The sequence below is a fragment of the Furipterus horrens genome, unplaced genomic scaffold (assembly GCF_987537825.1).
Source record: "Furipterus horrens unplaced genomic scaffold, mFurHor1.1.pri manual_scaffold_17, whole genome shotgun sequence".
Classification (NCBI taxonomy): Eukaryota; Metazoa; Chordata; class Mammalia; order Chiroptera; family Furipteridae; genus Furipterus; species Furipterus horrens.
In genome coordinates this window covers 111,039,100-111,327,457 of record NW_028327187.1, presented here as the reverse complement: position 1 = coordinate 111,327,457, position 288,358 = coordinate 111,039,100, and the positions used below count along the sequence as shown (strand labels likewise).

The 288,358-nt window shown below is 41.3% G+C and overlaps 5 protein-coding genes, 2 non-coding genes and 2 pseudogenes across 9 annotated transcripts; 6 read left to right on the top strand and 3 right to left on the bottom strand.

Annotated features, from left to right (window-relative positions):
• The first annotated feature begins 30,393 nt into the window (after positions 1–30,393).
• Positions 30,394–49,470, top strand: LOC149991836 (TATA box-binding protein-associated factor RNA polymerase I subunit D-like; annotated as a pseudogene).
• Positions 49,471–58,017: 8,547 nt separating this feature from the next.
• Positions 58,018–161,857, bottom strand: CTPS2 (CTP synthase 2). 2 transcript variants are annotated; one of them, XM_090263911.1, is made up of 19 exons: positions 161,641–161,857; positions 152,877–153,088; positions 148,221–148,391; positions 146,372–146,472; positions 137,550–137,666; positions 137,322–137,405; positions 136,279–136,359; positions 130,715–130,866; positions 126,107–126,239; positions 123,150–123,238; positions 122,173–122,267; positions 119,464–119,526; positions 119,312–119,355; positions 92,651–92,747; positions 81,664–81,719; positions 79,163–79,259; positions 73,578–73,722; positions 59,220–59,330; positions 58,018–58,243 (listed from the first exon to the last, which is right to left on the bottom strand). In XM_090263911.1, the coding sequence occupies exons 2-18, from the start codon at positions 153,040–153,042 to the stop codon at positions 59,261–59,263; spliced, it is 1,761 nt and encodes a 586-aa protein (XP_090120037.1). In that variant the 5' UTR covers positions 153,043–153,088; positions 161,641–161,857; the 3' UTR covers positions 58,018–58,243; positions 59,220–59,260. The 2 variants fall into 2 exon arrangements, with proteins under 2 accessions (XP_090120037.1, XP_090120038.1); XM_090263912.1 differs by having other exon boundaries at positions 161,717–161,857.
• S100G (S100 calcium binding protein G) lies at positions 104,810–108,871 on the top strand. The gene is made up of 3 exons (XM_090264499.1): positions 104,810–104,891; positions 105,414–105,557; positions 108,604–108,871. The coding sequence occupies exons 2-3, from the start codon at positions 105,435–105,437 to the stop codon at positions 108,706–108,708; spliced, it is 228 nt and encodes a 75-aa protein (XP_090120625.1). The 5' UTR covers positions 104,810–104,891; positions 105,414–105,434; the 3' UTR covers positions 108,709–108,871.
• LOC149991834 (mitochondrial import inner membrane translocase subunit TIM14 pseudogene) lies at positions 125,077–125,427 on the top strand (annotated as a pseudogene).
• On the bottom strand, positions 126,792–126,896 carry LOC149991833 (U6 spliceosomal RNA). Its single transcript, XR_016508741.1, has one exon. It is a non-coding gene; the product is annotated as a U6 spliceosomal RNA (small nuclear RNA).
• Positions 161,858–167,353: 5,496 nt separating the features above from the next.
• Positions 167,354–193,615, top strand: SYAP1 (synapse associated protein 1). Its single transcript, XM_090265044.1, has 9 exons — positions 167,354–167,692; positions 174,472–174,590; positions 175,369–175,435; positions 178,631–178,704; positions 183,464–183,603; positions 188,492–188,637; positions 190,142–190,200; positions 190,655–190,802; positions 193,157–193,615. Exons 1-9 carry the CDS (start codon positions 167,533–167,535, stop codon positions 193,282–193,284), a joined length of 1,041 nt encoding a protein of 346 aa, XP_090121170.1. The 5' UTR covers positions 167,354–167,532; the 3' UTR covers positions 193,285–193,615.
• Positions 193,616–208,698: 15,083 nt separating this feature from the next.
• TXLNG (taxilin gamma) lies at positions 208,699–252,902 on the top strand. The gene is made up of 10 exons (XM_090265268.1): positions 208,699–208,823; positions 226,014–226,317; positions 227,920–228,011; positions 233,353–233,523; positions 235,049–235,243; positions 237,676–237,795; positions 239,335–239,409; positions 246,218–246,310; positions 248,178–248,273; positions 249,203–252,902. The coding sequence occupies exons 1-10, from the start codon at positions 208,722–208,724 to the stop codon at positions 249,509–249,511; spliced, it is 1,557 nt and encodes a 518-aa protein (XP_090121394.1). The 5' UTR covers positions 208,699–208,721; the 3' UTR covers positions 249,512–252,902.
• LOC149991830 (small nucleolar RNA SNORA38) lies at positions 238,846–238,976 on the top strand. Its single transcript, XR_016508796.1, has one exon. It is a non-coding gene; the product is annotated as a small nucleolar RNA SNORA38 (small nucleolar RNA).
• A 61-nt stretch (positions 252,903–252,963) lies between the features above and the next one.
• RBBP7 (RB binding protein 7, chromatin remodeling factor) lies at positions 252,964–272,809 on the bottom strand. 2 transcript variants are annotated; one of them, XM_090265269.1, is made up of 12 exons: positions 272,493–272,809; positions 271,532–271,676; positions 267,749–267,894; positions 263,556–263,729; positions 262,409–262,524; positions 258,619–258,779; positions 257,744–257,870; positions 257,542–257,619; positions 256,688–256,764; positions 254,859–254,916; positions 254,159–254,269; positions 252,964–253,440 (listed from the first exon to the last, which is right to left on the bottom strand). In XM_090265269.1, the coding sequence occupies exons 1-12, from the start codon at positions 272,506–272,508 to the stop codon at positions 253,372–253,374; spliced, it is 1,278 nt and encodes a 425-aa protein (XP_090121395.1). In that variant the 5' UTR covers positions 272,509–272,809; the 3' UTR covers positions 252,964–253,371. The 2 variants fall into 2 exon arrangements, with proteins under 2 accessions (XP_090121395.1, XP_090121396.1); XM_090265270.1 differs by having other exon boundaries at positions 263,556–263,702.
• Positions 272,810–288,358: the final 15,549 nt, after the last annotated feature.

The following is a 288,358-nucleotide window of genomic DNA, read 5'->3' as shown; positions in this document are numbered from 1 at the left end:
GCCCCAGTTGACAGCTGGAGTTACAACCTCATGAGACACCCTGAGCCAGAACCACTGGCCAAACTACTCCCATATTCTTGCCCCTCGGGTAACGATGTGATCAAAAATTTTGTTGTTTTAAGTTACGAAATTTTTAGGTAACTTGTTACACAGCAATAGATAACTAATACAGAGTCTACAAATGTAATTCTGAGTAAGTGATTCTAAACACCACTTCATTCGAGCCCGCCCACCCCCATGCACGCACACGCACGCACACACACACACAGCCTTGAATAAAATCTCTGGTCATGATATATGGTGAAACCAGGATTAAGACCTCCAAAATCTGTTATATCACAACTATATTCTTTGCATATACATATGTGCAGTTAACCTGTGGGTACCATCGACCCTGGCTGGTTTGGCTCAGTGGATTGAGCGTCGGCCTGCGAGCTAAGTGTCGCTGGTTCGATCTTCCAGTCAGGGCACATCAGAGAAGGAAAACTCTGACTCCAAAAAACCTCCGCTGCCTTGCGGCATACCTCTTCAGGGGAAAGGCTAAGGGAGTAAACCCCGACAGAAAATCCGGAGCCGGAGTCCCTAAGGCGGTTTGACGTTGTAGTCAACACCGGCAGCTCCTGCGGCGCACCTGAAGCCAAGCTGTATTGACTCCGTCTTTCCCTTGGACCCTTCAGCTGCGAAGAGAGGGGGGGTCTGCTGCATGGGCAACAGCAGACCCTCCATATCACCCTGCCCAGGCTCTGTAGCTTCAGCTTCACTGGAGAGGACACTCCAGCGTCATCGCAAGATGTCGATTCGACACGGGAGGAGACAGATACCGTGTCACTCCCGAGTCGGACTGCACAGCCATTCTCGGAGGTGCAGATAGACTCTTAAGAAGCTACACCATCGTCTCTCGAGACGGACGGCTGCCGACGATTCTTTGCATTTATTCCCACATTCATTCAGTCGACCAACATTATCAAGCACTTACTATGCCCCAGGCAATATTCTATATCTTGAAGATACAGCAGTAGGCAAGACAGACAAAAATCTCTGTCCTTATGAGACTTGCATATGACTAAAGAAGAAACAAATAATAATACAGAATTTTAGGTGGGAATAAGAGCTGAGGAGGTAAAACAAAGCAGTGGCTTAGGTCAATCAGACTTCACTTCTGGCTCTCACAATAGCCCTGGTCAGTTTTCCTCTATGGGGTGATTCAGAGACAGATTCCTTCCATCTCCTGCCTCCACCTTCCCAGGGTGGAAGATGACCAGTTTCCTTTTCACTCCTCAAGAGAGAAATACCAGCTTAGCTGTTAACTATGAGACATAAGTCTTGATGGGGGAAAGGAAAGGAGGCAGAGTTGGCATGCGCCAATAACCACTCACAGCTTTGCTAAGAGTGAGTGGGTTCTTTATCACACACCATAAATTACTCAGGCATCATCTTAACTGCTTATCCACAGCTCCTCTCCCCAAGTCAAGGGAACACTTCACAAATGCGTATTAGGTGCACACACTCCTCAAAGAGAAGAGAACAGCCCCAGTTAATTGCACAAGCAGCTAAATGTCAGGAGTAATCACTGAGATGAGAGTGGTTCATTAAAGCAAGTCAGAAAAGAGCAGTCCATTTAAAAAGCTAAAGGGGGTTCTGAAAGGCAGACTCTTGGTGGGGGGCGCTTTCTGGGTTGATTTTATTTTAATGCAAAGATCCACTCTTTCCTTTTACTCCCCGTGATCATTTTATACAAATTGCATTATATCATTCCCTTGGGAAATACAGGTACACGCTTTATTTCCACTTTCCAGGACTGAAAATGACTTCAGAGGAGCTGAACTGGAATTCTTTTTTTAACATTCTTTAAGCATTCATACATTCTAGAGGCAACAGATGCAAATGCAGAGATACATCACCTTGGGTGACAGTTTCAGTGTCCAACACCAACCTGTAACCTTCCATGTGCAAGAAATTTGTTCACCCCAAACAACTTACCAACTTCCCCTTGGAAAGGCAAATCATCAGCATATGTCTATAAAAGTGAAATAATTTGTTAACCCACAAGAATTTAAAAAAAAACAAAAACCCTAGGTTATTAGAAATCACATCTGTTCCTGTTCTGCCCTTGGAACTGAATGTGTGAAATGCCACTACAGACAGAAGGTTGTAGTCATTTTAACTCAAGAGACACTAAAATACGTGCTGGTCTCAGTGTTGCTGTCTATGACATTAAAACCAGACACTGCGTGAGGACACTACTCTCATCTCAACTTCTTAAAACCATTTGAGGATTTCTCGTTGGAAACCAGTTTGCAACTTGGTCAACGTTTACCATTGGCAAAGGCTTCAAGAGAGGCTACCTCTCAACAATGAGACTGCTTTTCTTGAGGTGGCTCCAGCACCATCTTTGGAAGTGGATTCCTTTTCCAGGGTTGCCATAACAAAGCACCACAGACTCGATGGCTTTACACAGTAGAACTTGACTCATGTGAGAGTGAGCCCAGCCAAGAGCAGGACAGCCACCTGGCTCACTACCCCAGGTGTATGAGCAATGGGTCGGATTGTTGTCCAAGACCAAGCTTTTGTAGCTGTTTGTCATGCAGCATTAATGGGGCAAGAGATAACAGATACAGAGTCCTAGCTTTTGGTTTCTGCTCTCATCCAAGGAGTACCCAGAATTCCAAAGACAGCTTCATAATATCTGACCACTCACCAGTTTTATGGGGCAGCCAACCAATTCACTTCTTGCAGCATTTTCCCTTTATCTTTGAAAGGGTGCAAACATGTGGGTAAACCCCCTTGGCATCTTCCATTAGTATACCAGCCCTGACCACACGAATCATGAAGATATCAAAAGAATGGGTGCATGCCTATTCAAGATACTTAGTAGTAGCATAGCATGGTTTCATTTATGTATAAAAAATCATGATAAAATATGTACACGTGCACAAAAAGGACCTCAAAGGTTACATACTAGAGTTCCAAAAAGTTTTTTTCCTAAGAAACTATGTGGGATTATAGGTTAATGTTCTTCTTTTGCCAGTGCATGATATCTGACTTTCCTGAAGTGAACATGAATTTGTTTGTAATTTTAAAAATAGAGAAATATAAACTAAGAAAAACAAAAAGACAATATTAAAGAAAAAAGAACAGCCCTGGTTGGTGTGGCTCGGTGGATTGAGCACCGGTCTGTGAACCAAAGGGTCGCCAGTTCGATTCCCAACCTGGGCACATGCCTGGATTGCATGCCAGATCCCCAGTTGGGGTGTGCGAGGGGCAACCACATAGTGATGTTTTTCTTCCTCTCTTTCTCCCTCTCTTCCCCTCTTTCTAAAAAAAATAAATAAATAAAATCTTTTTTAAAAAAGAAAAAAGATGTATTTAAATTTATTCTCCGGGTTGAGCAGGTTATTATCATTTGTGGTTTAAGTTGATTATGCAAATTATTGGATAAAATTAATTAGCTGAAATTTTAAAAGTAGAAATCAGGGAAAATTTAATAACAGACAAAACTACTTACAGACATATAAATAGTTGCCAGGTACACCCAAATTAGTAATGCTTTAAAAAAAAATAAGAACTGGGTATAAGCATTTTCCAGTCAATTGTTGCCTAGAGCAGTCAACAAACATTTTCTATTAAGGGCTTGATAGTAAATATTTGAGGCTTTTGGGGCCAGACTCTCTGTTACAACTACTCTGCCATTAGTATAGCACAATAGTGGCCATAGACAATCTGTGAATGAATGATCATGAATGTACTCTAGTAAAACTTTATAAAAGCAGATGGCAAGCCAGATTTGTCTTGCAGCCAGTTTGCCTACTTCTGGTTTAGACAAATTGCTACCATAACAGTAATATGAGAGGGGACCCCCAAAAAAGAGAATTAACTTCTGGAGGGTGGGCCCCTTGCTGTACAGGCTTCCCCCACTAGGTGAGTGTTCAGGGAACCCATCTGTATCAGTGTACCAGCTGGGGTTGTTGTGAGAGGCTGCATTCAGCTTCAGTGGGTTTTTGTGGGGTTTTTTTGAAGCCTCTTTCAACGCGTTTGCCCATTTCATGATGGGTGATTTACGAGCACACCTGCCCACACCACACTGAGTGTTCAGCAGTTTTTGACCAAAAGTGTCATGACACCTGTTCTCCTCCATCCCTATTCATCCAATCTCGCCCTGATGACTTTTTTGTTTCCCCAGATGAAAAAAGTCCTCAAAGGGGAATATTTTGCCATCATGGAAGAGGTGAACAAAAAATGGCAGAAGTACTAAAAGGCATCAAAGTTGAGTTCAAAATTGTTTTGAGCGGTGGAAAAAAGGTCTAGATAGGTGTATTGCATCGAATGGAGAGTACTTTGAAGGTGACTGAAGTTTAAACATGAAAGAATACACAATTTTTTATAAGTAAATTTTGGGGGGGGGGCGTTTGCTCCCCCCTTATAGCTAATGATCATACTGACAATAACTTATTTGCATCAGAGTAATGTAGAGTTCTCTGCATCAGGCAGGCCCTGTCCACATTTGCCTGCTGTCAAATCCTTTTTATTTTGTGTCTCAGCCTCCTCTTCCAAGAAACCTGAGACTCCTTACCTTAAAAGGATATTCTAATAACCTATTTACTCATCTTTCTCCTCCATTAGACTAAGCGCGTTTAAGAACAAGATTATGTCTTAATCTGTGGAGCACCTGCACCACAGTAGATTCTCAAAAAATAAATGTGAAGTTACTGATTCAGCAAAACTCAATCATGTCAAGAGAATAAGAATGTAAGTCATAGAGGTGAAGAAAATATTTGCAAAAACATCTTTGATAAAGGACTGTTATCCAAAAAATACAAAAAAAAAAAAACCATTTTACATAATTAAATACGAAAAGAAACTGACAAACTGACCATTGAGAATGTGCATTGAACGGATATATTCAGGAAAAACCTTATAATCTTTTATTTCCACCAATGTTATACAGTTTTAATAGCAGCTATATATAATACTAATTTTTGTATAGTTGTTTTGTGTATGCTCAGTCATGACATTAAACAAAATAAACTTTAAGAATGGCATTTAATTTTTTGTTATTTAAATAATGTCTCAAACCACTGCAGGTATGAAAACACAGTGGGGAGCTTCTAGGTCAATTTCTGCATAAAAGCTTGACACTGTACAGGTAAGTGGAACAGCGAATCCTCAAAGCTTCTTTAGTTCTCTGGTCCCTCATCACTAATGCAAACTCTGCCCTCAATTCCATGGCCATTCCAGTCCAGAGTAACTGGTCTTGGGAGTCCAGGGCACACAGAAGGAGAGCTCCTGGGGGAAGAAGAGGACAAAGATCCAGACGCACCTTTCTCTCCTGTCCCCCACATCACCACCACCAAACAATCCTCTAGAACTGCCTTGATCAGAGACACAGGACAGAAAACATGTCTTAATTATGAAATCAAGCCTGGAGAAGCCAACTCTGAGGGACAGTCATCTACTTAAGTTTTTGATATTTTAAAAATATTTGAAACAGAAGTTATCACTGTAATCCCTTTTCAGTCATTTGTAATCCTTTCTGGATTGAAGACAGATGTTAAATTTGTTAATTTAAATAACTTCCTTTCTTAAATGTACTTTTAGTGTTAGAGATGACAAGGTCAAAAGTTCAGTTTTTTTTTACCCACTTCACTGGTTGTGGGTTCCATTTCACAGAAGACATCCACCAATTAATCTGTCAACCTCCATAGCAAAGTGAACAGACGCAGAACTGCAAAGAGTGCTCCATTGTTTTTGCTAAGTCTGTCTCCCAAAGTCTTTTTCTTTAAACGAGAATTCATTTCCTTTAAAAGAAATACCACTTTGATTAATCAAAAATGGGGGTGCGTGAGTTATACTAGATCTAGTCAAACAACAGCCAAGCTTTGTTCCCACCTCATTAAAAAGTAGAAAAGAACCTGGTTTCTATTCCATTATAATTGTGTTCCTTTCAACAGCAGTGGGATAGGCTAAAACATCATGATAGAATGCAATTACTTAATCCTGGTATTTTTTATTTATTTCAGTGTGTTTTAGTCTAGTCTATATTTTCTTAAAGTACTTGCATTGCACCTAACATCTTACCTTATTATTAAGAATTTGGTCAGGACTCCTGGCCAAGATGCAGGCGTAGACAGACACGCTGCGTCTCCCTCCACAACTAAGAAGGAATACATCTACCTCAAAACTAGAGACAACCAGAAGTTCCAGGAAATTGAGCTACATGGAAGTCCAGCAAACAAAGATATAAAGAATACTCATCCAGACAAGTAGGAGGGGCGGAACCGGGGCGGAGAGGATGCGGTGTGGTGGTGGTGGCGGTGGCGGCGGCGGCAGCAGAAAGAGCAGTCACATGTTTTAAAAAGTCAGGAGGGACACCTAGGGAGCATTCTCAGCTCCTCACCGGACCTCGCAGGCCATGGTCCCAGCACTGGGGAAAATCAAGCCTCATTGCTTCTGACTGTGCAGACCAGGGGGGGTTGGGGTGGAGGCAGAAACTGTTGGTCTCAGCAGAGTCCGCTTGTTTAAAGGGCCCCCACGGTCCTAGAACGTCCGCAGACCCACCCACTCTGGGAACGACAGCCAGGACAGCAGCTAGAGGGGCGCCAGTCCAGTGCGGAAGTGGGAGAGGTGCCTGGAAAAGGGGTGAGTGCTGGGCAGGCAGCATTGTTCCCTCTCGGACCCCTCCCCCACACACAGCGCCACAACATGGTAAAACAGGTCGTCCTGTACTGACGAATCCCTAAGGCTCCACCCCTTACAACGTAACGGGAGCCACCGCTCTACTTGGAACACGGAGGCAAACAAACACAGGAGCCTGTCAGAATGAGGAGAGGAGACAGAAGTATGGCCCAAAAGGGGGAACGGATCAAGGTTCCAGTAGATCTAAGTGAGGAGGAGGAGATAGCCAACCTCACAGATAAGGGGATAGACAACCTATCAAATGCAGAGCTCAAAACACTGGTGATAAAGATGCTCACAGGCTTGACAGAGATGCTCGAGTATGGCAAACGCATAAGAGAAGAAGTGAAGACTATGTTTAAGTGAAACGAAAGAAAATCCACACAAACCAATGTTGAAGGGAAGGAAACCAGGGTTCAAATCAATGACTTGGAATATAAGGAAGAAAAAAACAGTCAACCAGTGCAGAATAAGGAAGCAAGAATTGAAAAAAATGAGGAAAACTTCCCAATTTTTGCGAAGGAGATGGACATACAGGTCTGGGAAGCATGGAGGGTCCTGGGTGAGCTGGACTCAGAGGGGACCACACCAGGACACATCATGATTGAGATGTCAAAGGTGAAAGATAAAGAGTCCTGGGGGCAGCAAGAGAGAGGTGGAGAGTTGCATACAGGGAGGTGCCTAGAGAACTATCAGCTGATTTCTCAGAGGACACTTTGCAGGCAGGAAGGGACTGGCAAGAAGTATTCAATGTGATGAAAGGCAACCTGCAACCAAGATTACTCTATCCAGCAATGCTATCATTTGGAATGGAAGGGCAGATGAAATGCTTCCCAGACAAGGTGAAGCTAAAGGAGTTCATCATCACCAAGCCATTATTATGTGAAATGTCAAAGGGACTTACTTAAGAAAAAGAAGATCAAAACTATGAACACTAAAATGACAACAAACTCACAACTATCAACATCTGAATCTAAAAAATAAAAACAAAATTCAACTAAGCAAACCAGAATAGGAACAGAATCATAGGTATGGGGATCATTTGGAGGGTTATCAGCTGGGAGGGGGAGGGGGATAAATGGGGATATGGTGCAGGGACTAAGAAGCAGTCGGTTGGTACAAAATAGACAGGGGGAAGTTAAGGACAATATAGGAAAGGGTGAAGCCAAAGAATTTGTATGCACGACCCATGGACATGAGCTAATGGGGGGTGGGGGGTGGGATTGCTGGAGGGAAGGGAGGTACTGGGCAGAGGGGAACAAAGGGATAAAAATTGGAACTACTGTAACAACATAATCAATAAAATATACTTTAAAAAAAAGAATTTGGTAATTTTTAATTCATTGGTTCCTGGCTTAAGTGTGCACTTTGCAAATAGAGTCTGTCCATAGTAACTAGAAAAGAGTGATACTATTACAATTACTTAAGACAGTAACAAAAGATATGTAAAGATGCTCTGAGGAAAAAATGTCCAAGACTTGTGAAGAGGCAAAATATTGCTGAATGTCCTTCCAGTGGAGTGCTGGTTATTTTCCAGTGAACCCTTCCAGGATTACCTAATTCTGTAGGCAATGCACCTTTGACTGCCATTCCACTGATGAGGCTATGTAGGAAATTGTCAGAAGTGCACATAATTGGTACCCACTGAAATGCAAATTAATTTTGTCTGGTAGAAATTCATTTCTGCCTTGTAGAAAGACTGACCTCAAACATTGCATGTTATGTATGTCTGTAGTTTTACATTTTCCAGTAGCACATTAAGAAAAGGTAAAGAAAAGCTCTGGCTGGTGTGGCTCAGTGGATTGAGCACCAGCCTGTGAACCAAAGGGTCACAGGTTCGATTCCCAGTCAGGGCACATGCCTGTGTTGCAGGCCAGATTCCCAGTTGGGGGTGCACAAGAAGCAACCACACATTGATGTTTCTCTCCCTCTCTTTCTCCTTCCCTTCCCTCTCTCTAAAAAAGTATAAATTAAATTAAAAAAAAAACAACTAGAACAGGGCTTTTCACATATTTCAGAACCATGGGCTATTGGACTGGAAAACTGTGGAATAAGCTTTGTTCCCTTTTCCATGAATTTTGTCTTACCACTGTGAGAAGAGTCAAGTGTTGCTCAAGTTAGTAAGTGGCCACCTAGGGCTGATTTTACTTTAGAAAATCAGCTTCTAAAGGCAACTACCTCATTGTTAAGTAAAGTTCACAGCTAACAGTTTTGTCAAGTAAAGTTAATCAGCTGCCCAAGGTGCTTCACCTGATCACTCATCCTCTGCTAGCCATGCAACTGTTGGGAACTTTCAATACAGCTTTCATCCTTGACCTTTGCCTTTATGATTTAGGTTTATAGAGCGAACTGTGCTCATATTTTCCAGTTACCTTGACCAAGCAGCCCTTGAAGAATAAGTGGATCCCTTGCTTTCACTTTGGCCACCCTACCTCTAGCACAATCATTAAGCATGTCTTATCCGTATTTGCTTTTGATATTTACTAATTACTATTAACCATTGCCCTTTGTCTACTTCATCCTTTCATTCTGACTCTTTCCACCTACTCAGCTATTTCTCATCCTTCCCACACATTGTCCTGCTTTAACCTAGTAGTTTTAAGTTTGACTTCTTAAAATAAGCCTGGCACATTTTCAAAATGCTAAGGCAATTAGTAGACTTATAATGAGATGGTTATTTAAGTGTGAGAACTCTTTATCAATCAGTAAAGTTAGCAATTAGCAATTTTTATTGGTCAACCCCTAAATTTATGGATTTGTGAAACTATAGGTTTTGGTTTTTGTTTTTAAGCAAGTGTGAACCTAAAGAAATCCTGAATAACTTGCTTGTATTCATGGAGCCAAGCAGTAAGGAGGTAAAAATGAACTATAGAAAATAGTATACAAGTGAATATGAGTTCACTATAGTGTTCTTTTTTTAAAAGATTTTATTTCTTTATTTTTAGAGAAAAGGGAAGAGAGGGAGAAAGGGAGGGAGAGAAACATCGATCAGTTGCCTCTCACACACCCGCAACTGGGGACCTGGCCCGCAATCCAGGCATGTGCCCTGACTGGGAATTGAACCTGTGACCTTCCAGTTTGCAGGGCAGCCCTTAATCCAGCGGTTCTCAACTATGGGTGATGACCCCTTTGGGGGTCGAATGACCCTTTCACAGAGGTCACCTAAGACCATCGGAAAGCACATATATAATTACATAGTTTTTGTGATTCATCACTATGCTTTAATTATGTTCAATCTGTAACAATGAAAATACATCCTGTATATCAGATATGTATGTTATGATTCATAACAGTAGCAAAATGACAGTTATGAAGTAGCAACGAAAATAATGTTATGGTTGGGGGTCACCACAACACGAGGAACTGTATTAAAGGGTCGCGGCATGAGGAAGGTTGAGAACCACTGCCTTAATCCATTGAGCCACATCAGCCAGCTCTGACTTAGTGTTCTTTATGCAAGTGAAAACACTGGGAAAAACCTAACTATCCAATAGGGAAATGGTAGGGGAAATTATATCTAAACAGTAAAATATCGGGGAAGTATATGAACACTGGTTATGACATCATCTGAGCAAAGAATAGCCTTTTAATATTACTTGCTCTCCTATATATACATCCCCACTCATTTCCCTGTCTCTGGGTCTCCAATGATCTTCTGTTACATGGATGAGATATCTTTTCTCTCCTTTCCCTGCCCCCCCCCCCACTTAATTTACGTGTCTCCTGGGTTTCCGGCTTGTGGAACTGGCTGCACAGTAGTGTCATTCATTAGAGGATGAAGTTCGGGACTGATGATCATGAATTAGGTTAAGCTTACCAATCCATCGTGGGCTTTTAGTTAATTATTGAAGTCATGGGCTCAGATGAGACTGCCTAGGAGGAAAGGATACGGTGAGAAGTGAGGAGGGTCTGAACTGAGCCTTGAGGAGCTCCAACGTTAGATGAAAGAGCCAACCGCAGAGGCAGAGAAAAGATGGTCGAATAGGGAGGAACAAAACCATGAGAACACGATGTCTCAAAACCAAGAGAATAATATGTCCAATGTCTTCCATAATCCCCCCAGACAATGGTAATTTGTCAGCCCCAAAACTATATCTAAGCCTTTCTTATGGCACCATTTCTTTTTTATTTTATATTCCTTTCCACATGCAGACTATGACTGTTTGTTCACATATCGTATTACCGCTATTATAGTATAGGATCCTTAAAGGCAGAGACAGTACCTTGTTTACCTTTGTGTCTGCCAAAAATAGAGCTGAGTGTTGACTACGTGATATGCTCGATAAATTGCTTGCTTAATGAATATATGAAACATGGCATGGTAAGACATTGAAGATATAATTGCAAAGTCGAAGAATTTTTGTAGCATCCAGTGATGTTAATGACTGAAGTGAAGTCTGGGAGATGTTCCGTGTTGCACTGTATTGAGGGGTCTAAAATAAGATGCCTTAGGACATGCAGTATTTTCAACAATGCTCATCAATGCCACGGAAGTAAAAGGAGAGCCAAATCTATAGTCTACTATAATTACTATACCTGTAGTCCACAGCACTTTTTGAAATGGACTTTTCCAAGGTTGTTAGGACCAACAATTGCTTTCAAGTTTACAGTGATAAATCATTTGTTACTTTTGGTAGCCACATGGACTGTGTGCAGATTTCTTTCATTAAGAAACTTCGGAGAGCAATGGGGGGAATAAAATGGGACAACTGTAATAGAACAACAACTTAAAGAAAAAAGAAAAAAGAAACTTCAAAAGTTGTGGTGAGAAGACAAAGGGGATTTCAGGAGCCATTTTAGGGGAATATTTAGTTCATACCACTGGGAATCTGTGTCCAAAGCATTGATGATTATTAGATTAGCTCATCTATAGGAAGTTACCAGCATGTTTCCATATAAATCATCATTTATTTCCCTGTATGCACAGCCTTCTCTTCTTACTGCTGACCCCACTTAACTTTGATTCAGAAACGAGGTCTAATCAGTATGGCTGGAGCATTTATGAAAGGCTCCATGAGATAAAAAGGGCCCGAGTGGGGTCTTGAAGAATAGGAAAATGTTTGGTAGTCAGGTATGAAGGAGAAGAAGAAAGCACATTAGTGCTAAACTACAGGGCTCAGAATGAGATGCCATAAGGGCCAGGAGACCCTGACCTGGTCCCAATACTGGGTTTACTTAGGAAGCAGTGTGAGGTATATTCTGGGGAGCTACATGAGAAGGTTCGTGAATGTTTCATGCATAAGCTGAAATGTTATTCTGTTATTGGTAGAGAATCAATGATGCAATCCTCTTCAACGGGTGTGAAGGACGAGGCAGAAGAACAGAATTTCAGCATCATACATGGAACTCTTCCAAACTAAAGAGGTGTGTCCGGAAAAAGTCCAGCCATTGTTAATATAAGAAGAATGGTTAGCATGACATCAGTGTAACCTGGCAGCCACAGAGAGTGAGCTGGAGTGTGCATGTGTGAACAATGACGACTTCACTGTACTAGTTGAGTGAGCATGTGTACTGTGTGGCTGTTGCATTCAAAATGACTGAGCAAGGAGAAATGAATCTACATCAAATTTTGCATTAAGGTTGAACATTCCTCCATGGAAACTATTTGGATGACTCAGAAGGTCACAGTTATGGGCAACTGGTGATTGGCAACTTCATCACGACAACGCACCTGCTCATGCATCACATCACGTGCAGTTTTTTGGCAAAACATCAAATCACCCAGGTGACTCAGCCTTCCTACAGCCCAGATTTCACACCCTGTGACTTCTGGTTTTTCCCAAAACTAAAGTCACCTTTGAAAAGGAAGAAATTTCAGACCGTCGATGGGATTCAGGGTAATACGACAGGGCAGCTGATGGCAATTGAGATTGCTATGTGAGGTCCCAAGGTGCCTACTTTCAAGGGGACTGAGGCATCATTGTCCTAGGGACAATGTTTCTTGTATCTTGTATCATCTTCAATAAATGTCTCTATTTTTCATATTACATGGCTGGATACCTTCTGGACAGACCTCATACATGATTTCCCCTGCCACAGTTGAGAAACAGTGCTAAAAGAAAATAGCGCTCAGATAAAACCCTCAAAAGCAGAAAAAATCTCAACTGGGATTTAACAGCAGAAAAGTGATAACTGATAATAAACCAACCCTCTCACCCCTGAGCTTTGCATTCACCTTTCTGTTCAGTCACTTTGATGGCCCCTGTACTTTCACCCAGGGAACCTGTCAGGGCAGCCTTGCTCTGAGAAATCACCCGGAGACCACTGTGGGATCAGGCAATGGGTTTATTGAGGGAAAAGTGGGGGAAAGGGGGGAAGGAGAGAGGCAGCTCCTGGACCAACTCAAGGGCCCATAGGAGCAAGGGGAATAGGGAATGGGGAATGGGGAATGGGGACCCCCAGTCCCCCTCGTGGGCCCGTAGGAGTCCCACCTGCACTTCTGCAGGCACCTTTTTTATACTTGTCAACCACATATTTTGGTGAGTGTGAGTTTGCTTATCCACATATTCAGTAGGTCATTTACATCTGATTGCTCCCCCCCACCCCACACACACACCAGGTTAGTTAACATATCGGGCTAGGTTCATTACCATTTCCCCTGGGAATGGTTTCGGTCCATCAACACATCTTTGGGGAACTGCTAAATTCATCAGCATATCTTTGGGAACGGCTAAGTCCAGGGCCAGGTTGATTAGCATATACCAAAGTCCAGGTGTGCATTCTAGCTGCCTCTGTGTTCTGACAGAACCCTTCTCTCTCTGACTCTTGAGCTGAACAACTCAGAGAAAATATTTTTTGTTGCCCTGGCAGTGGGAACAGAATGATATTATCCAAAATCACATTACAAACCACTAACAAATATAAAACAAGAAGATAAGAATAGTACAAAAAGCCCTGGCTGGTGTGGTTCAGTGGACTGAGAGCCAGCCTGCAAACCAAAGGGTTGTCAGTTCAGTTCCCAGTCAGGGCACATGCCTGGGTTGCGGGCCAGGTTCCCAGTTGGGGGCACACAAGAGGCAACCACACATTGATGTTTCTCTCCATCTCTTCCTCCCTCCCTTCCCCTCTCTCTAAAAATAAATAAATGAAATCTTTAATCAAAAAAAAGAATAGCACAAAAAGAGTCAATCTTCCCATGTAAATATTTAAGATTTTTGAAGCACTGCACCATAGAACACCCAACTCTTACTAAAGCCCTCTTTCCTCTCCAATCAGGCATCCCCAAATTCCTAGTAGCTTTTTCCTATCTTACCTGAGAAGTTCCTCTCTCATCCATGTCATTTAGCTCACCATCCTGCTCCCTTTACCATTACCTGGGCCTTTTCTGAAAACTCTTTTGCAGGCAGGGAAATACCAAAATCTATGAATGCCTGTTACAGAAACAAGGTTGTCCAAAACCCCCCAGAGCTTGCTGCTGGGGGATGGGGAGAAGAAAGCAGCTTTCAGGATGCCTTCAAATGCCTGAAGCTAGGGGCTGGTGTCTTTGTTATGCAAAATGGCTTTAATGCATCCAAGGCCTCAGGTAGATGGGAGAAATCTTGGACTGGGGGATGGTGTGGAAAGAGCACACAGAGCCTGCAGTGAGGTTCTGTGAATGGTCAGAACTGGTTACCATGCCAGACTGTGTCACAGGACGCAGTCAGGGACTTAAATAAGCGGCAGACATTTTTACCAGGCTGACCATGCAGTTTTAACTGGGGACAGACTAACCATGTGGATTACAAAGAACTGACCATGTGGTTTTGGAAAGGAAAGGCTGGGAATTCACGTGGCTCTGGATTAAAAGCTGGTGGACACCTTAACACAGACAAGACTTCCCCCAATCAGAATCGAAGGATTGGCAGCTACTGGTAAAGCTGAACTGTGTTTAGAAGGTAGGGAAACTGTATCTCTAACTTTCCTAAAACTAGCCTGGTTTGGTAGGGGGGAGGCAAGGATATGTGTTTGGGGGTGTTTTAAGGAACATAACACTTAACAGCAGAAATCCGCAAATAATCTAGATCTATATAACTGTTAAATAAACAATTCTTTTTCTTTTCACCAAACTCTGGTATTGAGAGTTATAATTCTGTTGGCGGGCAATCGGGCCCCTAACTAAACAACCCATGGGTGTTAGGTTTCAATTGGAGCAGCCCAAGGGTTCTGTAACATGCCTAAATGTCACCTTTTCATTCAGGAGCCATTCTTCCCAATTCCTCATCTGACCCTAAGCTATGTGGCCACCCAGCTCTGCCTGTTCTGCAGCACATGGGAAAAATGTCAACGTTCACAAATCCAACCTTATTCTTTTTTCTTTTTTTTTTTTCCAGAGAGCAAAGTATTTATTCCCTTTTCAAGAGTGGAGAGGGGCATGGTGTGGGCCAACCTTATTCTGTTTTTAAAACTCCCTTAACTGCTTGAGGCCTGTTGCTAAGCCCCAGGTTCCTAATGGTGGTACAGTATTCCGTCACTTATCCCAGCCATTATGTTCTAGACCCACCCCATGCCCCAGGATAGGTGAAAATCCAAGATAGGAACCTTACATTTATTTCAGTATTTATATGTATTTTAAGGCTTTATAAACCTTTCCCACACACTTAGAAACCGTTCCCAGTCCCTTACTAACCTTTCCCACTTCCTTATTAACCTTTTCCACACTTTTATAAACACTACTTATGTTCTTAAACATATTCTACACTCTTAAACCTACGTAACTTTAACATACATATACAGTTCTGCAAACTCCAGTGATATAGTGAAAAATCGGCGATAAATAATTTAAAAATCCCGCGATACAGTGAGGCCGCAATAAGTGAACCACGATATAGAGAGGGACTGCTGTGCACACCTAACTTCACGTCCCAACAACGGCACTGGTGACCAGCACCTTTGAACACCCAGTGAATGATATACATCACATCCCCAAAACCACCTGTTCTGCCACCCTTGAAATAACACTCAACAGACTTCTCCTCCTCTACTTTCAGGCCCCCAACACTCCTATACATGTAACTGTAGAAGATGTTCTCATAAACTTCAAAATATAACAATTTTTTAACTTTACTAGAAAACTAAGATAGATCCTGAGAGAACACTGGGAGACGCTAAGAAAGAGAAGGACAGAGAAACTTGAGTAACAACTCATGACAAAGGTCTGTTTTGAGAAGGCCTTAAAAGTGTTTTGAACTCCCCTTTCAGTAAACTTTCTTCAGCAAAATATTAGAAAGTTATAGGAACTACAATGCCACCAGGAACTCTTAGTGTTCACCTGGAAGTGAGGACCAAGCATAGTAACCTACTCAAGAGTGTCCTGCAGAAGATCATGGTACTTCCAGCCAAGTTGAAAAGGGAAACCAACTCTTGTGGTAGATTATTTACAAAGAGGAGGCCATCAACAAATCCTTCCATCACCGTACACACATGCCTCTCCTCCCATCAGGAGGTGGAGCCTATTTTCCCCTGGACTGATCATGTAACTTGCTTTAGCCAACAGCCCGAGGCAGAAGTGACTTTCTAGTACTCCTACGAACTATCATATGAGAGCCTTAAGGCCTTAAGAAGATTTGTAGTTTCTGCTTTTGTGTTTTCGAAAATCAGCTGGCAGGTTTAAAAATCTCAGGAGAAGAGCGCCCAGCCATCCCCCAGTCATTCCAGCTGTGGCCACACATGTTTGTGATACTGTCTAGAACATTCTAACCTTAGTGAAACCTCCTGCTGAATGCAGCCAACACCACATTTTGCAGAAGATCTAAGCAGCAGAGCCCAGCCAACTAACAGATTCCATGACGAATAGGTTTGTCATTGTTCGAGGCTACTAAATTTTTAAGGGAGTTTGTTATATCAAAATAGATAAGAGTGATAACTATCAATTCAACCCATTGCAGTAAAGGATATCAACAAATATGGGTCCCAGATAACCTCTTAATTTTCCTAGTTTTTTTATGTTTGAACTGTCTTTTTGTTAGTGTTCTATATTCATCTCAACCATGCATTCTAGGCAGTTCTGATTTCAAATATTATACCCCATTGTTTCCATAAGAACTGTAAGTTATTAGAGCTTACTTTAAGTTCAGAAACTCTTCCCGCTTTATTTTACTCTCTTAATATAGTTAATACTTCAACTTTGTCTTCGATTCTGCAGATATTTTGGATTTTATGACTGGTCTAAATTTTAAATTTTCCTCCCCAAATGTCCCCTGTATTTGCTGTGATTTCTTTTGAATGTGTTTTGCAAGTTTATTCATGCTTTTCAAATGTAAATCAATGATGTGAGAACAATGCATTCTGACAAAAGCATTCATCAGATGTCCTGCTTAAATGGGAGCATTCTCCAAGGATTTAGATCTAATCCTTTTCTCTTCCTTATTCTATAGAATCTGTGTGACTTTGTCACTGTCAATTACTTCAGTTAGCATCTGAAAATGATGACTCACAAACCTAGACTTCCCGTTTGAACTCTCCTGAGATTCAGATATGGTTCCAATATGAAAAATAGAGACATATATTGAAGATAAAACATACAAGAAACATTGTACATAAGACAATGACACCTCAGTCCCCTTCAAAGTAGGCACCTTGGGACCTCACACAGTTCTCCCAATCACCATCAGCTGCCCCATCATATTCCTGAATCTCATCAATGATCTGAAATCTCTTCCCTTTCAAAGGTAATTTTAGTTTTGGGGAAAGCCAGAAGTCATAGGGTGTGAAATCTGGACTGTAGAGAGGCTGAGTCACCTGGGTGATTTGATGTTTCATCAAAAAACTCTGCATGAGATGTGATGCACAAGCAGGCATGTTGTCGTGATTAAGCTATCAATCACCAGTTGCCCATAGCCCTGGCCTTCTGCATCATCTAATAGTTTCCACAGAGGAATGTTCAAGCTTAATGCGAAATTTGAGGCAGGTTTGTTCCTTTCCTTGGTCTGTCATTTTGAATGAGACAGTCGCACAGTACACACACTCACTCAACGGTGTCTGTCGCCTCCACTGACTAACTAGTACAGTGAAGTCATCATTGTTCACACATGTGCATTCCAGTCCACTTTCCTTTGCTGCCAGGTTACATGAATGTTGTGCAAACTGTTCTCGTTTTACTAACAATGGCTGGACTTTTTCTAGACAAACCTCGTATAGCTGTAATAACTGCTTTTATAGTCCAGATTAATTTATGGTATCTTAAATAATAAATTATTTAATCTGTCAATTTCTTTATGAATCAAGCATGGTCTCAGATATATATGAGATATCCACATAGCTTATAATTCTATAGGCTCTTAAGCATAACTCTACTTTTTTTCATTCAAATACATTTCCTTTTCTGGAGTTAGGAGTAATTATAATGGGCTCATTCAAAACATTCCTTATTAAAACAGCACCTCCCAATTTCATAACATGAATAAAAAAGCAATTTATCTCCCTGAAAACATTTTTGGCATACTATTTTATTATAAGCACTTAATTATGGGTAAAGCTCTACAGAAACTATAAATCTATTTAACATATTGTGCTTCATGAACACATCCAAACATGAACATACAGTCAAAAGATAGGTTCTTTCATGATCAGACTGTGTTATCCTATTTCTATAACAAATCTTATCACCCAAATCCCCATTCTCTCCATTTTTGTACATAGTCTATAATACTATTTTATTATAAATTGAACTAATTAGGGAGGGGAGATGTAATACATTTCTGAAATGTGAATTATAAGTAAATCAGTGCCAAGTGCTATCAGCAAAGGTCTTAACAGATCAACTTTACTTAATAAAGTAAACATACTAATAGTTACAGGAGAATTAAAGCTCAAAGTATCAGAAAATAACAATTCAGTTTAGCAAATATTTTCATTCAAGTCTGAAAGTAATCTTTAGATCTATAAATTCAATGTAATCTCTATTAAAACCCCAGCTGCTTTTTTTTTTTTTTTTTGCAGAAATTAACAAAATAACCCTATATTTCACATGAGAATTTGAGGGACCCATAATAACCAAAACAATTGGAAAAGGAGAACAAAGTTGGAGCACTCACACTTCCTGATTTCAAAACTTGCTGCAAAGCTACAGTAATCAAGACAGTGTGGTATTGGAATGAGGACAGACGTACAGATCAGTAAAATAGACCTGAGAGTCCGTAAATAAGCCCTTACATTTGTGGTCAATTGATTTTTGACAAGGGTGCCAAGAAAACTCAATAGAGAAAAAATGGTCTTAAACAGTACTGAGACAACATGCAAAAGAATGATATTCCACACCTACCTCACACTATGCAGAAAAAAAAAAATGCCTTAAAATGGGTTACAGATCTAAATGTGAAAGCTAAAACACTTAGAAGTCATAAAAGTACATCTTCATGACCTCAGGTTAGGAATGATTTCTCAACTATAACACCAAAAATACAATGGCAAAAGAAAAAAAACAAATTGGACGTCATCAAGATTTACAAATTTGTGCTTCAAAGGACACCATCAAGAAAGTGAAAGACAACCCACAAAATAAGAGGAAACATTTGCAAGTCATCTGACTGGTATCCAAAATACGTAAAGAACACTTATTACTCAATAATATGAAGACTAAAAAACTCTACAGAAAAATAAGCAAAGGATATGTACAAACATTTCTCCAAAGAATATCTACAAATGACCAATAAGCTCATTACAAGATGCTCAATGTCATTAGTCATCAGAGAAATATAAATTAAAATCACAATGAACTCATCAAAAAGATAGGCAATAATAAGTGTTGTTGAGAATGTGGAAATATTGCAGCCTTCATACACTGCCGGTGAGAATATAAAATAGTACAACTGGTTCTGAAAATAGTTTGGTAACTCTTCAAAAGTTAAACATTGTGTTACCATATGACCCAGTAATTTCATTCCTAGGTGTACATATACCCAAGAGAAATGAAAACATACACCCACATAAGAATTTGTACACAAATGTTTATAACAGCACTGTATCAAAATAACCAAAAAGTAGAAACAACCTAAATGTTCATCAACTGATGAATGGTTAAGGATTTGGTACATCTACTCTTTTAGTGCTTTTGGACCCAATCCAATGTATGTGTTGTGAGTGGCTTCCCACATACCACCAATCAATTCTAGAATATCAGCAAGGTGTTGGAGAATTCAGCTGGACTCTGACACTATCTACCCAGAGATAGCATCACATTCCACAGGTTGAGGACTCAGTCCTACAAGAATGCCCTGCCCCCACTTGAGACACCATTTGCAAGCCCAGGCTGTTATCTGAGCTTCTGACCGACTGGCTATAAACCAGAGGTTCCTGAGACCTCCTCAGGTTCAATTAATCCTCTAGAGCTGCTCACAGAACTCCGAGAAACCTTTACTTACCAGACCATGGGTCTATTATAAAAGAATGCAACTCAGGAACAGCCCAATGGAAGAAGTGCCTGGGGCAGGATGTCGGAAAGGGCACGGAGCTTCTGTGCCCCCTGCACGGCTCTCCCAGAACCTCCACGTGTTCGCCGACCCGGAAGCTCTCCAAACCCAGTTCTTCTGGTTTTTATGGAGGCTTCCTTACACAGGCGTGAATGATCAATCCACTAACCACTGGTGTTGAACTCCACCTGCAGCTCCTCTCCCCTTCTCTGAGGTCAGGGGGCTGGGACTGAAACTTTCAACCTTCTAATCACATCTTGGCTCCCCTGGCAACCAGCCCCCATCCTTAGGTGCTCCCAAAAGTCACCTCCTTAACATAACAAAAGACACCTTTATCACTCTCAACACTTAGGACATTCCAAGGGTTTTAAGAGCTCTACCACAAACAGAATGAAGATTAAAAATGTCTTTATTATAAATCACAATATCATGTCAATGCAACGGAATATTTATTCAGCAATAAAAAGAGTGAAGTACTTGTGGATGAACCTTGAAAACATTATGCCAAGTACTAAGTGAAAGAATCCCATCATAAAATACCACATACTATGTGATTCCATTTAAATGGAATGTCCAGAATAGGCAAATCTATAGAAACAGAAAGTAAATTAGTGGTTTCTTAGGGCTGGGCAAAACTGAGTAGAGTAGGGAATGGGAAATGACTACTAATAATAGGTCCAGGTTTCTTTTAGGGGAGCTAAAAAGAAACCCACATGACCAAAATGGCGTCACTTGGGCTAAAGCCATTTTGTATACCTACACTTAATACCTGACCTAATTGCAGTTTTGCCCTACACCAGAAATATAATCTTAATCAACTAGTCTGGAATTTTCTGGTCAAGCACGAGTAGGGTAATCTGTCAGGCAGGCCCTCTCCACATCCCCCAAAGGAAGAAGAAGCAATCTGCATGATAAAACCCTTGCTGTTCCCTTTTCCCCAAAAGAAATTATCCTGGCCAGAAAATAATTCTTCCTTTTCTTTTGTTAATAGTTCCCATTTTACGCCTTTTTTCCTAAAAACTTTCCATTTTTCACAATCCCTCACAGCTTTCTTGTTTCTAAGTGGGATGGTGTCCAATTCATGAATTGTTTAATAAAGCCAATTAGATCTTCAAATTTACTCAGCTGAATTTTTTTAACAAGGTGAGTGAACATTAGATTATGATCATGGTTGCACATCTTGTTAATGTAACCCAAGAAATGTAATTATACAATTTAAATGGCTGAATTGTGTAGTATGCAAAATTGTATCTCCATACAGCTGTTAAAAAATAAAAGTAACTTTCATCCACCTCATGTCAAAATGTATTATGAAATCCGAATTAGGGAGTCTGAATTCAGAGAATTTTATGAACTTCCTTTTTTCCCTTATGGACAAAAAAGGGGCCACAGACTAAACCTGACAAACTCAGGGGAGGCCGGCATGGTGGGCCTTACAAACTCAGAGACCTAAAGTAACCATATAGGACAATCTGAAATTAAAACTAGCTTAGTTGTTTGAAGCATCAGCCAAAATACACCAGGGTTGAGGGTTCAATCCCCAGTCAGGGCACATACAGGAATCAACCAATGAATGTATAAGTGGAACAGCAACTCTCTCTCTCTCATCAATAAATAAGAGGGGAAATTTTTTTTAAAATTCCTAACTAACAGTGAGTCATGGTGAGTTGTCCATAATGGGATGTCCTAGGCTGATATCTTCCTTGGCAAAAGTCAATCTTTACCTAAACTGAGCCTGATTATTGTCTTTTGGCATCTAGGAAAACATGCCTTTGGAATGTCAGGATAATTTCCTTTTTCCAGACCCCTCAGACCCTCTCATTGTTATTGCTATCCTGTTAATTGTTAGCTGTTAACTATCCTACACTCACCAATGCAAAAGAAGTGTCTATCCCATTGCTTTTTAATCCAGTCTCAGAGATTTCCCCACTTTGCTTTCTCCTGCATCCCGAATCCATCACCAATGGATTTCACGTAGCTCTCTTCCTCTTCTCCTTAGATTCTAATGTATAAAAGAAGGTACAAAACTGCCAATCTCTGGAGCATTTTCTCAATTCGCTGCAATTTTGCTTCCTGGCAATTGTCATCAATTTGGCTCAAATAAACTCATAAAAGTTCTTACAGGTTCGGACGTTTCTTACATCAACGCCCTCAATAGTTTTGATCTGTAGCTGAACATTTTGTAACTGAAGTGCCTCCTAATTGACCCCATTCATCTCCTCTGGACAAATTTCCTCCAGTTTCCCTCTGATTGTTCTTTCTACTTAAAAGATGCAATCCCAGATGACTCTTCACTTACCTCCTGGGCAGTGAGCTATATTGCCACAAGAAACCATTTTTCTTTTGATTGAAAAGACTTGGCCGGTCTGCAGTCTACATTCTGCTTCCTAATAGACTTCTCAGAGAACATTTATTTACTTCTGTCAAAAAAAACTTGTGAGAAACTTTAAAATGGACCCCCAAAAATTATGTTCTGCGTGTCCTGTCTGCTGTACCCTTCCAGGTTATCTGATTCTATAGGGACTTGTGCCTTTCAATGTCTTTAAGCTATTTTACAACTCTGTAAATTGTAGAAAAATGATAATGATGTAAATGTTTTTTGCATCCATCGAAATGCAAGTGAATTTTATTGGTGGAATGAAATGGATTATTGCCTGTGGATACTGACCAATTTTGTATCTATTTCTAGATTCTTGTATGAACGGAAAAGGGGCCCCATAGTAGAATAAACAAGCTCAGGCGGCCACGCGGCAGGCCTGACAAGCTCAGTGATGGAAAGTAGCCAGACCGGATGGTCCTGTAACAGAGTGAAAAGCTTGCTCTCCCCGACAGCCTTCAGGCTAATAGCTCCTGGTATCGAAATGCTAATTAACTGCAGAAATTCTGCTTGAGGCTTGAGCAGCCTCTGTAGGCAAAGAGGTGGGGAAATTTGCACAAAGACCCCAGAACGAGACTCACGTCACTGAGGGTCAATGGACTGAAAAATAAACACTTTTTCTTGGATCCCTTTTTTTTTTTTTTAATTTTTATTTGGTTTTTTATTTATTTTTAGAGAGAGGGAGAGAAACATCACTGTGTGGTTGCCTCTCACTTGTGCTCCCCAACTGGGGACCTGACATGCAACCTAGTCATGTGCCCTGACTGGGAATCGAACCAGCGATACTTGGTTCGCAGGCCGATGCTCAATCCACTGAGCCACAGCAGCCAGGGCTTTGGATCCCTTTTTGGATGATCTGTCTACAGTACCCACCCACCTCTTCCCCTCCCAGCCTCCCTTCTTTTGATATATAAGACCCCTGAATTTTGAGCCCTCTTAAGATGAGTTTGAGAATTAATTCTCCCATCTTATCAATATAGGCCTTCTCGATTAAGCCAGGGCAAGTCTGTCATTTTAAGAGGTTAGGTTTTGGTCTGGCTAGTGTGGCTCAGTGAATTGAGCACCAACCTGTGAACCAAAGAATCGCCGGTTCAATTCCCAGTCGGGGCACATACCCGGGTTGCAGTTTAGGTCCCCAGATGGGGTCACACGAGAGGCAACCACACATTGATGTTTCTCTCCCTCTCTTTCTCCCTTCCTTCCCCCCTCTCTAAAAATAAATAAATACAATATTTTATTTAAAAACGAGGTTAGGTTTTGGGGTAATTTGTTATGTAGCTGCAATAGATAATGCAAATGGCTTAGGGAGACTGGAGGAGGCAATGAGATAAGTTAGGAGAGTTGGCTTTTGACAAGACAAGAGACAATGAAAATGTAAATCAGAACAGTACTGATGAGTAGAGAAGAAGGGATCTATGCCCAAGGTCTGATGGAAATTTAATTGGCAGGGTTTATGGGCTTATTAACTGGGGAAGGGGTAGGAGTAATACTGACAGAGAGATGTTAAAAGGCTCTTTCCACATCCAGTTGAGATGATCAGGGAAATGGTAATATATGTAATGAAAAATAGAATACAGAAAAGGAAGCACATGAAGGGGGCAACAGTGAGTTGAGTGGGTGCTGCCATGTCTGTACGTGTTTGAGTTGTAAGCATATCAGCTCTCATGTACTAGCTGACAGCCACACAGAGATATCCAAAAAGCTACTGCAAAATCATACCTGGTACCCTAGGGCCTCGTTGATTCAGACTAGAGTTGGAGATTCAATGTCATTAACAGAGAAGGGCAAAATGATTCATACTTTGAAGAGCCAGTCTGCAAAGCACCTTCCAGACTTTCAATTCTGTCATTGCCTGGAAATAAGGGAAGGTTGTTCACAGTATAAGGTTCAGGGTGTCCAGAGGAAGGGGATTTGGAAAGTGGAAGACTAACATGGATAGAATGAAAGTATAGAAGAGCTTTTGTCACTGGGACTTCAAGGCTAGAAAAATTCTTCCTATACATAAATATCAGCGGGTGTTTTTTGTTTGTTTGTTTGTTTGTTTGTGATACAGGGAATCAGGAAAATAAGAAAAGGAATCATTTGGGCCATTTAGTCCCACTATTAACAAGGTAATGCTATAAATAAATGACTTAACGATAACCTAGTCAAGAAGCCAGAACTCAGAGAGTAAATAAAAATACACGACTTTTCTATGACGCCTAATATGGAAGTGTGTTTCACTTGCCTGAAAATATGCATTCACATATTAAACAGGATACATTTAGACAGCCAATTTATTCACTTAAATAAAGTAACAACCTGTGACACTTTAAACCAATATTTGAATACACATCAAAGATTCAAAGTTAATATAGAGGACTCCAAGGAAAGAATTAAAAGCCTCGAGGAAAATCATGCTGCCCGAACTGGAACGATAATGAGCTGAAATTTCAAATTTTGTTCTTGCATCAGTTAATGCATGTGGGCAGAAACGTTGCTTAGAGTAAATTTATTTCAGTGCTTCTAATAGCCAAATGTCTTTCTTTCTCAGCCTCTGCCCAAAGCAAAATCACAAGTCCCTCAAGTGCCCTTCTTTAGGTCAAATTACCCTATGAGTTTGCCTTCTCAGCACAAGGATTTTTATTTCTCTGCTTGCTCTGCAGTCAGAAGTGGGCATATCCATCCGAGAATTCTGGTGCATCAGACCATTGCTGCTTCAACAGCTCTGAATCACTCAGCACACCATGCCGAGATTCAGGGAACTGGATAATTATGGATATTCTGCACATTAAAGGCTACCATTTATTGGACAATTTTAATAGGAAGCAGGTGTAGATCTCGGCTAACAAACTTAACTGTGCAAGGAAGGCCACATTTCTTTATTGTCTTTAAGTTAACCCAAATTGGACTGAGCCCTCATTTTCCTGCCTGGCAGGAAATTCAGTCTTAATCATTTCTGCCCCTGGGCTATAAAATGTGCCAACACCTAATCAGTCATCAATCATTAGTCTGAAGTGGTCACAGCTGAAAAGTCCAGTGACCTGTGAGTTACAATTACTTCCTGCCTCCTAGATGCATACGTTCATCAGAGAAAATTTTCTTGGCCCTAGAAGCTGACTCAATGACAGTGCTGCAGTCTTATTGTAATGCATATGCTACATCGCAGACCTTGCCTGTTCTGACTCCATACTTTCTAGAAAAATATCCAGATTCCTAAGACCTGTGGCCCTGATGAGGAATGTAGACAACCCTATGCTAGGACCATGGCAGCAGAGGCAAGACTGAGTGAATACATGTATGCAAGACAGAGTCAAGGAACCAGCTAGACCTATACAGGAACCGTGAAGTCCATAGTCAAGATGTAGGTGGGGGTCATGAGGTAAATTAGCAATTCAGGCGTGGCCGCAGAGGACTGGGAAGTATCCATTGGATTGCACAGCTAAAAAGGTCATTTGTTCTTTATTTTATTTTATTTTATTAGAGAGCTGGAAAGGAGAAAGAGAGGGAGAGAAACATCACTGTGTGGTTGCCTCTCACTCATGCCCCCAACTGGAGACTTGACGTGCAACCTAGTAAAGTGCCCTGACTGGGAATCGAACCAGCGACACTTGGCTCGCAGGCTGATGCTCAATCCACCGAGCCACAGCAGCCAGGGCTAAAAAGGTCATTTGGTCGCATGAATACAGCAAGCTTAGTCTGTACTTGTGAAAACGTGATAGCTAGACAGGCAGATTTAACAGCGGGAGCACCGGGCGCACGCTCTGGGCCCCAACTTCTTAAAGGTCCCACAAAACCCCAACTCTACACTTTTTTCTAATGACACCACGTTTGGTTTCATATGTGCAGTTTTAATTACATACAAGTTGCCTGTATAAGAAAAGGTCATTTGCCAAGTGATGGAGTGGACAGTGAGTTTGAACCATGAGGCAAAGTTTTCAGTTTTGTTTACGTTTTTATTTTGCAAATATACACACAGTGAGTTCATTAAATCCACTTATTAATTCAAATAGTTTGAGGATTCTTTTAGATTTTCTAGATACACAATCATGGAACCTACAAGTAATGAATTTAATTTTTTCCTTTATAAAAGTTGTGCTTATTTCTTTTTCTTGCCTTATGGTATTGGTTTACATTAATTCTTTGGCCGGGGATTCTCACACCATGTAGAGACTATAAATTCAGGCTCCACACCTTTATGATACAGGTTTGGGGATTTAGTTTCTTCAGGAGACTTATTTATTCTCACTGTAAACCACACCTGAAACAAGATTGCTTCTTTCCTAGGCCCACGGGCAGAGGCTTCTAGTTACCTGTACACACAAGGGTAGCCTTTCCTGGGGGGCGGGGACAGTTTTAATCTGGGATTCCAATTTCAGCTCCATATCTCATACAGACTTGGGTGGACGGTCCTAGCCTCCCATGGTCCTCCTGTGGTCTTAGCCTTAGAATTGTCTGCATTCCTTGTGATGACAACAAGAGCTTAGGCACCTGTATATTTTTCTAGGTTGTGGACGTTAAACTTTAGCCTCTATAGCCGGGTTTACATCCATTCATTTGGGCCTCCAGAACATCCGCTTGGGTGCTGTAAGTTCCGTCTTTCTTTCTGGCACCTGATGACTTCCCTTTGTTATTTGCAGCTCAGCTCTGGAATTACACCTTTTTAACCAACACTATAGTGACATGAGATGGACATTGGAGTCTCACTGCTGGTACTCCAGTGGTCCCTTTATGGTGTAAACCTGCAGAGTTTTTGTTTGTTTGTTTGTTTGTTTTTGTTTTTTTCTTTTTCAGAAGCCCTCAACAGCCCAGGTGAAAAGATGGAGAGAGCAAAGTTGCATTTATCCTCATCTGGCTCTGTAGGACAGGCAAGACAAAAAGACAAGGGAAAGAGCATTGAGGATACTGGCAGGACAATGTTGAAGTGACGTACTGTAACGTCTACACTGGAAAGGAAAGAAAGCTAGTGCCGGAAGGGAAAGGGTAAAGGGACTGGGTCAATGAGATAGCATAGCAGTTGTTCTAGGAATGCAGGCAAGCCCGGAGATCTGTTCAGAGGAAGTATAATGGAGCGTAAGCCTGAAAAGGAAGATTGTTTTCAGAAAGTGTGAAGGCCATGGGAATGGCTCACCGAAGTGGAAAGTGGGAGAAGCCTGCAGGAATTTGATTCTGGCAGGGGATGCTTCAGCTTTCCCTGTCTACCGTCCTGTCTTCCAGGCTCAGGTCAGCCATTCCCCACCCTCACAGTCATCCCTGCAAGTTTCTTTCTTTTTTTTTTTTTTTTTTTTAAATATTTTATTTATTTTTAGAGAGAGGGGAAGGGAGGGAGAGAGAGGGAGAGAAACATCACTGTGTGGTTGCCTCTTGAGCGCCCCCACCTGGGGACCTGGCCCGCAACCTAGGCATGTGCCCTGACTGGGAATCGAACCAGTGACCCTTTGGTTCGCAGGCCAGTGCTCAATCCACTGAGCCACACCAGCCAGGGCCATCCCTGCAAGTTTCATTGAAGCCGGTGGTTACCAAAGTATGGCCCGGGAGCCTCTGGGGCAATGTCGCCTAGAAGTTAGGAACATGAGTTTAGGAGTCACACTGACTGAGATAGCATCCTTCGCTGATAGGTTTACCTTGAACAAGTTCTTTAACACCTCTGAGCTTGAATGTCCTCATTCCTAAAATGGAGATATTAGTAGTGTGTACCTCACCGGGCGGCTAGGAGGAATAAATGAAGTCATACATATAAAACGGGTGTTCCTGGGCCTGGCACATAAGAAATGCTTATAAAAAGGCAAACCGCTACTCCTAGAGACAAGGGAAGCATGCTACAGAAATACAATCATTACGTGGTTCTTAGAGAAAAAGACAAAGTGACTCTAGAACTTCTTTCATTTAAATGAAAAGCTCCTTCTTTACTGGTGACTTTAATAAGGTCACTAAAATCTGGTGTTCATACCCTAAAATGCATCCTTTACTCGAGTTTCATGAAATCTCTTCTGTACAGGCCTTGTTCCCACCCCCAGGAACACAGCAAATCCCTCTGCACATTTGCATGTGCTGATGACAGTCCCCCACTTTTGAGGAAGGATACTTTTTTGGTGCATTATCAGAGTTCCTTGAGGTTGATGAGATTTCGTATCACTATTGTTCTTGCTGTTGAGTAATCTAATTATGATTTAGATTCATCAATATGAATTTAATTTGGGAAGGATTGTTTGGTTAACTCTGCAGTGGGTGGCAAAACATTTTGCAGCCACAGTATTTGGGGCCCATAATGATCCGATCAATAGACACTTAGACACATATCTATTGAATCTTACAATTCCCTACCACCATCCTGGTATCTCTGCAGATACTGAGAGGAAATTGTAATTTGACAAGGCTGGCATGTTTGAGACATGTTAATCTTTCCCCTCAATACAGAAGAGCATGTATGTGGTGATTTTGTACATCAAATATTTTGTAGACACTTAACTTGGAAATCCATACTATATAAATCAGAAAGGCCCAGGCCGGTTAAGACAGTATGTATACTAGGTGTACAAGGTCACTTCAATTCTCATTGAAACACACAGACCACTGATACCCACAGTTACCTGGTGGATGAGCTGGGCCTAGAAGGCAAGGGTTTGTGGCTCTCAGTCCGGGGATCATTTGTGTGTCCTGCATTGTGGTTTGAATCTTAGAGCTGAGTTGAACCTGATGACTTGCCAATGTAAATAATTGCTCAGCTGGTAGAAACTGCAGGGGGCAGACAATTTTATGCCAAAAAACAAAAAGCAAAAAAACACACACACTTGGAGAGCTCACATCCAAATCCATTCTACCATATAAATTAGCCAATTTCACAGTGTACAAAAAGAAATACTACTTTGTGTGGCCTGTCAGGGACTAGAAACTAATTTGTGACAGGAAATTTATTTTTTTTGGAGCAAAATATCTTTTACTGAGCACTCAGAGAATCATAATATCATTTTCCAAAGTGTTATCTCTGAAAACATAATCAAAAGGAAATTTATCTCTTTACATAAATTAATGCGGCAGACAATTTTACGTGAATACCTCCACTGAAGGCTCTCACTAAATGAGATGCACTTAAGCTTGCAACCACAATTTATCTTGGTTAGTGAGCATTTTTGCTCTTTGGGAAGAAATTTTAATCTTGCTTGGGAGCAAAGCCAATTGGAAATGAGGAGGTACGTCAAAACGTCAACAAAGAAATGGAAAGAACCAAAGAAACCAATTTAAACTAACTCAAGGACAAAGGGACTATAAGAAGCACAGGGATAAGTTGCCCTCTGCAGGAAATCTGGGGAGGGGTCTACCTCTATGATTAACTATGTATTCTCCACTGACCTATGACCCCCTTGCCCTCCTACTTATCAATTTCTTTGCTCGTTGTTCTAACTGGTATCTTATAGCAATCAGAAGTCCCACCAAGCATGCGATTTTGCTAGAAAGAGCTCAACACTAGGTTGTCTAAACTCAGAAATGCTCCCATGCCAACTGGTAAATAGCTGCTGCTTTATGCCCCTTGGGTCTTTCCCACACTGACCCGGCCAGCCCAGGTCTGGAGAGCCCCAAGTGGGTGCTTCCTGGGCACTTGGTGTCCACTGGCCTTCCAGCTAGCCCTCCACAACTCCCACGCACCAGCGCCCACCTTTATGTGTCCTCCCAGCCAGAAGAGTCAGTCTTCAGCTGGGAGGGAGTCACTTCAGTCAACAGTGGTGGCACTCAGTGGACAAATGTGCAGTGCCCATCATTGCAGGCTTGTACTCCCTTGGCCGCCTGTGGGAACTACATCCTCCACAAGGTACCAAAAAGATTATCAGATGTTTTGAATACTACCTCTGAAACCATGCTCACTATTTCATTTGCTCCCAGATGTTTCCTTGTCACTGAATACAATACCATTCTGTTTTCCTCAAGCAAACACACATCCTCATTCCCTCATCCCCATATGAAAGTGCACATGAACTTTCGGCAATGACTGATATCACGGAAGAATCTGAAATTGCTTCCAATAACTGCTTCAAATCAGTTGAACTTGGGCATGTGCCCCTATTGAAGGAAGAGGAAGCCGTGGAGGAGGAGGAGGTGGAGAGATGCATATTACCATTTTCATTGTCAAAGATACCGCAGCAAAGCTGAAACATTCACAATGAGAAGAAAAGGCGTGGGAGCAATTTGGTTCCCTGAGTTCTCTTCTTTTTTCCTCCCATCCCCCACTGGCTGCAATGCTGTGAAGAAAAAGTCCATTTCATTAAATATATTAATAGAGGAAAGTCAAATGGCATAAACAATAAGCAATCAGATTTTTAATTGAGACTAAGCTAGTTTTATTGAAGATCGTGTGTCACACAGACTTAAGCAATGATATGTTTATGTGATCCTTTTGCTTCTCTCCATATTTCTTTCTCTGTTTGGGTATTACAGGCTGTCCTAGACTAAGGCTAAATATTATAATCTATCCCCACCCTATTTTCCCCTTAGGCTATCTTACTTTTAATGTCTGGTTTCATAGACTGCAAGGTACTTCAAGAACAGATTTATATCATGGCAGAAACATCAGTATTTGGATTGATTTCTAGCCTATTATTTTGTGCTTTCTAGTAGACCATGCTATTTCTATACTTCCTTCCTTTAAATTCTTTACCTCTTCTTTTGTATTGATTAAGATTTTCTTTCTTTTTTTACTTCTATTGGTTGGGAATATATAGTCTATTCTTTTCAGCATGCTTTATATTGCATAAATATATGAATATTTAATTTATATTAATATATACATATACATATCATGCAGAATTGGGGGAACATTTTTATAGACTTTGCATAACATTTAAAGTTTCATGGTTTCTAAACTCTATGCTCAGAGACATCAGTGACAAATCCAAATAATGTTCAAACGCTTGGGATTCTTATTCCTTTTCTAAAAATGTCAACAGTATTTTTTAAATCTTTTTTAAATTGTTGTTCTATTACAGTTGTCCCATTTTTCCCTCATTGCTCTCCCTTGCCCCACTCACCCTCACCCCCCCTCTCACAGTCAACCCATAGTATTTTTAATAGCTACCATATGGTAGGCAAATTTATTTGACAGGTATAATGTTAAATAGTAGCCTCATTTAATCTTCACACAACTTTATGCTTAGATGGTATATTCCCTTTACACAGTGAGGAAAAGAGATCAGAAAGGTCAACTGATTGGTCCAATCACTATGCTGCTTCAGGTTTGTTTGACTCTTAATTATTCTGCCATGGTGGCTTGTGCCCTGCCCCTACTCAGACACCTGACACCAATGCCAAAAGGAACAAAGATTGCAATTTGACCTTGATGAGTGTACCAGAAAAAAAGATTCAGTCTTGCTCTCAAAATGATTTTTTTTTTTTTTTGCAAATAAACACTCTCATTCACTTAACAAATATTCATTGAATATCTATTGTGTGCCTGACTTTCTTCTGGGAGCTGATTATTGAGTTAAAATTGAAATGGATGCTACTCACTGGGTAACTTACCACTTTACTAAGAAAAATGAATAAGAGGAAAAATGTAATTCAGAATATTCTCCTTAAGGATAGCAGGGACTCTGCTTGGATCTAAATTTTGTTCACCACAGAAATCAGATATACTTAGGGGCTTAAAAGGTAGAATGGGGATCCTTAAGCATTTATGGTAATGTAACTTTTTTTAAATAATTTATTTGTTTGTTTATTTATTTATTTTTAGAGAGAGGAGAAAGGAGAAAGAGAGGGAGAGAAACATCACTGTGTGGTTGCCTCTCACTCGCACCCCCAACTGGGGACCTGACGTGCAACCTAGTCATGTGTCCTGACTGGGAATCGAACCGGCAACACTTGGCTCACAGGTCGACGCTCAATCCACTGAGCCACAGCAGCCAGGGCTGGGAATGTACCTTTTAAAGAAACTCATTCCAAGGGAAGAGAATCCCAAAGAACAATTTGGGCACTAGGACAGTGGACAAAGTCAAAGAAGGACATAGGTCTTCAGACTGTCTGAGTTGACAACGCGGTCTCAGAACCAGGGGTCTTAAGTGAAGAGAAAGTAAAACCCAGAAGAGCTGAACAACCAGGTGTCGATTATGACAGTTCTACTCCTGGGCTACAGGACCCACTGCTCATGGCTTTTGCAGCAAAGGGAGACTGTGCCTTCCAGGCAAACATCAGTGCCCTCAGCATGAGGTTTGTGCAGCTTCAGAACAAACCACAGCTCTAGCCTCATCTCTGGAAACCACCAACAGTGAGCCAGCTGCCGTCTTAAGCATTAGCGGTATAAAGAGACTTTCCATAAAGGTGTGGCTCAGGAGAACAGATACGCGTGCGCCACAGGGCAGCCAAGGGAGCCGGTTTCTGGAGCCTTAACAAGATGCCTTCCTGATACTCCCAAGACCATCGGGAAGGAATAGGGAGACCAGAGTTCCAACAGAGTGCTGGGAGTGGAGGCCGAGCCTGAGAATTTAAGCGTGTGTTCATTTTCTGCCAATTTGTATTAAGCAGATTTATGATGTTGCAGTGTGAGATCTCACTCTATCTGTGAAGTGTAAAAGAATTCATCCATAATTTTTTAAATTCAAGAATCTCATAATTCCAAAGCTGCATGGCCAGGGAAATTTCATATTGAGTTTATCCTGTTAGAATATTTACCTGAATGATGTGGGTTTTGAATTATACAAGATATATGAGCTTTGTCGTTGTTGCTTTGACCTAGCCAAACTCCAGGCTGGCGTGGCTGGGATGCTTGGGTTATATAAACAGCAGAGACAGAGAGGTTGGTGAGACAGATATAGCCATTCTAATCAACGAAAAAAAGTGCCTCTTCCTTTCATGCTAATAAATTAACACCTCCTTTCTTACACCATGGCATTTTCCCAGGAGACTACTGAAAATAAATTAAGTAGAGATTGCATTTTCAAGCTAGCTCCTGCAGAGATTTACCACCTAAGTATTATACTGACATTACTATATTTTTGTTTTTCATCAGTGATTACATCAATCTATTTTTCATCTCTCAGTGGGCTTAATTTTTGCCCACCCACTCAGAAGTCACCCGTGGCCCTAAGCAGCTCATGAGCCTTTGGTAACAACAGTCTTCTGACATAAAAAGACTGTGTATGCTATTATAGGGTTTTGTTTTTATTTTTTATGGCAAAAATAAATATAATCACTGAGATTAACAGCCTGTTACAGGAAGTTCTGTTCGTCTCTTTGCTGATTTGGTTTAAAGGGCTTTGGGATTGTTTTAGGACAGTAGTTCCAGACTAGAAAGCGTTAGACCAGCATTGACCGCCAGGGTAACCATCAGCCACATACAGCTATCGAACACTTCAAATGGGGACTAGTCTGGGTCTCTATGTGCTCTAATGTAAAACATACCCTGGGTTTCAAAAATTTAATATAAAAAATGTAAAAGGTCTCATTAATAATATTTACTGTCATTAAACATTGAGATAAAATAGTTCAGATATAGTAAGTGAAATACAGCACTAAAATGATTTCACCTGTTTCTTTTTACTTTTTCAATGAGACTAATAGAACATTTAAAAATACACATGTAGCTCACATTATATATTAACTCTTTGACAACACCAAGTTAGATGCTGCCTTTACTCTTCCATCATCATTTTCTTTCTCTGCCTTTATATAGAGTGCATGCTGGGGCTAGGGATTTATAGTTTTCCACTGGTAGAGGTCAAGGTATGTCCATAACATTTCTGACTATGCGCAGGGTGTGTGTTTACGTCTTGGCTGTCACTCTGAACTGTCTTCATGCTTCCGTGCCCTCAGAACATAGCATCTTTTCTCATTTTCCCCCATCCCTAGCGTCAGCCCCCTATAAACTTGTGTTTTAGGCTCAGTAGAAATTATTTTACACCAGAAAAATGTTCTTCATGCCTGGCTGCTGTGGCTCAGTGGATTGAGCATCAGCCTGTGAACCAAGTGTCGCTGGTTCAATTCCCAGTCAGGGCACATGACTAGGTTGCATGTCAGGTCCCCAGTTGGGAGTGTGAGTGAGAGGCAACCACACAGTGATATTTCTCTCCCTCTCTTTCTCCTTTCCCCTCTCTCTGAAAATAAATAAATAAACAAACAAACAAATAAATAAATAATTTTTAAAATGTTCCTCATATACACAATCTTTTCCTTAATGACATAGACTTCTAAGGAATAATTAAGTTCCCAATGTTCTCAACCTCTACTACAGTGGACAAAGAACAGGTGGACTGGGTAGGGAATCCAGGTCTGAAGGGATTTCTAGAGCTTTTATATTGTTCCCTTCTATACATATCTCTCCCAGTTCAAACTCTGGGTTGGCCTGCAAACTAGAAATGAGGGAGGGCACAGATAGAGGGAACTCTAGGAAAAGGTTTTTCTTTCCAGCCATGGATGGAAGTGGGGGTGGGGGTGGGGCAGGAGTCAATCTTGCAGGACAGAGCTTATGGGACTTTCCCTAGACTATGTCAGGCCAGAAAGCAGCAATAAAGTACCATCAGGAAATCTGCACGTTTCTGAACAGAAACGCTTTGTTTAGCAGTCCAGAATTAAATCAAACAAAAACAATACCAACAGACAGAGAACGCCACTGAGTCCTATAGCGATGGTCTTAGAGGACCAGCATAAATTGCTGGGATAAAAATTGACTTCTAAGAAGACTTATGGGAAATTAAAAACAAGAAAGGAACGGAAAGGCTCTTCAGGCTGAAAACAAGGATCAGTCATAAAAAGTGCAGAAGAAAAGAATATGACTCATGCATCTCAGCTATAGACAGAAAACGAATATTTAACAATAATACAGAAGATAAAATAGAATCAGGCAGTTAGTTGCTGGATGAGATGCTGAAAACAGAACCTGAAGTCAGCTAAAGCCTTCTGCCTATTGCCTTCAAATTTTTCAAGTAACAAACAACTACATAGTTTTAGGTCCCTTTCAAAGTCATAATTCAAGCTAGAGGAAATTCCAAAAACCATTTAAACCAATTAACTGTTGCAGGAACGAGGAACACTTAACTGACTCAAAAGAGTCTGTTTTGGAGGAACTCCTACCGCCTCTTCAGTTTTCCTTTCTGTTGCTCAACTCATCTCAGGACGGCCCTTTGGCACCTGAGAGGCCAGGGAGAAAGGGTCACAGGCATGGCCTGGGCAGTCCTAAATTCTCACCCTGATTTCTGCACCTGTGGCCAGGCCATGATGTTTATCTCTGACGTGTCCCAAGAACCCCCAGATGCAAAGACCTGTTCCTTTGCTTCTCACAAGGAATCCACCCACCCTGAGCATTTTGTGACTTTTCAGATAATGTTTTCAAGGTGGAAGAGCTTGCAGGGAGAGGTCATGCGTGAAAGTGTGAGGGCCTCTCCCACCTCCCCGCTCTCTTCCCCTCTCTCTCTCCTTTGCAACCATGTCCCCTGTGTGATCATCTCCTCTTCATCTTAAATGGGTGATCACCGTACTCTCTATATTTTAATTTATCCATGAAGATTGTTCATGTCGCTCTCTCTCTCTCTGCCTCTCACACACACACACAGTATCAAGCTGTCTCAGTGACTACCAAAAGCAGGGGAGACTTCCAAACAACTATAGTGCTCTGGGGAAAAGAAACCCGGGTGCCTAAAACTATCTCTGCCTCGGTTCATCCCCATAAGCAGGACCATTTCAGAACTGAAAGCAACTGTCTCCTGCTACTGTTCTTGCAATTCTTCGGGGATCGTGACAGAGTACAGTACACACAGCACTACCAGAGTCCAGGTTCTCCCACGTGTATGCTTCACGTCTTCGTCCATCTTCTATTACTTTTCTTGCCTGTGCCTCAGATGGGGTTTCCCCACAAGCAGGCACTGAAACAGGGATTTGAATGCAAGTTGCTAATTTGGGAGGTGATCCGAGCCTGAAGTGATATTTGTCTTTTTCGCCAGTGTTCTTTCGGCAATCTCCTTTAACATCCCCAACCAGTGTCCTTATATTTCAGTAGAAAGCAATGGTATGTACTGGCATGGCGGGGTGCCTAGGAGGTATATGTGGGTTACCTTTGTGGGTTACCCCACCCAGACCTTCCCATCGTGTTCCTAATGTATATGTCCCTTTTGTCCGCCTCTTAAGATTCCTTTTACAGTTAGATCTCATGTATTCATTCATATTAATTCTAATTCATATGAAAACATAAATAGCTTAAAAAGACCTTAATGGTTTTTTTTTACCAGTCCTCCAAGACACTTTGGGTCTTAAAAAGCAATGTGCTCTTCCTGGTGGGATCCTCAGTGATGTGTTGGTGAGGCTGTGGAAATATTTTTTGCAGGAAAGTCTTCAGCAGCATTGCTAAAATCCTTCCCTTCGGGTGACCACCTTTTCCATCTTGCGATATCAGTCCTAGAGGGGTTCCAATAAAACTACCATGACATGATTGAATGAATTCTCTACGCGTATGAGGGATGGGTTAGAATGTAAATACACTTCTTTGCAGGATGATCCCTTATAAGTTTGATTTATAAGGAGCTCTGTTTGTGGGACCCATGGTGGTCCCAGAAGAAAAAAAAAAACATAGAGAAGAAATCCTGAAAAATAATTGTGTGTGCAGAGGAGTCTCCAATAGAAAGTAAGAGTTTGTGGAGCAGAATTGAACCTCAGAAAAGTAATTCTTCAGAGACTATCCAATCCATCAAATGCTATCTAAGGCATAGGCTGTTGGTTGCCCCTAATACCCATTCTCTCCCTCTTAAAACGACTGATTTTCAGCAGGGCATGTGGTCATCAGATAAAGACTACATTTCCCAGCCTCCTGTTCAGCCAGGGTAGTCAATGAGCTATAGATGTGATCTCATCATGGGATCTTATCTGAGGGCCTCACTTAAAAGTAAGAGCTCACCTTTTTGCTTCCCCTTCCCCTTCACCCCCATGCACTCTTTCTTCATCCTGCTGCTTAGCATATTGATGTGATGGCTCTAGCTTCATTTTGGACCATGCGGATGAGGGCCATACCCCAGGGATGGCAGAAAAGAGAACTGGAAGAAGCCTGAGCCTCTGAGGACATTGTGGAGCAGAACCACCACATGAGCCCTGGGAGACCTACCTCCAGATTTCAAACTTCTGTAGGAGGGTTTCTGTTACAGTCAAACTAATCCCAATTGAGACAGCTTTTTTTTTTTAAATTCTAAAAATTTGATTCAACTTCTCATAGGAAAGAAGGACCTATACATCATGCAGGCACATTCGTAAGTTGGAGAGGCGATTTTATCACATATGTCAGTAACCCAGAGTTACCTAGATGGTTTTTTAACATCCTTCTCTCTTGCTTTTTCATTATGATTTTTTTTATACCTGGATAATTGGAGCAGCAGTGGGAAGTGATAAGAATGTAGCCAATGTAATAAGTTGTTAATTAAAAAAATAATAATAAAGAGTAATCAGAAGCATGAATTTAATCCTGGCTTCATCTGCACATTATTAAACAGAACTCTTTTGAAAGCTGGGGAAAATGAGAGGTCTACAAGGCAATAGAAGTATCTGTAACCCACTGTACCCTGTGAATGAACAATTAAACGAATCCCAGAAAATTTAATGACCTATATATTCCAATATAAATGATAACTTTAAGGCTGAAATAGACCCAAAGATTTTTTTTCATGAAGCAACTAACATGGTTATGTATGTTTTAGGAAGAAAAAAAACACCCAAAAATGACTTTTTGAGATTGCATTTTGTGGAAATTACCTTATAACAGTGGCAGGCATGCGTAACTATACAATCTGAAGGTTGATTGTGCTATGTCAGATCTTTCTAGACAGTTATATTTCAGAAGGCCAAGATATGGCTTCAAATAATGACAAATGTGAGGGAATGGCGTTTTTCTTCATTTGATAGAAATATTATTTCGGTATGAAGAGGCCAATTCAGAAAAAAATAACCCCATAAATGTAACTAGCAGGACACTGGTTTTTGCCCAACAAGATAAGTTAAAATAGGTATCTACTACTTCCTATTGACACATCATTTTGCAAACCGCTGCCAAATCTTGCTGTGATTTTGTTTCACACATTATTTAAGAACCTGATCCTCCTAGACCCTTAGTAATTTCCCCAAAACAGTGTTCTCAACTTTGGCTGCACGTTAGAATCACTAAAAAGCTTTGAAAAAGACCCAAGTCCGGGCCCAGGCCCAACCCCAGACCAACTGAGTAAAAACTAGCATTTTCCACATCACTCCAGGCAATTCTAATGTGCGACCTTGGATGACACCCATTGCCACAAAGGAGCACCACTCTACCTGTGTGACTTGAGCTGACTCATATCTTGCTTGAATTTAAATATACTAAAAATTGCTTTTCTTCTGTGTAGTTGTGCAGGTAGACAGTTGTTGCCTGTTGGAGTGCTGAGTTCTGGAGGTTGCTGGATGCAGACCTCCAAGGTCTGGGTTGCAGGTGGCAAGCACACAGCTGAGGCCCATAACGGACCACAAGCTTGTTGCAAACCATCTGCTAGCCTAGGTGAAAATTTGGTGGAAGCAAATAACAAGTGGCCAATAACAATTTTGAGAGAGACTTAGGGAATACATACTAGGAATAGACTGTTTGGACTACATCACAGCATCTGATTCAACTATGGAAAATGAAAATCAAAGTGATAACTCTTCCTTTGGTAGCATCTTCCTTACTCACCTAAATGGAGGCAAAGAAATCCTATTAGAAAATTTGTTCCTTCTCCTGAAAGTGTTCAAGCAAGAATTTCATCCAGTGACTCATCTTTAGAACCAAGATCATTGACTTTAAAAGTTATTTTTGAAGATTAAAAAAGAAGAAGAAATGTAAAAAGAGGAAATAGAAATCAACAGGAAGACCAAGGGGAAAGGAAGACCAAAAGGAAGGAAAAACACTAGCTCACAAATAAATAAGAAACACTTTAGAGATAAAAGACCTTGGTTCCTTAAAAAGCATGACCCACATATATGCTGTCTACAAGAGACCCACCTTAGAACAAGATCTATACAGATTGAAAGTGAAGGGATGGAAAAAAATATTTCAAGAAAATGGACATAAAAAAAAGCTGGGGTAGCAATACTTACATCAGACAAAACAGATTTCACAGCAAAGGCCATAGAAAGAGACAAAGAAGGACATTTCATAATACTTAAGGGAAAAATCCATCAAGATGATGTAACTCTTGTAAACATATATGCACCCAACATAGGAGCACCCGAATATATAAGGAAAATCTTGAAGGAATTCAAGAAGGATATTGACAGCAACATGCTCATAGTAGGGGACTTTAACAGCTCATTATCAACAATGGACTGATCTTTAAAGCAAAGAAACATCAAAGATGTTGAGGCATTGAACAACACTCTAGATCAAATGGACTTAGTTGATATATATAGAACTTTTCACCCCAAAGAAGCAAAATATACATTCTTTTCAAGTGCACATGGAACATTTTCAAAGATAGATCACATGGTAGGACACAAAACAAGCCTCAACAAATTCAAGAAAACTGAAATTATGTCAAGCATCTTCTCAGATCACAATGGCTTGAAACTGGAAATCAACCCCAAGGAAAAACTCAAAAACATTCAAACTCATGGAGAGTGAATACCATGCTTTAAATAATGAACGGGTTAACAATGACACCAAGGAAGAAATCAAAAAGTTTCTGGAAACAAATGATAATGAACACACAACAACCCAAAACCTATGGGACACAGCAAAAGCAGTCCTGAGAGGAAAGTTCATAGCAATACAGGCCTACTTAAAAAAAGATAGAAGAACGACAATGTCCAGCTTGAAGCAGCTAGAGGAGCTCGAGACCTTCGCCCATTGTCCTTTATAAGATTATAAAGGGTCTTAAGTCTGAGAGGGAGGGATTGTTATTTTTTATTATTAAAATAATTAATTAATTAGTTAATTAATTAAAAAAAGAAGAATATATGAAAGGGTGAAGCGGGAGAGCTTGTATGTATGACCCACGGGCATGCACTTGGGGGGTGTATTGCTGGGGGAGGGTGGTGCTGGGAAGAAGGGAGCAAAGGGGAAAAAATTGGAATTATTGTAACAATATAATCAATAAAATATACTTTAAAAAAAAGGATAGAAGAATCTGGAATAAGAAATCTAACCTACAGCCACAAGAACTAAAAGAACAACAACAAAAAAAGTCCAGAGCAAGTAGAAGGAAGGAAATAATCAAGATCAGAGCAGAATTAAATGACATAGAGACTAAACAAACAATTCAAAAGATCAATAAAACCAGAACCTGGTTATTTGAAAAGAAAACAAGATTGGCAAGCCTTTAACAAGGCTCATCAAGAAAAAAAGAGAGAGGACCCAAATAAACAAAATCAGAAATGAAAGAGGAGAAATCACAACCAATACCATAGAAATACAAAAGATTGTAAGATATTACTACAAACAACTGTATCACAAGAAATTTGACAACCTAGATAAAATAAACAAATTTCTGGAAACATATAATCTTCCAAAACTGAATCAAGAAGAAGCAGAAAGCCTGAATAGACCAATAACAACTAGTGAAATTGAAGCAGTAATAAAAAAAAAAAAAAAACTCCCAGCACACAAAAGTCCTGAACTGGATGGCTTCACAGGTGAAGTTCACAAAATATTTAGGAAAGAACTAACTCCTAACCTTCTCAAACTATTCCAAAAAATCCAAGAAGAAGGAAGACTCCCAAACTCTTTCTGTGAAGCCATCATTACCCTAATTCCAAAACCAGGTTAAGACAACAAAGAAAGAAAACTACAGGCCAATATCACTGATGAACATAGATGCTAAAATCCTCTACAAAATATTGGCAAACTGGATCCAGCAACACATTAAAAAGGTCATATACCACAATCAAGTGGGATTCATCCCAGGGATGCAAGGATGGTTTAATATTCACAAATCAATAAATGTAATACACCACATAAACAAAATGAAAGACAAAAATCACATGATCATATTAATAGATGCTGAAAAAGCATTTGATAAAGTACAACATCCATTTATGATGAAAACACTTAGCAAAATGGGAATAGAGAGAACATACATCAACATAATAAAGGCCATATACAAGAAACCTGAAGGCAACATCATACTCAATGGGCAAAAACTGAGAGCATTGCCCCTAAGATCAGGAACAAGACAATGATGTCCACTCTCTCCACTCCTATTCAACATAGTCTTGGAAGTTCTAGCCATAGCAATCAGACAAGAAAAAGAAATAAAAGGCATCCAAATTGGAAAAGAGGAAGTAAGACTGTCATTATTTGCAGATGACATGATAGTGTACATAAAAAACTCTATAGACTCCATGAAAAAAACTACTCAACCTAATAAATGAATTTGGCAAAATAGCAGGGTACAAAGTCAATATTCAGAAATTGAAGGCATTTCTGTACATCAAGAATAAAATATCAGAGACAGAAACTAGAAACAAAAATCCCATTTACTATAGCAACAAGAAAAGTAAAGTACCTAGGAATGAACTTAACCAAGAAGGTAAAAGACCTGTACTTGGAAAACTACATAACACTGAAGAAAGAAATTAAGGAAGATACAAATACATGGAAGCATGTACCATGTTCCTGGATGGAAAGAATCAACATCATCAAAATGTCCATACTACCTAAAGCAATTTATAGATTCAATGCAATCCCTATTAAAATACCAATGACATATTTCACAGACCTAGAACAAATACTTCAAAAATTTGTATGGAACCAAAAAAGACCCCAAATAGCCACAGCAATCTTGAGGAAAAAGAACACAGTAGGAGGAATCACAATACCTGATATCAAAGTATACCACAAGGCCACGGTAATCAAAACAGTATGGTACTGGCATAAGAACAGACATATAGATCAATGGAACAGAATAGAGAGTCCAGAAATAAACCCAGGTCTGTATAGTCAACTAATATTTGACAAAGAGAGAAGGGACATAAAATGGAGTGAGAAGAGCCTCTTCAACAAATGATGCTGGGAGAACTGGACAGGGACATGCAAAAGAAATGAAACTAGATCACCAACTTATACCATACACCAGAATAAACTCAAGATGGAGAAAAGACTTATGTAAACTGTGACACCATAAAAGTCCTGGAGGAAAACATAGGCAGAAAATTTTCAGATATCCCATGTAGCAATATTTTTGCTGCTATATCTCCTAAGGCAAGGGAAATAAAGGAAAGAATAAACAAATGGAACTACATCAAACTAAAAAGTTTTTGCTCAGCAAAAGAAAACATCAGCAAGATGAAAAGGGAACCAACCATATGGGGAAACATATTTATCAATAATACTTCAGACAAAGGACTGATCTCCAAAATATATAAAGAACTTATAGGACTCAACACCAAGAAGACAGACAACCCAATTAAAAAATGGGCAAAGGACCTGAACTAACACTTCTCCAAAGAGGACATACAAAGGACCCATAGGCATATGAAAGGATGCTCAACATCACTAGCCATCAGAGAGATGCAAATTAAAACCTCAGTGAGATACTACTTCACACCAGTCAGAATGGCCATCATCAACAAATCAACAAACAACATGTGCTGGCGAGGATGTGGAGAAATGGGAACCCTAGTGCACTGTTGGTGGGAATGCAGACTGCTGCAGCCGCTATGGAACACTGGAAAACTGTATGGAATTTCCTCAGAAAACTAAAAATGGAACTGCCTTTTGATCCAGCAATTCCATTGCTAGGTTTATACCCGAAGAATCCTGAAACACCAATTCAAAAGAACCTATGCACCCCTATGTTCACAGCAACGCTATTTACAATAGCTAAGTGCTGGAAACAACCTAAGTGCCCATCTGTAGATGAGTGGATCAAAAAACAGTGGTACATCTACACAATGGAATACTATGCAGCAGAGAGAAAGAAGGAACTTCTTCCATTTGCGACAACATGGATGGAACTAGAGAGAATTATGCTTAGTGAAATAAGCCAGGCAAAGAAAGAAAAATACCTTATGATATCACCTAACACAGGAAACTAATGAAAAATACAAACAAGCAAAATTGAACCAGAGGCATGTAAATAAGAAGCAGACTAACAGTGATCGGGGGAGAAGGGGGGAGGGAGGGAAGGGGCGTAAGAAGGGGAAGGGTCTAGTCAAGGAACTAGTATGAATGACCCACGGACATGGACAACATGGTAGGGACTGACTCTGGGAGAAGGGGTAGGCGGAGGGGGGAGCGGAAGCAATGGGGGAAAAAGTGGGACAGCTGTAATAGAAAAACAATTAAAAGAAGAAAAAAAAAAGACCTTGGTTCCTATTTTTAGAATCAGAGAATGGAAGAAAACCAGTACCTTGAAGAAAAATTTTAACCTTTGAACAAACAGTGGCTAGAGGATTTTTCAACTACCTTGAAAAACTGAAGTATGAATACCACCTCAAAGAATCCTTGAAACAGATGAATGTTGAGAAAGATCTAGAAAAAGAAGACCCTGATAGTCACAAATATAAATACTTGCATGACAATGGATCTATCTCTGCTACTGAAGAGTCAGCAGAAGAAAGAAAGGTTGCAACAAATCTTGAACATGATGATGAATGTGATATCAAATTGGTGCCTTTTATCTTGAGAAGACGTCTGGATAAACCAGTCAGAGAAAGACAAGTACATGATTTCACTTATATGTGGAATCTAAAGAACAAAATGAACTAAGAAGCAAAATAGAGACAGACTCATAGAGAGCAGGCTGACAGCTGTCAGAGCTGGTGATTTGGGGACCTGGGGGGATGGAAGAAATGAGAAAAAAAAAACAAACTCGTGGACAGACAACAGTGTGGTAATTGCTGTGGGAAGAGGAGTGGGTAGGGGAGATACAGGAGGGTATAGAGGGATAAATGATGATGGACAGAGACTTGACTTGGGGTGGTGAACACACAATACAGGGAACGGATGATGTGTTGTGAAATTGTGCACCTGCAACCTGTATAATTTTGTTAACTAGCATCACCCCTATAAATTCAATAAAAAGGAGAAAGAAAGAAAGAAGAAAGAAAGAAAGAAAGAAAGAAAGAAAGAAAGAAAGAAAGAAAGAAAGAAAGAAAGGAAGGAAGGAAGGAAGAAAGGAAGGAAGAAAGAAAAGAGTGGGCCCTAAAACAAATTTCTTAAAGAAATTGCACCCCAACGATTATAGGTAGGGAATTTTTGAAGTATGTCCATATTCAACTGGAGATCAAAGGAGCCCAACTAAAAGAGGGGACTCCTACAGGTCCATGAGGAGAACCGAGGGTCCCCATTCCCCATTCCCCATGCTCCTACAGGCCCTTGAGTTGGTCCGGGAGCTGCCTCTCCCCTCTCCCCCCCTTCCCCCTTTTTCCCTCAATAAGCCCATTCCCTGATCCCACATACAAAAAAAAGAATTATGTACTAACATGACGACTGTGGATTGAGCAAAAGAAATATTTTTAAAAGGAATTAAGACTGAAACTCGGAAGGACCTAACGCAGTGGAAAGAATCACAGCATGTGAAATTCCTTAAATAAAAATGTATTAACTTGAAATAATTGTGCTTATGTTAGACATATTTTTTTTTTAACCTTTACACTTTTTGTAGAACGTCAGCATATATTTTTGGCTCAAAGTTTCTCTCGTGTTTTTTGTGGAGGGAGTAAAAATAAAATTTAGCAGTTTCAGTTGCAGTATACCTTTGACATGAAAAATTGTAGGGCACTCTGCTCACCTTATGAAATTCTGTTGTCCTTGCTCTATTTGGGGCATAAGCATCTTACTTTGCTTTCTCTTCCTTTTGCTGTTTTACTTCAGCTGACTGTATAATCTGTAAGAAATTTATATGGAGTTGAAGACAAACACTTCAGAAAAAAAAAAATATATATATATATATACTGAAAATTAACCCTGTTATCCCTTCCCTCAAACATACCACATTTCCCTCACATTCTCATGCCTATTTCATTTTAGATAAAGAGATGAAGAAAAATAATTTCCCCAAAGAGTTGCCCTTCACAGTTTTGCAGTTTCTGGTTTGGGCTCAGTCTTCTCTATATAAAACCGGATCTGGCCTTGGCAGGAGAGAGGAAAGGTTAACGCAAAATAAAAGGATCCGCTGATTATTGACCCAGAATGGAGACAGAGAGAATAAATCAACACTCACTCCTTCCCCTTCACCCCAATGTCCATCTGCAAACACCGTCTGCCGCAGGCAAGGGAGCAAGCCTCTTGGTGTTTCCAGAACCATTTCTGTAGGGAAAGCCAAGCAACAAACAGGGGCCACACCTTTCATCTGTTCTGCTACATCAAAATCTCACTAAAACATGAAAGACAAGTAACTGCTAATGTTGGTAACATCTTTTGATCATTCCCACTCAATGGGAGTCTTGCTATTTGAAAGTAGTTTCTTTCTACAGATGATATATTATAGAATTATGCCCCTGAAACTCATATAATTTTATTAATCAATGTCACCCCAATGAAGTCAATATATATAAAATAATCTCTTTCCTCTAACCATCAAGGTGGTGGGTATTGGGAAATGAAGGATGTTAGCTGTCCAAGCAGCTTCATTAATGATTGTTGGGTAATTCTGGATGAACTTCTAAACCTGATTCACCCAGAAATTATGAAGATAATTTGACTTATGTACTAACACTGCTCCCTCACATCTTTGCTACATGAAAAAATCAAAAGCTGTAAAAAGGACAATGTCGCATAGCAAATTAAAAGCTTACACGTGAGTGTCTAAGTTATATAAAATTGATTAAGCTAATTTTAATACCTTTTCTTCTCTCCAATCTAATCATGAATCAAAGCTTTCCCTGGTTCTCAGAGCAAGGAGAATTTCCATATTCAAAATGACATACTTGAAATGTTGGAAATGTTTAGACTATTAAGTGATTAACTAAATGAGCACTATTTGCTTGTTAAATTGCATAATGTAAAATGAATATTACTTTCAGATAGTCAAATTAAATACATAAAACATTGAGTATCAATCATTGCAGTCAACTTTTTTAAAATTTGTTTTTTATTGATTCCAGAGAGAGGGGAAGGGAGGGAGAAAGAGAGGGAGAGAAACTTGGATGTGAGAGAGAAACATCAATTGGTTACTTTTTTCTGTCCCCACTGGGGACCAAACCCTCAATTCGGGCATATGCCCTGACTAAGAATCGAACCTGCAACCTTTCACTTTGCAGGACGATGCCCAACCAACTGAGCTACTTTGGCCAGGGCTCAATTTTTGATTAACTATACTAATGGGAAAAAAACGTGACCAGAATAATTGAAAAGTTAGAACATATTTCTAGAATAGAAGACAAGTGTCAATTCTAAAACTAATAAATAAATGCTATTTTAATCATCATAAAAATGGGACTTTTTAAATGAGTGAAATGATTTAATAGTTTATCTGGAAGAAAATACATAAGAAAAATAAAGCTAAGAAAAATAGTGAGGGGAGTCCTGGCTGGTGTGGCTCAGTGGATTGAGTGCAGGCCTGCAAACCAAAGGGTCGCCGGTTCAATTCCCAGTCAGGGCACATGCCTGGGTTGCAGGCCAGCTCCCTGGTTGGGGGTGCGCGAGAAGCAAAAACACATTGATGTTTCTCTCCCTCTCTTTCTCTCTCCCTTTACCTCTCCCTAAAAAGAAATAAATAAAATCTTTAAAAATTCTTTTAAAATAGTGAGGGGAGTAGTTTATTTTTACAGATATTAAGACTTACTCTGAAACTTATTGTGTAGTATCATTGTCTCGTATAGCTACCGCTGGTCTCTCTGCATTCTCCATCCTCTTGTCCATCCAAGTCTAGAATATTAGTTCACTTGCACCTTGTTTTCCTTGACCTGTACTATTGAAGATAGTCCTGTAAGTAACCATTCGTCAATTTTTCTGTTTGAGTATAGCACCGGTTTCCTTCTGGGTCCCTGATTGACACTCTTACTTTTAAATATTAGTAGCTATAGTTTAAATTTCTAAAATATAATAAATTACATAAGTTTGTTGATAAAAAGCGTTTTCAAACATAATGCAACCATAGACCTGATGAATGATTCAGAAGCCCTTTGCTGCATAGTCTCTCTCTCTCTCTCCCCCTGGCCTTCCAGTCTGAAATTACAAGGGCCAGAGGTAACCTGCAATGCTCACAGCTCAGCAGCACTTAGTGCATGATATCTGGCCTGGGATCTTTTAACTGCGGTCTTGCCTCTCCATCTCCTCCGGGACACAGCTGGCCACTGGCAGGCAGTCCAACACAACGTTTAAAATTCAAAATGTGAAATGCAGAATAATGAAGCCATCTGGTCCATATTATGTTATTCAACAATTATAAATAATGTGAGCTATAAATACAACAAGCAAAAGGAAGCAAACAAGAGACCATTAATCAATACAGACAATTTGCACGAGATGTGATGACTCAAGTGTATTTACACAAACAGAAATTTTTTTTTTTCAGGAGCTTTACAAATGGTGGACCAAAGCAGATCTACATGCAAAAAACGACCTGCCAGTGCCCTTCAGCCATTCAATTTTTCTGAAGTAACAAAAATCTGTACGGGCATTTCACACAGAGAACCAGTCTCTGTTCAGAATCCAGAGTAATTCCACGAGGGTTACGTCATCAGGACGCCTTGGCGGAGAGGACTCGAAGAAACTAGTAATATTCATCAGCAACCCCACTCACAGAACCTGTAGAAGCTTGAGTGGGAAATAAACAAACCAAAATGATTTGGCTCTGAATCTTTAGAGCCAACGGTCTTCTCATCTGTCTGACTAGCCCATAATCACCTCAAACTCAAGACAGTGGTACCACGGTATGCGTTGTTAATTCGTTCCAGAACTCGTGACAAGCGCCATGCCAATGAGTAATGAATGAATTTTTCCCACAAGAAATGATGTGATTAGAAATAATTCGTGAGAGTTCCCCAGAACGTTCACATTTTACTGGGCTAATATTCAGTAATAAGTGTTAGGGCCAGAGACCCCGTGTCGCCCACCCTGTAACCTGTCACCTGAGTCAGGCCTTGCAAAACGGGCGATGGCCAGTGGTCACTGTGTCCCTGGGAACTGTGGCCTGCAGTCACACAGGACCTGGGCCACCACCTGTGCGGAAACAAAGAGGGTCTGCGTCACCGGCCATGTACCCTGTACCCGATCACAAGGTTCCCCATTAACAAAGGTGACTAAGGCATAGCTGCCACATCCTGCTGAGAGCTAACTACGCCCCCATGGCCCCTTCCCCTCTCCCTTAATCATTTACCATAAGTCTCCTGACAGCCACCCCTAATCAGGGGACATTGGTCTTTCGCAAACACCTATACCCTGGACTCTGGAGCCAACCAGCAGGGTGACCCATCCCCCTGAGGGTTTGTTCCAAACCCTTAAAAATCCCTCTATCCCTTCCCTTGGGGCTGTAATTTCGCCCAGACTTAGCTGCCTGCTTGAATAGCATCCTCAATAAGGGCTTTGATCTGGTCCACCGGACTCCTCCCTTCTTCTGGGCACAAACTTCACAATGAGGTTGTTCTGTGATACAGAACCTTAAAACTAAACAGACGTGGATAAAAAAGCAGTTAATTACATAAAAATAAAATAAAATTTAATTTCACTTTACCTGTACTGAGAGGAGTTCCTGGTATAATGGGATGGTGGAGAGGTGGAGGAGGAGGAGGAGGGGATTAATTGTTGGAAGAGGAGTTCTCTTCCAAGACAATTTCAGGCGATATCTCAGGGTTTCTTCTGTTTTCTGTCTCTTGGCTTCACTGAACACTGTTGGAGACTCAGATTTAGGGAATTTCACTAAAAACGTATCAAGGGAAACTTGTTTCTGTCTGTTTCAGAATGTTTCCAAAGCATGACATTGTCTGTTCATTAAACAGGTCCACATTTCGACTTGCTAGGGCTTTGCCTGGGTGATACTTTCCCACAGAGTTTTGAACTTCAACCCACTGACCACCCATTTATCAGTGCAGCAGATGCTTCCTCCCTTCCCTCCTCCTCAGGGGAAGAAATTTCCTCAGCCCGATCTGCTGCTGCTCCTTTGGAAGTTCCTGCAGTTCCTCTGTGCTGAGCTCTGCTCTGTGCTCCTCCACTAAACTCCTCAACACCTTCATCACTGACCTGCAGGCCCATGGACTTGCCCAGAGACACCATATGCTCCACTCTTGGGCAGCCAGGATCATCCACCCTCAAAGCCTTCAGAGTCCCTTGGAGTTACAGCTTCTGGCCTCCATTTCTTCCAGGCAGAATTCATGGTCTTATAAGAGACTTCACGCCAGGCCTCATCTATGAGAGTAACACAATGGAGGACATGACAATGGTCCTTCCAGAACTCTCTGAGTGTCCACTGTGTACCTGAGGTTACTTCAAAACGCCTCTGGAAAAGGACCTTGGTATGGAGTTTTTTGAAGTTGGAAATGACCTGCTGGTCCGTGGGCTGGAGCAAAGGAGTTATGTCCAGGGGCAAGAACTTCACGGTTATGAAACTGAACTTCTCCCGTAAGGCATCCTCCAAACCTCGAGGGCGAGCAGGAGCATTGTGCATAATTACAAGGCCCTCTGAGGCAGTCCGGTTTCCTGCAAACATTTTCTCACACGGGGGCCAAAAACTTCCTTCATCCACTCTGTTAAAGCTGCCTCGTCACCCAAGCTTTAGTATTGGCCCTCCACATCACACGTGCTTTCTATCACATTCTGTCTCTTGCAAACTCCCGGGTTTTCACTGGGATACACTAGTAGGGGCTTGAGTTCTAAATCCCCACTAGCATTCCCACGCGGCAGCAGGGTCAGCCTCTCCTTCATCTGCTTGTGCCTGGCAATGCCTTCTCCTCTTGAGGGAGGAAGGTTCTGTTAGGCATCTTCTTCCAGAACAAACTGGTCTCATCACAGTTAAACATGTGTTGGAGGACAAAACCCTCGGCTTCCACATACTCCCTAAATGCGGTGACACAGCCTTCGGCAGCTCCTTTGTTGGCAGTGGCGCCTCTCCGTGCCTCAGCACACACCCCGAATGCCAGCTCTCTTTCTAAATGTCTTGAACCATCCATGGCCGGCTTTAAACACTCGGTGCCCTCACCACTCGTTCCAGGCTTGTCTTTGAACAGATCAGCGTGCAATTGCCTAGCTTCCTCGCATATGATCGCCTAAGAAATGACGTCATCCACGAACTGTTTTTCATTAATCCAGATGTAAAGCCATTTTTCAACACCTTCCAATGTCTGCGAACGTTGCTTCCTCACAGACTTGACACCTTTAGCAACACCTGCCGCCTTAATCGTGTCCTTGTTTCTCACCGTCGTGGAGATCGGCATTCTCGGCGTCCTGACCATAAGAGCGATATCGGTCACACCTGCACTGCTCATGCTTCACTACAATCTGGTTTTTCTTTTCAATTGGGGTTCTTGTTAACTACCTTTTAGGCTTAAGGATATCACTCCTAACCTTTTTGCGACCCATGATTAGCACTTAAAATGCGCAAGAGTACAAGACGGTAAGGACGAATATGCGGGGGTTCTGCACTGTTTGCGAGCTACTGTGAAACCGACACGTTGACCTCTGTTTCATTGCGAGAGAGGCACTGAGTGGTGAGCAAGCGACGCGCGATGAAGCACTTTCTCTCGTCAGAATGCGCTACCAGTTCTGACGAGTTCTGAAGCCCAGAAGTACTGACCTTTGACTGTATATCTAAAGTTGAATAAATCCTCCTCCCTTCCAAATCTGGACCTTCCCTTACATCTTAGGCTCCTAACATGAGCAGCTGAATAGTTAACGATGCCACCTGCAGGGAGAGGAAACACATTTAAACCACATAGTTGTTTCCTCGGGAGAAGGAGTGTGGTAGAATGGACGGACTGTCGGTTCTCAGTCCTTCCTTCCTTCCCCTCCTTTTGCCAGGGTTTACCGTGGGAAGAGAGTAAAAACCCCAGGCCTCGCTTATTTGGTTGGGTTTGGTCTCCTTTGCACTGCCACCGCTGGGCCCTGAGTAGCTACCGGTGATCTGTGCGGCAGACCAGAATCCTACCTGCAGCCAGAAGCCAGCTGCTGCAGATCCGCAACCTCTTGCAGAACCCTGAGTAAGAAATAAATGCTTGCTTTGGTGAGCCATTGGGATTTGGGGAGCCTACTCGTTAATGTAGCATTATCCTATGAGAAATCACAGCCCTCCCACGTGTCGCTAGTGAGCACTTGAAATGGGGCTGCTCTGAATTGAGATGTGCTGTAAATGTAAAATCCTCACCAAATTTCAAATATTGAATATGAGGGGAAAAAATGTGTAAAATCTGCCATTAATAATTTTATGCTTATAAGTTAAAATTATAATATTTTCATTGAATTTATTGGGGTGACATTATTAATACAATTATATAGGTTTCAGGTGTACAATTCTATAACACATCATCTGTATATGGCATTGTGTGTTCAGCTCACCACCCCAAGTCAACTATCTTTCCATCACTATTTATCTGCCCTTTACCTTCTCCTACCTCTCCCTCATATTACGTACTAAAATGAACTCGCCTGTTTCTTTTTACTTTTTAATATGCCTCCCAGAAAATTTCAAGTAATACATGTGTCTCGCATATCATGTTTTGGACAGTGCAGATCTAGAGAGGAGTTGGGGTAGAAAAGGGAAGAAAAGGGGATCTTGGAGCGCTCCTAAAACCTGGGATGGGAACCTGCGTTCCTCACCACCGAAGCATCTCTGGCTATGAATGAGGACACTGACGATGCTCACGGCTCACAACTTGTAGGAAGTTCCTGATTTGACGAGGCGGGCTCACCATGTCTCAGGAGCAGCCTGGGGGAGTATTTGGGTCAGCCAATGATTGGTCTTGCCAGTGTTTATGATATAAAGATGTATCCACTCAATCCTGCTCATCCATTAGGATTCGATCCAAAGGCCTTTCCCCAGCTAGACCACACCCTGCAAGTCTTCCGCACTCTCTGCTGCATCAGTTCAGCGCTAGGCCCACAGCATGTGCACAATGTCTATTCTTTTTTTTTTTTTTTTTACTAAATAGAGAAATATAATCTCATCTGAAATAAGATGCTACTTAAGCCCTGACCAGTGTGGCTGTTGGCTCAGTGTCATCTCGCAAAGTGAAAGGTCTCCGGTTCTATTCCCGGTCAGGGCACATGCCTGGGTTGTGGGCCTGATCCTTGGTTGGGGTGTGTACGAGAGACCACTGATCTGTGTTTCTCTCCTTCTCTTTCTCCCTCCCTTCCCCTTTCTCTGAAAACAAATAAATAAAATCTTAAAAAAATATATTTTTTAAGAATGCTATTTAAGCATTAGGGTAAAACAATCCTCTTAGCATGCTGTGTCTCTGGAATAACCCAGAACATTTGATAATATGACCTCGAGGGAAGGGAACAAGGTGACTGAGGACAGAAGTTGAAGAGAGACTTTTCTGTAATGTTTCAATGTGCAATTTCATGTAATCAATTCTTTTAAAACCATTTAAAGAGAATATCTTATGATATAGAGAATATGTGTCATTTAATTTTTCAATCACAGTTGACATTATTATACTATCTTAGTTTCAAGTGTACAGCACAGTGGTTCAAGATTTATTTACAAAGTGGTCCCCCCCAATAATTTTAGTACCCTCTCCCAAAAAAGATTTTAAAACTTAGATTCCATCAGAAACTTGCTAAGAAGTTTTCTTGCATCATAACTTTTAGATCGGCGGTCAAAAAACTTCCGTAAAGCGCCAGATAGTAGAATATTTTAGGCTTTGTGGGTCTCTCTGCCAACTAGTGCACTCTGATGTGGGAAAGCGGCCAAAGATGACATGTAAAGGAATGTGTCCCAGTAGAACTTTTTTTACAAAAGCAGGCGGGATTTAGCCTGTGGCCATATAGTGTGTCAGCCCCCTGCTTTAGATAGTGTCTCCTTCAAACACTAAAGAATGTAGAATTGCGTGCTTTTACTTTTTCGTTCTCAAACAGGTTAAAACAGGTCTCTCTTTGACCCAAGTTAAGAGTCATGCTTGGGAAGGTTGGAATAAAGGAACGATCATGGAGAACAGAAGAAAAACAATTTGGCTTATGGTATAAAATCATAAGTTGTGATACTCAGAAAAGCAAAGGGGTTTCAAAAAACCACTAAACACTCATATCCTATCAGAAATCTTCCCGGTATGACTCAATGTTGGCAACGAAGAAGTCAGTCTGAGTTGAAAATTACTTCTGCGCCTTCATACTTCTCGAATTTGACATTAAAACAATATATACTTATGCAAATATATTCAGAAGTTGCTACTTCAGAAATGTAGATAATCTAAATTAACGAAACAATGATCTCTTGTCATTCAATGCTCTATAGAAGTGACCATTATGACAAGAAGTCTCATTGTCCTCTTCTGTGGCATGTGATGATCTTTCTGTAGTTCAAAGGACCCCCTACCCCCAAGTTCTAGGCTTTTAGCTTACTGTACCAAATACTTCCAGCACATTGACTGAAAGGATAATCTCCCCCAGAGAAAACAAATCAAAGCAATGCACCTATTTTCAAAGCAATTTCTTGTTCAAGAAAAAGGTGGAAAGTTTAAAACTTAATATTAAGGCTTCAAAGTGAGCTATATAACGAAACAGTGCTAACTGGGATTCCCCAGTTCTTCGCCTGAGGACGCAGGTGATACTGAAGAGGCTACAGGGATAGAAAGGAAGTGTGCCCTGTTCAGGAGAGATGAAACTGAATGCCATCCATAGAATTTGCCACCGTGTTTTAGAGATATATGTCAAAAACTGCATGCCAAAAAGCAACTCAACGAATTCAATTTGCATTTCCACCAGAGCCTACATGCCTTGTGTAGCAAGTCTATGTTGAAACAGGGTAGGATGTCTACCAGATCAGTAAACCCTAAGCAAACCCTAAGGAAAATGGAAATCCAGTTACTTTGTTCAAGGGCAGTGTGAGTCATTATAGAATTAACTGGTTTTCAAAATGGTTCACCTATTATTTGTGTCAATAAGAAGTACTATTATGGGCAAAATGGCAGGTCATCGTTACATTTGGCTTGTTAATAAACCCATATTTAAATGTAAATATTAAGTCAAATAGTGCTGCTTAGATTAATAAGAAGTATAGAACTTGCTTCCTTACCACTGACCCTGAGAATACATGTGTGATTCCATTTTACAAACTGGAAGAATCCCACATCTCCTCATCCATAAATGAAAAAGATGAAGTAAAAGGTAGGCACTGGGAGGGATTTGGCAGCCTAGGGAAAGAGGTGTTCAGACATGTTGCTATTACATGATCTTGAACTCTTCTTTGCTCTATTTAAAAGAAATCTAACCAAACTCCAAAGACATCGGCATAGAAAGAAATCCCACAGGCTGCATCTCACCAACTCTGGATTTTTGGTGATGTTCTGAGTGCCCCACCTTATCTTGTGCTGTATCTTTGGGTTGCAGAACCTCAACTCTAGGGGCAATGGTGGTATTAGTGCCAATGCCTGGCACTGACCTTAACAGAGCATAAGTGTGCATGTAACTATTGCTTTTTATTTCAACAAAACAGAAGGTCCAACAGCAACAAGGTACGGCAACAGACGTGATGATGAGGAATGGAACTAGATGGTTAATGGAGAAAACAAAAAATAATGAGTCCTTTCAGCTTCAGCCCAATCCAAGGTGCAATCAAATAGAAGTATAGGCTGATACCAAGCAGGTATTGAAACAGAACCACCACTCAGTCCATTGCCCTGCCTGTCTGGGGAACCATATCCCCACTGGCTCTCGTCGCTCTTGGCCCACTGTCTTTGCACTGGGTGATGACAGTCACAGATTTGGGCTAAGTTTACCAGATTTGCTCAGGAAGCCTTCCCTGGCTCCCCAGTTTGTCATAGGACCCCATTTTATACTCTCACACAAATGTCTTTGACCTTATTCTTGGACACTCTCACAGCCCCCTGAACATATCACAATTATAAGGAAATACTTATTTTCCTACATTTGTTTAAAGCCTGCCTTTCCCCAAGTGACAGTCAGGTGCAAGAAGGTAGGTTGCTTCTACAGGGAAGGAAAAATAATTTTACCTCTATTCTTTTAGGTTCTTGGCTAAGACCTTCCTGTAATAAAGAAGACTTAACGAGGGAAAAACAAACAGAAACTTAATAACATGGATACTTCCTGCAGACATGGGAGACCCAGGAAAACTGAGTAACTCCCCAAAATGGCCCAAGCCACCACCTTAGATACTGTCTCCAGCTAAAGACAAAGGCAGATGTTGGTGGCGGACAGGGGTGGAGAGTCAGTTACGGGAGGTGACCAGGAAAGGCACAGTAAACAAAAATCAAGTTATGTAGATTTAGGTCAGTGCCTTCTCCATTGATGACAGCTTCTACAGATTCAGAGTCATTCTTCTCTTCCTGGTACAGAGCAGGAGACACCCTTACACGTGGAGATTTTCTCTATAAATATAAATGTCTTTTACAAAAGTGTTCACTTTTACTCAATTTTCACAGCTTTTCTAAGTTTGCTGTTTCTTAAAAATAAGCAGTGTAAAATAATCCTATGCCAAAGAGACATTTTGGGGACAAATTCTGCTCCCCTACACTTTCCCCAGCACCTGATACCATGCTTGGCTCATGTGGGGGGTGGGCTCAAGATACATTTGTTGAATGACTGATTTACAATAACTTTCTATATGTTCGTGTCCCACAGTGCTCCCTTATCCTAAGCAGCCATGCTACTAGCATTTTGCAATTTCACTGGATTCCAAGTTCAAGTTCAAGGGTGTCTCCAAAGGGGAAAAATTGTGTGTAGCAACACCAAGGAAGCTGGTTTATGGTATTCCTTAAGTGCCCTTCCTTCTGGTCCCATTTAAAGCATCATTAGCCCGGCAGTGAAAGCACTCTGTTGTAAGTGACTTTAGAAATCATAATCATTACAATTAGAAACTCCCATTTAAGCCAGACTACCCCTTTGTTATGTTAAACTATGCCCTGTGTGCTTACAGTCGTCTCTCTATGAGGTCTATTTCAGCTTTTAACCTACCTGCAGGCTTTTCATTTACAATCTCTTGTGATCTTCAATTCGGACTTCTCACAAGTGGAACCCTAGAGCTCTTTACCATTTTTGTTTACCAGAATTGTTCCTTTCATTTCTGCATGTGTTTGGTAGGTGAATTTTCTGCAGCATCTTACAAAATAATGCTGTAACACTTTACGGCATTAAGAGATAAAAGTCAAAAGCCCCCAGGCAACCACACACACACACACACACACACACACACAATTAACTGAGCAGTTACAAATATTTAAATTAGAATCAGAAAGCTCAAATGTAAGCAACAATGAAGTCAACTCAAGCACATTAAACAGGGAAAAATCAAGAAGCGTAGAGGTTGAGAATGTTGTAAAACAGGGCCAGGACTGGGGCAGGTGAGGGAGGTGTAGAGCTGGACTCTGTCTTTATTTTAAAATTTGATATGTTGTTCACTGTAAAAATTTTAAATTAATTTTGATTTTTAAAAAGTAGTGCATTAAGCCCTGACCAGTGTGGCTCAGTTGGTTGGGAATCACCCTGCAAAGCAAATGGACATGGGTTTGTTTCCCTGTCAGGGCACGTGTCTGGGTTACAGGTTTGGTCCCCGGTCCGGGTACATAGGAGAGGCAAGCGATCAATGTTTCTGTCCCACATCGATGTTTCTCTCCCTCTTTTTCTCCCTCCCTTCCCCTCTCTCTGAAAATAAATAAATATTTTTAAAAATATTGTATTATAATATTACTGATGCTCCCTCAAAACATTAAACAGAATTGCCATATAAACCAGCAATTTCACTCCTAGGTATATACGCAAAAGAGTTAAAAAGAGGTACTCAAATATTTGTACATGAACGTTTGTAATAGCACTACTCATCACAGCTGAAAGGTGGAAGCAACTCAGACATCCATCAACAGATGAAGAGATGAACGAATTGTGGTAGATACATACAATGGAATTTTATTCAGCCATTAAAAGGAATGGAGCGCTAATACACACTACAACAAGGATGAACATTGAAAACATGAGGCTAAATGAAAGAAATCAGATACAAAAAACCACAAATTGTATGATTCCGCTTATATGAAATATCCAGAATAGGCAAATAATAGAAATAGAAAGGAGATTAGCAAGTTAATATGTGCTGGGAGGAGGTAGGGGTGGGGAGTGACTGCTGGTGGGTTTATTTTGCAGCGTTGGAAATGTTTCAGAAGTAGATGCAGGTCGTGGTTGCACAACATTGTGCAAGTACCTGATGCCACTGAATTATTTGCTTTAAAATGGTTCATTCGATGGTCTGTGAATTTCACCTCAATTACAAAAGATATATGTACTGATGTTGATTCCTGAGGTTTCTTTCCCATGCCCCCTTAAATTTTGTGCCTGAGCACGGGCTTTACTTGCCAGCCCCAGTCTTGGATCTGTTTAAATTTCCTCTTAACTAGAAATGAATAGGGTGAGAAATTTTTAAAAGCTTGGGCCTCAGCCAAATCTGTGGTTGAGTTCCAGGTAACAGGTTGACTCATTTTTGACTCAAAATTAGTTACTGCATGTGCCCTGCCGCCCTTCCCATACAGCACAGTGAAGGCCCTGTTCCTGGATCCCTGCTCACCACCTGACATTATGAGGCACCAGACAAGACAAGAATATGCTTTCTCCCCAGGGAGGTTGTTGGAAAAAGTTTAATAGGCTACAGAAATCTGCGAGACCCAAAGGCTGCCTCTGGAGGAAAAAAGGAAAATACCCCTTTGGTTCTGGTTCATGAAAGTACATATTATTAGATTCCCTTGGAGGCTTTCATCCCATGTTTGGTGGAGAATAGTTTGGTGAGTTCTTCAGAGAGTTGCTTTATCTTGGCTTCACTTACTTCAGAGCCTTAAGGAAAAAAAAAAAAAAAAAAAAAGAAAGAAAAGGAATATATAAGTATTAGCAACATCAGAACCTGAATAATGTAAGTCTTTAAAATACTCCCAGGTTATCTTTGCATCTTTTTTGGTTTGCTCCTAAAGGTCTCCATGTCTGAGGCAAACCTAAATAAATACAGATATGCTTTCCATGGTGAACATGAACATTCAGCCCCTAAGTGAAACACAAAGAGTTCACACTGAAGCAATGAACTCTTTACACATTTTCCCAAAGCTGCTTTCGCTGCTAAGTAGAGCAGCTCATCCACTCGCAAGGTCTCCCTGGCACCCTCGGCCTCCGAGCTGGGGAGTGATCAAGCTAGCCAGGCTGCTATCTTCTCTAAAATAGCTTAACAGAGCCGCAGGGAAAATCAGCTGCACTCAGAAGCCAAGCCAGTCTTTGCTATCTCCCTGCAAAGAAATAACATACTATTTTCTTTTACATACATCCAAGGAAACCTGCTTGCCATGAGTGGCCTAGACCAGGGGCCAGCAACCTGTTTTCATAAACAGAGATTTACTGCGGTCATGCGCTCAGTTAAGTGTTCCCTGTGGCTGCTTTTCCTCTACGACAACAAAGTACAGTGGGTGCAAAACAGACTGCATGGCCTGCAAAGCCTACCATATTTACTACCTGGCCCTTTACAGAGGAAGTATGCTGACCTCTGACCTAAGCTATCAGAACTCTAAGTATGATACATACAGGTATACGTTTACAGGTGTGCTTATGTAGTTATCCCTGGCCTCAAGTGCATTCCAGTCTCCCCATGCTAGCTGCTAGCTTTCTCGGGTGCATTCCAGTAGGTGCAATCAGCTGTCAAGTCTGTCCAGCTACCTCTGCCAGGCAAATAGGATCCTGCAGACAAGTCCTATAGTGCTTGCTCCCTTCAACACCAAGATGGCAGCTCGTCTGCCAAACAAACAAGAACTTCAAGATTCCTTCTTACCTTCTCAGGCAGTGCCTGTCACTCCGAATCATGTATTAGTTTCAGCTTATTTCCAACTCAGCTATCCTTGGCTCTGAAAAGCTGTCATCACTGGCATCGCTGTATCTATCACTAGATCAAAAGAAGAGCTAATTTAGCAAGGTATTAAAAAAAACAACCCAGATGATTATTCTATTTACAATCCAAACACTTACCATAATTAAACCAGACTCCTTCTTTTGTCAGAGGAACTGATAACTTGCTTTCATCTTAAGTAGGAAGTAACTTATTCAGAAGATTTATAAGAGCATTTCAATTTAGACTAAAGGTATAATCTTCTGAAGACCACTAATCATTTCTAAACTTTGACAAAAGCCTTAAAAGCAGATTGCTCTTGACCCTCTTACCTACTGTCTGCTTTCTGCTAGAAGTATTATGCTAATAACTGAAATCAAAATGAAAGCCTGAGCTGATGGACCCATTTATTTCTGTGAATCTACTCTTGTCATTCTAAAGCCCAAATCACAGTCCATCTGAGGTTAAGCATTCCTCAGTCCTATTCCTGCTGATATCAATTTATTCTCAAGTGCAATAACATAGCATAAAATAGTGCCTGGACACTCACAGTTTTTTTCCTTTTTCATCCTTCCGATGACAACTGTTTCCTTTAGCAACACGAAGGGACTACAGGACAGTGAGAATAGCTACACATCCCTTGATTACATTAGTCAAACACTCTCCCTTTTGTTCAGTGTCTGAGGACCACAGCAGCTCCCTAGAGAGCTTCAATGTGGAGGAGCTGGTCATCCACAGTCAGCAAACTCCTTGGGGATACTGAACTTGGTGGTCATTAGAACAAAGACATGCATGTTGGCTCAAGACCCAGGAAACACCCAGTAGTGCACATCAAGAACTTAATGTACTCGGTAACCTCGCCTTGAAATTTTATCTGCTTCAGATCCTATTTTCACTATGATTTACAGGTCAGCAGCATGAAAGTTTCCCAATCCAATAAACATTCGCATAGACCTGCACATTTGAGAAATAATTTGCACGACTATGCTATTTTCAAATTCGAAACTTTATGGGATGCTCCAACTACCTTAAGTCACGTGGAGTATTCAAAACAGGACCAATGATTGACATAGATGTGGCCATGAGATAACCCTGCAACTGTGTTTTTGCTCTGAGCTGTGTGCTCAGTTTAGGGTTCCTCTTTCTCAATTCCAAATAAATCAGCAGGCTGATCAGCTCCACAAGTTTTAGTGACCTCTGGAGGTGATAATGCCAGGAATGAAGTGCTTTATGACTGACCCATCTCTACCCTTGGCTAAGTTTTTGCTGCATTGTAGGAATAGATGTGTGAAATCTATAACAAGTGAAAATCGACACTTTTATTTTAAAGGGAGGAGAGGAAACAATGGGAGAAACTTTATGCTCACAGGTTAGAAAACAAAGATTTAATCTAAACATATTGAGCATGTATCAATAAATATGTAAATAAAATCACAAAAGCCAACCTTATCTCCTCCCTGAATTAAGACAAAATTAGAAAGGGTGGGTGTGGGGGGGGGCATAGAGTATTGAGAGGAGAGAAAAGAAGATTGAGAGCCCTGGCTGGTGTAGCTCAGTGGGTTGAATGCTGGTCTGGGGCCCAAAGAGTTCGATTCCCAGTCAGGGCACATGCCTGGGTGGCAGGCCAGGTCCCCAGTTGGCGGCATGTGAGAGGCAACCACACGTTGATGTTTCTCTCCCTCTCTTTCCCTTCCCCTCTCTCTAAATATAAATAAATGTGTTTTTAAAAAAAGAAAAGAAAAGAAGATTGAGAATTGGCAGAAAAGACAAGGTATGTTAGGTAAACATATAAATCAATATATCCTTAAAAGCAAACAAATAGAAGATCCCCCTTGTTAGTTTTTAGTTCAGGAAATTTAATTCTGCTCTTACAAAAGGGTTTTCAATAAAGAAAACACAGAAATAACTTAAGTTTTTTTTTCCTTATCCATGCACCCCCACTACTACACAAAGGCAGAATCCTTCCTGGTTCTTTGCAATAGCGCCTGCCATAGCATTAGGAAAGAAAGGGGATTTCGAAGTTGTAACTCAACTCCCTATCTGAGGAGAAATGAAGGTCAAGGGTGTGCAAGTGATTCACTGGGTACACAGCTCATTTGAAGTGGGGCCAGAGTCCCCATCATGCTAACTCAGGCCACAAGCTCAAGTTTAAGCTGCCCAGCAATGGGCCAGCATTGCCTCTCGGGCATGTCACCCGACACCACAAGTGAGAAGGCCCAAACTCCATTTCCTCCATCATCAGATTTCATATCTGCTTCCTTCTCCATTTATTTAAAAGGAAAAGAAGAGAAAACCATAGAAAAATACATGTTGTTGCTATTCACAGGGGCTACACAGTCATAATATGGTATCTCTGAAAAAGTCATGGAAATATAAAGACGTCATGAAAACTGCCAAGTGCATGATTTTCAAAACTGTTTCCTGTACAAACAATCTCCTACCTACATTAGCAAGTAAACTTAGGTGTGTCTGTTTCTTACTTAATGGCTCTCATTTCCTTTCTAATGTCTGTCTGCCCCAAAGTCTGCCAGAAGTGTGGCTTGGTTTGGGTTTACTCATGTCCAAGGCAAATGACGGGATTCACTAACTTTCTTTCATATGTGTCAGGGCCTGCGGGTAAAAACAATCAAATAAACCACGGTAGTCAAGAACAGAATTATCCAAAGAGGTATGCTGCTGAACTTGCTGACTTTATGGCAGTGACGTGTCAGCAAAAGCAAAACAAAACAAAAAACAAAACAAAACAAAAAGCCACTGCTAGAAATCAGATGTGAATCATCTCCCACATGCAGAACAGCAGGGCTCCTACATATTCAATAAAATGTGGGTGCCAGTCTAAGACACACGTGACTTAGGGTTCATTTCTGTTTCACACAGAACAGACTTTAAAAAGCCCTACAATATACTTTTCTGGGTATATTGTCACTGAATTCAAAATACCTCAGCTCTATCTTAAGACTAACCTGTCTTTTAATATAATTTCTGTACACACACACGCTCCCAGACACATACACTAACTCTCAGTGGGGAGAGCTATTAGATATTCGAGTCTTGCATGTTAAATTTTATGAAATGCCACAGAATATAGACCCATGCACGCATGTCTTGTGACATTTCGGAAGGGAAAATCTGCACTGTCCAGTATGGTTGCCCAAGCCACAGTAGCGATCTAAATTTCAATCAATTAAAATTAAGTAAAATTTAAAATTCCATTTCTCACTTGAACACACTGAGCCACACTTGAAGTGCTCATTAGCCATGTGTGCGTGGTGACTGCCATTTTGAATGGTTCCGATTATAGAAAACTTCTGTCATTGCAGAAAGTTCTATTAGATAGTGCTGATTTAAAAACAAATAAATAATGGTTTTGAAAAAACAAACCATAATCACCATTCAGTGGTCCTCCTTGTCACTCCCTCAAAAGGTGTTTTTAAAGGTCCAGCTATCTACAGTTAAGTAAGATCACGGCAAATCACTCGCACACATGCATGGGTCTCCCAAATAATGGAAGCATTCTTTTTAAAAAGTTTTTCAGCCCTGGCTGATGTGGCTCATTGGACTGAGCACTGGCCTGTGAACCAAAAGGTTGCCGGTTTGATTCCCAGTGAGGGCACATGCCCGGGTTGCGGGCCAGGTCCCCAGTTAGGGGTATAGAGGCAACTGACCAATGTATCCCTCTCACATTGATGTTTTTCTCCCTGTCTTTCTCCCTCCCTACCCCTCTCTCTAAAAATAAATAAATAACATCTTTAAAAAGGGTTTTCCACTGTAGTGTTTCTTACAAGACAAAATAAAAATCGCCAACATTGAGGCATGGGAATCGCTCTCCTTACAACCCTGGCTTGACTTACAAGACTCGACAGCAATGTTGTAGGCATGGTACTTTGACAAACAAAAGGCTCGTCAGAGTCAAGTCTGTTTGCCAAAGACTCCTGGTTCCTAATAAATCCCCAACACAAGAAAACATATATTCCAAGGCACAAGGGCAAGACTACAGCAATGACTCATATAGCCCACTTTTATGCTACCCTGGGGGCAGCCATTAAGCCATTTCTTCTCCATTGACAGGAAGAGATGGTTGGAATTAAAAAATTTTAATGGCATACTTAGGATTCCCAGCATGCACGAGTTCCTACAATACTTTACATCAAAATCCATTTCATGTGCAACAAAGCGGATTTTAAAATAGGTTGCCATGCGCACAGTTTTCCCCAAAGCGTTGCTACTGCTGTACTTACTTCCTCCTCAAAGAGCCCCTGGAAGCCATAAAATATAAGAGCAACAGAATAAAAACTTAGTATGCTTTGAATGACTTTTGCATTGAATAGTAAATGGCAGAACACAAGCCCGGCAGGGCACAAAGAACGCAGTAGTGTGTATCACTATTAACTCTGTCCCCGGCTGCCACCACATCATCAGCCTCCAGTGACCCACGTCAGTAAAGAGCACCTTTGAACCAACACTTAATCCTTGAGGGAAGGTGCACTCAAATGTGCTTTATTAGCAGAAAAAGTCTCAAGCTATGGAACTGGAGTTGAACCATGACAGTGGGGCTGGGGGTGTGTGCTGTTTTAAACGATATTTAAAAGCACTGTTAAAAAAAAAAGCAAAAAAGCAAAAAAGAAACATTTCCCAGTTCACTTTTGCTTGAAATGTAACATAAGGGGAAAAGAGTGTTTTCACATCAGTTTCAAGTTTACAAAGCACCATCTCAACTGTTTCTCACCACAGCCTTAAAGGATGAAGAGCCTGGGGCTTAGGAGGGGACGAGAAAAATTACCCAGTAAGCGGCAAACCCAGAAATTACATCCATAGCGCCCACTCTACTCATCCACACTGTCCCCACGGAAACGAAATATTTGCACCATATATTGCAAGAATAGCCCTTGGCAACATCTGTCATGCAGCCCAAAGCTTAAAAAACAAAAAAGGGCCCTGGCTGGTGTGGTTCAGTGGGGTGAGCACCGGCCTGCAAACGAAGGGGTCGCTGGTTCGATTCCCAGTCGGGGCACATGCCTGGGTTGTGGGCCGGGTCCCCAGTTGTGGGGCATGCAAGAGACAACCAATCAATATATCTCTCGCACATTACTGTTTCTCTCCTTCTCTTTCTCCCTCCCTTCCCCCTCTCTAATTAAAAAAAAAAAAAAAGTTAAAAAAAGAAAAGACAGGGTGATTCCAAGTTTAAAAAAGTGCTGGAAAATGCACATCACGTTCACGCAGGGAGAGAAGAGGATCTTACTCTCCTAATGAAAGACAAACGGCCACCCAAGGCTTAGAGGGAGCAATGCCACTCTATAATCAATGGAGGGACCCCTGCCACCTCCCCGGCCCACCGTCAGTGATGATTTGGGTGAAATCAAGGAATAACAGACCGTGGATTGGTACTCCCCTCTCTCGCTAAGCACTTCAGGAATGTATATAGCAAGAGCCAAGAGAGCAGTGTGAGTGGAGACAAAGGCATTAAAACCCTCTGGGGAGATAGGGGGACTTCAAGCTCTTCCATGTGGATTTGTGTGCATTTTATGCGGTAGCCAAGGGAAGCCACCGAGAGTCTTAAGTTCTAAGATAATGTAGGAAAATCATTCTGCTGGCAGAAGATGGAGTGAGAGGAGGAAAGCTGGAGGCATAGACACTAGGTAAGCTTTGAAATAGGAAAAAGATGAAGGAGACCAGGACCAAGGTCAAATTAATAAGAGCATAATAATAACAACGATACTTCCCATTTAATTTTCTACCATAGACCAGTCACTGTGATAAGTACTTTATATTTAATACAAAATTTAATCTTCATTACTCTCATGTGAAGTAGGTACTATTACCATCTCCCCCTCCCCCACCCCCACTTTTAAAAAAGATTTTATTTATTTACTTTTTCAGAGAGAGGGGAAGGAAGGAAGAGAGGGAGAGATACATCAATTGGTTGCCTCTCACGTATCCTCAACTGGGGAACCTGGCCCACAACCCAGGCATGTGCCCTGACTGGGAATTGAACCTGTGACCTTTTGGTTTGTCAGTCCCCAAATATAGAGGACCATTATATTCCCTTCAGGACCGGGAATGTGTTCTTATTTGGCTAGCATTTGATTCTCTCGTGCCCAGCACAGTGGCTGGGATAAAGTAAATGTTACTACATGTGGTGCATTGTGGGAATGTTGAAGTACGCAGCCATTAAACATTATGAGCATCATGCCACTTTAAAAAAATGCACACAAGGTGTTAAGCTCAAAAGACAGGCTTTTGCAATTAATAAAGAATCTGTGGTGATGCTTTGAGACTTGTATATGAATATCCTGTTTTCCCACAACCTCTTGTCCAATGGTTTTGGCATCCATTGATGAGATTTATTTGGCTCAGTTATTACCTCAGGGGTTGCTTCTACATTTTTAATTGGCCTTTAAAAAATTTTTCCGAGCTGCAGTATGGAATTTTTAAAAATGTAATGTGCTATAATTCAATACTGCCATTATTATTTTTGATGTTCAAATTGTCCAAAATGAGGCCAGCAGGAGCCCTATCAAAGTGGCTTCTGTGACCGTATAGAAAACTTCCTCGTTGGTTGTTTTGGTTTTGGTTTTTAGCTCTGCCTTCCTTTAAGTCTAGCAACACATTCCAGCCCCATCTTGTATTTTCCTTGCCCAAGTCCTGGCTTCAATCATTTCTTCCAGGAGCCCTAGTTCATTTCGGTGGTGGATGGTATTTTAGAAACCAAAAATGGAAGAAAATATTCCTTTACAAAAAAGCTATCCAGTCACTACCTTACCCAGGCAATTAACTTAGTGTCATCCACAGTGGGACAAAAAAGGGGACTGTTATGAGCCTTATGTGTCTCCTAATCTGTACACAACAGCCCCAATGAATTATTCTTCCACAAATGTCCAACCTAATTCTAATCATGAGAAAACACTCAGATGAATCTAGATTCTGGTTATTTCTACAAGACAACTGGCCTGGACTCGTTATGTAAGTCAATGTTATTACAATGGAATATACTCAGCAATAAAAAGAATGAGATCTTGCCATTTGTGAAAATATGGATGGACCTTGTGCTAACTGAAATAAGTCAGAGAAAGACAAATACCCTAAGATTTCATTTATACATGGACTCTAAAAACAAACAAACAAACAAAAGACAAGTGAATAAACAAAACAGAAACAGACCCATCGATACAGAGAACAAGCTGATGGTGGCTGGGTGGATGGGTGAAATTAACTAAAAAAAGAAAGCATAGGAAAACAGTCAATGTTCTTAAAAACTAAAGCAAAACCAAACAGGGTGCTTTATTCAGATCAAAAGAAACGAAGGAAAGATAATGTTCAGAACAAGTCACATCAAGATATACCTCTGTGGTATGTGGATTATTCTACGCTGAAGGCAACAGAGACCCTTCAGGCTCGTGAGAAACTTTTACCTCTTTCTTAAGTAATTTAAATTAGGGGGGTGGACTAGATGAAAGAATGTGAAAGGATTAGCCCAAAAACATATATGTAAGACCCGTGAACACAGACATCAGTGTGGTGATGGCCAGAGGGAAGGGGGATTTGGGGCTGGGAGGAGGCGGCAAAGGGGGAGGGGTGGAATGGGGACATCTGCAATAGTATCAACAATAAAAATAAATAAATATATTTTAAAAGATTTTATATCAACCCATAATATTATTATATCTTTAGAAAAGGTGGAGCAGAAAATATAAAGAAAATTTTGTTTAGGAAATATTAATAAAAAAATTTAAAAAGAACTTAAATTAGGGTCCTGGCTCATAATAATAGTTATCATCAGAAATAACTTTTTAAGACCTATCTATATGGCTGGGTAAACTTCTAATCACTGAAGGTTCTTCTTATCATCCTTCAATAACCTTCCTTTTCTATGAAGCCCCAGGTACCTTACTTCATCCCTAATGCAAAATGTCGTATATACACATTTTTCCTTTCTGTATCTGAACCTCTCATGTATGTGGAGTCTCTGACTCTCTCAAGTATGTGGAGCTCCCATAAGTATACACGAGGCCTGTCCAGAAAGTATCCAGCCATGCACTATGGAAAAAGAGATATTTATTGAAGCAGATACAAGATACAAGAAACATTGTACACAGGACAATGACATCTCAGTCCCCTTCACCGTAGGCACCTTGGGACCTCACATGGTTCTCCCAGCCCCCATCAGCTGCCCTGTCATATTTTCCTGAATCTCATTGATGGTCTGAAATCTCTTCCCTTTCAAAGGTGATTTTAGTTTTAGGAAAAGCCAGAAGTCGCAGGGCACCAAATCTAGGCTGTAGCAGGGCTGAGTCACCTGGGTGATTTGGTGTTTCACCAAAAAACTCTGCACCAGACATGACGCATGAGCGGGCGCATGTCCTGATGAAGCTGCCAATCACCCATTGCCCATAGCCGCGGCCTTCTGAATCATCCCAATAGTTTCCGTGGAGGACTGTTCAAGCTTGATGCAAAATTTGATGCAGATCTGTTGCTCTACTCAGTCATTTTGAATGTGACAGCCACACAGCACACATGCTCACTCAACAGTGTCTGCTGCTCCCACTGACTAGTACAGTAAAGTCGTCATTGTTCACGCATGCGCATTCCAGTCCACTCTCCTTGGCTGCCAGGTTATATCCATGTTGCACAAACCGTTCTCGTTATTTTAACAATGGCTGGACTTTTCCCGGACAGACCCCATATGTAATTGAATTTGGTTATTTTCCCTTGTTGATCTGCCTCATGTTGACTTACTTATTACACCAGTCAAAAGAACATTGAAAGGTAGAGAAAAGTTTCTTCCTCCACACAATAACCAAATGAACCTTGAGTGAATCACTGATTATAGTTTTAATTTTTTTAAAAGCTAAAAAAGACATATGGGGTAAATGGATAAATTTAAATATGGACTAGATATTAAATAATGCCATTGAATGAATGTTAATTTTCTTAGGTGTGATAATGATATTGTAATTATGTGAGAAAATGTCTTTAATTTTAGAAAATGTGTGATAAGTATTTATGGGTGAAGTGCTGTGATGTTCTTGCAACTTAATATAAGCGATTCAGAAATAAGTTTATACACACACAGAGAGAGAAGCAAATGGTAAGGTGGTAACAACTGATGAATCTAAGTGAAAGGTGTACAACTGTTCACTTTACTATTCTTTCATCTGTTCTTTAAGTTTGAAGGTTTTCAAAATAAAAGAGTTGAAGAAAAAATATACACACGTATACTCATTATTATGATTGCAACTGTTAGAAGACGAATATATACATATAGAATAAAGACTGGAAAGAAATACTCAAAAATGAGTTACTGTGTTAAGCTGGTGGGTTTATGGGTCCTCTATTTTAAGATATTTATTTATTTTATTAGAGAGAGGGTAAGGGAGAGAGAAAGAAAAGGAGAGAAATATTGATCAGTTGCCTCTCATATGTGCCTAGACCAGGAATCTAATCAACACCCAACCAAGCCACACCAGTCAGGACAATGGGTCCTCTTTTTCAGTTTCCAAACTTTCTATAATGTTATATCTATAATTCAACAGAAAACAAAATCTCCCCAGGCTGGAAGCCAGCATGCCACTTAAAAGTTAAACCTAAATAGTCACCAAAGAGACACCAGAGACGACGGTGAGTGAAATGGGTGCCTTCCCTCCCTCACTGCTGCCAGGATTCAAAGTTAAAAGTCAGAAGAGAAGGGTAAGCGTTAAGGAGAGAATGACGTTAGACCTGCCAGGAGCATACAAGAGATCAGGAAATGGGACTGGCTCTGGGTATGTACTTCCTTTAAGGACCCTCTGGTTATAGAGTCATTTCGACTTCCGAGTTTGGTCTGCAATGGTCAAGCAAATACAGCGAATCAGCAAGTAACTTCTCTCCTGTTGTTTTTGTAACAGCCTGCCTCCTGATTCATCACACACAAAAAAAAATGATTCCTCTGCACGAAGGAGAGTATACAGTGGGTGGAGACATGGAATCCAAGATCCTAAAATAGAGGGTGAAATGCTACTCAGATTTCTTGTGATTTCGATTTTATACTTAAAAACACATTTCCCCAAAGAGCTACATTTCTGTAAACTACTGACTGAGCCCCATTTTAAGTTCTTGCTATCTGATACAGAACGCGTACCACCTAAGCAAGAGTTTTACTCTGACCTGACAAAGGGGCGTGATAAATGCCAGCATTACAAAAACTGGAAGTTGTTTCTAAACTCGGTGTGTAGTGATTGTGCCTGAGAGCCTTGCAGGGCAGTCCCAGAGATGCATGTGCTGAAAAACAACCTATGAACTTTACCCTCGGACCCCTCTTCTATTTCGAGTCGCTTAAAATGGAATTCTGGACAGAGATTATGTGCTCGTTTCTAGATACTAAAGAACTCAACAATTACAAGCACCTTTTATTACAGGGTGGAGCAAAAGCAGGTTTACAGTTGTTCATATAGAAAATAATACAATAATTAATAAACAATAATACCAAAGTGAACTCTCTGTTTTGCATACTCAACTGTAAAACTATCTCTGCCACACCATGTGTATTTAGTATGTCTCCTAAAAATTTTTTCTTACAGTTATATGAAATAGTCTCATTCCATTACATCACATGCTAGCAAGACCATGCAAATTTGTGGTTACATTTTATACATGGGACAAATTATGTTTAGACACCAGAGGAGAGACATCAACAATGATTTCTTTAATGGACCATAATTTCCCATTGGGTTTATTTAGTCTAAAAATAGTTTATTAGCTTTGTGCAAAAGAGTTATCTATCTCTAGAAGGGTCTGCTTGCAGGGGAACTTGGGAACTTGGCTTTCAGGAGGATGTTTTCTCCATTACAAACTGATAAGGTCATTTCACTGGGCCTACACTGTCTACATAAACAATGCGATTTAAACATTTGCTTTCTTTTGGGGGAGGCTGGAATTTGAGTGGTTGCTAGGAAGAGAAAGCCTACGTGACCAGCCCCCGACAAAAACTCTGAATTCTGAGTCTCAAATGGGCTTCCCTGGGCATACACATCACACACATGTTGCTGCATTTTCCCTGCTAAGGGGAGGGAGAGCTCTGTGTGGCCTCTCACAGGAGAGAGAGAGAGAGCATAGGAAACCTGCAAACAGATTACTCCAGACTCCACTTATACCTTTTTACTTTCCTGACCCAGCTCTGTATGCTTATTCCATCACTGTAATAAATTTGAGCCATGAGTACAACTATAATCTGATTCCTTCCAGTGAACCATCGAATGAATGTATGGGCAGTCTTGGGCGACCTCCAAAACCCAGACTCCTGGTTTGATTTTGCATGTAACTTTTGATTTTCTTACAAGCTTAAAAAACTACTATCCTGAAACCATTATGAAGCTTGAACAGACCGCTAAAGTCTAAAACTAGGTGGAATAGTTTTCATAATTGCTGTCATCTTACCCGTAGTGGAGCAGCTGAAAATTCAGCTCACTAACTCTATATACCAAAATGATATCCTCCCTGCAGCATCCCAGGCACTAAAACATAAATGTTCTCCACAAGGAAGAATGCAGCGGTTATAGCTCAGGTGGACTTGCTCAAAGCCAAGGATTTGTACATTCTGGGCTTTAAAGGTGTTGGCTGCACAGGTGCCATACCGTTCACTATCATCAGCAATTTCTGGGAAAGGAAGTCGTTATTCTCAAATTCATATTCCTTGTCACATTTGTTTAGGGTTGATAACAGACAGTAATCTTGTTTGACAGAAATATAGTCCCAACTCAGTTTACATTAGAGCCTGGCGATCAAAGCCATCATTTCTTTTCAATTCTCGCTGATGCCATGAAGCTGGGCAGAGAGGAGCTGATTTACAAGGGTCTGGCATCCTGGTGTCCATCACTGGGTTAATTCATGGTCACCATTCTTCGTTGAAAAAAACCCTGCAAGGTGTCAAGATTAGACTAGACTGTACCCATCCCACCTGCTATCTACATTTATTATTGCAATGGGTAATAAAATAAAGTAAAATAAAAAACCCTGTGTGCTAGGGAGTCAGGGAGACAAAGATAAATAAGATGCTGGGCTGGCTGCTGTTAAGGAGTATACCAGCGTGTGGCTAATACATAGCAACTCTCTGACAACCAGCTGTAATTCCAATATCAGCATCAAAGTTTGGTTAAAAGGTTTTCCCTTCTCTCTGAGACACGCTGTGTTTTGCCCAGGAGTCACTAGCAAGCAGTTACTTTTCTCAAAAACTACCAGTGAACTTCACCCAGAGACCACACCAGTCCCATGAAGGATCAGCACGCCGTCCAGCACACAGGTGGCAGGACACACACCCAGATACCATTCGGACAGTAGTTGAGGCTTGCAAACAATCCAACAGTTAAGCATGGATTATTAAGTGTGAGTTACTTCTCCTAGCCATTTAACTTGCTCCACTGGTTACCCTCTTTCCACATGTGATCACTGAAATAGTGGGGACACTGAAGTGGCTGAGGAGGGTCACAGCACACATTCAACACGGGAGCACACTGGAATCTCCGCGGCATAAGCCATGCAGCCTCAGAACACAGGAAGCAGCCTGCTCCTCACAGCAGGCCAGACTCCGGCTCCATAGGGCACAGCACGAAAATGAGTGCACTGGTTCAAGACTGCAAGGAGGGATCATTAATTCAGGAAGACGCCTCACACACAAAATACATAAAGCTGTTCTCATATGAACACATAGGTAAAGGAAATACTAGGGAACTGTTAACTTCTCTTAGCAGGTAATGTCGCAAATAAGCAGGCCTGAGTAACACAAGCACACACATACACATCAAACATGGATCCCAGCAGTCCTCAGTTGCAATATTGCATGGATTGTTTGCTAAGCAGTAAGGTCATCAATGGTAAAGTTCTGAATAACAGATAACCATCTATAATGATGCTGACCCTAGATATGGTGCTCACTTAGATACAGTCTATAATTCTGGCTAATTTCTTCCACCTTTAAAGTGATTGCATGTAATGTTCTTGGATGAGCAAAAGTAAAATATCAGTTCTCCCCAAACTAATATTTAAATGCAAAGAAATTTTAATAAAAATCCATAAGGGATTTTTAAATTTAAACCTGATTTATAAAATCATGGTACAATTCATATGGAAGAGCAGCAAAATACCTTCTTAAAAATGTGCAATAATAATAGGAGTATGGTATATAAGGGCTTGATTTACAATAATGCTATGATAATGAAAAGGGTTGTAAGGCTTCAGAAATAACAGGTGAAGTCATTAATGGAATAAAACACAAAAATCCCTAAAACACATCTAAATTACTCAACTTACTAACAATTGGGGTGGGGTTTGGGGAGAGGAAGGGAGGAGCCAGATCCCCACCTCACACACTATACCAAAACTAAAGTTCATATAGAGTACAGATTTAAACTAGTCTTTAAAATTGGAAAAATAAAAGTGCCAGTGGAAAAAAAGTGGGTTATTATTCATATAATCTTTGATAAGGAAAGACTTTATACATGACACTAAAGGTAGAATTCATAAAAGTAAAAGATTTGACTACATAAATAAAAATATAAACATAAATAAGAAATACATGAAGTCTTTATTTAAAACTCTTTAAAGAAAATAAAAACCACCAGGGACAACTTAGAAGAAAACAAAATCACTTTGAAATAAATATTTGCAACCTAACAAAGCATTAAATATTTATATTTAAAGAGCTTACTAATCATTAAGAAAAATAATATAATAGCAACAGGAAAGGTAGGGCAAAGTATATAAACAGGCAATTCATAAAACAAAGAGCTAATAAAATATTCATATATATTTATTAATCAAGAGTCCACAAAGGAATATCCTATTTTTCACTTGTCAAAATGACAAAAAGAAGTCTAAAATAATGCCCACCATTAGCATGATTTGGAAAATTGACAGGTTACTGTTGTAAATATGATTAAATCATTTTCAATTAAGAGAAAAAGTCACAATTGTTAAGAAGGAAAAAATTATTCTTCACTTAAAAAAGAAATCCTACAAAAAAAAAAAAGAAATCCTACAATGATATTAATTTTTTAAAGATTTTATTTATTTATTTTTAGAGAGAGGGGAAGGGAGAGAGAAAAAGGAGAGAAACATCAATGTGTGGTTGCCTCTTGTGCGTCCCCAACTGGGGACCTGGCCCGCAACCCAGGCATGTGCCCTGACTGGGAATCGAACCAGCGACCCTTTGGTTTGCAGGCTGGCGCTCAATCCGCTGAGCCGCACCAGCCAGGGCAATGATATTAAATTTTATGAGAAACCTAAGGTGTTGATAACTGCATCTTGGGTCACTGTTAAGAGCAGCAATCTGGTTACCTGGAGGACAGTTTGCATCCCTGTTGCAGGTACGCATTCAGGTTCCCAGTTGCTGCCAGTAGGAGTCCCAGGTATGGAGGGGAAGGCTTCATCGGCCTGGAAGAGAACTCGGGATGGAATTGAACACCAACAAAATAGGGGTGATCTGAAATGAGAACAACAATAATATAATTGAAGCAAACACAAGCAATACTTTCAAGGTCTTATCTTTGAATCAGAAACCCATTCAATGATGAGATGATTATTTAACTGGTTATCATCATAGCTAGTTGCTTTCATAGTCCATCTTCACGGTAGAATTTCAAATTGCAAAACACATCTCACTTAATAAGAAATTCAACATCTTCCTTGCGGAATGTGGTATTAGAATGAGCAACATTAAGCAAAGCATTTTGAATGGGAAGGAGAATTCTGCTTTCCCAAAATCTGCCTGCTCTTTGAAGGCCCTTCATAGACTTCCACTGGGCTCATTTCCAGGGTATCCCTCACACTTCAGGCTAACATAGGTCATTCTTTCTCTTAGGTGGCTTCAGATCATTTTCTGCAAGGTCTCCTTTCCCAAGGTAAGGTTCCCTTGGGAATGCAGCACGTACAACTGCTTTTCTAGTCACAGCTTTAAGTTGGGGATGAATCATAGGTAGCACCATGAAACTGAACTCATAGTTCAGCCTCTGCCAGTGACTTATCCCTTGTGATGAATGGTCTGTGAGTGATCAAAGAGTGGCCTTTCAACATGTTCATGGTGGTTAGGGCTCAAGGTGGCAAGAGGCCAAGATTTTTAAAACTTTTCCTTCCTTGTACTTTTTTCTGTATCGTGTGAAGCTTTACAATGAGCATATATTAGTTGGGGGTGGGGATTAAGCTATTTTCATATTGAGAGTTGTAAGAATCCCCTATATGAGCAATTCAAGTTCTCCTAGATGTAGTAAGAACAGAAAAGTAGCTTTTCCCTGTCACTTTTAACAGGAATTCACTGCTTTATAATAATTAGAATAAAAATGGCAACATTTCCAAATCTGGGTAGAAATTTTACAGGATTAAGAATTCATTTTCCCAGTTGGAACTCTCAAGACTATGTTTTTCCTACATTAAAAAGAAACTCCTAATCAGAAATTGGGTAACTCTTTAATCCCGTAATTACTATAGCACAGAACATGTTAAGTGTGCTGTACTTCCTACTTTAAAAATCATTTAAGTTACTATATACATATATATATATTAAACTGAAGGTGATAAAACAAGTTTTATAGTGGGAAGTAAATACAACTTTAAAGCTTTCAGAGAGATGCTTTATCAAATGATCGAAAAATCTAATATGGAATTCAAAAATCACAAATCCCCATCACTTACCACCAGAGAGTCAAAGCTGCGTGTACAGTAGTGAGTACATGATGATTAGCTGGGCATGTCCACTCTTCTAAGGTTATTTAAAGCTTTACTTTACAAAATGGTAGCCCATAGCCACATGTGTCTATTTAAATTCATTCAAATGAACTGAGTATGTTTCAATACTCAATAGCTGTTATACATATGGTTAGTGGCTACCATATTGAACAGGGCAGAACACTCCATCATTGTGGCAAGTTCTACTGGACAGCTCTGAGTCCAGAAAAATCTAGTATAGGAATCCTCTACCTCACATCTAGGGAGAAACCCCCTTGAATTAGAGGGACACTCAGGAATGAAAGCTCGGTGAGGGGAATGCCACCTTCTCTCAGGAATGTGTAGCCTCAAGAAAAGTAAAAGAGAAATCATCCACACTTAGAAAAGGAACAAAGCATGTCCTTTAAATTTAAGATGTGTTGAATCTTACAGCACACCAGCTAGTGAAGTCTTTGAAAGAAGCAGACCATTGTTGTATTTTTGTACCACTACAGACAGAAGTTGAGCAATGGATAGTGTTATAGTCAGGGACAGAATATTTAAATGAATGGATCATTGCTCTGAATCACTTTATCAGAAAACAAAGCCCTGGCTGCTGTGGCTCAGTGGATTGAGCGTCGGCCTGCGAGCCAAGTGTCGCTGGTTCGATTCCCAGTCAGGGCACATGACTAGGTTGCACGTCAGGTCCCCAGTTGGGGACACGAGTGAGAGGCAACCACACAGTGATGTTTCTCTCCCTCTCTTTCTCCTTTCCCCTCTCTCTAAAAATAAAATAAATAAACAAACAAATAAATAAATTATTTAAAAAAAGAAAAAAAAAAAAAAAAAAAAAAAAAAAAGAAAACAAAATCCCCTATGTCAATATAAGGAAAGAGACTATTAAGTCTGGATTTTGATGGTGTTCTATCAGTCAGATAAAGTCTTTTACATAATGCTCTTAATTGCTCTGAACCAAATTCTGACATTGTGCTAATCTCAGGCTTTATTGTTCCTTTTAGAATTGCTTTAGTAAAATAGGGATTCGTGGATATGCTTCTAAATGGTAGCTCAGATCCAAGTATTCTGGGGAATTTTCCTGTGTGTGTGTGTGTGTGTGTGTGTGTGTGTGTAAAAACAAGTGTCACCACTCCTTTACCTTTAATATGCTCATAAATACACAGCCTGGGGATCGCACTAACATGTGGATTCAGTAGGTCTGGGTTGGGAGCTGAAGCATTTCTTTTTTAAAAAATATAATAGTGTATTTTTTATTGTATTTTTCCCTTACCATTTATCCCCCTTGTACTCCCTCCCCCCAGCAATCACAACACTGTTGTCCATGTTCATGAATCCTTTTTTTTTTTTTTGCTCGATCCCTCCACCCCTCCAACCCTCCCCAGAGCTGTCATCCTGCTCTCTATCTGTGAATCTGTCTCTATTTTGCATGTTAGTTCATCTTGTTCATTAGATTTCACATGTGAGTGAAATCATATGGTATTTGTCTTTCTCTGACTGGCTTATTTCACTCAGCGTAATGTTCTTCAGGTCCATCCATACTATTGCAAAGGGTAAGATGTCATTCTTCTTTTGCGGCCAAGTAGTATTCCATTGTGTAGATGTACCAGAGCTATTTTACCCAGAATTTTCCTGAATAAAATGAATTCCCCATGGTCAGCTTTTGAAAACTGCGAAGTTTTACACTGGCTGGCTCTCATTTCCTTTGCAACCCACATGAAATTTGAAAGTGTCAATGAGAATCTAAAACCTTGTAATGAAAGAAGCTTCTAATATTTACTAACAATAACGAGAAACAGGAGAATTAACAGAGAATAGGTTTGAACCAAGTAAACAGACAGTAATTGCTTAAGAAAGTCTCTGCCCTCTCACATGCGTTCCAGTGATCCATACTATACAAATTCCAAATGATGGGTATTTCCATCCAAAAGACTATAAGAAATAAATTCTCATTCTAATTCAAAACTTTAACATGGATTGATCATCTTAAGTGGAAAGTCCAATGAAAATGAAGGAACAGTAAAACCCACAGGGGTGGTGGCAGAAGAGGGCAATGGTCTGGTTTGGCTGCAGCCAGTCCAGGTACTAGCTCGATGGCCCTGGGCAGTTTACTTAAACTCTTTGCACACAGAGTCTCCTTCTCAGGAATAACACCACCTGCCCCACAAGGTACTAAGGCATGCAGGAATCCCTAGCAGGGGTGTACGGGGGAGCATCTAGTGAGTGCTCACTAACTCACTTTCAGGGTCCAGGTAACGTGCTGCTATGTTCAAAAAAGCCCCTTCTGACTTCAATTCTCCTCCCTGCTCGGGACTCCCGAACCAGTGCCTGAACAGACTAGATATAGAAGAGGAAAGGGACAGAGAAAAGGAATTTGTTGCAGAGGACAGTGACATGGGCTAAGATGGAGACAGAAGAAAAGTTCAAAGAAGAGGAAGTAGTCCAGGTTATCTGGAGCCTCAAGGATATAGGTTGCAAAGGTACACTCTAGAAAATTATTCTGCTATTTTTAGAGTATCCTGTACATATTAAGCATTCAACAGATGAGAGTGGTTTAGCCAACAAATTAGGGTCACATACATTGTGTAGTCAGAGTCCTGTCCTCGTTAGGAGTCATTACACCCCGGGACTAGGGTGACGGGGATGGGAATGCAATCCCGAGCGCGATCTTTTCGGAGGTGGAATCTACCGGACTTGATAACCCATTACAACTTGCGGGGTATGAAGGGGCAAAAGAGCTAAATAAGTCCAATTTCAAGCATGATGGTCTAGAACAGTGGCTTTCAACATGGGGTGAATGTGTCCCTCAGGGACATTCGGCAAAGTCTGGAGATGTTTATGAGTGTTGCAGCTTGGAGGCAGAGCATGCAGTGCTACTGGCATCCTGTGGGTAGAGACCGGGGATGCTGTCAAATAGCCTGCAGTGCTCAGGACAGCCCCCACCATTAAGAATTACCCTGCTCCAAATGTCAGTGGTGGCGAGGGTGGGAAACCCTGGCCAAGGAGCCTGATGATATCTTAACAGAAATAGTCAAGAGGAAGAACTAGTTTGGAGAGCATGTAAAATGTAGTCTTAAATAAGTTCAGTTTGAAATGCTAGGAGAGTATTCAGATAGACAAACAGGTGAAACAGGCACCCGAAAACATTAAATTCCAGTCAGTTAAATGAAGTGTGTATGTGCAGGTCTAGAACGGGGGTTGGCAAACATTTCTGTAAAGGGCCAAGTAGTGAATAACGTTAGGCTTTGGGGGCCAGAAAGTCTCTTTTCCAACCACTCGTTGCTGCCAAACTACATATGGAGACTAGAACGTCACATAATTTTTACAGGTCAAATCTTATCATGTGTTTTTTAACCATTTTAAAATGGAAAAGCCACGCTTAGATCGTGACTTGTACAAAAATAGTCAGCAGGCTGAAGCTGGCCCACCAGTCAAAGTCTGCCAACACCTGGGCTAGAATGTCAAGAGAAAGAGCTGGGACCAGCTATGAGCATGGGTTTACCCTGTCTTTGAAGCTTGCAATGAGAACACTGTCCTCTGTCTTGTCAATAACACATGTATAGTTTGTGCCTATGTTCCTGAAGGGCGCCCCAGCCCGGCCACAGACAACTTCTTCAGTGATCTTCCTCAGCAGAAGTCCAATTCCTCTGTGCTGTGTTTGGTCTCACCAAGAACTCTGAGTGCAGTGACTGGCCCACACCTGACCACTCAGCATGAGCAATAGAGGAAGGCAGACACCAGGTGGGAATGAGGGGCCAGGTCCCACACATATCAGATGGCAACACCACTCCCCAATAGTGAGACAGCATTGGGCCACTGTCCCTGAAAGGGGAGACAAAGCAGAGCGCTACTCAACAGTGGGCTGCCTGCCTTTCCCAGAGTGCCTAACCTAGAGGCTGGCAACATGAGAACGGGGAGGGATGGTAAGGAAGCATTCTACTGGTATAACTGGTAGAACAACACAGTATGCTATGGTTGGTAGGATCACACTAAGAGGTCCAGAATTATTAGGATTGCAAGCAGTCTGTTTTCTCACCTACGTTATACTTAGTACATGTTATTTATGTTTAGTTGTATATCTATTTCAAAGGAGAGAGGAAAAGAAAGAGACCAAACAAAATAGGTCTCATATTACAGCTTTATGTCTACAGTCAACAAAAAGATGTTAGCTCAACACAAAAATGTTTTTAAATGAAGAGCTCACTTACTTGCCAGTTCAATGATTTCCATCCTCTCCCCATCGACATCCTGACCTACAAAACTTAAGTCACTCTGCTCAAATTGGTGGATCAGGCTAGGGTTCACCTGGAAAAACAAGAAATTAAATGTCTTTGGGCAGCAAAGCAATACAGACATATCAGCTTATTAAAAGGTCCTCCATCAGCTGGGTGGGTTTTCCATTTCAGTGATGCTCTAACTAGTAGTTAATTTCTACATTGATCCCCTAAAGCCTATTTTTAAATTCATGATGAATGTGAGAAATAGTCTAATCACAGCTCTTAAATTTGGGAGGCCCACCTTCTCTCACCCAAGATGAGATTCAAAAAGTCGGACTGTGACACAGACATTTTGACTTGGGACCTTGAGATCAGCTATTTGTAAACATTCCCATATTTGCTCCTTGCTTTGAGTTATGTGTAAAACTAACTCTCTCTCCCCAAATCACAAATCTGCTTGAGGATTGAAACCATCTTATTTACCTTGTGACTAACCCCAGTGCTTTCTTTACACAGAGTTACATAAAAGCTCTAAAAAGAACCTTGGAGCGAGTTTTCTACTGAAATACAGGTGGCCACTTGATGACCTTGCTCATGGCCCCCTCCCTCACTCATCACATCACTAGCTTTTCCCCAAACTTTTCAGCCTCGCCCTGACTAAAAGCACTTCCTCATCTAAAATCAAAGCGGGGTCCCTCCTATCCTTCTCAATCCTAACCACATATGCTTTTGTTTTCTTTTGTAACATTAGGCTACTTCGCAGATTTGTAAACTTTTTTTTTCTTTTTTAAATAGCTTTACTGAGATATAATTCATATGCCTTACAATTCACCCATCCAACTCAGTGGTTTTTAGTATACAGTATTCCCTCACTTATCTTGGGTATTACATTCTAGACCCCCTCCCCCGCGATAGGTGAAAATCTGCGAAGTAGGAACGTTACATTTATTTTAGCATTTATATATATTTTAAGGCTTTATAAACCCTTCCCACACAGAAACTGTACCCAGTCCCTTATTAACCTTTCCCACACTTTTATAAACACTACTTATGTTCTTAAACATATTCTACACTCTTAAACCTATGTAACTTTAACAACATATGTATACAGTACGGCAAAATCCCACAATAGAGCAAAAAATCCGCGATAAATAATTAAATATAATATTTTTTAAAATCCCGCGATACAGTGAGGCTGCGATAAGTGAACAGCGATATAGAGAGGGACTGCTGTATTCACATAGGATTGAACCACCACCACAATCAAAGCAAAAATACACCCTGCATGCTCTAACCATCATCTTCCAAATCTCTTCATCACCCACCAGCCCTCGCAACCACTAATCTACATTCTTTCTCTTTAGACTTGCCTATTCTGGGCACTTCATGTTAATGGAATCACACAGTATGTGATCTTCTGTGACTGGTTTCTTTCACTTAGCGTGTTTCCTAGGTTTCTCTATGTTGTAGTATGTACCAACATTTCAATTCTTTTTATCGTCAAATAATATTCCATTGTATGGATATACCACTTTTTATTTTTTGTTCATTAGTTGATGGGCATTTGTGTTGTGTCCACTTTTTTTGGCTATTATGCATAATGCTACTATGAACATTTGTGTACAGGTTTTTGTGTGGATGTATGTGTTCATTTCTCCCGGTTAATTTCATAGAAGTGGAATTGCTAGGCTATACAGTAACTCTATGTTCAACCTTTTGAGAAACTGTCAGATTCTTTTCCAAAGCTGCTCCACCATTTTACTTTCCCACCAGCATGTTTGAGTGTTCCAATTACTCTACATCCTTGCCAACACTTGTTATTATCCACCTTGTGATATAGCCATCCTAATGGGTGTGAAGTGGTATCTCTCTGTGGTTTTGATTTGCATTTCCCTGATGACAAATGATGTCTATTTAGACCCTTCACCATTATTTATTATTAAGTTCTAAGAATTCTTTATATAGTCTAGATACAAGTGCCTTGCCTGATATTTTGTTTAATCTGTAATTATTTTTATGTTATCTTATTTTTTTGTTCTCTCCAATTAGAATGTAAACTCCCCAATAAGAGAAAGACCACGTGTGTCTTTGCTACTTTCATCTCCAGTGCATATTAGATGCAAAATAAGTATGAAGGAATGAATGGCCATACTGTTATGTACATAGTAATTCTTATACCTTCTAGCTACCACTCAGGCAAAGCAGATCAACAGTTTTGGTCCCACTTGTTGAGCCAGTTCTGATGAAAATAAGACCAAAAATGGCCTACACTCAGTAAATTATTTTCCATTATTGGTAGCCTGCTCACATCAATTCCCACCAGTGCTCCGTCAAAACAGAACCCTGGGCTTGTTCTGGTATCTACCTACTCTACCCCCACATAGCCCAGGGGACTCCATCTCCCCAACCCTTTTGCAGAGGCCCCCTTGTAATCACTGGGGTTCCTTGCACTAATCATCTATATTCTACAGTAAGTCAGTGTGAAAACATACCTCATACCGATGTCTGTGTCTTTCTTCTACAAAAGGAACATCACCATACAGTTTCCCTGTAACGATTCAAGAGTGAAATTAATATTGGAGTAATTAGCTTTGGAACCGCACCCATGGTATACATGTGGGGAAGGTCTCCTTGATCTCCATCAGAGGCCTAAAAATAAACTAGACTCCAGATAATACTCTAGATTTTCTTCTCTTATAATACATGACAGCAATAGCTTCTTTGAAACCCTGAAGCAATTTCCAAGTAAGCCATCATATTGCATAAAGGGAAGCCTGCCATTATGTCAGTCCCCCGTGGACTATAGCAGATGTGCCCTCCTTTCGTATACCTACCTGCAGGACCGAGAGACCAAGTAATGTGCACGCCATTGCTTCTGTGCAGATTCATAACAGGGCCCACGTTACAAAAGGAGAAAATGAAACCAAAGGAAGAGAAATGAAACCACAACACTTGCCCAAAGCCCTGCCATGCTGGTAGCACAGTACGACCTTGAGCCCAAGGCCTCCTTCCACCTGGCCCCATGCTTTTTCCACTACACACATTCACACGGTACTAGCCACATTGCGTCACACCTCGCCTTTAAAATATGCCTGTACTTTGCCTTGGCCAGATGGCTCAGTTGGTTGGAGCGTCGTCCTGTACACCAAAAGGTTTCAGGTTCAACTCCCAGTCAGGGAACAAACCTAGGTTGCGAGGTTGTGGGTTTGATCCCCAGTCGGGGCGCACATGGGAGACAACTGATTGATGCTTCTCTCTCACATTGATGTCTCTCTCTCTCTGTCCCTTCCTCTCTCTAAAAAAAAAAATCCACAAAAACATATCTTTGGGTGAGGATTTAAAATATATGTATGCTTGTCCTTTGACTCTAAAATTCAACCTCTAAGAATTTACCCCAGAAATGAGGACAGAGATTTAATCACAGATATGCGCACTGCTGTGTCATTTAACAGAGAACAATTGGAAACAAGCTGAGCATCAGGAATAGAGGACTGCTGGATGAAATGAACACACCTATATGAAGGTTCTTAACTACGAGTGTATGGCTGAGAGTCACATGTGGGGCTAATTAAACATGCATCTGTCTCTGTGAGTGCTGCAGCCCAGAACAGCATCTTGGGCATGACCTATTTGGCAATAGGCATGGCAATCAGTGGGATGGCCAGTGACCACAGTGTCAGGTGGCTCGGAGTGGGATCTATCAGCAGACACCTCTCAGGAACCGCCCCACTGGAGCAGGGGGAGGTACAGGATAGCCCGAGTGCCAAGTGGGTTAGAGCACTGGAACAGTCGGAAGGGCCAAGGATGATTCCCTCAGCAACAGCCCTCCTGATGCAGACCCCAGGCACACAGCCAAGGGACAAGGGGACCTGCCAACAGTGCTGGAACACATTGTCAAACCCCAAGAGAACTGGGAGATCAGTGCTCAGTTCAACAGGCAGGGGATCGGTGCACTCTCCCAGATGTCATGAAGCTGAGGGACAGGATGTTTCTACTAATACAGACCAAATGCCTGGTGTCTGGTTTGGGATTTTGACTTAGATGAAGAAAACGCAAATTGGTGGTATATATGTATGACTAGGTATGATCAATTACCATGACTGAACTTCTATTTGCAGTTCTGTCTGTATAGACTGAGCTCCCTGGTGATGATGTTAATGGCAGTGAGTATTTAGGTACGCATTTTAGAAAAGAAAACAGGAATAGTCCGGGCAGGAAGCTCCTTTGAGAGAACTCCAGCATGCCATGGAAAGGGTGGTCATTCAAGACAGAGCCTTGGTACTCAAACTATCAGTTCATAAATATTAAAAGAAAAATTAAAAACATAATAGCATAGTAATTCCCAGCTGGAAAAACAGAAGCATATCTATCATCATGAAGTTACAGGAAAAAGCAGCTGAAAGATTTGGACCCAATTTTGAAAGGACTCTGACTCCTTTATGATCTCTTACTTTGTGATTGACCTTGTCCTCTCAAAGTCCAAAATCTCTTCTGTTTCCTTCATTACAAGAGATGACTTAGTGAATTCAATAAAAGAGTCTGCCAGTATTAACAGAGATGGGGAGGAAAATGGCAAAAAAATCTACAAATTAAGATATAAGGAATTATACTCTTCAAAGTCATTAGGAGTAGCAGGATATCATGTGACCCTTGAAACTGTGTGCCCTACGCCAGCTATCTGGCTTAAGGCAAACTTGGTGTTTGCTGACATATCTCAGGTGACAGAAGAGGGGGGAGGTATAGTGGCTCTGGAGCCAGAATGCCTGGCTTTGAAGATTTTATTTATTTATTTTTAGAGAGAGGGGAAGGGAGGGAGAAAGAGAGGGTCTGCGATGTAGGAACCTTACATCTATTTTAGTATTTAGTGTACAGTACCGCAAAATCCCGCGATATAGCAAAAAATCCACAATAAATAATTAAATATAATATTTTTAAAAATCCCACAATACAGTGAGGCCGCGATAAGTGAACCGCGATATAGAGAGGGACTACTGTGTACCCCATGTCCTTATGAGCTGTTCTCTGGATGGATTCAATGAGTACACATGCCATGCAATGATCCTAGGCACGGGGAAATCCTCAACAACAACACAAAGACAGTCTTCCTTTCTGTCCTAGTCTTTTTGGAGACAAAATAGAATGCAACAGAGATTAACTGCACATAAGCTCAATGTTCACTTAAGAAGCAGGTATCAGCAAAGCTTTTCAGACAGACAACTGATAGAAGTCTTAGGACCTATGAAATACTCCCGACATAGGCAGCAAGACACCAATAATGTGTATAAGAGGGTTATTAGAGACAGAAACACTTTGCCAAATTCCATCTCCTTCTCAAATGTGCTGCTGGGTAGATTCTGTCTCACACATAATATATTTTTAACCCATTAATGGTCCTGCCCACCCCCACCTTTGTGTTAGTAATCTTAGCAACTGAACCTGATTTATTTCTCCTTTTCAGAATCAAAATTTTCCCTCCAAAAAGATAGACAAGCTACAAGGGGAAGCAATCCAAATGTCCATGGCAGATGACATAATCCAGAGAGGTGGCCTAAGGTGAAGATATTTGGTGTATCTGGCTTACATAGTGTTGGCAGGCACGTTTTAAATTTTTAAATAAGTTGCCAACGTTTAAAATCAGGAGATCTCTCATGAAACACCCAGTTTCCAAATTCTCTTGAAATTTTATAATATTGGCAATGGTGAATCCACAGTTTTGCATGTAACTATCAGCTGTAACAGCTACACCTTTGATGAGGCAAGAGCTTATTAATTTGTCCTAGTCCCCACCACTCTGTATTGCCTCTCTAACCCTGAGGCCCACTGTAGCTGCCACTGAAATGCTGTGGCATTTCTCCTACTTGGATGCTTGATACATTTACATTCCCTGCCTGGTTCTTTTGGCCCAGCTGCTCAGTCCAATGTTGATTCAGTGCTTGTATCCCGCCTCAAGCCAAGCACATGGTTTCAGAATGGCTTTCAGGAGCCAAGGGTGGGGTCTTCACTTTCTGCACCCCTTCTCCCCTCCCACAAGACACTTCTGAAACATGAGGAACACTGTCTCGGGGCTCTCAGCACAAGAAAAGCTTACAGCTCTGGAAGCTGTTTGGGTTTTGCTGTTCCCTTGTTTGATTAAGGTTCAGCCATTTGGTATAATGAGGTGGTCAAGAATTCAGGCCAGGAAATCAGCTCAGTGACTTCCTAAAAAGTGATTTAACCTTCCTAAGATTCCCTTTTGTTATGCAAAATGAAGCTGGGTCCTAGGGGTGTTGACAGGAATAATTGAAATGATGCCCATAATGTCTTAATTACTGGTACTTAGAAAGTGCAGGCAGGCCAGCCACTATCTTTCTCCTTCTTCATTTATTACTTTTGGATTTTACTTTATCATTCCTTTAATTTTTATAAAATATCTCACTTCATTTAAGTGTCTAAAGTCCTCCTCTTTCCCTAATTTTATTTTCCATAATCTGATTTTATCTCAATTTTCCAGCATAAAAATGCTAATTTTCTTCTTTAAAAATGCTAGCCCTTGCCTTTAAGTCTACATTGCAGTGTTACCTTCTTTTTCACTGTTTGTATCTCTCCCCCTAACCATTCAGCATTTTTATCCCATTTTTAACATTGCTTTTCTTAGATTTTCTGTATTCTTCTGCCAGTCTGCATTAGCAGGTGCAGAGCAAGGAGAGCAGAGGGACTGGAGAGAACCTCAGGACAAAGGGGCTGCCTGCTCCACTCCCCCTCTCCTCGGGCTCTGCTCTTCTCCCCTCCCACTGCCCTAGTTGGACCCCGTTCTTAATATTACATCACTAACTAAAGTTTACCCTGAGCTTTGGGAGGATCACAGGTCAAAACAATAAACCCTTCACACTTATGATCCTAACAGCTGCGTTCGAATGGTGCTTTTCCTGTGCCGGGCACTGTTCTAAAGATTTACATGGATGACTGACTTAACCCTCACAAGAAGGCCACAAGGCGGGTGCTATTCTGATGTCCATTTTACAGATGCAGAAACTGAGGCACAATAGATAAGGCCTCTGATGGGGCTGGGCTGCGAACCACCCCACTAGTTCCCCTGGGCGAAGTGCTCAGGGCATTGTGCATCCAGTAAGGGGAACGTAAATGCCATCTGTCTTTATGATTAAAGAGCTATGTCTCCAGCCTATGAAGCCCCATAATAACAAATACACCTTAGCAAATGGTTCCCCCAGCCAAAGGCAGGAGGAAGCAGGAGAGAGCCGCTCTCCAGTGTGGACCGTCCATGGGGAGATGGGGAGGCCTGCCAGTTGGCACACTCCTGTCATAAGACCCCACCACACTCCTTTCAAATTCGTGTCTCAGCAGGACAGATTGCAGTACTGCAGACCTTTGGCACCCCTAAATCCCTGGCGACCTCTTTTAAACTGTTCTGTAAATCACCTCATTAAGCCAGCTAAGGCTTTTTGCAGGGCACGATTTTTTTCCCTTAAATTTCCCAAGAATCTAATTACACCAGGAACTAGAAGCTGTTTTTCTCTACCAATGCTTTGATAAGACATAAGAAAGCAAAAACAATTCATCCAGCCCGCAAAAATTTGTCTCCCCTTATGCCCATTTCCTTCAATTTTTTAAAAAATTTGAGATGGAACCACTTTGAATTTCCAATACCATGAATTTTGTCCAGCTCCTTAACACTGGGATGCATTCAGTACCTTCCTCATTGGCAAGAGCCTCTGTTTTCTCTGAATAAAACCTTTTTCTCTCACAGTAAAGCAGAACCAAGAGTTCAAGTCAAGTCCTTCTTCTTATAAAGAAATGCAGAGCCACCCCCCCCCCCAATTAAGCCTTCCTAAAGCATTCGATTTCTACCTGCTTCACTGGCCTCCTGCACACTAGACTCTGCCACACCGCCTGTGGCATCCCCCAGGGGAACCCTCCCCAGGTTCCTCTGCCAGGCGACGCCTGACAGCGTCAAGTCAATTCTCACTGTCCCCATGTCACCCACCCTGAAGATGAGGGCCATCATCTCACAACTCTGAATGGGAAATCCCCAGGACCGGGTCTCCTGCTGTGTACGGTGACCTACAGGGGGATCTCCTGACTCCTTCCAGTACGTCCTGATGCTATACCCTCCACTGGTCTGGACACCCCTAGAGGGCAAATGGCACCCACTCATTATTAACGATGCCCTCTCCTGCCCCACCCAGCACAGTGCTCAGGGGCTGGCCCTTTCCCTTATATGCCTCCCAGAGCACTCGGGGCTCCTCTGCACCCTTCCACCCCTGTTTCTAAAGACAAGAGCTCCCAAATCATCTGGACGCTTGTAGAATTCAGACTGCTTTAAATTGGGTTTACTCTAGCATTTCTACCAGCGCTCATCTTCAAACATGTTACCTGGCTGGTCCACAAAACACACTTGGCTCGGACAAAGGCTCGCTTCCATTCCAGGGCAAGTCTTGGCAACATGTCTGGGACCTGAGCAAAAAAATGTAAGCCTGGAGCCTGTAACACTTTGGAAACACATCAAACAAGTTGTCGGCTATTCCCTGAATGAGCTCGAAACCCCGTCTGAACTGCTTTGTACTTTATTATCTTCTCATCCCTCGTGCTCAGCTGAGCCATCGGCAAAATGATAACGTTCACTTTGGAATCTTAAAACCCTTTCAGAACATATTCCTCAGGACTCTCCCTCCCCTCTCACCTGAGCCCGAACCCGTCCATCTCTAGCCACACCTCGTTCTAGATTTCTCATTCTTCAAAGCACCCCATTTAATACTTCCCTGTTCTGTGTCATTTCTCCCTACTTTTCAAAAGTCATCTAATGAGCTAATCAACCAAGTAAAGGCGTCGCTATAAGGAAATAGGTCCTACCAACGACGTTCCCAGCTAAAATGTGGGTGTTTTGTTTTTTTTCACAATGAGGTGTAATTTACATGCAATAAACTATACAGGGCTGAAGGGGAAAGTGTGGGGGAAATGTTAAGAATCACAAAGTGTGTGTTCTGAGAGTTCCATTTTGGAAAGTGATTGCAATGGTGGGCTGTGAAGCCAGGGCTGTGCTTTCCAATAGAGACTAGAAACTACGTGAGAAGAGTGAGCAGGCCTGTTCTCACCACCCACCCACCGAATGACCGTGAGCTGCTGCTTCATGGCCCTGAGTTTCCTCAGTTGAAAAATACAGAGGTTGGATCAAATGACTTCTGAAAGCCCTCTTGGCCTTGTTCCATCACTAAACAGGATACTTAAGCAGCAAGTAGACAAGTGGGGAGATGTCCTTGAACTCTGTCCACAAGGGCAGCAGCCTTGTGTGTGCTTCATTCAGTCAGTGCTGCTTCTGTTTAGACCAGGGTTCCGCAAACTATGGCGACCCAAGACAAAACAGGATTACCCTGACTGCTTCTATTCAGCCCTTGAACTAAGAATGGCTTTTACGTGTTCATATGACTGAAAAAAAAAAATCAAAAGAATAATGTTTTATGATGCATACAGGTTTACTGAAACACAGCCTCACTCCTCCATTTACATATTTACCTGTGGCTGCTTTTACATTACAAGAGCAAAGTGGAGTAGTTGTGACAGAGACCATACCGCCTCAAAGCCAGAAATGTTTACTATCTGGCCCTTTACAGAAAAAGTTTACAGACACCTGGTTTAGACCATTTAGGAAACAGACTCTTCACAGGTAAATGGCTCCCTTCCCATGTTTAAGTGCTAGCGGAGACTTGAGACATGGGCAGTATACACACAAGTAGATCAATATTTGCAGTGGCGGGTGGGGGGGGCAGTTTCAACTTTGTAGCAATGGAAAGAAAAGCAAAATAGAGTACAATAGCAAAGGGCCTTTTTTGTTCTGGCTAACAGAGCCAGAAAAGTCATAAATGTAGTAGCAAAAAAGACTAGAGAAAGAAAGAACACTACAGTACAGTTAACGTCATTAGGAACTGGTTCACCTTTTCTTTCAAACAATCTGGCAGAAGTATTAGTCATAAAAGCGTTCATACCCTTTGTCCTAATAGTCTGACTCCAGGAAATCTTTCCTGAGGAAATAACAAAAGTATATAAACTCTGTGTCAAGATATTCCTTCCCATCAGCGTTTTTCTAACAATATGCAGGGAACAATCCGAAATGTTTAACAAGAAATCAATTGGTTGATTATGGTTCCTTAACTCAATTAAAAATTATATGCCTCAAGAATAAACATAAAGACAAGATACATGAAAAAGTCATGCTATAATAAAAGACTATATCAAAACTAAGCATGATGGATAAAGTTTGGGAAAGACCATGAATATGCAATTAATACTTAGGAGAAGGGTCAGAGATAATAGGCTGGAAAAATATCACACACACTATCATTAGTCCTTTTATAAGAAAAAGCCTTTGTAGAACAAGAGCACACACACACACACACACACACACACACACACACACACACAACATAGGATGGGAGTGAGCCTCTGGGAATACATTTCCTATAAATAGGAAAAATGATGATTAGCAGGACTTTTATCCAAATCAATTTATTCCTATACCTCCACTTCAGAAAACTCAAATTCAACTCATCAAGTTGTATACATTAAACATATACAGCTTTTTGCATGTCAGCCTTTCTCAATAAAGTGGCTAAAAAAGAATAAAAATCAAATTCATACTTTTCATAAACCTTAAGGAACTAGCAGGTGACTAAACAGAAAAAAGGAATTGTTCTTGATGAATATGAAGTTAGAATCATTCTAGTAATCCAGCCACTGTGTCTAGCAGTATCTTTAGGCTTTGGTCCTATTCAAAGTATTTTCTTTAAAAAACAAACAAACAAAAAAACCACCTTCTTTACTTCCCCATTTTTCCATTTAATCCAGAGCATTGCAATCCATGGCCTATAAATCAAATATAAATAAAGAATGAATAGCATCAAAATGATTTTCATCAAAACAATGTTATTGTCACAGGCAACGTGGCCAAATGTATTTTTGTTCCTACCATTCTTGCAGAAATGTGCTGACTAGGAAAAAAAGTCCACAAAATAAATGGGCTGACTAGAGAAAAACAAATCCTACAAAAGAAATGTGCCAGCTTGGGAAAAAAATAAACTCCTGCAAAAGAAATATGCCAACTAGGAAAAAAAAAAAACCCCACAGAACACTATGGTGCTATATGCTTTTATGTTTTTATGATACTCAGTAGAGCCAAGCACAGTGGTCCTATGCTTATCTCTCATCTCTGATACAACCTTTTGGAGAGACCTCACACAGGTACGAGGGCAAAAGTATGCCTGCTGGCGACTGGGGGTCATATACTCATGCCTTTTGCAAACTGTGAGGCATAATTTCAATTTAAGGCAGGCCTGGAAACAACCCAAATGCCAAACAACTGACAAGTGGATAAACAGAATGTGATATGTCCATACAACGGAATATTATTTAGACATAAAAGGGAATGAAGCCCTGGTACATGCTGCAATGTGGATGTGCTTTGAAAATATTATGCAAAATGAAAGAAGTCAAAGAAAACACCACATATCATATGGTTCCTTTTTTTAAAAAATAATCTTATTTATTTATTTACTTATTTACTTATTTTTAGGGAGAGGGGAAAGGAGAAAGAGAGGGAGAGAAACATCACTGTGTGGTTGCCTCTCACTCGTGCCCCCAACTGGGGACCTGCCGTGCAGCGTAGTCATGTGCCCTGACTGGGAATCGAACCAGCAACACTTGGTTCGCAGGCCGATGCTCAATCCACTGAGCCACAGCAGCCAGGGCATATGGTTCCACTTATATGAAAGGTCCAGAATAGGCAACTTTTGAGACAGTTAACAGATTAATGGTTGCTTAGGGCTGGAGGGGTGGCAGTGATAGCTAAAGGGAATGGGGTTTCTTTTTCAGGTGATAAAAATACTCAAAAATTGACTGTGATGATAGCTGCACAACTCTGTGAAATTAATAAAAAACAGTAAATTATACACCTTTCACAGATGAATTGTATGGTACATAAATTAATTTTCAATAAAGCTGCTTAAAAATTTTTTCCAGGCAGGCAAAAAATATTAAGCAACAAGCTTTGGTGTTGTGTTTAAAATTTATAAAAATCATCAATATTACTTTTACACTTCCTATTAAAAAAAATCCTAAATCACTTTTATTTCCATAAAGACAGATAAAACATTGAAATATATTGAACACATGCTCTTTTATTTTTTATTTGTTGATTTTTAGAGAGAGAAAGAAAGGGAAACATTCATTTGTTGTTCCACTTATTTATGCAGTCATTAGTTACTTCTTGTATGTGCCCTGACTGGGGATCGAACCTGCAACCTTAGTAAAGGGACAATGCTCTAACCAACAGAGGCACAGCAGATGCAATTTGAAAACATTAAACTTCTAACTATTTTTAATCACTTAGGCAATCATTTGAACAAAATTTCAAAGTATTTGAAACCATCTGAAAGACAAAAAGAGTCACTGCTAATTTACCCACAAAGAGAAAAAATCCTTATATTCTTAAAGAAAAAAAAAAAAAGTCACTTAGAGAACAATGGTTTCTTATCCAAAAGAAAGCAGGGAAACGTGTACACTTTGAAACTTCCTTTTTCATTTTCGTTCTTGCTAGGAAGCTTTACATTCCTTAAAAGCCATTAATTATCCTTAAAGGAGAAACTCATATTTGTGTTAAGACTTCACAGGAATGATGCTGGACACCCCACATATGGCTCCCTCCTCCACAGATAGCCCCTTTATCACCATGCGTTACCCCTTTCCTCCCACTCTTTCCATTAGTTTTGAGGCCCCGGGAGGGCAGGGCTGGTATCTGTCCTGGTCACTACTGTATCTGCAGAATCTAGCCCAGTGCAGAAGGCACACAGTACGTACTCAAGATATATTTATTATCTTGAATTAACTGCTTTTTTTTAACATTAAGTTATTCTCATACAATATGTTAACCTATGACAAAAACCCTCACAGAAATTGAAGTAATCTTATAGGGAGTGGAAGATCAGCAAGTATCAGATCAGGAGATCAACAGTTATTGGTGTATTTTCCTCTCCCCATGCCAGAGCTACTGAGGGGACAGAGAAATATGACTTCTGAGGCATAACTGTCCTCATTGGCAAGAAGTTCCTAAAATAGCAGCTAAAACTAGTCAGACATGAAGCAGTTAAACAGGGTGCCGGTTTCAATGTGGTGGAGAGAAAAGTAGATTTAAAGGAACCAAACCGAATTGGAATCAGTGCTCTCCCCGTGAAAGGTCATGCCCAGGAGCATGGGTAAATCACACAACGGCCCGCTGGACAGAGTATCGTGGTGATGAACTGAGAAGGGGCGTCCACATGTGTTCTACCAACCCTTCCAGAGAGAGGAGCTGGGAAGTGAGGGGACCAGTTAGGTTAGGGGCAGACAGATGAGAGGAAGTGGGAGCACCTAAGGCTCCTGGAAGAGAAGCAGGAGCGGTGGAAGCAGCAAAGCCAATGACCCCCCGATGTAAAACAAACTGTCTGAGAAACTTACTTAATATTGAATTTTCAGTTTTGAAAACAGTTCTTCTTATCCCCAGCCTCATCGTTCCTCCCAAATCGCCAGGGTTGTGTTCCGGCATATCAATCACCTTAGAAAACAAAAGAAGTCTGGTTTTGTCATCTGGTAAAAATGTAATTCCCCAAATGTCAAGCTTGACTCCTAGAGGGATGGTCACTGGGTAAGGATCGTCCCTAAACCATAAAATCTGATATTCCTTCCAGTTTTCTCATTCAAATACACGCGTACTTTATACAGGTTTCACGGTATGTTTTCCTTTTGTATCTGTTTCACGTCTTTCATTGAAATCACTTGTAAAAAATTTATGACCTTCCTCCCGTCATTACTCTACCTGCCAGTTCTGGGCAAGGCTCACACTTCAAGTTCTGGTGTCTGGGGCTTTCTACTTTGGCATTCACGTCCCTCCCATAATAACCGGCCTCTCCCACTGCCCACTTCATTCCCTAAAGATTATCCATAGGCAAATTGTGGAAAAGTATACCAAAAGTACTTATTTGTAGAAAACCATTAGAAGGATTTTTTTTTTAATTTAATTTTATTGTTTTTCTATTACAGCTGTCCTACTTTTTTCCCCATCGCTACCCCCCACCCAGCCCACCCCTTCTCCCACAGTTGATCCCCACCCCGTTGTCCGTGTCCATGGGTTATTTATACACGTTCTTTTACTAAATCTTCCCCTACTTACCCTCCTTCTCCCTCCCACCCGATAACTGTTACTTTGCTCCTTGTTCAATTTAGTTCATTTGTTTGTGTTGTTCCTTAGTCTCCTGTATCAGGTGATAGCATATGGCATTTTTCTTTCATTGCCTGGCTTTAGAAGGATTCTTTAAAACAATTTTAAAAAGGTAATGTCATCCATTCTGGTACATTCTATAGGTTAGACACCTAAGTGCAAACCTGGATGCCTCCCTCCTCCTCGTCCCTCATATTCAACCTGTCAAGTCCTATCCATTTCCCCCTCCAGACTTATTGCAGTCACTGCACAGCTCCGACCAGCACCCACGCCACACCTCCTCACCCAGGCTACAGCGAGAGCTTACTGACTGGCTGCTGCACATGCGCATGGCCCAAGTCCACCCTGCGTGCCACAGGCAGAGTGGTGGTGGTATTTCTCCTGCTTGAAATCCTTGACCGCATGGTATGAGCCCGGGCTGTCCCTCCAGCCTAACTCCTTATGACCTGCCCCTCACACTCTGCACCCTGGTCTCCATGGCCTTCTTCCAGTTCCTGCTGCCATGGGAACCTGGCACATGCTGTTTCCTCTGCCCAGAGCATCTTCTCACAGGGACTTACCCTCTCTGCCTAAATCACACCATCCTCAACCTTGAGATGTTGGCTCAGACATCCAATATGAGCATCTATGGGTGTTGATATTCTCAGGCACGCGGCTTCTCCTTACCATTGCGTTCCCAGGCCCCCACATATATGGAACTGGCACATGGCATGCACTAAATGAATGCATGAATGAACAAACGAACCCACACCAAATCACTTCAGATTTATTTTTATGATGACTTCACAGAAACTCAGAAACACGTGTTTTTACGAAAAGCCCGTTCTCCTTAGTCATGGCTGTTTTCTCAGTTCTGTTCACTACGATCTCATGGTTTTGTTTCATCTGCATTTTAAGTTGTTAGAACAGATTACGGCTGGGTGAGTTAACTTGTTCTAATGCAATAGTTCAGGTTTCTCTCTCATAAAAACCTTTCTTTCTGGGGGGAGGGGTTTCCCCAATACCCTCATTGTAACATATTGCTGTATAAGATGCCTTGGCAACTGGAATTACCTAAGATAAAATTCTTCCAGGAACTTGTCTGATCTTATCAATGCCCCAGAAGAATTTTCCAAGCACTGTGTCCCAATTATGCTCTAAAAGTCACAGAGGAGAAGGGGTGGAGAAAAAACTTGATTACACCCCTTGCTGAATGAAGTGCTCAGTTCTGAAGTGCTCTTGGCCTTGGCATCACTTTCCTATCTTTTCTGGTTGATTAATTATGCCTAGATTAAGCATTACTGAAATGAGGTGACAGAGGGCATTAGCTTCCAGTTCGCAAATGCCCAGCCCCTTATGTATTTTCTAGAAAAGGGCAGATAAGACTGGACTACCTGCCACAGACTTGTAAGAAGTCCTAAGCTTATTCACAGCCTCAACTTCCACTTACGTTTGAGAAAACTTGGCCGATCTAGGAAGAGCCCAGTGATCAGCTCCCCCTGGTTTCTCCTTACAAGTTTGTTGTGACTTTGCAATCCCCTCTTACTTACTGGGTGGGGTCTATCTACCCAGAAAGAGTCTTTTAATGTAGCTTGTTCAGTCATTGGCACCTTTCGTATTCAAGAAATGTTCTAGTATGAACCATTGAGAATAAGTCAAATGATTCGGGAAACTTGACTTACTGCTTACTTGGGATGAACTTGAGAAACACCTAAAGACCAGAAAATAGCTCCAAAACTAAAGTGGGGCAGGGGAGGGAAGGAAAATGCAGTGGGCACAGGCGTTGTCCAAGGACATGAGATACTCCTCCCACGTAAGACAGTGACATGAGAATATTATTTAGAAACAATGAGGTAAATATCAGAGAAAACAGCTGGAAAAGTTAAGGGTGATAGAGAGTATATGAGGATTACTGAATTTTTTCATTAAAGACCTTTTGGAACTGTAGGCTTTTTACACTTTGTCCATAGCATTGTTTTAATAGAAATACAAATTTAAGGCCTAAATAGTGAAATGTATTATGTAGGCCTTCCACTAGAATATTAGTTCACAATACACCTGCTGTTTTCAGAAGCAATAAATATAACCTTCTCCTAAATGATAGCACAGAAAGAAATCCTCGGGTGTAACAGCCACAGAGATCCTCCGATTAAAACGTACTAGCATGGAAACCAGTAAAGATGGGAAAGCAGGTAGAGGTAATTTTCCAACTCTAATGATGTCCTGAGCAGCAGTGGAAAGAGAAAAGCAGAGTGAGAACTGACAGGAGAGTTGCCACTCTCTCTGGCCTGGCTTAGGACGCCTCATCTGGGGCCGTCCATCACACAGTCAGTCAAAGAACATCCAGGCAAGGCACAAGCTGGTGGAATCCAAACGCTCAAGAAGCGGGAAAGTTCGAGAACATAGAGAACACTGTGCATTTCTGGCCAAGCCTGACCCAAGCAGCTGCCTTGCAGAGTTATCGGGTAATTCCACAAGCTCTAAAGATTACAATATGATGGCCTTGTGGGTTATAAGCAACCTGACTGAGCAACAAAATTAAGGGAAACATTTCGTTCCTGGCATTCCTTCCACAAAAAACGCCTGAAAGACAGGAGAATATCATAGTTTCAAAACATATCTTTTATCATCACTGAGATAATGAAAGAAAAGAACCTCAAATATGCTTTAGTTTTAATACCAACATTTCCGAAATCCCCTAGATCTTGTATCTAAGAAAAAAAACATGCCTCTCTCATCGCAAAGGGTTGCCTCAGCCTGCCTAAATAAACACTGGCTGCCGCCTGATCCCCACTACAGATATGTCCTTTCTTGGAACCAAGTTATATAGCGTAAGAAAAAATAAAAAAGGATCAATAAGTAATGAATATTGGTGGTGATAAAGTACCACACGAGGATAAATATGAACTAATTAACCTTTCCCAAGGTTTCTGCAGCCCACAATAAAAGTGTAATGGGTTCAAGACTTCATGAGTGCCAAGCACCTTAAACAGCAGAGTCTGGGGAAGTCAGGTTCTCTTATCAAAGATGAAATTCCTAAATGGCAGTCAGTGAAGGAGCAAAAGCCCTCTGAGAGAGCCCTGGACATTTCATCTGGGGGCCCCGGGGGAGCCTACCTCCAGCAGACCATTTCCAGTCTTTAGGCAACACACACAGTGATTCTCGCCAACATTATAGTATATTCCTGGACGAAGCATCCCCAGACCATTCCTTTCTTACTGTCCATTTGCTTTCTCTGTTCATTTTTTCAGCCTGGTTCTAATTTCAATTCTCCGAGCCATAACTGACTGGAGCGTAAAGTATAAAGCAATTTTATATCAATATTATGTTAAGTAATACCCTGGCTGGTTTGGCTCAGTGGATTGAGCGTCGGCCTGCGAGCTAAGTGTCGCTGGTTTGATCTTCCAGTCAGGGCACATCAGAGAAGGAAAACTCTGACTCCAAAAAACCTCCGCTGCCTTGCGGCATACCTCTTCAGGGGAAAGGCTAAGGGAGTAAACCCCGACAGAAAATCCGGAGCCGGAGTCCCTAAGGCGGTTTGACGTAGTCAACACCGGCAACTCCTGCGGCGCACCTGAAGCCAAGCTGTATGGACTCCGTCTTTCCCTTGGGCCCTTCAGCTGCGAAGAGAGGGGGGGGTCTGCTGCATGGGCAACAGCAGACCCTCCATATCACCCTGCCCAGGCTCTGTAGCTTCAGCTTCGCTGGAGAGGACACTCCAGCGTCATCGCAAGATGTCGATTTAACACAGGAGGAGACAGATACCGTGTCACTCCCGAGTCGGACTGCACAGCCATTCTCGGCGGTGCAGATAGACTCTTAAGAAGCTACACCATCGTCTCTCGAGACGGACGGCTGCCGCCGCCGCCGCCGAATACTGTGTCACACTGCCAGCTACAGCAGCCTCCCATGGCTGCGAATCAAATCTAAACTCTTCCACATGGCACTTAGGTCCCACCCCATTCAGGAACTGTCTAGCTATGCTCTTCTCATGCATTCTTTTTATTTTTTTTAATCAATCTTTTTATTTTTTTTCCAATCGCAATTTACATTCAATATTATTTTACAGTAGCTTCAGGTGTGCAACATAGTGGTTAGACAACCATATACTTTACAAAGTCTTCCCCTCATCTTTCCAGTAACCACCTGGCACTCCCCATGTATTCTAACCTGTGGTTTCTACCTCAGCCAAACAAGGCCATTGCTGATGGCTCCTCTCCTTCCTCCCCACAACCTCATGATATCTATATCTATATATCTATATATATATAGTCTCTCCAGCAGTTGTCCTAAGATGTCTTGTCCCTACCATTCCACAAAAGCTCATGAGTTAAGGGCATCCTCTACCTCTTATTGACTGATAATTGATACCACTGTCATGCTTACCCTGCCAAATAAATAACCTATAGACTGCTCATTCATTTGCAATTAGTCCTTCCGGTAGGTTAAATAATAGGCCCCCAAAGATGTCCAAGTCCTAGTCCCAAGGATCTGTGAATATGTCATCTTATGTGGCAAAAGGGACTTTGCAGATATGATTAAATAAAGGCTCTTGGGATGTGAAGGATCATCCTGGGTTCTCTGGGTGGGCTCAATGTCACCACAGGGTCTTTATAATAGGGAGGCAAGAGGGTCACAGTCAGAGGTGAACATGTGACAATAGAGTAGAGGTGAGAGAGACAGCTTAGAAGATGCTACACTGCTGGCCTTGAAGATAAAAGAAGGGGCCACGAGCCAAGGAACGCAGGCAGCCTCTACAAGCTGGAAAAGGCAAGGAAAGAGATTCCCCCCTGAAGCCTCCAGAAGGAACACAGCCCTGCTGAGCCATTTTCTATTTTTGAGCTCCAGCATTATAAAAAATTTGTCATGGTTTTAAGCCACTAACTTTGTGGTAACTTGTTACAACAGCAATAGGAAATGGATACAGTCCTTCACATACAACTTGAACCTCGTCTATCCTTTCATCTATGTCCCTCTTCTCATAAACTGACATACATCTTCTTCTATGTCACCATCACAATTCAGCATGGTCTCGGGTTCTGCTCCAGTGCTCCATTATGAAATTTCCCTGGATTTTTATCCAGAATGAACAGAGGAGACTGAGGGACTGGTTAGTGGGCCTAAGAGCAGTGGAAGGGTGTCTGAGCTGCCATGGATTGTCCCGAGGTGCAGGTGAGTCACTTCAGCAGACAGGAGCCGCAGTGCGCAAGCCCTCTTCTCACGTGACGCAGGACTGTGACTTCAATCTGTGTCTTCCCACCCTGCGGCATTGAGGAGCAGCACGAAGATGGAATCTATGACAGTGAACGCACTGAGCAGTGCTATATATACATATTTATATACATACTCGAGTCTTTTAAACTTGTTTTTTCCACCAGTTGAAGAAGGGCCTATGTTACTTCCATCAGGAAAAAAATGTTCTTATACCTTCAGGTGTGATCATCACATTTAAGTCCAAGTCCTACCCTCTGGGCCTCACACTGACATGGATCAGCTCTCCTCGCAGAAGCCCTCCTCCTGGGAGGGGCAAGTGGCATGGTGCCTGAGGGCGCAGGCTGGGCCTGGACTTGAACCCCAGATATACCAATTTCTAGCGATGTGACCTTGAAGAGGTCCTTGAATGTCTCTGTAGAAGGGTGCTGTGGGGATTTCTCAAGCTAATAGGACAGGTGTTGGGACGGCACACAGTCCACAGTAAAAATCAGCCTTCTGTGAGAGTGGGCTCTGATGAAGAGGCGTCTGGGAGCTCAATCCCCCAGGGCAGCACAGAGAGGCCTCCAAACCAGTGAGCCTCACAGCCCAGGCAAAGGCTGACCGCAGAAAAGAAGGTGAGCTCTGTCGTAGGGCACAGGGAAGGCAGGCAGGCAAGGGGAAGGGTGCCCACTTTTAGGGGCAGCTGCACGTTAGCATCTCTCCTAAACCTCAAGATCAAAGACAACATGAACCTGTGGAGAGCATTTCACACCCACTGGTTTTGCAGGGCCTAGATACTGACTCTGCACCCTTTTCCCGAAGGTGCCTCTCCAAGCACCGCTTGCTGTGGACCTGGAGCCGAATAACACAGCTATGGGGGCCAGTGGCGCCCAGAGCTTCTACAATAAGTTCCTCTTGGCTTTCCCAGGGAAGCCTTAAGTCTGTCCAAAGATCGAGCAATTTGAACAGTGAGGTGTTAAATAACCTTTGCCTCTCCGTTTTTCCATTACCAACCTTGCGCCTGTCATTCTTTCCCCTGCTCTGGTTTCAAAATGCACTCTTTTGAACACACCCTATATTTATCACCCGTCTCCATATATTTTTAGTTAATGTTTCATGAGAATAACTATCGGTGGATTTCATGCGTCCCACTGCAGCTTTGCCCTCACACCTGAGTCTATAGGGAAAGAGGAAAATAAGAGACGAGAGATGTGACTGGCAGAGGAGAGCAACTGAAAATTAAAGAATGCCCACGGGTTGTTTTTCAAGTTCTCTGACATCTACTACAAGCCTAAGTTCTGACGACAAGCAGCATTGGGCCTGTTTTAATTAGAGGTCTTCCTTCGAAATGAGAGATTTGTAGTCTAAAACACTTAACCAATACTGTTCCAAATGTTTTTCTTTTTTTAAATAATTTATTCATTTATTTGTTTCTTTCTTTATTTTATTTTATTTTATTAGAGAGCGAGGAAAGGAGAAAGAGAGGAAGAGAAATATCGATGTGTGGTTGCCTTTCACTTGCGGCCCCAACTGGGGACCTGACGTGCAACGTAGTAATGTGCCCTGACTGTGAATCGAACCAGCGACACTTGGCTCAAATGTTTTTCTTAGAGTTAATTTTATAAGCACACACGTCATTATGCCATGTGTTTGATATATAACATGTTATCTGTCATATAACACGATTATTAAAATCATACAGTTACATATCATAGTTATTACGGTCATATATAATTATTAAAATCATTTATTCAATATAGGTTCAAGAAATATAACAACTGCCATGATGATTTTAGCTCACACGTGGTAAGTGAAGAGAACAGATGATATAAGATGCTATTTCAACAATTGGGGGATTTGAATATGGGCCGTGATAATGGCACTGTGTAGGACAATGTCCTTGTCCTTAGGAGATGCTGAGGCACTTTAGTGGGGAAGTGTTGGAACATCGGTAACTAAATCTGAAATGGTTTGGGTTTGGGGGTGTCCATCCATAGAAAGAGAAAGCAAATGTGGGAAAGTTAATGGTTAGTAAATCTAGGTGAAAGGTGGGTTGATGTTCATTGACTATTTTTGCAACTTTTCTATAGATTTAAACTTTTTTTTAAGAAGTGTTGGAGGAAAAGGATATTTCTTGTTATGATCGTTCAACAAAAGCCTACCTCCTCCCAGGTAAAACAAAGCATAAATATAAAAAACACCAAAAATTCTCTAAAATCTTGATTAAAATACATTATCAAAATCAGAATATTTTTGTGTAAAATTTTACAACTAAAAACCAAATGCCTATCTTTTCTCAAAGAAGGGCGTTAACATGTTGTCAATACGGTTGCATACCAAAGTCAAATAATCTGTAATGAAAGCAAGAATAGCATATACAAGACAGCAGAGACGCATGGAATGATAAAAACGCTCAGGATTGCCAGGAAACTTTTAAGGAGCTCTGTAAGATTTCACATTCGTTCTTCAAGGTAAACAAGTCCCTAGAATTTTAGAACTAAAAAGCATCAGAGAGAAAGACAGTCCAATAGCTGAATCCTCAATTTGTAGGTAATATAATAAAAGGTCAGAGAAAATTATATAAGCATAGAAGTGTACAAGTGTTTAAAAGCTGTAAGAGCTTTTAAAGTTGATGTGGAGCCCCTGCTTGTGAGTTGCAATCAGTATTAGATCATGTCCCCTGGAAATGTCCTAGTTCTTTCATGTAACTCTTTCCAAAAGAAATAAATTTCGTCTCCAATTTCAAACCCTGGCAGTTCCAAAAGCCTGAAGTATTTCCAACGGAATAAAAGTAAGTCAAGTGTGTTAACAAGTTTCTAGAATGATTAACAAAATATATTTGGTGGGGAAAAGGGTAATAAATAAAAAGCAGATATGGGAACAACAAATTAAAGAGCTGCAAAGCCCTCGGGCTAACTACTTGCTTCTGGAATCAAGCTTCCACTTTTTGCGTTTTGAAGCTCTCAAGGCATAATTCAAAAATGGTTGAGAGTGGTTTTTTTGTCTGTCTGTTACTGTTTGTCTGTGTGTGCTGGATTTGACCGAGCAGCCTGATTTCTTCAGGATCAGGTTATCTTTGGAGACTAGCTGGCTTTCATTCAGTTCCCTTTGGAACTGGGGCTATTTCTACTGAAATCAGTGAGCTTCGGGTTGACTGTTAGACAGGATTGTCTCACTGAAAAAGTGCCGCGCAGCGTGCATACAGCCAGACTCTTCAGAGAGCAGGTTGCTTCCTAGAACTGGTTCTTTTAAGCCTTCAGCCTGATCCTTCTGTGATCAGATTGTTCTACAGCAAGGCTGACTGATTTCTACCCTGCAGGTTGCTTCAGCCCTTTGTTCTAGAGAAAAGTCTCTGAAAAATGGGATCCCCGTTACTTAATGTTTAAATGTCCTCCAGGGACTCAAATACTTTCAAGCACATGATTTTGATACCATGTTGCCTTCACTACCAGCTTCCTTACCCCCAGTTCACCTCCGGTGCCATATTCCCCTGAATTCTCTCCCTCCCACTCCTTCCTCTTCAACCTACCAGTACTTTTCAAGGTAAAGTTAAGCCCTCTGGGGATCCTAACAAGCCTCAAGTTTCATAGGTTCCCTAGAGTTAAGACTTTCTCCTAAGGTAACTGAGAATTCTCACATGTTTGCTAAGGAATTTGATATTGTTATTCAGACCTATTATCCTGGGCTTTTTCATTTATATCAGCTAATTCATGTTAGTTGGTGAAGGCCAGGCTCAACATTGGATGAGAAATGCCCAATGGGGAGATCCTGAAACAGATTTAGAAAAACAGGCCTCTAATTTGGGGGGAAGAAACCAGAGAACTCTCTAGAGAACACAGAACAATTCCTAAGGTTTTCCCAAAGCCTGTTGATTATAGCAAAACTCAGACTTGCTCACAAGTCTGATAAATCTGTTCATAACTATTATAATCAACTGTAGGTCATTTTAAAGGAAAATTCTGGCCTTCATTCAGATGTTGATTTTACTCAGGGAACCTTTCACTTCATTGTTTCTTCATGGGAAGAACCGAGACCTCTCTTTTACTTAAGAGGACCAGGATGGAATGGGAGACCATGTCCACCCTAGATTTCATTAATTTGGCTAAATCAGCTTGCTTATACCCTAGCTGGGCCACCTACAAGTGAGACTGCCATGATTTTTAACTTTCAGCCTTTGCATATGAAAGCCCCTGCACAAAACCGAAAGACTCCAAGTTTCTGCCATTTTTGCCAAGAGCCAGGATGTTAGAAAAGGGATTAACACAAGTTTAAATGCTTCAAGTGCCTCCAGCCTTATAATCAGTCTTCTAACCAGCCTTCCAAGATCCTCAGTGACGGGGCTCCAAGGAACTACAGGGGCTTTTTCCAATCCTCCCTCTTAATCAATTTGGATCAGCTTGGAGAAACTTTTCTTCAAATTGATAATGAATCTCTGTTAGGACAAAACTTCTGTGTGCATCACTAAAAAATGACAACCCTGACCCAATTTTACAGGAAGAATGGGAGAACATAGCCTTTAACACCTTAAAGAAGATTTTAATAAACCCACCTGCTCTTGGACATCCCAACTATCAGATCCCCTTTTTTCTTCTGATATATGAAAAGAAAGGGAATGCCCTTGGGATACTCACCCAAAATACATGGGGACCACCAGAGACCCCTAGGATACTACAGTCAGCAACTGGACCCGGGATATCCCCTTTGCCTTAGAGCCATTACTGCCACTGAGGACATGGCCGTAGGGTCCTCTCTCACCATCTTTGCACCGCATGCAGTAGAAGCCCTCCTGAATCTTCATCCTACCCAGCATCTTGTAGTTATTCGCCTCACCTCCTATGAAATCCTTCTGCTAATTGTCCTTCACACAACTCTTTTGCATTGTGATAACCTTAACCCAGCTACTCTTCTCCCTTCTGAGACCAATGAAGCCCCCCCCCCCCGCCCCCCACAATTGTTTTGGCACTGATAGATCACCTCGTGAGCTCTTGTCATGATTTGCAGAGGACTCAGCTGGGTTCAGCTGTTTTTCATGGTTTAGAGATGCTTCGTGTTTTAGAAGTAAAAAATGGAAAGTAGTGGACTCATTATGCAATTGAAGTCTTTGAGGCATTTTTACCTTTGGCTACTTCAGCAGAGCAGGCTGCATTGTGTGCTCTCACTCAGGCTTGCGTTTTAGCCAAGGGCAAAACTGCCGGCACTTATTACTGAAATCCATATGCTTTTGGAGTAGCTCAGGACTTTGGAATGTTACAGAAACAATGTGGCTTTCTTACTTCCAATGGAAATAGAACTAAAAATGGCCTTTATGTTCAGGAATGATTAGACGCCTATACTTTTACTTGATGCTTTACCTAGTATTAAGATTCCAGGGCATTCTAAACGTGACTGTCTGGAAGCTAAAGGAAATCAAATCACCTTGCTGACACTCCTGCAAGGAATGCTGCCCTCAAAGGCATCAATAGTAGTCAAAGCCCTGTCATAGTCCAAAGGGATATTTCCGCAGCTGACAATTTTTAAAAATTGACTGGAGAAGCCCTATAATTGGTTTCAGAAGGGGGAAAAAATAAACAAGATTAGAAATCTAATAAAACTGATGGTTTAACAAAAGAAAGCTCTGGTGCAGGCCAAAATAACAACCCAGTCCTACCAGAGACTCTGAAGTTTCCACTTGTAACTATTATATATGCATTAAACCATTGGCCCACTGACAAAATGATGGCATTTATGAATCAATATTTGTGGGAAAATATTAATAAGGCTGTGAAAAGTGCCTACTTACTTGATCTACCTGTCAAAAGTACAACCTGGGGGAAGCCTGTCTGCACTGTCCCTGGACATTTTAAATTGCCTAAGGGACAATTGGAGGTGTGGCAAATAAATTCATATAGCTTCCCCTCGTCTCATGGATATAAATATGTTTTAGTCACGGTCTGTGTTTTCTTGCTGGACTGAAACTTTCCCTTGTACACAGGTTACTGCCTCCTGGTGGCTGAAGTCCTTAGAGACCATTATCCCTACCTGGTGAATTGCTCTTGAACCTCCTGACCTAGGAACCCACTGTACGGGTCAGGTGCTTCAACAAGTCTGTACTGGTTGGCCACTTTTACAACACCCTTAATTATGAGGTTCATGCGGTCTTAAGATTGGATTTCAAAAACCATTAATAATTACCTTTAAATGGCAAACGAAAGGAAAATTTCGTCATCAGGGTGGTGTGTCCATCTGTACAGACTATAAAAGTCACATGATCTGCTCAGCTCTCCATACTCCTCTTTTGTTTTCCCAGCTGCCTTGCTAGTCAGCGGCCAGGTAAGTGTGCTTTTAGTACTACCTGGAGCTCTTTCTGCTTCCTTTCAGAATGGTGCGCAAGATAATGGTCTAGAGAGAAAGCAGGTTTGTGCTATCTAAAGTATGACCAGTAATTTAGAGACTAGAAGCTGCGGTCAGATTTCTTTTAATACCACAGCCTACAGAGTGCAGACCAGGTACACAAAAAGTGAAGAAAGTCGTAATTACTAAGTAAAGTGTTTTGCTTCGGGAACTATCTTCTAATAGATGTGTTCTAAGGGCAGACGTTTTAGCATACCGTCTAAGATTATCTTTAAAACATGTTTGCCATCACTGGTGTGGGTCCCACAGTTCCAGCTCCCTCTCTTCTCCTCCTCCCCCTGTTTTCCTCCCCCACCCCCATCCCCGGTCCCCAGCCTTTTCTGTACTGTCCCCCACCTATGCCAAGGAAGCAGCCCAATGGCACTGAAATCCTGCTGGCAATCATCAGTATGAAACTCCACTTCGGCTTTTTGGTAAGTTCCTTTCTTTTTGAACTTACAGGACACCAAACTAAGTTCAAAAATGTCTTCTGAAGAACTGAAGAGCATTTTTGAAAAATATGCAGCCAAAGAAGGAGACCCAAACCAGCTGTCCAAGGAGGAGCTGAGGCTGCTGATTCAGAATGAATTCCCCACTTTACTGAAAGTGAGTGCACAACTGCAGAGCCCCCCCAAACCGGGCCTCTGATGGTAGAGGGGGGAGGCAAGGGGAGAGGAAAGGACCCAGGAGGGGGCTGAGGTCTGTGATGCTGATCAGATCTCAATCTGGGGGAAAGCGCACAGCAGCACAGGTGTTAATGGAGGGAAAGCACTTAATGTGTGATTCCATCGCGAGTGGCAGACCACATTTCATATGGCAAGCTGCTAGAAGCCCCCTCTCCCTCAGAGCCTTAGCACAGAGCTCTCCAGACTCGCCACAGTAAACGAAAGCAGGGATGGCACTTTTACCAATTAGGCCTGCAAGATGCACAGGTTGCCACACAAAGACACAAAGACCTTCAGCCTGGGGTCAGCATGTCCGTGCCAAGCTTTAGGAACACAGAGGCCAGTAAATTAATATTAGTTGGCCTTGGACATGCTTCATCATTATAGGCAGTATCTCTCAACAAGACCAACACTTAACGTGGCAGTCCGTTAAAAAAAACCGCACTTCCAGCCCACAAATTACTCCCTGGAGAAACACATTTATATTCCAAAAGCATATAAATTTCTGTTAGTTTGTGTTAAGCAGCTAAATTTGTGTTAATGAGGCAACTGTGCAGTTCCCAACAACCTTCAGGAAAGGATAGAATTTCTCTAGCCACATAGAACCATCCCAAAGTTGTCATAGTCAGGACGCATCTAGAAGCAAAAAGGAATGAGGAAAGGTGGGTTCTCCATCTGCGTTCCAATGTGCTTTTTTCCCCGGGCAACAGAAGGGCTGCAACTGGTGTATCCAGTGTGGCCACTTGTTAGCTGTAACCTCAGAAGAAAGCATTCACATTCCAGGGTTTAACCAGAAATGTCCCTTCTGCCAATATGACATGTGAAAAGGTTTCTGGTTTTAGCTGTTGAGAAGGTTTCTATTTTTAGAACTGAAAAGAAAAGTGACTGAATTCAATGACCTTATAATCCAATATCTTCTCATTTTCTTATGATTAAAATATAAAAAACTTTACAAAACAATCAAAGGCACTGGCAGAAAAAAATAAGGGGAGGGATTTTTAATTTAAAATTATGGTGCAGGGATTAAGAAACATAATTGGTAGGTACAAAATAGACATGGGGAAGTTAAGAATAATATAGGAAAAGGTGAAGCCAAAGAACTTACGTGCATGACCCATGGAGGGGGGTGGGATTGCTGGAGGGAAGGGGGTACTGGGTGGAGGGGAGCAAAGGGAAAAAATTGGGACAGCTTAACAGCATAATCAATAAAATATACTTAAAAATAAATAAATAAAATAAAACAAATATTTTGGAGAAAAAATAAATTTAAAGGAAAGATACTTAATTTTTTCCAAAAGGAAGAAAAATAATATGGAGGAATATAATAATAAAAGAAAGAAAAATAATAATCTGACAGGAGAGCCTAGGCAATCAAACAAGTTGCTTTAAAAGACTGATAGAATTTTCTGAATTTTTCTATGTTACGTACTTCCTATAAAAAGTACATACGACTTTAACAATTGGATAGAGGTAGGAATACTAATGATAAGTTTTGAAAAATCTACTTACCAACTCATGTACCTGATTATACTTCCAGAAGGATTACTAAGGTTCTCCAAGCTACACTGTTTACATCATCGCCTTGTATGTTTAAACTCCAGTAAAGACTTCAGGAAAAAAGCAGGTACTGAACAAGTAACTTACAGTTTGGTCTTGTGACCAGAACAAAGCAAGAAATGTCTTTGTAGGGATATTAAGGGTTAAAACATATCTTGATGTACAGATCTACTGCACAACAGTGTGGACAGAGTTAACACTACTGAACCATATACTTAAAAAATAGTTAAGATGGTAAATGTTACGTTATGTATTTTTTACTACAATTAAAAAAAAATGTTTTTGGAGCTGACGTATAAACCAAACTGTGATTTCAAGAGGTTTCCTAATGACTACTTTGCTACAGATAGACTCCTACCTGGTAGTCAGAGCTGTGATGGCTTTAGGGTTTGAGTTTTGTGGCAGAGGCAAACATTAAGTCTGCTTAAGACACTACAGAGATATCAGTAGTCAAAAGGAAGTCGAGCTGCACAGGAGCCCATATAACTTCTCTAGCAGTAATTCTCTGAGCGTGGCTGGGCTTGGAGCAGCAACACCAACATTGCCTGGGAACAGAATACAGGTTCTCAGGCTCCACCCCAGGCCAGGTGAATCGGAAACTCTGGGTATGCGAACAGCAATCTGTATTTACTGATACAGATTGTCAGCAAGCCCAGCTGGTGATTCTGGTGTGTGCTAAAGCGTGAGAGCCGCTGATCTAGTCATCCTGCCTAGCATCGGGGTGGGCTGTAGCCCAGGGTTTGGGAAAAACTAGGGCAGTTAAGGGGTTGGGCTCTAGAGTGAAAGTTTGGACCCCAAGTCCCCTACTTAGCAGCTATGGGCCCTAGAGTAAGTTAGCGGCTGTCTCAGACCCTCAGTTTCCTCATCTGTTAAGTGAATCTCCCTGAGGAGGTAGCTGGGAGAATTGCACAAGCTACTGAAGGCCCTTGGCACAGTGCCAGCCAGCAGCAAGCCATGCGCATGTGTGCTCTCTCCACTATATGCCAGCCCAGCTCTGGGGGCAGACACAAAACCAGCCCCCAGGAAACCCTGAGGCAAGGGTCCTCAACAGTTTGTGGACTGTGGGTCCCTCGGAAGTCCAGTGAAGTCCTTAGACTCTTCAAAAAAAAAAAAAAGGTTTTAGAGGCATAAAGGAAAATACTTAAGATTACTAGAAAACCAATTATATTAAAATACACGTTATCGACATTAAAATAATAAATGTACGTTACAGAAAATAAAAACCGTAGCCCATTCTCTGACCTGGAGCAATATTAGAGCTAAAGTTGGTTTTTTCACCTTTAACTACCAGTAGCATGTGATCGAAAGCTCAGCCGCCTTCTTGGAATGCAGACACAGTGCCTCTAATTTCAGAGAATGTGTAGCAGTACATAACTGAGTCATTTTCTCTCCTCTCCTCTCCCCACCCCATCCTTTTTGTCTAAAACCAGGGTCCAAACACCCTGGAGGACCTCTTCAAAGAGCTGGACAAGAATGGAGATGGAGAAGTTAGTTTCGAAGAATTCCAGGAGTTACTGAAAAAGGTATCCCAGTGAAAGAAAAACTAAAAGGATATCATTCTGCTCACCAAAAGAAAGAGCACCTGGGAAGTGGCCGTATTCTGCATGGAGTCCCCAATGTCCCTGTTTAAGCCTTTCCAATTATAATGATCTGGCAGTGATATCCAATTATTTCTAATAAAGAAATTCTTACACATGCCTCACCTTGTAAATTACTGACCTCCATAGTTTAATAGATTTGAAAGTAACCTTGGTCTGATGTATCTAATTTTATAGATTAAAAAAAAAAAAAAAAAGTCCAAAATAGCTCCATGGTCTTGATCAACACTATAAAGGGGGTGTCAGAGACATGGAAAGAATTCTGATGTGCCAAACCAACTTCCTCACTCTACTCTTCCACCAAAATAACCCTGACCTTGCGCTCCCTCCCTGACCACTTAGTACTCACATCATTTCCAATTTCAACTCCAGTCAATAGCTAGCGAGAAACGGATTTCAAAGAACAGACACTTGCCTTTAAAGTCGTCTCCCAGCACTCACTGTGCTTTTTGAATCCCTGACCCTCTCAGAGAGTAGGAGGAATACAGGACTGACACTCAGTTCTACTCCATCACCAGGGGGGTGGCCTTGGTTCTGGTATGTGATGTGTGAAATAAAAGGGAGGGGAAGACACAGGCCCTTCCCAGCTCTGGCATCCTGTGCTGCTGGGATACTGGGTATCTGAGAAACAGCTTGTCCTCAAGTTCCCCTTGCTGAGTCCAGCTGGGCAGGAGGGTAGTGGGGAAGGAGTATGGGAGAGGCATTTAACCAAAAAATGGAAGGAAGGAAGGAAGGGAGGAAGGAAGGAAGGAAGGAAGGAAGGAAGGAAGGAAGGAAAGGAAAAAAAGAAAACTGACTTAACTCTTCCACCTAGAAACAAAGGAGATTTTTATACACAGCAAGGGAATGTTTAAATGCAATCTAGATCATTCCAATTCAACACACATGCATTCTCATGGCATCAAAAACCTTAAACATTTCCAATGACTAATTATATTCCACTGTAGGGATATCCCATAATAGTCCTACTTATTTCCCCATTGTGGGGCATTTAGATTATTGCCGTTTCTGACTTTTCTAAATAATGTCATAATGAGTACCTGTTCATATCTCTTTCAACAAATCAGACTTCCCTAGGAGAGTTTCTCGGAAGTAAATATCTGAGTCAGAGGGTATGAATATTTTTATGGTGTGTGAAACAGACCACTTAACTGATTTTCCAAAAGGTTGTATTGATTCTTATTTCTACACACAGGCAGGAGAACGACAGCTTCACTCCCCAGACAACATTAGCTGGTCTCACTTTAACAACTTTATTAGTCACAATAATGTATATCTTTTATTCGTTTCTGGTTTTAATAGGAACCTCCTACTATTTCCCCATTGAGTTTACTGTTAAGATATTGTTTTGTAAAAGATATACTTTCTCTCATTCAAGAAGTGCCTTTTTCAGCCCTGGCCAGTTAGCTCAGTTGGTTAGAGCGTCATCCTGATGCACCAAGGTTGTGGGTTTGATCTCCAGTCAGGGTACATACAAGAATCAACCAATGAATGCATAATTAAGTGGAACAGCAAATCGATGTTTCTCTCTCTCTCTCTCTCTTTCTCTCTCTCTCTCTCTCTCCCCCTTCTCTAAAATCAATCAATAAAAATTAAAACAAAGAAGTATCCTTTCCTTCTTAGATTGTTATGAGACTGTGAGCACCAGGGTTTAGATACTGTAGACAGCCTGTTAAGCACCTGTGGCAATATGAGGATTCTTCCTTTTGTTTGATCAATTGAATTCCTCAGACACTCTACCCAGTCATCACTCATTAATCCTTAATGCTCTTAAGGTTTTTACATCTTTATTAATAACTAACATTATTACAATTTGGGGTTTTACTTAAAAAAATAATTTCTTTATTTATTTTTAGAGAGGGTAAAGGAGAAAGAGAGGGAGAGAAACATCACTGTGTGGTTGCCTCTCACTCGCGCCGCCAACCGGGGACCTGACTTGCAACCTAGTCATGTGCCCTGACTGGGAATCGAACCAGCGACACTTGGCTCGCAGGGTGATGCTCAATCCACTGAGCCACAGCAGCCAGTGGGTTTTACTTTTTGTTGCATGTCCTTTGTTGAGTTATAATATCTAGGTCATTCCAGCTTCCCATTTTAGCCTATGTTCTAATCTCAATCAGCCACCTGCAGAGTAAATATACATTATCTCTTTCAACACCAACACATACAAAGCACCTACAACGGGCAAAGCATTATACAAGATGCCTTAGAGATATTCATTTCCATGCCTCTCAGATCCTAAGTCAGTAAGTCTGGGATCAGGCCAGGGAAATCCTTAATGGAAGTGGTAGTATTCCAACTGCGATTTGTAGGAGGAGCCTTGAACGGAACCTGTTAGGAAAGGAAAGCCTGGGCATTTAAAAGTAGAGAAAACACCCCAAACAAACACATCAGGGCCAAGTGCAAGGCAGTTCAGGGAACATACACACTCCATTTTGGGTGTAAAGCCAGCTATGATGAATAAAGAGGGCACACTGGCTTCAGATCATGAAAGTCCTTGGTTGCCATGCTAAACAAAGGTCTACCCTGGCATTTATATCACATGCAATACCCTGGCCACTATATCAGGTGGCTTTTAACATTTAAATTAACTAAAATGAAATAAAATTTAAAATTTAGTTCCTCAGCCACGTTAGCTACATTTCAAGAGCTTCATAGTCCCATGTGGCTAGTGAGTACCATAGTGGATGGCACAGATACAGAACATCTTACCATGGCAGAAAGTTCTAGTTGACCATGCTGGCAGCATTAATGAGGGTGTACTCACGTACTGCCCATATATTTAGTTATATGTTTCACCAGCCTCTGTTTTGTGTCTCCAACTAGACTGCAAGCAGGGTTGTGGAAACAGCTCATTTGTAATACACTATGTTTAGAAAGAACTGCACTTAAGTGGAGGCACTCCGAACACACCGTGACTTTTTTCTTTTTAATAATTTCTCTCTAAGCCCTGGCTGCTGTGGCTCAGGGGATTGAGCATCAGCCTGCGAGCCAAGTGTCGCTGGTTCGATTCCCAGTCAGGGCACATGACTACGTTGCACGTCAGGTCCCCGGTTGGGGGCATGAGTGAGAGGCAACCACACAGTGATGTTTCTCTCCCTCTCTTTCTCCTTTCCCTTCTCTCTAAAAACAAACAAACAAATAAATAAATTATTTAAAAAAAATAATCTCTTTCTGCTAGCATCCAGTTATTTCTAATGCAAAAAATAAATCTTTCAAGGGATTGAAATACTCATTCCTAAGGCATTTCTTATTGAGCTAAAGATATAAAAGCTTTAAAATACATTAGCTTTGAAGTACTCATTTAGTCATTCATTTATTGGTAAAGTTATGGACTACCCTGTGATTCACTAATGGGGCTTACTCCTAGCCTTGCTGTTGCTTTTCAAAAACTAGACCCGGGTAAGAGGTGGGGGATTGGGGTTTGGGGGCTGGAGTCTGGTGTGAAAGATACCCTACCCATTAGACAGTGGTCATCATGACTGGAAGAATTTTTTCTTTCTCCAGATAGAGAGCAGTTACTATGGCCAACAGTCTGATATCAACTCTGAACCTATCATACCCGCAGAGACAGAATTAAATGACTATTAGGTTCCCAGACTGGTCCATCAAGGGCTATTTTCCCCATAGTATAGCTGTCTCCTTGACAGCTGCTTTTATGGAAAACTAAGCTCCAAATGATTTCTATGAGGTCGTTTTGTTAGTTGGGAGATGTTTACTACAATGTTCTGAATGCAAAGCAGTCTTCAAAGTGTTAAAAGTTGCCTAAAAAGTTACTCTAAGTGAAACGGGGTACAGATTTTCCCCACAGCCCATGGTTTGAGGGATGCAGGAGGAAATAATACAGTTTTTAAGGTACTTTGCATATCTATGGCAGGCTGATAGCTAGATAATAGCTGTGCTACCGCCCCAGGGCAAAAGGTGGAGGTGACTTTCAGGATTTAAAAGGAAGAGCTGCAGCCTTGAGAGAGATGTATAATGGAGGGGGGCCACAATGAAGCAGCAAGTTGGGGAAGCGTGATGGAGGGGTGGCATGATGCAGAAGCATGTTGTAGCAGCCCTGTGGGAAGCGACAAGCAGCTGTGCAGTTTGTATTCAGTATCCGGCTGTGCGGCCTGGGCAAGTAGGAAAGCAGGCCCGCTGCTGCTGTGACCGTGCCCGCTCCGGCTGACTCTGAAGTCACCAAGGACGCTGCCTTGCAGACCCAGACTCTATCTGGACTCGTGGAATTTGGGACAATATGGAAAGGACACTCTTTTAGGATTTGTGTTTTTCCTGGACTTCACCAGAATCCACTGTAAGACGGCACATGCTTTCCTGGACTATTATACGGAGGCTGAAGACAATGTACCCCAGACCCTGAAGGAGAGAGCTGACAGATAAGCGATGGGGAACTATTGGATTTGGTTTTGGTTTATAGCCTTTTGGGGAGCAAGGGAAGTGCTGGGTCTCATGGGAGAACAAGACTCCCAGCTGAAGTGCTCCCAGCCCCACCCCCAAGGTTAGAATATGATAAATAAAGACCTGTTTTTCTCAACACTAATTGTTGGGTCATCCCAAGGTGCCATGTATGGGATTTTTCTCAACACTTTTTAATTTGCTTTCTATGTGAAGCTGTTGAAAAATAACATGGAAAAAGAAAATATTTCAAACAGGGCTTCAACTAAAGGTAGGAAAATCTAATGCATTAATTACACTTAATGAATAATACAAATTACCCTTCACCTGAGTTGACTTAATATTTGTGACTATTTCACAAATCCGTTGTGTCAGATATAAAATTTTGACTTTGAAAACTCCTGGGTCAAAAAGGTGTAAAAGAAGTCATATGTATGATAAACAACTAAAGGTGAAATAATATCAAATACTGCAATCTCAATTTCCTATTTGCATCTGCTTAGAATACTTCAAATTTCTCATTTTTCCTTACCAATACCACCATGCAAGTGTGCATGTGTGTGTTGATGTGTCTGAAGGTGGAACATGGGTTCTGTTTTGAGGATGTTATCTTAAGTAAACTTAGATTTTTAAAGTTACTGTTTCCAATAAACAGAAAAGAAATGCTAAAAATTAAGCATATCAACATACCGAAACATTAGATTGGGATTCTTTGCCTATATGTCTCAAAAGCCAAAGACATTTTTTTTTCTTACAGATTTTATTTATTTTTTAGAGAGAGGGGAAGAGAGGGAGAGAAACATCAACGTGTGGTGCCCCTCTCGTATCCCGACCTGGGGACCTGGCCTGCAACCCAGGCATGTGCCCTGACAAGGTAATCGAACTGGTGACCCCTTGGGTCGCAGGCTGGCATCCAATCCACTGAGCCACACTAGCCAGGGCTATATTCTAAATATAAAGTCCACAATGCCATGAACTATCCTCTACTTGAACTGGAAAGGTCTAAAGCCAAATTCAAGGTCAAGGGTGACAGCAGCAGCCACGTGATTGATCTAGAATCAGAATGCAAGTCAGCTACAGCTGTGTTCCTGGTCAGCATTATCTAGAAGGCAGGTAAAGCTACTTTGAAGCAGGTCAAAAAAAAAAAAAAAAAAAAATTCAAACTTGCTGTAGAACCCTAAATTTCTGCACAAGTCCTGAGCCTTCTATTTCACCTTGTGGATTAAGCAGAGAAATGACACAATAAAATAAATTGGACTCATTCTCTCCTGGTACTGTCAGATTCAGAGTTTACCTTCATTCGTAAAGAAAAACCTAGTTTTCCTTTTCTTCGTGTAAGAGACACCTCCTCTTAGACATCTGTCCTGAATGCCAGTGTCCCTCATGGTTTCATAAGCAACCATAAGACTAATCACACTTGCCAAAGGGGGGTCACGATTGAGGCAGGAGATGGCGTAGGAGGAGCACCGAGACTGCGCTGCTGTTGCTGACCAGCATCTAACGTCCTGGTTGCCAGGGAATGCCTTTTGGCAACTTCGGTAGGATGGATAGTGAACCAAGGCAGGGAGGAGGAGCGAGACATGTCTCACCCACTGACTCTGGTCCTGAGCCTGGTGCAGTAATGTTGCCAGGCGTTCCAACATCACAGGAAACACCGTGCTAACACGGGAGGAGGGCAGTCCTTGAAATCCTATGTATTGTTTCTACTGTCTAGGAAAGAAAGCGTTTGAAACTATGCTTTCATCCCAAGGCCTGGAAGGCAGGGAAAGGGAGTCCTTGGTGCCCAGAGGAAGAAGCCCATTAACACCTTTGGGTATTCATGTGCCCCTCTTCCCCCAAAGCCGGCACTACCTTTACCTGTCAGTCAAGATGTAACTTCTTCGCCCTCCCCCATCCCACCTACTTTATAGGTCCTCACCCAGCCTTTGGCCCACTTTACTTTGGCCACTCTTACCCTGCTTTGCCCTGAGCCTGTGCCTCCCCATCGCCCCTCCTCCACCTTAGCTACACTCGTTCTCTTCCACGAGAACGGATCACCAATAAATCCTGCTCGCACGCTAATAGATTTGCGTCTCTGTAATTCTTTACTGCATTCGGCAAGAAGAACCAGGTTTTACCCGTTAACACGATGGCCCATGAAGGGGATCAGAATTTAACACCCCAAAATAGGTCTGTGACATACGGATTAGTTTAAGCTGATTACTTTTAAGAAACAGCAGACACAGGAGAAGCTCTGAAAATTGAGTAAAAGCTATCCTTTTATAAGAGACACTTACATGTATAAGGGAAATGTCTGTTTGTAAGGGTGTCTCCCTCTCTGTACCAGGAAGAGAAGGTGACTCTAAATCTCCAGAAACTCTATTCAAAGAAAGAGGAGGACTTATATCTGCACGACAACCTTGCCCTTGTTTTCTTCTCTTCCTGGTTGCCTCCGGCAACTGACTCCCCTACCTCCCAACAACTTAGAAGAACAGAGGAAAAATGATTTGTCCTCCACCACACCGATGAAACAGACTTTAGTAGCAAATACACCTAAAGGAGGCTCCCGGTTTCTAAATTATTGACTCTTTTAGCTAGAATGGCCATTACCCACTGTAAGTCATTGTTCCTTGCTCAGGTTTAAGTGATTCTCCAGGCTTCCTGGTGTCTGCTGCCTGGTGATCCTTTTTCTTTAATAAGGCTTCTCACCATCATCACAAATGCGGCCTCTTAAGGCTATTTTTCTCCAACAAACTGATTGCAAGCCATAACAATGTTCAGTAGCAATTAAGTTTTCTTGTTCTCAACACACTTATGAGTGTAGAAGGTTTCAAAATGTAAAACGCACATATCTTCTGACTTAACTATTTCCCTCCTAGGAATTCGCCACACAGAAATGTGTATTTTCAGCATGATTTAAAATAGCAAAATAATGAACACAACCTAAAAATTCATCAGTACCGGACGGGTTAAATAAAAAACGACACAGACAGCAGGACAAGCATGCGGAAGGTCCCTGTGTGTTGATGCAGAGTGATCAGTATGAAAAGCAAGAGGAAACTGTCTCAGGCATGCTAGCATATGTATTTGTTAAAAGGGAAACACATCCATATATGTATGGGTATATAGGTATATACACACACACAACCAATAAAGGATGGTCACCAAAGAATGTTGCCAAAGCTATGGAACAGCGACACCTACTGGTAAAATCATTTACAATCCCCAAGTTGTTACCGTAAAAAAGAAAACCCATGATTTGCCTATACAGCTATTTCCCCCATTAGTCAGAAAGTATGTTTATATTAAAGCTTCATAAGGAACTCTTCATTAGTATTAGGTCTTCTGCGCATAAGGCTTAAGAATACCATCTGGCTGGGAAACTGTAGTTCATTATGGTCTGAACCGTAAGCTATAAAATGAGTAAAGAGTACCTCTATATTCTTCCATAGAGTGATCGCCAGCATATAGTGTTAAGTTAAAAAAACAAGGCAAAAAAAAATGTGCAGACTACGCTACCATTTATTGCAGAAGGGGAGGGCGTTACAAATAAACTTACAGGTTTACTTATATTTAAAAAATGGAAAGATAACACTCCCCCTCCAAAAAAAAAAAAAAAATTAGAATTCATGGCTGCCATAAGGGAAAGGAGGGAATAGGATGAAGGGGAGAGAAATATAAGTAGATTTCTCTAAATCAGTGGTTCTCAATAGGGGCTGTTCTGCCTATGCCCCCAGGGGATGTTTGACAAGGTCTGAAAGCATTTTTTTTATTGTCACCATTGGCTGTTGTGAGATTTGTACTATTAACATCTAGTAGGTAGAAGCCAAGGAGGCTGCTAAACACCCTCGAGTGCACAGGACAATCCCCACCACAAGAATTACCCAGTCCAAAACGTCAATAGTGCAAATTATATATCTAATAAGAAACTTGTATCTAGAGTACACGAAGAACATTTACAATTTAATAGTTAAGACAAATAACCTGATTTTAAAACAGGCAAGGGGTCTGAATAGACATTTCTCCAAAGATGATATAGAAATGGTCAGTAAGCACACGAAAAGATGCTCACTAGCCTAAGCCATCGAGGAAACTCAAATCAAAGCCACAGAGAGATATAACTTTATGTCCACGAGGATGCTATAGTAAAAAAGACAGACAATAGCAAGTGGTAAGGATGTGGAGAAACTGAAGCCCTCATACACTGCTGGGAGGAATGTAAAATGTTGCAGTCGCCATGTGACCCACAATTGCACTCCTGGGTATATATACCCACGTGAACTGAAAGCACACGCTCACGCAACTTGTACGCAGTGTTCACAGCAGCATTATTCATAATAGAAAAAAAAAAAAAAGTAGAAACCACCCAAGTGCCCATCTATGAATGAATTTATTAACAAAATGTGCTACGTCTATATAATGGAATCTTCTTCAGCAAATAAAAGAAACAAAGTGCTAATAGATGCTATAACATAGACAGATCCAGGACATCTTATGCTGAATGAAAAAAGCCACTCACAAAAGGCCACATATTCTATGATTCTATTTACATGAAATGTCCAGAATAGGCAAACTCATAGAGACAGAAAACAGATTAGTGGTTGACTAGGACTGGAGTGGGCGGTGAGGGTTGGGGGAGTAGGAGGCTTGGGGGTGTCAGCTAAGGGGTGTGGAGTCTTTTTCAAGGTAATGAAAATAGTCCAAAATCTATTGTGATGACGGTTGCACAGATAAGTGAATATGTTAAAAGCCACTGAATTATACACTTCAAATGACTAAACTTTATGAAATGTGACTTATATCTCAAAACTGTCTTAAAAAACCAATTACAATGGTGAGGTATGCACTCTGATAGAGGTAGATACAAGGTGCTGCAGTGGTTCACAATGAGTCACCCCAGATATGCCTCTGTAGTATGCAGATTGTTTTGAGTTGAAGGCAACTGAGGTCCTGCAGGTTCAAGAGAAACTTCTGCCCTCTTCCCCTTATGTACCTGGGAAATTTTGAATTCAGGCCATTTCCCATAAGAGAGTATCAGAGCGAACCTTTTTCTTCTTTCTTTTTCTTTCTTTCTCTCTTTCTTTTTTTTCTTTTTTTGACCTATCTATAAGACAGGCAAACTACTAGTTACTAAACATCTGCTCCTCACATTGTCCTGAGAATGACCAACCTTTCCTCTGAAGCCGTAAGGTGCCTCACTTCCCCCTTAGCTCAGGATGCCAGATACGTACATCTCATTTCCCTTTTCTGCCTCTGAACCTCTTGTGCATGTAGACACTCTTACTCTCTCACGGATGTGGGGTTCCCATACATATGTATGCAATTAAATGTGGTTATTTTTTCTTGTTAATCAATCTCGTGTTGATTTAATTATTAGACCAGCTGAAATAACTTACAGGGTAGGAAAAAATCTCTTCCACCTCCACATCACAAAAGGCAGAAGCTTCTCAGGATGAATAGGAAGTTGTCTGTCATTGGGTATGGTTTATTTTTTTAATGAAATTTTTTACTGGTTTCACTGAGATTCTAGAGGGAGGGAGCTGGCAGAAGGGGAACTTCTCAGGTGTAGGGAATCTCAAGATACATCTAAAAGGCCTTGTTCAGATTGTCCAAACATAAAACCCAAGTGTGAGAGGCATAGGGGTGTCAGAAGTTGAATTAGCAAAGCGGCAGATGACACAGGACAACAGCCTTCACTCCCAGCCAAGACCCTTGAACTGAATCTTTTATGGGAAAAGAAATCAGTGGAAGATGAGGAGCAGCGGAAGAACAGCTGTCACTTTTGTTTTAGAAAGACAGATGACCACCAGTGTGGAAACTAGACAGACAAGGATGAGTCTAGGGACAGGCCAGCCCATTTATTTATATTAGCTATTATAAACTGTTGTCACAGTCAATTTAATCGTTTCCTAAACATTAAGCTTGAAAACTGCTGCAAAGAGAAATCAGTCCAGGATTGTGTCTTCCTTCAAAACATAGCTGACAAGATGGACTATTGAAAACGAAGCCATTGGATGAAAATAATAATAATAAAATCATATATAATTTTAAATGTCCTGATAGCATAATGAAAAAAATTATAATAATAGCCCCTTATGAGTTCAGGCAAGAGCCAGAAACAAAATGACAATGACTAACCCAGAAAGATAAACAAGCCACTTACCACAGGAACACGGGTAGTTGGCTCAAATTCTGTGGAATCTGCATCTGAAGGTTAAGATATGAATTCAATAATTCACCAATATTGCTAAAAAATATGTTCAGGAAAAATAATTTTTTTAAAATAAAAGGTTAGCAGATAAATCGCAGACTTACCTTTCAAGTTAAGGCAGTTCCTGGCAAACTCTATCACTGCTAGTTGCATCCCAAGGCAAACTCCTATTTTAAAAAGCACACATATAAAGCAATGAACATAGTTTGTGTTTCTTTATACGTTTCGTTCATTTGTCTGCTGTCTGTCTCCTCCATCTAGGAGGCAGGCTCTAAGAGAGCAAGGTTTTGCCTGTTGGGCTCACTGTTGTGCCCTGTGCACCGAGAACATCTTGGCAGGGCCAGGGAAGGAGGTTAGATGACTTGAACTTCAGGAGGAAAGAATTCAAGGTCAGGAAAGAGCAGGAAAGCATAGATCAAGTTCCAGAAGGCAAATCTACCTCCCTCCAAATTTGTCTCTAGAGCAGTGGTTCTCAACCTTCCTCATGCCGTGACCCTTTAATACAGTTCCTCATGTTATGGTGACCCGCAGCCATAAAATTATTTTTGTTGCTACTTCATAACTGTAATTTTGCTGCTGTTATGAATTGTAATGTAAATATCTGATAGGATGTATTTTCATTGTTACAGATCGAACATAATTAAAGCATAGTGATGAATCACAAAAACAATATATAATTATATATGTGTTTTCCGATGGTCTTAGGCGACCCCTGTGAAAGGGTCGTTCGACCCCCAAAGGGGTCGCGACCCACAGGTTGAGAACCACTGGTCTAAAGGCATATGCAGAGCACCTGAGTCCTCCAGGGAATATCTAACAACACCCAGTCAAGAGGGCGACTTCACATTCCCCTTCTCAGGCTTTGCCTCAGGCTGGTCAGAGGGCTGGGATCAGAGGAGCACTCCCAGGTAGGCAGGGGAACCCAGGAGAGCCCTGTAACCTCGCTGTACAAAGATGGCAGCAGCTGGGGGAGTAGGCATCTCCACTGTGGGCCTGAGCGTGGCGGAGAGAAGGGCGGGGAGACGCAAACTGGAACTGAACAGAGAGCACAATAAGGAGGAAGAGACCTGTGCAGCCCCAAGCCCGTGGCCACAGGGATGCGCCTTTCACTCATCTGCACATTCACTTCGGCCCGCCAATTTCTCTCCACTAAACAGAAGTCAGGGAGCACTCCAGATGGTCTTAGAGGTCTGTCCAAGGTACACAAGGGATTCAAAAGTCAGTAAGTCTGAAACAGCTGAGTGCGCTGGGAGCAGAAAGTTCCATACGGCTAGGACATGAAAAGATGCCTTTTTTTTTTTTCCTAATTAATGTATTTATTTGTTAGTTTTGTTTATTTATTTGTTTATTTTTAGAGAGAGGGGAAAGCAGAGAGAGAGAGAAACATCACTGTGTGGTTGCCTCTCACTTGCGCCCCCAACTGGGGACCTGACATGCAACCTAGTCATGTGCCCTGACTGGAAATTGAACCAGCGACACTTGGCTCGCAGGTCGACGATCAATTCACTGAGCCACACCAGCCAGGGCTAAAAGATGCCATATTAAAGAGAAAGCTAAAGAGCTGGCAACTATTCTGTACAGTGAGAATTATCTGAAGTACACTAACCGCCCTCAGACAGAAACCAAACAAGATTGCTTCAAAAGAAAGCAACGGCCCAGAAGAGCTTCTTAAAAGGGCCAAACAAAACAAGGACGGTATCAGGGCTTCCCTGTAGAAAATGGATCACAGTGGAGAACTCGGAAGCTAATCAAAGAACAGGCAGTGGGGAAAATGAACAGTCTGCTGAGAGTAAAAGGTACCCAAAGCCTGCCCACTCGGTCTGTAAAGCCACCAACACGTCCAAGTACGGAGTGAAACAGCCTCTCCTCACTCCCTCTCCTGCCTGAATCCCTACCTGCAGGGCTGCCCTTACCCCATCACGCATCCATTTCATCTGGGTTCACTGGCACAGAAGCCATGCTTTGCAATTTGAACAAAAGCATTAACAAGATCCAGTTCTACCAAATTTTCACAGAGCCATTCCTGCAATGTTGGATGGTCTTTCTGTATTATCTTTTCTAGAAGGAGCATATACACTTCAACTTCATCATTTTTTAAAATTCTGATTAGAAAGAACACCGTGGAGTTCTGTTGAATGGTGCTCTGCTTAGAGTGGTGAAAAGATGGATTTGGGTGGCAATTGGAGAAGGTCAGGACAGGTATAGATAGCAACCTTCTCCCAGCCTCCTGCTGCCAACCAGAGCAATAAGGTCTCCAAATGCTTTCTCTAAAGGGCCAGAGAGTAAAGATTCGGCTGTAGGGTCTCAGACTCTGACACTGTACCACAAAAGTTGCCATAGACAATATATAAACAAATCGGTGTGACTATGTGCCAATAAATGTTGATTTACAGCAGGCCATGAGCCAGGTATAGTCTCCAGGATACAGTGTGCTGACCCCAGTAGCAGACTGTTTGGTGCCTGAACTCAAATCTGACTTCATGCTTTTCACATTAAGAAACCCTATTAAAGCCCTGGCTGCTGTGGCTCAGTGGATTGAGCGTCGGCCTGCGAGCCAAGTGTCGCTGGTTTGATTCCCAGTCAGGGCACATAATTACGTTGCACATCAGGTCGCCAATTTGGGGCATGAGTGGGAGGCAACCGCACAGTGATGTTTCTCTCCCTCTCCTTCTCCTTTCCCCTCTCTCTAAAAAAATAAATAAGTAAATAAATAAATAAATAATTAAAAAAAAAAAAGAAACCCTATTAAATGTTACCCCTACTAGGTGTCAAATCAAATAAACTCAGTTAGAATCCATAAATGTGAGTTTTACCCAGAAAAGGAATCTTCTTTGCCCTTGCCCAAGAAATCGCCTGGAGTTTTCCCAACGTTCCTCTGACTCCGAAGCCTCCTGGCACCAGAACACCGCTGCAATCAACACAAGATGAGAGTGAATTTGACTTTATTTTTATTTTTAAAACTCTTCAGCCTTTCATTCTTACTGATCCCCAATCCAATACTACAGCATATGCTTGAGGTCTGTGTTCAGAATTGATGACATGATCTGACATCCCAAACTTTCTTGTTGAAATCTTCCCAATGTATGAAGAAGTTACCACAATTTCTCACAGCCGACCTTGATATATAGATTCTGATAGGTCATTGTGGCAGGAGCATAGTGACCAAGAAACTCAATTCAATTAAAAAAGCCACTAAATTATCTAACTAAAAAGTAGGTTAATGTTTTTTTTTTTAAAGCACTAGAGTTACTCTGGTCAAATCAGTCTAAGATTTCCATTGCTAATTAAGTAGGGCACATGAAAATTTCCTTACTACAAGACAGTAGACTCATTCTAGACACTCGTCTGAAAAGACAAGAGTTCAGGAGGAAAACCAGGAGGGTCATGCTACTCTCACAATGCGATGTTACCCCCAAGAGTTCTGTTCATCATTTATGAGATGATACGGAAAAGAAACTACAACCATGAGAAAAGGGTTGTCATTCTTGCACTTTAACTTTGCATGAGGTCCATCTCTGCATCTTTCGGTACAATCGACACACTTTCTCTCTAATACGGGATCCCCATTCTCCCCCAAAAGAAAGCCAGTTCCATCGCACGTGCCACTAACATTAACACGACACACTGCAAAATAAATGCGGTGGGAATGCGGCACAACTACCCATAATGCCAAGTGCTCCGGGCTACTTTTCAAATTGCACGAAAATTAATGATTGGGGTCAATCAAAATCATTACAGAAAAAGCACAATGGCATTCTCCTACGTGGTGCAAAAGGTCCCCAGGACTCACTCAGCTTTGCATAGCTTCTGCCACGCTTCATGGAATTTCACAGGGTCCTCCGTTTCGGTGGTGTGCTCCAGATCAATGGAGTCTATGTACTAAAAACATCCAACAGATTAAAGGAACGTTTGAGAAAAAAAATAAATACGGAAATACTAGAACCATCTAACACTATGACAAAATTATTCAGTAACTGCTTATCATGCGAACACTGCGCTGGACACTTGGGAGAGAAAAGCATGATCTCTGTCCTGGAGCTCTTAGAATCTCTTAGGAAGATCACAAAACCAGAACAGGCAGCAACACATAGTGGGATAATGGCCACAGTAAGTAAGGAAGAGAATGTTGCAGAAGTAACCGGGAGCCACAGCTAATCTACACCCAGACACTGGAGGAAAGAAGGAAGGCAGGGTCCCCAGGGGAGGACCCTGCTGGGGAGGTGATGTCCGAAAAGCTAAGCCCTCTGGGACGAGCAGAAGCAGGATGAGCGTGTGTGCGCATGTTGGGAGGCAGGTGGGAAGGTGCGCAGAAGACAAAAGGGACAAGGCGGGGGGTGAGCCAACAGTGTCTGAAACCTCAGAGAGAAAGAGAAAGAGGTGGCCGCTCTGGGGCCCTCAAAAGAGGCTCCACCCAGCCGCAGAAGTTTACACGTGAAGCCACTAAAAGGTCTTAAGTAAGGGGACCACAGGAACAGAGAGAAAGTTTAGAAGGATCATTCTGGGACAATGTGGGAAACGGAGGAAGGACTGAAAAGAGTTGGGAAGTCGTTGCAATAGGCCCGGAGAGGTAAACACAGCAACAGACTGGACTTAAAAAGAATATGCCAGGACTATGACTCAAATAGTACTGAGCAGAAGCTAATGTCAATGAATTCTAGTAAAGGAAAACTCACGTACAGCAATTCATATGTACATAACAGTCCCCACAAATCTGTATTATTTTCGTATTTCTTTTGTAAAAATTACTAATTGTATCTTAAGATACAAAATTCGCATGGTAACACATTTTCTATTGTTGCTTTCTTTTTTCTACGTGGGGGTGGAGGCCTTGGAAGAGTGGGAAGAACAGGAAGTGAAATATTCCTTGGAAACTCAAACATAAAAAGTAGTTAGAAAACAAGGAGACTACGAGAGGTGAGAGAAAAGCTGCAGGTTCTGAGCTGGTGTCCCAGTGGCAGTTACTAATTTCTTGGACATACAAATGTATCTTTTTGCTCATTATATAAAGGTTTTACCATTTAAATCTAGATAAGGTTTGCTGGAACCATGATACACCCATGCAGAATATCATTAAATACAGACATTTATTTATTTATTTATTTATTTAGAGAAAAGTCTGAAAGATATGCATCGAACTGGGAATGACAAATCCAAGAGAGAAGGGGGATCTCAGAGAGCAGGAATCTTCCACTTCTTGCATTTTACATGTTACGTTTTAAAATTTTCTATACTGAGCAGGCCCTACTGCACTAACATAAAGAATACACTCAAGCTATATTCTGCTATCCCATAATACTGCTTTTAAAAAACAAATAATTACTGTTTGCCAGATAGTAGTTCTCCAAGTTAGAAAAGACAACAGAGCATTTTAAAAAATCTGGATTTGGTTCCAATGCTAAAGGGGGAAAAAATTCTATTATTTTCTGGTTAGGCAAATACAATGTACTTAAATGAGCATCATTTAGATAGAGCCCCGATGCGCAAAGCCTAATTTCAGAAACTGTGCCTTAAACCTGTATGCAGAACAAAGTTACCGTGGCCACTGGTGGGACTGCTGTGTTTTCTGGGGTACCAGTGTCTGGATGTTTTGTCCCTGCTAGTGGGGCCGCCTGGCTTTCGAGGACTTGGTGGCTGCGGCCTCCGGGCGGGGGTGACCCGCGCTCTCGGTGGAGGCAGGGGAGCCCAGCGGAGCCGCGACCACCACAGGGTGAGCAGTCGGGCTGACCACTGCTGCTGCAGGATTTGCAGGCTGTTCTGTTTTGCAAACCATGAAGCATATGTAGTCTCAAGTCAAACAAGGTTTTTAAAGTCTACCAAAATCTGCCTTCACTGGTGGCTGTTATAGAGGTGGGTCTGAACCCAAAATTATAAAACACGAAGCAGCGTTGATACTAGGTCTAAGCCCTGCTGCCAGTAAAAGAAAAATAAGAGATGCTTACAGACAAATTATGCTTTTCGATCCCCCAGGCAAGGGAGGATCTCCTTATACTGTATGGCAACCAAATCACTGAAGCTATAAAGATTTACTAGGAGGTCAAGCTAAAAAAAAAAAAGAAGTAAATGTATGATGAATTTTAAGTTATTAGTTATATAGACAAGTACCAGCTTTTTATAAAATGTCCTGAAGCTACAAATTTTAAAAATGATTTAGCACAAACTAAGTCAAAGCGTTGGTATAAGTTTCTTGTTTAAATTCGGTGATTTTAAGTCATATTATCAAATATTTGAATATTAATGCTCAATAATTATGGCTAAGTACATACATTTGAATAGGAATATTGTTCTTGACTCATTTAGCAAATAATTTGGTACTTACTTCAAGGCAAAGTGAACATGAAAGTCTCCGCTCTCAAGGAGCCCCAATCTACTAGGAGACTGATGAACTGGTAATTAAAATACAATGTGATCAATAAAATGAAATTAGCATAGGTTGTGATGTAGACTCATCTCACTGGGAAGAAAGATTGGTTGTCAAGGTACAGGGAGCTGGCTCAGGTGCCTGGAACTGTGAATTTAGTCACAACTTGGACCTAAAAAAATCGATGTAGTTATGTATATATCACTGACAGAGTTCAGATTTCATATATTAAAGAATGGCTATTGGTCTAAAGGCCTGCCTACAAAGTTGGCCCTTGGTTGGCATCTGCAAACTTGGATTTGGGGGTCTTTCAACACAATTTCTGTCTCTGGAGCACAAGCTATCAGGGAAAATGACAGAAATATCCAGACGACCAGGCTGGGACTCACCATCAGATTCAACTTGTGGTTGATGGCCAAGGCTGAGTGTTCCAGGGCTTTGAAAACAGAGGCATAGCAGTCCCTCAGCTTGGTGTATTTGCCAACCAGGGCTATGGAGCATGTTTTCTGTAACCTTTCATACCTGGGAGGGAAGACAAGCTTAAGGTTATGCGCATGTAAGGTAACACCACAAACACAATGACAGCCACAGGTTCTTATCCCAAAGCACTTTTCATATATACAATAGTCCTTTTTCTTCTGAATGTATCTTATCTCCATTCCCTTTTGCAAATCCAGACCTTTATCTCCTCCCTTTTTATGTTTTTATTGTCACAAATTATCCCTGTTATGCAGTGAGTTCATTTCCAAATTTCAGTAGCTCTTGTCTTCTTCTCCCTTTTTTAATGTTATGACCTCCTTTAACCTTCGGGTAATATTTAAAAAATATGGACTGCTGCCCTGGCTGGTGTGGCTCATGCATTGAGCGCCTGGCTGCAAGCCAAGGGGTTGCAGGTTCGATTCCCGGACAGGGCACATGCCTGGGTTTCAAGTCATTAGCCCCATTTGGGGGGGGGGGTGCGAGAGGCAACCAATCTTTCCCTTGCACATCGATGTTTCTGTCCCTCTCTTTCTCTCTCCCTTCCCCCCTCTCTAAAAAGTAACCAAAGAAATAAAATCCTAAAAAAACAAATAAATAAATATGGACTGCTTCACGAATTTGTGTGCCATTCTTGTGCAGGGGCCATGCTAATCTTCTCTGTCACTCTCCAATTTTTTAGTATATGCGCTGGCAAAACGACCCCCCAAGGCACTTTTTGAAACCTTGGAAACAGACAGGTCTTGAACTTAACGTACTTGATTCAGATCACCACCCAATCTCCAAAGAACTCAAACCTGTATGTGGACAGATTTCAAAATCATAAGAAATCCCAAAGTTGGTTTACATAAGCAGGCACAGACATGTATCACAGAAAAAGTTAAAAGCATAAAAAATATAAAAGGCCTGTTCCCACATCATAAATATGAGCTGTTCTTAAATTCATTGACAGGGTGACATTGTATAAAAAAGGCAGTCTGGGTGTCACTAGGAAACATTCCAATATTAACTTTATAAGGTGACATTATATAAGAAAACACATTCAAAGTGTCTACATTAAAAATTGTTACACCTCTATAATTTTATTAACCAATGTCACCCCAATAAATTCAATAAGATTTAAAAAAAAATTTACTGCATTCCCAGCTGGCCCACAAAAGCCCGGTTACTCATGGCATGCCTGAAAAATGGCGCTGAGAGAACTACTTAAAATGTTACTAGGCATTTAGATCATTTTTATGAGAAAATTCCATTCTACATAAGACACTCAATCCCATTTTACTATTAGAGACACATTCTTTACCGTTGCTCTTGTCAGGGAATCTGTTCAAAGAACATGAAAAATGTCTGGTCTGATACTATGTATGTGGAAATGTCATCTTAAGGCTGAAGATATTTTAGGCCTTGGAGGAAGACCCCTCCTCTAACACCTTGGAACAAAAATGTTAGCGTGATGAGGAATATTCCTCATTCAGAGCAATACCTGCAAGGAGTACAAGAGCAACGTGGTGGCAAACAGGCTAAGGGGAGAAAAATGCATGAGAAGCCAAGAAGTCAAAACTGGCAGTAAAGGTGACTTTCTAGGAAGGTGACTAAACTACCTAAGAGAAGGCTGCTAAACCTCTGTTTCCCTCGCTACTTGATTTTATGTTGCTCTAGAGATTGTGTGGCTGTCCTTGCTTCAGCCCAGCTCTACATAAAGGACACAGGTAACAAAGCTAGTTGGGATCAGGCCAAGATTCCCAGAGACAGCAGAGGTGAATGCGTCCTGTCCCAACCGAGTCTGAGCACAGCAGCTCGGCTGACCCTTACCCCCCATTCTCACTCCTACACCGAGGGATAGAAACCAGCTCTGCTCCCTGGAAGGAAGCAGGACTGGAGTCAACACTGCCAGTTCCTCCTTCCACTCACACTTCCTGGGGGAAGAGGAGTCACTTGACAGCCGGGTAGGTTGGGTAGGTCCACTGGGTCACACCAATCAGAGAGAAGGGCCACTGTCCAGGAAGGTATCCTGAGCCCTCTTTCTCCCTTGGACCTACAGACCAGGCTCACAGAGCACTGACCAGACCAGCCAAACCTCTACCTCATGGTCTTTGAACCACTACCTGGGTTTGAGAGGCAAGCTGTTGACGCCGCTATGAGCCGCTGGTGGGAAACAGATCTGGAGTCCACTTTGCAGGCCCATCTCCCATAGACAAGTCCCCTTTCTTGATGAAGTAGCTTTGTCCCCATTTTGGCGTCAGGTCCCAGGCAAGCTTTCCTATTTGTTCCATAAGAAACTCCTGACCTCTGAGCAGCACTGGACCTCCCCGATCAAAGCTGCCCTTTGAAGTCTGTTTGCCTCCCTGTATCTCTCTACAGGCTGTACTGAGGGGACAGGGGCTAAAGAATGAACATTCCAAACCGCCATGACCAATAAACAAACATCCACGTTAATATGATGCAGAGCGAGCGATACTCCTCAATATCCCCCAGAACCTGTGAATGTGACCAGAGAAGTCCATGTAATGACAGAGTCAGAGATGGAGTGATGCGGCCACAAGCCAAGAAACACCAAGGACTGCTGGCAGCCCCCCAAAGCTAGAAGAGATGCAAGAAACAGATTCTCCCTCTGGGCCTCCACAAGGAACCAACCCTGCTAATGCCTTGATTTTGAACTTCTGACCTCCAGAAATGTGAGAGAATAAATTTCTACTGCTTTAAGTCACCCAGTTTGTGGTACATGTACCTTGTAGCAGCAGCCAAAGGAATCTAAGACAAAAACCAAACACTAGCTTTAAAAAGTACGGAGACCAGTATAATTTAGAGCTATTTCCAATAAAAAGAGTTAAAATATTAAAATGTCTTATGCTTAAAGAGGATCAGCCAGAAGCTATTCAGAAAAGTCCTACAAAGTGACTGATTCCTTAAGCATTCTGGAAAGCAGGGCCTTAATTTATCATCATTCATCAGAGTACCTAACCTCAGAAACTGCACTTCATTCCTGATTCTACTTGATCCAGAAATTCTAAAACACTTTTTATATTTTTAAGTGAAACGGCAGGGGAACTTCAATCTACTAGTCAGTTACCAAGGTCAGTGATTCTGTCACCATCCTATAATTTTAATTATTGTTACCAATGTCAGTAATCAATACTTAGTATCTGATTCAATGTTAAGGCCTTGCGTGTTTTCTCTCGTAATTGCCACAGTGTGGGTATTAGTAACCTCCTGTTATATATGGATGGGAGAACAAGACCAGAGAGATTAAGTCATCTGTCCAAACCAGGGTTTGAATCCATGGTGCTTGATGCCAAAACCTACATTCTAAAACATTTATATAATTGACATATAGCATATTAGTTTTATGAGTACCACAATATTGCTAAATGATCACCACAATAAGTCCGGTTAACACACTCATCAGCACACATAGTTACAATTATTTTTCCTTGCGATGAAAACACCACAGCCTACACGTGCAACTGCTACACCTCCTGCCTCTCCCTAAGCTGCACAAGAAGCCTGGCACTTTCTGGAGTCACACCCTGCCTACATTTAAAAGAAAAAAGGTGGTGGAGATATACCTTCCATCTGACTTCAAATGGGACAAACCTTGCTGAAATTAATATGGTTGTCTTAAAACCTATCGTCGTCGTCGTCGTCGGCAGCCGTCCGTCTCGAGAGACGATGGTGTAGCTTCCCAGGAGTCTATCTGCACCGCCGAGAATGGCTGTGCAGTCCGACTCGGGAGTGACACGGTATCTGTCTCCTCCCGTGTTGAATCGACATCTTGCGATGACGCTGGAGTGTCTGAAGCTACAGAGCCTGGGCAGGGTGATATGGAGGGTCTGCTGTTGCCCATGCAGCAGACCCCCCCTCTCTTCGCAGCTGAAGGGTCCAAGGGAAAGACGGAGTCAATACAGCTTGGCTTCAGGTGCGCCGCAGGAGTTGCCGGTGTTGACTACAACGTCAAACCGCCTTAGGGACTCCGGCTCCGGATTTTCTGTCGGGGTTTACTCCCTTAGCCTTTCCCCTGAAGAGGTATGCCGCAAGGCAGCGGAGGTTTTTTGGAGTCAGAGTTGGGGTTTTGATAATGATGCTGATAGTTAATACATGCAGGATGTAACAATAACCATATAGCCAAAACATTCAAAAAGATTTCCTTTAGGAAATTTTAACCAAATCTTAAAAACAAGCAAAACAGATGGAAGAGGGAATGGGGGGGATAAATCATGATGGAGGAAAAATAAAATAATAAAATAAAATATTAAAAATAAAGAGCAAAACAAAACAAAAACCCATGGCATTTAAAACTTTCGAAAATATTCAGAAACTAAGAAATAAACTAATAAATAAATAAAAATGCTTCAAATGTCCCAGAAATCTTTAAAGAAGACAGCAAAACATTCTAACAATGTCGTAGGACTTTAGAAATCTCCATACAAAAACGTACACATACAGAAACCCAAATGCAAGATATAAGGCACATCGCAGTCCCAAGAATTACTCAGATTACCTTAGTAATTCCTTTCACGTACCTGTCAGCCATATTTCTCCACTTGAAAAGCAAATTATTTGCAGAATCACCAATAGGCAAATCCAATCTCTCTTTAAAATATTTAACAATGCCTTGTTCCTCCAAAAGCACAGGCACTCGGTATGTGGAAGAAACATCATGGATACATATAACCTGGTTGATGATAAAAAGCAAAACAAAACAGCATATTTGAGTGGAATGACTCTAATATGCCACAGAATGCAGGAATAAGCCAGAACTCGAGAGTCTGGCAGTTCATTTGTACCAATAGAGGAAAACCAAGAGCCCAGCCACCTAAAGAAGAAGAATTAACACAAGGTTAGTTTGATCTAATAACAAAATGCTTTGAATTCATTATTGTACCTCTGGAACCATGGATGCTATGGTAGAATAAAATATATCTGTCACTATATGGTCTTTGTTCCCAGTTCCTGACAGAGCTTCGAAAACCTTTGGGATTTTCTGAGGGACAGGAGGTATCTTTGTTATGCCCATGAGGTGACTCATGGTGGCCCCTATATTGCTTCAGGGTGGAAGTTAGTCACAGAAAAAACCAACCAAGTCATTAGAGGGCTGGAACTTTTCAGCCACCGGGGTTGGGTGGGGCGGGGGGGGGGGAACCTAGAGATTGAGTTCAATCTCGTGACCACTGATTTACTCCCACCTACATAATGAAACCCCAATAACATGAAGACCGGTTGGTGGAATATACAGGTGCGCAGGAGGGTGGCTCACCCTGACCCCACTGAGATAGGAGCTCTTGCACTCAGGACCCTCCTAGACCTTGCCCTACGTATATCTTCACCTGGCTGTTCATTTGCACCCTTCATAATAAAACAGTAATCACCAATATAGCACTTTCCTGAGTTCTATGAGTCGTTCTAGAAAACTCTCAAATCTGAAGGCGTTGTGGGAAGCCCCAAATTTGTAGTCAGCCAGGCAGAACTGTGGGTGGCTTGGGGACATCGGAAACTTGTGGCTGGTGTCTGAAGTAAGGACAGTCTTGGAAAGGACTGAGTCCATAAACCTGTGGCCTCTGACTCTCATTCCGGTTAGTTAGCGCCAGAGCCGAATTGCAGGACCCCCAGCTGGTGTCAGAGAATTGCTGTTGGAACATGGATGCTTCTTTATACGTCACTACGCAGACACGTGGCCCAAGGCACCACCATCTTCTAAGTCTAGATTACAGCAGTAGCGTGGAATACGTACACTTTGTCTCCTAAATGCGGTCATGCAGTTTGTTTGTTCAGCCATTTGCTGCTGCTGCTGCTGCTGCTGCTATAGTTGCTTTTGTCTTTTCCCTTCTTTGGGGTAAATCTACAAGCCCACGCTGAACACAGTCAAATCAATTACACGTGTTAGAGGAGGCAGTGTGGTTGTTTTTCATACTCACCCTAACAAGCTTTCACCACCCTCGCAAGTACGTCCAAGAACCTACTGGCAGGCGTTTAAGGATCTGGCACATCCCAAATAAATGCCAAGAAATGCTCTGCCAACCATATGTGTGTACTCTTCCCAAATCCATAGCTATCCAACCAGGGCTTCCCACGCTGTTCCAACGTAGTCAGCGCAATGCTTAAGCATAGCGATGCCACCGATATGAGACTCTGTCACAATTACTGTTTAAAACAAAATCCCTAGACAACAACTCCCACAAGTGGAAGGCATGGAGTATGGAGCTATTTACTCATCCTCCAGGCCAGAGAGAGATTTTCTCAAATGTCATAGTGATGGGCCACATCCGCAGAGATGCCTCCGGTTCTCCGTGCTATCCTCAGCAACCCCAATGAGAAGAGCTTTAAATGCAAATTCACCAGGAATTATGAAATTGGGAGTATTACCTCATATTAGAAAAAAAAAATGATCTGCTGAAAAATGGCTAAGAAACTGGCCTATGAACTGATGGGAAAGAGCATTTTTCAGAATTACAGTTACATAGAAAACAGACTCAGTATGGTAGAAAGTTTGGACTAAATCTGTTCTCAGAGCTGAGAACCAAAAAAAGGGGCTCTGTAAATCCGACAAGCTCAGTGAGGGAAAGCAGCCTGACAGCATGGTCTGATCACAGATCCCTAACTGGGCAGCTCATGGTGAGTAATCACACTTCAGGCCCATTACCTTCCCTAGTGAAAGGTTTATCCTTGCCTTGAGCCAGCCCTGTCCATTGTTCTTCTGCATCTAGGTTAATGCACCTTTGAAATGCCAGAGTAATCCTCAGAGCCATAATCACCCTCAAGGGACCACAAAGCCTCCTTAAGTACCCGGTAATCCAATCCCCACCTTGCTTTCTCCCACCTTTGCGTAATCTTCCTTACATTCCCTCAATTCCAAATATAGAAAAGCAATGGCAAAACTGTCCTTTTCCAGAGCACTTGAGATCTTGCTTCCTGGCATTCGTCAGCTTAGCCCAAATAAACTCAGGTTTGGGTGCTCTTGCGTCAACAGAGCTCTCAGCAACCCAACTCTAAAAGCTGTATTCTACTTCTATTTAGCCCTGGCTGGTTTAGCTCAGTGGATTGAGCGTCGGCCTGTGAGCTAAGTGTCGCTGGTTCGATCTTCCAGTCAGGGTACATCAGAGAAGGAAAACTCTGACTCCAAAAAACCTCCGCTGCCTTGCGGCATACCTCTTCAGGGGAAAGGCTAAGGGAGTAAACCCCGACAGAAAATCCGGAGCCGGAGTCCCTAAGGCGGTTTGACGTTGTAGTCAACACCGGCAACTCCTGCGGCGCACCTGAACCCAAGCTGTATCGACTCCGTCTTTCCCTTGGACCCTTCAGCTGCGAAGAGAGGGGGGGTCTGCTGCATGGGCAACAGCAGACCCTCCATATTACCCTGCCCAGGCTCTGTAGCTTCAGCGTCATCGCAAGATGTCGATTCAACATGGGAGGAGACAGATACCATGTCACTCCCGAGTCGGACTGCACAGCCATTCTCGGCGGTGCAGATAGACTCTTAAGAAGCTACACCATCGTCTCTCGAGACGGACGGCTGCCGACGACGACGACTTCTATTTAGGAAACCAGGTTCTATTTGTTTAATAGACACACAAAATACTATTGACCAATAGGAAGGATCCAAAAACAAAACAACTGAACAAAATCAAAATGGCCTGATGACATACAAACACAGGGAGACCTTGACACCTGCTGTCACATCTTTCAGAGTAGATTAGACTTAAGCACTGACTCTGAAGCATCTGGCAGCAGGTTCTTCATCAGACTGTCCCCTGAGATACGGAAATCTGATTAGTTGGTTTTTAGGCTTCAGAGAACTCAGAGCTTATCTGAAGAAAACAAAAGGTTTCTGCTAAACCTCACCCTTTTCCTGAGCATTGGTTATATCACTTTTTAAATTACAGCCAACTCTGATCCCTTGTGCCTGAGCTTTACTGCAAACAAGAGACAGAGATAACACATTGGCATGGAGTAGACACCACAAGCAGTTCTCAGATTGCTCATGTGGGAGGCAGTGGGGATGATGTTTACACACCGTGCGGGATAAAAGGGCAGCCCCAGTTCGCCCACCAGAAATTCTTAGTTTGGAAAAACAGTGCAATTGCAATGTTTCTAGAATACTCAAGATCATGTAGCAAACCTGAATATGCATATATTCCTGTTAAAAGAAAAATTGGTTCTTGTTGTGGGAAGATTTTCAAGTTTTGCTTTTTAAAGAGCAATTAAAAATGAATTGTGAGCAGTAAAAATAAATAAATAAATAAACAAACAAACAAACAAACAAATAAATAAATATATATATACATATATCGTCGGCAGCCGTCCGTCTCGAGAGACGATGGTGTAGCTTCTTAAGAGTCTATCTGCACCGCCGAGAATGGCTGTGCAGTCCGACTCGGGAGTGACATGGTATCTGTCTCCTCCCGTGTTGAATCGACATCATGCGATGACGCTGAAGCTACAGAGCCTGGGCAGGGTAATATGGAGGGTCTGCTGTTGCCCATGCAGCAGACCCCCCCTCTCTTCGCAGCTGAAGGGTCCAAGGGAAAGACGGAGTCGATACAGCTTGGGTTCAGGTGCGCCGCAGGAGTTGCCGGTGTTGACTACAACGTCAAACCGCCTTAGGGACTCCGGCTCCGGATTTTCTGTCGGGGTTTACTCCCTTAGCCTTTCCCCTGAAGAGGTATGCCGCAAGGCAGCGGAGGTTTTTTGGAGTCAGAGTTTTCCTTCTCTGATGTGCCCTGACTGGAAGATCGAACCAGCGACACTTAGCTCGCAGGCCAACGCTCAATCCACTGAGCTAAACCAGCCAGGGCATATACATATATATACATATATATATACATATATATATATGTATATATAAGAAAATGATAGAAAAAAGAAAAGCTAACTCTCAGAGACCCAGGTGGAAAATCTGGCAGGACAGAGGACCTGAGTCCACACATTACAATTTCTGTACCAACGAACTGAACTAAGGCTCCTGATGTAATCAGAAGTAGTAGCATGAATGTCAATATGATGTGTGCCTTGGGTGAGTTAAGCTGTGGCAGGTACAAAGGAGAAATTGAAGTAAAAGCAGTCAGTGTCTTGGAAAGACAAGATAAAGAGATGATGAGCAGGTTTGGTTCTCTCTCTAGAGGTCTGAATTCTAGTTAAAAAGACCACCTGGCCCTAGATGGTGTAGCTCAGTTGGTTAAAGCATCATCCCATAAGCCAAAGGGTCGACGGTTCAATTCCTGGTCAGGGCACCTGCTTGAGTTGCGAGTTCAGTCCCCAGTCAGGGCGCATATGAGAGGCAATGGATCCATATTTCTCTCACACATCGATATTTCTCTCCCTCTCTGTCTATGTCCTTTCCCCTATCTCTAAAATCAGTGAGCATGTCCTTGGGTGAGGATAAAAAATAAACAAACAAACAAATAAATAAATAAAGCCCTGGCTGATGTGGCTCAGTGGATTGAGTGCTGGCCTGCGATCCAAAGGGTCCCCAGTTCGACTCCCAGTCAGGGCAGATGCCTGGGTTGCGGGCCAGGTCCCCAGTTGGGGGTGCATGAGAGGCAACCACATGTTGATGTTTCTCTCTTTACCCCTCCCTTCCCCTCTCTCTAAAAATAAATAAATAAATAACTCACTTAGTTTTGTACCTATAACTTAAGGAGTGATTATGCAAAGAAACATGCACTGTAGCTAAGGAATCAGGGGTTTTAAGATTGTTCACTTAAAGGTAAGGGAGCCCTGGCTGGTGTGGCTCAGTGGATTGAGTGCCGGCCTGAAAACCAAAGGGTCGCCAGTTCGATTCCCAGTCAGGGCACATGCCTGGGCTGCGGGCCAGGGCCCCAGGTGGGGGCACACGAGAAGCAACCACACATTAATGTTTCTTTCCCTCTCTTTTTCCCTCCTTTCACTTCTCTCTAAAAATAAATAAATAAAATATTTAAAAAAGATAAGGAGAATGTATTCATACATTAAAAAAAAAGGCAAGGGAGCCATGGTTGGATATGAGTTTTCATAAATGCCGTGAAAAGTAATATGATCATTTAAGAGGTGCAAAACATTGGCATCAGCAGAAGTGCCTGCAAGGCAATAAAGCTTAAAGAGCAGCACTAACCTGTTCAGGGTTCACATGACAAAACATAGAAATCTTTTCCTTCACAGCCATTTCGATGGGTGTCGAACTCCGGCAGACAATCTGTCAAAGTCAGTTATGCACAGGTCAGCAAGCAGGAATTGACTGTCCATGCCACTGTCCGTTTTCAGAAGGATGTTAGATAAATTTCTTTTTGCTACAACAGACTTGACCAAATATGTACATGCTCATTCCGGGCATTTTATCGCCCTTCTTGAAATTGGTCTGATCACTTACATAAGCAAGTACAATCAAACTCAACACTACCAGTAAGAGCTCAAAATGTAAAGGTGCACCTGGCTGCTGTGGCTCAGTGGATTGAGCATCGGCCTGCGAACCAAGTGTCGCTGGTTTGATTCCCAGTCAGGGCACGTGACTAGGTTGCATGTCAGGTCCCCAGTTGGGGGCGCGCGTGAGAGGCAACCACAGAGTGATACTTCTCTCCCTCTCTTTCTCCTTTCCCCTCTCTCCAAAAATAAAATAAACAAACAAACAAACAAATAAATTATTTTAAAAAAATGTAAAGGTACAGCTATAGACAAACGTAAACAATGGATGGTACTGTGTTTCAATAAAATTTTATTCACAATTTTTAAAGTTTTTAAAAATTTATTTACAGGCAAGAGGCCTGCAGGCTCTTACTTGCTGACCCCCTGATCTAGACTACTGGCAATAACGGGATTACCTGCCATAAATAAGAGCAGTGATAGCTCAGCCTAGCAGGGTCACAGGAAAATCTCCAAGGTCCCACCTCACTCTCAAGGATCTGGGGACAATACAAAATGGCAGGACATTACACTTGCCCAGCTAGCTGTCAGTGTGGCCAAAGGAGGGCCCGGAGAAGAACCAGTGGCCAGTTTAGAAATATGTGAAGTGACACTGAGGGAATACCCTTCCCTGGCTCCCAGATACAAAAAGCTTCAAGTCATAAGACACATTTGAGAGCTAGAAAGGACTCAGATGACATTATAGATCAAGAAAAGGAGGTCCCAGTCCAAGAAACTTACCCACTCTCTTTAACTCACCAGATCGGGAGACAGGCCCAACCCCCTCAGCGCACGAACACTGTTTTGTGTGGGTTTGGTTTTTTGTTCTCCAGTAGCACTGGGCTGAAAAGAAATGAGTCACTGTTAGTACGTTGGACATTTAGCTCTCCTGGATAGTAAATGGATCTCTAGCTAAAATGCAGAATAAGCAGAACACCATAGGAACAGTTATAGAAGTTGCTGTTTATACTTATCTGGAAAGCTCACCTGTGGGACAAGGCTAACATGGATATTACAGAAATTCTCTCTTTTTGCTTTAAACTGAAACTGTCTGAATGCTTCCACAAACGGCATTCCTTCAATGTCTCCGATGGTGCCACCCAGCTGGGATGGAAAAAAAGACACAGGTGATCTTCCATGTTACACAGACTAATAGAAAAAGTCTTAATAAGCGAAGTTTGATGGTTGCACAAGAACAGACATTTGTAAATATACTAAAGATCATTGAACTGTACACTTAGAACAGGTGAGATTTATGATACATAAATTAAATGGAAAAGAAAAGCATTGTACATTTAAAAGGGAAATGAAGCAAAGGGAAGAAAAACGGAGACTAGAAAGTAAAATAAGAAGGGATGGAGTGTAACACAGCCAGGTAAACAGGAAAGAAAGTAAGCAGAGCCTCAAGAAGAAAGAAAAACCAAGAGTGAGGACGGCTTTCAGGATGATCTGATTAATGTGTTTATAAGATCACTCTGCCTGTTGTGCGAAGATATGGACTAAATTAAGTAAATGACTCATGCTATCATTGATTCACTTGGATTTCACAGACTAGTGAATTCCCTCACCCCCCACACCCACCCTCCTGCAATGGGGTAACGTGATAAGGCTGTCAATCCTTCATCTCTTCGAGACTGAAAATGTTAAAAAATAGCCCTGGCTGGTGTAGCTCAGTGGATTGAGTGCTGGTCTGTGAACCCAAAGGTCGCTGGTTCAATTCCCAGTCAGGGCACTTGCCTGGGCTATGGGCCAGGTCCCCAGCTGGGGGGCATGCAAGAGGCAACCGATCAATGTATCTCTCACACATCGATCTTTCTCTCCCTTTCTCCCTCCCTTCCCCTCTCTCTAAAAATAAATAAATAAAATTTAAATAAATAAATAAATAAATAAAATAAAATAAAAATGCAGGGCTTTAAGAAAAGAGAGGCAATTCGTATGCAGATAAAAAGATCCAGAATATAAAGCCACCTGGCTCTGCCGGGTGTGAAATAGCGAGCATTCTCTCTTTCTCTCCATGAACAAACAAACACGCATGGACCTGCATGCATCTGAACAATCTCCTTGTAATGGCGGTACTGCTAGAATTAAATCACTGCTATGAAAACAGGCTAGCTTTCTGAAATAAGCAGTACCAAAAGCCCCGACGACTATAATCCTTTGGTAAATGTTAGCTTAATTTATAATGTGCTTCCAATAGTTACTTAAGCATTTTACTTTCGACTGGGATAAAATTCACCGTAACCCATTCATCCTTACCATATTTAAATACTTAAAGACTATCATATGGATTTTTAAATTAATTCTCTAGCATTTGAGCCCCTACTACATGCTCGACACTATGAATGAGGTGCTGGAAGAATTTAAGACAAGGGGCTCCTAAGGAGCTCAGAATTTAGCGAGGGAAATAAAACAGAACCAAAGAACAAGAATCAGGAGTAAAACTTAAGTACTAACTAGAACGATCTGGGTGTTGAGGAGGAAGAGATCACCATGAGCCCAGCCCCAGAATTCACCATCTTCTCTGGCTTCAGCTACCTCACTGGGTTCAGAATCGACTTTAAGCCCTTACCTCTCTTCACAGCACCACTGGGCTTTGTAGCCAGCTGATACTTGACATCTCAGATGGATCGATAATTTAGTCAAACTTATTACATCCCAAACTGAACTGCTGGTCTGCCATCACTGGGCCTGTTTCGCTGGGTGCTTCCTAATCTCAGCAGATAGACTCTCTTCCCTCTAAGTGGCTCAAACTAGAAGTCTGGAAATCATCCTCACCCAACACAATTCAGTGAGTCATAACTCCAAAACTTCTTGCAAAGCTCTCTACTGCTACCATCATAGACACTCACACCCGCACCGTTCTTTTCCAAGATTACTGCAATAATCTAAACCAGGGGGTAGCAAACTAGGGCCTACTGCTTGTCTTTATATAAAAAGTTTTATTGGCACACAGCTATGCCCACTCATTTGCATATTGCCTCTGGCTGCATTCACACTAAAATAACAGAGCTGGGAAGTTGTTACAGAGACTCTCCCACCAGCAAAGCTAAACAAGCTAAAGAAGTAAATATGTTTATATTTACTATCTGGCCCTTTACAGAAAAAGCTGGTCGATCCCTAATCGTTTTATTTTATTTTTTAAAAGATTTTATTTATTTATTTTCAGAGAGAGGGAAAGGGAGGGAGAAAAACATCGATGTGTAAGAGAAACATCTATTGGTTGCCTCTCGCACGCCCCCAACTGGGGGCCAAACCCACAACCCTAGCATCTGCCCTGACTGGGAATTGAACTGGCAACATTTTGGTTTGTGGGACGACACCCAACCCACTGACGCACACCAGTCAGGGCGACCCCTAATCTTAATGGCCCGCAACTTCCATCTGTCATGTCCTACTGTAACAGAGGGCCATCCCCAAACTGTCCACAGCCCACAGTTTTGGTGCTGGGGGAAGAAGATAATACAGCTCTTAAGGTACTTTGCACACCTTTGGCAGGCCGGTAGCTAGGGCTGGTAAAAGGGCAGATGATACTGTTTAAGACAATTTGCATATCGATGACAAGGAGATAGCTAAGCAGAGCCAGAAGGAAAGGAGCCAGCCGTAAGGAAGGGGATGATGCTGTTTGAAAGGATGAAGGAGGTCCCATGGTCCGCCATGAGAAGAAGCACAATGGAAGGAGCATGTTAGATGGACCAGCAGGTCCTGGCAGCCCTGTGGGAAGCGACAAGCAGCTGTGCAGTTTGTACTCAGGATCCGGCCGTGCGGCCTGGGCTTGTAAGAAAGTAGTTACGCTGCTGCTTTGATCGTACCCGCTCCGGCTGACTCCGAAGCCAGCTAGGACCCTGCCTTGCAGACCTGGACTCTGTCTGGACTCTTGGAACTCGGGACATATGGAGAGGACACTCTCTTAGGACGTGTGCCTTTCCTGGACTTCCCCAGGATCCAGCATAACACGGCACATGCTTTTCTGGACTATTATACGGAGGCTGAAGACAATGTACCCCAGATCCTGAAGGAGACAGCTGACAGATAAGGGATGGGGAACTACTGGGCTTGGTTTTGGTTTATAGCCTTTTGGGGAGCAAGGGAAGTGCTGGGTCTCATGAGAGAACAGGGCTCCCCGCAGGAGTGCTCCTAGCCACCCCCCAAGGTTGGAATATGGTAAATAAAGACCTGCTTTTCTCAACACTAATGGTCAGGTCATACACCGAGGCGCCACAAGAATAAACCTTGTTTTGCTCAGTAACGCTACAATCAAACCTTTTATCACACACCAGCAAAGGGACCTTTTCAAAACCCAGAATATGTCTCCCCTTGCTTATGCCCTTCAGCAGCGCACTGCTTCACTAAAACTAAAACCTAAACTCCTTTGCACAGTTAACAAAATACCCTGCATGATTTGGCCCTTGCACGGGTCTCTACTCCCTCACCTCCGCTCGCTGTGCTTCAGCCCCGCTGGCCTCTCAGCTGGGCTTGCTCTCCCTTCTTGCCCCTTCCTCACCTCCATCTATTGGCCTGTCATCCTTCGGTCCAGGCAGTTGTGTCCCCCTCAGAAAGCCCAACCCTGACCACCTGCCTAAAGCAGCCTCACTCCCACCACCCCCTATCACAGCACCCTGTCGGTGCCCTCCCTTAGATAACTCAGGACAAGGTAACTATTATTTTATTTCAGTCCTTCTTTCCTGTCTCCGTACCCCACGAGGGCAGGACCGCACCTGCCACATCTCCAGCACAAGCGCAGTGCCCTACATGCAGCGCTGGGGACTTAGGTTAGTGGTCAGGACAGGACAGAGGTGTTCGAAGTTCGATGTAAGCTTTAGGTGATAGCATTTTTGTGCCTCCTTCCATAATTACAATGGAATCGGAATAAGAAGCCTCAGGACATTATTGTTACAAAAGAAATTGTTTTTTAACTCAGATAACAAAACGCAGTTAAAATCCAAGTTTCCTGAGTATGGAACAGAAATATATGATAATCCTGTTCAAGAATGACTATTTTAATCATGAAAATCCCAGTTATATCAGATGCCATCAGGAAACTGGAGGAGGGTGAGGAGTGTAAGTGCTTACTAACTACTGTGCAACAGAATCTAATGGGAAATTTAATTTTTTTAGAACAAAGAAAAGGTCTGCATTGAACTAAACCATAAGGAGACAGCTTTGGTGTTTTTATGGGAATGTTCTGGGAGTCAGCAGGGAATCCTGAAAAGGAAGCAAGAACTCTAAACATTATCCACTTCTGCCCTCCCATGGCCTAGAGTGGTACTGTGTTCTCTCTGCCAGTTTGGAAAGTCTCACTTCTCCTGGCTGCCCATTATCATCGTGACCAGAAACTTTCAGCATTATTACTAGAATAGCCCCTAAGTTCTCCCGCACGATAGGGAAAATAGCACCTGTAACAATATTTTAAGATCTATCCAAAGCTTAAATTGAAGCAGCAGCACATTTATGAAATGTGTTATGTCCATTTTACCTTTAAGGAGTCTTTTCTTCTGACAATGAAAAGAAAGGAAGGAAGGAAGGAAGGAAAGAAGGAAGGAACCTTTTGTTCCTTTAAGCCAGGCATAAGTGACTTCATATTCATGCTTAGACAACCTGCAGTAACATGAAAAAGCCTGTCAGCCTCACCGGTCTGAGAAGTCAAGGCCTCACTGCAAGAAAAGGCTTCTCTATACAATTAGAACTAAAAGTCTGCCTTGGTGAGCCTTTGAAAGCTTAAGTCATGCACAGACACAAATCTTGAGCACAACTTAAACCCAAAAGGATGTCTAACCTCGTGTCCAATAAGCAAATGTAAACATCAGGGTTGTATGGAGAAGAAGCGGCTTTTCTAGGGACAAGTTGGCACCATCGATCTGTTTCTATGAAATTGAAAATTGAGACGATGAGTCTTGGAAAGCAGGAGTCATTCTCTCAACACATTCGCAGCTATCATGGGGCTAGTACATATTAAAGTGCTTAATGAATGTTTCTTAAGCCAAACAAGTTAACTCAAGAGCAGAATTTTTTAAAAAAAGAACATAGACATGAAAAAAAGAAGAAGAACAATGGGCAGGTACAAGCCTAAAATGTTGGTGTATTGTTTGTTGAGATGGAAACTTCGGTTAAATTTGAGATGCCATCAGGATTTCTTGATTTCATTGTGTAAGTAGAATCTTCAACAATTAGAGTCTGAGCCTATAGCATACTTCTTGTGAAATGATGACAGAGTCAGATGCGTCAGCCCCAGAATGGAATACGAAAGCTTTGTTCAAGCATGATTCTCAAGATGCAGTGGCTTGAAAGTTGAGATGAAAAAGAAGTGTTAAGAAGGCTTGTCCCAAGGTCAAATTGGGCTTATATTTTAATGAAGTTCAGGGGCAGCTCAATTACATTTAAAAAATAATTTCCTCTTCTCTTTTTTTGTGGTTATTATTTTAAAGGGAGATTTTTAAAAAGATTTATAACATACCTGAAAAAAGTGTGTAGATCATAAGTGTAGAATTTTCACAGTATAGCCATCTCCAAGATCGAGAAATAGAAGTACATTATCGGCATCCCAGAAACCTTTCTCTTGCCCCTTCTCAACTACTACTTCCCTCCTCTACAAAGGGCACCACTATTCTGAATTCTAACACCATAAATTCCTTTTACTTGTTCATGTATATCATTGTAAATGTAAGTTTTTTATTTTTTTAAAGAGCAGAATGAGAAAATAAAAGACGAAAGCATTCATACACATGACCATTCGGAATTTCCTGTGGTTAAGTTAATAACCTTAAGAAAAGGCTATTCTTTCGCCTATAAAAACTAAAACGAAGAGTTGGTCAATGTATGAATGGATATACACACAGAGTGGGATACTACTCAGCAATAAAAAAGAATAAACCCTGGCTAGTGTGGCTCAGTTAGTTGCAACATCATCCTGTGGACCAGAGGATTGCAGGTTGAATTCCCAGTCAGGACACATGCCTGGGTTGCAGGTTCATTCCCCAGTCGGGACATGTACAAGAGGCAACCGATCGGTGTTTCTCTTTCCCACTGATGTTTCTCTTCCTCTCTCTCTCCCTCCCTTTCCCTCGCTCTAAAATCAATGAGCATGTCCTCAAGTGAGGATAAAAAAAAAGTGAAATCTTGCTATTTGTGACAACATGGATGGACCTCGGCAGTATTATGCTAAGTGAAATAGGTCAGAAGGAAAAAGACAAATACCTCACTCATAGGTGTGATCTAAAAAAACAAAACAACAATGCATAAAACAAAAACAAAAACAAAAACAAACATATAGATAAATAGAATAGATTAGTGGTTACCAGAGGGGGGAGGGGAGTGCAGGGAGCAACAGGGATGAAGGGGGCCAATTGCATGGTGATGGATGGTAACTAGACTTTGGGAATGATCACTTTGTAGTGTATACAGACATTAAATTATAATGTTATATATACAATTATGTATAGTACATAATACTTGATAATGATAGTAAACAACTATGTCACTGATTTATGTATTTAGTATATTTCAGACTTTCTATTATTATTTTAGAGTCTACTCTTTCCACTTGTAAAAAATGTTTGCTGTAAAACAACGTGCTGTGTTACATCAGCAGCAGCCTCATGCATTTCATGTTTACTGGATCTCTCTTTTTTTTTTCTTAAAATACTGGTTCTCCTGATCACATTTTTTCTTGTGCTTGATTTAATCTCATGTTGTTTCATATAGTAACAAGCTGTGCAGGCTTGTGGCCTAGGAGCAATAGGCTTTGCCACATAGCCTAGGTGCGTGATAGGCTGGAACATTGTGTGAGTGCACTCTGTCGTGTTCAGACAATGACAAAATTGCCTGACAATGCATTTCTCAGAACACACAGAACCTATCCCTGTTGTTAAGTGGGGCATGACTATACTAACAGTATCTATAGATGCCTCCCAGTGTAAAATTTGGTTCTTATCTCTCTCCTTCCAATACAGCACTCCTCCACCCCCTGCACTTCACGAATCCTTTTTCCAAAGCTGATGACATTTACAACCCTGATCTTAAGCCTTCTCTGATGCATCTTGGGATTGATTCTGAAAACTGAAAATCAATACGCAGAGTGCCCAGGTAAGTCTCCTTCACAATGGAGTCAAGCTATGTCCCAGTTATAGCTCAGTTATCATATCAGGTGGCATCTTCCTGGAGCTTTTACCTGCCTTTGTCTTACACTGTTTGTCTTCATCATGGCCCCATTTGTTTGCAAACTCCTCACTGTATTATATATTAAATACTTTTAAAGGAAGCAAGCCTAATTATGCAGGTGTGTTCAGTTTGTAAAACTTCATAAAGCTATACATTTATGTGTGCACTTTTCTGTGTTTATGTTACACTACAATTTTTAAAACTTATAAAGAAAGCATTTCCTCTTTCCTCATAAACTGTGAAGGAAGAAACACCAAGGGAGAAATAATTTTGTAGAGCACACTTACATATTTATATTAAGTTTAGTACAATATAGTTAATATATGATAGTATAGCACATTATGTTAAGTTTATCAGCTATACTATTAACAAAATGGATCTTGTACATGGCATAACATCTATCTGCTAACATTGATAATGATGACAATAGTAACAGCTAACATATGTTGATTGAGCACTTCCTAAATGCCAGACATTGCCAAATGCTTTATCTTATCACATTTAATCCTCACAACAACCCTATCATTATATCTTGTTATTATTATAATACTACATTATTATCACATTGTTATAGATGACTACACTGAAGTTTTGAGAAGTAATTTGCCAAAAGTTACATAGGCCACTTGATAATAACTAATAATTTTTGAGCTCATACTATAGATGTAACACTATTCTAAACACAAAAGACTTCTTCAATCTTCAAAACAATAAATTAAGTAGTACCATTATCCTGATTCAGCAGGTAAGTTAATTGAGGCACAGAGAAGTTAAGCAAACTTGTCCAAGGTTGCCCAGCTGGTCAGTGACTCAGCTGAGCTATGACTGTGAATGCAAGCAGTCCGGCTCCAGACTGTAACAACTGACCTATACCACTCAGGGGTGATGGTAGAAATTTGAACTCGAAGAGCCTGACTCTAGGAACTGTGCTATTCATTATTCTGCTGTCCTGCCTGGCAATTAGATCAACTAACATTTCGATAAGGAATACATGGGAGTTATTCTCGTTCTGCACATTGACCGGGAGGGAAGCAGTGAACAAGTGGCAAGTTCAAATATGAAAAGGGAGGGGGGGCAAAGTAGGTTTACAGCTGTTCGTGTGGAAAATAATATAATAACTAATAAATAACAATGCAAGAATACACTCCATATTTCACGTACTCACAACTACAAACCTGCTTTTACCCCATCCTGTATTATGTTCTTTCTTTAAACAGCTGACACTCACCTCCAAATCACCTCTGCCATTGGACTTCCTTAACTCCATCTTTCTCTACTGCCGATGGATTTTGCAAATACTTCTCAAATAGCACTCACTAGAATGCATTGCATTGGGTGAAGACAAGGAGGTCCACAAGCTCTTGAAGACCAGAAACTGCCCATCCCAGGCTTGGCACACAGGAGGCCCTAACACAGGCTTTATGAGCAGCTGATGTCTCCTCATGCAGGCTGCTGCATGCCCACCCCAGGAGTACTTACCCTGTTTAATGCCAATCTTGCCCAGTGACTTGTGACCACAAGGGCAGGGACCATCTATTTTTAGCACAGTGCCTGGCACACAGGAGACCACATTTACATATTTGTTGAATGAAGAAAGATCAGATGCTTAAAAACTCAGAAGGATATATGTTTATAAAGAAAAGTGCCATGCTTACCTCAATAACGCATATCTGGGGCTCCTCCTTATGACCGTCCACGGGCACCATGGCTTGATTCATAACCCACTCCTGGACAGCATCAGTAATGTGAGGGACAACTGTAGAAAGACGTAATTAGCACAAAAGTTTATTTCATGGTCACGAAAAGAGAATCTATCAGTCTTTAGAGCTCCCAAATAACCTGACAGTCACCTGGGAGATTAGACGAACTACAGTTCTAATGCTATCGTCTTCCTTCACTGAAATTAATACTACAGTACTGTATAGGTTTAGACATTTAAAGGTTAGGTCTTTTCTCTTGAAGCCGGCCAACCCCAGACAACAAGAAACAGAAGGCAGAAATGCCATCTTCAATGCAACTAGAAAACACCTATAGCACAACTAGAAAACACCTATAACGCCAGCGAAAAACTGCAAGGAGGGCTGCCTCGGCTGCTGAATGCTAGACTCCACAGGAAAGGGGGCTGCAGAGTGACCATGCAGGAGGACGAGGCCCTGCAGACCCTCGGCAGCCCACCAGCCAGTGGGGAGGGGGCCACTCAAGAGGGTATAGATAGGTCTGCCTGCTGACAAGGGGCCTGGAACTGCTAATGTCAGATGAAGAGGACAAAAAGTGACATCTCCGCAAGCATGTGAGGCCCAGGAGTCCCTTGGGTAGTAAGCAGGCCTACAGTTGGTGATCTCAACGAGAGAGACAAAAGAGTGACATCCATATAGGTAGCCCAGCCACCTAACCTAATGTGAGTGCAAGAAGTAGGAACGTTGGCCTTCGGGAAGCTGAGGCAAAGAGGCATCTGTCACCTGCTCTGCCTCACACCTTGGGAGTCTGCAAGGCAAGAGGAAGTCGCCTTCAATGGCTGTAGTTTCGGAAGGACCCAATGCGCGTGCCCCGCCCACTCCTTTATGGGAGGATGAGGTCCGTCGGGTTTTTCCCCCACGCTAGCAGTCCAGGGATCGGGGTTCAGGACCCAGGTCTGGGGTCTTGCCCTCTTCCCCATCATTGGGACATGGCAGGTAGGAGGCAGGGACTTCCCCTCCCGCAGGTTTTCCCAAAACCTACACTTGAGGGGAAAAGTACTACAAATCACAGCTGTACCAGAGATCTATACCACATTGTCCAGTTTGGGTGATAACATAGCTGATCTTTTGACCTCCACCTATCCTATTCCTGCGTCTGGTTCTCAGCTTGCTCTAACTTGCAAGTGATTTAAAGGGGATGAGACATTATCACCTTTACCCTACCATGTAGGAATGTGTGAATATGAGACTTAAGAGGTGCCAGGGAGGATCTCTTCTAAGACAAAAGAGAACCATTCCATCCAGGGAAAGCGTTGGTGAAAAAAGGTCAGAGCATGCTACCTGCCACTCTAGTTCAATCCACAAGTCCTTCCCCAACGCTGCCCTCCTTCAAAGGGAAGTAATCACCATGCATGCAAAGATACCAGAAAAAAGAACACATTAAATAAAAGACAGACAAAAAGCAAAAAAAAAAAAAAAAAAAAAAAAAAGGCTACACCCCAATCCGGTAAAAAAAAGACGAATAAATGGTTCTCTATGGATTTTATAAGAGAGAGAGAGAGAGAGAGAGAGAGAGAGAGAGAGAGATGCACTAAGGGAAACAATGCCATTAGTAAAAAAGAGAAAAAAAGACTGATGAAAATCAATCAGGAACACAGGATGAACTTGAAACATTTAAGGAAAACGAAAAGGAAAAGAACACCGGGGTTTGAAAAGCATTAGAACTTGTAGAAAGTTCTACAAGGGACCTCCTCCTTGTTTCGTGGACTTTGAGCAGGGTGTGAGTGCTCAGCACACAGGGCTCCCTCATGTTTGTGGAATGCAATACCTTGTACCGTTTTTCCCAGGTAGTCACCACGCCTCTCTTTATTAATCACATGCTGATATATCTTCCCAGTGGTGATGTTGTTGTCTTTATAAAGATTAATATCCAAGAACCTTTCATAATTTCCAAGGTCCAAATCAACTTCTCCACCATCATTCAAGACAAACACTTCACCTAGAACAAAAAGATAATGTAAAATTTTCAAATTTGCTTCCAATAGATTATTTTTCAAAGATGGGTACATTTTATTAAAAATAAAATGATATTCTATCACCATTTTATGATTTTGCTGGTAAGGTTTAACAATTCAATTATATCCTTGAAAATGCATGCGAGCAATTCTGGTATCCTATTATGGTATTTTTTTAATGCCTACTGAAATACTGTCTTCAGGATTTGGCTTTCCAAACTCACCATATACCACATAAAAATAAAAAAATGGAACTTTAGCAATTTAGAAAACTACTAGCAATGTACTTCAAAGTATTGGTATCCTGGACTCTGGAATTGACATAAGAAAGTTTTAATTGATTCCCATCTTGGTTAATGCCACATTAAAAAGACAACAGATGAAACACAGGGTCCCAGCGAGGCCACAGGACAAGAATCCCAACAGATTTTTTTAAACTTGATAGTGATACTAAAGTTAATTTGGAAGAAAGGCAGGTGTGCTTACCAAAACAAAAAATAAGTAAAAATAAAAGCCCGCATAATAACAGTGAGAAAAGGAAGACTGAAATAATATACATATTCAATATATATAAATATGGAATAAGGTAACATCAACAAATACACAAACCAAGATATCAAAAAATGTGTCTATTGCATAAAGGAATTTACAATAATATGTGACTTAAAAACAAAAACAAAAAGAAAGACCTTGACAAACCAAAGTAGATAAAATACTCAGGAATAAACTTCAAAGACCTACATGAAGAAAACTTAAAAACCTTATTTTAGAGACATAAAAGAACGTATAAATAAAATGAAAGCCACTCATAAAGTTACTGAATGGGCCAGTTAATATTTTCAGTGTTTATTTCTTCCTCAAATTAAGTCATAAATTGAAAGCAATTTCTGTCAAAAACTCCAATTTGAATTCTTGTAACGTTTGACAAAATAATTCCTAGTTAATCTTGAAGACACTGAACATTTTGAATTTAAAAAAAAAAAAAAGAAAAAGAATAATGAAAGTCCTGACCTACTTGATGATAAAAAGCTGCACCTATTAAAATGATAGAAATAAACAAAGAGATCTGGAAAAGAACAGAGTACAAAGGCAGAACTAAGCATAGACAGAAACTTAGTACATAACCAAAGGTGGTATTTCAAGTCTGTGGAGAACAAATGAAATGTCCGATAAATGCCAAAAGGAATAGCTGGGTAATCAGAGGGAAAAAAATATGTTACATCCTTACCTCACACCAAATTAAATTCCACATGTGTTAACAATGTAAAAGCAGGTGAAACTATAAAATGCCAGAAGAAAACATAGATGAATATTTAACCATTTCTGGGGCAGACAAGCCTAAAGGTGACATCAAAGGCACAAACCACAGAAGAAACAATTGATATATTTAATCACATAAATGGTAAATTGAAATTTATCAGCAACTAACAGAGGTAATATTAAGACAAATTTAGAACAGAGTAAAAATATATACATGTGATAAATACATGTGAATATACTTTGCATCAAGTATTATTGAAAATCATTTAAAAATTCAAAGGCACTATTGTTAGTAAGTTTTATCTATAAATGTCTCTAAAAAATACAAAGGAAAATCGGCATAACACATGGCATTAGTCAGTTTTGCTGCACACCAAACAACCCTAAAATCTCAGCAACTTACAAATCATTTATTGATTTCTCCCTCATGTTATGTTGAGCCAGTGGGTCAGTTGTGAGTCTGCTCTGCGCATTCTCAGGACCCCAGGCTGAAGGAGAAATCCCTATATGGGGCAGGCAGTTCTCAAGGCACAAGGCAGAAGCACAAGAAAGGCTGAGCGAAATCATACCACTGCATTGAAAAGGTCTGCTTCAATAAGGCATATGTCATATTCACTAATAACCCATAGGACAAAACAAATCACATAGCCAAATAAGTTATCCTATTTCTCTGGTTTACTCGGGACTAAAAGGGCACCCAGGATGTGGGATTTACACTTTCAAAAGAAAAGTTCCAAACAAACTAGGACGAGTTAACCACCCTACATGGCCGAAGTCCAAAGTCGATTGGACAGGGAAATTGACTCCAAAGAAGGAAGTTGGAAGTCAGAAGGAAACGTAACTACAGAAGAATGGTTAGAGAAATGCCATGTTGCTGGCTTTAGAGATGGGAGGGAAGGGCAAGAACTAAGGAATGAGGGTGGCTTCTAAAACTGGAAAACAAATCTGAAGGTAGACAGTGACATCAGGCCAGGAGACTTCTATCTTTCTGCACTTTCATCTTTGCCCCCATGTTGTCATTTGTGGTCACAGTACGGCTGCTCTACCTCGAGCACTGTGCAAGAATTCCAAGAAGGAAGAAAGTGACAAAGGGCAAAAGACATGTGCCAGCAAAAACTTGGTAAGAAATTTATCAGCAGTCTCCATTCTGTGACTTTCCCCTCAGGACTCATTGACCAGAACTTGTCTCTCATGGCTACCGTAAACAGCAAGATATACACGTAATATTTCATCATCGATCATTATTGAACATTTGTTTGAAATCACTACTAGAAAGCCACTATTTGGTAAGAGCCACATTATGAACACTGACTCTGCCTGGCTCCCTTCAGAGCATTTGAGAGGACAACTGGGCCATATATACAACAATTCAATTAGGAAATCCCTAATATCACCACTCATCCATTAAAATGGCCAAATTCAGAACACTGAAAACTCCAAATGCTGATAGAGATGTAGAACAATAGAAAGTCATTTATTGCTGAAAAGAAAAAGAAGAAAAGAAAAGAAGGAAGTTGGGTGATAGTTTCAAACAAAAATACAATCTACCATAGACTTGAATAAGCCATTACACAGAAAAAATGAAAATCAGATAAATCTAAGTTAGTACAATGAGATACCCTTTTTTGTTTTTTGGCTTACTCTCAGGTTAATAAATTTTAAAAAGAATAATATTCAGCAAGGGTATAAAGAATTGCTCTTTCTTCTTATACAGTGTTGATGAGGATGTAAATTGGTGCAGATGCACAAGCCTTATCAGAAAATTCTGAGACAAGATGAAAAGTTGGCATTTGGGATTCTTCTGGTTATAGAAAGGTAATATAGAACACTTCCTATATATTATAAAACACCTCAAAAGCAACCCATAATCAGAAACATTCCAAGTGGAATAGAGACTAGAAATAGCTACAGCTTTATAAAGATTTTTCAATTTTCAAAACTTTTGGACAGAGACAATAACCACAAACTTATGAAAAATTAAAAATGTTCAAGACTTTTTGGATTTCAGAGTTGTAGATAAGGGATTGTGAACTTAAAAACCTTTGGTAATATGCATTATGTGTCAAAAGCTGGAAAAATATACCTATCCAATGAATAAAAAATTCTGCACCTAGGCATTTGTTTAAAAATAAATAAATTTCAAATATTTCCATCACAGTATTATTTATAATATCAATACATTGGAAACTATTTCTTATTATTGTTCCAATTCTGTGCAGCTTTTAAGAATATAGAATGTATAAAAACATCCACAGTATATTAAGTTTTAGAAATTAGATTTAAAATAATGTGACTGTAAGATTCAATTCATTTGAAGTTCAAAAACAAGCAGAATTAACCTATGGTATTAGAAGATAGGATAGCAGTTACCCTGGCAATTTGGGGGCAAAGGAAAATTTTGCTTATTGATGTGGGGGCTGGTTATACAGTATGCTCATTTCATCAAGCAGTACCATTTATGATTTATGCACGTTCCTGCATGTATGTAAAAATTTTTGAAGAAAGTATGTAAGGGCTAATGTTTTTTTAAAATATTTTATTTATTTATTTCTAGAAAGATAAGAAGGGAGGGAGAAAGAAAGAAATATCGATGTGTGAGAGATGCATCGATTGGTTGCCTCTTGCACACTCCAAACTGGGGACCTGGCCCACAACACAGGCATTTGTTCCGACTGGGAATCAAACTCCTGACCCTTCTGTTCACAGTCTGGTGCTTAATCCACTGAGCCACACCAATCAGGGGAGGGCTAACCTTTTTTTTTTTTTTTTTTTTTAAGTAATTACTATATACATTGAAATGTCCACATTAATAATAGTCACTCCAAGAAGTGGGGGATTTTCTTCATGCCATTCTATATTGTAAACATTATTGTAAATGTATACTATATTGTCTGAATTTTCCTCTTATCAATGAAGTGTTAAGAGAAATCTATTGGCTTTATGATAAAATAAAACAAAACAAAACATAATCCATACTGCAAATGCTACAATGAAAATGGTGTCCTTATGCAGTTTTCCAAAAGGGTGAACTGATTTGGAATGTCATCAGAACAATGTATCAACGAGCATGAGAACAGTCACATATTCATAACGTATGATCCAGCAACTCTACTTCTGGAACTCTATCCTGAAGAAATTGCCCAACATACAAGGAAGAACTACAATTTAACCCAGTGCTTTATAAGGGAGGAAGTGGTTCTCTTTCATACCGTGCTCGTAAGGTGAAAAAGTGCCTGCATCAATGTTGATATAGGGGTCGATTTTGATGGCGGTAACTCGGAGTCCCCATGATTTTAGAATCGTCCCAATGCTGCTCGCGATGATCCCTTTCCCAATGCTCGAGATGACCCCACCAGTGACCAGGATGTACTTCATTGGCAGAGGAATGGGTGGGTGCTGGTACCCAGATAAAATCTGAAAACTAATAAAATTAAGGTCAGGGAAGAGAAATATTTTCTCAAACCAGTAAAGCAGAGAGTGTGTTATTAAGCCAGGATTTCAAAAGTATACAGCGTTCTTCTATCTAAACTGAATATTGATATTTGAAACTTTTGAAACAAAGTCTTACCTTCTAGGCTTTTAATTTTTGTTAATACACAGGAAGCTGTGGCTATTTTCTGCAAGCAGAGGGGCTGGCTCCGTTGCCCTGATTTTCCATTTACCCCCAACTCTATCATAGGACAAACTTCATCATGAGAAAAATGTCTCTGGGATTCAGGAGCATGGTGAAACTTATAAGAGATCAGGCACTGTGGTCAGATCTGTACAAGCTGTACTTGGGCAAGTTACTAACCCATTCTGTGCCCGTTTCTTCATCTGTGAAATGAAGTGAAAATACCAGTCCCTTAAAATACTATTCAGCACTAAAAAGAAATGAGCTGTCAAGCGATGAAAAGACATAGAGGAAACTTAACACATGCTGCTAAGTGAAAGAAGCCAATCTGAAAAGGCTACATACTGTAGAATTCCAACTATGTGACACTCTGGAAAAGGCAAAACTATGGAGACAGTAAATAGATCAGTGGTTGCCAGGGGGCCGGGGGCAGAGAGAGATGAATAGATACTACAGTGGTGGATATATGTCACCATACATTTCTCCAAACCCATAGAATGTACAACACCAAGAGCAAACTTTAATGTCACCATGGACTTTGGATGGTAAGATTGCATCAGTGTAGGTTCATTGATTGTTAATAAATGTATCACTCTGGTTTGGGATGTTGATAATGGGGAAGGCTGTGTTTGTGGGACAGAGGGTATATGGGAATTCAGTACTTTCTGCTCAGTTTTGCTGCAAACCTAAAACTTCTCTAAAAAGTAAAGTCCATTTTTAAAAATCAATATTTAAATATGCCAACATTAAAAAATCTCCTAGGGATTTCCGGCCAAGATGGAGGTGTAGACACGCTGCGTCTCCCTCCACAACTAAGGAATACAACTACCTCAAAACTAGAAACACCAGAAGTTCCAGAAAATCAAACTACATGGAAGTCCAGCAAACACGGATATAAAGAAGAAGTACTCATCCAGACGGGTAGGAGGGGTGGAGCCGGGCGGAGAGGATGCGGTGTGGTGGTGGTGGTGGCAGCGGCAGGCCAGCAGAAAGCACAGTCCCATGTTTTAAAAAGTCAGGAGGGGCACCTGGGGAGTGTTCCCAGGTCCTGACGAGAACACGCAGCTCATGGTCCCAGCACTGGGGAAAATCAAGCCTCATTGCTTCTGATTGTGCAGACCAGTGGGGGTTGGGGCGGAGGCAGAAACTGCCAGTCTCAGCAGAGTTCCTCTTGTTTAAAGGGCCCCCACGGTCCTGGAACGTCTGCAGACCCACCCACTCTGGGAACGACAGTCAGGGCAGCAGCTAGAGGGGCGCCAGTCCAGTGCGGAAGTGGGAGAGGTGCCTGGAAAAGGGGTGAGTGCTGGGCAGGCAGCATTATTCCCTCTCAGACCCCTCCCCCACATACTGCTCCACAACGTGGTCAAACAGGAGCCTGTCAAGATGAGGAGACAGAGAAGTATGGCCCAAAAGGGGGAATGGATCAAGGTTCCAGTGGGAGAACTAAGTGCCAAGGAAATAGTCAACCTAACAGATGAGGAGATAGACAACCTAACAGATGCAGAATTCAAAACTCTGGTGATAAAGATGCTCACAGGCTTGAAAGATATGCTTGAGTATGGCAAACGCATAAGAGAAGTGAAGGCTATGCTAAGTGAAACGAAGGAAAATCCACACAAAACCAATGGTGAAGGGAAGGAAACCGGGGTTCAAATCCATGATTTGGAACATAAGGAAGAAAAAAACAGTCAACCAGTGCAGAATGAGGAAGCAAGAATTGAAAAAAATGAGGAAAACTTCCCAAATTTTGCAAAGGAGATGGACATACAGGTTCAGGAAGCACGGAGGGTTCAGGGCGAGCTGGACCCAGAGGGGACCACACCAGGATGCATCATAATTGAGATGCCAAAGGTGAAACATAGAGTCCTGGGGGCAGCAAGAGAGAGGCGGAGAGTTGCTTACAGGGGGGTGCCTATAGGACTATCAGCTGATTTCTCAGAGAACACTTTGCAGGCAGGAAGGGACTGGCAAGCAGTATTCAATGTGATGAAAGGCAACTTGCAACCACGATTACTCTCTCCAGTAAGGCTATCATTTGGAATGAAATGGCAGATGAAGTGCTTCCCAGACAAGGTGAAGCTAAAGGAGTTCATCATCACCAAGCCATTATTATACGAAATGTCTAAAGGACTTACTTAAGAAAAAGATCAAAACTATGAGCACTAAAATAACAACAGACTCACAACTATCAACAACTGAATCTAAAAAATAACAAAATCCAACTAAGCAAACCAGAATAGGAACAGAATCATAGGTATGGGGATCATTTGCAGGGTTATCAGCTGGGAGGTGGAAGGGGGAGAAATGGGGAAATGGTGCAGGGACTAAGAAGCATAATCGGCTGGTACAAAATAGACAGGAGAATGTTAAGAATAATAAAGGAAAGGTGAAGCCAAAGAACTTATATGCATGACTCATGGACATGAACTAAGGAGGGTAGGATTGCTGGAGGGTAGAGGGTACTGGGCAGAGGGGAGCAAAGGGGAAAAATGGAACTAGTGTAACAACATAATCAATAAAATACTTTAAAATAAAAAAAATAAAAAATAGTTTAAAAAAAGAAAAAAAAAAATCTCCTAGGTAGTTCTGAGGATTGAGTCAGCAAACCAAGGCCCACTGGTCACATCTGGCCCACTGTCTGTTTTGTATGGTCCCCAAATTAAGAATGTTTTATACACTTTAAATGATTCAGAAGAGATCAAAAGAATATTTCATGACACATTAAAATTGTATGAAACAAAAACTTCAGTGTCCAAAAATCAAGTTTTATTATCACACAGTCACACCCATTCATTTACATATTATCTAAGTTCACTTTCTACAGTGGCTGAGCTAAGTAGCTGTGATAACAGAGACCACTAGCCCACAACACCTGAAATACTATCTGGCCTTTTACAGAAAATGTCTGCTGACGCCTGGTATGGAGACGGTCAAAATCAACCCGTACACTCTTATTCAACGTAGTACTGGAACTCCTAGCCACAGCAGTCAGACAATAAGAAGAAATAAAAAGCATCCAAATTGGAAAGGAAGAAGTAATACTGTCATTATTTGCAGATGACATGGTACTGTACATGGAGAATCCTGAAAATTCCACCAAGAAACTACTAGAACTGATAAATGAATTCAGCAAAGTAGCAGGATACAAAATTAATATCCAGAAATCAGTTGAATTTTTATATGCCAATAACTGTTTTTCCCTTTAGCCTGTGCCTTCATCCTTGGCATTTCACCATGGATGTGAAAGTAAGCCTTAAGAGCAAGATTTTCATAGTCATGGATGGCAGGTTAACAGGCAACTGAGCAAGACCATTAACACAGAATTACAACAGAAAAAGAGAGAGAGAGAGAAACTAACAAAAACCAATAACTATAAATCCTATTTTCTTTTTTTTAAATATGTTTTATTGATTACGCTGTTACGGTTGTCCCAATTTCTTTTCCCTTTGTTCCCCTCCACTCAGTGACTACCCCTCCCTCCAGGTGCCCCCCCCCCACTTAGTCCATGCCCATTGGTTGTGCATATAGTTCTTCTCAAACTCTTCCTGTCTACTCCACTCCCTCCTACTGTGCTTCTTAATTCCTGTACCATCTCCCTCCCTCTCCCCCTTCCTCCTCCCTGCTGACCTCCCCCCAATATGTTCCCCATACCTATAATTCTTTTTCCACTCTTGTTACCTACTTAGTTTGCCTTTGTTTCGATTCCCTAGCTTCTGTTGTTGGTTGTTGTGATACAGTTTTCATTTTAATGTTCATAGTTTTGATCCTCCTTTTTCTAAACCAGTTTATTTAACATCTCATATAACAGTGGTTTGGATCTGATGGACTCCTTCAGTTTTACTTTGTCCTGGAAGCACTTTCTCTGCCCTTCTATTCTGAATGACAGCTTCGCTGGCTAGAGTAATAGTGGTTGTTGTTTTTGCTTTTCATGACTTTGACTATTTCTTGCCAATCCCTTCTTGCCTGCAGGGTCTCCTTTGAGAAATCAGCTGATAGTCTAATTGGGACTCCTTTGTACATAATTCTCTTCTCTCTTGCTGCTTTTAAGATTCTCTCTTTATCCTTAATTTTTGACATTTTGATTATAATGTGTCTTGGTGTGGTTCTCCCTGGGTCCAGTTTTTTTGGAACTCTCTATGCTTCCTGGACCTTTAAGCCTATTTCCTTCCCCAAGATAGGGAAGTTCTGCTTCATTATTTTTTCACATAATTTTTCAATTTCTAGTTCTTCTTCTTCACCTTCTGGCAACCCTATGATTTGGATATTGGCCCGCTTATAGCTGTCCCAGAGATTTCTGAGCCTCTCCTTATTTTCCTCATTTTTTGTTTCCTCTTTCTGCACTGGTTGACTGTTTGTTCCTTCCCTATGTTCCAATTTGTTGATTTGATCCCTGGTTTTCCTTCCTTCACCACTTGTTTTGTATGCATTTTTGTTCATTTCAGCAGGACTAGCCTTCATTCCTTCCCTGTCTTGTTCAAGATCCACTGTTAGTTCTGTAAGCTGTCTTATGACTATAGCTCTGAACTGAGCCTCAGAAAGATTATCTATCTGCTGGTACGATAAATCATATACAGTATTTGCCGTCTGGTCAGCTGCATGATTGGGCTCTCTGTCATGATCCCTGCCATCCTGACAGTTTATGTTTACCTTTCCTTCTTGGGCGGGGCTGTCACACTTCTCACGTTATAGGGGGCAGAGCCCCATGCACTCGTCACTATCAGGCGACCCTTCTCACCACACTGTGGCGCTTTGTGTGGGGGCAGAGGTCCAAGATGGATTCCTGCCGTTCACTCTCCGCTGAGAGACGGGAGCCTCTTCCTCTGTTCCCACGGCCTCCAGCCCTCACAGTCCAAGGCAATGGGGTCCGCCTTCCCTGGCATTGGAATCGCAAGCTGACAGGTCTGGTCTGCAGCCAGGGGTGCTCCCCAGGCGCTTCTCTCCTCCCCCCCGCCCAAATACAGGTGTTCGTGCTTACCGCAGTCCCACCGCCCATCGCTGCAGCTGCCGCTGCTGCTGCCAGCACAGCTTGACCTCTCTGCCCTGACTTTGCCCCTCCTACCCGTCCGGATTAGCACCACTTCTTTATAACGTCATACATTGGACTTCCATGTAGCTTTATTTTCTAGGACTTCTGGTTATTTCTGGTTATGCGGTAGTTGTAGTCCTTCTTAGTTGTGGAGGGAGACGGAGCATGTCAGTCTAGGCCTCCACCTTGGCCAGAAGTCCTAAATCCCATTTTCTAATGTAATACACAATTTTTTTAAATACATGGAAATTAAGCACAAATGCAGTCAGGTAGGAACAATGCAATTGCCCATTTATCTTATTTGTCCATCCTTCTCAAAGGAAAGCCCATCCTGATTTTGTAGTTTCCTCTGTTTCTCATTCAAAGCAAACTATCTCAACTTAAATGTGCAACGTTATCTCACTTATGAGCTGTGAGGTTTATTTGAACAAGTTGACCACGGCCAACGCAACTAAACGAAACCCACAATATACATGTCCCATCCCAAATGGCTTCCCTAAGTCCTTTGGGCCCACCTTTCAATACACAATACAGTTAATGTCCTTCAATGTCACCTGGTCAGCCACTCGCCAAGCTAGATTTAGCTTAAAAGATCCTCAATCCGAACCCAGAATACAGACTCAAAATGTATCTAAATACTCATCTCTTCCCACTCCTTCCCAGGTAGCCACTACAGTGGTCATTTCTTCAGTCTTCCCTTACCTACCTCACTGGTGATTTCTCCTTTTGTGATAAGTGCCCCTCCTCCGAAGTCAGAGAGCCTGCATTCAAATGCTGGCTCTACCATTTAGAGCTATGGCCCTCGGCAACTTCTTCAACTTTTCTAACCTTGATTTTGCTCTATCTATGTAGTACACACAGATAATAACAGTGTCTGCCTTATAGAGGTGTGTGGGCATTTACAAGACAGTGCCCAAGTACTAAAAATTAGCTGTTGTCATTGTCCAGAGCCCTCTCCTCACTGATTCGATCAGCACACAAATGTTTACTGAATGTCAATTATACTGAATATCTATTATACCTGCTTGACATGTTCCCAGGTTTGGGGATATGGGGGTGAACAAAAAAGTCAAGGTCAAAAAGTCAAGGTCCCTACCCTCTTGGACTTCACTTTACCTGTGCAATTAAGAGGCAGGTAAGCGGTACGGTAATTGTACCTGATTGGAGCACTGTCATGCTATTAAAATGACTTCCCACTTGTAAAAGTTAGCGAAATCAAAAAACACTCAAAAAATGCCATAGAAAACTAGAGTGTATCGTGGGAAGTCACATTATGTGGTTGTCAAAATGTCTAAGAATTTTTCATTTAAGATATGTTTATGTTAACCCTGGCAGGGTAGCTCAGTTGTTCAGGGTGTTGGTGACATGCACCAAGGATGTGGGTTTGATCCCCCATCAGGGCACATACAAGAATCAACCAATAAATGCATAAGTAAGTGGAAAACAAATTTCTGTCTCCCTCTCTCTCAAATCAATTTTAAAAAGGCATGCTTATGTTAAATGAAGAGTGGGATATAAAATTGAACATAATATTATCTCACGCATTGTTTTTTTTTTAATTAAAACTGGTCAAAACTACAGCAAAACGCTAAGTTTTAAGATATTTACGTGGTTGGGGTGTAGGCAATTACTAGTTTTCTATATTTTCAAAACACAAGTTACCTTTTTAAAGCACATTAGATATTTCACAAAGTCCTTCTTGAAAATGTCACAACACTGAAGAGACATCTTTTTACCTCTGTTAAAGAAACAAGGTAGTTTGCAGCAAAGTTTTGATTTTTTTTTTAAAGATATTATTTATTTATTTTTAGAGTGGGGAAGGGAGAGAGAAAGAGAGAGAAACATCAATGCATGGTTGCCTCTCACACTCCCCCAAGTGGTGACCTGGCCCGCAACCCAGGCATGTGCCCTGCCTGGGAATCGAACTGGCAAGGTTTTGGTTTGCAGGCCTGCACTCCACTGAGCCACACCAGCCAGGGCGCAGCAAAGTTTTAAAACAGCAGGAAAAGGCAAGCTCTTCTGGTTACTTCCTTGAATCCAGATTATTTTTTTCCGAGTGAAGACAAGTTTTCATTTACTATCATATACAGGGAGCAGAACCAATTGGCTGTAAAATGGGAGTGTGTAGGGCCACCCTATCTTCTGCCCAATGAGAACATTCCACAAGCCGCCTGTGTGATATTGACTTATTTAGTAGCCATATTTAAAAAGAAACAAATGAAATTAATTTTAAAAATCTTATTTAACCCAATTACTTAAAATATTTTCATTTTAACACAATCACTACAAGAATTTATTAGTAAGATAGTCTACATCCTCTCTCTGCTTTTTTTTTTTTTTTTTTGACTAATTCTTCCCGGATTGGTGTGTCTACTCACAGCACATCTCAGCTGGGACTTGCCACATTTCCAGTGCTCTAGAGCCACATGTGGCAAGTGGCTGCCACACTGGACAATGCAGGCCTAAAGCAACTAAAAACATCAGAAGCACCAAGAGATAGGTACCTTGTCAATGACGACCATTTAAAACATGATACTGAAATGAGTACTTACTGAATTGATCCCATTGTATGAAGTTCTAGAATATGCAAACCTAAGCTATGATAGAAATCAAGGGAGTTGGTGCGGGAGGCGTGTGGATTGTCTGGAAGGGACACGAGGGAACTTTCTGGAGTGATGGAAATGGTCTATGTCTGTGTTGAGGCAGTGTTCCACGGGTGTATAATTTGTCAGACCCTGATCTGCATATTTAAAAGAGAGGCATTTTATGGCAATGTAAATTATATATCCAATTTGTAAAAATTGTTGCAAAAAGAAAGCTACTGTGTAGCAGCGGCATACTTATACGTACAGTGTACCCTAAGGAGCTGATCTGGGGAAAACGCGAGGGTTGTTGTTTAAGGTGTGCAGCGACCGAGGAGAGGACAGAAAGGGGATTTCACTCCGCGCGGGGCTTCACTTCCGCCAACGCCATCTCGGGGCTCTTGGGGCTCCCGAGGCCTGGGAGAAATGGGGCAGGGAGAAGTGCGCCCCGGAGACGCGACACTACCCACCCCAGATCGCGGCCGCCTCAGGGCGGGCTCCGACCTCACTGGGCACCGATCGGGCGGCCCCAGCCCCGCACCCCCTGGGTCTGCGTGCGCGCTAGGTGCGGGGATGCGACTGGTCGCCAGCTCCTCATGGACTGGGCGCAAGCGCCATCGGGGAGGGGACAAAGGCTCCCGGCCTCAGGCGCGCGCCGGGGCTGGTGGCTCTGGTGGAGAGGCCCTGCGGACGTGGGGTGGCCAAGGCCTGAAGGCCCTGGGGGTCCGGTGGAGAGCCGGGCGGAGGGTTACCTGCGCTGTGTTGGTGGCTCCCGGAGGGTGGCTGGTGGGTACGGCGGGCTCCGCCCCGTGGCCGACCCGCGCTCACCTGTCGGGCCGAGTGAGGGTTCCGCCGCTAGGGGTGTCCCGGAGTCTCCCCGGGGTCCTTCCCACCGCCAGTGCAGGCCTCGGAGTGCGCAGCGTCCTCTTCGCCCACCTTTCCCTCTCCTGCCGCCGCCTGCCCCCACTAGCTCACGCTAGGGTGCTTGGGGATTGCACCCAGGTTTGTGCAATGCAACAAAACGGCGCCTAAAAAGTGACTCCTCCAGCACAGACAGCTTCGCGTCACTCCCGGCTTTAGACGCGCTTGGCCCCAGGCCTCGCTCTGCCCCAGGACTGCTCCTCCCCTCCTCGGCTCATTTAGGAAAAGCCTTTGGGGACCCAGATGAACAGCACGTCCCCATCGAGCCCAGGCCACTCGGCACCCCGAGCCCCTTGTGTGGGTCCTCCCGTCCTGTTCTCACCCTGTCGCAAACGTGTTTGAGTCCCCTGCTGCACTCCAGGAACTGCAGAAGCGAAGCGCTGAGGAGAGGACCAAAATAAAATGGGGGTCCTGCCTTTGAGGGATTCATATTCTGGTGGGGGGAGGGTTACACATCTATTGGAATCGGTAAGGTTGCTAGAACAATACTCGTGTAGAAAAAAAATGTAGGGGGGGCGGACAATTAGGACTTCATAAGTGACTGTATAAGAGTAATTTTGTAGGATGGTTGGTCCTGGGAAATGGCACAGCAGGTCGTTAAAGCGAAGGGAAGAACATGCCGAAACCACAGGAGGAGAGAGGATCGAACTTTGGACAATGGAAGGGTTCGAAGTGGAATGCAAGGGGTAGGCAAGTGGTGAAAATTTTGAATAACCAGTGTAAGTCATTAAACTGCCGACTTAGGCAAGTGTCCTTGAACCCTAGCGTAGTTTAGTAACCACAATTGTGTAATGATGTCTAAATATAATATAACTTCACAGGATATCTACGGGTAGATATGTAAGTATGGATACTTATGACAAAGCCGGAGTCTGAGTGGAGTAGAAAGACGAGAGAGTGAGGAAGCCGAGGGCACTGAAAGAATGTGGCTGCAGTAATGCACCAGGGCTCTAGTTCAAAGAGGAAAGAAATGGAGGGCAGCAGGAAGCTGACAGACTGGGAGAAAGAGAAGAGGAGGACCAACGACAAGAGCCCCTGCGAATGAGGGAACTGGCGAGCTGTCGCCACAGTGCGGTGCTGGTGTCGAAGTCCGCAAAAGGGAAGCACTCTATAGATGACATGGTTTAGGAGCTGACGGCTGACACTGAGACAAGTGAGACGAGCATTGCTGGCATTGGGCCTTAGCAGCCACAAGGCCAACGTAAGGGGTATCAAGAGCCCTGGAAGCGTGGTAGAACCCGGAGGAGTAAATTGAGGCCAAGAAACCAAGTCTTGAGTGAACGTGAAGGAGTGGCTCCAAAGCTAATAGATGACAACAAGGTCGAGTAGGGCTGCAGGAAAAATTAAAGGAGTTTCAAAACAAAAGGGAGTTCCTATGCCCAAAGAATGACAGTGCAGTGATGCACAAGACGCGGTAAGGATCTGATGTCAATTTCTGGGAAAATGGGCAGAGCCTCCACTCAGCAGGATCTGGTGGGAAGGCCCAAGTCTCCACAAAACAAAACGAAACAAAACAAAAAAACAGTAAAGTAAATAAATCAAGAAAGAACTTTAGAAAAGGAAACACCGTGTAAAAAGGCTGGAGGCATAGAAGAGTTTGCTATGAAACCAGTTTTCCAGAGGACCTAGTAGAAAGGATGCTTGTGAAATGGGTTGAAACAATGGTAATAGTTAATACCTGCCATGTATGTAAAGTTTCCTTCCACATTTCAGTACTTCATTTCCTTTTTACAAACAGGACAGTTATTATGATCTCCATTTTTTAACAAAGAACTTGAGGCTTAGAGATGGAAAGTGTCCTGACCAAGGGTGCATTAGTTAATATAAGTAGCAAAACCAGGACATAGTGGGAAGGAAAAATAACTTTTCCTCCTAGCCTTTTTAGTTCCTTTGGCTGGACTAATTTAATTAACGTGAGATAGATTAACAGGAGAATATGACCAACTTTATTACACGTGTGCATGCGGAGGTTCCATAAGAATATGAAACCTGAGGATGGATTGACAGATCGGGCAGTTAAGGCTATATGCCATCTTGAGCCAAGGGTAGAGGTGTTTGGGGGGTCTTCACAGACCAGAAAGGCAATTCTTGTGGAGATGGAAAAGCAACTATTCAGTAAATAAATGTTTGCTGGGCCATCTTTAACAATTATGTGACAAAGAGAGGACTTTGATCTAACAGGCTTTGCTAGGTTCCTCTCTATCGCATACTGGTTTATATTAAATTAGTCATCTGAAGATATCTTCTTTCAGGAGGAGGTCCTCTATTTAAATTCTTTTAGGCAGTTAGGGGGAAGGTCAAAGGTTAGTCCTAAGTCTTTGTTTCTGGGAAATAATCAGTTTAAAATAATCAATATCCCAAAAGGCATATTTTGAGGTGGCAAACTGCTTTCCCTTGACATCAATACGAAACATTTGTTCCCAAACCCAGACTCCATTACATGATGTAGGGCCTCATCTTTTTCATATTCTATTAATGTATGTGGCTAATGGAGAAAAGATATTTTATGAATACACAGGGGTTCTTAAGATGAGTTTTGTATTATTAATCCAAAATGGAAATAGGGTGAGTAGGAAAAGAAATTTGACCACACGGTTGAGATTGGCTGGTTTGTGTGGGATAAGGGTGTGTCTTAATTCAACAGTGTTTATTCATGGCCTACTACCAGCATAGCATTGAAGATAAAAAAGAGATGGAGAAAGAGACCACCGTTAAGTTGATTTGTGTCTTTTTACATCTTTTATTTTGAAGAGGTCTACCTTTCAGAACCATTTTAAAACTATTCCCTGGGGAACACAGCATTCACCATTGTTGTGGACGTTTCTGGAGAGAAAGCAAAAGTAAGACTACCCCCTGGCTACTGTGGCTCAGTGGTTTGAGTATCGGCCTGCGAACCAAGTGTCGCTGGTTCGATTCCCAGTCAGGGCACATGACTAGGTTGCACGTCAGGTCCCCAGTTGGGGGCGCGAGTGAGAGGCAACCACACAGTGATGTTTCTCTCCCTCTCTTTCTCCTTTCCCCTCTCTCTAAAAATAAATAAACAAACAAACAAACAAACATATATATATATTTTTTAATTTTAAGAAATTAAAAAATAAAAAAGTAAGACTGAATGGGCTGGGACCCACCTCTGCTTTTGGCAGAGTCTGTACTATATTCTTTTTGGAGATGAAGAAACTTGAAGACTAAGAAGTCAAAGGTATTCACCTATTAGATGGTGGAGTTAGAACTCCCCTCCTAAGCTTCTGACTGAAATTGCATGTTCATTCCAATCACACTTGAACCAGATATCCTTTTTTGGGAAAGTGCTGACCACTTGCAGGTTCTTAGTGACTTAATAAATCCTAGAAAGGCATACGTCCTCAGACGTCTCCTGACTTTCAAAGATGAATCAATACCCAGACTCTAAAGACAGATTGGAAGGCCCTTTATGCCACTGAATCATACACTGAAAAAATGGTTAAAATGACACAGTTTATGTTATATATAATTTACTGTAAATTTTAAATTAATAGTGTAATGTCCCAAAAATCATCGATTTCTACATTTTAAACTGGTGAGTGGTATGGTATGTGAATTAAATCTCAATAAAGCTGTTTGGAAAAAACAAAACATGCCCTGGCTGGTGTGGCTCAGTGGATTGGGTGCCAGACTCCTAACCGAAAGGTTGCAGGTTTGATTCTCAGTCAGGCCACATGCCTGGGTTGCAGGCCAGGGCCCCAGTTGGGGGCGTGCAAGAGGCAGCCGACTGATGTTTCTTTCCCTCTCTTTCTCCCTGCCTTCTCCTCTCTCCAAAAATAAATAAATAAAATCTTAAAAAGAAACAAAATGGGTTCAACTCGTCAAACTAAAGTCTCAGGCCTGAACTGTAAACATACCTTAGGCTAGAAAGCCGGAGAGCAGGGAAATCAGAATTGTAATCTATTCCTGTGCCCCCCCCACACACATATTCACTAGAACTAGGCTACTCTACTCAAAATGTTGGAAGGAGGAGAAATAATGGGTGTCCTTTGCCAACAGATTGCTTGAGTCTGTGCTTGGGAAATACATTCACCAACTCCCTGCTCTGAAAGGGTAGTTGTTCACCTGGGCAGTTTTTATTCGTTTTTATATTCATTTGTTTACATGTTATTATGGAAAATTTTAAATATATAGAAAAGCAGACATAATAAATAGTATAACCACACAGCTTCAACAATTATCAATTCATGGCCAGGCTTGTTTCATACACCCATTTTCCCCCATCCTGTATTTATTTGAAGCAAATGCCATCCATCCTATCATCTCATTGGTAAATACCTCAGTATGACTAAAAGATAAGAAAGAATGCTTTTAAACACACACACACACACACACACACACACACACACACACACACACACACACCGTTACTACACTTTAAAATTTAACAAGTCCTATGTCCACTGACAGATGAATGGATAAACAAAATATGGTATTACATACAATGGAATGTTATTCTGCCTTCTTAAAGGTAGCCTTTCTTAAGGCAGAATTTTAAAGAAATTCTGACACACTCTACAATATCAATGACCCTTGAGGACATTTGCTAAGTGAAATAAGCCAGTCACGGAAAGACAAATATGGTGCAATTCCATTATATGCGGTTCCTGTAGTAATCAAACTCACAGAAAGTAGTTTGGTTGCCAAGGGTTTGGGGGCGGGGAGGATGGGGAGTTGTTTAATGGGCACAGAATTTCAGTTTTGCAGTACGAAGAGGGAGATTGGTTGCATAGTGAAATGAATGTACTTAACACAACTGAACTGTGCCCTTAAAAATGGTTAAGATGGTAAAGTTTGTGTATTCTACCACAATGAAAAATTTTTTAAATTTAATAATTCCATAATTTCATGATCTAGCCTGTGCCCAAATTTCCAGTTCTTATGAAGTCACACCCCCTCCATTCGTTTGTTTGAACTGGGACCCAAATAAAATTCACATATGTATTGCCATACATTATGTTTCTTAAGTTGTTTTTAACCTGTAAGGTTCCCGTTCTCCCCCTCCCCTCCTTGCAATTTATTTGAATAGGCAATGTCATTTGTCCTGTGGTTTGTCACAGCGTAGATTCTGCTGCCTGCATCCCGTGGCATCCTTTAACGCTTTCCCTCTATCCTCTGCATTCACTGTAAATTGGTAGTTGGATGTAGCGGGCCTGGGCTAGTTTTGATTCCGTCTTAGGAGGAGGGTAAAGATATTGATCTCTACGTGCCGGCCCCACTGTAAATTGGTAGTTGGACGTAGCGGGCCTGGGCTAGTTTTGATTCCGTCTTAGGAGGGGGGATAAAGATATTGATCTCCACGTGCCGGCCCAGCTGGACCTGAAAAAGCGAAGCCGTCGCCAGTCAAGCAGCTTAGAGTGACAAAGATGCCGTTTACACGCCTAAGTCAATCTCTACAAAGAGGAGATGAGATGGAGGGAAAGGGGCGGGGCAGAACTACGTGGGAAAAGCCCTTCGCCCGCGTTCCACGAGCGTAGTAGTTACCAAAACAACCAAGCAGCGGGGCGGGGCCTTCGGCCAGAAGTGACGCACGCACGGCCCGGGCGTCGGAGTTGACAGAGAGGCGGAGAGAAGGCTAGGCTGGCTGCTCGGGGGTCGCACTTCCGGCCGTCTTTCTGGGAGGCGCGCGTTGTGGGGTCGGGAGTGGCGTGCAGCCGCTAGTGTCCGGTGACCGGGACCGCGGCGGCGGCCCCGTGAGCGGGATGTTCCGGGGTTTGAGCAGTTGGTTTGGCTCGCAGCAGCCGCTGGTGGATGGCTGCGAGTCCGCGCAGCCCGAGGGGGACGCTGCACCCCAGCCGCACTCCCAGACGCCGGCGGAGTCGGCTGAGAAGGAACTCAGTCACCAGGCCAAAGGCCTCAGCGGTGAGTCTCCTCTGGGACAACAGAGTGTTAGGAGTGCCCGCAACTTTCGGTTTGACACCCCTGGGGCGCGGCCGAACATGGTCGGGGGGGGGGGGGTGACGGGGGGGGGCAGAGGTGTGTCTCTCGGTCGGTCCTCTCTGGAGGGCAGATGTTGGCGAGGGGCTGGGCAAAGCCAAGATTCATCTAGCAGTCAGATCCTGTGCCTAAAGTTCCTGGTGACATGTCATACTTTTTCTTTTTTTTTTAATTGATGAGAGACAGAGAGACAGAGAGACAGAGACATACGTTTGTTCATTGGTTGATTCTTGCCTGTGCCCTGACCGGAAATTGAACCCCACAGCCTTGGCGTGTCGGCACGATGCTGTAACCAACTGAGCTACCCGGCCAGGACGACATGTCACTGTTTACGAAGTGTAAGCATTAGGAGCAGAGCCACAGTAAAGCGGTGTGGCACGATGTCTTCAGGCTTGAGGAGGGATCTTTTTGTTCAACTCGCCAACTTTCACCATTCGCCCCAAGGACGGGGCCCTTGGGGAGCTTGAGTAGCTTGAAAAAGTGACTTTTTGCCCTTACGGAAGCATATATTGTCGGAAGGAAATCGAGGAAGAGTTACTGAAGGCCTTGCTCAGGTTCCTCTCCTTTTTAGCTGTGACAGGACCTTTTTCCTTAAGGCAAGACAGTAGCTGCCAGTTTTTTTTCTGTGATGTGCAAGTTTCAGTACTAGATGTTTTATGAATGATAGCTTGTCTTATCTGTTAAATATCCCGATGAGTTGAGAAAACAAGCCATGGTAGCAGTGGAATTTGAACCTAGATCTGTCTCATTTCAATGCCTGTGTTCTTTCCAAGTTTACTGTCTATTTTAGGGAGGAGAGTAAAAAGTAGACTTGAAGGATAAACACATGCTGTAGTACCGTGATTCTAATCCTAGAGAGACCTTGTTGAGCTTAAATAAATAGTCAAAGAAAACATCTTTGAAAAGGTAGGCTCTAAACCAGACAGCGCTACTAGTGAGACAACTGCAGCAGAGGTAGATGTTAAGTTTAGCAAGCATTTGTGAAAAATCTGCTCAAAGGCAGGAGCACTAGTGGAGGCTGGAGCCTTAGAGTAGAGAAACACATATTTGGATAAGAAAGGCTCTAATCAACAACTGAATCTAAAACGTAAAAACAAAATCCACCTAAGCAAACCAGAATAGGAACAGAATCATAGGTGTGGGGATCCTTTGGAGGGTTATCAGCTGGGAGGGGGAGGGGGAGAAATGGGGAAATGGTGCAGGGATTAAGAAGTATAATTGGTAGGTACAGAATAGACAGGGGGAAGTTGAGAATAATATAGGAAAGGGTGAAGCCAAAGAACTTATTTGCATGACCCAGGGGGGTGGAATTGCTGGAGGGAAGTGGGGTACTGGGCAGAGGGGAGCAAAGGGGAAAAGAATTGGAACTACTGTAACAACATAATAAAATATACAAAAGAAAGAAAGAAAAAAAAAAGAAAGACTCTCACCTTCAGAAAGTTCACTTGGGGGTGGGGTGGAGGGGCAGGGAAAACAGAGATAATCTGAAATCATGGTAGTATGTAATCTCAGCCCAACGCGCCCGAACACTGCACAAGAAAAACAAAACTAAGTGTTGTGTAATAACATCACCAAAGAGGGAATGAGTGTTTCCTGTGTAGAAAATTAGGAAGGGCTTGGCATGTTGCAGAGATGTGAGGAGATGGATTTGACCAGAGCACAGACGCTATGTTAGGTAGTTGGGACAGATAAAAGTTAGGAAAAAGGTAGGCTATGGGGATTTACCCAGTTCCATAGAATATAGAGAGAACCATTTGTAATGATCTTCAGGGGAGTATCAAAACTGGCTTCTGAAAACTTTGTGAGGGCTTTGTTGGAACCGCATGTTTGTATTTAGTATGAAAGACGCTGAATATTTTTAAATAAATTTGTATTCAACATGGATGTTGACTGCGGAGTTTAATGATGTGATCTCTCTTTCTGACCAGACTGTCCTGATGTTTGGGGAAGCTAAGGTTAGATTTTAAAAAGTTGTAAAGTTTATAGTTTATACACAAACCTGCAGAAAGACGAGATGATCACTTGTTTTTTATTTCTATGTATTGATCTTAAGAGGTATGTTATATTTAAAAAGACACATCTATGGTTTGAAAACTGGAATTAAACATCTCTGAGCCTGACTCCCATTAAATAGATTAGCTTCTTTAACCTTTTAAAATCTACATGGAATCTCCTAGGAGCCCCAGTTGCTCTGTAAACACTTGTTGAGGGCCTCCCTGCAAGATTGGACCTGTATACTTCTGCTTCATGATGACCTGTTTATAAATTTAGGCAACTCACCAGTTATGAGTAGTGGAAACCCAGACACTGCCTCAACCAAAACCAAAATCTCCCATCCTTCTCCCTCTCTTGTGGTAAATTTAGGACCCCCTATGATCACCTGCTTCAGAGGAGGGCAGTTTACAAGGAAACTCACTAAAGAACTTCTCCCCACCTCCCTGAAGGCCTCATGTCTCAAAGTAACTTCTTATTCACAGATTGGTTATGTGGTTTTGTTAGTCAAGCAAATTAGAGCTTTATCTGCACTTTCTTTTTTTTAAAAAAAGGTACTTCTGAGAGTATTAAATATCTGAGTTCTATGCATAGTTTAAATAAGGGGGGGGGGGTGACCAAAGATGAGCTTTGGCTTTTTCAAAGCCACCCCTAAGGCCGGTCCTTGCCCAGGGAATGGAGGGAGGGCCACCTCCTCTTCCAGCGCCTTTAAAAAGTGCTATTAGTGTTTGCAGTGGGTCTGTATTAATTGGGCCACTCTCCTTTCTCTAGGGAAAGTACATTTCAAGTTCTAGATGCCTAACTTGATCAGTTTACAACTAAGAGGGCTCCAAAAGTTAGTGTTTGCATAGGAAAATACATGTCTGCTTTGGATCTAAAAGTAAAATCCCCACGTCAGTTCTGATGACAAACCCAGGTTTACCACAAGGAAGGCAGTGCAAATGGTCAGGAATTTGGACCCCATGGTTTATGAATGATACTAAAAAGAACTGGAGATTTTAGTCTGAAGAAACTTAGGAGCATTGCTTAAAATGTTGACAGTGTTTTTTGTTTTGTTTTTTGTAGAAAAAAAAAAGGGCATTTTATGTTACTTAAAGGGACAGATCTTAGTCTGAGTGATAACAGACGACAAGGGAAGTAAAAAGTTTTCGGAATTAGAAATGGATAACAGTAATAATTGGCTGCCCTTTGAAGTCAGATGCTCCCCACCCCTGAAAGTGGGGCTACCTGGACAGGAGGTTGAATTAAGTGACCTCGGTAGCGGCTTCCAACAAAGATTCCAAAATTGTATGAAATGTGATATTAAAAAAAAATTAACCAGTGTCTTCTTAAGAATCTTAATATTCTAAGACTCACATATGCCTTAAAAACCATTATGTGATGCCCTGAACAGGTGGCTCGGTTCATTGGAGCGTCATGCCATACACCAAAAGGTTAGGGGTTTGATTGCTGGTCAGGGCACAGACCTAGGTTGCGGATTCAGTCCCTGGTCGGGGCACCTATGGGAGGCAACCAATCGATGTTTCTCTCTCTAGAAAGTCAATGAACATATTAAAAAAACAAACAGACTATCTGATTATGTTTCCATTGTAACAGCAAGCCTTAAACTACCTTTCTCTCTTTACACTGATACATTTATGCTGCTTCTTACCTCTGAGAACCTTCTCACTTTCCTTTACCCTTATCGTTCCATTCAGTTCTGCAAGCTCTTGTCACTTGCTCAGCTGACATGACGCAGTATGAGACTGGGGCAGGAGCTTGCCATTTGGAGGGAGATAGCCTGTGTTTAAGTTCCTTCCACAAGTTATTGTCTTTATTGTGATAGCATTGGCAAATTACGGGAAGTCCCATAAACAGAGGCTTGATGAGAAGACCTTGATTGTTTATGTGCAGGGTCGCCAAAACCACCCCCAGGTTTGATGAGCACCCATCAAAATTGGGGTTTCTTTGGCAAGACAAAAGGGGATAGGCTATTGACTAGGCAGTCAATGGGGTAGATCCACCCCTGTCATAATGGACAAATCATTTATCCTCTGTGAGCCTTGGCATCCCTATCTGTAGACAGGGCAGATTATACCTACTCTTCCCAGAATGGCCATGAGACTAAAATGACATAATGAAAATGAAGATATGAGAATGACTACCTTTAGTGTTTGTGATCTGCCCCCTCCTTTCATGAGGTGTTCCAGATGTTCTACTTCCTTTTTTCCCCTTATTTCAGACCCTCTTTTGTGCCCGAGTTCCTGACGTGGACATTGTACTCCTGTTACTTCCTGTTAACTCTTACCGCAGATTCAATTTTTTCTAACCACTTAATAAAAACTGTCTTCAACTTGGTGTCAAATGATCTCTTTGCAAAATTAATAAACCACTTCTTGTCTTTATGAGCTTCTTACCTAAAAGTCTCCTGTTGTGCTCTCTTGCTTCCCTCTCCCTCTGATATCAGAATCCAGGCCATTCTCTAATTGCTTCTGGGAGAGCTCCTCCTTCCCTTCTCTGAGTGCCTCTGCTTAATGAATAACCTTGCCCCTCTGGTTGTCTGTAAGTCTTTCGTTTGTTTAGAAATGGTCATTCTTTGAAGGAAAGAACTGTGCTTTCTCCCATGTTCAGTGTGTGTAGTGTACTTCACCCACGGAGTCATTAAAAGCTGAGAATTGAAATTATTATCTTAAAATACCAGTTTTTAAGTGACAGTTCTCCCTTAGGGGAAAAAAAAATGTCGATTCTAGTTCAAAATGTATTTCTGAGAAATCTTAAAGGGAACCCTGCTGTCTTAGGACTTTAGATTTCTTTATCTGCAGAGAATGTTTTTACAAAGTAGTGTGGCTGTCTACCCGTTTTATCTACCACTCTAGGTAAATAGACTAATCATAGCCAAAGAGAAAGGAGGGATCTTCCAGAAGCTCAGTACTTACTATGTCAGTCCCATTTATCCATTCAGCAAGTACTTATTGATCACTCACTGACTGAGTCAGACAGCCTGGTCCCTGCTGCACTGGGGCTTAGGATGGGCCTTCACTCTCGCTGAGAAGACAGATTCCATAGTGTCATGAATTTTGTTGATTGAACAACATAGATGCTGAGGGGCGCCTACTCCAGTCAAGGAGTAAAATTTCCCAGGAAGTGATGTGTATGCAGAGACTCACAGGATGTGTAGAGTTAGCCACATAAAGACCGGGCAGATGAAAGTGTTTCAAACCAAGAAATAATGTATTTGAGGCCTCCTTGGAGATACCCAAGAATTTCTGTGGTCATATGAGTATAGAATAGGAGTGGGGAGAATGGCGAGAATGAGAGCAGATACAAGTACTATACTGTGGTAGAGTCACCATGCGACGTTGATGTCATTGACCCATGGACACCACCGGACACAGTGGAGAAAGTGGACGGTTTAACAGTAAAGGATTTGGGAAGTGGGAGAGATGGTCATTTAGATTGGGACAGTCTACACTGCTCCCAGATAGCAGTACAAGTTGCCCGATTCTCTGGCAGTGACACCACCCAGAATTGCAATTTAATTGGGTGTGCCATGCTCCCTTTGCCATTCTTATTTGCCATTCTTATTGCGGTTTTCTCCCTGCCTGGGTATCGTGAGTCAACCCCCCTTGTCCCCTCAGCAGGTGCAAATAGAGGCAAGACTGCTGTGACAAGATTCAAAGGCCAGTTGCCCCGGAGCATCCCCCAGCAGGTCCAGCTTGAAGACCTACCTGACGTCACTTCCTGTGGCCCAGATAGTGTAGAGTGTGAACTTTGAGATGAAATTTGTCTACATACAAGCCTTTATAGTTTATATTCTAGTACAATAGAGCCTTGACACATGTCTTTTCACGTCTTCAGGAAAGTTAGTTTTATGTTTTTGTTTTGTAAAGATGCAAGTTTTTGTGTCTTCCAGTTTTAATTTTGTTGTATGTATTTGCTCGTTACTTAAGAAGAATTTCTATTTATGTTAGGGCTTGCCAAGATTGATATTTATTTAAAAAAAAACACTCCCAGATTTATCATGCGATGGGTTAATGTAGCTAAGGAGGGACTTTTTTTTCCCTTTGAACAGGAGGGAAGAAGAAGAAAATAAAGGTGGGATACTTAGGGTCTAGAAAGAAAGAAAGGAAAGGAAAAAAGGAGCCTTGATCTCATTTATATAGTTGGAGGAGAGATTTTACTGAGGTAAGTTAGGGACTAGAGAAGGGTAAGACAGGTTTGAAACAGCTGCTGGGGAGAACTGGGGAGTCTGCTAAGGGTCTTTGAAAGAGATGAATGAAAGGCCCAGTATGGATGACCAGTCTACCGACAGGTGGAGGACTGGCAGTGCTTTTCGTTCTTCTTATTTAAAGTGCTAATTAACCCTGGCTGCTGTGGCTCAGTGGATTGAGCGTCGGCCTGTGAGCCAAGTGTCGCTGGTTCGATTCCCAGTCAGGGCACATGACTAGGTTGCACGTCAGGTCCCCAGTTGGGGGAGCGAGTGAGAGGCAACCACACAGTGATGTTTCTCTCCCTCTCTTTCTCCTTTCCTCTCTCTCAAATAAAATAAAATAAGAAAGAAAGAAAAAAATAAATTATCTTAAAAAAAAAATAAATAAAGTGCTAATTAACAAGGAACATGCCCTATGGTTTAAAGTTTTTGCAAGAGCTATTTACGGGAGAACTTAAAAATATAATAGCCATTGTACTGGAATGGAGCATAGACTGTTTTTAAAAATTTTTATTTTTTATAGGCTATCTGTTTAACTTTGCGACTGCCGCTACAAAAAAGATAACCGAGTCAGTTGCTGAAACAGCACAATCGATAAAGAAATCAGTAGAAGAAGGAAAGATAGATGACATCATTGATAAGGTATATTTAAATATCTTTTGGTAGTAGAAATTTATGAATTTCATTAGCAGCTAATATTGTTCCTTCTTCTTATGAATTTTATTAACTGAAGCAGGATATTATATTCTGATAAAAATATTAATAGTTGAGATTCTTGGTTTTCTTTTCTCTTTCTGTGTAACAAGTGGCTATGGTATAAATTGTCTGATTTTAATAACCTTGGTTTTTAATGTAGTCTAAAATATATCGATACTTTTGGGTAATACCAAACTTCATACTGTGAGTTTAATTTTCAACTATAACCACTTCAGAATGCATCTGTGGTTTTCATCATTTGGTTAATTTTTTAAAGTCTTATCCCATTATGAACAGCCCTTTTAAGACTCTTAAGGAGTGAGTTTGTTCATTTTTTACAGTGTGAATTTTATTTATGTTGTTAATTATTTGAACTAAGGAGGCCATCAGTTAAACTTTATATAGCTTGTCACTTAGATACTTCGTGTGTATTATTTGTTAGAATGAGATTTGACCTGTCTTATTTTTTTGATAATGTAAAAGTTCAGTTTTTAACTCATTATATTTTTGCATTTGAAAAGATAGTTCATTATAAAAGGAATTGTATATCTAAAATTCAAAAACGTTGATAATTCTCTCTTGTGGATAGGGGAAACTCACTTTTTTTAGCATTTTTATTTGAAGAAAATGAATAAAATGTCTCAAATAGACTATACAAATCTTGAATGTAAATTCTTATCTAATAAATAAACTTTTCAAGCTAATTTGACTATTTTTTTAATAGACCATTATAGGAGATTTCCATAAGGAACAGAAAAAATTTGTTGAGGAGCAGCATACAAAAAAATCAGGTATGGTATAGGTTTGTTGTGTGTGACTTACCTGCCAACTTTTTTTGAGTGCTTAGTACATGCCAGTCACCATGAGAAGGCCCTGAGAATACGAAAATGTGTAACGACCTCCATTCTTTGGGTAGCACAAAGACTAGTGGGGGAGGCAAACCCATAAACCTTTGGGGTTTAAAGAAAGGAAGGCATTGTTTCCCATGACTGAGGTGGTGACTGAGGTCAGCCAGCGATGGCCTGTCTGAAGAGCAGTACATTTGTTTACTGACAAATACTTGTTTAAATGTTTGCAGTTATAAAATCTCAAAATGTGTATACTCTTTACCATTTGGTGGTACTCAAACACAAAACTGGCCTTATGGCTTTGAATCTGGCAAAAGTAGGGTAAAATAATTCAATCCATTTGGGCAGTGTTATAATTCAAAAAGAACTAGTTAGTTCTGTAGCGAGTTCCCATCAGGCATTGCTGTGCTTCGGTGAACTGAGGTATAAAGCAGCTCTTTGGGACAAATAAAGTATGCAAATGAGCATAACTTAGTGATTCATGGGAAGCAGTAAAATTGGCTTGGGGACTTGGTGTAGGAGCTGATGGGTGCCTCTGAGATATGGACTGTGAGGGCATGGGGGTGAAAGGCTTGGAGGCGATTTTAGTTTTGAGGTGCCCGGTTCACAGCCAAGTGAGAGAGACATATACAAAGGCAGGGAAGGGAAGGCAAGTGGCATATCAGGAAAATTTCATTCCTTGGTCACATTAGTCACATATCAGGTGCCCAGTAACCACATGGGGACTAGTGGCTCCCATACTGGACAGTGCAGATGTAGAACATTTCCATCATTGCAGAAAGTTCTGTCGGTCAGCGCTGCTCTAAATTAATTGAACAGGGTCCAACAGCAGTTCATTAGTTCGAAGCATGGAGGAGAATTCCATCTACAGGTGCAGATTATTAGTAAAGTCGTGTAAAAACCATGAGGGTAGGTGAGCTCCTCTGTGGAAAGTGTGTCAAACATGAAGAGAGATAAGCAGAAATCTACAATGTTTAGGGGGAAGGAGGAGTGGAAGGAATTAACAGTTTCTAAGTACCTTTACAGTTGTTCGTGTGGAAAATGACACAATAGTTAATAAATAATAATGCAAGAATAAACCCTGTGTTTCACATACTCACAACGGTAACCCTACTTTTGCCCCGCCCTGTACATAGTATCTCATGTAATAGAAGGAAGACCAGCAAGGCTAAGTCATTGCTGACACTTGCTCAGCTGGTAAATGATGAAACAAACCTGCCATCCAAACCTGCCAGCGCTCATTTACCCCCGAGAGAACAGCTAGGAGGGAGAAACAATGGAAGGCCAGAGAGAGCAGAATTTCCGGGAGAGCGCAGCCAGCTGAGAGGCCCGTTCGCAGGGAGCCTGAGAAAGGGCACTGTGTAAGTGCTCCACATCCGTGTGCTCACTGAGTGGTCACGGGAACTCTGTGAGCTGCTTGCCTTGATCTCCGTTCTCAGATAAGGTAACTGGCCTGGAGACAGAAGAACTAGGAAGTGTCCATGGAGTTGGACAGCCAGGAGCTTATTGGTCACTCTAAATAGAGCATCCTCAGGGGAAGGGCGACATGGAGGGTGACTTCTGCTTACCAGTAGCTTGAGCCTTGGGAGGACCTTATTACCTGAGGATAAGTAGGGCTCGGAGAAGCTGCCCGAGGTGAACAGACTTAAAATGGAGAACAAATTGTTGTAGTAAGTAGCATGAGAAAAAGTTTTAGAGGGTCTTTTACCCTCTAATATTTTTTTTAAATATCAAAATATGTTTATCTTATAATTGACAGAATTTGGATTATAATTGTCACCATTTGCTTGTTTAGGATGAGCCAGAGAATGAACTGGGTGTCTGTTTGTCTGCTCATATGTTCATCCATGCATGCACACAAGTCTTCTGTCAACTGGCACATGATAGGCTGACTGCCATTTATTTGACACCTGCAGTATAATAGTAAGGGGGATTATTTCTGCAAAAATGTGCGGACCCTCTCCTGTGTATCTTCTGTGCTGACCACCCACCTCCGTGGCCTTAGCTCTGCCCTCTGGCTCCACTCCAGGCTCAGACGGTAGAGCTGCTTCCTCTGAACACCACACCCTCCCACACACCCACCTTCGAACTCCTCCTAGTCCGAGATGGGCTCCCAGTCACCACAGAAACCCTGGGGGACTCACCTCTCCAGGAGGTTGCCGTTGATCGTCTGGCGTTATAACCGTGATGAGTTGTTTTTCTTGTCAGCCCTGGAGACAGCAGGCTGGGTGTAAGGCGTCTTGGTATTCCCAGCACTTCGCTTCTGCAGGCTCCGGGGATTTGATCCCAGCCTCATTGTTTATTGCCTCCGATTTGTTCGTTTCTTTCATTTGTTTTCATTCCTGACAACCCTTTTCTCAATTCATAATCGTTTACCTTGCAGCCTCCTTATAGCCTTTTGTTGTGAGTCAGTTACAGTAACTTTTTATAAAAACTTTTAGTTGGAAATAATTTTAATATACAGAAAAGTTGCAACAATAATAATACCTGTATACCTTATACGCAGATTGTTCCAGTTTTACAGCTTTATGAAATTTAACATTGACATACTACTTACATTCAAATTTTGTCACTGACCCAGCAGGATCCTTTATACGTTTTCCCCCTCAACATAGTATTCCATTTTTTGTCATGTCTCTTTGTCTCCTTTAATCTGGAACATTTCCGTAGCCTTTCTTTGTCTTTTATGACAAAAATGGTTTTAAGAATACCCCCCTTTTTAAAAAATAAATAGAACATTTCTCATTTGTGCTTTGTCTGATCCTTCCTCGCGACTAGATTATAATTACGTTCAGATTATGCGTTCTTGGTCAGAATACTACGTAGATGATGTGTCCTTCTCAGGGTGTCACCTTTGCAGGTCCACAATAGCCATCTCTCCTTCGTTGGTGATGTTGATTCTGGTCACCTGGCCAAGGTATTGCCCTATTTCTCCACTATATAGTTCAAGTAATTTTTTTTAAACCAAATGCATACATGCATAAGATTTATTCTTTAAATGTGGGAATTATGAGGAACTCATTAGTAAATTGCTAAAATCGTTGTATGGAAAAGTTCTCATTTTTTCAAACCCCAATTGCAGTGTAACCTTTGTAACCTGTTTTTTTCTTTTCTTCTTGGCTGTGAAAAACCTTTTAGAAGCAGCAGTACCCCCATGGGTTGATAGTAATGATGAAGAAACAATTCAACAACAAATTTTGGCCTTATCAGCTGTAAGTATCTTTTGATACTCAGTATAGCAGTACTTTCTTCCCATTATGTTTATCCTTATCAGATGTTTTTCTTCTATACAATTTATAAAATCTTTTAAGATGTTAGGAATGTACACATCAACTTTCACTATTATTTTTACTGTTCTTTTTTTAAAGATTTTATTTATTTATTTTTAGAGAGCGGGGAGGGGAAGGAGAAAGATGGAGAGAAACATCAATATACAAGAGATACGTTGGTTGGTTGCCTCTTGCACGCCCCCAACTGGGGACCTGGCCCGCAACTCGCACATGTGCCCTGACTGGGAATTGAACCAACGACCTTTTGGTTTGCATGCTGGCACTCAGACCACTGAGCCACACCAGCCAGGGGTTGTTTTTTTTTTTTGTTTTTTTTAGCAAAGTTTGAATTTGCTTCCCCATAAGTTCTTTTTTCTTAATAGGATAGAATAGCCTATTACACAAATAATTCTTTCAGCCTTAAAAGAATTCTTTTATGTTATTAAGATGGATAATCTTTTGAAATATGCTATGATACAGGTTCTAGACAACATTCTGAGTCTTCTGAATGAAATTAGTCTAAGTTTCTTTTTAACTGCTCTATGTATTTGAAACTGAAATTGAAAGAAGTAAGTTCCATATGCTAGCCCACAAAAATTCCTCTTGGGACTTCAGAGGGAACATAGCAATACCAGTTAACAGTTGTACAGACCTGACAGTCCCAGTAAGCAGCTTCACACACATTATCTCTTTACAGCTTCAACGCACATCAAGGTAGGCAGGGGCTTTTATCGCCATTATACACATGTGGGGATTGCGACTCGCAAATGTGACCCTTGCTTACCTGTCTCCATTGGGCTGTGAACTCTTAGGGGACAGAGACTAGTTTTAATCTCTGATATAAGGACTGAGCACCCCACCTGGCACAACAAATAGAGCTTTTGGCTGTCAGTGGTTTTCAAGTTTTGTTTTTAACACCTTTTTTTTTTTTTTTTAATCAAAATCATAAATGGAACCTCAATCTAGACAACAAACAAGCTGGAGTTTACCTCCCTTCTGTTGTCCTTCCCCAGGGCATTTTAAGATTTTTCATTCCATTAATAAGCCCTTTAAAGGTCTGTGCATCCATTACTAGCTCAGTGTGAACACCATGTATTTTGCTTACCATGTTACAGCCAAATTTGACACTGATGTAATATACCTGCTTATCCCCAAAGGGAATCGGGACAGTTAGTAATTGTCCTTTGAGGGCAAATATCATAAGCTCACCAGTCAACTCCCCCCAGTTTTTTGACCCCTCCCCCCAACGCTACTCCTCTCCTTATCTTTTCCATTTCAGAACAGGACTCAGGTTATTCACCATTTTTTTCTAGCCGCTAACTTGGGGGCTTTCCTTGAGTCATACCCTCCCTTCCTCCTGCTCCACCCCCCCAAATCCTGACAGTGCTGTGTTCAGAATCTAGCTCTAGTCCACTTCGCCGCCGCTACCACCGTGGTGCTGGTGCCATCATCTGCTGCCCTGCATGTACCGACTGTTGTCCCCTGCTTGCCCCTTTCCAGTGCAAGGTTATTTCAACAGCCTTTCTAATGGCCTCTCATCTCTCGGAGACTGAGCTCTGCACCTTCCTTTGCAGCTTCCGAGGCCCTGGGCTTTACACAGCTCTCCTCCAGCAGGCCCCACGCTGCCTGCCAGCACCGTAGCCACTGTTTCTTTCTGGGGGACAGCCAGGCCCTCTGGGAGGCTGCTGTAGAAACCTCGGGGAGACATTGGGGGTGGTGTCAGGCTTTGAATTTTTACACTGGAAGGTAAAATAACTAAAACCCAATTAGGGTCAGGTTCTTGCTTTATTAATGTAGGAATTCTTAAAAACCAAAAATATTTTTATTTTTAAAATCTAACCTTGGCAATATGAGATGAAAGAGTGGTTTTAGTAGCAGCATAAACTGCTCCAACCTTTCTGGAAGAGCGTCTGGGTGATATGTATTGAAATAATCTCACTCTTGGACCAGAAATCCCACTGCTCTAAGTTTAGTCTGCAGAGACCAGTTTAGAGGAGAGTCTTTGTAAGGAAAGATTAGGAACGATATATTGACTCCCAGAATGGGCTGGGTTAAGTGAATTATGTTCATTCAGTGTAAACATAGCTACTTTGGACACAGGAACATGTTTGTGACCCCGAGTGTAAAGGAAAAACAGGCGACCTGCAGCATGCAGCGTGTCTTTCTGTTTAGGTCAAGTTCTGTTTTGCACAGACACTGCATCTGTGCAGAGACATGTCCGGGAGGGTGTTCATGGCGTTGTTTGTGGATGGTGGCAGTTTTGACTGTGCTTTTCTTTTGTGTTTTGAATTTTTTAAAAATAGGTGTGTGTCATACTTATAAACAAAAAGATGGGTTAAAAAAATAGAGTAGAAACAATCCATCTTAACAGTTTGAATGGTCCCGAACAGCAGCTTTTTGCCTTCGTTATTATGCTTAGTCTGTAGGAGAGGGCGCGATTGAAGACATCCCTTTATACACTGATCAGCGGGATCATGTGCCATCTCAGAGGAGTTCCAAGGCACCGTCATTTCCTAGGCAATGTCCAGGGAAGCTTTGCCTTTGGGTTTTTCCTTTCATTTCCTTCTTGGCTAACTGACAAGAAGTAGTCCAAGAGCAACACGGACTGTCACGGCTCTTCCAGATTGGGTGTAGTGGGACCAGGTGTGTTGGAAGGCCACAGTAAATAATGTTCTGACCGTGGGTCACAAACCATATGAGGGTCTTCTTTGAAAGGGTTGCTTTCTCTAATACAGTCTTGGGTTGAATTTCTTTTTACTGAGACTCCAGTTTTAATACACTAATGAGAAAATGTATAAATGTTTGTATGATATTTTATTTTGTCAGTGTGTTGACTGTACCTCTTAATGGATTGTGGATTTTCTAACCCTTAGTTTAAGGCATCTAAGCCTGAGTGCAGCAATGTGAAGAAGAATTTACTTAAAATTATTTGTCACATTTTTAAAAAACTTTTATTTATTTTTAGAGAAAGTGGAAGGGAGGAAGAGAGGGGTAGAAAAGGCAATGTGAGAGAGAAGCATTGATCAGTTGCTTCTTTGTATGTGCCTTGACTGGGGACCGAACCCGCAACCCAGGCATGTGCGCTGACTGGGGGCCAAACCAGTGACCTTTCGCTTTGTGGGACAGTGTCCAGCCAACTGAGCCTCACATATTTTTAAGAGAAGATTGAGTCCTGAGCAGTGTGACTCAGTTGGACATTGTCCCAGAAAGCGAAAGGTTGCTGGTTCAGTTCCCTGTCAAGGCGTGTACATATCAATGTTTCTCTCTCACATCAGTGTCTCTCTCCCTCTTTTTCTCCCTCCCTTCCCCTTGCTCTAAAAATAAATGTTAAAAAGAAGAAGAAGATTGGTATCCAGCAGGGCAACGAAGAGTTAAGGGGAGCCAGTTAACTTTCTTTCTGGCTATCCTCTCTCTGCAGGCATCCCAGCACCAAGCCGTTTGCTTTGGAAACTTGCAGAAGGCAGACTGTGGGAGTGAGCAGCCGAGGGTTGCGTGACAAAGTTGGAAGCATTGCATAAGTTCAGGGTGACAGGATCTCGATATCTTGCTGTCCCTGTAGTTTGTCACACCTGTGGCAGGGCTCATCATGCAGAGTAAAGTCAATGTCCTAGATAAAAGTGGACAGAGCGCGTGAGATGCCTAGGCAGCCCACTGACTTTGCAGCTGTGCTCGCGTGGGAGGGGTACTCGACCCCAGAAGGGGAAGCCCGGAGTCCTGGCCCTGCCGCTCACTATAGCGCATACCTGGCCTTGGACAAGCCATTTTGCTTCTCTGACCCAGTTTCTTCATCTGTAAAGTGAGGGTGGAAGTGCGCGCTTCCTGGTGTTGTTACAAAGAAGCCAGAGTGTCGGCTGGGGGCCTAGGCCCTAACACTACGGCTCAGCGGTTTATGGACTGAACCAGCAACGAAACTTTTCCCAGTATGGGCGTGCTCTGCAGAGAAGCCCCTCTGTGTCTTTCTCAGTCACCGTCACGTTCCCGGGCCCTTGGTATTGGCACTGACCCACCCAGCTCTGCAGAGATTTGTCAGGCAGAGCCTGGGCCTTGGTGTTCTGTTGAGAGGTGCAGGCCGAGAACATGGTCTGTGCATGCTTGAAAAGTGAAATTAAGTGATGTGTTTCACTTTTTTGATATGACCACCATGGTTAGCTGACTTCAACTTTGGTTAGAATGTTTCTAAGATTATCTACACTAGTTTTCACATACCTAATGGTGCCCACTAAAACAAATATGTATTTGTATGATTTCAAACTATATAATTTCAACTAATAGCATGATTGAATTTCCTGGCCTTTCCACAAGGTTGTCCAATTGAGACTTAAAAATATACAAACTCTGGCTGGTGTAGCTCAATGGATTGAGCACTGGCCTGTGAACCAAAGGTTTGATTCCCAGTCAGGGTACATGCCTGGGTTGCGGGCCAGGTCCCCAATTGGGGGTGTATGAAAGGCAACCACACATTGGTGTTCTTCTCCCTCTTTGTCCCTCCCTTCCTCTCTCTCTAAAAATAAATAAATAAAATCTTTTATAAAAAATATATGGAAGGATCTGTCATTCTCTGCTGTCTCTTAAATGGACAGGTTAAACAATAGCTCGGTGGACTTTGTGGCTGAAGTCTTTAGGAGAATTCAGTATTCATCAAAGCAGTGATGCATTGTTACATATTAATTGCGTTCAATGGTTCTCCCCCTTTCCATCAAAGGACAAGAGGAACTTCCTTCGTGACCCTCCAATTGGCGTGCAGTTTCATTTTGACTTTGATCAGATGTACCCTGTTGCCCTAGTCATGCTGCAAGAGGACGAACTGCTCAGCAGGATGAGATTCGCCCTTGTTCCTAAACTGTAAGCATTGTATTCTCATGACGCCACTCACAAAACATGTATCTGTGTTTTCAGTGGCCTCGGTCGCGTGCACAGTATCAGGGAAGAATTGTGGGATGGGGGCCAGAACAATCTCAGACTCTATTCATAACAATGAGCTCGGTGACCCTGACCAGTGCGACTCAGTTGATTGGGTGTCATCCCGCAAAGCGAAAGGTTGCCGGTTCAATTCCTGGTCAGGGTACATGCCTGGGTTGTGAGCTAGGTCCCTGGTTGGGATGTGTACGACAGGCAGCCTATTGGTGTTTCTCACATGGATGTTTCTCTCCTTCTCTTTCTCCCTGCCTTCCCCTCTCTCTAAAAAATAAAGCCTTTAACGGCAAAAAGGGCTCTGTGGCCCTTCAGTACCCCCCCACCCCACCCCCTCTCTCCATAGAATCAGAACTTTCAGGGAATTTGGGGCGGGCCTGAGATGTGTTCTTTCATCTCTAGTTAGGAGGTAGAGTGCATTCAAGTTAGTCTATGAGGCCCATCAGGACTGGCCGCTGCCTTCCCGACATTCTGCTCTGCTCCCTAGCTTTTCCTCTGCCCAAAGGCCCTGTCCCCTCTCCAAATCCCTGCCTGTCCTTGAAGTACCAGGATAAACATAGTATCTTCTGTGGCACGGCCCTGGCAGCCGTCAGTAGTGGGCCACCTTCTCTTCCCTTCTGCCACCCCAGTCCCTCGTTGGGGATCTGTCACTGACACGAGTGTCCCTTTTTTCTAGCACTCTGTCCTTGTTATATGGATGCAGTGTCTTACTGTTCTCTGAAGGCATGAAGTATAGTTTTCTTGAGATGACTATTTTCTCTCTGCTCTTTTCTGTGAGTTTTTGTGCTTGCTGTGGGCTCTGCCTTTCATGTTGCAGGCTTTTCTGTAGCCATCCTCTGGGAGAAGGCACTGTGCTGAGATGTGATTGGGGCTGTGTGTTCCCATGGGCCTTTTGGGCCTGGTGGCTTCCCTAAGAGGGCTCTCCAGCTTCCTCCCTGACTACAAGCAAAATAACAGGGAGAAGCTCTGGCTGGTGTGGCTCAGTGGATTGAGCACCGGCCTGCGAACCAAAGGTTCACTGGTTCAGTTCCCAGTCAGGGCACATGCCTGGGTTGTAGGCCAGGTCGCTGGTAGGGGTGTGTGTGAAAGGCAACCACACATCGATGTTTCTTTCCCTCTCTTTCTCCCTCCCTTCCCCTCTCTCTAAAAATAAAAAGACATAAGTATAACAGGGAGAGTCTGCCCCCTTTGGCTTCCCTACAGTGTTACGTCCCCATTCTCAGCTGTGCCCGCCAACCCTGAGTGCGCAGATACTTAGCTCTTAGTGGACCCTCAGACTATGCCGTGAGGCAACACACACGGTCACTGGCCAGATGGGCAGCCAGGGGAGTCGGGGCCATCTCACTGCTCCTTGAGGGCCACTCTACTGCTCCTCCCGTCTTGAGCCCAGACTTGGAACAACAGTTATACAGAATCTTTTCTCTGTTTTTTTCTTCTAAGTGAAACTCTTCTCTCCACAATTAGTAACATATTGGTGGTAAATTACTATTATGCTCACAAAACCCTGGGAGTTGGCTTTTGAGCAGTTCATATGTATATATGTATTTGAAGGTTTTTTTATCTCAGAATTTGAGGTTATACCTATCCGGAATAGGTGCCTCTTTCTGAGAGAGGAGCAGCAAAGCTCTGGGGTCCAGGGGTACTTCATACGTGAAATCTCCATCAGCTCGAAGAACTTCAGAATCACCCTGGGCCACCCAGTGGGCTCTGTCCAGAGACCCTGAGATGCTGAGATGTGTGACCTGGGGTGCTCTTAGCAGGCATGTCGCTGTCCACAGTTTTGGTTTTTGACAGTTCTGTACTACCTCTCACTGCCGATAGTAGTTTTAGATTTTTTTAAAGCTTGGAGAATTGGTATTTGGCAAACAGTATTTCAGAGTTGTCGTTGGCTAAGTAGATTGCCCATTGAGTAATATAATTCCAATTGCCTACTTACAATTCTGTTAGGGAAGCTTTAGAAATTAGGGTGGGTTTGTTAGTGTTTATCTGTTAGAAATGCTTACTGAAATATTGATGGATGAAAGAATATGATATCTGTCATTGGCTTAAAACTTTCAACCCCTCCCAAAAGAAAAGCATGGCGTGCAGGGGAGGGGGCACAGATGAAACATGACTTGCAAAATGGTGGTAATTCTTAAACTTAGGTCATGGGTCCAGGGGGGTTCTTTGTTCTAGTCTCTCCACTTCTGTTGAAATTTCCATAATAGAATAAAACAAAAACGAGCCGTCACACATAAATATACGACTTCTGGACTTTTCCTTCTGACATGCAGAAATGCAACTTTGATCATTTGAGACACTTATTCTGAACAGAAGCCATCACTAAGCAGTAATGATTTAGAAAAGAAAACAAACATTTTCTCTCTATTTCAACATGCCTTTTAGTGTGTTAGCACTTCCCTTTGATGGCACTGCTGGCAAGGGACAGGGTCCTGCCCGTATGCCGAAGGCACCCTCTGAGGCCTTGACTCCGACGACAGGAGGGAAACCACAGCTCCTTCCTGTGACACAGTCTTGGACTGTGACATAAGCTCATTGTTTCCCAGAGACTGTTCACAGTGTACTAATGCCTTAAAGTAGGCTTTGAAGCATAAGTGGTCAGAAAAATGTTTGGGAATTAATAAGCTGGATGGATTTTTTTTTTATCATAAGGCTTCTTAGAACCTTTATTATGTCATCTGCATTGTGACCATTTGCTCTTACTTCAAGCCTCTAGGAAAAGAAAACAATCTGGATGTTTGTTTTTATTAAGAGAACAAACATTGCCCGTGAACGACTATAGCTAGATAGGACACAGTTCACTTTGGACATTTCATAGAGCTCAAAATTAAAAGTGACCTTGAAAATATTCAGGCCACTCACTACCTCATGGGAAAGCTCATCTCACTTCCGTATGGCTGTGATGTTACGGTTTAAAGCCCCTGAATTTATCCGGGTAAACGCCCCAGTTCCTGCATTTGTTCCCCAGGTGTCTTAGTCTGTGTACCCCTCCCCCTCCCCATGATAACCCTCTGCAAGCGAGTTCCCCAAAGTGGATATGCTGTGTTGTCTGATTGCAGAAGAGCACACTGTAGTGAATCTTGTGTGCTTTTCAATGCAACAGAAGATTTTGTTAGCTCTTTCGGGAGCTGTAACACAGTGATATTTCTCTGCTAAACTTGTGGTCGGCTAAAAGTCCTTACTGCTGTTAAGCCAAGTATCCTGCCAAACTACTTCCGAGATACGCTAAGACAAAAAGAGACTTGTATGGGCACATGAGTTTGGGAAATGCCTCTTGGCACATGGTAAGAACTGAACGAGTAAGAGGTCATTGTTGCTGTGACCATATATGTTGGCAAACAACTTGTCTTATCCATCCCTTAACACATACACACACCCAGTCCCCAGCACCTAGCACGAGGCCTGGTGCACGTGACACATGGAAAATGTTTAGGAGTAAAGAAAGAAAAGACGGCTGCACCTGGCATCATGTCAGCTTGTTACCTGGCCTAGTTTGGGGAAATAATCTTGCATTTTGCCTGTAGCACTTAAAAGCTAGCTTCCTGGCCCAGCATGGCCATTCACAGATGTGAGGACCCTGTGTTCTGATGTCCTAAGGCAAGCCCTGTCCTCGTTCATAAGCTAGGATCGCAGTGTTTTCTTTTAGTTTTCCCCGAGTTTCTTCTACTCCTTCCAAGTCTTTCTTCATGCTTTCTTCCTCGATTTCCCCCCATTCTAAGAACCTTCTACTAAATCAGGACAAAAAGAGACATTCTCTGATACTCTTTGTCATTTCTACTCGCAAAGCATTTTTACAACATAGAATGAATGGCTCCTCCAGACCACAAGAAAACAAACAAACAAAAAAACAACAACAAACAAACCACACACCACACATGTCCTGCAGGTCACCAGAGCTGTTCCTTGGCTGTCCTTGGTTGGGGGAGCGGGGGCGGGGTGGGGAGGGTCCATTCTGTGTTTTGGCTGAGTCTTTTGTCTTCTGCCCTTGATATTTTTATTTAATTGCTCTAAGGTGAGCATAGTTATCAATACTTATTATCATTATTTTGAAACAGAAAACTTACAGAAAGGTGAGAAATACAGTCTATAGAACGTTTTCCTGAGTCATTTGGGACCTGATGCTTCGTCATCCCTGACTGCTTTAGTGTGTATTTTCTACAGACAAGGATTCTCCTGCATAACCACAACGTAACCATCCAAATAAGGAAACTGTCACTTCCACATTTTTACCATCTAATTCTCATACCCTATTCTGGTTTTAACCATTTGGCCCACTCATATATTTTTAACTGAAAAGATCCTGTTCAGACTCACATGTTAGTTACATTATCAACCACCTCCCACCTCATTGCTGACTCTTACAGATTGCTAGTTATTTGCAAGCTGCCAAACATGTCCTTTTGTAAGGAATAACACCCACAATCCTTTCGTCTCACTGCTGGAAGGCACTTAACTCTTCCGTAAACAGCAAATAATTGGGTCCTGGCTCTTGTTTCCAGTCTCCCAGGTGATCACGCTGCTTTCTTCACCACTCCGGTCTTTCTTTGCTGAGGGCAATGTTGGTATCATTAAAATATCTAGAAGTGCTGACGCTTCATTGGTGCCCTGTAGGTTTTCTTTTGCTGCTCTGAAGAGAGCTATTCTTTTCCTCCTGTTATTCCACTTCCATTTCCAAAGCAAACGAGAACCTTCTTTGAGCCTCCCTTAGATTTGCAAATGCCCCTACAAATCATCTATTCCAATTTCCATTGCAAGAGATAGCCCCTCCCTGCATCTGTGTGCATGCATGCTCAAATGTGTTGTGGTTTGTCTTTAAAAGCGTGAAGGAAGAAGTGTTTTGGAGGAACTACTTTTACCGCGTGTCCCTGATTAAGCAGTCAGCCCAGCTCACAGCCCTGGCTGCCCAGCAGCAGGCCGCCGGCAAGGAAAAGAGCCACAGCAGGGAGGATGCATCGCCGCTGACAGGTATATTCAGAGAACTCTCTGTGACAAACAGATGGACTTTAAAAAGATTCTTAACTTAAAGACCCCCATGAGCTTGTCATCTTGTACATACCAGAAATGTCATCATCATCTTACCGCTCTGCTTGTTGCCCTCACTCTGACCTCACTCACGACTCTTTTGCTAGTCTTTCCTTTCCTTTGCTCTCTTCTTCTCATTCTTCAGGTTTTTATTTCTTCCTTTTCATTCCTCCCTTGATCACCAGTCATCTTGCCATCTCTTTCATTGCCCTTTACCATGTGACTTTTTTTACCTTCCGTCCTCCACCGATTCGGTCCACCCCTTTTCTTTGTTTGTCAGTCTTCCATCTGCTGCAGTCTGTAGCGAAGGACTAAGCTCTGTTCCACTCCAAGTTACAAAAACCCAGCTCAGAGCCAGGCACCATTAAATTACACATTTGACTCTTATTGTGACAGCTTACTGCTGGTTGTTGGAGGAAGTGTTTTATCATTTCAGCAATGATTTAATATCTGTAATAATAGCTAAAATAAGAAATGTATCTCCCTGGCCGGGTAGCTCATTTGGTGACAGCATTGTCCAGATATGCCAGGGTTGCAGGTTTGATCCTTGGTTCGGGCACAAACAAAAATCAATCAAGGAATATATAAATAAGTGGAACAACAAATCAGTGTTTCTCTCTCTTCCTCCCCCCTCCCTCTCTCTTTCTCTCTCTAAAATCAAAAAATAAAACATTTTAATGTATTTTGTTATATTTTTAACATTTAATGAGTACCTACTTGTACAGGTACTATTTACAACTGGAGACATTTCTGTTCACGGAACTTTAAATAATTACACAAAAACGGTGTGTCGTAAGGCTCGGATTGTATAGACCACTAGTGTCATGAAATTGCCCTGTGCAGTGAAATTTGGCATTTTACATAAAGATTTACTGTAGCTCCCAAGTGTCTATCAGTCTTTAGTATTTCCTTTCATTAATTTTGTCGGAAAATGCCATTTTACCAAATATTGCCTGTGTAACAAAATGGGCTTAAGACAGGGTTCACTAAAGACTGTATATCTAGAAAGGTCATAGGACAGCAGATGCTGCCGTGAGAAAAGGAGAAGGTGTGATTGAGCGTTAACACTTTACTTTGTACTTCCTAGCATTTGTGGGAAAAGGAAAACTTGGTAAATACCTCAATTCACATTATGCTAAAATAAAGAGCGTAACTACTCTTAAATGGATTTTGCTACCACTGAAGTCAAAAATTATTTCCTGCTGGAAATTTTGTATAAGGGGCATTGAATATGATGACATATTAAAAATATCCCCAAAAGAAACAGGTTGAGATGGTTTCACCTGGCTATTTCTTGTAATAACGTAAAAACTGAAAGCATGGCATTAAAAGTTTATTTCTGTACATTATTTAGTATCATCATACTTGTGGGTTTTTTAGCTGTTGTTATTATTCTGTGTGTTCAGAATTGAATCAAGCAATTATTGTCTCTTTTATTCTCACTTAGAGGCAGTACGACCCAAAACGCCACCTGTCATAATCAAATCGCAGCTTAAAACTCAAGAGGTAATATGATTTTATCTTGTGCCTAGTAGTTGATGTATGAAAATGAAGTCACTGTGTGTTAACTATCTGAGATACCATTTCAAATAAGTTAGCGATACAGGTCTTATCTGTTGTGAAGAGGAGGGGTCCAGTACTTGAATAGTTAAGGACCTACAGCTCAGACTTGAGGCGATTCTCTGAAGGCACAAATCGTTCTAGATGTGCTCTTTGGGGATTAGATAGAATGATTGGGGTGATCCAAACCAGGAGTGAACACACCAGATTCAGGTTGTAACTCATTTAGTTATCAAGCAACCGTGCAGGTTAGAAGGTTAGAGAGCAATGATTAGTGGACTAGCAAAGGAACGAAATGAAGATGCCGCTGCATTAAATTGTGACCGGACCATGAACACGAGGTCAAGCCTATAAATGTCACTTAGGAAACCATGTCCAGAGCTTATTTGTTGCATTTCAGGATGAAGAGGAGATCTCTACCAGCCCAGGCGTTTCCGAGTTTGTCAGTGATGCCTTCGATGCCTGTAACTTAGATCAGGAGGACCTGAGGAAGGATATGGAGCAACTAGTGCTTGACAAAAAGCAGGAGGAGACAACCACCCTCGAAGGTACAAAACAAAACAACTGTTCTATTCCCCAATTCTGAAGTTGATTGTAGAAAGTTATTATGAAGCAGATATACAAAAACATGCTGTAAATTTTGCAATAGAATTGCTTCTCTGTCCACCAGAGGAAGGATTCTAGTACACATGACTAGACCTCATGCCCCACTGCCCTAAACATTCACAGAGGCATAGAGAGGAGAAACTAACACCTACTGATGAGTCCTAGGCCTCTCAGTCCAAGGACAGATTGCCAGGAACAGGGGAGAAAGCAAGTACAGTAGTGCCTCTCTATATCGCGGTTCACTTATCGCGGCCTCACTGTATCGCGGGATTTTTAAAAATATTATATTTAATTATTTATCGCGGATTTTTCACTTTATCGTGGGGTTTTACAGTACTGTATGCGTATGTTGTTAAAGTGACGTAGGTTTAAGAGTGTAGAATATGTTTAAGAACGTAAGTAGTATTTATAAAAGTGTGGAAAAGGTTAATAAGGGAGTGGGAAAGGTTAATAAGGGACTGGGAACGGTTTATAAGTGTGTGGGAAGGGTTTATAAAGCCTCAAAATATATATAAATACTAAAATAAATGTAAGGGTCCTACCTTGCGGATTTTCACCTATCGTGGGGGGGTGTCTAGAATGTAATACCATGATAAGTGAGGGAACACTGTACATCTTTCACTTGGAGACACTGCCTTCTGATGCTCTGCTTTAAAAGCTAGCATCCTGCCCTGGCTGATGTGGCTCGGTGAATTGCGTGCCGACCTGCGAACTGAAAGTTTGCCGGTTCGATTCCCAGTCAGGGCACATGCCTGGGTTGTGGGCCAGGTCCCCAGTTGGGGGCATGCAAGAGGTAACCAGTTGATGTTTCTCTCCCTTTCTGCCTCCTTCTCCTCTCTCTAAAAATAAATTTAAAGAATCCGAGTTAAAAAATGTAAAGAGAAAAAAGTGCAAGCGGGGGGTTGCTTTCTTTGACACATCAGGACAAATTACTGGCTTTCTACTGGATGAAAAGCAAAGGGCTGAGTTCCTCATCAAATGAAGAGTGTCTCCCGAAGCCTTCTGAGACTTAACAGTTTAGGGAGTCGGCTGTTCACGTAGGCTGTGCAGAGAGCACTGGTCAGAAAACTGGCCAGCTTCCCAGAAGCTAGCTCCTGGCTACTCTGGAGAGCTGTTCTTTCTCTGAATCCCTGCCCTCGTTGTAATTTGGTGCACGTAATACTCTTTTTTATAGTAGCTGCCTTGGCTCACCCCAGCTAAACTGTAAGTTCCTCAAGGGCAGTTACACCTTGTCTGGCTGTCCCCCACAGTACCTATCACGGATCCTGGCACCCAGTAAGCAACTAATAAATATTTCTGAAATTGCTTATTATGCAACACACTGTCTTTTCCCTTGAGGTCACCGCTACAAAAAACAAACAAACAAAAAACCTGAAACATTTGGCTTTTGTTTTCTTTATAGCTACTAAGTCTGTTTATTTTTAAAAGATGAAAATGACCTTAGGCTTTATTTGAGAAATAGCTGGTTTGTTTTGTAACACTACATTGCAGATGCCTATCCTTTACATACACACGCACGTACACACATGCACACACACACACACACACACACACACACTTATATTGGGTGTCCAAGCAGAAGTTGTAGTTCTAAATCTCAACACGGAAGACCAGTGTGAGAGCTCAAATAGAGCCTCATGTGCAGGGCCAGGCTTCGGCGGGAGACTGTCTGACTGCCATTCCTGGTATCTCTTGCCACTGTAGAGAGACCACTACTAAAGTGGCCAAGCACAGGCTATGGGACCTGCAGATCTGCTTCCACCTGTATGTCTGTTGCTGTCAAGCTGTCAAGTCCCCTAACCTCTCTCAGCCTCCATTTGCCCATCTGTAAAATGTGTATAATAATGGTATCTAATCCATGGATAGTTCTAAGGATGAAAAAAGCGTGCTATGTAGAGAGCGGTTAGTGCAGTGCCTGGCTCAGAAGGGCTCAAGAAATGTTCACTGCTTCTGCTACCATTATCATCGTTAGTGGTAAAAATTAATTTGCAACCAAATATTAACTATCAGTTATCCTGTTACATTGAAGGAAAAGCAGAGGCATATATAAAGCAAAATAACACCCCATATTTACAACATCTGATAGCTTGGTTCTACATTTAACAAATTTTTCTTTCTAATCATATTTCTCTTGGTGACTCGTAAAATTTGTTTAGTTTTTCTGGGCACACGAAGAAGCCTGAGACATTCAGAATGGCTGTGGCTAGGATTTACAGAGGTAGTTAGAGTTGACTGAATTGCTAAAACCTGCATGATGAATTCAGAGAATCTTTTTCTTCTCATCTGTTTCTTTTAGACGATTCTACAGATTGGGAAAAGGAACTACAGCAGGAACTTCAGGAATACGAAGTGGTGACAGAGTCAGAGAAACGAGATGAAAACTGGGATAAGGAAATAGAGAAATTGCTGCAGGAGGAAAATTAGCTGCTTACTGAAAGAAAAGAATAGCCCTCAACATTCTGTAACTGACGTTAAATTCTAGATGAATCAAAAGGCACAAAAAGAGTATAACTTTATGGAATTCAAAATTATTCTTTTATCATGTTGAAACTTGCCTCTTTAAAAAAAATATCGAGAGAGCACTAATTCTAATAATCAAAAAGGGATATTTAATATTTCTTTAATATAAATCTAGCTAGAGACGTTCTTATAATCAGTATGGGTATCTTAGCCTCAGAAACACAAGTAAAATTTTAGATTTCTGTTTTCCGTGAGGTCAAAAATATATTCTGCAATTATGGTTTTTCTAAACATTTGTATTGTTGCACTTTTGTTGATAAACGTACGTTAAAGTATTTAATGGATTGGTAACTGTCAAAATGACCAAATTGTACCAAAGAACTTAAAAGAAAGCACTTTCGGAAATGTTTTCTTAGTAAGTACTTTCTATAATTCCATCTGGAAGCCAAAAGATAAATTAATTATGTTGATTTTAATGGTATAAACATCACACAATTTGACATTGAGAAGTACTGTGCAAAAATATTTTTCTCTGGAGCCTTTTCTTTCTTTCTCATTTGTTTGTTTTTAACTATTCCACATTTAATAATACTTTCTTCCTAAATTTTAATCATGTCTTTCGTAAAAGGAAAAAAGCAGGGCCTGCCATCCTTTTTGTATTAATGACCATCAAAAGCCTGTTCAACTTAAATTCCTTTGTTATTGTTTAAATTGTCACCACGTGTAAATAGCTTTGTTTGTCTTAATTAAACTGTCAGTCTTTATAAAATTGTGTTCTTCTGAGTACAACTTATGAAACTTCATTGATCAGTCCTATTTGCGTACTGCTAAACCAGTAGGTGGTTATTTTAAGAGAACACGGTGGCTTAACTTCCAAGGCATTTGTTTCCCAAACCTTTCATATTTTTCAAGGAGCTTTTATTTCATAAAGGGGGATAGAATTAAGACAATTCTTTATAAGAAAAATGTACAGCCCTGGCTGGTGTGACTCAGTGGCCTGTGAACCAAAGTGTCACCGGTTCAATTCCCAGTCAGGGCACATGCTTGGGTTGCGGGCCAGGTCCCCAGTTGGGGGTGTGCAAGAGGCAACCACACATTGGTATTTCTCTCCCTGTCTTTCTCCCTCCCTTCCCCTCTCTCTAAAAATAAATAAAATCTTTAAAAAACTACATATTTTTATTCTTGGCCCCCATAAAAATTAGTCTATGGACCTCTGACAAAGGTATAGTCAACAAGAGAATTGAGTGTGGGTCTGAGCATCCATCACTCTTATGTTTGTAGTTTGGGAGACACACACGTGAGTGGACCGGGCTGTCCTCAGCTAGGATGATGTGGATCGTAGCAATAAGTGCACATGCTCATGAACGCACTGACCCCATTATCGGGAGGTTTCCACTGCGGTGCCACAGTTGCAGATGACTGAGTTTGGACTCAGAGATGATGACTGGCGACTTCTGAACTAACCGTAGTAAAGGGAAAGGTTGGTTTGTTTTAACAGGGTTTTCTGGAGGGGAAAAAAAAACATGGTAAATGTTTTTAAGTTGCTAAAAATCCTAGATGTAAGCAGATCAGGACATGACAGCATGCTTGACTCTTGGTATGTGCACTAAAATTCTTACTGATGAATGTTGAAAAGCACCAAGAGAAAAAGGTTTCAGAGAAAGTTAAAACCTAAAATGACAATAGAAGTATGTGGATTGTGTTGCATCGATTTTACATGATACTCATTGCATTGAAAAACAACCTAATCGTGCATTGTCCTGTGAAAATAAAACAATAAAATAGACTTTATGCACAGCATAAGCATAGTTATGCTGTATTTTTATGGATTCATCAAGGAGTAAAATGCTCTGCTTTTGTAAATTGTACAGGTAACTGAAGTGTTATTCCTTTAAAGAGCAAAATAATTTGCAACCGTGTTGGGTAGAAAATTTCTATTTATTACATGCCTAGGGCTTAGCAAACAAGGTACACTGAGCATAAACACACGTAAGCTTCACAGAATGTTAAAATGTGAACCTGCTTCATCACACTAAGGGGATTACACCTCACTACTCATTGCTGGCTCAGGAACCAGCATGAGCAGCTTGTCCTAGGAGTTTGTTGGAAATGCAGGATGTCAGGCCCCACCCCACACCTGCTGGCCCAGACTCCAGGTTACCGAGACCCCACGGCTTACAATGGACTTTAAGGGGCAAAACTCACTGGACTAATATACTGATGCAACCAAGGATTCTGGTGCTTTTTACATTTTTTGTTGTTATTTTTTAAATCCTCACCCGAAAACATGCTCATTGATTTTAGATGAGAAGCGAAGGAAAGAAAAAGGGAGAGAAACATCGGTGTAACATCGAAGCATCAGTTGGTTGCCTCTCACATGCTCCCTGACCAGGAATCAAACCCTTGACCTTTTGGTACATGGAATGACGTTCCAACCAACTGAGCCACACCAGCCAGGGCTGGTGCCTTTTATTTTTACCCAACAACTAGCATCCTTGACTGCCAGTGTCTTTCTAGTTACAAGTGCCTCCTCTGCTGTTCCAGTTGGTACCCACTGCCCACTTCCCTTTCCACACTGCCAACGTAAGAGGAACCAAGTTCCCTGGGGGAACACAAATAATCCTGTGAAATCAGATGTTTCAAATATCACACATTTCAAAGGAAAACGATGACACTATGAAGCACAGAGATGAGCTTCTCAGAAACATTTTACATGTTTGAGACATTTCTCCAAGCTGCCTGGGCGACATCCAAGGGCTGATGTGCCCTGAAGGCTATAAAGGATGGGTGGCCTCCTGTGTGGCAGGTTTATGCACATGAAATCAAACAATAGAAATAGTTCAAAGGTACTAGAGCATCAAACTAAACTAAGTTTTTAAAGCCTGCTTTAGGTGCATGGAGAAATATGCAAGAAATAACAATATTCATTCATTTATGGTTACAGCGGTTTGTGACCAGCATGTCAAGTCCTCAGCTGACATGGCCAGTCTTACCAGGCTCTGCTACTGTGGACTCAGTTACAATGTCAGAATCTCCATACACTCAAAAGTGGGAAATCTTGTACAAAGTGGGAAATCTCAATTTGTAATGTGTGAAATCTTAAAACTGGAGAAGCTTTTAAGAGAGAAAGCAGCAGTTGTACTTGTATTCACAGTGCTTTTGGAGATGCCCTATAACAAAGATGGTTTTCCGCAATCAAAATATTATTACAAATACGGGTTTGAGAACATATTATAGGTTTACCAAAAGAAAACTGATGATCACATTCAATTTATAATATTTTATTCACTTCCTTGACCACTTTGACATAAAAACCAGGACTCTGAATTTGCTTTTATAATTTAATTTGATACGGTTTCTCTTTCTGGTACTATATTTTTCTCCATTTTTAAGTAAACTTTTTTAATTATAAAAGTTGGGTGAAATTAATTTTAGAAAATTTTGTCTGCAGCTTTTAAAAATATAAATGGTAAAAATTTTGATATAGTTTATATAATCAGTTTTATTGGGGGAGGAACAGGCCATTTTAATGAATAATTACTTCCATAGCCTCCATTGATAAGAAAGAAATTACAAAACGCATGTTACAGTACCCAATAATGATGGTGCTTAGAAAACTAGTGAAGACCCTGGCCAGGTAGCTCCGTTGGTAAGAGCATCGTCCCAATGCACCAAGGTTGCCGGTTCGATCCCCAGTCAGGGCACATACAAGAAGCAACCAATGAATGTATAGAGAAGTGGAACAACAAATCCATGTTTCTCTCTCTCCCTCTCTCCTTCCCTTTCTATCCCTCTCTAAAATCAATAAATAACAATTTTTAAAAAACTAATGAGTCATGACATGACAAATATATATTCATCAAGCTTTAATCACATTCAATTATATATTTCTCACAAATCATGAAATTATCTGGTCCTCCCATTAAGGGATTTGTTTAGATAGATGCATTTATGATTTCAGTTTTTAAACTATGATTTTTTACAGTATTTATTCAGTGCATTTTGATTTATTTCCAATGTGAAAAACTATATTATACTTTATTCTGAATAAATAACATCACTTTTAGTGGTAAGATATGTTTTTCCCGAATAACTAAAAATTTTATTCTAGTAGAGAGGGCCTGCAAGTATTTCAAAGTTATCTGGTATGTAGGTTCCTGTTGTTAGAATTAAAACTGCCTTGAGTCAAGGAACATGTATAAATGACCCATGGACATGGACAACGGGGTGGGGGTAGACTGTGGGAGAGGGGGTGGGCTGGGTGGGTGGGGGGAGCAATGGGGGAAAAAGTGGGACAGCTGTAATAGAAAAACAATAAATAAACAATGACAAAAAACAACCGTTGTGAATAGTAAAAAACGAATAACTGCCTTGGAATAGTGTTAAGTCTTAAGAGCACATTTTACTTGCATTGTAGACTTGCACTCAAATGCAGTGGGTCCATAATAAAAGGTCATTCTAGCCCACAGTCAGTAGGCCTGTTACTCAGACCTTACTGTGGGATTATTCCCTCCTCCAGCAGTGATGATATACAGGGGTGGGCAAAAATAGGTGTACAGTTGCAATACAAATAATACAGTAATTAATAAATAACAATACAAGAATAAACTGCGTTTTGTGTACTCATAACTATAAACCTACTTTTGCCCACCCCAGATATTGTTCTGTCTTGTTCTTTTCTGATAACCATGATGAGCACTGACTGTGCTTTCTGCTGGCAAGAGCTAAAACTCAATGAGGTTAACCAGATCCTGTAAGAATGAAGCCTGTTTTTGTTTTTTTTATTTTTTATTTTTTTATTTATCTATTTTTAGAGAGAGGGAAGGGAAGGAGAAAAAGAGGGAGGGAAACATGTGCAGTACCTCTCACACGCCCCTTACTGGGGACCTGGCCCACAATCCGGGCATGTGCTCCGACTGGGAATCGAACCTGCAACCTTCCAGTTCACAGGCTGGCTGGCGCTCAATCCACTGAGCCACACTAGCCAGGGCAAGCCTATTTTCAATAAAGCTGGAAAAGCAGTGCTGTGAACTAGTAAATAGCGATAATAGTTCAACTCATCATAATGGAGAATTTTAGTTACTGCTAAAGTATCCACATCATAATCATAATAACAGCCATTAAGTGCCTAATATTCTCTGCCATTACTGCACGTAGACACATCCAGATGGAACAAAATGTCCACAACACTTGACGATTGTTAACTCTTCCATGGAGATTCCTGCAGCATATAAATGTGACGTGAGAACTGAGCTAAATCATATGCTCCTATCAAATGAGTGTGGCACAAGAATACGATAAAATGTCACTAGCAAAATCAGTGTAAAGTTTTCTTTGTTAATCTGATTAATAGAATGCATACTTGTGAAAGTAAGGCATTAAAATAGACACCCCTCGAAATGTGGACAGCACAAAAATAATTTCGTCACAAGAAAACGAGATGGACATTTTACTGTCCACATTATCATGCTTTTCAAAAAGGGCTGAAGCCAGTGAATCTTGTGGCCTAAGGCAGTCATTGTGCACTTGAGAACCACCTCCCAGAGGGACTAATTGGCCCAGAATTTAGCTCTGGGCATAAGATTTAAAAAAAAAAAAAATTGTGGAATTTTTTTTTTTTTTTTTTTTTTTTTTGAGAGAGAGAGGTTTGTTGTTCCACTTATCTATACATTCACTGGTTGATTATTGTGTGTGCTCTAACCAGGGATCAAAACTGCAACCTTGGCATATTGGGACGATGCTCTAACCAAGTGACCTACCCAGCTAGAGCTTGAGCATAAGGTTTTTTAACAAAGTCTCTAAGTTTTCTGATGGGCAGCCAGGACTGCAAAAACGCTGGGCCCAAGAGATAGAGGCCTGAGGGAAAAGGTCAGATTTGCTTGAGCAAGATAATACTCCACCAGGGGGGTGTTCATCTGCTTCCTTCAAAAAATGAACAAGTGGGATTGCATTTTTAAAGACCCATCCTATGTCCTAAATATCCTATTTTAAGAGGCCTTTGGAAAAATACTACTATTTTAATTCTGCTTTCATTGTTTTTTAATTTTCTGAAATGTGAAATAGCTTCGACTTGCAGATTGAACATGGCAGATTAAATAAATTCATTGATCTCCACTCCATCCACAAACATCACTAAATGAAGGTATCAAAAAAAAGGTATAAATTCATAATAATGACAAAAACAGGAGAGCGAGCAACAGCAGTCAGGTCGTGACAAAGACATTTTGATGCTTTAGAACCCTGGAAAGGCTCAGGAAACATTGGTATCAGGGTGGGCACCTAGCAGGCTTTGTAACAATTTAAAACTGAAATTCAAGGAAGAGCGGTGTTAAGTATGTTATGAAATATACAAGTAAACAGATGAAACCATTACGAGTTTAAAATGGCAATTCCTGCCCTGACCTGTGTAGTTCAGTCGGTAGGGCGTTGTACCGAAAACCAAAAAGTTGCCGGTTCAATCCCTGGTTAGGGTACGAGCCCGGGTTGCAGGTTCAGTTGCTGGTTGGAGCATACACGAGAAGCGACCAACTGAGGGTTCCCGCTCACATGGGTGTTTCTCTCCCACTCTTTCTCCTTCCTTTCCCATGTCTCTAAACAAATAAATAAAATCTTTAAAAAGCTGAAATGGATGAAATGGCAGTTCCTGGGAAGTGGGAATTGAGGATGGGGAAGGGCAAGTTAGGGTTCTACTGTTTTAAAAGCCTTGTGTTACTGGACTTCTAAACTTAAGTATATGCATCGTTCAGATTTAAAAAGGAAAACTTTAAAAAAGCTACTTTTGACAAGGGTATGGGGAAAAGTATGCAAATACGGTATATGGGAATGCAAAATTGTAAAATCTTTCTGAGGTGCAGGTGGGTAATATGGATCAAAAGTTTAAATGTACAGAACACCTAGTCCAGCATTTCCAATCATAGGATTTATTCTGAGGGAGTAATCGGGCAAACGTTATTTTGATTATTAAAAAAAAAATTAGAACCCATTTACATGCCGCACACTGGAATCTTGATTTGAAAAGTGATGGCTCATCCATACAACGGAATTACATGCAAATATCTCAAATGATGTATTTCACACCCACCAGACAAACAACAATGTAAGTCTGAAAATGGCAACACTGTGAACGTGTGAAACAATGGAACGTTGATATTCTGCTGGTCAGAGTGTACGATGATACAAGCTCTTCGGGGAATGCAAACAGGGGCATTACTTAAATGAAAACTTGAATATGCACTTGTTTGACCAGCAATTCCTCTCTGAGGGAGTGTAACAGGATACAGCCATGAAGAAGAGTACCATTACATAAATGGAAGGATATACACCCATGTGCACTAATGTCCATAAAATGTCCAACAATTGCTACACAGACATGTGAATGAATCTATGAATCTCACAAATATGTTGAGCATTTTTTACATTATTTCGATGTGAATATTATTGACAACCTAGTCTTAAAGTGTCCTATGAATACATTACTTTTCTTGTTCAACTTCTTTTGGTCTCTGAGTTAATGTTTGCCTTATGTTTTTATTTGCTTCTCTAGACACTTATTACCCACTTCTTTTCCAGAGTCTCTGCTAGAAATGTTACTCTCCTTTCAGTACATTCCAATGCCTCAGGTTATTTAATAATTTTATCCGTTCATATCAAATTGTATTTGTGAAAATAACTGTCTTGTTTCTGTCTTTTGACAGGATATGGCTGATGCATCACCTGTAAACAGTTATTTGCTTTATAGCTTTTTGTATGTCTGAAATTTCATTCTAATATTTTAGTTTTACCACTTTAATTAGCATAAAAATATAGAGTAGCTAGGAATAAACCTGACAAGAGATGTGTATACAGTGTAAGGAGATATTAACTCCATAAAAATGAAAAGATATATAATATTCATATATGAGAAGGTGATAAATATCTTTAAAGAAGCCAATCTTCGCCAAATTAGACCTTGGAGGGAGCCTGGAATCTGTATATTATCATCTAGGAGAATTTGAAATTGTGGTTCTCAGACCAACTTAGGAAAACTCTGGCAAAGAAGAAGAATATTTTCAGTCAGAAATATTTTCTCAAGGGAAACTTAATATTTTATATAGTGATTTTTCAGTAGAGCAGACCCACCATGGGTATTTTCTATTTTCTTTACCATTGTTTTTATACCTAAATATAGTTTTCATTTCCTTGAATGTTTATAATCATAGCCAAGACTTGGGGAAATAAATCAGAACAAAATTTATAAACCAATACTCTGAAGTCTGCAATGTGTATTTTAACTTTTTATTAAATTTATTGGGATGATATTGGTTAATAAAAGTATACACTTCTATAACACATCGTCTGCATATTGTATTGTGTGTTTACCACCCAAAGTCAAATCTCTTTCCATCGCCCTATATTTGACCCCCTTTATCCTTTAATAACCTCCAACTCCTTTCACTCTGGTAACTACCATGCTGTTGTCTGGGTCTATGAGTTTCTGTTTGTCTTGTTTGTTCATTTGTTGCTTCCAGTTTTATATCCCATATATGAGTGAAATCATATGGTTCTCGGCTTTTTCTGTCTGACTTATTTCACTGAACATGATATCCTCAAGATCCATCCATGTTGTCACAAATGGCAGAATTTCATCTTTTGTTACAGCTATTTGAATTTTTGAAATGAGTGCACTCTCACCCAATATTCCATACATGATGAGAGTTTTTATTTGATGTATCCTCTTCCTGATGGAGCTGGCACCCCAGTATGTGCCAATCTAAGAGTATACTCTACAGCCTGCCATCAATATGCATGAGCGATCTAGGTACAATGTATAATCATTTTATAAATCTTTCAGTGCCTGCCAGACATGTGGAAGTGTACAGCAAATGCTAAAATTGGCCAAATTCCTATAAGGACTAAAATCGGGGTTAGCTCAGAAGGATGGTATCGGGTAATCGAATTAAACAATAAGCTGTTTGTTCTATGAAAAGGCAAATACGCCTTTTCACTATGTACAACCCCAATAGTATAAAACAAATATGAAATTCAACTCCTTTGATGAAATAATACTCTTGACTACTTTAAAGGTTAGTAGGAGCTTTTCTTTCTCTGAAAATACTCCTGTTGACCCTTCAAGATGTGGCTTAGATGTCACTTTAAATCTTCCTTAAACTCCCCTGCCCCAACCAGTGGGAAATAAACCTCACAAGATTACTTTGCAATACCTCTGTTTTATGAATTATGTTATTGTTTGTTGTGCATATCAATGTTCAGTGTTGGACACCCTTATTCTAAAACATGATATGCCCAGTGTCTAATAAGGTGCTCAGAATGTAGTAGGTGCTCAGCAAATATTTAATAAATGAATCAAAACTTTCGATTGCCATTGAGTTTATCCTGGGATGATCTTGCTCCCATGGTTGCCTGAGCTCTTCTTAGTGCTGTAGAGAGAGGGACATTGCCCTCAGGAGATGCTCCAAGAGGTCACGTGCAGGGATATCACCTTGAGAAATTGAGGGTTTGGCCCTCATCTGTACAGAAACGAAAAACTGAGTGATCAGTGCATTTTACTTATTCAGAGGTTCTTTTTCTCTGTAAGTGTGTATTGAGAACTTTCTCTGAGCCAGGCATTCTGCTGGGCACTAGGAATCCAGGAATTTCACAGGCACAATTCCTGCCCTCATTTTCTTTACCACCTGGCTGAGGGAAAAAAATAAACAAACCCCTATCCTGAAGAGTGGGACTGGCCTGGTATGGGAAGTATGGCGTGCTAGGAATGCATAATAGGCACACCTAAAACACTCTGGGTGCCTGTGGGCTTCTGAACACACTTCCAGAATACACTGGCTGTAGAATACAGCTCTCAGACTTGATCTACAAAGTCAGAGTGTCCCTTTAATAACAATGGGCAAAGGAAGTGTCTCACCGAATGGAAATGGACACATATCTACATTCTCATTCTCTCCCTCTCTCTCTCTCCCTCTTTCCCTCTCCCTCTCCCTCCCTCTTTCCCTCTCTCCCTCTCTCCCTCTCCCTGTCCCTCTCCCTCTCCCCCCCCTCTCTCCCCCCCTCTCTCCTCCTCCCCCTCTCCCTCTCCCCCTCTCCCTCTCCCTCTCCCCCTTTCTCCCCCTCCCCCTCTCCCTCTCCCTCTCCCTTTCCCTCTCCCTCTCTCTCTCTCTCCCACTCCCCAACCCCTGTAGTCAGGCCCACTTGGAAACAGATTATAACGGCAAGGTTGTTTGGTGAGTAAGAAATCAAAACAATTCTCCCTGCTCAAGGCATCAGGTTGGGAGGACAGCGCCTCCATGCCCACACTAGGCATAGCCTTGGGAATAGGGCCATTCTTTTTGAAGTTCTCTTTTTTGACCAAGACCCTCTCTCCTCCAAACATCCCCCAGACATTGCTTGGATGCGCTCTGCCTGCCTGGCCTCCTTGATTCTCCCCTTTCTAGGTTTCTACTGGTCTGATAAGACACATTACTTCCTTAGATTTTTCAGTATCTGTAATCATATTATAGAGTATGACAAAGTCTGTAATTTATTGTCAGCAGACAGTGTAGGTGTAGTAGGAGCTTGTGTGTGTGTGTGTGTGTGTGTGTGTGTAATTCAGAGCTGGCTACGACCCTGCCCAGGACTTCACACACCAGGTGGTCAGCTATATTAATTAATCAGGGGGTCCCTATTCCAGCTACTATAAGTGCTTCTGTTGGCCATAGTTCAATCAACACCAGACGCTTTGCTAAGTACCAAAATGAAATTTAGAAATGGGTTTTCATTGGTGAGATGAGTAGCTTGCTAGCCAGTATAATGGGTGTCAGAAATGGGCTCACAATGGTGAAATCAGTGATTTTAAGATACAGTAGTCCCTCTCTATATTGCCGTTCACTTATCGTGGCCTCACTGTATTGTGGGATTTTAAAAAATATTATATTTAATTATTTATTGCGGATTTTTCGCTCTATCGCGGGATTTTGTGGTACTGTATACGTATGTTGTTAGAGTTACATAGGCTTAAGAGTGTAGAATAAATGTAAGGTTCCTACTCGCAGGGGCATCTGGAACGTAATACCCGTGATAAGTGAGGGAATACTGTATACGCATTGTGTAAAATCTGTGAGACTCGCCTCACCCTTACACTGGCAGGGCATAAAAACCTAGCAGGTCTAAAAACCACTACCACCAACAACAAAAAAACCCAAAACCAGCCAAACAAACAAACAAAAAAAAAAAGAAAAAACAACAACTAGCAGGTCTGAAGCCTCTTCACTTAAGGAAAATACTACAGGCTAAACCTCTAAATGGTCCTGTGTCCAGCTATGAACTCTGTGGATTCCAACTTTCCCAATACTGGCTCTAAGGCCCACAGACTCTTGCCTCAGTAATAGTGGTGAGTCAGGCTGCCTTGAGTGCCTTGCATTTCATGCAAAACGGTACTGAGAGTTGGGATATTATTGAATTTGCTGTTCAGAATTGTTTTATGCTGCAGGCTCATAGCTATTTAATGAACATCTGAATAAATGGACCATATTCAGGTTCTATTCATAGCCCTCAGGGAGCCTGGGAAGAATACGTCTACCCTGTGGAGCTCTTTTCCTTGTGACCCTCACCTTCCCTTCAGGCACAGTTCTTAACTGAGACAACAATTCCTTCAGCAAAAGTGAGAGTAATTAATGCAAACAGAAAAGCCTTGTGCCCTTAAAAGACTTGATAACCCTTGAAGACCTAAACTATTCCAGCAGAGATAAGCAAAGTGCTTTACAGGACCTTGGGTAAAGCCTTGACAGTAACCTCTTTGAGGCATTTAAGATAAAAATCGACACAAAGAATGGATTTATAAAAAATCAGGGTAGTCTAACCAAGGAAGAAGAGTGACCCAAGACCTAGAGAGCCAGGCAGAAACTACTGTTTCTCTCACCAGCATTGGGAGCTTCACAACAATTCTGTTCTGCTGTATTCCTTAGCAGTCCATCACTAAACCTGGCCCACATTCAAGAAAGGAGGAATCAGACTTCCCCTTTTGCAGGGAGGCGCATCAAAGAACTTGTGGGCAGGCTTAAAAAGCACCATGGTCTGCATTAATGTTATAAGAAACATCTCTAAAATTCATATGTTGTGCACGAGCAGTAACAGCTGTTTCTCCGGAGCAACCAGTTTGTTTTTATTTTGAGATATGGTGAACCACTCTGAAAATTGTGTTTTCCTCTTTTCTCAGCTGTCAAGAAGCTCAAGATGAAAATTTGATTCACTCCAGCTTGCGTACAAAACCTTAAGGCATGTATTTTATACATTCGTCTCACCCATGACTTCATCTAATTTTCTCTATCCTTCTTTCACTTCCACTTTCTTTTCTCTCTCTCTCTTCCTCTGTGAATGAATAACATGCTACATACCTATATATCTACACACTACACACACAGGTCATGGCGTGTTGTATATATGTATATAAGCCACCCAAACCCTTTTGAAATAGAAATGTATATACAATTAAATATTTTCCATTTATCTTAAAGCCAGGTCACTTGGGAGATTCTTTTGTTTCCTTAATAAAGATAATTGTTGATTTTTTTGTTCCATACATAGTTATACTCAAACAATACAGAAAGTCATGAAGTAAAAATACACCCAAATCTCACCACCCGGGGAAAAACATTATTAATATTTTGGTCAATATTTTCCTAAACATTTCTTTATAAACATACAAGCAGTTATATACAAATGGAATTTAAATTTTTTAAAATTGATTTTGAGAGAGAGACTGAGGCAGACATCAGTTTGGTGGTCCACTTATTTATGCATTCATTGGTTGATTCTTATATGTGCCCTGACTTGGCGTATGGCAACTTTGGCATATGGTAAACTTCGTGTATCGGGAAAATGCTCTAACCGACTCTGAGCTAGCCGACCAGGGTCCAAATGGAATTAAAAAAAAAAAAAAGTCCTCACCCGAGGATATTTTTTATTGATTCTAGAAAGAGAGGAAGGCAGGGAGGGAGAGAGAGAGAGAAACATCAGTTGGTTCCCTGCCATAAGCTCTCTGACCAGGGATCGAACCCGAAACCTAGGTATGTGTCCTGACAGGTAATCAAACCTGCAGCCTTTTTGCTGAACGGGATGACTCTTCAATCAACTGAATTACCTGGCCAGGGTCCAAATGAAATTTTTTTAAAGCTCCCTATGCTATATATATTTTCTAGGTCAATTTAAAATGTGTTTATCATTTTTAGTAGCTACATGGTATTCTGTTGTACCATAATTTAACTACACTGCATTTTGACACTCAATTCCCTGGACACGTTAGAAGCAGCATTATTGATAGGTTTATTTTGCACTTTGCTGGGACTTTTGCCTTTAAGAAGGGGAAAAAATGGTTGCTGCGGCCACTGTGGAAAGCAGTATGGAGTTACCTCAAAAAATTTAAAGTGGCCCTGGCTGGTGTGGCTCAGTGGATTGAGCACCGGCCTGTGAACCAAAGGGTCACCACTTCAATTCCCAGTCAGGGCACATGCCTGGGTTGCAGGCTGGGTCTCTAATTGGGGGTGTGCAAAAGGCAACCACACATTGATGTTTCTCTCCCTCTCTTTCTCCCTCCTTTCCCCTCTTTCTAAAAATGAATGAATAAAATCTTAAAAAAAAAAAACATTAAAAATGGAACTGCCTTATGACCCAGAGATTCTACTTCTGGGAATTTATCTGAAGAAACCCAAAACACTAATTCAAAAGAATATATGCATCCCTCTGTTCATTGCAGTGTTATTTACAGTCAACAAGATATGGAAGCAGCCCAAGTGCCCATCAGTAGATGAGTGGATGAAACACCTATGGGACATTTACACAATGGAATACTACTTGGCCTTACCCTTTGCGATAGTATGGATGGACCTGGAGAACATTACGCTGAGTGAAATAAGCCAGTCAGAGAAAGACAAATACCATATGATTTCACTCACATGTGGAATCTAATGAACAAACTGAACTAACATGCAAAATAGAGACAGATTCATAGAGAGCAGGCTGACAGCTCTGGGGAGGGTTGGTAGGAGGTTGAGGGATTGAGCTAAAAAAGAAAAGAAAGAACTCATAGACATGGACGACAGTGTGATAATTGCGGGGGGCGGGTGGGTGGAGGTGGAAGATATGGGGGATTAAATGATGATGGGAAAAATAAAAAAAGTTTTAAAAATCCTTTAAAAAAAGGTGAAACAGCTTTATACAGAATATGGGTATGGGTTAATTATTTATTGTTTTAGTTCTGAAATCTCAAAGCTGGATTGAGGTGTTCTGTCCATGAAATAAAATACTTTTCTCAAATGTAGAGAAATAATTAAAATTAATTGATGGCATTTCCCCAATATTGAAATTTAGCCTCAAGTATGTTACTAAATTTTTGGCATCTGCTACCACTGTTTTGTATTCAACTCTAACAAAAATGCTATAGGATTTACACAAAATTTCTTAATGAATTATTTGAGAGCATACGCCAGGATTTTATGGCGGTCCGTGACTTTCAGAAGCTAGGTCACTGGAGATCTGGTTCCATCAGATGGAAACAGGGAACATTCGTAAGGAAAACTCCACCTGCCCCCAGTCATGTTAAGAAAAAAATTGATTCAGCAAACAGTTTGTTTAAAAAATTCAATAACGGAGACAGCAGAATACATTCAACAAGTATTAAACGTCAGCCAAGCGCTAGAGGCGGGGGAGGTTCAGCCAAGGCGAAGACGGTGCAGTTCCTATCCTGAAGGAGCTCGGGAGAGGTACTCGGTGCTGAGAGCTCTGGTGGAGCGGCAGGATTTGGGCAGGTGTCCGAGCCAGAACCCTGAAATTCTGAAAGCAATTACATCTTTCCCTCCTTGAAAGTCACTAAGTATTTCCCCTTATCCTAAAATCAGTCAGGCTCAATTCTGAAAAAGAGCAACAAAAACAAAAACAAAAACACAGCAACGCGTCCCCGATCCCACTCCCTCACAAACACTAAGATATTTCTAAACTTTTCCAGTAGGATATTAAAGAGTATTTTCCGGTTCCTGCACAAAGCCCCCAGAAAACTACAATTCCTAGTAGGCTGAACGCGCAGCACGATGGTACTCTGCGCGTCTCAGGACGCCCTATTACACTCCAATCCCGATTCGGACCTGCGAGCCGTGGCCGCGCAGCTTGCTGGGACTTGTAGTCCTCTCCAGAGTCCCTTTCCCGGTCTGCGCAGACTCGCTCGGCCTGTGTTCGCCCTTCTGCCTTGCAGAAGCCCAGCCCCGGCTTCAATGCTCCCCACCCCCATCCTGCACCCTCCCCTCGGGGGCCAACCTCCTCCGGTCACGTGGGGAACATGGCATACGATGATTGGTGGTGGTGTTAGGGGGTGGGGCGCAAGGCCCTGAGAGGTTCCGTGCTCATCGTAGAGCCGCTTGTTTGGCTGCTGCCGTCACCTCATGGCGACGCGGTTAGAAGAGGCAGCGCGGGGAAGAGGCGGCGGCGCTGAGGAGGTGATTGAGGCCGGACGGGGCGGACGGCGACGCAGCCTGCGGCAGAAGGTCAGTCTGAGGGCGTCCGCGTTGTTGCTGGGCTGGGGGAATGCTCGGATTAGCTTTTTCGGGGTACACTTCTTCACTCTCCTCAGTTACCTTTAGCCACGGGACGAACATCCGGCTCTCTTCCTTCTCCGGGGTGACGACCGTGGAAGCAGGTGTGGGGGGCAGTGGGACCGGAATGGATGGAGTATGAGGGGGCGACGATTGGGACTTGGGGGCGCGCGGCGGAGGTGGAGAGGGAGCGCGGCGTTGTGCAGTCTGGTGGGAGGGGGAAAGGGTGCGAGGCGGGGGCGCGCCAGGTGTGACAGCCACGTGCGGCCGGCGCCGCGGGTGCCAGGTGTTCTCTCTCTCAGCCCCGGCCCTCCGCGTGCTCCCGGTTCTCTCTGCACTGAGTGCCGCCTTCGAGGGGGCTGCCTAGGGCCACCGGCTCGCCCTCCAGTCGCCGGGCAGGTGCGCCGGGAGCGCTGCGGAGTGCGTCCGAGCGGTGCGGACGAGGCTGTTGCGCAGTAATATAACCGTGCGGGAGCCGGGTCTGGGCTGGGTCCCCTTCCCCCGCGCGCCCCGGCTCTACGCGGGCGGGCGCTGCGGGTCCTGAGGGGCTGTTCGGTTCTCGGGGCCCAGCCCCGGGGGGTCGCCTCTGGCTGCACGTGGGGCCGGCTGCTGGAGGACGTGGGTTCCGCAGAGTTGGGAGCAGCGTTTCGTGATAGCCAGTGTTCCCGATTCCGCTCCCCCTTCTTGCTATTTTTTAAATTTATTTTGCCCTCTTTTCTTTCTTTTCTTCTTTCTTTCTTCCTTTCCTCCTTCCTTCTTTCTTCTTTTTCCTTTTTTTTTTTTTTTTTTTTTTTTTGTGGGGCGGGGGTGAGCTTGAGCTTGAGCGCCTTCCGGCTCCTGTCCTTTCGTCCGCCTCTCAATCTGAGAGACTGGCTGGCACGCTGGACCGTTCCCCTTGCCTTACTTGACTCACGTCAAGGAGTTTTCAATGTCTCCCTGGATACAGGAAAATCGAGACCTTCAGAGTGGGAGAATTCCACTTGTTCTGGAGTCAGTGGGTGGAGTTCGAAAGAGATTGCACAATGAATGGCAAACAGGGCTTTCAGGGCCTAGATGGAGAACTGCAGGGAAAGGGGCTGGAAAGGTGGAAACCCCCTCTCTTTTCTTGCAGTTAAACATCTTGAAACATAGGAGGGCCTGCTTGATCACCCAGGGCTGTTTACTACTGCCGTTGCCCCTTAAACACCGTGGGGGTGGGTTTATGGGCACCCTCCCCTGCATAACTTTTGACTCCCCCCAAACTTAACTACGCAGTTGTCCCTCGGTACGGAGGGGGCTTGATTCCAGGACCCCGCAGATACCAAAATCCTGCGGATGCTCAAGTCCCCTCTATAAAATGGCGAAGATCAATGCATACAGTCGGCCCTCGGCATCTGTGGACTCCCAACGGGGGGATGGAAAACAGTACAGGTATTTATTGAAAAAAAATGTGTATAAGTGGACCTGCACAGTTCAAACCCGTGTTCTTCGAGATAGCTGTACTTAATTATGTGTATGAGTATTCTTAAAAACCGCTCCTGTATGAAATTATGAAATGATGTTTTTCTGCTGTGATTCACGAACTTCAAAAAGGGAGAACAAAGGTGTGGTTTACATGTAAGCAAAGTATCAAGAATTAGCTTTTGGAGGCCTGCTTCTAGGGTCAGGTTATTTTCATCTCTCTGTCTGAGGGTGTTACTACTTCTCGATTACCTCTCTTTCTCTCCATCTCTTTGTACTCTAAAAGAAAGATCCAGTACTTGCAGGACTGAAAAAGAAGCTGTGGACCCAATGTACTCTAGGGATTCAGCACTGTCACTTTGGACACTTCACTTTTTCCCTGAGGGTGGGGAGCCAATCTCAGTGTTTGATTTCATACGTTCCCCAGGGGAGGACTCTGATAAAAAGCCACTGCAGTTGAGGACATAAGTTCCCTTTTATGCCACTGGGGTAAGGACAACAAGTCTGAATTAGGAACTGAGGTTTTAATCAACTAGCATTTTAAGCCACCAAGATAAGAGGTAATGACTCTTCGAGGCAGCCTTCTGGTTAACAACTGGATATGAGTAGTCATATGTGTGCTGTGATATTGTTTACTTACCTCATGCATCTTTCTTTTCTGCTCATGATACTCTGGGCATCTTTCATCCTTTTGATTTCCAATTGACTATGACATGGAACTGAAATACATGGTTACGTATCAGTTTTTGAATTTTCATTAAAAAAAATGGGGTGAATATCTTATGTCTGCAACAATCACTCATATACTTACGACGCTTAAATTTTTATTCCCTCTGGGTCACTGGCTTGAAAAAAAAAAATTCCTAATTCTAACTTGACCTCCGCCCTGTTTTTCAGGAAGCAGAAGTGATATTTAACTAATTGGGTTGTTTTGAAGATATTGAAGGAATTAAAAGAAAAGTGACCTGCTTTGTCAGTCTGTGGTTACATTTTGGGACTTAAACTGAGATAGAACTGGAGATGAGCTTTATTGGTTCCTGGTGTTTTAACCATCTACAGCCACTCAGTCTGCTAGGTTAATTGTAGCAGTGTTTCATAACTACATCCATTTTAATGGTCTCTTGAGGTAACAACCTTTTTCTTCTAAAGTTAATATTATAGTATATTTCTAGGAGTCTCTTGAATTGTCTAAAACCAAACAGTCTAATATGGTGGCCACTAAACCACAAGTGGCTATTTGAATGTTAATTAATATTAAATAAAAATGAAAAATTCCATTTCTCAGTCATACCAGTCACACTTCAAGTATTCGGTAGCCATTTCAATAAACTGTTTGGAAGGATAAAGATATATGGAACCAAGGCTCAAATAAATAAAATCTTACATTTACATAGTGCCCTATAGTTTTTACGGCATATTTGCACACACATTAACTCTTTCGGCATCACTTGGATGCTGTGGAGAAACCTGGGCAGCTGTCATTGTCCTCATTTGCAGATGACAGACTGCTTAGCAAGGTCAAGTGATTTGCCTAAGGCGTGAAGCTGAGTCTGGAACCCAATAAATACCCTTTTCATCTAACTACAGTAATAAGTAGTGTAGTAGTGGGTAAGTAGTATGGATTTTGGAGTCAAGACTCTTGGCTCTCTGCCACTTAATTAGGTGTGTAACCTTGGGCAAGTTTCTCAATCTTTCTAAGCCTCAGTTGCATCATCTGTGAAGTGGGGGTGACGCTAATACCTACTACATAGGATTGTTGTGCAGACTAAGAGTTGATGTGATGCATTCAGCACAGTGCCAGGCATGTAGAATTTTACTTGTTTAGGAAGGGAGAACATATGGAAGAGTCATTTCTCTTGCTATTACGATGCTATTAACTTTGTAAATTTATCTTCCAACCTTTGTCTTCTTTCCTCTTCCCAGACAGACTCTCTGATAGACACAATGAGGAGAAATCAGTTTAGGGTGGGGCAGGAGTATTGGGGGGAGGGTAGGAAGCAACCATTTTATTATTGTTTTTCTTTTCATTTGTGGTCTTTAATTAATTTCCACTCTTCTGGCACAGAGAGTAATAAGACTCAAAGTGATCTTCTATTTACAGTATTGTCGTCTAATTCTGTCATCAAGCCTTGGTAAATTTTATTTTTGTGGGAACCAAATAGGCAAAGCAGTAATGAGAGCAGAACAGCTACAGCAAGCTCCTGGTAATACCGTGGCTTTAGACCAGAATATGCCACATTTATTTATCATGTGAGTAGAAGGTGTTTTTGGTTATTCTGTGTGTCATTTATGTTGATTTTGACTGGAGAAGTTTTATTTAGGAATGCATATATCAAATCCAGACACCATAACACAGGGTGCATGTGATTATTCACAGAAGGATCCATTATAATACAGTACTTTTCAATAGATAAGCTGTTCAGATTTTACACTTTTCGGAGTTGTGTTTCAAAGGAAAGAAATTCGAGACCTCACTGTGGCCTACACTGTGCTAGGCACTTAAAAAGTGCTTGCATTCTAGTATCTCCTTACCTCTGCAGAGTAGGTGGTTTTCCCCAGGTATATAGATAGATAAGGCATTTGAGACTCAATCAGGGGAAAAAACAAAAAACCTTGCTTAAATAGCATAGCTCAGAGTTTGTGACGTTGTCCTAGAAGTGGTGTGTATAATTGTGTAATTGATAGTGCAGCTGATCACGCTACTGCATGGACAGTTTCTGCTTACCTGGTTAAGTTTTAACTTAACATCCCTAAGAAATCCCTTTGCATCTCCCTCCTCTTCCCACCCCTCCCTCCAAATTTGTTCTTGTTTGGTTCTAACCTGATTATTAGTAAATTTTAGTTCCTGTGTGACAGCATATAGAATGTGTAAAGTAGTATCTACATTTTATATAGTATTCATCAACATTGAGAATTAGCAATGTTGAAATTTTTCCTAGGCATTTTCAGAGGAGGATAAAAATAGGTCAGGTGATACTTTAAGTGTTTGAACCCTCTGAGTATATTTTTATGATTCAATTTATTTCCTAGTTGAAATTCTCTTGGTACTATAACTACTTAAATTTTATTACTTGAAGGAAAAGATATAGAAAATGACAAGTGTTGTCTTCCTGTGCTATCAAAATAATTCTATTAGCATTTATTGCTCAGGTGTTGATTTGTATTCCGTTACATTTCCAAAATATCCCCAGTTTGATCCTTGTTATCCCCCACTTCCCACTCTGTAGTCTGCCACAATTAATATTGTTAAACGACCACTTTTTCGTTTTTCTTCTTTTCTTACTCTCAGAAAGGTCAAATGAGAATGGTTTGGCAAGGAAAATGTGCCAGTAGCTTTGAAGTACATTTTTTTAAAAAGGTGCTATTTTTTTTTTTTTAGAGGGGAAGAGAGGGAGAAAGGGAGGGAAACATCGATGCGAGAGAGAAACATTGATCAGTTGCCTCTGGTATGCACCTTATCTACGGACTAAACCCGCAACCCAGGCATGTGCCCTGACCAGGAATTGAACAGTTGACCTTTCACTTTGCAGGATGATGCTCAACCAACTGAGCCACACCAGTCGGGGCAGGATCACCTTTCCTGAAGGATATTTTGGATTGACCTGTGTGCCATAATGAAAGTGAAAATGTGGGCATTTTGCATAATTTGCAAATGTAACAGTTCTGCTGCACCATAGCAATTTATACAATATTAATTACACCTAATCTTCTTACAACTCTAGAAGGTAGATACTATATATCCCTAGTTTACAGATAAGGAAACTGAGAGGTTGACCTCCCCATGGCCACACAGTAGGTAGTGAGTGGTATATTCAAAGGCAGCCATTACCCATATTGCACACGGTTTGTGCTCACTTAACACATTGCTCGAGGATAATAAATAAAAATGTGTTCCTTGTTGGATGTGAGCAGAACTTGGTGGTAGATGAAATGAGTACTAGTTTTTGCTAAATGGAAACAAATCATTAGGGGTATAGGAAACCTATTGTAATCAAAGAACCAGGGAGTTTTGAGACTTATAGGTTTAATACCTTTTGTTTCATTCACTTAGGCTCTAGGATGACCTTGGACATATGGCTCAGGAGTCATGCTGCACTGTAACTCCTTGCAAAGTCACCTCCAAGTTTAATTTGGGTATATTGAAAGGTAGAGAGTTTAGATAGACATATTTTTGTAACTAAAGTCCACATGACACAGTATTAACAAAGAGCTGAAGTAGACTGGTTAAGTAGGAAAAGAAACAGAGAAGGCTTGATGTTTCAGAGCTGCATCATTGGTCCACGTGGAACTGGTGAAGGGTGACTTCATGAACTGGGAAATGGGATGCCAAGGCTGCGGGTTCCATCCCCGTCAGGGCACATACAAGAATGAACCAGTGAATGTATAAATAGGTGAAACAACAAATCGATGTTTCTCTCCTTTCCTCCCTCTCTCCCTCTCTGTAAAAATAAATAAGTAAGTAGAGCACCATTTTACATCCTCGGAGTCTGTGGGATTGAAGATGCTAATTTTCTGATGCAGCTCCTGCCCCTCTGCACAATAGGTCAGGTCCAAGCATATTTCAGTACAGGTATCTCTCACATTGTAGATAATCATTGACCTACAGTTTTAGAGCTAGAAATGATTTTGCAAGTCATGGAGTTTAGCACCCATTATTTTTATAAAAGAAATAGCCGTAGAAGCTAAGAGCAAAATCTAATGCCATCGACATTTTTAAAGGCAAATAATGTGCACAGTCTAATATAAATGTTAGCACCTACTGCTGTAGTACTAGAGCTCACCTACAAGAGATCACGAAGGTGCAAAGTAGCTGTGTCCTAAAGGCCTTTTCCAGCATGGTTTGCTCATTCTTGGTTTCTTTACCAGTGGGGGAAGTCAGGTTTCCTCATCCTTACTTCAGCACTGCTTTGCCCCTCTTTTTTTCTCATTTACCTATTAATGCCTCCATGTGCACCCCTGTCCTCCTACATACTACGACAAATTTTTCTGGAACCTTTTGCTGCCAAAAGTTTGGAGTTGGGACAACTAGAACTTATCTTGCCTCTAATTTATTTCTCTCCTCAGTACTTTTGTCATTGCTCTGTCTTTACTCATGTATTTGTTCATTAATTTTTTGGATAAAGCTTTATTGAGGCATAATTCATATACCATACAATTAATCCACTTGAAGTGGTGTTTAGTGTATTCATAGTTGTGTGACCATCATCACACTTGGCTTTTTTGTTTTGTTTCTTTATTACTCTGGCTAGAAGGTATGGCTCCCTTCTCTGAAACACACATGTTTATTTTTAATGTAACCTTGGAAGAAAATACTCTTTGGAATATTACAGAGAAAGATAAGAATCCAGTCTCTGCTTTTCAAGTCCTAGGTCCATGAGTAGACAAATTATTTAAAATTACCTATTGCTGAGGCTGTTTGTCCGTCATACCTGCCTGTAAGATGGTTCTGAGGATTAAAGGAGGACGTATAGCAAGTCATTGAAGAGGCGTCTGAATGAGCCAGAACAATGAAAGCCAAGGGAATATGGTTTATACCAATTCCCCCTCACACCCATGTGAATTATACTGATTGGTACACCAGTCACTTAGCCTAAAGGGAAAAGAGGCTGATTTGTTAGGTATGGTTGAGCAAGAAGGAAACAGCACTCTTCTCCCTGTCTTCCCGCCTGGTCCCAGGGCATATTCCATAGACATGGATCTGGTTAGTTATAGATGCCAAGATATGGACCACTGTTGCCTGAGCTGGTCTTCTGGTCTCTCTTCTTGTTCCATTGCCACCAGGGCAGCAGTTCGCAAACTTTTTGGTTTCAGGATCTTTTTGCATACTTAAAAATCTGAGGGGCTTTTGTTTATATGGGTTATTTCTGATATTTTCCATATTAGAAATTCAAACAAAAACTTAAGTGACTATTTTTTAAAAACTGATGTAATAATCTATTGCTGTGTAACAGATCTCCCCAAAATTTGGTGCTTGAAACATTTATAATCTCAGTTTCTGTAGGTCAGGAATCTGGGTGTGACTTGACTGGGTCTTTTGCTTCAGGGTCTCATGGGCTGCAGTCATCTGAAGGCTTGATTGGGAAGGATCCACTTCTAGCTCACTCACATTGTTGGCGGGACTTATTTCCTCATGACCTATTGGCTGGACTTCCCTTGGTTCCTTGCCACATGGGCCTTTCTATAGGCATCTTGCAACATGGCTTCTGGCTTCATCAGAACGAGCAAGAGCATATCAGTACGAGAGAAGGAAGAATCAGTCTTTGTTACATAATCATGGAAATGACATCCCTCATGTTTGCCAAATTTTCTCTTTAGAAGCCAGTCACTAGGTCCAGCCCACAGGCAAGGGAGGAAATTATACAAAGTTGTGAATACCAGGAGGATCAGTGGGATTATTTAGGGGCTATGTCAGAAGCTGCCTACCACACATTAGCATAAATACTGTCTTTCTTAAATTTGAAAAGAACTGATTTTCCAAAATAAAAGTTGGTGAGAAGTTTTTGCAGATTTCTTTAATGAATGGCATAATAGGAGATAGATGAATTCTCACATCTGCTTCTGCATTCAATTTACGTCAGTATGCCATTTTAGTTGAAGTACATGAAGACAGTCTGGCCTCACACATGTATGAGGTTGGAACAGGGAGTAGTATTTTAATACCTTTTTAGTAATTGTGCAAATTCTTCGATACTACACCAAAACGTGGCAAATAGTAGTTCTTGAAGGTTAGCTGCCATTGTGGGATCTGAAACCCTATAGAACTTTTTGTACTGTTATATTAAAATCTAATCTGTTTTGCATTTTGATTGGATGCTTTTTTCTCATACATTATTTTGTAACATCATCCATTAGTCATTTGGGAAATGACTTACTGAATTGTGTTGATCTTCCAAATAGAGTGGAACCTTGGTTCTCGAATTTAATTTGTTCCAGAAAACTGTTCGAGAAGCAATTTGTTCAAAAACAGAATCTCCTTTGTTTGTCACCTGAGAGGTGTGTGAGTGATCATACAGGTTGTAGGGTAGAGAATTGGAACGTGAATTTTTGTTAAGACAACTGAGACATTTTTTCCGTGAACAGCTTGGTCGAGAACCAGATTGTTTGAGAACTAAGGTTTGACTGTATTGATACACTTTGTTCTAAATATCAAAATCACATTAGTTAATATTATCACTGATCTCATCAGAAGTCTTTTTAAGTTTCGGAAAGCATGGTGGCAGATAGTTTCAAAAATTTTTTAAAAAAATTTTGAAAACTCATATTTTATATTGGCAACAAACACTATCAGTTTGCCTTGAAGCTACAGGCTCACTCCATATATTTTGAAGTAAACTTACCAAATGTCTGAGTCTGAGTAAACAACCACAGTTTGTCTTAAAAACAAACACACAAACCAAAAACAGAAGGTAATCCATGAGAAAAGCTGCTAGTTGGGCTCATTCAAACAGCTGCATTGGTGCTTTTCCTCCAGATGTGCGAGAGATACATTGATCAGTTGCCTCTCGCATGCCCCCAACTGGGGACCTGGCCCTCAACCCAGGCATGTGCCCTCACTGGAAATTGAACCGGCGACCTCTTGATTTGTACGCTGGCACTCAATCCACTGAGCCATACCAGCTAGGGCTCACCCTTTAAAAAAAATTTTTTTTTCTTATTGATTTTAGAGAGGGAGATAAATATCAATGTGAGAGAGAAACATTGATCAGTTGCCTCTTGCACATGGCCTGACTCAGGACCAGACTCACAACCCAGGCATGTGCCCTGACTAGGAGTCAAACCCGCGACCTTTCAGTTTATGGGATGACTTTCCAACCAACTGAGCCACACTAGCCAGGGCTGTGTGGTCTGTTTCTGAAGATAGTGCTATATAATTAAGAAATCTCAGGTATTTCATGCCTGAAATAAAAATAAGGTATATTTTGAGATATTAAGAATTTATTGTGTTAAAGAATACAGGCATATTGTAGAGACATGTATACCAGAATATAATTACATACTAGTGCACAGTAATGTATTTTCTATGTTAAAAATAAAAACCCTGCCCTGACTGGTGTGGCTCAGTGCATGGAGCACCAGCCTGCAAACTGAAAGGTTGCCGGTTCGATCCCAGTCAGGGCACATACCTGGGCTGCGGGCTGGGTCCCTGGTTGGGGACAAGCGAGAGGCAACCAATGGATGTTGGTCTCACACACCAATGTTTCTCTCCCTCTCTTTCTCCTTTCTTTCCCCCCCTCTAAAAAATAATAAATTAAAAAAAAATTAAAAACCCTTTACTTTTATTTCATTCCTTTGTTCTAACACAGTAAAACAGATTACTATTTAAGGAGGTGTTGAGTTATATAGTACATATTTTAAAGACTTTGGTCCAAAATGGTTAAAACAGAATTTTGAGATGAATGATTGATAAAGTGTTAGCTGTGTGGAAAACTTTGCTATCCAGAATAACTCTTTGAAAGATTAAAATAGCTTTAGTATATGAACTATTTTAAATGACTCATAAAAATAAAATCACTTTTGTAATTTAAAAAGTACATGAGCCCACCAACTCCATCCCCCTATTTAAAAAAAAAAGCACATGAATGTGTAATTTTTATAATAGGTTCGTTTGTAAAATTTGTATCTTGAATTGTAAAAGCCCCTTAAAATACTGGAAATGTTTAAGGGGGAGGTTCATACTGTAAAAACTAAGTAAGGCCAATAACTGGTTTCCTAAGAGGTATGAGGTATCCTTGGTATCTTTCAGGTTTTCCCTGTGCCTTCTGCCCACACTGGGCCAGGAAAGCATGCGCCCTTGTCCTCACATTCCTGTTTGGTAGCTGACAACTGTTAGGGTGAATTATTAGAAACATAGGTCTGAAGAGGTTTTTAGAAATAATTTAGTTTATCCTAAGATACAAATACGTTTTCAGAAAAACCCTCAGTGCCTTAAATAATCACTTTAAAAATTTAAAGGTATCTGTACCCCCAAATTAACCCTGCCTCACCTCTCTAAATCCCTGAGTTAATCACTGCTAAAAATTTTAGAGCTCTTTCCCAATGTTTTCCTAAGTTCATACTGGTATATCTAGCCTGCTGTTTATTTTTAGATGTTTTGTAACTGCATGAGAAATCTGTTTGACTTTGACCTTTCATTTTCAAGGCTGATGTATGAAGTGAGGGGAGCACTGCAATGCAGGGAACATGGGCTCTTGAGTTTGACAGATCTGGTTTCGAATTTTGCTGGCCCCTTTTACTGACTTTAATATGGCCTTGGGCAAGTTACCTCACCTCACTAAGTCTCATTTTCCTTATCTGGGAACAATAAGACCTACCTCTCACTGGGCTGGGAAAGGTTAAATGAGGTAACAGGGCTTAGCAAGTTGCGAAGGTTTCCTTCACCTAGTTGATAGGTTTCTCTGGATCCCAGGGCAAGCTAAGGATCTCTCCCTAGGGAAATGCGTAAGTGTCCTCAAGCTCTCCCACCAGCTCCCTCTGAAGGACCACACCAGCCCTCAGTGGCAAGGCCTGAGTGATTTCTGCTCTTAGTATATGCCCAGCACTGGTTGAAGGCATTCTAGCTTGTTTAAGCAGATGGTAGTTGAAATAATTAGGAAGTGAGGGTGGGTGTTGGCCCTTTTGTTTTTTATTTACACCAGCTTTAGTAAAAGGACAACCATTACTAATAACATTTAAGCTTTTTAAACAAAACAAGCCAAAGAAATATGGTTCTTTAGCATCAACAACTATTTGAAAGAACTTAAGTGAAAGTTTTAAACTTTAAAATTACTCATCTTTTTCTTTATTCACAGAGTAGAAGGGAATGAAACTTATTTAACTTTTTTTCTTTTAGGCTCACAAATTTTTTTAAAAAATTTACTGATTTGAGAGGGAGAAACATCGATTTCCCCTTATTTATGCATTCATTGGTTGATTCTTGTATGTGCCCTGAACGGAGATCAAACTCACAACCTTGGCATATCAGGATGATGTTCTAACCAACTGAGCTACCCAGCCAGGGCTCTTTTAGGCTTTTAATCCCCATGCAGACTAAGTTTCAAATCTATTGATCCCAAAATATATTGCAAGTAGTAGATGAATACAGGGTATTCATGTTCATTTGCAAAAATTTCTGTAATAAGTTATTCTTTGCTTCTACAATTAATTGTTGGTAAACTGGTGACTATCCATTTTGAAGACCTCTCTTCTTCAGTTAAGGAGACATCTTAGCTCCAAGTATTGAGACAGTGGAAGGAAGATGGAGAAATGTATCCTTTGACAGGTGGGTAGTGTCGGGGGTGGGGAGGTTATTGGGGCTAGGGTTCCTGTAAACTTGGGGCCGAATGGCATGCTCTCTAGTATCTTTTTCAAGATACAAGAGCTAAACACGCTGCTCATGACTATAGCTTGATTAACAAAGTGTAAATGTTTTATGTTTTTGTTTTACGATTTTTGTTTAGGGAAAGGTTGAAATAGAAATTCATCTTGAAATTACTTATTATTGCTTCCATTTTTATTTGAGATTGGAATTTAAATAAGCATTTTCTTCTCTTCTTTTTCCTGATAATAGGTACTATATTAGGAAACACTATTCATTTTGGTATTTAAAAAAAAAAAGAACAACAGCAGACTGTTAGGAAGCTAACTCCTGGTCCCTAACTTGAAAGGTAGAAACAGGCCTTCTTTGAAGCCCAGTGGCCTTCCACTCTGATCCCCCTGACCTAGTTTCTCTCCATTAATGTATTTCTTATACAACCCTCCCCGCTCTGCAAACACCCAAATTATGGCATATAGTGCATACCATAGGGTATTTTTCTTTTTCCCTTTTCAACTCATACTTACAGTTTAGAATTATACAGCTATATTCTTTTTGAACAGGTGCTGTAGTACTCCATTGTATGGATGTACCACAATTTATCCAGGCCATTATCAATTGACATTTAGGGTATTTCTGATTTTTTGTTACTAGGGTGCATAAATATCCTTATATATATCATTTCACAAATGTACTGGCTTTATCCGTAGGAAAAAATGGGTAAGAAATAAATTTGCTGGTCAAAGCACATGTGACATGATGATTTTTTTCAAGACTTTATTGTGAAAATTTTCAAACATACAATAAAGTTGAAATACTTTGATGCTGAATATCCACATTGCTACCACCTAGATTCTACCCCTGACAGTTTACTACACTTTCCTTTTCATGTTTCTGTTCATCTGTCTGTCCCTTCACCCATGAAGCCATTGTAAGTGTTTAAATGCTGAGTTGTAACAGCTGTATGCTGCTCTCTCTGTAACCAAACCCTCATCAAGATATGGTGCTTTCCAACACCCCGGAATGTTCCCTTCTGCCCCTCCCAGACAATCCTCACCTTGAATTGGACTTCTTAGTAGTTAACCAATTTATCCCCCAACCAGAAATGCTTGAGAAAACCTCACATCCTCTCCCACACGATGTGATCAAAATTTTTGGTGTGAAAATATGTGATAGTTTTTAAGTTGCCTTTCTCTTATTGTGAGTAAAGTTAAGCGTGTGTTTACAAGCCATTTGTATTTCCTTTCTGTGAATTCTTCATACTGTTTGCCTGTTATTGTTGGGTTGAAGATCTTAGCATTCTTTATTTCATTTGAGAATCCATTTATGTTAAATAAAATTTTTTTTCAAATTATGCTTAGAATTTTAATAAAATTTACATATGTTCTATGATGCTTTCATTCTGTTACTAGTTATTAAATCTCCTATGGCATTTTGAAATAGGTGAATATATTGTGCCTTTTCTCAAAAATTGAGAGGATGAAGAACAGTAATATGAGAAAATACTTGTAAATCATATATCTGGTCAGGGACTTGTGTCTAGTATATATAAAGAACTCTTACAACTCAATAATAAAATAACAAATAACCTGAGTAAAAAATAGACAAAGGGTCTGAATAGACATGTCTCCAAATGAGGTATACAAATGGCCAATAAGCACATGAAAAGATTCTCAACATTAGATGAGATACCTCCATATTAGGATGGCTGTAATCAAAAGGACAGTGTTGTTGTGGGTAAATTGGAGCCCTCCTACACTGCTGGTGGGAATATAAAATGGTGCGCTCACTGGAAAAGTAGTGTGGCAGTTCCTCAAAAGATTGACCATATGACCCAGAAGTTCCACTCCTAGGTATATACCCTAGAGAAATGCAAATGTGTCCACACAAAACTTGTACATTAATGTTCATAACAGAATTATTCATGGTAGCCAAAAGTTGGAAATAATACAAATGCCCATCATTTGATGAATGGATGAATAAAATATGCTGGATTCATATAGTGGAATATTATTTGATAACAAAAAGAAATGAAGTACTGATTGATATATACTTATACTGCATTACAACTACAAGGTTTCATGGTTCAACCTTGAAATTATTATGCTATATAAAAGAAACAAGACATAAAAGGTCACATATTATATGATGCCATTTATATGAAATGTCCAGAATAACTACATCCATAGAGACAAAAAATATATTCGTTACCTAGGGCTGGGAATAATGGGAGGATTAGGGATTTATAGTTAAATAAAGAGTACTGTGTTTCATTTTGAGGTATTGAAAGTGTTCTAAAATTGTGGTGTTGGGTGCACAACTCTGAACACACTAAAAACTAGTGAATTGTATACTTTCAGTTGGTGAATTATATGCTATATAAATTATATCTCAGTAAAGCTGTTAAGAAAAATTACTAATAGAACTGAAAAACTACAAATTAACAAATTTCATTCCTCAGGTAGCTTTCTTATTAAAATTGATCATAGGATAGGCCTCAGGTTTTCCTTGGTGAAAATTGTATTTACTGCCTGTCTTCCAAATTGCTTGCTCATTATATTTGGATATGGCTTGACACCACGCTTTCTGGTATTATGTGGTATTTGTTATCATTATGCCTCTGAGGAATTCTGTTATGGGTTAGAGATACAGAATATTCATTTAAATTATCTTTTAGTAGATTTTCATCAATATTTAAAGCCAACATTTTGGTTTTGTAGTACTATTTTTTAAATTAGATCTTATTTATTTTTAGAGAGAGGGGAAGGGAGGGAGAAGGAGGAGCAGAGAAACATCAGTGTGTGAGAGATACATCAATTGTGCCCCCAACTAGGGACTTGGCCCACAACCCAGCCATGTGCCCTAACTGGGAGTTGAACCGGTGACCTTTTGGTTCACAGGCTGACACTCATTCCACTGAGCCACACCAGCCAGGGCTGTTTATTGATTGTAGAGAGGAAGGGGGAGAGAGAGAGAAACATCGATGTTAGAAACATCAATCAGTTGCCTCCTGTATGTACCCCGACTGGGAATCAAACCCCCAACCTTTCAGTGTATGAGATGATGCTCCATTTAACTGAGCCACCGCCTAGGGTTCATCATTAATTTTTAAATAAACATAACACCTATGTAATGCATTACATGGAGAAGTGAAATTTTAAAAATTTTTGAAAGAATTAAAATTTTTAATATTACTTTATAAACTTAAAAAATCTGAATTAGGCTTATAATCTGAATGTGGCATCAAACTGTAACTGAGGATAGACTGCCCATTTTCCCATTACTTTCTTTAAGAATTGAAAGTATTACATGTACCTTATTTTTAAAGTATGAAGAGCAACACACCTCTAATTTCTTTCCCCAGAGGAAAATAATTTGGTTCTTCATAAATTTTGAATAATGTTTAAATTGCAACTTTTAAAATAAACCTTACTGAAGTAAAACGTACATTCAGAAAAGTATACAAAACACAGATGTTCGGGCTTGCCCCATCTAGATCAGGACATAGACCATTACCCAACACCACAGAAGGCCTTGCCCTCAGCAGTAACCACTATCCGGTCTTCCAGCACCGTCCCTTAGCTTTGCCTCCCTTTGAACTTTATATATAAATGGTGTCCCAGAGTATATATTTTTCTGGCACCTTCCTTGCAACAGTCTTGTCTATGAAACTCCTCTGTGTTGCTGTATTTAGTAGTAGTTCATTCTCATTGCTGGGTGGTATGAACATGTTAGAAGGATCCATTCTTCTGTTGATAGAAATTTGGATTGATTCCATTTGGGGGTAATTACACATAGTGTTGCTCTAGCCATTCTTGGCCTTTGGCTGCACATATGTACACACTTGGGTAAAATCCTAGGACTAGAATTAACCATGTTGGAAGGTATCATATTGCTAAAGATTTTTTTCAAAGTGGCTGTACTAGCTTGTTCTTTCAAAAGCACAGTACTTGATATATCAACGTTAGACTATAAAAGATAAAAATTTAGTTTCCTTAACCTCTCCATCCCCTGCGTTGGTACATTAAATTATTTTTAGTTCTCTAGTTGGACATTTATTGTTATAACTGGAAATAATCTCTGTTCTATTAATTTTGGGAAAAAGCTTTTGTCTAGTTGATAAGAGAAAGATATTAGACGCCCCCCATTGTATTATTCAAATAGGAAGAAGCTCTTTTTTACACAGGGAGAAAATGTACAGGATTTATATTTGTGCTACATCATATGACCAAGTAGTGTTAAGGGGGAAGAAATCCCATAAATAAATAGGGTTCACAGTATGATACAAGAAAGAGTAAGGTAAAATTACTGATTTGAGAATAAAATACTAGAATAAAGCCGTCTCTCCCATGCCTACTAGCTGTATTCGTTAGGGTTAGGATAGCTGTTTAAAACATTACTCTCAAAATTTTGTGGCTTAACATGCAAGAAATTAATTTTCTTCCTCCTCTAATAGTGGTTTTGATGTGGACAATATGTGGCTTTTTGTGTCTGGCTTCTTTCACACAGTGTAATGATTTCAAGTTTTATCCATGAAACCCTGTAGTTTAGTAATAGTTGTGTGGGTGTTCTTTGTAAGAAGGGTGACTTTCTTTATATGTGCATGGGATTTAGGGACCCAGGCTACTTTCATCCTGTGACTCTGCCATCTCCTAGGTTCTTGGAGACCTCTGCGTTAAGCCTGAATGGGAAGGAGATGGTAGAGAAAGAATAAGAATAAAAGTCTTGTTGCAGAAGGGACAGTCATCGCTTGGGCTCATATTCCATTGGTGGGAACTTCACATGGGAGGCCCACTTAGATGTAAGGGGCTGGGAGTTGTATTGTAGTCTGCAGCTGAGAACTGGCCGAGCAGTGCCAGCTCCCCAGGATATTGGAGGAGCATGGGGTTTTTGCTGGACACCTAGTGAACCAGCCCTTCTGTACCATCTCTTTGAGGATAAGACCAGGATAATTTCTTTGATGTAAAACTGGTCTATAACATAAGTTTCAGGTGTGCAACATTTAATTCGATATCTCTGTACACTACAAAGTGATCACCACCAGAAGTCTAGTTACCATCAAGACCAGAATAATTCATGTTAATTAACTCAGGATAATTTCACGCTTGTTAAGGTGGTAATTAAGTAGTGGAGTTTTTATAGGGAAATAAGTGTAGATTTACAACTAAATGGCATTTCTTGCTTCCTTTGGCACCACTTAGATGTATTTGTTTTAACTTTATTTTTCTTATACTTTACAGTTAGGTCACCTCTCAGTGAAACTTAGAAACTGCCTACCGTATTTGCATCAATTTTACAGACCACTAAGAAAGAAAAAAGGCTGTCAACCTGCGCTGTGCTGTTGGTTGTAAACATTGATTACATTGGATTTAACCCCCTTTTCCATCTTTTCTCTCCTTCCTTCCCTCTAGTTTGTGATTGGCACGATGGACGAAGCTGGAATGTGCGGGCTAGGGGTGAAAGCGGATATGTTGTGTAATACTCAATCAAACGATATACTTCAGCATCAAGACTCAAATTGTGGTGGCACGAGTAACAAACATTCACTGGAAGAGGATGAAGGCAGTGACTTTATAACAAAAAACAGAAATCTGGTGAGCTCAGCATACTACACACAAGAGGCAAGAGAGGAAATCCCTGGGCAAGAAGCTCGAACAGATCCCCCTGATGGTCAGCAAGATTCAGAGTGCAGTAGGAACAAAGAAAAGACCTTAGGTAATAATCTCTTCTCGGTGGTTGGATGTTTTCACACACAGCTCATTTACTTCTATTTTCCGTGGCACAGGTGATTACTAACATGACCAGTACTGAGCTGGATGTTTAGCATCTGTTCTCTTCACTGGGGTCTGTCTGCCTGGCTGCTGCAGTTCTGTGCAGGAGGCAAAGATAGCAGAGTAGGAAGTTCCCTCGAAATAATCAAGAATTGGCTCTTGTGGAAAAATTTGGAGCCAACTTGAGAGTAGTGGTATTAGATTGCCTTGTTTGCATCTTTAATGTAGTCTGACCAAAATTTACTGTGAAAACTGTATTTATTTGATCACTTTAGTATTTAAAAACTAATCATAAAAATTTAGAGACGCCATAATGTTATCTGTAGTTCAGAAAGTGGGGTAAGAACTGGCTTTCAAGGGTGTTTTCTTTCTCCTGCTTTATTTGAGATCTAAGACTAAAGAATATGATACGTTGAATCTCATTATGAAATCTGAAACTTCCTTTTATTTTAGCCTTACTGGTTGCCCCTAAGTTTTTTTATACTTATTATACCTAAGAGTAACAGTGTTTAACTTGTATAGTTTTCTGTATGCTAAATTAGAATTATCCTTATTAAATCCATTTTCTGCTAAATCGGAAATTTCAATTTATAGAAATACAAAGAAATTTTAATTAAAAAACTTTTAATTCCTTATAAATAGGACATTTTTTCAAAGTCAGCAGCCCCAATTATATGTGTAATAGCAGATGGGGTCTTAAAAAGAAACACATAATGTTGCCATGTGAACTCAGGAATTCTGCCTCTGTCTGTGTGCCCCAGGAAATTGGAAATGTGTCCATGCAAAACCCTGTACATGACTGTTCCTGGTAGCATTACTCATAATAGCCCAAAAGTTGAAACAACTATCATACATCAGCTGATGAATGGATAAGAAAATGTGGTAAACTCATACAGTGGAATATTATTCAGCAATACATCCTATGTGGGTGGACCTTGTAAAAATTATGCTAAGTGAAAGAAACCAGCCACAAAGGCCTGCTAAAGTCTTTAAATGTTGTTAAGCTCTTTTCCCCAGGGGAAGAGCTGTCTTGACACCTTTTTATTTACACTGAACTTGGTTAACACATGGAATATGCTTCCTAAATCATCAGAAGTTACTTAAATTGCACATAGAAAAAGATACGTGTCACAGGTGAGTATATGTTATCTTAGGCAGAGAGTACTAACTAAAATTCCCTTTGAACTTCTATATTTGTATTTGGTTGGAAGGATGCTTTAAAAATTATTCTCCCCTTTGTAACTTGCCCTTTGTCTTAACTTGGACATCTGTGGTTAAGCAGAAGAATTTTCAAGCCTTCGGCAAGAGTTCTTACAAATAACTAGCTGTGTTAGAGTGTGAAGAAATTTTGGGGGAGGGGGGTGCCTGCTCATACCGAATTTAAAAATAGCTTTCTTAATTTAGCTGGTAAATATCTTATTTCTAGTTATAGGCATAAATTATTTACTCTGGTTGTCAGAACATAGGAAGTGTTCTATAGAATTTGCAGGTTAGATTTGATCTCATTCTTCTTCCAGGACTTATTTGTTATCTTGTTAATCATCAGGAAAAGAAGTTTTATTACTGATGCAAGCCCTCAACACCCTTTCAACTCCAGAAGAGAAGCTGGCAGCTCTCTGTAAGAAATATGCTGATCTTGTGAGTATGACATCAATGGAGTGAGGTCCATATAAAATGTAGCAAAATGGGTATGTGCTTGATATGCTTTTTTTAAAAAACATTTTATTTATTTTTAGAGAGAGGAGAAGGGAGGGAGAAAGAGAGGGAGAGAAACATCAATGTGTGGTTGCCTCTCACACATCCGCAACTAGGGACCTGGCTTGCAACCCAGGCATGTGCCCTGACTGGGAATCGAACTGGTGATTCTTTGGTTAGTAGGCCAGTACTCAATCCACTAAGCCACACCATCCAGGGCTCATAAACTTTTTAAAATGTGATTTTGATGTAGCTTTAAATGTGAACTTCTGTTTTATTTCTTGGGGCTTTTATTGTTGCTTATGTGACATCACTTCTAAAAGTTGATACCTGTGAGAGAATATTAGAATCCTAAGGTGGTTTAAATTTTGTTAAACTCAGTGTTGGTGTATTTCTAAGTCAGCCTTTTCATTCCTGTGTTATGATGCTTGGGGTATGGTGGTTCTTATATTTAACTTTTCCCAGGGGCATTCTAGAGTTAAAGGCTCTAGCCATGGTGATTGAAATTGTGAGTTGGATGAAGCAGTCCATTAAAACAACACTGTGCCTCAGGAAATTTTTATTTAGCATGTACTCTGTGCCAGGCATTCCTTTTTCCATCTTCCAAAGGAAGTGTTCTGGGCCTGTGTTATTTCAAGTAGCATTAATTCTGTTTTTAAAATTACGATAGCTGTCTCAACATGGAAACACTGCCATCCTTTTTAAGGTGAAGCATAGGAAAATCACAGAACTCTTCGAAGTAAGGGTTTTCGAAGACTTAGAATTCTAATGTAAATACTAAAATTAATGCCTTTTGTGGCTCAGTGGATTGAGTGCCGGCCTGTGAACCAAAGTGTCATTGGTTTGATTCCCAGTCAGGACACTTGCCTGGGTTGTGGACCAGGTCCCCAGTTGGGGGCGTGCAAGAGGTAACCAGTCGATGTACCTCTTGCACATCAGTTACCTCTTGCACATCAATGTTTCTCTCCCTCTCTTTCTCCCTCCCTCCCCCTCTTTCTAAAGAGTAAATAAATAAAATCTTTAAAAAAAAAATTAATGCCTGCTGTGAAATACTTACTGTAGATCATCATTGACAATTTACTGTATATGCATTTTCATTGGTTGTTAAAGCAGTTGTTCCATTATCATAAACACTAGTTTTTGTCAAGGACCAGTTGTAAAAGTGAATTCTATTTATTTACTACTGAAAGAATTAAAGTTACTTTCCCTCAGTTTGTAAAGGGGTCTGAGTGTATCTCCACACATAGGTGGCATTCAGAGTAGAAGGAAATCCTGCGCATCCATGAAAAATGGCCTAGAACAAATGCAAAGATGGCAGAAAACACAGTGTAGTCAGGTTGTCAGCTTCAGAAAGGAATGCTTCCATTGGCTATGAAAGATAGTCCCTTTTGGTTCCACCCACATGAGGAGAATCATGGGCGAAGTGGTGGAAAAAGCAAATAAGAACAAAAAAGGGAAAAGAAAAAATGGAGAAAAGAGTAAAAGACCGAAAGAAAGCAGTAGAGGGTTAGCAGCCTGACAGCAGCAGCTAGCCATGAATGGGTCAGGAGAAAGGGGGCAAATAATCTCATAGGGCAGTCCTCAGACTCACAGGGCCATTGGGACATCGGTTAAAAGGTACATTGGGTGTAGGTTGGGCCCTGAGGTATTCGTTTTAACAAGCTTGCAGGTGGTGAGGAGGGTACTGATAGTCCTTGGATCACACTTTATAAGTAGCAAGGATCTAGAGTATTTGTGTTTGTGTGTATGTGGTGGTCAGAGAGGCTATGTTTATTTTTAAGTACCAGTAATGGTCACTAAATCCATTTTAGAATGTGACACCCTGAAGAATTGCCTAGTGAGTAACCTCTCTTTGATTTAGATTTGTGCTGAACATGTGAAGGATAAAACATTTACTGGTTTCAGAAAATGTTCTAAAGCTTGATTTCTTGAAACAATATTCATTTCCTTTAAAAGGTAGAGGACATAGCAGTGAGGCCACAGAGGAATAGCATTTTTCCAAGGATTTTAAAGAAAACTTCCCTTATACCATCCCTGTCCTCTGCCCTTTTGTGACAGCATCTTCTGGCATCAACTAATTCTTGTGGCACGGTCATGTGGAGAAGTCGTGTAGAGTAGGTGCACTTGCTAAGTGTGGGTAGCATTAGGACTGTAACATGGCCCTTAAGTTAAAGTGCTATTCTTTCCCCTTTCTTAGTTTGTGAACATTATTATAGCTAATAAGAAATCTTGATACCTGGTTGGGTAAGTATATCCTTCTTATTAATTCTTTTTGTCAGAAGTATCTTGGCTATTCTTGACTCCATGGGGAAAAACACCACTTGGGGATTTTGAAGAGCATTTCGTGGAATCCATAGATGCACTTGGGGGACAATCACTGCCCTCGTGAAATTAAAGGAACTTAAAAAGTGGATATCCTGAAACAGCCTATGTACCCATCTGTAGATGAGTGGATCAAAAAACTGGTGCATTTACATAATGGAATGCTATGCAGCAGAGAGAAAGAATTCCTACCTTTTGTGACAACATGGATGGAGCTGGAGAGTGTTATGCTTAGTGAAATAAGCCAGGTAGCGAAGGACAAATAACATATGAACTCACCTAGTACAGAAAGCTAATGAACAACACAAACGAGCAAAATTGAACCAGAGGCATGTAAACAAAGAGCAGACTAACAGTGACCGGTGGGAGGGGGGAGAGAGAGAAAGGGGGTAAGAACGAATAGGGTCTAATCAAGGAACATGTATAAATGACCGATGGACATGGACAACGGGGTGGGGATTGACTGTGGGATGAAGGGGTTGGGGGTGGGCAGGGTTCAGGGGGAGCAATGGGGGAAAAAGTGGGACAACTGTAATAGGAAAACAAAAAAAATGATGGGAAAAAAAACAAATAGACCAATGCAACAGAATAGAGCACTCATACACATACATGCATATTTGGTGATGTAATATAAGATAATTTAGTATCATTAATCAATAGGGAGAAAATGCTTTAAAAAAATGTGGATATCCTTATGTGAAAAAAATGAAATTAGATCCTATTCATCATATACAGTGATCAATTCTAGATGGATTAAGGATTTAAATATCAAAAATTAAACTTTTAAAAGTTTACATATCATTTAGATTTGTTTAGTTATATTAACAGGTGAATATTTTTCTAACTTGGGTTAAGGGGGAAAATTTCTTACATAACAAAAAGCTCTATCAGAAAAGATTGTAAGAAATGACTATATTGAAATTAAGACTTTCTTTTCATCAAAAGACACTTTAGCCCTGGCTGGTGTGGCTCAGTGGATTGAGTGCCGACCTGTGAACTGAAAGGTCACAGATTCGATTCCCGGTCAGGGCACATGCCTGGGTTGTGGGCCAGGTCCCCAGTTGGGGGCGTGTGAGAGGCAACTGATCGGTGTACCTCTCACACATTGATGTTTCCCTCTCTCCCTCCCTTTCCCTGTCTCTAAAAATAAATAAAAATAAAAATATTTCTAAAAGTCACTTTAAAAGAAAGTGAGAGGACACAAACTTGGGAGAACATATTTCCAACAAATATAATCAGCAGAAACTTTAGTATCAAGAATATTTAAGGAACACCTACAAATGAATGCAAAAAGGATAAACCAGTGGAAAACTGGGCAAGAGCCATGTAAGAGTTATTTCACAGAAGTGGACAAACAAAGCTATACAGATATCTTAAAGGTACATAAACATACAAAGAGATTTTTTTATCTTGTTAGTGATCAGGGAAATGCAAATTAGGGCCACAACGAGATGCCATTTTATGGCCATTGTAGTGGTCTAGATTAAGAATTCTGATCATACTAAGTTTTGGAGAGCATGTGCATCTGCACGATCTCTTATAAAGAGATGTTATAAAGATGAGGGAAGAAGTTTGCTAGGCTCTCTGGCAAACAGTTTGGCATAGTAATGTGAAATAGAACATCAGAAATCACTGCCTAGCAATCCCACTTGTACGTTTGCACCCAAGAGAAATTCTTCCATGTGTATACCACGAAACACATGAGAATGTTCATACCATTGTGAGTAATAAAACCTGGAAACATCCCAAATACTCATGGATAAGTGCATGGATCAGTAAAGTGTATTGTGTGTGCTGTTTTTTTAAAAGTGCAATATTATACAACCTGTTGGCCAAATCCAGCAGAACTTGTTTTTGTACTGCCTATACACTAAGAATGGCTTTTATATTTTTAAAGTGTTGCTTAAGAAAAGAGGATACAGAATTCTGATAACATCTATGGCCTGCAAAGCCTGAAATATTTATTTTCTGGACCTTTACAGAAAAAGTTTGCTGTCCCCCGATCTATAGCTACATGTGAACAATCTGGGTGACTCCGAGCAGTGTAATTTACATCTGTGCTGTCCAAAAGAGCCATTAACCACATATGGCTACTGAACTTATATTAATTTAAACGAAAGAAAATGAAAAATTCTGTTCCTCAGTTGCAGAAGCCACAATAAAGTCAAAACAACTAAAACCAAAAGTATTTCTTTTAGGACCACACACATGATATAAAGAGTAGAGCAAAGGAGTAGTGAGTCCAGGATTCAGGATTGTGGTTACTTGGAGGGGAGGAAGGCTGGAGGACTTTCAGCCCTCGCTGAAGTTACAGCTCTTGTGTACTGAACTGACAGCCTCTTGGAAGTGTGCCGCAGCCCATGGTCCGTAAAGGCATTTTTAATAGCTATACGCACATGTCTTTGAGGATGCCTGGTATGTTTTGATAGACCACAAGGTGTCACTCTTGTTCTTGAAATCGTGACTCAGCATCATTTCTTTCAGTGAAAGGTCAGTAAAGCTGCCATCTTACCTATTAGTGTTGATTTAACCTTGAAATAGATTCATCTGCTCCAAACCTGAAATTGTAGTGATTCCCAACTCACTAGACAAGAACCCTGAGCTCTGCTTATTTACTTCTAATTCAGAGGGCCATTACATTAAAGTAGCCTGTGTGTGCTTTCAGAAAAGTAAAACTTCATGGTGTCAATTCCTAAAAAGTTTTCGGAAAACATGTTTTTGTTTTTGGTAAGAAAATAAAGAGATGAATAATTTTTTCCCTGCCCTAAATTGTTTGTTTACATATCGCAACTGGAAAAGAAAAGGTTGGCAGAGTAGAAGGGCATGAAACAATTGAAAATAAAATACTACACTATAATATCTGGTTTTTGAAAATTAGTTCATAACTTTTACTGTAATTCTTTCGTCCATAACTCAAAGGTTTTCAATGTACTTCCTAAATGTAAAGTGCTTGTTATTTTAGCTGGAGGAGAGCAGGAATGTTCAGAAGCAAATGAAGATTCTGCAGAAGAAGCAAGCTCAGATCATGAAAGAGAAAGTTCACTTGCAGAGTGAGCACAGCAAGGCTATCTTGGCAAGAAGCAAACTAGAGTCTCTCTGCAGGGAACTTCAGCGTCATAACAAGACGTTAAAGGTTAGTTGGTTCGTTGTTCTGTTTTTCAGGGGAATTGCCTCTGTTTTTTCTGTAATCACTGTGTACTTATTTAAAATAAGTCTTTGTCTTCTTAGAGACAGAGCTACCACCTTGCTTTCTATTTTTTTTTAAAAAAGATTTTATTCATTTATTTATTCCTAGAAAGAGGGGAAGGGAGGAAGAGAAGGAGAGAAACATCAATGCGTGGTCGCCCCCCGCATACCCCCCAACTGCGGTCCTGGGTCTGCAACCCAGGCATGTGTCCTGACTAGAAGCCAAACTGGTAACCGTTTGGTTCACAGGCCGGCACTCAATCCACTGAGCCACACCAGCCAGGGCACCTTGCTTTCTATTTTGCTTGGTGCGATGCTTCTTAGCATCCTTCATATTTGCTCATGGGGATCTAGGTGAGATTGGTGTTTAGAGCAAGCTCTCATGCTTGGAGCCATGGTTTAGGAAACTCAAAGTGACTGGTTTTCTGCTGGGCACTGATGTAGTTTATCACCGTGTATGAGAAGCTGACATGTACTGTGAAGCGAGTGGGAACAGACTGGAGGTGGAATGAGCCTGGAAAGGGAAAGCATGTGCTGAGCTCCTCCTGGGCTGTTATTCAGCTGTCTTGCGAAGCTCCTGTTGCCCACCCCAGCTACCCAGTTCCTGAGTCCTTTTAGGAGAGCATTTATAATACCTTGGCCGATCATAAAGAAAGAGGGAGCAGGCATTCAAAGGTTAATTGGTACCAACAACGAAGAAGGAAAAAGCAGAGACACGGGGTGGGCCCTTCCTTTTGTAGAGTTTCGGTTTGATTTTCACGGAGCAGGACCTCCTCAGATTCCCCCACCACAGCATACCCCCAAGCCCTAGAATACAGGAGTGCTCAGGAAATGAATCGGCCCCTGACGTGGGAGCCCATGGTTTGTTTTTTTTTTTTTTTTTGCTTTTGAACCATCGGATTTAGATGTTAATTAAAATAGATGGTATTTTTTCCCCATAGCAAATCAATTTTGATTGGACTGGTAACTATTTAGACATGTAAAAGTTTTTTAACACGTGTATCCTAGCAAGAATTGGAAGTAGGCTTTCTGAGATACAGATTCCATTTGTCCTCTTGCCCCTAGAATATAGAAGGTGTGACTCAGAAAGTCAGCTGCAAGAGGGATCTCTCTTGAGGCTGATTTAAGATGCTGCCTTGTGGAACCACTGAGGGGAGGGTATTTGGGAACGTAGGTTATGTGGAGGAAGCTGGCTGCATGGATGGGCTCCTTACTGGTCTTTCTGGATAGTGAATTTCAGATGATCACACAGCACTTATATCAGGGCAGCATATGTCCCTCTGATTGTTCTAATGACTTAGGAAAAGCGGCTTGCTTTTAAATGAGACTTCTGGTCATAAATAAAGGGAAGGAATTAGAGTTCAGAAGCATTACTTCAGGGCAGCAGTAAATGAACCCACATAGGAGCAGCTTTTGTGAGTACCCTTATCCCTAGGTCTATGCCATTAACAGAAACTATTTTGGATAATAAGGAAGAAAATATGCAGCAGGCCCGAGAGGAGGAGGAAAGACGTAAAGAAGCAACTGCACACTTCCAAATCACCTTAAATGAAATCCAAGCACAGCTTGAACAGCATGACATTCACAACGCCAAACTCCGCCAGGAAAACATTGAACTGGGAGAGAAGCTGAAGAAGCTCATCGAACAGTATGCGCTGAGGGAGGAGGTAAAGGTGTTTTCTTCGTTCCAACGGCTCGTTATTAGCGAGACCCTTTCACCATTCACCACTAAAGAAGTAAAGCTGATGTCATGGGGGTTGTAGAACTTTGGCATATGCGTGGCGGAAGGCAGGCCTTTGTTAGGAAAGGCTCAGCCACCATATGAACCGAAGGATGCTTTGGGATCCCCACTCAAGAGTGCAGAGGTCAGTGGATGTGGGTACGTGAGGCAGTTCCTTGGAGACATGTTAAGTACTGTGGTCTCCCATGTGATATTAGAAGATAGTGATTTTAAGATTTTATTTATTTATTTTTAGAAAGAGGGGAAGGGAGGGAAAAAGAGGGAGAGAAACATCAATGTGAGAGGGGAACATCGATAGGTTGCCTCTTATACGTGCCCTGACTTGGGGGGGCCACACCCGTAACCTAGGCATGTGCCCGGACCGGGAATTGAGCTGGTGACCTTTCACTTTGCTGGATGCCGCACAACCTACTGAGCTACACATACCGGTCAGGGCTGGAAGATTGTGATTTTAGCATACAGATCCCCCCTCCCTACCCACCTTATCTAGCTTAATAATAAATATTTGGCCTGAGATGCCCCATCTCTCAGACATCTGTGAGAATCTGTACAGTCCACACCACCATTGCATTAGACCTGTTTCAGATATTTTTAAATGGGGTTTTATACTATTTGGGAGAGAAAAAGAAACAATTTCTGAACCTTCATACATATACCCATAGTAGTAGAAAGTTTACTGGTAGGATCCATGGGCGCTGATCTTGGTCATTGGCTTCCAACTAAGACTTTTACAAAGGTAGTTGGGAAGTTCAGAGGTAGTATCTAGATTAAAAGCAAATATGTCATAACCTGCTTTGTAAGGTTCCTCACTTTTAGAGGTCAAATGGGCAGTGTTAGAGGTGTTAGAGTATTTAAATGATGCATCCCCTGTCTTTTAAGTCAGTAAAATGTTTTGCTTTTATCTGTGTTGTATTCCTTACACAAATATAATAGATTTAAATGGCTGATTAAAATTACAAAAAAAAAAAAAAAAGCTTGGCATCTTCTGTGGGTTACTTTATCCAGTTTTCAAGGCAAACCTTGGATTATATTAATTTAGAATTTTACATACAACTCCTCAAAAAGTTACTTTTAAAAATGATTTTATTTTTATCATCCCCCTTTTGCTGCCTCTTTCTTGTTTGTTTGTTTTTTAACTTTTTTTAATGGAATATTACAGACTTAAACAAAGGTACAGAGGAAATATATCACCTGGCTTCAGCCGACGAAACCATGGTTTCAGCTATATATTTTTGTCACCTTCCCTTGGGTTATTTTGAAACAAATCTAAGGTGTCATATTTTTCCATTCATAGATATTTGAGGGAGGACCTCAGAAAGATAAGGATTCTTTATTAAGCATACCGACAATTAACAATTATTTAATATTCTCTCCCCTTTAAAAAAACATTTGGATTAAGACACAAATAAAGTCCATCCATTTTCACTAGTTGCTATGTCTTAAGTCTCTAACATAAAGATTTACTTTTCTCTCTTTATTCTTAGAGTGTTTATTGAAAAAAATGTTTTTGTCATAGAGAATAAATTTTCTATTAGATTATAAAGCCCTCAATTTCTTACAATTATGCTTTTAGTTTTGTTGTTTAATATGACAGTCTGCCATATCATAGATGTAGAAAATCTGAAAATTATATGCTTAATTAAATCACATTACTTGTGTCTTATTTATTTTGAACATTATCAGATGTTCTTTTTTTGGTCAGGAAGAGTTACTCTTTCTGCATCTGAGGAGGGATGTTCTCATGACTTTACATAAATAACCACCTAACAATTTCATTTAGAAATAGTAACAGCTTTTTTACCAGATGGCTACTATGGGCCTGGCTCCACGCACCTTACATAGTGTAACCATTGGATTGGCTTTTACAGCTCAGCTCTGCAGTGTGGGTGTGGCCATTCCCCCATAGAGAGGGGACTGGGATTCAGCAAGTAGCATGGATCTGCCTGGGGCCATTCCTGCCATCACAGCGTGCTTCCTTCAACTGAGAAATTTGGAAGAGTTTAATGTGGAGAAAAAATCTCCAGGAATTCTGTGTGTGATGTATGCATTAACAGTCTGTGCTCCTTATCCATCTTTTTCTTGATACAGTTTGAGCCTCCTCATCATTGTAGGGCAGAAGTAGGAAGTACCGGCATGTGGCTGCCAAGGTGCCTGATGGCCCACCTCTAAAAGGGAGGGGTATGGAGTGGTAGGAGAGGGCCTTGTTCCTGAGGTTCAGGACAGAAAGACACAGTTACTAGCTCTGGTGGCATTAGTGGGGAAAGCAGGGTGAGAAGCAAGGCACTGTAGCTTGTGGTGTTTCCCTGTCATTGTGCTCAAGTTTCATTAAGTAATGGGAGAATTTGACTTTCCCTGCAGCATATTGATAAAGTGTTCAAACATAAGGAACTACAACAACAGCTTGTGGACGCAAAGCTTCAGCAGACGACACAGCTGATAAAGGAAGCTGATGAAAAACATCAGAGAGAGAGAGAGTTTGTAAGTTCTATTTCTTACAGCAGGAATTACTGTATTGCCTAACTGTAAGCAAAGCCATTTAACACACATGAACTTATTCTACATGTATTTGTAGCACCTGGATTGTGCTAATTGGTTTTTAGCTCTAGATTAAGAAGGGTGTGTATGTTAGAAAGCATTCCGCTTTTTATTAACTTATTGTATAGAAGATATACTAGAGAGGTTAGACCACGTTACTGGAAAGGCCTGTGCATGTTTGACTTTCCTGTGCTTAGACTATTTATTTCACTTATAGATAATGGTCACCAAGTTCAAGAATGATGGCAGTATTTAGTACATTGAATTTGGCAATTTAATATTAAGCTTACCAAACATGGACCTCATATAATCCTGTTACATTTTGTTTTTAAATAAGTACCTTGAAACTAGGAAAGCTATTTACTTGTATAATTTCTGATAAAAATTTTTTACAAAATGCTCTATGCTCTATAATCACTTAGTATTGTTCTCAGACTATATTGCCTGTCTATAATTGTGAATATAGTGGAATCTCATTGGGTAGGCATGTATATTTAACACATGGAAATTCATCTATGTGTTTAACCAAAATAATAACATGGAGAAGTGGTTATGATAATGACTATTCCATTCAGCTTTCCCTCAAATAGCCCAAGGCAGGCCTGGTCTGAACTCATTCTTGAGCGGCCCTCGTGATATAAATGTGTCATGTTGAGTGTGCATCTAGGGTTAAGAGAGATGCATTGTTCACATGGTCCTGCTGTGTGGACTGACAGTGCTCTTCTGTGCGTAACTAAAGACGTTGGTGTCATTTCCAGAGTTGGAGTGTAAATTTCATGTGTGCACACACATGCGCACATTACATGTATATACTTTCTGGTGTGTTTAAGAACTTTCCAAGGCTTATTTTGACTGACATTTTCAGGGACTGAATTTCACAGCTGCCTATTATGCAACTTCACTATATAATTTTCTTGAAAGCCCAAGTACATAAATTGAAGCTCCCATCTCCCTCTACCCTGCTTTTTATAAAGCGATCAGAAACCAGGTCTATCCTCCTACGAAGGCGTGTCTATGGTTCCCTATCTTTGGACACGTAAGAATTGGAGGCAAAGAAATGTGGACTTGAAGAAGTCTGGGGCCAGCTCGCTCCCTGCAGGCTCAAGATCAACCATCCTATATAGAGAAAAAAAGAAAAAAAAGAAGCCAGGTCTCTGATTTCATTGATTTGCTTCATACCCTTTCACCCTGCCTCATCTTGCCTCTGTGGAGTAGAGGGATTTTCTAAAGCATCCAGACAATATCAAGATTCCTAGCTATGTTTTCTCCTAATACTAGACTTCTAATATTTTCACCTAAAACACAATTTCACCCTGATATACAGTATAGTAACTGCCATTTGATTTGACTGTCTCACCTATAGACCTGGTGTTCCTGATAAATAATGAGTGGAAGGACTAGGCCTAACTATCAGGTCATTTGACATTGTAGTAATATTTGTAATTACGATTAGTATTTTGCCAAAATGTTTCTGTTTTCTAGTTGTTAAAAGAAGCAACAGAATCGAGGCACAAATACGAACAAATGAAACAGCAAGAAGTACAGCTAAAACAGCAGGTAACTTGACATCAGGGGATAGCAGAATTTGTAAGAAAAATCTGTGGTTCATTTGATATACACCTTGAATCTTCTAAGATGCTTTTGCTTGTTCCTGGCCAGAAATGAGAGTAGATCACATGTCCCTCTTGGCGTTTTCCTCTTCATTTAGGGAGACCAGCTCATCCCCATTTGCCCAGGACTTGCCTGCTTTTAGCCTCAGAGTGCTGTGTCCCAGAAAACACTTAGGCCTCAGGCAGACTGGGGTGACTGGTGACGCCATCTGCAGTGTCCCCTTTCCAACATCCCAGGCATTTCTTCCTTTTTCAGTCTGTTCCCATGTGTGTCCGTCAGCTAATTTCCAACTAAAGAAAAACTGATAAATCTTCAGAGTTTGATTCTTTTGTGTTAAGTAGAACCACATGAAGTTGCTTGATGCTTCTTTGACCTATAAAATGCAATTTCATATAGTTGGATAACCGGAAGTCTTTGAAAGTTTGTGCTCTGAGAGCATAACCTATGACGTATTTTAAAAACCTTGTTGAAACAGCATACTATATTTAAAAAAAATAAATAAAACACCTTGTTGTAATCATACGGTTCCATTCCCAGGTGGAGCTGTTTTTTAATGGGGGCCCTCCCTATTTTTCTGTTTTCTGGTAGTGTATTATACAATATTTTTTATTGTAGTCACCGTGCTGTACATTAGATCCCTGGAACTTACTCATAACAAAGTTTGTACCCTTTGATGACATCTTCCCATTTTCCCCACCTCTCATCTCTGGCCACCAGCATTTTACTCTGTTTCTGTGAGTTTGACTTTTTAGATTTCACGTACATGTAAGTGAGATCATACAGTAATTCTCTTGCTCTGATTTATTTCACTTAGCATATGCCCTGAAGGCCCATCCATGCTGTCATAAATGGAAGATTTCCTTCTGTTCTATGGCTGAGTAATATTCCAGTGTATATACACCACATTGCTTTATTCATTCATCTGTCAACACTTAGATTGTTTCCATGTCTTGGCTATTGTGAATAAAGCTGGAACGAACATGTGACTGTAGATATCTCTATGAGATACTAATTTCATCTCTTTCGGATATGTACTCAGAAGAGGAACTGTTGCGTCATATGGCAGCTCTTTTTAAATTTTTTTTAAGGAACCTCCATAGTGTTCTCCACAGTGGCTGCACCAGTCTGCATTCCCACCAGCAGTGCACGAGGGTTCCCGTTTCTCCACATCCTCAGCAGCACTTGTTCTCTTATTTATATACGTATTTTATGTTGTTGTTGTGGGTAATAGACATTCTAACAGGTGTGAGGTGGTATCTCGTTGTGGTTTAAACATTTTTTTAAAGATTTTATTTTATTTTTTTATTATTTAAAATAATTTATTTGTTTATTTTTAGAGAGAGGGGAAAGGAGAAAGAGAGGGAGAGAAACATCACTGTGCGGTTGCCTCTCACTTGTGCCCCCAACTGGGGACCTGACGTGCAACCTAATTATGTGCCCTGCCTGGGAATCGAACCAGCGACACTTGGTTCGCAGGCCGGCGCTCAGTCTTCTGAGCCACAGCAGCCAGGGCTCATGTTGTGGTTTTGACTTCCATTTTCCTGATGCACCAATTTTCAATCTTTTTCTTCTCATGGCACACACAAACTAATTACCAAAATGTTACGGCATACCAAAAAAAAATTTTTTTTTTTTGCTGACCTGACAAAAAAATAGATATAAATAGATATAATTTTGATTTATTCACACCAGACGGCTGTTGTTGCATTGGCTGTTGTCATTTTATTATTTGACAACCTAAGGGAAAAGAGGTCAGTGCCCCTGACTAAATAGTCAGGTATTGCATGTTTTAAACATTCTTGCAGTGCATGGGTTGAAAATCACTGCCCTGAATGATTAGTGATATTGAGCGCCTTTTCATTTACCTCTTGGCCATTTGAATATTTTCTTAGTAAAAATGTCTATTCAAGTCCTGTGTCCATTTTTAAATTGGATTGTTTTATTGCTATTAAGTTGTATGAGGTCCTTATATATTGAATATTAACCTCATATATGTGATTTGCAGATATTTTTTCCCTTTCCATAGGTTGCCTTTGTATTTTGTTTTTTCTTTTGCCATGCAGAAGCTTTTTATTTTTATTTTTTAAATTTTTTTGATGGTTAGCAGTTTTTAGCCATAAAATGTTTTTTTTTTTTTTTATTAAGGTATGTATATTGCTTTATTAGGCATGATGCTATTGCACACTTAATAGACTACGGTATAGTGTAACCATAACTTTACATGCAAGAGAAACCAAAAACTTCGTGACTTTATTGCAATATTCATTTTATTGCAATTGTCTGCACTTGAATCTTCAATATCTCTTGAGGTACTCTGAATAGTACAATATGCCTGTAGTACTCACTGCAAGTTTGTACCCTTCAACAATGTCTGTTCTATGTTCCCCCCTCCCATCCTCTGGTAACCACTGTTTTGCTCTGTTTTTATGCGCTTTTTGAGATTCTACATTTAAGTGATACCATATAGTACTTACCTTTCTCTGTCTGACTTTTCTCACTTAGCCTGATGTCCTCAGGTCTATGTATGTTGTCGCCTAAGTTTTAGAAATTCTTTTTTCTTATTGTACATTTATTACTGCTTTAGAATCTTGGAACATATTCTTGATCTTTATTTTTGCAGTTTCCAAGCATGTGGCTATCAGCAGTCTCCACTTGGGGGAAGCAGCCATCTTAGTTGGTAGGGAAAGAGGAGATTAAACCAGGCTTTGCAGAAGCTTTTCCCTGTAGTTCCACTTGTGGATTTTTTGCTATTAAGTTGTATGTGCTTGTGCTTTTGGTGTCATATCCAAAAAATCATTGCCAAGACCACTTTTGGGGAGCATTTTACCTATGTTTTCTTCTAGGAGTTTTATGGTTTCAGGGCTTATATTTATGACCTTTATCCATTTCAAGTTAATTTTTGTGAGTGGTGTAAGACAGGGATCCGATTTCATTCTTTCACATGTGGATAGCCATTTTTCTCAGCACCATTTATTGAAGAAATGGTCCTTTCCCCATTGAGTATTCTTGGCCCCCTTGTCACATATTAGTTGACCATATTTGTGTAGGTTTATTTCTTGGCTCTCAATTCTGTTCCATTGAGCAAAGTCTTATGTTTTTATGCCAGTACCATACTATTCTGATTACTGTAGCCTTGTAGTATAGTTTGAAATCAGGGAGCAGAGCGCCTCCAGCTTTGTTCTTTCTCCAGATTTCTTTGTCTGTTCAGGCTCTTTTGTGGTTCCATACAAATTTTAGGTTTTTTTCAATTTCTGTGAAAAATGCTGTTGGAATTTTGATAGGAATTAGATTGACTATATAGATGGCTTTAGGTAGTATGGACATTTTAACAACACTAACTCTTCAGATATATGAACATTCTTACCACTTATTTTTGTCTTCTTCAATTTCTTTCATCAGTGTGTTACAATTTTCAGTGTATATATCTTTTATTTTTGGTTAAGTTCCTAAGTATTTTAAGTAGGGTTGTGTTCTTTATTTCTTTTTCCTATATTTTGTTGTTAGTATATAGAAACAGAAATGATTCCTGATGTTGATTTTGTATTTTGAAACTTTACTGAATTTGTATTAACAGTGTTTTTGGTGGAGTCTTCAGATTTTCTGTATGTGAGATCATTTCATCAGCACAGATTATTTTACTTTTTCCTTATGGATTTGGATGCCTTTTATTTATTTTTCTTGCCTAATTACTCTAGCTAGGAATTGTAGTACTATGTTGAATAGAAGTAGTGAGAGTGGGTACTCTTTCTTTCTTTCTTTTTTGAGAGTGGGTACTCTTGCCTTGCTCTTGATTTTAAAAGGAAAGCTTTAAGCATTTTACTATTAAATATGATGTTAGCTATGGGTCTTTCATATATGGCCTTTATCATGTTGAAGTATGTTCCTTCTATACCCAATTTGTTGAGAGTTTTTATTATGAATGGATGTTGAAGCTTATCCAATGCTTTTTCTGTATCAAGGCAATCATACACATTTATTGATTTGTATATGTTGAACCATTTTTGCATCTCAGGGATAAATCTCATTTGATCACGAGATTTAGGATCCTTTTGGTTTGTGATCCTTTCGAAGTGCTATTGAATTCTGTTTGCTAGTACTTTGTTGAGAATTTTTTGCATCTATGTTCATTAGGGATGTTGGTCTATAATTTTCTGGTTGTGTACTTATCTGGCTTTGGCATCAGGATAACATTGGCCCTGTAAAATGAGTTTGAGAGTCTTCCCTCTTATTTAATTTTTTGGTAGAATTCACCTGTGAAGCCATCTGGGCCTGGGCTTTTGTTTGTTGCCTCCCTACTTTTCAATCCAGACCCCTTAGGCTTGTCCTAATGCAATCTTCCTCTGTGGTTGCCTTTGTGGAATAAGGTTACCAAATGAAAAGAAAAGGTACAGAAGAGATTTTCCATGTCTTTATGAACAGGGGAAAGTAGATGTTTATCCCTGTAAGTCACCCCTTTTCAGTTAATAAAATTATATTCTGTTGATAAAAGTATTACTTTTAAAATTTATTATATAATCAGTTCCTTTAATGTAAGGACTCTTATTTTAGTTCTAAAATACACTGATACATTGAGATTGGCCTGGATTTTTATGAGCACCTCTTTGGAGTGCTGTTTGTCTTTGAGCAAATTTTATAATGTGGTGATACTCGTTTCCTATAAAGCTAGTAGCGTAACTAGGTGTTGGTCAGTGCAGGGCGACCCGTTTCAGTACATTATGGTGCTGTATGTGGGGGAGGGGTCTGAGAGGGAACAATGCCACTCGGTCAGCGCTCGCCCCTTTTCCAGGCACTTCTCCCACTTCCTTATGGGACTGGCGCCCCTTTAGCTGTTGCCGTGGTGATAGTTCCCAGAGTGGGTGGGTCTGCGGATGTTCTAGTTGCTGGGGGCCCTCTAAAAAGACTCGTGAGAGATGGGAAGTTTTTCTGCCGCCTCAGCCCCCACTGGTTTGCACAGTCAGAAGCAACGCGACTTTATTTTCCGGGCGCTGGGACCGTGAGCTGCGCGGTCTGCCCTGGGACTGGGACCACTCCCTAGGTGTCGCTCCAGGCTTTTTATAATGTGTGACTGCTTGTTCCGCTGGCCGGTCACAGCCACTGCTGCGGCTGCCACAGCTGCCACACCGCATCCTCTCTACCCAGGCTCCGCCCCTCCTACCTGTCTGGATGAGTATTACTTCTTTATATCTTTGTTTGCTGGACTTCCATGCAGTTCAGTTTTCTAGAACTTCTGGTTGTTCTTTGTTTTGAGGTAGATGTAATCCTTTTTATGGTTGTGGAATGAAGCAAAGTGTGTCTAGGTGTGGCATCTTCAGTAAAAACGAGCCGTGCTAAAGCCATCTTAACGCCCAGCCTCCCTCAAGCGCCAGAATTCCCTGGTTGTGCCTGAGCACCGCTGTTGTCCCACCTTCAGGCCAGCAGCCTCAGAGGCACTGTCACTGTGTGCCCCTCTAACGGACCGCTCACACATGCTCTGCATTCTTCCTCAGTTTGCCCCTAAATTTCTATTCTTCCTCGCCCTAGCCCTCACCTTTCTGCAGGCATTGCTTTGGCTATCTTACAGTTCCCTTGTCTGGCTTCTCACTGGTGACATTGCTTTCAGTCACCGTCTCCCTCCCACACGCAGCAGGGCCTGCTTCTATGTGCTCCCTGTATGGCCCATCCCCCCTGATAACTGGTGGGCTGGTTCTGTCATATCACATCCTACCTCCTCCCCATCCTGTTCACGTGGTTGTCTAATATTCCTCATGCAGCACTCTTGAAAGAGGAAAGGCATCACTTAGACTATTTCTTGGCCTCTGATGGTCTTTTATTCTCTGCTTTCCATGTGTATTGTGTGGTCTTGAGCAGAACACTATTCCTCTGGGCCTTTTTTCTCACCCTGAAAAAAAAAAAACTTATTTAGATGGGTCCTAAGGGGTTCCCTTCTGGTCTCAAGTAATTCAGCCTATCCCTGAGGCCTAGGTCAGGCCTTGCCCACCTGAAATTTTCCCTAACTTGTTCTCACCCCTACTGTGTGCCCCCTTCTCTGAATTCCTAGGGCAGAGAAAACGGCGACTCCATGTTCTGTATTCTGCTTGGCTTGTTGGTTAGCATTATTTTACCAGCTAGAATAAGAAATTCCTTGAGGGTAGGAGCTAAAAGAAAAATCAGTGTTTCTGCCTTTTAGCTTTTTCCTCTTAACTGTACTTCCACTGAATTCTTTCTCCCCCAACCAAACCAGTTCTTCGGCTTCTGTTTCATTCTCCTGCCTACCCATGTTAAGGAAAAAAGATATCTTTGAAATCAAGCTAAGAACCGTGCAGGTGTTATTCCAAAAGAATGATCTTTTTCTAAAGACAGTTTTTCAAATATATGGATGAGAGAGGGTAATTCATAAGATTAATTTCATGAAATTTATAGCTATATAGCATCTTTCAGTTTTTATTATAATTGGTGGAATGAAGCTAGTAAATATTTTTGCATTTTAAACATTACATCTAAAAAGGTGGTTAAGTCAACATATCTCCTAAATTTCAGTGCATTTCAGTGAGTTATTAGAACTTAAGGTATCTATGCCTGGTGTCCAAAGATTGGGTGTGTATTTGTTCTTTTTGCTTTTTAAAATTGTTTATTCTCATCTAATTTTGGCATTTGTTCTTATTTCTGTCAATTATATAACAAGTAACATTTAACCCTAATGTGTTGCTTTTGAAAGTCTTTGGGATTACAAATTGTTCACCTGGAACTCAGAATATTTCATACTTTTTTTCTGTAGCTTTCTCTTTATATGGATAAGTTTGAAGAATTCCAGACTACCATGGCAAAAAGCAATGAACTGTTTACAACCTTCCGGCAGGAAATGGAAAAGGTATTTGCATATTTCTAGTAGCATATTACTTAAAAGGGAATTCATATACGAAGCTGTTTTAAGCATGATCACTGCTTGGATGAGCTTATGTTGTTATGGTACTGTCTTAATTTCATCTTTTCTGATCTTCCAGTGGCATCGTATTCAGTCATTTTACTCTCAGTGTACTTCACAAAGCTGGTGATCTCTATGCTCTTAAAATTCTTTATTAAAGTGAATTCCTCTATTAAATAGTTTTTTGTTAGAAATAAAGGTGCTTATTTTGTGTGTGTGTGTCATTTTGTTCACTGAGGGCGATTTCCACCCCCAACCCCCTTTCACATAGCTCTGTGTCATTGGGGATTAAAATTTTAAAGACATCCAAGCCCAGAACAGTAATTTCATATTTTGGTTTATTATGTGTATATATTGGTATTTCTATCTTTTTAACTTTTCTTTTTCTGTTAACTATACTCCCACTGAATTCTTTTTTCCTCATCCAAACCAGTTCTTTAGAGCTTGTGTTTCATTTTCCCGCCTATGTTAAGGAAAGAGATTTTCTTGATATCAAGCTAAGAACCAAAATAACCATCCATCCACATATCCTTGGTTTACCTGGCATATTCCCCTTAAAATGGGGGCTTTTAAACAATGGTGGTGGGTTGGGGAGCAGTATAGCAGGGCCTGGCACTTTGTATGCATTTAGTAGGTGTTAGTCATGACTTACTAGATCTTACATGGTGGTTGGGAGTGTGTACTCTGGGTTAATGTCCCTGTTGCCTCATAGAACATGTGACTGTGGACAAGTTATTTAACCTTTCTGTTCCTTCCTCATTAAAAATAACCAAAATAGCTCCCCTTTATAAAGTAGAGTATTTTAGACAGTGCTTAGCCATGTTACATGCTCAAATTACCACCTTCAGATATTTTTAGACCCAGTAATCTGGAGAATTCGGTGAGCATCAGATTAGTTCCACCTGCCAGTTCTTGCAGCTGAAGCTCCAGTGCTTGTGTGCTGATGAGACAGAAGAGTTTAAGGTTGGGGCTCCCCATTCAGGATCCTTCCAGAAAATCCTCTGGATTGGAACGCATTCCTCTTTGCTAGTGGCTAGAGATCTCTGTCAGTTAGCATCCAGCCCAGATCTTCCATGTCCTCTATCCCACTCAGCTTTGTGCTAGTTTCATGGGATCAGAGCTGGGGCACTGCATAAGGGAATCTTGAAAACGGGGCTTATTGACAGGCATAGATAACATCTCTTTATGGATTTCGGAAAAGTGGGATCTTGTAAAGTAGGTTTAAGAATGTTCCTTTTATTTTTGGACCCATTTTATTATTAGCAAAATTTCAAGTTGTGGGGATGACCGAAGCTAAAGATTAACTACTTTTATCTTTTTCTTGGTTACTGGGGTCTTTCCTAGATTATGTGGCCTCCGAGATTGTGGTAGGGCATCAATTCTTAGTCCGTTTTGGGGGTGGGCTGTCTCTTCCAAGATCAGATGCATTACTTTAATTCAGACACAAAACTCACAAACATGGCCATTTTGGGGTATAACCTGGGGAGGAGGGTCTTATCTCTTGCTATCACCAGCTGGAATGAAAGATGCACTCCATCTTAACTGGGTTCAGTGTTGTATCTGACAACTTCTTCCATTGCCACTGCCTCAGAAATTGAGATTAGCTTTCCTAACAATATGAAACCCCTGCTTTGGTTCCTAGCAGCTTCTGAGATAAGCTCTGCTACCAGCAGACAGGCACAGCTGTCAACTGGGCCAGGCAGGTGCAATGATGGGGGTGGGGAGGAATGTTCAAATGTTTTTATGGTGGGACAGGGTGTAAAGATAAGAAATGGAACTTTGAGTTTAAATTTGCAATTGTGTTGATTCGCAGATGACAAAGAAAATTAAAAAACTGGAAAAAGAAACAATAATATGGCGTACCAAATGGGAAAACAATAACAAAGCCCTTCTACAAATGGCTGAAGAGGTAAGGTGGTTTCCTGTGACTAGGGTGTGTTCTTAGTCCTGGGCACTCATGAAGTTCAAGTACCTAGCAGGTCAGGGGGCATGTGTTGTGACATTAGTGCTATAGTTGACTCCAGCCAGAGCCAGGGGCCCAGGGCGTGGGGGGGTTGCTAAATGGAACCTGTGCCGCCTTTCCTAGCAGTAAGCCCTGGCGAATTAGCTCAGCCTTGTGTAAAGCATCTAGATTTTGCTTTTTTCTAGCAGTGATTTCTCAAATGAGCTTGCATCAAACTCCAGCTCATTCAGACAGGCCTGTACTTGACTGCTAGGGTGCCTCTGAGTTTGATTCACTGGGTCCAACGTGGGGTCAGAGAATCGCCTTTCTTGTTGGCGCTGATGCTGTGGTCCCAGGGCCCCCACCCGGAGAAGCGCACTGGTCAGCTTTCCCAGAGAGCGCACGAATAACTCAGGTGCCTTTGCTTCCTAACGTTGAAATGTATTGTTTACAAGCGCTAGATTTCACACCTTTGATCGTCTCCTCTGAAACTTGGTAGAAGAGAAGCCTATGCAAAAATCAGTCGTTTTGTTTTTAACAGGCCCTGAATTTTTATCTACTTGTATTTGTGATGAGTATCTTGAATATTCTCTAATAGTTCATCAATAGAAAATGTTTTAAAAAGGTGTGTTTTGGTTGTTAAGAAACATGCCAAAGGGAATGTAATTTCGTCACCCTGGAGCTATTTTGTGTTATAAAATAGCATGTGCTGTTCGTAGATATGTCTGCCGTGAAGCTAGCTACCATGTTAGCAGGTGTTTGAAGAGGCTGAACGTGTTCAGGAGGTGACTGAACAAGTAGTTTCCAGTGCGGCTCAGATTACTGAGTTTTTTAGTATCCGGTAACCCAATTTGTCATCAGCGAGGTTACATACATCCCCTTTTTTTTCCCTACAGAAAACTGTCCGTGATAAAGAGTACAAGGCCTTTCAAATAAAACTGGAACGATTAGAGAAGCTGTGCAGGGCTCTTCAGACGGAGAGGAACGAGCTCAACGAGAAGGTGGAAGTCCTGAAGGAGCAGGTATCGGGGAAGGTGGCAGGTACAGATCTACCACACGTGACGCAGCCCTGTACAGCCCTGAACACTGCCCAGGATGGTGGCGCCGGGGTCCCTGCAGAGGGGGCGCCCAAGGCAGCCAAGAAGCTGGTAGTGCACAAGGCCATGTCTCCAGGCGCCGGGCCCACCATCGAGTCAGTGGACTGAGATGAAGTATGATCACTGTATTGAGAGCTCTATTTTGTGTATAACTTTCTCTGTTAGTAGTAACTATTGGTTTTGTGGTGAAAATTTTCTTACTTTTTCTACCATATCTGTATTTTCTTAGAACTACTGGACTTATGTGGTACAGGAGGCTGCTTAGCAGTTCTCAATAGTTTTCCTCAGCTGTGTGGCACATCTGCCTCGCTTCCCTTCATTGGAGTGCATGTGGTCATTGCCTTGTCCTTTCTGCCCTGCTCCATGCACAGGATCATCCTAATTAAAATTTCACTCAAGACAGGGCCAACCGTTACAAGGGAACTTTGTTCTGATGATGGTACCTTGATGTGAAAACAACATTCATTTAAAATATTGGGCCCCCCCCATCAATATTAATCAAAAAAGAAAACCTCAAGATGATTAGTTTTGTCTAACAGCCCATTTAAATGCCAAGTTTAAAAATGAAAATAAAAACCTCTAGGATTGGGACAGAAACAAACATAGCATATTTGATTCAAAATAGTTTTTTGATACTTATATCACTTGACAAATTGAGATGGTCATGAACCTCAAATCTCTCAAGTTTTGGCAGAATATGTACATAAAGATATCTTGTAAACAAAGTAGTATATACAGGCAAATCCTTGGACAAACAGGCTTAATGTTTATGTAACTAACAACAGTCATACTGCTTTGGTTTCAGGTTAGTTAGAACCAGTGGTGAATTTGGACCACCCAGATGCTTATTGTGGGGTGGGCGGTTTGTTTTCCATTTGGGATTTGGGTACACATCCTCCACTTCCCACAGAAAGCCTTTTAAGTCAGTGAAGATATATTAACATGGAGCTTTCATCAAGCAGTAGTCCCTCCACTACCTTCTGGCTACTTGAAATTGGTGTTCAACTTTTACGACAACCCCATCAGCAAAGTTGTCCATTCCAGCTGAAACTGATTTCATTTCCAAAACAGAAAGACTAGAACTAAAACTTTTAACTTTGGGAAAACTTAGCACAGTTAAGTAGTCAAGATGTATTACGCATGCTTTCCATCTGTTTCTCAACCTTTTCTTACTGTTTTTTAAAGAAAAAAATAACAGTATTATCAATGTCTCTACACTTGGAATGGGGGGACTTTTCACCTTTGCATTAATTTTCCTTTGTTCCTTGCGGTGTTGAATGTAGCTAAGTTATGCAAATACTTAATCAAGCTGCAGTGATGGAAGTTTTGATTTTTGTCCCTAGCATAATTTGCATTGAAATATTTATGAAGTAGAAAGGCTCAACTAGAACTGATGTTAGCACATTCCACTGAGCAAAATTATCAAACTGACACTTCTGAAATTGCATACTGGACTGAATAAACTGTTACGTCCAGTTAAAAGGGTTTTCTCTTCGTTAAAGTTTTATTTGTAAAATCCCGTCACATTCATGGTCTAAATTGGGTTGAAATAAAAAACTGTCCAGTAGATAGGAAACAGCACCTGGAGTGGAGGATTACAGCTAAGGCTCCACCATCAGGCATGTTAATCAAGGGGCTAGACAGTAGAGGAAAAGAAATCCACAAAGAAGGTTATCTAACCACTCTGTCAAAATGAATTGAAAGCAGAAACATACATACTCTGCCCTACAACAGCCTCTTATAAATTGGCCCCCTTGTCTTCTAAATAGTGGACTCCTTTCCCAGAGAGGAAATGAAGGCTTATACATCAAATATCTACTTTAAAATTAGCACTAATGATAGTGTTTCACAAGAATCCTGTTGGACGTACAGCTCTTAATGTTTTAAGCCATTTGTGTAGCCCACCACGCCTCACTGTGGCGCTTGTGTGGAAGATTGTAAATCTTGGACCTGTTGCCTAATTTCAAGGGCTTTGTACAGCAATGTGATCACAGTACTTGGTCTGCTGCTTTTGGCTTCCTACGTATTTTTAGCTAGATGCTACCATGGTGTTTAAAGGATAGATTCTGTGTGGGACGTGTTTGGTGTCCTTTCAGAACCTGTCCTCCCATTATCCTGTGAATAAAAACAAATGGGACCCTGAGGACACCCTCCTAAAGCAGTCACCTCAGTGTTGTGGCTTTGTAGCACACTGTTGTACCTACCATATTCTAGAACACTGTAGTGCTACTAGGCTCGTCCAGAAAAGGTTTAAATGTTGAATTCACTTCAATTGCTCTTGTTGCACCATCATGGAATCTTGATGTGTATTATTTATAGTGGCAGTAGAGAAAACCTGGTTCTTGGAGAACGGACCAGATCATCCTCAGACTTGTAGGAGTACATTTCTTGGTCTCGAGGCAAGTATTTTTAGTTATGTATGCAACTGCCTTTACTACACCTGGTTATCACAATTCAATTCTCAGGTGTTGCAGAAAAATCTACCTCTTTCAGACTGTAGATGGAAATAACTGTGAAAATATGATGCAGATAATCTTCTAGTTTGTGCTAAACACACTGCTTTATTTTTACAGCCCACGTCTTTCATGAGGATATGAATTGTTAAGAGGCAGTCTTGTTTTGCTTTTCAAAGACATTTTGTAGAGATTTTTCACTAATGTGAATCTGATTTTATCTACTTAATTCTGTAGATTAAGTAAATATGTATGATAAACTTAACAGCTTCTGTGTATTCTTGTTACCCACATGGCCTTAATTGTATAACAGTGAAGCCCAAACAGTTATTTATAGGTAGTTGGTTTCTCAGACTTTTATAGGAGAGTAAGTATACATAGGTATGGATGCTGTACACACAGAGAGGCACATAGGAAACATCTGATTTTCTCTTAAGGCAGGTGTATAGTATTTTGGGCTTAGTGGGCCACACAAGGTCTTTGTCACATTTTTATTTGTTTCTATTTTTATCTAAACCATCTTTTAAAAATAAGTGCAAAAACAATTCTTAGTGCCCTGGCGGCTCAGTCAGTTGGAGTGCTGCCCTATATACCAGAAGGTTGCGGGTTTGATCCCCGGTCAAAGTTCCTTCCTTCCTTCCCTGCCTCTAAAATCAATAAACATATCCTCGGGTGAGGATTTATTTTTTTAAAACATTCCTAGCTGACAGGCCTTACAATATAGGTTGAAGGGCCAACCTGCAAGCTGGTTTTCTCTCCTCTGTGGATCTTGTCACGTAAGCGAAAAAGCTTTCTTTCATTCTTTTGGGCAGAGGAAATCTAGTGTTCATATTAAAACTGCCAAAGTTAAGGCACAACATAGGATATGGGTCAAATGACACGGAAGTTAAGGTAGTTCTTGGTTTACAAATCTACCAAACACAAAATAGACACCTAATTTCTCTCACCTTTGGACTCAGGACACTATCATGTATCATGGAAAGAAATTCATTAAGTGCTCAATGTGGGTACATAATGGCTTCCTCATAAGAAAGGGAGACAGACACACACACACACACACCCCTACTCAAGAAAAGGGACAGACAGACAGACACATCCCTACCCAAGTTCTAAAAGAATAAAACAAAATTTATTTTAAAACTTTATTTCTGCAAAGCCAATCAAGTGTTGAAGGGGAAAAGTGTAAAAGTTAATTCTTGCATATTCAGGAACAGCAAGCACTTAGGTTTGAGAAAACAAGAACTTAAAATAGTTGAATCAAAGGCAGTAGTACCCTGCTACTTGAATTTTAAAACAACTGTGATGCTTTCTTCGCAACATTTCTTTCTTCCCTAAAAGCTACGATATGATACAGAATGCAATAGCTCACTTGAAAGTGCTAGAATCAGAAGGTAAAGAATGCCATATGCCAACCCACTTAACATTTTATACTATACAATGCTTATTTTGGCGCTTGATAAACCAAGCATTCTTGTTAGCATTACATTCAACAGAAACACTTCTCATACTTTGGGTTTAAGATCCTTGCCCCTCCAGTTCCGATGTTGTGACATCTGATTCTTCATCATTGTAAATATTTTCAGCCTGGAGATAAAGAAGTTCATAGGTAAAACTCCCCATCATTTTTACAAGATTATCTAAAAACATTTATTAATTCTTATCCAGATTTTTGGATTCATGGGTCAGTGTGTTTCAGTGTTGGAAGTTGACACATGTTTAGAGTGGTTTATTTAGCTTTCTTTGTGTTTTTCCCCCCAAAGGCTCTAATTTCATGAGGAAAGGCAGGCCAGTGTATAATTCCACATATATCCCTAGCTGCCCATGCACTATTTACTTCCCAAAAGCATTTTAAGCATCATTTAGAGGGAGCAATAACCCTGAGGTTTATGAAGAGTTGATTAACACCTCAGCACCTTAGAGATGCTGTGTTCTTAGTGCTAATCTTCAGAGAACTCAGTATCATGTGAACAGCTGACACTTTCCTCCTTTATCCTCCACGCCTATGACAACAGACACTGGACACAGAGCACTGACGCCAGGAACCCGGCTGAAGAGCAATTATGAAAATCAGAGCACATGCTGTGTCTACATCTGTGTGTTTATACAGACACATACAGAGGTTTCTCCTGACTTGACAGGTGTACTGTTGTTAAAGTGGAAAAAGGTTTTTGAAAATTGTTTTCTTTCTATAAATATTTGGTACAATATACACCTAGATGTGTGAAATACTTCTATTACATTGTATCACAGCTAAGTCTCCTTTACAAGATAATCATTTAAGGAAAAACGTATTTTAGCTCACCATTTGCCAGATCTGCATGATGTTATCCTCAGACACGGAGCAAATGACCCATGGCTCATTGGGGTTCCAGCTGAAATCTGATATCTTAGCAGTGTGTCCTCCATGAATAAACTGTTAATAACAAAAAAGCCTTGGTTTCACATCTTATCTTAAAAGATAGTTAAGAGTATCAGTCTTGCAACAAGGGGGGGCACGTGTCGCTGTCCTGCAGTTTGGAGGGAGGGTGGTATAAAGTACACCACCACATAAACCATCTAGGGACCGACGAGATGCCGAAATGATTTGATTAGAAAGGGGGATGAGCACTGCTGGTATCAACAAGATCAAGAAAGATTAGTTTCTGGGCAGGGAACTTAAAAATCCAGTCATTAAAATTTTTCCATACTGTTAGAAAGTATTCAAGTGATGTTTCCCCCTTCCCCCAAACCCTCAGAAATCAATGAAATTGAAATCAACAAGGAGTACTATACACTATTTTCTAGAAGCTCAAATTATCCTTAATGAAACATTGGCAGAAACCTTCTGAGCTCTCCTATTTTCAATAAATGTCAACCCCCAATCACCACAACCGCTAAGGCCTCCAATCGGAAATCGTCAAGAGCTAGAATTCGAAGTTGACTCATTTTCCATATACATGGATCAATGACAGAATCCATTCTGCATGTGACATTTAATCTTGCATAAGAAAGCCAACATATACCAGGAGTTCAGGAGGCCCATCCTCTGCGTCTTCGGCCGATTGTTCTTCTCCAATTTTACTATTGAGAAAGAACATAATGCTTTTGTTACTGAAATTCTTGCATCATACACATATTGGAAAAACATTTCTATGCTGCTATGAATTAGTTTTTGTATTATTTGGTGAGAGGGTGGGGTATTTACTTTTTGGAACTGGGTAAGAGCTGTTCACTGAAGCTGCAAAACAAATTGTTAATAAATATTACAATTCGTTCAATTTTTTCACTGGTGTTTACACTGCATTAGAATTAAAAAGTGAAAAGTATATAAAATATCTGCAAAAGAACTGATGCTGGGTCCCCTATACTTCACTCTTAAAAGCTTTTTGCATTCCAGGAGTGAGAAACAGTGACACATTAGTACCACGTATCTGAAGATATGACAACAAAGTAACTTTATGGGATGTGTAAGCCAGTGAAACGTTAGGTCTTCTTTTCTTAAATACTTCAATCTGTAGAATCTGCCAGCAGTCCAAACAGTGCAATCACTCTTGACACAGCACTTATCAGCTAGTAATAATTACTGGAAAAAACAGCCAAAATACATAACCTTCTAAGTGACAGTCTATCTAATCAAACCAAACACGTGGGACTGCTGGACATTGTCCTCCCCCTGTCAAGAGTATAACTGTTAACACTGACCACTTTAATCTGTAATTTTATGTAATGTAATTTTAACAGCAAGTCATAAATGAATTCTAAGAAATTATATAATGCCCGCACATTTATTACTGGAATCTTTAGGGACAATCCAGTTGCCAGGGCAGCAAACCTTGCTATATCTACCTCATACAACCACTATCTATTTCTGTTTTAGGTTTCTAATTGTACTACTAAAGTTATTTTCAAATACACTCAAATATCTGCTTTAAAGGTCCTCTACATTTTTAAGCATCTATCATGGCCACAGTTCTGTAAGAACACAGAACATGAGATGTTTAGAAGTTTTACAATACCAGCATTTCATTCTGCAGTGGCTGTTCCATACACTGAAGGATGGGTTCTACTGTCCCTGTAATTAAGGCAGCTTTGGTTTTAATACACTAAAAACACAATACATTTAATACAGGTAAGAAAAAAAGTTATTCATTGGTGACTTGAAGATTAAACTTAAGGTAACAACATCTGACGGAGAAGTATATATTATAACTAGCAACCTTATTAAATGGCTCCAAAGGCTCAGACCAAAAAAAAAAAGGCAAGGAGTCTGGAAATTCTTGGAATGTCCACTTTGAAGTCAAGAACTTCCAGAATTGGGAGAAACTCTTTATACAATGACCCCCAGAAGAACATAAACTCTCACAGCACGGGCTGTGCTTACCCTGCTCCTAAGTACATCCCCGGCAGTTACAGAACGCACAGCAGGAGCTCATTTGCTGAATAAATTGATCCAAGTACAGAAGGGCAAATGGTAGAAAATCTGAGAAAGACTAGTCCTACACGTGTACCTGAGATCCCACGACACATAAACTGCTAACATCTTTACCCCTTTCTATAGCAAGTGTTTTCAATATGATCATTTGGATGTTAAAACACAAATATACTCCTACCCCAACTTCATGCCTGAATATCAATAGAAAAATAAAACATTGCATAAATTTATTTTACAGCACATTTGCTGATTTAGTTCTGTTTTATGGAACCAAGACTCTTCAGGAAGATACTTAAGAATTACTTTAATATTAGACTTATTAAACTGGGGTTAGCAAAATTGCACTTCTAAATTTATGAATTATATAATCTTCCAGATCAGCATATTTATGCAGCTTCTCATCACCAGATTCTGAGTTACCTTAAATCCCACACATTGAGGCGGCGATCAGTACCACTTGAAGCCAGAATAGTTTCATTATGTGGAGACCAGTGGACCTATTTGAAAATGCAAAGGATCATCCATTCTTAGGATTGTGAATATTGTCCTAATCCTCACTACTTTCCTGTGGCATGTTCTGTATCCTCTCCTTGGCCTACAGTCTCACGCTTCTTGTCCAATCCTTTTAAGTGCTCTTAAATGGCCCATCTCCTTGGCCTGTCCCCAGGAAGGAAGCACACTCCAATATAGGCTTAGCTAGGGGGCCCAGTAACCATCCCAGAAGCTTTTACTCTTATTATTTTTTTTAATCCTCACCCCAGGACATGCTTATTGATTTTAGAGAGGGGAAGGGAGAGACACATTAATGTGAGAGACACCTCAATCGGCTGCCTCTCATACGTGCCCTCAGCCCAGGCATGTGCCCTGAGTGGGAATAGAACCCATGACCTTTTGGTTTATGGGACAACACTCCAACCGGGCCATCCCAGAAGCTTTTAAAATTTTCCATGAAGTGTATCTTAACCTATGCAAGTCTCTATGTTAAGCCATATGCAAGGTATTTTTTCACTGGAGGAGCCAGCATGCTCGCATACCTTAACAAAATTGTTGCCTTTCATCACCTTTTCAACATCCTGTTTTGCAAGGCTTTTTCTTCTACTTCTGAACTAATTGTTTCTCAAAAACCTCCAAGTTATTTTCCACTAGTTAACTTATACAATAGAAGAGGAATTAAAAAAAAAGTCCCATGCCCACTACATAAAAGAAAAAAACTTTTAATTCCCACCGAACAAGTTACTAAAATGTGACATAGATACCCCAGAAAACTCACGTACCTGGAAAATTTCATCTTTATGAGATTCGAATGTATGCAGCTTTAGTTTTAAATTACGCAGATCCCATAAAGCTACAGTCTGAAGGAAAATAACAAATGAAAAGGAATTAAAGTTTGCACTTCCCATTAAGTGTTTTAAAACATCTGCTTACTGTACAAGACAACTGGGTTTGTAAACAGCAAATATGCAAAAATATTAAAACCTTATCTGCAGAGCCAGTTGCGAGAATGAACTCGCTGTACGGATTGAATGACAGGCAGTTGACTTCAGCGGTGTGCGCATCCACCAGGTGACTCGGCTTGGAGGTGGTATTGGACCTGGTGTCCCATCTAAAACGCAAAGGTACAAGGCACACAGCACAAGAGGCCACTCGACGCTCCCCAGCTTCTCAGACCTCATGCTCATTCCCCCGTCAGCGCCACTCCACGCCACTGCTACGCCTGCCCCTTCAGAGATCCCAACCATGGCTGGAGCTGACAATTTGGACTTCCTACCTCTAAGTGATATATTCTAAACCTATAGAGAATGAACTAGGGCTGTGATTACTGCTTTATTAGATTCCTGTCTTAATTTACTAACTATTGCAAGTATACAAAAAACAGTGCTGACGCAGACTACATAACAATTTGTTACCTACAGCCCAACCTTGTCTAAGTTCAGTATTTCGCCGTATTTGCCTCAGGAATTTGTTCCTTTGAGATAAAAAGCATTCTAGGCGGTGGAATGCAGTCCTGTGGCCATGCACTGATATAATCATCCTCCTCCCTCATCTTCAAAAAGTCACCCGTATACCAATTTTGATATTTACCTCTATACCAAGCATGTTTCTTACATTTACGTACCTGTTTCCTTTTTTAAATAAAAAATCGTGTTCGCCCATTTAGCACAGTAACTTTTAGGTAAAAAGGCCATTATATACATGCAGTTTATCATATGCCAATTGTACCTCACTAAAACTGTTTTCTTTTTCAAAAGCCAGGACATAAATTAGAAGAAATTAAACCACAGGCAACCACAATCACTGATGGTCACTCAGGACATCCTTATAACAAGGCCCTACTGAACTTTCCACCTTACATCATAAGTTTCTGATCATCAGCGACAGATCCAAACAGTGACTCGTGTAGCAGGTGCCAGGCCACGTCCTCAACAACGGCCGAGTGGCCAGTAAAGATCGCTTTAGCATCCACAATTTTGCCTTCCTTTGGTCCTGCATTTATATCCCACAGACAGACAGTCTGAAGAAGAACACAAAAACAGACAAAAACCGTAAAAGATTTACATGCTAGTATCTTATTTAAAACACCTTCATTAGAAACAAAACTATTTAACTATATAAACGTTAGAAATACACCCGAGGGAGAGTACTATAAACAAGGGTAAAGCTTCACAAACAGTAGAATGTATAGGTGTGGCTTCCATGACCTGAGAGGCGAGGGGCAAGGAAAATACACTGTAATGGAGTAGGCAGGGGCGACACAGCAGCGTGTAGGCAAAGGACATGCACATTGGTTTCCACCTACATAAGTCAGTTAGGTATCTAAAATTCATCGAGACTAGACACTGAGAGCCCAGCATTTGGTACCCACTGAAGAGATAATGCACACACTAAAAATGCATGCTGGGTTGTGAGACTGGAAACTGCAATGTGCCTCTTGAAAGGCAGAAGTCTTTGAACAAGCCTGTGACGGCAGAAAATACCACAGACGTCAGGAAGTCAGACAGGTGAACGTCCCACAAAGCCCTGCTAGGCTGCTTTGGGAGGTCAGAGCTTGGGGCCTGCAGAGAGACCCCCTGGTATGCTCCTCGAACATCAGCAGAGCAAATCTGAGACGAGGTCACAGGACCAGCAGCCTCTGGGAGCTGAGTCTTCTCTTGATACCCAACCATAAAAAGTTAAGAGGAAAGTCTTAAGTTTTTATGAAAATAATACCACAAGCTATAGGGCAATGATTCTCAGACAACGGTGTAAAATAAGAGGTAATTCCATTAAGGTATAGCTACACTAATTCCACTGACAGTGGTAATGGCTTCATCTCTTTTTACTTTTCTTACATTTTTTTCTTTCGTTGATTCTAGAGAGAGAGGAAGGGAGACAAAGAGAGGGAGAGAAACATCAATCGGTTGCCTCTGGTATGCACCCTGACTGGGGACCAAACCCGCAATCCAGGCACGTGCCCTGAAGGGAATTGAACCCTCAACCTTTCAGTTTGTAGGATGACAACCAACCGAGCCACACTGGCCAGGGTGGCTTCATCTCTTTCTAAATCACTGTCTTATCTGAAAGGGTTTCTGTACCTAAGCTATTTCCCAGGAATAGCTATTTTCCCAGCAACACAAAAATAACACAAGTGCCCTTAGTCTCTGTTGATACGCACACACTCACACCCACAATTCACATGCACCGAAGAGAATGGAACGAGTGGAGCTCTTGCTCCCACCCCCTCTTCCCCTCGGAAGGATGGGTTCTGGGAAGATTAGCGAGATGCCTGGCACGTGCAGAGGCCTCGGAGACATCGACTACTATTTTGTCTTGTGTTTGGGAGACTCTCTCCTGTCTACCATGAGGGAGGCAGGAACGTGACACAGGTTCCATCAGTCCAGCCAGGTCTTTGAATTGTGAACTGAAACTGGGGAGAATTGGTTCTGATGGGCAGGGGAACGTAACATCCACTTCCCAGGACGGCCAAGGGCGCCATCCTCTGGCCCCATTTGTTAGCCTCCCCTCCCTTATTCACGCCATTTTCTAGCCGTCTCAGCAATTGTGCATACCTCACCCAATGCCTTTCTGATAAATTCCTCGTTTAAATCTTCCAGAGTCAGTTTTGGTTGCTTTAATTAAAGAATCTCGACTGGACTGATTAACTACGCTCAATAGCTCAAAAAGTGTAACCAAAAATGCTGTTAACAGCATCTTCGCTGTGACAGGCCCTGTCCTAGGCACAGGGTTGTACTAAGGAAAGCAAGGAACCCGCTCCCCAAAAGCTGACAGAAAATGCTAACTGTGGCCCAGTTAATCACACAAGCTCCAGAGCTCTACGCTTGGCTTCCGGGTGGTCATTCCCAGCACTTTCTGCTTACAGTATGGGGTCCATGAAGAAGATATGAGGGTGTTAGTGGCAAGAACGCTACAAACATTAATGTACAAGAAATGAACGGGACCCCTTTATTTGTGTACTACTTTTGTTAAAATAATATATATTAACAATGTTGAGGCAACTCCATAGGGAGAGATCTGTCTTTTCAATAAAGGAAGCTGGACCTCTACTTCACACTACATACAAAAATTAACTCAAGTTGGACCGAGGACCTAAATTTAAGAGCTAAAACTAAAATTCTTAGGAAAAAATATAGGTGTCAATCTTTTTGATGCTAGGTTATGTGTGCTTTCTTAGATACGGTACCAAAAGCACAAGTGACAAAATAAAATACATAAACTGGGCTCAAAATTGAACACCTTTGTGTTTCAGAGCACACCATGAAAAAGATCAAAAAACCCACAGAATGGGAGGAAAAAAATTTTAATCCTCAACTGAAGATATGTTTGTTGATTTTAGAAAGAGAGGAAGGCGGGGGCTGGGGGGCCTCCCATACACGCCCCAACTGGGGACTGAACCCACAGTCTTTTGGTGTATGGGATGACACTCCAACTAACTGATCCACCTGTCCAGGGCTAAATGGGAGAAAATTTTTGAAATCATATATCCGATAAAGAACTTATATGTAGAATATATAAAGAACTCTTACAACTCAACAATAAAAAAATCAAAATTCATAAATGGACAAAGGATTTCAATACATGTCTTTCCAAAGATGATATACAAATGGCCAATAAACACATGGAAAGATGCTCAACTTCATTAGCCATCAGGGAAATGCAAATCAATCAAAACCACAATGCGATACCACTTCACACCCACTAGGATGGCTATAATCAAAAGGACAGACACTAATAAGTGTTGGTGAGGACACACAAAAAACTAGAACCCTGGTACATTGCTGGTGGGAACGTGAAGTGGGGCAGCTGCTTCGGAAAACAATCTGGCAGTCCTTCAGTAAGTTAAACACAGAGTTACCATATGACCCAGTAATCCCACTCCCAGGTAATTACTCAAGAGAAATGAAAACATATGTCCACACAAAACTTGTACAAAAATGTTCACAGCAACATCATTCAAAATAACTTCGAAGTGGAAGCAAGCCAACTGTCCAACTGATAAATGAATAAGCTATAGTATATCCATATGATGAAATATCACTCAGCTATAAAAAGAAATGAAGTACTGACATACTTCAAACACGGATGAACCTTGAAAACATCATGCTACGTGAAAAAAGACACAAGCGGCCACATATTATATGATCGAACTTCTATGAAATATTAAGGATAGAGAAATCTATATAGATAGAAAATAAATTAGTAACTGCCAGGAGCTGTGGGAAGGAGGGATTGGGGAATGACTTTAATGGGTATGGAGTTTCTTTTTGTGATATTTGATAAAAATGTTCTAGAATTATATAATGGTGATGATTTCACAGCTTCATAAACACACTAAAGACCACAGAATTGTACACTTAACATAAATAAAATAAAATGTAATTTATATTAATCAGGCCTCACATTACAGAGGTCCAGTTTTATGTAACAGATACCCTTTGTCCACCTTCCCTCCGTTCTAAGGCTGCTTCAAGAAAGCTTTGTGGAATCCTAAGGCTCCAAAAGGACAGTCAGATAACCACTGTCTAAATTCTGTGAAAATGCTATCACAACAATCGGCAGTATTATCTCAGAAAACCTTTCATCTACACAGTGCTCCTGCAATGCGGGGCTGTCACATGCCTAGATTAGGAAGAACAGGTTTCTTACATGGTCATCAGATGCACTGAGCAGATGTCCACTCAAATTAGAGTTCCAGGAAAGACCATAGCCTTCCTTCTGGTGGCCTCTTAGCCTAAGGTCAGGATTACATTCTCCACTTGGGTCTAAAGGAAGAAAAGAAATACATTAACTACTGATCATCTGTTTATTGGAAATGGTAAGAGCAGAGCCTCCCCTGAGCGAGCCATAACATTTATTATGCTTGAAAAAGCACTGCACACACACAAGGACTTGGGTCTGACCCAGAGTCGCCTTGAAAAGATGTTCTCTGTGCTTCGTTTCAAATACTCAATGCAAACCAGGTCCCATGACCAGAAAACTGGTTCCTTTGCAAAACATAGTACTAGCTCTAACACAAAGTACTGAAAACTAGCTATTCTGAAATCTGCGTGATGACCACCTGCCTACTCCCTGGGTCAATTTTTAAAAATATTTTTTTGCCAGGAAAGAGGTGACACGGCAGGTCTGTCAGCTCAGTCCTTGCATATCTCTGGGCAGCCTGTAACCATGACTGACCCTTAGCCCACTCCTAGGAATGTGACCACCACAGAATTCCTCACGCCAATAAATGACGAAGTTACTTACGCCCAGAGCACTGGGGCATGCAGTGGTAGCTTGTCAAGACTTGTAGGGTTGTTGAGCAACATTCACGATGTTATCATCACTGCTGGGGTCTGGAGTTTGTTTCCCTGACTGTGACTGGTCATGTAGCGAGATGTGCCTGTGTGAGCAGATCTCCATAAAACCCCTAGACCCCCGAGACTCCAGTGGGCTTCCCTGGGCACAGACGTCAGCACATGCCCCTGGCAGTCAGGTGCTGCCAGAGAGAAAGCATGTTCTGTGTGGCCGCAGCAGGGAAGGACTCAGAAGCCTGTGCCTGACCTCTGTGGACTCTGCTTCATCTGTATTCACGCCCCACCCCACCGCCCCGCTTTTGCTCTGCATCATTCGCTGCCAGGAGTATGATCTGCTGTGAGGTCCTTCTGTTAAATCACTGAACTCACAGGTAGTTACTGGAGCCACAGAACAATTTTGAAACCTTGAGAAATTATAGCGTGTACTAGTGTGAATGACCTTAAAGCAACTATTTGGAATCAAGAAAAATGGCGAAGGAATGGCCTTTTTTTTCTTTTACCTGGTTTAGCAGGGTGCTTCGTATAGTCAAACACCAGCACATCAGAAGACGGGGTTTTCGTGGCGATGATGTGAGGGTTCTGCGGCATGTAACGGGCGCGGTTCACTTCGCCTTCATGGTTGATTTTAATTTCACATTCAATTTTTCCTGTTACAGAACCAAAGCCACCAAATTCTAATGTGAGAAGGAAGAAACAAACACATACACTTACGATTAAAATTCACAAGTTAATTTAATCAACCCAGCAGGTTTTAACACGACAGAACACAACACAAATTGATGAGAGAGAGAGAGAGAGAGAGAGAGAGAGAGAGAGAGAACACAAAAATATGGGTTCACCTGCCACTTCGAATGAATTTATTCTGAAAGCCCATTTGCACTGGAAAATATAGCTATTTTATACAAGTTAATTCAGTTCCACCTTGGATTTAAAACAATTAAAAATCGGCAGCGTTCCATTTTGAAAATGATGTAGTCGTTTACTACAATTCGAATAACCATGTAGTGAACACACTTTGGCCTTTTAGTAAAAACACAACTCATTGGAAATGCTGCAGTGAACGAGCACTGCATTTCAGGTTTCATCGAGACAGGGAGGTATAAACACTCCGTGCATCTATTGGCAGAAACACCCTCAACTAGCACATCCATGCCGACTGGTCCCCATCCGAACACACAGGCTGGCTCCACCGGCATACTTGGTCCAACTGCTCGTGGAGTGCCTACGCTAAAGGGGGAGCGCTTAACCTCTCTATCTGGTGTGGGGATAAGACTATAGCGTGCAATAGTTATTGCAAAGGCCCTGGACGAGTGACAAAGGCCACATGGAAAGTACCATAACGTACGGGGGGGCAGCCAAGATAACAGAAGAATGCAAGTTGAGAACATTTAAGCAGATAATAACAAGAACATTTTCTTTTTTGTGCTCATAAAAAGTTAAAGTACTTGCTGACAGAAAAAAAGTTTGTAGGCTTCACAGTATAACTGTCACTGTTCCCTGACCCATCTAACTTCTTTGCGCATTCCTTTTCAGTTCACCCTGTGTCTCTGGTCAGGGAACACTAACTCAAATGCCTAATGGAGCCAGGCAGATAACAAGTCAACAGACTGGCTGGGACCTGGAGGGACACGTGGAAAAGCAGTACACCATCTCTCAGCCTCAGCCAGCTCTTTTTGTGTGGCAATGTGTAATGAACACTGACTCCTGTGGCTTAGTATCAGACTCGGCCATTCTCTGCGACAAACGTTAACTTATGTTTCCGTGTGGCTGAAAATCATCTCCCGTTCCATACAACTTCTCTCACACGACCACACGAAATCATCTATTTCCCTCTCAGCGCTTCCCCCGTCTATGGAGAACTGTGCCATCCATTTCCTAAGACCACCACCCCTCTGGGTCCTCCCACCTACCTCCTGAGAGTCTACTCCAAACCTGCCCCTGCCCCCATGGACTGCAAGGGTTTTTTCTCACCCTTCTTCTATCAAGGTATTCAAGTTGCCCAACTCCTTTAGATAAAACAAACTGAACAGCTCTCCTTCAAAAAAAAAAAAAAATTGGGTTTCCAAGTAAAATTTACTTTGAACACAGGGCTGTGTTTTCTCAAACTTAAAAGTTTCAAAATCCACTATTTTAAAAATATTTCATTTATTTTTAGAGAGAAGGGAAAGGAGGGAGATAGGGAGAGAAACATCAATGTGTGCGAGAAACACATACTGGTGGCCTCTCGCACCCCCAACTGGGGACCTGGTCTGCAACCCAGGCATGTGTCCTGACTGGGAATCGAACCGGCGACCCTTTGGTTCGCAGGCTGACCATCGTTCCACTGAGCCACACCAGCCAGGTAGTATCCATTAAAAAATACTGTCACAGAAAATAACTGTTAACTTTAAATTACTTCAGTCATTCACTTGATTGTGGAACACTGGACAAGTAACTTTAAAGCCATTAAACAGCTTTCTGGCCCAGACCACTCCCCTGCTTTGGTTATTCCCACAACCACTCAGATTCCAACCAAGTTCCAGTGATTTTGCTAGGAGAACTCATGAGACTTGATAATAAAATAAGGGATACGACTGTAGGGGAATGACAAGAATTGTGGGTGACATAAACTGAGTAAATCATTTTGGAAAATAATTTTATATTATTCTAAGTTGATAATGAATACACACTAGATAAATTCTCCAATGTTCATACAAGGAGACATGAAAAGGATATTCATTAAAGCATTGTTTCTAAAAGCAAAACACCACACAGATACATTCAACTACCCCTTGGTAGAAGAATGGATAAGCTGATGTTTAATCACAACGCGATACTATACAGCAAGTAAAAAAAAATAAGGTAGACATCAACATGGTATATGACGGGAGACTCAAAACAATCCATGGAATTATCTTCTGGAGGGCGGGCCCCTTGTAGTACAGGCTTCCCCGACCCTAGGCAAGGGTTCTAGGAACCCATCTGTATCAGTGTAGCAGCTGGTGTTGTTGTGAGAGGCTGCATTTGCCTTCAGTGAATTTTTTAAAGACCCTTTTCAACACATTTGCCTATTTGCAAACCCACCTGCCCACGCTGCACTGAGTGTTCAGCAGTTTTTGACTGAAAACAGCATGACCCTGTGCCCCACCCTCCCTATTCACCTGAAGGAATTTTTGTTTGTTTCCCCAGAGGAAAAAAGTCCTTGAAGGGAAACATTTTGCTGATGTGGAAGAAGTGAAACAAAAAATGGCAGAAGCAGTAAAAGGCATCAAAATCAACAAGTTCAAAAACTGGTTTGAGCAGTGGAAAAATGTCTTGATAAGTGTATTGCATCAAATGGAGAGTACTTTGAAGGTGGCTGAAGTTTAAATGTGTCAGAATAAATATACAATTTTTTATAAATTCTAGGTTTTTTTGAGTCCCTGCCTCCTACATGACATAATATTGAGTGAAAAAACAAGCTGCAAAACGTTATGTGCATTTACTGCTGTATGAATAAAAATAGAGTTGAAAATGGCATACTAATTTCAGGACAGTGATGAATTCTGGAGAGGGAGGAACGGGTTAGGGGAGGTAGGACTTGAGCTATAATGTAGTATTTTCAGTAAGAAAAAAACCTAAAGCAAATACTGGAAAAAGTTAACATTCATCTACTAAACCATTTAAGGCTGTGTGGAAAGCACTAACCCAGCAGGTCTGGCTGCTTTAGTCCTCAGTTCTGAGGGACACTGAGACCAATGACTAACCCCTGACTGAGTCCTGGGAACACGGACTTCAGAACGTTCTTTCTATCACTGACGGATTGATGATTTTCTGGTGTATCCCTGGAGTGATGGACCACACTGTACCAGTTTATCGGGGATGCTGCACACAAATATCAACATTGATGACAGCCTCCCGGTTTCATTATTGGGGTCAAGTTTCTGTGTCATGGCTGGTTGCCAGCAGGACAGGATGTGCCTATGAAACCAGCCCTCCCTGAAAGCCTCAGACCTTGATACTCAAATGGGTTTCCCTGGGCACGCATCCCTGGTATTTGCTGCCAGATCGAAAGCACAGCCTGTGCAGCCCTGGACAAGACTTGCACCAGACCTCTCTGGACTCCCTGATGCATATCTTCCTCCTGCTGTTTCTGTTTTGTATGTACTCTTTACTGTAAAAAACTTTATCCATGAGTATAATTTGTTATCAAGTCTTGTGAGTCCTCCTAGCAAAATGACTGAATCTCATTGGAATTTGGGTGGTTGTGGGAATATCAGAGCAGAGGAATATGTCTGACTGAAGGAAAAAAACAACAAGGAAATCAACAGCTTCCATAAAAAAAAAAAACAACCCACTATTAATTGATAAAACTGGTATATATGGCTCCTGAATTTTTTCTATGCATACATCAGTTATCCAATTTATCTTGGATACTTTTCCACACCACTGCATACAGATTTATCTAAATTCTTAGTAACTGCTGAACAATATTTCAAATATACCACAATGTGTTTAACCAATTTCATATGAACTACTATCTGGGTTGATCCTGATTTTTCTTTCTCTGTGAAATCCGTGTGAACCTGTGGCAAGCAGTTCTGTAGGATGAAGTCCTAGCCGTTAAACTGCCGGGCCAGGAGAAGTATTAGTATAAAGTTTTAGGAACATGTAATTAGAAAGAGGCATATGTACTCCCTTAAGACATGAATACTGGCATATAGGGTATACCTACCGCCCTTCTCACTGTCACAGTGGGAAGCATCAAACTGGGCATCATCATTCGGAATATGGACTCGAGCAACCACAAGGTGATTCTGCTCATCAGATGTGTGAGTTCCCAGCACGAGCCAATGAAGGGCATAATCCTTTCCTTCCGGTCTGTTCGGAAAAGAAAATAAGTCACACTAATCCTACAGGAAACCAGTTGCTAAGAAATTCAGTCCACTGCTGATCCCTATACTCATAAATCACGACTTTCTGCCTAAAGAAAATATCTTCCAGTTTAATACGCTACGTTTCTGATTTCCCGATAAGAGGCAACAAGGTAGAATGGAAAGAATAAGGCGTTGAGTCAGAAAAACTGGATTTAAATCCTGGCTCAAACTAAAATTCGCTATATGCAATTTCTTAAATCACAACTTCCCTGTGGCCCTCAGTTTCTTCACTTAAAAAGGTTTTAAGTGCAAATGGCATGATGTAAAAACTCCCTACGTATGTTTATAGTGCTTAAAGTTTATGAAATGGGCATTCTCAATTTTATGGGGGGGTTGTCTTTGTTACCTAGTTCTATGGAAACTGACTTTGAGGCTGAGAAGAAGCTGCAATGCCCCTTGACACCCTGATCCAAGCTGTAATTCTGCATCAGTATCTAGTATGTACAAATGCTTTCCCCTTTGTATTATCTAGAATAGTAATTTTCTCCTGTGCCCCCCCCCCCATGGTTCCACCTCAGTGAGGAGGGCTGAGAGGTAGGGCTCTGGGACCTAACACCAGACAATTTAGGCTACTTATCTGTTTCTCAATTTCAGTTGTACAAAGGATTCAGTAGTTTATTTTTTTAAAGGAGTCTGATGGTTAATTCTAGGCATGTAATTGAGTAACAGCTAAAAAATACAAATTGAAAATTTCCCAAGATTTGGCTTAACAGTAAATACACAAAAAAACTCCAAGAACAGAATAAGGCCGCCATGGCCAAGCAAATAGCAGCTTATTGGGAAAAAGATATGTGGTTATCAAAAAGGGTAGTTACTTCCATCTTATACGGGGAGGGGGAAGGCCATGCACACGAGCACTTGTGCACTTATTTTTAACTGGAACACCATACTTAGAAATATTAGGCTCTGGGCAATGTACTTGAGGAGAACTTAGACAAAATGAAACCTTTACAGGGAAAAGTGGCTCAACGTGAAAGGGAACTTAAACGTATCTCATGAGAACCATTTGAAAAGAAATAGGAATGCTTGAGAGAAAGAAGGCACCAAAGAGCAAGGTTAGGGCTGACACAAAAGGAAGGAAGTGACTTTTTTATAGGTTTACACAGAAAAGCTAAAACTAACAAAGTGAGAAGTTACATCACAGGACCTTTCCAAGGAGCACAGTCCTGAGATTGACTGGAGGATCTGAAAAACTCCTCTTGACTCTAAAGTCCAATTATTCGGGTTTCCTGACTCAATCATTATATTAGGATTGTTCTTTTTACTACAAATCCTTTCATCTCCATACAAGCCTATTTTCCTGAACCAATCGATATTACACTATTTCCCTCCAATACTGGATACAGCTAAGGCTACAGAAGACTAATGATAAAAGACCTTGTCCACTTTTCAGTGCCAAAATCCTTGACCACTTTGACCCCACTGCTAGGAAAATTACCCAACAATCATATATTACCACAAGGTTACTCTCAGCAGCATTCTCTGAAGCAGCAAGACTGAAAACAACCTAAATACCCACTAATAGGTGATATGAATTATAGCATACCCACAAATGAAATTCTATGGAGCCTTTAAAACACATGAGCATATCTAAGCATGCTGACAGGAAAAAGCCCCCAACATAAATTTAATTAGAAAGTCAAGTGAACAACTTGCTACCAGAAAAAAAGATGGAGGGAAGATATACGTATGTAATTCATGCTGTCAAGATGCGTAAGAAATTGCAAACAATGGGTAAGGGAACTAGGAGAATAGAGGATTGGGAAAAGGGACTTATTTTTCACTTTATGTACTTTTGTACCATTTGAATTTGAATGACGAGAAAGCTTTTTAGGTAAACTAGTCTCGTATGCTTAAAAAGTTTTCTAGTAAGAGATATAAGATAATGACCAACCATTTAAAAATAGTAATTTAAGAGATACCTAAATACAAATTGTTAAAAGCCAAACCAATTACCTAACTCAATTTAAGGACAACAGCTCAGAAAATGCAAATCATCACTCACAAGCACGCTGAATACGGGCAGAATGTCTTATGAGGTTTAGTAGAAAATAGTTCCTCAAAGACCCAGGCAATAAGAGCTGCCATTTCGATTGCTTTGTATAGTGACAAAACACTGTCATGCTCCCTTCATACGTCAAACAGAACCCTTCAAGGCACACACAGCCACCGTCAACATCCAAGAATGCGGGCGGACTGGCCTTTTCTCGCATTCCCAGAGCCACTGCACGTCCCACAACCAGATCCCACTGCTTTGTATGCAAGGAACATCATGGAACACATGATTTAATTTCAAGTATTTTCTGCTAAGTTCTTAAGTATTCATATAAAAGCAATATCTGGGCTGAGAACATATAGATTATCTTTTAAAAAACCTTTACACAAAACACATTATAGGTAACATTTATTAAAAACTGCAGTTTATCAGCTTTCATTGAACTTCAAATGGAGAAACACAGAGTTATTCCATCCTCCCTAACAAAATTATTTCGGAATAGAAAGGGGTGGGAGAATCAGCACCAGTCACCACTTATTGTATACTTACTCTGTTATCAACACTTTAACATGTATGATCTTATTTAATTCCCTCAAATGTTGGCAGTCAGTACTGTCAGCACCTCCACTAACAGACCAGGCAACTCAGGGATAGAGCCTGACCAACTTACCCTAATTCGCAAAGCTACTAAGAAGCAGGGCGGCAGGACTCTAACTCAGGTTTCAATCCTTAAAGCCCCAGCTTTTTTTCACCTTTTCCTGTTGGTCAAAAAGATCTAAGAGAATGTAAATTTAGTTGTTAAAATTTTAAATCTGCTCAGCAGGAAGATACAAAGAGTACAGGAATGCACATGAATACCCTTAGGTAGTTGATGATTAGTTATTTTAAGGTCAATGCTTAGAAGTCTCCATTATTTAGTTCTTGGCTACTCTTTCTTCCTACATCAATCAATATACTTACGTTGAAATTTTCGGAAACCCCAATGGAAGCTCCTGTCTGTATGAAAGTCAATGTTCTCATGTGGAATACCTGGCCGTTATATGAGTAATTTTATATAAAATTAACTTAATCTTATTTTTATAACTTGTTGCAAAGTCTTGTTCTAGATTAAAGTTTGATTAAACCTCATTAATAGACTTCTAAGTACACATCTAAACTCCTACTAGAAAAAGTACAAGTACATGAGAAAGGTATTCTAGTGCAGGGATTGCCTCAACTCTGGGGCTGTTTTGGGTTTGAAAGTCCCTTCCACTACGTGCCACCTGTGTGATCTTGGGCATGTTACCTAACATCCCAGCCCCCAATTCCACATTGGTAAAACACGGATGATAATGTCAAATATATCTGGTGTTTCGTACAAATATCACTAATCTCACAACAGGTTCTCTCTCCCGTTTCAAAGCCATACTTACACCTCAGAAATCATCCCATAAATCGCTTAAGTTAGTTTTGAAAATAAGTCCCCTGCCCCCCTCATCCAAGGGCTCAATTGATCACGTGCTTATGTTCCATGTACAAAATGCCAAAGTAGGAAATTCAGGACAACACTTAAATTTGTGCAAAGTAAGTTTTCAGAAACCCTTACTTAGTCACTTCAGGAAGCCACTGAACGGTAAGACTCGGCCACTGAAGAGCATGGGTCATAACCAGGTCATACAGAAATGGTGTGTTCTTCTTCCAGATTTTATATTCTTCATTGATGACACGCTCCTCCACAGTATCTTCAAACACTGAAATTTGGAGAAAATAAGTGGCTGAGAAGGATCAAAGTGAGAATCTGCCCACATACTGGAGGTCACCTCGAGAGGGCCACACCTAATCTACTCTTACCTTTACCTCTAATTTGGACACAAAAAACTAACTGCTCTTTCAAAGCGTGCAAAGGAAGCTGATTTTGTGCACTTTCAGATCAATACCGCCTGCCTATAGAGAATTTGGTAATTAACTGCACGAACACCAAAACTGTTTTCCTGGCTACAGCTGTTCGCACCTGTTCTAAGGATGACGACCTGTATGTGAGGGACTCCACGACCCACCCAGGGAGACGAATCCACGTGGAGCAGAAAGCCATCAACGCGCTCCCCCCATTCCCCAGCGAGAGGCCTCCACTGCCACGAAGCCGACGTAGGCAGTTATAGCTGGCGGGTTCCAGAATCCCCCGGACAAGGGCCGCGACCCCGAGGCGGTCGGCGCGCGCGCGCCTGCGCGCGCGCGCCAATGGAGCCGCCGTGCCCGCTTTCCGGCGGCGAAGGCCGCCTCCGCTCGGGGCCGAGGGCGCCTAAGGGAGCGCCGCCGCCAGAGGGAGGGGGCGGGAGGGGGAAGGGGGGCTCAACCCGCGCCCCGCGCCCGGTTCCGGAAGTGCTTAGAGCCCTCAACGACTGAACCTCGTCCCGCGTAGGCCCCTCAAGGCGCGCGCCCAGCCTCGCGCCCCGGCCCCGCCCCCTGCCCCGCACGCCAATTCGCGCCTTTCTCCGGCGCGTGCCTCGGCCTCGCGCGCCCGCCGCCCCCCGGGGCCCCGGCGCGCGCCGCTCCGCAGGGCCTCTTACTCTCTTTACTCGCCATCTTGCGTCGGGTCGTTCGCCCCTCACCGCCGCCTCAGACTCCCCTCGCTAGTCAAGAGCCGTCCAGCCGCAGGCGTTCGTGCCTTTCCCAGGCGCGCCGCACGCTTCTAGTTCTCGAAGCCTGAGCTCCGTCTTACGGCCTGGGTGCTCCCCAGACTCCGCGTCCTTCTCGCCCGCCTCCTCCCCGATCGCGGGTACCGAGGACTGAGACGCTTTTCTCTCTCTCTCCAAACTTGGAACGAGACTTTTCAACCCGCGCCTCTCAGCCCGCCCAGGCAGCTGAGCGCACGCGCACCCGCTCTGGGAAAAAGTAAGAGGCAGTGGAGGGGCGGGTCTGGGAGCCGACGGCTTCGTTGTTTCGACCAATGAGGTGCGGCAGGGAAATTTCACGCGGCGTTCGGAGGCGGGCTTTTGGGGTTGGGCGGGGCGTTTCGCGGCAGGAAGTTGGAGAGGCGCAGGCGCAAGGACTCGCCCAATGCTCCCAGGCTGGGCGCGGGGGCGGATGGGGGTGCGCGGGGGTGGGGCGAATGGTGGCGCGGCTTGCAGGCGGCGCAGGGGCTGCGGCCCCGGGAGGCGAGCCTTGGGCCGCGGGGCGTGGTTGCCCGCGGCGGCCGGGGAGGTGGGGGTGGGGTGGGATGGGGGAGGGGGTGGGGTAGGGGGGATGGGTAGGGGGACAGTGAGGCTCCGCCGCTTAATCAAGCGAAGTATTCGGGAGAAGAAAATGGTTTCTAGCCTGGAGAAATTGTGCCCTCAAAGTGTACAGTATAAGCACGGGCGTGCAATTTTGTGCACTCCGAAAGGTTTCCCTCCAGCCGACTGGCCTTTCCTGGGACCCGGTCGAGCTGAGGTGTGGTTTGTCGGAGGCAAAGGGATCCCTTTGAAGAGGCCGTGGGCGTTTTTTGACTCCAGAAGACTCCGGGTCTCCCTGTTAGGCAAAACCTTCGGCCTGTGCTGGCACAGGCCGCCAACTGTCCGAAGCTGACTTGAATTACATTTTCGTGTGTTCACACTTTTGGGTCCTTCAGATGATGATTTGTGGTCTCTCGTATTAAGGAGATTTTTTGTTCCTGCACTGGCGTTCTTATCTCTGTCCCAACCCGGTCCCCTGCTGAGTCATTCTTACTATCCGCGGGGGGCCCAGGGCGAACCCACCCCAAGCTGGAGTTGCTGGAGAGAGCGGCTCTAAGCTAATCCGAGCTGGCTTGTTGAGCCCTGTTCTGTTAGGGAACTTGATAGCCCCTGCGGAGCGCCTTGGGGTGAGGAGAAAGCGGGCTGCAAGGCCAAAAGGGCCAGGAGCAGAGGGGATGGGGTTGGGGGGACGTGGTCGAGGTGCTACGTGCAAAAAGAATCTCAGTCTACATGCAGTCTCTGAGAGACGCTTTCCATGCAAAAACACCCCGCAGAACATACGGTGCTTTTAATATTTTCCAAGTGTCTTCACGCAAATGACCATGGTTATTCTCAAGCGAAATCGTGCAGTTGCCGCTGCGACGTCCACTTTTCTGATCGGGAAACATACCCAGATGTTACCCTAGTTGGTGGTAGAACCACTCGTATTACTTTATGTAGAAATTTACCGTATGATGACTCTGGTTTTCTATACCATGCAACTCATTCTAATGCTCTCTCTGCCTTTCTGTGGGGCCCAGGATTGTTAAAGAGGCCAAAGCTGAGGAGGGGAGGAGCTGGAGAGGGAAGAGAGTTGGGAGGGTGTTTAAGCTATAGAGCCCTCGTGTTCTCGGACACTGGTTAGGAAACACTTTTCTAAAACGAGCCAGATCAGAAACATTTCAGGCCTAGAGCACAACTACTCAGCTCTGCCGCACTGTAGTGAGTAAGCAGCTCTAGACAATATGGATGAGCCTGGCTGTATTCCAGCAAAACTTGATAGACATTGAAATTCGAACTTCATATAATTTTCACGTGTCACAAAATAACTTTGGAATTTTTCAACCCGCTGAAAACGGAAAAATTATTCTTGGCATATGGGCCGTACAAAAATAGGCAGAGGGTTAGATTTAGCCCAAGGTCTGTAGCTTGCCCACCTTGTTCTGGAATAATTGTGTATTACAGCTCTGATTCGATGGTAATCTCCTCATGTGCACAGCAAGAGAAGGCTTGGCAGATGATATCCAGTTTCCCTTCAGTGTATTTTACTTATTTCTGATGGGTGGACATGATTTCCAAAAACTATTAAATGTTTAAAGGATTGAAAGATATCTTCCCAGAAAACATGGCTTTAAAATCTCTAACAGTCCACCTCACTGAGGATTAGGGAGGATGGAGCAGATATTTGGGAATTTCTGAAAATATTCAGGCACTATCATACATTTGATCTGAAAGTATCATGAACAGCATATAATCACTAGCTTTGGGTTTTGTTTTTGTTGTCATTAAATTGAGTCCATCAATTCTGTTTCTTTAAATTTTTTCATGCATCCAAAATGTAATACCAGTTTTTGTCCTAATGGCTTGGACGGGCCCAGAGGCCTGAGAGGGGGGAAACCTAAAATATTTCCCTCCACCCAAAGGAAGTATAGTGGGCAAAAGGGTTTTGGACAGGTGTGACATGCCTTGTGCGCCTTTCTCCAAAGAAGCTTTTTTTTTTTTTCCTAATGTGGGACATTGAAAAATTAATCCCTGCCTTTTTTCATCTAGTGGTTATGGTTTTAATGATGCCTTTTAACCCTGTTGTCAAATCTGTTGCCCCCAGAATACAACAAGGACGCCAGCCTGTTAAATCAAGCACACCGTGGTCCGGGGACAGCCAACTGACCTGGAGTCTGCACAATCCTTCCCCATGTGGGAAGGCCACCCTCCCCTCCACACCCCCACTATTAATAGGGATTTCTGGACCCAAGGGTAGGACGATGACCATGTCCAGCTTGAAGCAGCTAGAGGAGCACAGGGCCTTCGCCCATTGTCCTTTATAACATTATAAAGGGTCTTAAGTCTGAGAGGGCGGAATTGTTACAGAGTGGGGGTCCCCCCCCCAAAATAAAATGTAATACCAGCTTTATCTCTTGAATTGCTTAACTGTTTAGTTTTGTTTTTGCCTTTCGTTCCCACTTTTTAGCTCTGGTCCTAATCTTTCTCCCACTTTCTCTGTGGTTTTCTTTTTGTCTCTTGTAACTCAGCCTATGCTACACTTCAAATAAGGCACCAACAGGTTCACGCACAAGGCGTGGGCTACCTTAACTGAGAGAGGCCCTGTTTAGGTATCTTTCTCTAAGACAACTTACCTCAAAGGTACTATAGTGCTGACCACCATTTCTCCATGATGATGGTGTTTTACAGACTAGTACACATATATAAACCATATAAACTGAAGCAAGTTACATCAAACAGTGCTGACCTTAAATATGTGTGATGCATCCTGGTGTTTTATTTCATTTTTAAAAATATGCAGATTACCCTCTACATTGATTTGTGATCGCACTTAGTCACACCCTGAAGTTTGAAAAACACGGGGAAACTAGGATTTTTAAAATAATCTTCACCGGAGAGTATGTTTTCTGATTTTAGAGAAAGGAAGGGGAAGAGAGAAAGAGAGACATTGATGTGACAGCGAAACATTGATGGGTTGGTTGCCTCTCATACGTGCCTGGACCTGGGATTGAAGTTGAACCCGCAACCGAGGTCTGTGCCCTGACCAGGGGTCAAAGCTGCAACCTTTTGGTGTGTGGGACGACCCTCCAACCAACTAAGCCACCCAGCTAGAGCTAGGATATTTTTGAAACCTCTAGCCAGTCCCTGAGCACCCTTTATAAAATAGGAACATGCCCTCATCAGCCCCCACAGGTATTCACTCTCTGTCCACTTTATATTCTTTTTTCTCATAGGCTTGTTCATAGGCTTTTTCCTCTAAACCAGAACGTGAAATGAAGTCAAGATCTTTTTGTTGTATCCCCAGAACCTGGAACAGTATTTACCAGATGAGGAAGTTCAGGTGAAGAGTAGTGAAGTTCCTTGCCAAGGTCACATAGCTAGTGTGTTGGAGTTGGAATTTAAAATCAACTGGTCTCATATTATGACAGCAAAAGTGATTGTATGTGATAGAATGAACTGTTTACCAAAAGGAATTCGAGAGGGAACTAATTCCCAGACATGGATACCTGGTGACTCAGTGTTCTTTAGCAATACTGTCTGTCCAACTGGTTTTTCGTGGAAATCATAACCATTCAAAAAAAAAATTTTTTTTTTTGGAGTACCTACGCATGCCAAGCGGTATTCTGGGAACTGGAGATACCTGGAATGATCAAGACATATAGAGCACTTGCTATTTTATACATTGCTTTATTGTTTGCTTTTCTTATTACAAAAGCAAAGCTTGTTATGAAAAATCTTAAAATTACACAAACAAAAGAGGAACATAAAGAATACCAATTTTGTTTCTGGTCATATCATTTTTATCCAAATCATTAGGAGTGGAAGAAAATACACAAAAATATTAATAGCTGTTGTCTTCTGGTTGCTGGTATTATGGATGATGGTTATTTTATTCTTCATATATTGCTCTATTTAAAATTTTTCTCCAATGGACAGGTATTAGTCTTATAAGCAGAAAAAAAAACCCCACATATTTTAGAAAAAACAATATATATAAAGGAATGGTACAAGAATAATACTGAATAAAGAGTTGTTTTAGTGTGATAGGATTCTAAGTAATTAAAAAAATTGTTTAATGCAATTGTATGAGAGGGAGCTGAAGGAAAATTATTTTAGAATAGGTAACACACTGTGCTTGTTTGAATTTGTACTTTGTTTTCATTTACTATTGTGATATTTTATTAGATAAAGTGAAGTAATTGTTTTCTACTTATAAATGAGTTAATATTTTACCTTTGTGGGGTATCCCTCTGGATTTTTCAAAGGCCAACTTACCCCGTTGTGCTAGCTATTAATGTTAAGCAACTTGAGCTTCTCATTGGTGACAGTGAATAAAGGAAATGACCTAGACCAGAATTCCTAGGGCTTAAGATTTAGAATCACACTGGGGCAGAGTAAATCAATATTTGTCAAACAAAAAGTGTTGAGCCCTGGCTGGTGTGGCTCAGTGGATTGAGAGCTGGCCTGTGAACCGGGGGATTGCTTGTTTGATTCCCAGTCAGGGCACATGCCTGGGCTGTGGGCCGGGTCTCTGGTTGGGGACACACGGGGGGCAACCACACGTTAATGTTTCTCTCCCTCTCTTTCTCCTTCCCTTCTCTCCAAAAATAAATAAATAAAATCTTTAAAAAAATAAAACAAAAAAACGCACATTAAAAAATAGTATTGAATAGGAAATTCCTCCTGGCCTTGTCCCAATACATAAGCAGTGTGATGAGAAGGCTTCATGTGTAGAACCTTCTTTTAGAAAAATTGCTCTGAACTTTCCACCCCAAGCACATTGTTCTTTTATTCAAAATTTTAATGTACAATGCACTGTGATTTACAACTGAAGGGAAGACCTCAGCTGTAGTTTATTGTACTGAAAACTTGTAATTGCTGACCATCATCCATTCTTTTCCCTCTCTCTGGGAAATAGCATGCTGAGTTGGGTGAGCTCCTTCCTTCTTCAAACTTCTTACAGTGTGGCTGAGCTCTCCAGCTGGATACCTCGCTCTCCTCCAGCCAAAGGTTAGGCACTTAATCCCAGTGGGGCCAGTCATCTAAGCCCTTTCTGGAATGTGGATTCCATAGATTCCTGCTGCAGGGTGCCTCCATTGGTTCCCACTTCCTAGAAATCTGGAATGGCTCTGGTTCCCACCCTTTCCAATCTGCTCCTTTGATTCTGTGAGCTCCTCATATCCTTCCATATGCTTTATGCTTAAGTTCGCCTGAGCCCATTTGTTGCTTACTATCAAAGAACCTCTGATGTTCACCTAATCCTCTCCCTTTCTGTCTCCAAGTCCTGAATTCAATCCCTAGCAGCTGGAAAGGAAATAGATAAGATACTAAAAAAAATTGCAAAATTGTGTTTACAATTGTATGAAAGCTACAGGAAAACAGAAAGCCACACTAAGTATTTCTAGTAGAGCAGATTCACTAGATAAAGTCGGGTACATGAGTGTTAGAAGATTGAAAGGGAGGATAGTGAGGTAACCTGGGTATTTGTCATTGCTTCCTGTACCTCTAGGTCTGATATTAGTAACTATGAGAAGCAAGCTACCACGCTTGGGGCTAGGACAACAAAAGGAAAGAAAGGAAGTTACCAGAACCTGGGAGCTTGGAGGAGAGTTCCTGCACTGGCTGACACATAGGCCTCCATACAGCCCCTGCTCGACCACTACCCAGGGAGGGTTAGGGTTAGCATGGCTGGTGGGAGGCGGTGACTCTATGGGGGCCTGGTGGTACAGTGATGCTGGGGAGATTGAAAGACGCTGGAGGCTGAAGTCATGGGGTGGGGTAGGGTTGGAGGGAAGTAAGGCCGTTGGTGGAGGCTCACAATCAGAGGTCCATTCTCCCTCCTTCTAATCTCCCATCAGAACCTCCCATTGACAGAATCTACCAGGAAGGCAACTGGCTTGGAAGTTTGGTAAAAGCACTTCACAGAGTCCCAGCCCCAGGATCACAGAGCAGAGCAAAAAAGGGTTACCTTAGAGCTAAGAGAGAACAGGTAAATAACCAGGACAAAAGCGTGCTTTGCTTTTAAAAGGATCAGTGATTTTTTTTTTCAAGTTAGAAATCCGTCTTTTTTTTTTTTAAGTATATTTTATTGATTATATTGTTACAATAGTTCCAATTTTTCCCCTTTGCTCCCCTCTGCCGAGCACCACCCCTCCCCCAGCAATCCCCTCCCCCCAATCCATGCCCATGGGTCATACATACAAGTTCTCTGGCTTCACCCTTTCCTATATTATTCTTTTAAAAATAATTATTTTTTTTAAACAATAAAAAATAACAATCCCAGCCTCTCAGACTTAAGACCCTTTATAATCTTATAAAGGACAATGGGCGAAGGTCTCAAGCTCCTCTAGCTGCTTCAAGCTGGACATGGTCGTCATCCTACCTTCCCTTGGGTCCAGAAATCCCTAATAAGAGTTGGGGTGTGGAGGGGAGGGTGGCCTTCCCACATGGGGAAGGATCGTGCAGACTCCAGGTCAGTTGGCTGTCTCCGGTCAACAGCGTGCTTGGTTTAACAGGCTGGCATCCTTGTTGTATTCTGTCACGTTGTGATATAGCGGCCTTTCCTGTCTCTCCGTGGTTATAAGAGTTCTCTCCAGCTAGTGTTCAGTTGGTTATTCCAGGTGATTTCTCCACAATTAAGTTGTAAATCCAGACTGGTCCTGGGAGGAGGTTAGTGTAGCTTCCACCTACTCCTCCGCCATCTTGGATCCCCAGTGATGGTTTTTGAAAATAGGAGAAGTCCCTGGTAAGTTGGAAATTTTCAATATATTTGTAGCGGAATGTAAATTACATCATTATTGTATTTTATGCTGAAAGACCTGAGGACACAAATTTCAAACCTGAAACATGTTCTCTGGCCCTTAGTGATGGTATATGGGTGTCTCCTGATACATACTTATGAGGTGCAGGAGGTACAGCAAGATTGTTTTGTTTGATTATTACAAAGAGGAAACCAGCATTGATGTAAAACTATTTTAGTCATCAAAAGGTCTGTAATTGTAAGGTTATTGACAAATTCCTGTGGAGAATTGCTTTGCAAAATATGTTAGAAGAAAAGCCAGAGAAACTAATTATATTATTCAGGAAATACTTTATAATCTCATGTAAGGGAAATTACACATGCTTCAAATGTATAGATTAATTGGAAAGTTTGCAGAATTACCAGTCTTCTACGATTAGCAGATAGAAGTGAAATTATTATACTAGTAGCAAAACAAAATAGATGAGAAATCCATCTATGAATGTTCATAGCCAAAAACTGAAGTCAGTGTAGATGTCCTTCAACTGGTGAATAAACTGTGGTGCAGCCATACCATGGAATACTACTCAGCAATGAAAAGGAAGAAACTATTTATACACACAACGTAGATGAACCTGTAGAGAATTATGTTGAGCGAGAAAAGGCCAACTCCAAAAGCCTACAGACTTTGATTCCATTCATATAGCAATTTTGAAATCACAAAATTTTAGAAATCAAGGAGAGATTAGTAGTTGCCAGTGGTTTCGGATTGGGGGGTTGAGGGTCAGAAAATGTGAGTGTGATTATTAAAGGGCAAAAATTAGAAATCCTTGTGCTTGTGGCATTGGAACTGTTTAGTATCTTTTTTTTTAAGTATATTTTATTGATTATGTTGTTACACTAGTCCCATTTTTCCCCCTTTGCTCCTCTCTGCCCAGTATCCCCCTTCCCTTCAGCAATCCCACCCCCCTAAGTTCATGTCCATGGGTCATGCATATAAGTTCTTTGGCTTCACCCTTTCTTATATTATACTTAACGTCCCCTGTCTATTTTGTGTCAACCAATTATGCTTTTTAGTCCCTACACCCTTTCCGCCCATTTCTCCCCCTTCCACCTCCCAGCTGATAACCCTCCAATGATCCCCATATCTATGATTCTGTTCCTATTCTGGTTTGCTTAGTTGGATTTTGTTTTTATTTTTTAGATTCAGTTGTTGATAGTTGTGAGCTTGTGGTCATTTTAATGTTCATAATTTTGATCTTCTTTTTCTTAAGTAAGTCCCTTTGACATTTTGTATAATAATGACTTGGTGATGATGAACTCCTTTAGCTTCACCTTGTCTGGGAAACACTTCATCTGCCCTTCCATTCTAAATGGTAGCTTTGCTGGATAGAGTGATCTTCGTTGTAAGTCCTTGCTTTTCATCACACTTGCATGCAAAGTTTCTTTTGAGAAGTCAGCTGATAGTCTTATAGGCACCCCTTTGTAGGTAACTCTGCTTTTCTCTTGCTAATCTTAAGATTCTCCGTTTATCTTGAACCTTTGGCATTTTAATTATGATGTGTCTTGGTGTGGTCCTCCTGGGGTCTAGCTTGTTTGGGACTCTCTGTGCTTCCTGGACTTGTGTGTCTATTTCCTTCACCAAATTTGGGAATTTTTTCTTCATTATTTTTTCACATAAGCTTTCAATTTCTTGCTCTTCCTCTTCTCCTTCTGGCACCCCTATGATTCGCATGTTGGCACGTTTAAAGTTGCCAGAGAGGTTTCAATTCTTGTTTCCTCATTCTGTACTGGTTGACTGTTTATTTCTTCCTTATGTTCCAAATCATTGATTTGAACCCCAATTTCCTTCCCTGCACCATTGGTTTTGTGTGGATTTTCCTTCGTTTCATTTAGCATAACCTTTAGTTCTTCCCTTATGCATTTGCCGTACTTAAGCATATCTGTCAAGCCTGTGAGCATCTTTATCACCAGTTTTTTTAACTCAATGTCTGTTAGGTTGGCTATCTCCTCATAGCTTAGTTCTCCCACTGGAACCTTGATCCATTCCCTCTTTTGGGCCATACTTCTCTCTCTCCTCATCTAGACAGGCTCCTGTGTTTGTTTGCCTCTGTGTCTTAGGTAGAGCTGTCCTACCTGTTATGTTGTAAAGGGCGGAGCCTTAGGTATTCCTCAGTACAGACAACCCGTTTCACCACGTTGTGGTGCTGTATATGGGGGAGGGGTCAGAGAGAGTACAATGCCGCTTGCTCAGCACTTTGCCCACTTTCGTATGGGACTGGAACCTCTCTAGCTGCTGCCCTGGTCGTTGTTCCCAGAGTGGGTTGGTCGACGGATGTTCTAGGACCGTGGGGGCCCTTTAAACAAGCAGACTCTGCTGAGAGACCTACAGTTCCTTTGCTGGAACCTCAACTGGCTTGCACAGACAGAAGCAATGAGGCTTTTATTTTCCCCAGCACTGGGACCGTGAGCTGTGCGGTCTGGTCTGGTGCTAGGAGCGCTCCCCAGGTGTCCCTCCTGATGTTTTAAAAATGTGTGACTGCGCTTTCTGCCAGCTTGCCACTACCGCTGCCGCTGCCACCACACTGTGTCCTCTCCGCCCTGGCTCCGCCCCTCCTATGTGTCAGGATGAGTATTTCTTCCTTATATCTTTGTTTGTTGGACTTCTATGCAGCTCGATATCCTGGAACTTCTGGTTGTCTCTAGTTTTGAGGTAGTTGTGTTCCTTCTTAGTTGTGGAGGGAGATGCAGTGTGTCTGTTTAGGCCTCCATCTTGGCCGGAAGTGGAACTGTTTAGTATCTTGACATTGGTAGTGGATACGGCAACCTACATGGGTGATAAAACTGTATACCAGTTAACACAAACATACACATGCAAATAACTACAAGTAAAAGTGGAGAAATCTGAGTAAGACCAGTGCATTGTATCAATATCAATATCCGGGTTGTGATATTATATTGTAGTTTTGTAATATGTTACATTTGGGGGGAACTGGCCAAAGTGTACACAGAATGTCTCTATGGTGTTTCTTACAACTGCATGGGAATCTACAATTATCTCAAAATTTTTGATTAAAAAATAAAATTAAAATGGCATTTAGGAACTATAAAAAACCTTAGTGATGCTTGTAGTCTCATTACACTTATTAACTGAAGTAAAGACAATAGCTCCTGCATATGTGGGTTTTAAAAACACTAAATTATGACAATTCCAAACATACAAAAAGAAAAGAGACTAGTGGAACAAACGCCCATGTACACACCACCCACCTTCAATCATTATCAACTTATGATCAGATGTGTTTCTTTTATCCACCCCCTCCTGCCCCTGTCCACTCCTGTCATCCCTCATTATTTTGATGCAAATACCACATCTCATTTAAGGAATAGACATCTCGCTGAAAAGTTTATACTGATGGCAAATAAGCACGTGTGAAAAGATGTCCAATATCATGTCACTACAGAATTGCAAACTAAACTAAAGGAACAACAACTACACACCTATTAGAATGGCTAAAACTATGGAGACAGTAAAAAGGACGCCAGGGTTTCAGGAGGAGGAAGGAAGGGACACAGGGAATATTTAAGGTAGGGAAATATTTTGTATAATTCCATAATGGTGGATTCATGTTATTATACTGGGTTGGCCAAAAAGTCCATTACATTTTTTTTTCCATAAAATAGGACACATTTTTCATTTTCACCAATAACTTTATTGATTTGGATATTTGGAATATGTCGGCTCTCTCCCGCTATTGGCTTCTAGTGCGGAGAGGCCAAGGGTGCTGCTAAACATCTTTCAATGCGTAAGAAAGCCCCACAGCAAAGAATGATTTGGCCAAAATGTCAATAGTGCCAAGAAACTTCACAAACCACTTTTGATAAGTTTGATCAGTCACAGCACCTTCTCCATACACTGCACAAATCTTTTTTTTTCCCCCTTTCAGTTGCATTTTTACCTTTCTTGGAATAATAAAGCATAATACACTGAAAATGTTGCATATTTTCTTCCATCTTCAATATTAAAATGGCTGCACAAAAATTCACCAATTCTGATGTGTGTGTTTTTTTTAAATGCACGTTGATATGAATGACGTTAAAGACAACTAGGCACTACTAGAGCCATCATACAAAAAAACATAATGAACTTTTTGGCCAACCCAATATGTTTGTCAAAAGCCATAGAATGTACAACCTAAAGAGTGAACCATAATGTAAACTATGGAGTTTAGTTAATGACAATAATGACCCATATTGGCTCATCAATTGTAAGGAAGTTTCCACACAGATGCAAGATTAATGTGTATGGAACTGAATTAATAAAGGTTAACATGAGAAACTGGATTGGTGGGGTGAGGAGCTATATGGGAACTCTACTTTCCACTCAATTGTTCTGTGAACCTAAAACTGCTCAAAAAGGAAGGAAAGAAGGAAGGAAGGAAGGAAGGAAGGAGGAAGGGAGAGAGGGAAGAAGGGGGAAGGAAGGAAGGAAAGGAACGGAAGGAAAGGAAGGAAGAAAAGGAAAGGAAAACATATAAATTAAAGAAAGTCTTAACCTCTGCAAGACTTAGAAGTGAAGAGTTGGATTAGGTCTCAGAATGAAATTATGCCCTTAGAAGTAGAGATGAATTTTACCCATTACATTTCCCAAAAGGTTTACATTATTATTTTAATCCCCGCATTGATAAATTAGCCAGGCTGGCATCACTTGGTTCTGGGTGTTTGGCAAAAAAAAATAGTCATACAGAAAAGTCAAAAGTTTTCTTTATCAAGATGTTTTGGTGAACTTTTAAATAAAACTTTAGGGAAAACTTGTTTCTATGTCTATCAAATATTTCCTGTCCATGTTAGCTTGAAAGCCATTTTGTATGTTTATTTATGATTTTGGCTTCAGTGACCTTGAAAATATGACAGTCATTTCAAGTTAGAGTAACTATTCTGACTTTTGGGAGAAATCCTAGATTACATTATAATTTCAGTGAAATTCTTCATTAATCGTGCCTTATAACTAAATATCACAATAATTTAGTGTTAAATGAACACAAAGATTTGTATAATAATGTAAAGTCAATACATCACATAGACCTTATTGTTTTATCCTGGTATGAAAAAAAGCCACTCTGACACCTACTCACTGAGGGGAGGTATACTTATATAAGCCTTGTGTCCCATATTCCCTACAGGTAGTCATAAATGTTTAATAATAACAGTTAATGAATCAAACTCAGTGAAGAAAGACATGCAAAAGAACTATACTGAAAAACATTAGCAACTATGTTAATGTATATCTCAATGCTACTTAAATTGCAGATGTATAAAAATGTTGCAGATGATTCTTACTGAATTGTTTAATTCCTAAGGAGTCAGGGCAGTTTGAATTGATGGAGCCATGACTTTAAATTTACATTAATATTTATTTATTAAATGTTGATTTAGTATGAGTATCAGTTTTGATTTTCTGGGGAGTAACTGTTAACACGAAGTATTTTTGCTTATGTTATATTAACTGTTTTCTTTTAGTCAAGAAAAAATAGGCTTGCCTCAATGAAACACTTCACTCCTATCATAGAAAAAAATGTTAAATATATATTTAGATTGCTTAAAGCAGTGGCTTTAAATTTTTTCCTGGCTGCAACTCATGGTGGCATATACATTTTACATCCTCTCTCTCTCTCTCTCTCTCTCTCTCCCCCTCTCTCTCTGTCTCTGTCTCTCTCTCGCTGTCTTTCTTTCTGTCTTGCTACCCTTCTATGTTACTGAAACAAATTTCTCACACAGTAGTACCTATCCTTGATATGTGTAATACATTCATACCTGATCTATTGTGTTCTATTCCATTAAAACAACAGTGATCATGACCCTCTAATTTGATTTCACTAACGGGCCAATATCCACAGTTTAAAAAACGTGGCTTTGAGAGCTCCAGATGAAATGTGCAGTGAATAGATGAAACTATCGCATGTAATAATAAATTAAAAGAAGGCTTTTACAACTTCACTTCTGAGTAAATATAAAATTTTACAATTGACATGCCACAGGCTGTATTTCTGGGTAGTGGGATTGAGAGATAGAGCCCTTTTATTTTATCTTCCAAATTGTTTGAAAAATTAATTTTACCATGTATACCTTTTTAAAATCCTTACCCAAGGATGTGTCTATTGACTTTAGAAACAAAAGCAGAGAAAGGGAGAGGAGAGAGACAGAAGAGAGATAGGAGAGAGAGATGAGAACATCCATGGGAGAGAGAAATATTGATCAGTTGCCTCCCTGTACAGGCTCCCCACCTGGGATCGAACCCACAACCTTTTGGTGTACAAATGATGCTCCAACAAACTGAGTCACTCAGCCAGGGCAACATGTATAACTTTTATAGATTCAGCTATTTATTCTAAGGATCTGATGTCATTAATTTATTTAAAGAAATAATGGATAATTAGACACAACAGAAATGTGTAATTATATGGTATCAGTTGCATAAATTGTAGATTATCCATGGAATGTATTACACAGCCATTAAAAATGATGTCAGGTCTAGCTCAGTGGTTCTCAAGCAGGGGAGATTTTTCCTCTCAGGGGACATTTGACAAGCTTGGGAGACATTTTGGGTTGTCACAACTGAGGGAGGGGAAGGCTACTGGCATCAGTGGGTGGAGGTCAGGGGTGCTGCTAAACATCCTACAGTGCATCGGACAGCCCCCACCACCAAGTAATCCCCAAATATCAATAGTGCTGTGGTTGAGAAACTGTAGTCCAACTAAATGATTATACCTATGTGGAAGCTTTACCTCCTTTCTCACTTCTGTAATCTTTTTGGTAGCATTGTATCTCTGTCTCTCTCACACCTGGAATACAGTTACATTCATACCTTATTTCTCTTCTTAGGTAGAAAGCTCCTTTTTACAGATAGGGTATGTGCCGGATTCATCTTGGTATAACCAGCAACCAGAGCACTTGTGTCTTGTAATTATTTAATAAACATTTGCTGAATTATTACATAAGAAAAGATCATGACACTCTGTAATTATTGAAATGTAAAGATTTGCACAATATATTTAACTTGGGGGAAAAAGCAGGTTATAAAACGGTATTGCAATCTACAGATTCAGTGAAATCCCTATTACAGTCTTAGTTAACTTCTCTGCAGAAATTGATAAGCTGATCCAAATCTTGAACAAAATTGGAGGATTCACACCATAGAACTCTCAGAATAAAGTATAGGACTAAGTCTTCGTGACCCTGGGTTAGGCAATGATTTCTTAGATATGACACAAAAAGCACAAGTGAGAAAAAAAGATAACTGGATTTCATCAAAATGAAAACTGCGCTGCTAATAATACCATCCAGAAAGTGAAATGAGAACTCACAGAAGAGGAGAGAAGTTTTGGAAATCATGTCTCTGATAGGAGATCTGTATTTAGAGTATATAAAGAACTCTTACAAAAATAATAAGACAGATGACCCAATCTAAAAATGGGCAAAGGATCTAAACAGACATTTCTTCACTGAAAATGGACAAATGACTAATGTAGGGGAGGAAAAAAATTTTCCCTCTACCCTTCCAAATTCTTGGCTGGGGGCCCTGTAACAAAAGACAGATTAACAAGAAGAAAGCATACACATTTATTTAATATAAGTTTACATGACACAGGAGCCTTTATAAGGAAATGAAGACCTAAAGAAGCAGTTAAACCTGAGGGCTTTTATGCTAGGTTCGATGAAAGTAGGCAGTCACAGAAAAATGTCATGAAGACAAAAAGGGTATAAGCTAAGAATAGTAAACAGGGGTAGCAGGTCCTGAACCCTGTCACCAACGAGCACATTAAGAGGAAAATGCAAATAACCACAAGCTACTACTTCAGAACCACAAGATAGGCTATAATAAAAAGACAGATAATAAAAAAGTGTTGGCAAGGATATGGAGAAACTGGACACCTCAAACATTGGTGGTAGGAATGTGAAACAGTGCAGCCACTTTGGCAAACACTTTGGCAGTTCCTCCAAAAAGACGAAACAGCTATCACATGACCCCACAATTCCACTCCTAGTATGTGCACAAGGGAAATGAAAACACTTATTCACTCAAAAAGTCATACATGAATGTTCGTAGCAGCATTATTCACAATAGCCAAGAAGTGGAAACAGCCAACTAATTAATAGATCAACTGTGGTCTATCCATATGGTGGAGTATTATTTGGCAATAAAAAGAAATGAAGTGCCGATACACACTGCAACACGGGTGAACCTTGAAAATATTATGCTTAGTGGAAGAAGCCAAGCATAAAAAAGCACATATTATATTATTGATTTCTGTGAAATGTTCATCATAGGCTAATTTAGTGTTGGGAGGTTTGGGAAAGAAGTGGGGAGTGACTGTTAATGGGTCCAGGTTTCTTTTAGGGGGGACGAAATATTGTAAAATTAGATTGTGATAGTCTGTGAATATACTAAAACCTAGTCAGTTGCATATTCTTAAGAGCCAAATTGTATAGCGTGTGAATTGTA

Bases quoted from the DNA above. Each gene is read 5' to 3' on its own strand.
- SYAP1 (XM_090265044.1), top strand. From the start codon at position 167,533: ATGTTCCGGGGTTTGAGCAGTTGGTTTGGCTCGCAGCAGCCGCTGGTG. The intron at 183,604-188,491 runs GTAAGCATTGTA...TGTCTTTAAAAG, and splicing joins TTCGCCCTTGTTCCTAAACT to CGTGAAGGAAGAAGTGTTTT. The intron at 190,201-190,654 runs GTAATATGATTT...GTTGCATTTCAG, and splicing joins CGCAGCTTAAAACTCAAGAG to GATGAAGAGGAGATCTCTAC.
- CTPS2 (XM_090263911.1), bottom strand. From the start codon at position 153,042: ATGAAGTACATCCTGGTCACTGGTGGGGTCATCTCGAGCATTGGGAAA. The intron at 146,473-148,220 runs GTATTGCATTCC...GTCTTTCTACAG, and splicing joins CCTGGGAAAAACGGTACAAG to TTGTCCCTCACATTACTGAT. The intron at 79,260-81,663 runs GTATGTTTTCAC...TTGTTTTTCCAG, and splicing joins GACACAGACATCGGTATGAG to GTGAACCCTAGCCTGATCCA.
- RBBP7 (XM_090265269.1), bottom strand. The intron at 257,620-257,743 runs GTTTTAATATTT...ATTTTCCTTCAG, and splicing joins CAACTGGCTCTGCAGATAAG to ACTGTAGCTTTATGGGATCT. The intron at 254,270-254,858 runs GTATATGTTGGC...TGTTATTAACAG, and splicing joins ATGGGCCTCCTGAACTCCTG to TTTATTCATGGAGGACACAC.
- TXLNG (XM_090265268.1), top strand. From the start codon at position 208,722: ATGGCGACGCGGTTAGAAGAGGCAGCGCGGGGAAGAGGCGGCGGCGCT. The intron at 233,524-235,048 runs GTTAGTTGGTTC...TTGGATAATAAG, and splicing joins GTCATAACAAGACGTTAAAG to GAAGAAAATATGCAGCAGGC. The intron at 237,796-239,334 runs GTAAGTTCTATT...TCTGTTTTCTAG, and splicing joins ATCAGAGAGAGAGAGAGTTT to TTGTTAAAAGAAGCAACAGA.
- S100G (XM_090264499.1), top strand. From the start codon at position 105,435: ATGTCTTCTGAAGAACTGAAGAGCATTTTTGAAAAATATGCAGCCAAA. The intron at 105,558-108,603 runs GTGAGTGCACAA...GTCTAAAACCAG, and splicing joins AATTCCCCACTTTACTGAAA to GGTCCAAACACCCTGGAGGA.